The sequence below is a fragment of the Ambystoma mexicanum genome, chromosome 3q (assembly GCF_040938575.1).
Source record: "Ambystoma mexicanum isolate Mex_15411 chromosome 3q, UKY_AmexF1_1, whole genome shotgun sequence".
NCBI classification, from domain to species: domain Eukaryota; kingdom Metazoa; phylum Chordata; class Amphibia; order Caudata; family Ambystomatidae; genus Ambystoma; species Ambystoma mexicanum.
In genome coordinates this window covers 1,304,146,676-1,304,435,033 of record NC_090926.1, presented here as the reverse complement: position 1 = coordinate 1,304,435,033, position 288,358 = coordinate 1,304,146,676, and the positions used below count along the sequence as shown (strand labels likewise).

At 49.3% G+C, this 288,358-nt stretch overlaps 1 protein-coding gene and 1 pseudogene across 1 annotated transcript; both read left to right on the top strand.

The window, feature by feature from the left end:
* Positions 1-84,952: 84,952 nt before the first annotated feature.
* LOC138448118 (uncharacterized) lies at positions 84,953-85,768 on the top strand. Its single transcript, XM_069604667.1, has one exon. It carries the CDS (start codon positions 84,953-84,955, stop codon positions 85,766-85,768), a length of 816 nt encoding a protein of 271 aa, XP_069460768.1.
* A 42,427-nt stretch (positions 85,769-128,195) lies between these two features.
* On the top strand, positions 128,196-232,836 carry LOC138447916 (zinc finger protein 268-like; annotated as a pseudogene).
* The last annotated feature ends 55,522 nt before the right edge of the window (positions 232,837-288,358 follow it).

Genomic DNA, 288,358 nt, shown 5'->3' with positions numbered 1-288,358 from the left:
ATGGACGAAAACTCGGGTAAGGTCCATAGGAAATTTTTCTAAAATTGAGCTACTTAGGCTTAAAAACACATGGCCGACCCGTAGGGACAATAACATTTTTTAACCAAACCATTCCTTTAAGTTTGCTCCTATTTGCAAAGAGGGAATATCCCAAAGGTGTCGGGACTCGTTTTTCAAATTCATTCAGATTAGTCCCATCGAAGTTCCCAGAAACACTGTCATTCCAACGACCAAAGAATAGTGCCCTCAGTGAGGCATAGCATGCAGTAGTCAAAGGAAGAGTATGAATATTCCAGCCCAACCCCTTTTCCCTGTGCTGCGGCAAATGTGAACACACCCAGCAATTTGTTCTGTTTAGAATCGCATGGGTCTCATTCATGATTAGTAGGAGAGTGTTATTGTGATACCCCTGTCTATGCTGAGAGTCCCTAGGAGGAAGAGTGTGCAGATGCATGAAAGGTGAAGCCACAGTGGGAACCATTTCAGTGGGTAACAAAGTCTCAAGTGGACGCACCCCTTCCAGATACCAAAACCCAAGTGAGAATACAATCGTCAGACAAATTAGCACTGTAATCAGAAAACAATGGGTCCTCAGGGACCATGATCTTTGATGATCATATTCTTTGTCAGCCACAGGACCAATAGCTTGTTCCGTACGAGTAGAGTTGGGAAAGGACATTGTTTCTCAGAGTCTGTTTAGAAGCCTCTCCGTTAGGCTCTTGTAGTTCATCCGTCGGTGGCCCCTGACCACGTGGCCTATCTTGCTTGAAGGTGGCTATGCCGGTCCCTGCCTCTTATTTACGTTTCAGCGAGAGAATGGCAAGGGACTAGCTCAACAGTGGTATCTTGTGGACACAGCTGATGCTGTGCTGTGTCTAGCGCCTTGGACGCAGATCGTACCTCAAGACTCCAGGTACGGCGTGATCGGCGAACAGAGTGTCGTCACTTCCTGATGGAAGTGGTGAAGCAGAAGCAAGATTGCTCAATGATGCAGAAAGATCCAAAGAAGAAGTTGAAGGAAAAACAGCAGTCTCCCCAGGCCCCACAGGCTCAGGAGGGTTTCCGGGACACCCTTGGTGTCAGTCTGAATAGACTTGTGATGAGGAACAGAGCAAACAATCTCCTTCTCTTCTCCTTCGTCATGCGGCAGAGGAAAAGGTATCTTCTTGATGTGCGTTGCATGAATCCAGTGTCTCTTTCAATCTACTTGTACAGCGGTCTGTGTGGCCAATATGACTTGAACCCGTCCTTTCCAGCGCGGTGCGAGACAGGATGCTCGATCAAAGGCCTTTACGAGCACCCAGTCGCCTGGTCGAAGTCGGTGACCTGGCCCCTCGTATTTTACTGGGAGGGCTTCTCGCACATGTTGGTAAATCAAATACAAGTTTTGAGTTAACTGGTCACAGTACTCAGAAAGGGGCAAATGCTCCACATACTTTATCCGCTTAGGCTTGGGTATGTTCCAAATATCGGCTGGTCTCCCCATGATTATCTCATAGGGAGAGAGCCCAGTATTTGTTTGTGGGCTCATTCTCATGGACAATCGAGCTATGGGTAAGGCATCTGGCCATTTCAAATTGCTACTGGTGCAAATCTTCACCATCTTTTTCTTTAATATACCATTATGGCATTCTACAAGTCCGGCACTCTGAGCGTGTCTGGCCGAATGGAACCGTTTAGCGATATGTAATCCCATATATATTTGCAGGATAACAGCAGCGATAAAATGTGACCATTGTCCGACCAAATGATCCTCGGCAAACGAAACCTAGGAAAATATTCCTTCAGCATGGTTTTTGCCGTCGTTATTGCTGTGGCATCTTTTACAGGGAAAGCTTCGACCTATTTGCTGAAAGCACAAATCACTACCTGGACATATTTGTAATTTTGACAACACTCCATTTCAGTGAAGTCGAAATGTATAACTTCAAAAGGCACAGAGGGCGTTCAAAACTACCCCTAGGTGTCGATGTACCCTTTCCCACATTATGCTGGAAGCATACCATGCAATTTTGGACCAAACGCTCAACAGTTTTCGGGATATTTACATTTACCCAGACAGGTTCTAACAGTCTGCACATTTTTCGAGCACATATATGAATTGAACCATGAGCCATTGTAACCATAGCGGTGACATAAGCATCGGGTAGCATTATCTTTTCTTGGCATTATCTATCCAACAACCTTCATCATCCAAACTTGCTAAACCCTCAGACCACTTCTTAAACTCGTCTGGAGTGGCATCAGCCTGAATGATTTTTATAGAATCAATTCTTTCATCTATTATACAAGTATTGGTGACTTCTTTTGTTACATACATTTCAGAATACAAATCGGTGGCAGTCTGTTTGGCTATCCTGTCAGCAAAAGCGTTTCCTCTCCCCACATTATCTGTTACTTTCTGGTGTGCTGTGCACTTCATTATTGCTAGTTGAGTAGGAAGCGCATGTGCTGACATTAGACAAACTATTAAAGTGCCTTGTTGAATCTTGGTTCCATGTGAGGTCAAGAAACCCCTTTCTGCCCACAATCTACTGAAGTTGTGAACCACCCCAAAGGCATACTGGCTGTCTGTAAATATATTCACACTAAGCCCTTCGGAAAGTTCACAAGCTCAAGTCAATGTGATAATCTATGCGGCCTGCGCAGAGTTATGCAGAATTCTTTTGGTTTCCGCAATAGTGCTTAATGTAGTGATGGCATAAGCGGCAGTGGATTTACCATCCGGAAGTTTGAAGCAGGAGCCATCACAAAACAGCTCCCCTTGTGGATCTTTTAGCGGTGTATCATTTAAGTCAATTCTGCCTTTTGTCTCTTGCTCTGTGGTATAGAGGCAGTCATGTGACATCTTGTCACTGCAAGCAATTTCTTGTGGAAGAGGCAATAGTTCGGCCGGATTTAATGCGCAACATCTCTTAATTTGGATATGCGGTGCAAATAGAATCAGCTTGTATCTTGTTAATCGTGCTGATGTGAGATTTTGCGTTCTGTTTAATAGAACATCTACAGAGTGGGGTACCATCACGTTTAAAGAGTGACCTAAAACCATACCCCCACTTTGTTTTACAGATGCAGCAGCAACAGCTCTCAAACATCTCGGCAAAGTGCATGCAACAGGGTCAAACGTGGAGGAAAAATAACTGCACTGTCTATTCTTCCCTCCATTCTCCTGCATCAACACAGCCAAAGCGCATCCATCACACTCGTGCACATACAACACGAAGGCCTTTGCATAATTTGGTGTGCCCAAAACCGGTGCTGAACACAATGCAGCCTTGAGCAGATCAAAAGCTTTCTGGCAATCCAAGTTCCACGGTAAAGGCAAAGAAATGCCCTTCTTTGTCAATGCCAACATTGGTTTTATCATTAATGAGAAATTAGGGATCCACTGTCTACAGTATGAAGCCATGCCTATCAAAGCTCTGACTTCCTTCTGTGTATTTGGGACAGACATGCTAGAGATGCTTTTTATCCGTTCAGGTGTCAGTCTTCTTCCCTCCTTTGACAGGAGGTAGCCTAAATAGGTGACCTCCTGTTGACAATATTGAAACTTTTTTAGTGAAGCCTTATGCCCATGTTCTGCTAGATGAGTATGCAGCAACATGGTGCCCTCCTTGCAAGCAACTTCAGAATCCACAGCTAAAAGTAGATCGTCCACATACTGTAACAACGTAGAAGGTAACTCAAGTGTATCAAGCTGTTCCTTCAATGCTCTACCATAGATGCTTGGACTCTCAGTGTACCCTTGTGGCAAACGAGTAAATGTAAACAAGCGTCCTCCTAAGGTGAACGCGAACAAATATCTACTGTCAACATGTACAGGAATACTAAAGAAAGCATTCTTTAAATCCACAACACTAAAAATGAGTAGCCGAAGCTGGAATCATTGTCAATATTGTAGTCACATCAGGTACAATCAGAAACTGTGGGCCAACAACCTTGTTGATGGTGCGCAAGTCAATAATAAAATGAAAAGGAATCGCATTATTCCCTTTCTTATACACAGGCAAAATCGGGCTATTACACACACTCCCTGCAATTTCCTCAATCACACCAATGTGTCCAAGATCAGAGACAATACTCTTTAAAGCCTGCTCACCTTCATCCGAAATCTTATATTGCGGAATACGTGGTAGTTTAACAACTGGTTTCAACACAATTTTAACTGGTTCAATTTGCAAAATGCCAACGTCATTGGCATTAACTGCCCATAGACATGTCGGAACCTTATCTAATTCAGATGGTACAGGTCTAGACAAAAACTGTGAGACAAAAGTTTGTTGAGGCGAAATCGTTAAATGTACTTCATCCAGAGAACAGCAAATTACAACATTCAATTCTTTCAACATATTTTAACCCCAAAAAATGTTCACCACAATCTGTCGTCAAAAGAAATGGACACAAATCAGTAAATGGCCCCAGTGCAATAGGTACCGGCTAAGAGACCGGATCAACCACTGGTGTACCAGAAAACCCTACAGAAATGTTGTTCTGCCCTGACGGAGGAATATCTGGAACCCGTGAATGATCTATGGAACACTTCGGTGCTCCTGTATCTATCAAAAATAGATGCTTCCTATTCCTCACCTGCATATCAATGTGGGGCAATAGGTACTGGTTCCAGACTCTGCTTCGGGCTTTCCTAACGGAACCGTATGTCATCAAATGCAAGCTCCTCCAAGAAATAAACAGTCAAAGGATTGTCAAAAATGTTCCCACTATTGACACCATGTTGCAGAATATCCTGTGAAGATGACTGTTGGTTCTGAGTGAACTGACTTCTGCCAGCACCCCCTATCCCAGGACGGCCGCTGGATCGTCTACCCATGGCACCATATGTAATATTTGATCTCTGCTGAAGGTTCGGGCATTGTGCTCGCCAATGACCTTCCTGTATACAATATGCACATTAGTTGATGTGTACAGGACCCAGTTGCGCATTACTCTGTGGTGTAAATTGACCTCTAAACTGTGAATTCCCACCTCTGGCCCCTCTAACAATCTGTTGCAGTAGTACTTTCGTTTTCAAGTCTCCCTTCTTCTTTTCTATCCTCTCTTTTTCAGTATTCACTCTATTTTCATAATACTGAGCCATGTGCAATACTTCAGACTGCGGTTTAGCTTGCCGTGTGCTTCCAGAAGTCATAATTTGTGATTGGATATCAGGCAACAATCTATGCACAAATGTGTCTACAAACAGCCTTTTTCCTGACTTGTATGAATCGATTCAAGAATTCGTTAGCGCACTCAGATTTCCCTTGGATTCAAGCTGGAGGCTTGTCCCAAACTATTCTTTTCTCTGGAACCAAAGTTTTCAATTTAGTTACTATTCTGTCTGGGAGTGTCAATATCTCCTGTGGTGGTTTCTCACCAGCCTTCCTTGCTACATCTATCCGTACCAGGTTAACCCATGTATCACCCATCCCTGTCTGATCATCTACAGTTCTAATCTGTATTCAATAAATAAGCAAGTATGAACACAGGGAACATCAAATCTATATCGCCCATTGTGAAAACTGATTAATACAAGACAGATTCAATTTCTTTATAAAATCTTGTCGGATTCTTCCTAATATCTGGAATTGTTCGTCTAATGGTATTCACTTCCTGTCTAGAAAATGGTACAAGCACAAACTGTTATGTTATCTGTACTTGTAGAGCGCACTGAGAGGAGAGCTGCTCAGAAAGGAGTAGAAGCCAAAAAAGTGGGGAGCTAAAACAGAATAGTTTTAAGTGCTCTTCTAAAACCAAGGTGGTTCGGAACAGTCCTTAATACCGAGGTTAGATTGTTCCAAAGTTTAGCAGCTGATATGGAGAAGGCCCTGCCACTGACCCTCACACGATTAAATCTTGGAACAAGAAGAAGATTAGCAGTGGAGGAGCGTAGATCGCGTTCAGGGAGGTTGCCGGAGAATTTAGTCTGCAGAAACTCAGCTCCTTGACCGTGAATAGCCCGGTGGACAATACACAGAGACTTGAAGTAGACACGCTGGCCCACCGGGAGCCAGTGAAGTTGGCTTAGCACTGGAGAGATATAGGCTCCATAGGGAGTGCCTGTGGCTAGCCTGGCCGCCAGATTCTGTATGCGCTGAAGCCGCTTTATTAGACCAATCGACTGCGACAGATACAGAGAGTTGCAGTAGTCTAAACGTGAAAGAACTATCGCAGCCACTAGAGAAGGGCAAATGGATTCCGGTATCATGGGTAAGACCCTCTTCAAAACCCTGATCTAATGGTGGGCGGCTTGGTTAGACATGGAGAGAGAGGCAGAGAGAATGACGCCCAGGTACTTTGCTCACTGGACTGGGAAGGGGGCCTAGAGAAATGGGCCAAAAAGCAGGAGTCCAGAGTGAAGGATCCGGTGGACAACCCACCACCAATACCTCAGTTTTGTCACCATTGAGTTTAAGCCAGTTCTGGTCCATCCAATCACCAACAGCCCTCAAACAGTCATGAAGGCATGACGACACCCCAGCTCGATCTTGATCTATCCAGATCAAAATTTGAGACATAGTGTGCTACAATAGTAGTGGCTGGTGTGCCTGCCACGGCATCGGTTGGAATTTCTACTTTGGGAACAAATGCCGGATGAACCTCCCTCATTGGCAATTGTAAAGTAGGCAATTCTGAACGTTTATTAAACAACAAAGCTAAATCTAGCGACAAAGTAGTCAAAGCAGTATCAGGCAAAAATGCTCTCTTATAAATGACAATCAAATCTGCGGGACAACAAACCTTTCTCTTCATAAACTCATCCTGTAGATACTCCACCATCACCTGTAACACTTTCCTTTGCATAGCCGAAGCATACTGACTAAACGTGTCATGCACTTCAATGGGAGAAATTGAAACATCCGAAATCCATCTAAGAGCTTCTCTTGTGCAAATGCGCATTTCTTCACTCACTGGTTTCAATGAAGGAAGAAACTGATTCTGCACATATGAGGCTTCCAATCTATGACTATCCAATTAATCTTTCTGTAACCAATCTAGCTCCCTTTTAAACTCAAATACCTTCTCAACATGCTCATGTACTTTCTCCGCAGTGTCTCTTGAGTGGGCAAAGACATTCAAATCCTGCAACCCCTGTGGGACATTCATCTCCGCTAAATCACTCCAAATATCAGCTAAATGCATTCCCATCCCCTCTATGAAAATAGCCTGTTCAGGAATACTTTCTTGAACAGAAATCACAGCTAAAACAGCTGATTCTTCACCATTTTCTATATATTTCTTAGCCCATGCATACAATTCTCTTTTTCTAGCTTTGTATACTGCCCTACGAGTCACTATTCTTGAATCTGCACCCGCTCCTTCAATAACTGCAAGTGGAGCAGAACCACCTGGAAAAGGAAATTCAGGCAAATCCTGTTCAATAGGAAGTGGATACACTACCGCTGGCAGTGGAGACAGAATTAAGGGAACAGTAACTATCGGTAAGGGTAGAGGCGCAGAAGGGGGGACAACAGGAAGAGGAGCAACGACTGGGGGAGGAGCAGTAATAACAGGAAAACAGGAGGAGGTACAACAGCGGAAAGAGGTAAAACAGGGAGAGTCACATAGGGAGGTAGTGCAGTAGCAACAGTCCTATGCTCATTTAAAAGCTTATAGATTAGTTTGTCTAAGACATGAAAGTCCTGAAACTGATATATTTTCTGTACCCCAAGTTGAAAAGCCCTATCCATACTTCTAATAGATTCCGACTGTTTCTGTTGATCATACAATAATGCCTTTTCTGAGTTAGACATATGTCTACGTGCATGTTTCTCTTTACTCTTAAATTGCTGCATAGCTTCCTCTCTCCAATTACTAATTACATCAAATGCTGCAAGCCTGGCCTTTTTCTTTTAACAATATAGATTCTAAATACTCTATACGGGCAATTTCAAAACTACCATGTACTGGCCACTGAAATTCGGAAGTATGTCTAGTTTGTCTATGCCAAATATCGTTGAATATTATACTACCAAGGCCGTACTTACAGTACATAGTACACGCCGGTCGGCCATAATCCAAAAATTGTCTGTCTCTGCGGAATAAACCCCTGAAACAGGCAGACAATTTCCCAGGCATATCAGATCACTGGTGTTACCTGGTGTTGTTTGAACCCACGGGTGCAAATCTACAACCAAATATCAGGATACTTCGGAATTGGGGCATGACTCACCTGATTACAAAAGACAAAGGAGGTCCGTTCGGATTACAAAGGATCAATGTGGCGGGCGATTCCGTCAAAAATACCTGCCTCGATATGGGGACCCTAGTCAAGATGTCCTCTCGAACTGCTTGCTCACCGTTCAGGGATCAGATCATGCAGTACTGTCGAGGTGTCACATCTCATACAAAAAGGGGCCCCTTTCTCATGCTCCGATCCCGGTCCGGTCGCCGCATCCTTGATTGGCGAGGTGACATCAATCTTGAGGGTGCCTTTTCGGGCGTCATCTGATAGATCAGCGAGGAATATCAAGGCTTAGTACCACCAAAAATTGAATCCGCCAGTCACGAAGTCAAAGTTATGAATATAACTTTATGCAGTACAGTCTCAAATATCAAAGCAGATAGCTATCTGGCTCCCAAGCGCCTCGGAGTGTGTACCAGCAGACACTGTGAGGGGAGTCAGTACTGGTCATCACAAAGCATGCAGTATTTATACACAGTCCTGGTCATTGCCCAGCCCCTCTCCAACTAATAAGTTATACATTTGGTTTGTGCCCAGTTCACATAACAAATATAACAATATTAGTATTAGGGCTGTACCGAATAGCATATTTAGTATTCGGCCGGAGCCGAATAGTGAGCCGAATAGTTTTTTTTTTTAGGCAAACATATTCTAGGGCATACAAAATCAGCATTTCAATGAATAAACTAAGGAGGCATTCTATTGCATGGGTACATATTTATTAATTGGACACATCTCTGTAAGCTTATGAGAAAAGACAAAGAAAAAATACAAAAATTACGGGAAAAGTCCTCACTCTTAGTAAGAGTAACCTGTAAGGGGAAGGTTGTATTTTAGGAAAACAAGCCTTTCAACATTTTCAGCTAAGAGGCTGCTTCTGTGTTCGGAATAAATATCTCCAGCTGAACTGAACACTCTCTCGCTGTCCACACTGGTAGGAGGAGGTGCCAAGTACACACGCGCAACTTTTGCCAACCCTGGAAACCGAACACTGTTCATGTCCCACCACTCCAGCGGGTTTGCAGTTTTAGGGAGCAGCGGCTCTCTCAAAAAGACAGTGAGCTCAGTGTCCAGGGAACTTATGGACTGACTCACACCAGCCGTGGACTGCTCAACAACACTGTCCCAGAATGCCCATATGCCACATGGTGGAACGCTCTTCTTGGGTGGTGGCTCATCCTCTTGTGGGTCAGGGTCTGCAGGTTGCCCCTCAGGAGGGGAGGACTGCTCGCAGAGGGCTAAGGCAGTAGAGTGCATAGAACATTTCACATTGTTGGCCACAACATCATTGCTGAAAAATGTTAATTTGAACCGCGGATCGATGCCTGTTGCCACACAGTAGATAGATATAGCCTCAATGTCTTTGAATCTTGCCTCTACAGCCTTCAATAACTCTGCTTTCACTAGCTTCACACCAGTGTCCCTAACCTCGCCAGAGCTCAGGTAGGCCCTTAAAGCTTTCACAGCAGGAACAACCAAGGAGATGCTTGATGCATGAGAGCAAATCTCCTTTGTGAGCTCTGCAAAGGGTGCCAACAAAGATAAAACATTTTCTGCCAAAAGCCACTGGCAGGCAGAAAGATTTGACACTTTATCGTCCTCCGCACAGTACAAACTTACTGGCCGCCTCTGCCCCACCAGTCGCCCCAGCATCAAAAAGGACGAGTTCCACCGTGTAGATACATCTTGAATCAATTGCAATTCAGGCAGCCCTAGATCTTTTTGCAGTGCGTGCAGGCGGGACGTGGCCGAACTAGAATGTTTGAAGTGGCCTACAAGTTTCCTTGCATGTGCCATCATGTCTGACACAGATCTTTGCACAAAAAGGCCATCATGGATGCAAAGCTGTAGGGTGTGAGCAAAACACCCCACACTAGCTAGGTCTGCTTCTCTGAAGGCCTTGCACATGTTAGCGGCATTATCCCGAAGAATGAAGTGCACTTTGGAATGGCTAATTTGCCACCTTTCTAGCATTTCTTGAAATGCTAATCCTATTTTGGCACCAGTATGGCTTCCACCAAAAGCCTCGCACTGCAACAAAACTCCATGCCTTTTCATGTTGCTGGCCAGCCAATGCCCTGTTAGGCTCATAAAAGATTTCACAGTGTTATCAGATGTCCAAATGTCCACAGTAAATGCAATTTTCTCAGCCCTCTGAACCTCTGAAGCAATAAACTGGCTCACTTTCTCATACAGGTCGGGGATGATGCGCGTTGAAAAATATTTACGTGATGGAACCTTGTACCTAGGCTCCAATTTATGGAGTAAACGCACAAAACCGACATCCTCAACAACAGAAAATGGTTGCAAGTCTAGCGCTATCATTTCGCCAATACTGCGATGCACTGCATGTGCGGAAGGGCTGTCCAGAGGCCATGCTTGTTTTTTGTCCAGACAATCTTTAATGGACAGCTGTGACAATGCCCTCTTGCACTTTGCGGGAGACACATTGCTATTGATTCTCCCAACAACTGCCTCTTTTTTCCTTTCATATTGGACATATTCATTGTGATGTTTGGACCGCAGATGGTTGGTCAGTGCTGATGTGCTGCACTGTCTCGAGTTTGCAGATCCACGAGACAAAACTGCAAGGCACACAGAACACACTGCCTTGGAGTTATCGTCCATTTTTATGGTAAAGTAATCCCACACAGGGCTGGTTTTCTCCTTGGTGCTACTCATGCCGACAACGAAGGGGGTTCTACAGCTCTGAGGGATAGAGTTTCTGCTGGGCACGTCTCCTAGCTGTTGCTTGTGGGCCTTTAGGTAAATCAGAAGCTCGTACTGGTGACAAAGAAATGTAAAGCAAAAGTCAAACTTAATTTTTTGGCGGGGCAGTACTGCATGATGGCTATGGGCTCTGACGTGGTATCAGGGTTCCCTTTAAAAAAGTTTTTGAAAAAACCTTTTATCAAAAATAATTTAACTATGTAAAAAACCAAAATATGAACGACAAAAACCTCACTTGAAATTGCCAGGAGTTGGTGTCATTATGTACATCCATTGACGGCAGCAAGCATAATATAGCAGTCTTTCATTTAATCAGGCATATGAGTGTTAACCTCCCACCGCAAGCTTCCCCTGAATAGTAAAACCCCCATAGTACTCACCAGGATTGTGGGCACTAAGCAGGCATCTGCATCAAGGTGGTGTAAGTCCGTCTCAGGGGTGAGCTTCCTTGGTACGTGCTGTGTCTTTTCTGGGCTGTGGTATAACTAAAGTAAAGAAAAGGATGATGTTACTGCTAGACAAGTGTTGCAGGATTAAGAAAATGCACAATTATTCCACTCTTCACATTTTGTCACAAGTCTACAAGAACAAATACATGGCCCAGGACAACTGGATCATAAGATCAAGAAACTATGGCCTAAAAGGAACAAACTATGAGACTCTTTGGGACGCAAAAGTCCCATCACAGCCAGTGGGACTGAGATCCACTCATAAAATATTTCAGACACAGAACTCTATGGAGGGCAAGGCTAAAAGCAACCCTGGGGGCTGCTCCAGCAGGGACATCATGGCACAATGGAGGGGGTGGGGGAACATGGGAGAACATTGCGGGACAACAGTGGGGGTGGGCGGGAACATGGGAGATCATCATGGGACAATTGAGGGGTGGGGGTAAATAGGAGTGCATTGCGGGACAAATGTGGGGGTGGGGGAACATGGGAGAACATTGCGGGACAACAGTGGGGGTGGGGGTAAATGGCAGAACATTGCAGGACAACAGTGGGGGTGGGCGGGAACATGGGAGATCATGTGACAATTGAGGGGTGGGGGTCAATGGGAGTACATTGCTGGACAACTGTGGGGGTGGGGGGAACATTGGAGAACATTGCGGGTCGGGGGGCACATATCCCCAGCTACCGGCTTTGGCCCGGTGGCCCGACAAACACAACATTATTGCGGTGAGGCCGCGGGGGTTCCCTGTGGCCCCGCGGACTCACCGTGCTCAAGGGGTGAGGGGGGCACATTTCACAGCGAGGCCGCCGGGGTCGGCAAAGTGCCCCGGCGGCCTCATAACTCTGGGGGGGGCGCTCATGTAGGAGCGGCCCCCCAATGCAAAATAAACGTCGGGCCACCGGCTTTGCACCGGTGGCCCGACAAACACAACATTATTGCGGTGAGGCCGCGGGGGTTCCCTGAGGCCCCGCGGCCTCACCGTGGTGAGGGGGATGGGGGGGCACATTGGAAATCGAGGCCGCCGGGGTCGGCAAAGTGCCCCGGCGGCCTCATGAGTCTGGGGGGGCCGCTCCTGTAGGAGCGGCCCCCCAATGCAAAATAAACGTCGGGCCACCGGCTTTGCACCGGTGGCCCGACAAACACAACATTATTGCGGTGAGGCCGCGGGGGTTCCCTGAGGCCCCGCGGCCTCACCGTGGTGAGGGGGATGGGGGGGCACATTGGAAATCGAGGCCGCCGGGGTCGGCAAAGTGCCCCGGCGGCCTCATGAGTCTGGGGGGGCCGCTCCTGTAGGAGCGGCCCCCCAATGCAAAATAAACGTCGGGCCACCGGCTTTGCACCGGTGGCCCGACAAACACAACATTATTGCGGTGAGGCCGCGGGGGTTCCCTGAGGCCCCGCGGCCTCACCGTGGTGAGGGGGATGGGGGGCACATTGGAAATCGAGGCCGCCGGGGTCGGCAAAGTGCCCCGGCGGCCTCATGAGTCTGGGGGGGCCGCTCCTGTAGGAGCGGCCCCCCAATGCAAAATAAACGTCGGGCCACCGGCTTTGCACCGGTGGCCCGACCAGCATACCTGCTGGTACTGCGGTGAGACCGCGGGGGTGCAGGGCACCCCCGCGGCCTCAGCGTGGTGAGGGGGATGGGGGGGGCACATTGGAAATCGAGGCCGCCGGGGTCGGCAAAGTGCCCCGGCGGCCTCATGAGTCTGGGGGGGCCGCTCCTGTAGGAGCGGCCCCCCAATGCAAAATAAACGTCGGGCCACCGGCTTTGCACCGGTGGCCCGACAAACACAACATTATTGCGGTGAGGCCGCGGGGGTTCCCTGAGGCCCCGCGGCCTCACCGTGGTGAGGGGGATGGGGGGGCACATTGGAAATCGAGGCCGCCGGGGTCGGCAAAGTGCCCCGGCGGCCTCATGAGTCTGGGGGGGCCGCTCCTGTAGGAGCGGCCCCCCAATGCAAAATAAATGTTGGGCCACCGGCTTTGCACCGGTGGCCCGACCAGCATACATGCAATTACTGCGGTGAGACCGCGGGGGTGCAGGGCACCCCCGCGGCCTCACCGTGATGAGGGGGTATGGGGGGGGGGGCCCTTACCTGGTGATTTCTCTGGGTCCGGGTGCTGGCATCTGCTGGAATCCGTCTGTTGGCATAGGAAGCGAGGGAAGGGAAGAACTGTTCCCTTCCCTCGCTTCCTATTTCAACACGTTAGGCTGGTTCCTCTGTGGTCAGACTGCAGAAGCCAATAGGCAAACAGCTTGTTTGGCTTCTGCAGCCTGAACACTGTCAAACATTCTATGATTGGCTGTCATCTCCCAAACAGGGAGAGGGCAGCTAATCATAGAAAGTGGACTTCGGCTTCGAGTCCCTAAACAGAAACTATTCTGCCGAAGCCGGATAGCTGTATTTCAGCCGAACTTCGGCAGAATAGGGACTCGAAGCCGAAGTTCGGTACAGCCCTAATTAGTATACACTTTTGACATGTTGTCTTATTCTTGAAGATTCAGTGGTGTTGTTGGTTCTCCAGTTTAGGTTGATCCTAGTTTCAAGAAACAAATTCAATAGTTTATTGCTAAGGCACATAGTTTTAGTATGTCTACCATTCAGTTCTGATGTTTGTATATGGCTGATGCTATTGATACAGAAACACTTTGAACTGAAGTTCACTTTGGCTCCAAGGTTCCTTAAACGTACTGGCAAACTTTGTTGTATTGTATTGTATTTTTGTATTGTATTTTGCATTTATATAGCGCCTTATATACCATTGGTATGGTCTGAAGGCGCTGGTAGGTTGAACGCCCTTGGGAACCGAGGTTCGAGTCAGTAGAGAGGGTGAAGAGAGACAAAAGGTGCGTGTGCGCACAGAGTATGTGTGCAGCTGGTGCGGGGTTATTGTGGTAGCTGCTTCTTAGCGGTAGGTGTGGTGGTTGAGAGGTCAGGAGAATGTGTACGCTCTGGCAGAATTAATCCAGCTCGAGAGTGGCTGCGTTAGGCCTGAGGAGAGACGCCTGGCTGGGGGTGTTAAACCAGCGGTGGTTACTTAGAGTGATGGGGAGTGAGCGGGCGATGTTGATATGAGAACAGTTATACCGAATGGTGTCATAGTATCCCTGTGTTCTATTTGAGTGATGGTGTAAGGAGGAGAGTAGGCGTGAGGTGTGGTATGATATATGTTCATTCGAATGTTCCCGCATATTAATGCATATTGTGTACGTTCCTCACACTCAGCCAATTCCTACATTCAGCCATTCCCCACACTCAGCCATTCCCCACACTCAGCCCATTTCCTCACACTCGGCCCTTCCCCACACTCGGCCCTTCCCCACACTCGGCCATTCCCCACACTCGGCCATTCCCCACACTCGGCCATTCCCCACACTCATCAGCCATTCTCACATTCAGCCATTTCCCACACTCAGCCATCCGCTTTCCAGACCCATCCGCTCTCCAGACCCATCCGTTTTCCAGACTCATCCGTTACTCACATACTCATACATTCAGCTGTGTAGATATGTTCTTGTTTCTTGAGCTTTAGGATAAGTCCTGTTCCAAAAGATGCACAAAGGATTTCTTCACAGCTTTAGTTACTTTGCATTGTATATCACTGTTTGAGGGAGGATGAGTCTGTAGACATAGATAGCACTTTGAATGAGAGTTCATTCTGACTACAAGGTCTTTTTGCACAGAACAAATAGTCTGCTCTTGGCAGCTCTAGTGTTGACATAGGCTCAAAGGCCAGTCTGCTCTGGCAGCTGAAAACATGGTTAATAATTTCTGAACAGAGTGCAAGAGTCGGAATCAAAATGGCAGATGTTTTCCAAAATGGCGGCAAAGTCAATTCTGTCTAGGTCTAGTTAAGCATAGGTTTTTAATACAAATGTGAAATGGCTTAGGTGGTATTTATGCGAATATGGTTTAACACATGTTCTCTACTTATGCTGCGCAGGTACTCAGCGTATGCTGTTCATGTACTCTACTAATACTGTGCAGGTACTCAGCATATGCTCTTCATGTACTCTACTTATGCTGCGCAGGTACTCAGCATATGTTGTTCATGTACTCTACTTATGCTGCGCAGGTACTCACCGTATGCTGTTCATGTACTCTACTTATGCTGTGCAGGTACTTGGCGTATGCTCTTCGTGTACTCTACTTATGCTGCGTAGGTACTCAGCGTATGCTGTTCATGTACTCTACTTATGCTGCGCAGGTACTCAGCGTATGCTGTTCATGTACTCTACTTATGCTGCGCAGGTACTCAGCGTATGCTGTTCATGTACTCTACTTATACTGTGCAGGTACTCAGCATATGCTGTTCATGTACTCTCCTTATGCTGCGCAGGTTTTTGGCGTATGCTGTTCATGTACTCTACTTATGCTGCGCAGGTACTCAGCGTATGCTGTTCATGTACTCTACTTATGCTGCGCAGGTACTGAGCGTATGCTGTTCATGTACTCTACTTATGCTGCACAGGTACTCAGCGTATGCTGTTCATGTACTCTACTTATGCTGCGCAGGTACTCAGCGTATGCTGTTCATGTACTCTACTTATGCTGCGCAGGTAGTCAGCGTTTGCTGTTCATGTACTCTACTTATGCTGCGCAGGTACTTGGCGTATGCTGTTCATGTACTCTACTTATGCTGCGCAGGTACTCAGCGTATGCTGTTCATGTACTCTACTCATGCTGTGCAGGTACTCAGCGTATGCAGTTCATGTACTTTACTTTTGCTGCGCAGGTACTTGGCGTATGCTGTTCATGTACTCTACTTATGCTGCGCAGGTACTCAGCGTATGCTGTTCATGTACTCTACTTATGCTGCACAGGTAGTCAGCGTATGCTGTTCATGTACTCTCCTTATGCTGTGCAGGTACTTGGCGTATGCTGTTCATGTACTCTATTTATGCTACACAGGTACTCGGCATATGCTGTTCATGTACTCTACTTCTGCTGCGCAGGTACACAGCGTATGCTGTTCATGTACTCTACTTCTGCTGCGCAGGTACTCGGCATATGCTGTTCATGTACTCTACTTATGCTACGCAGGTACTCGGCATATGCTGTTCATGTACTCTACTTATGCTACACAGGTACTCGGCATATGCTGATCATGTACTCTACTTATGCTACGCAGGTACTCGGCGTATGCTGTTCATGTACTCTACTTCTGCTGCACAGGTAGTCAGCGTATGCTGTTCATGTACTCTACTTATGCTGCGCAGGTACTCACCGTATGCTGTTCATGTACTCTACTTATGCTGCGCAGGTACTCAGCGTATGCTGTTCATGTACTCTACTTATGCTGCACAGGTACTCAGCGTATGCTGTTCATGTACTCTACTTATGCTACACAGGTACTCGGCATATGCTGATCATGTACTCTACTTATGCTACGCAGGTACTCGGCGTATGCTGTTCATGTACTCTACTTCTGCTGCACAGGTAGTCAGCGTATGCTGTTCATGTACTCTACTTATGCTGCGCAGGTACTCACCGTATGCTGTTCATGTACTCTACTTATGCTGCGCAGGTACTCAGCGTATGCTGTTCATGTACTCTACTTATGCTGCACAGGTAGTCAGCGTATGCTGTTCATGTACTCTACTTATGCTGCGCAGGTACTCAGCGTATGCTGTTCATGTACTCTCCTTATGCTGTGCAGGTACTTGGCGTATGCTGTTCATGTACTCTACTTATGCTGTGCAGGTACACAGCGTATGCTGTTCATGTACTCTACTTATGCTGCGCAGGTACTCAGCGTATGCTGTTCATGTACTCTCCTTACGCTGTGCAGGTACTTGGCATATGCTGTTCATGTACTCTACTTATGCTACGCAGGTACTCGGCATATGCTGTTCATGTACTCTACTTATGCTACGCAGGTACTCAGCGTATGCTGTTCATGTACTCTACTTATGCTGCGCAGGTACTTGGCATATGCTGTTCATGTACTCTACTTATGCTACGCAGGTACTCGGCATATGCTGTTCATGTACTCTACTTATGCTACGCAGGTACTCAGCGTATGCTGTTCATGTACTCTACTTATGCTGTGCAGGTACTCAGCGTATGCTGTTCATGTACTCTCCTTATGCTGTGCAGGTACTTGGCGTATGCTGTTCATGTACTCTACTTATGCTGCGCAGGTACACAGCGTATGCTGTTCATGTACTCTACTTCTGCTGCGCAGGTACTTGGCATATGCTGTTCATGTACTCTACTTATGCTGCACAGGTAGTCAGCGTATGCTGTTCATGTACTCTACTTATGCTGTGCAGGTACTCAGCGTATGCTGTTCATGTACTCTCCTTATGCTGTGCAGGTACTTGGCGTGTGCTGTTCATGTACTCTACTTATGCTGCACAGGTACTTGGCGTATGCTGTTCATGTACTCTACTTATGCTGCGCAGGTACACAGCGTATGTTGTTCATGTACTCTACTTATGCTGCACAGGTAGTCAGCGTATGCTGTTCATGTACTCTACTTACGCTGTGCAGGTACTCAGCGTATGCTGTTCATGTACTCTCCTTATGCTGTGCAGGTACTTGGCATATGCTGTTCATGTACTCTCCTTATGCTGTGCAGGTACTCAGCGTCTGCTGTTCATGTACTCTACTTATGCTGCGCAGGTACTCAGCGTATGCTGTTCATGTACTCTACTTATGCTGCACAGGTACTTGGCGTATGCTGTTCATGTACTCTACTTATGCTGCACAGGTACTCAGCGTATGCTGTTCATGTACTCTACTTATGCTGCACAGGTACTTGGCGTATGCTGTTCATGTACTCTACTTATGCTGCACAGGTACTTGGCGTATGCTGTTCATGTACTCTACTTATGCTGCGCAGGTACTCAGCGTATGCTGTTCATGTACTCTCCTTATGCTGTGCAGGTACTTGGCATGTGCTGTTCATGTACTCTACTTATGCTGCGCAGGTACTCAGCGTATGCTGTTCATGTACTCTACTTATGCTGCACAGGTACTTGGCGTATGCTGTTAATGTACTCTACTTATGCTGCACAGGTACTCAGCGTATGCTGTTCATGTACTCTACTTATGCTGCGCAGGTACTCAGCGTATGCTGTTCATGTACTCTACCTATGCTGCACAGGTACTTGGCGTATGCTGTTCATGTACTCTACTTATGCTGCACAGGTACTTGGCGTATGCTGTTCATGTACTCTACTTATGCTGCGCAGGTACTCAGCGTATGCTGTTCATGTACTCTCCTTATGCTGTGCAGGTACTTGGCGTGTGCTGTTCATGTACTCTACTTATGCTGCACAGGTACTCAGCGTATGCTGTTCATGTACTCTCCTTATGCTGTGCAGGTACTCGGCGTATGCTGTTCATGTACTCTACTTACGCTGTGCAGGTACTCAGCGTATGCTGTTCATGTACTCTCCTTATGCTGTGCAGGTACTTGGCGTGTGCTGTTCATGTACTCTACTTATGCTGCACAGGTAGTCAGCGTATGCTGTTCATGTACTCTACTTATGCTGCGCAGGTACTCAGCGTATGCTGTTCATGTACTCTCCTTATGCTATGCAGGTACTTGGCGTATGCTGTTCATGTACTCTACTTATGCTGTGCAGGTACACAGCGTATGCTGTTCATGTACTCTACTTATGCTGCGCAGGTACTCAGCGTATGCTGTTCATGTACTCTCCTTATGCTGTGCAGGTACTTGGCATATGCTGTTCATGTACTCTACTTATGCTACGCAGGTACTCGGCATATGCTGTTCATGTACTCTACTTATGCTACGCAGGTACTCAGCGTATGCTGTTCATGTACTCTACTTATGCTGCGCAGGTACTTGGCATATGCTGTTCATGTACTCTACTTATGCTACGCAGGTACTCGGCATATGCTGTTCATGTACTCTACTTATGCTACGCAGGTACTCAGCGTATGCTGTTCATGTACTCTACTTATGCTGTGCAGGTACTCAGCGTATGCTGTTCATGTACTCTCCTTATGCTGTGCAGGTACGTGGCGTATGCTGTTCATGTACTCTACTTATGCTGCGCAGGTACACAGCGTATGCTGTTCATGTACTCTACTTCTGCTGCGCAGGTACTTGGCATATGCTGTTCATGTACTCTACTTATGCTGCACAGGTAGTCAGCGTATGCTGTTCATGTACTCTACTTACGCTGTGCAGGTACTCAGCGTATGCTGTTCATGTACTCTCCTTATGCTGTGTAGGTACTTGGCGTGTGCTGTTCATGTACTCTACTTATGCTGCACAGGTACTTGGCGTATGCTGTTCATGTACTCTACTTATGCTGCGCAGGTACACAGCGTATGTTGTTCATGTACTCTACTTATGCTGCACAGGTAGTCAGCGTATGCTGTTCATGTACTCTACTTACGCTGTGCAGGTACTCAGCGTATGCTGTTCATGTACTCTCCTTATGCTGTGCAGGTACTTGGCATATGCTGTTCATGTACTCTCCTTATGCTGTGCAGGTACTCAGCGTATGCTGTTCATGTACTCTACTTATGCTGCGCAGGTACTCAGCGTATGCTGTTCATGTACTCTACTTATGCTGCACAGGTACTCAGCGTATGCTGTTCATGTACTCTACTTATGCTGCACAGGTACTTGGCGTATGCTGTTCATGTACTCTACTTATGCTGCACAGGTACTTGGCGTATGCTGTTCATGTACTCTACTTATGCTGCGCAGGTACTCAGCGTATGCTGTTCATGTACTCTCCTTATGCTGTGCAGGTACTTGGCGTGTGCTGTTCATGTACTCTACTTATGCTGCGCAGGTACTCAGCGTATGCTGTTCATGTACTCTACTTATGCTGCACAGGTACTTGGCGTATGCTGTTCATGTACTCTACTTATGATGCACAGGTACTCAGCGTATGCTGTTCATGTACTCTACTTATGCTGCGCAGGTACTCGGCGTATGCTGTTCATGTACTCTACTTATGCTGCACAGGTACTTGGCGTATGCTGTTCATGTACTCTACTTATGCTGCACAGGTACTTGGCGTATGCTGTTCATGTACTCTACTTATGCTGCGCAGGTACTCAGCGTATGCTGTTCATGTACTCTCCTTATTCTGTGCAGGTACTTGGCGTGTGTTGTTCATGCACTCTACTTATGCTGCACAGGTACTCAGCGTATGCTGTTCATGTACTCTCCTTATGCTGCACAGGTAGTCAGCGTATGCTGTTCATGTACTCTACTTATGCTGCGCAGGTACTCAGCGTATGCTGTTCATGTACTCTCCTTATGCTGTGCAGGTACTCGGCGTATGCTGTTCATGTACTCTACTTACGCTGTGCAGGTACTCAGCGTATGCTGTTCATGTACTCTCCTTATGCTGTGCAGGTACTTGGCGTGTGCTGTTCATGTACTCTACTTACGCTGTGCAGGTACTCAGCGTATGCTGTTCATGTACTCTCCTTATGCTGTGCAGGTACTTGGCGTATGCTGTTCATGTACTCTACTTATGCTGTGCAGGTACTCTATGATGCGAGATGTTGCAGTCATCCTTTCAGCAGCCAGACCTTTCCTAAACTCCTAACTTCACCTCATTGCTACAAAAACATATTCTAGCTTACCACTGAAACGTCTCCTCCTTTCATTGTGTAACGCTCTCTAAGTGTATTAAAGCTAACTACAAAAGACATGTGTGCAAGATAGCCAATTCTGCAACTAAATCAACAGTTCTCCTTGCTAATGCAATTTCCGCAGTCTGAACCCCTTTCCACAGCCGGGACGTTGCACTTGCATCCAACATTCCCCCCTTTACCTAATTCGTTAACTAATCTATTGGCATACCATGCAGCAGTAAGGTCTCAGAAGATCCGCAAGACCACTCCACTCCGCCTCCACTTCAAACTTCAATGGATAACTCGTATCTCCCTGTGAAACTGGGGAAATCTGATGTATCTTTGGAAGGTCAGTAGGGGCTGTCTTAATTCTATGGAGCTAATGCAAACATGCAAACAAATGTATCTCTTAATGTACTACCAGTTTCCTCACAAATTTCAGCTCCTGTTACTCTGCTCCCATCTAGTGGTGGTAGAATGCAATTGCTCCAGAATCACAGTTTTTAAAGCAGGCTTCTCTAATGCTCCTGGGAGCCATTACTGGGAACCAAATCACTCAAACCAGGAGCTATTTTAGTACTCAGCACCTGGGAATTTCAAACTCTGTGCTCAGGAGCCAGTCTGTTGTGTATGTGTGTGAAAATCTGACTTAATCAGAGAAACAAAGTTCAAATTTGTTTGCGGTGGTGAGCAATCAGAAGTTGCTTTTCATTCATTGGGCCTCATTATGTGACCGGCGGTAGCTGTGCCGGTATCATTTATTTTCTGGCTCCCGCGAATTGCCATTTACTGTGTCCTTATGGCCCTGCCAGACCCAGTAATTGCCCATTCGTGAGCGGCGGATAAAAATGCTCCCCATTCGAGCCCCACAGGGCTCAATGGGAATGGGGAGCCCGGTGCATCTGACATGGTCTGCTCCCGGGTGCCTTTCCGCCCGCCATGTAAGAGACCTGGCAGGCAGGAAGGCACCCACGAGCAGAACTCGTAGTTTGCCAGTCCAGTATTAACGGTGTCGGTAGCTTACTGGCACCGTTACTACCGGACCAGCAAACTAATAATGAGGCCCATTGTCTTGCAAGCCAAGGAAGAGCATCCTGTATCAATTGGGAACGGATACTTCTAACCTAACACACATTCCAGACCCTGTATCTTTATAGGTCACTGGTCACCTGACAGTTCAGAAACCTAAGCATGTCCTGGAAATCTTGTCTAGGGCTCCGGCACACACATCCCTCCACCCATGAAACAATGCATCCTTTCATCATCCTCTAGTCTGTTTTTAGAGGTCACTTCCAGTTGCCGCGTTAAATGACGACTTGCCCTCCAGGCGTTCCTTACGAGCGGCCTAGACACCGCTCCCATGCAACACTCCCCTATGAAGACTTCCACGCCACTATAAGTAGTCCATTGTTCTAACCAGAATTTTCGGTATCCAGTGATAGTTGCCTGGGAAAAGGTCGACAGGAGGTGACCTTACCCCAGATTTACACTCCCACGAAATGTAAGCACTTTCCCCAATTATTCTAGGACTGGAGTTAGAATAGTAATTTACTTTTTTTTTTTTTATTCATCATAGTTTCATATGAAACTTTTTTACAAAAAAAGGAGTCTTTCCTCACATCACATCAGATCGACTTATCAATGCATTTCTTGTCTGTAAATCTGTTGTACTTCGACCAAAAATAGCAGCTTCATTACAAAACAGTTCTTAGCTCATTCTTTCAGATCCTATAAGTTTGTCCAGATAGTTAATAGTTGCACATATTAACATGAAATTGCATCCAGCAATTAATGAGGCCCACCAATATTTGGTGTTGATATTGTGTGAGACAAAGGACCCCAACACAGTAGATCGTTCCATAGTTAGTTCTGGACATTCGATGATCAAATGTCGTAGTGATTCAACACCTTTATCACAAAATCGGCAGATGGTATTTAAAGTGTTGTTATCGTGTCTACGGAACAACATTTCTTTAGTCGGTAGCACATTGAGCCTCATCCGAAGAAACGTATCACGACGGAAAGAATTGAAGATACTTCAGAACCTGGTTTGCTGCGCGCATGTCGTGATTTTGAATTAAACTTGATTTCAGCATCTGACGTTTGTCAATGGTATTGCTCCAGTCCTGATTATTCACTTTTTTTTAACTGTGCAGGGGTTATTACACAAAGGTTCTGTTGATACACCAACATGGCCAAGGTTTGTTAACACAACGTCAGACCAGATTTGGAGTAGGCCACTGTAGGATCTAGTCGGAGTTTCTTTCTATTGTAAGGTGCTATCGATCCGGGTCATATCAGTTTCCTGAAAAGTGAAAAAGATTTCCATAGGATCGATGCACTCAAGGATTAGAGACCAAGTTCGAGCCGAATTGCGGTTATAGAAACGAATTTTGGAATTCTTAGCACCTTTCGCCAGAATTGTCCTTCCAGCTTATCCCAAATTCTGGGTTCGATGTTGAATCCAGCCTCACCTCCAAAAGTGATCACTGCAACCACCTTTTGTCGGTAGAACAGAATGGCTGGCATCATGGTGAATTTGAAAAATTCTTGATGTAATTTTGCACCCTGCAGTGCAAATGTATTCATCCTCACTTTGAGGTCTTCAGTCCAATTCCATTCTCTGATGGATTTATTAAAAATGATACCACGATACCTGATGTTATGCGTTCTGGTTTCTGATCGACTGACCACCTTAATTGTTTATTTCTGGTGCCATGTTGAGGGCCCAGTGCTATGATCTTAGACTGCCCATTTAATCTCTGTTTCTGGTATATCAGCTAAGTATAGTTTGAAGATCAAGGCCGCCAATGGGCAACCTTGCTTGACTCCCCTTTTTCCGTCTTGATCTCATCAGAGAGATCCCCATTCACATTCAGGTGAACACGAAATGATATATTAGTATGCAGCTGTATTAACATCTGTAACAAGTCAGGTGGACATTGTGCTCTTGACAATTTATCCCACATGAGATCTCGATCTACCCTGTCAAAAACTTGTTGTAAATCGACAAATGAGAAAAAATTGCTTTGTGACTTCTCAGGGACTCCAGCTTCAGAAGATTTAAGATGGTACCATTCAGTTTGACACCGACCCCCTTTGTGAATCCGGTTTGTCTTTCATCTGAGGTTGGCGTCGACTGCCCATTTTGCCCTTCTTAACTGCTGAAAAGATGCAAACATTTTTCCGATCACATCTAACAAGGCAATTGTGCAGTATTTGGCCGGATTAGATCGATCACCCTTCTTAAAAATAGGCACAACTACCACCGATTTCCATGAGGATGGGAACTTTTGTGTCCTCACTATTATCGTGAATAAGATTTCGATGAAGCTTGCCCATTGTTTTTTATTTTTTTTCAAAGTTAAATTGGACTAGCCGTCAGGGCCTGCGGCCCCAGAGTTTTTCAGTTTTCCAATTGCACTTGCAATATCATCTTTACTCACTTGAGTACCCATTTGATCTATGGGTTGATCCATTGCTTCTCCACATATTTGTGAGGGAGCGTGAAGACGGCTGAAAAATGCTTTATCCAGTCTGCATGACTTACTCCCACTGTCAGGCTGCCCATCTGGTTATGAGATCCTTCGTTTATTATGGCCCACGTTTCACAGCTCTTTCTTTGACATATTAGCTTTAACATGATCTCTGCCTGTTCTTGCTTGCAAGTCCATTTCAATGAATGGACCCAGTTACGATAGGTTTGACGCCGAAGTCTTATTGCTTCATATATGTCCATATTTGTATTTGAATTTTTCAGCTTTTTCAAGTCTTCTCGTAACTGTCTTTTCTTCTCCGACATTATTTTGCTGTACGGATGTTTGTGCTTAACATTAGCGTGTCGATAGCCTGTTTTAACTGCAATAAATTGTGTCAAGAGAGGAACATACTCGACCTGGGGGCTTTCGTGGACAGGACCCAATCCCAATAATTCTCTGAGCTTCGAGATCTCCCAGGGTCTCAAGCATAGGCGATTGAGACCTTGATTTAGCTCTACCTGATCTTTGTAGATATTAATTGGAGTGCTTTCCTGTATAAACCACTGAAGGTTGACTGCGTCGTGGTCGCTGTTGCACATTTTAAGGACCTCCAGGGTCTTGATCTTAACAGTAAATTCCAAGGAGGTCCAAATATAATCCATTGTTTTGTGAGTTTGATTCCCATGCCAAGTTGCCTTTGCGGGAATGTCACCGCTAGTTTGGCCATTCAACATCACACAGTTTATTGCGGTCAGTTGTGTCCACCAAATAGTACTGCGTGTAGTGTGTGATTTATCTTGGATCTTCGTCACTTGCCCATCAAGATTAATCCAAGAACGATTCAAGTTGCCGCATACAATGATAGAGTATTTCTGGAAGGCCAGCCTAAATGTGTCGATCATCCCTGTGACTGATGAAATAAAGGACAGTAATTAATGCCTGTCCTAGAATACGCGGGGGGAAGGTGTTTAGAGGTGCAGGGAAAAAACCCTTTTTACCAGGGGACATTTTCACTCAGAACTGAATTTTCCAGTGTGACGTGTCACATGAGCTCTGGCAACGTTGGCACCTGGTTCTGAGATGAGTGACTGTTGGCAAGAGAGAAATGGTGGGCTGTCTGCATATGGAAAATTGAAGGGGCAAGTGGCTTTTTATGCTTTGCCATTGGCTTGCAATATTTACCCCTGCTGAGGTCTTTGTACCGTACCTGCTAAGCACTGGGCACCTCCTGAGAATTCGTCCTGGGCTGCTCTGCCACACTGCCGCTTAGAGAGCCTGGTGAGCCTGAGGGAATCACTGGTACCCAGGTCAGGAATATGTGCCTGGCCTACCGGATGCAGTGAAAAGCTATTCTTCAAACTTCTCTTTGACATTCCCAACATGCCATGGGACATATTAAGAGTACGCCAAGAACTTCAAATTCATTATCATGCAATGCGCTCTTCTTGGAAACACAACTACACCGAGCAGCCAGTCCTGTGCTTGGAGGCTTGTGTTTGTCATGATATGCAATATAGAAAACCTATTTATTTTTTTGTTTTAAAGTAAAGCTTTCTTGTTAGCGTCATGGGCTATGTAACGGGTCCCACGATGTAGTCCCTGCTTCCATAGGGGGAACCCCTTCCCATGAGGCCACAGAAGGGAGGCCGCTACCTGATAGTCCCCCTGGGACTCAGCGGGTGAATTGCATCAGAGGGGAAGCCCCCCGTGGGACCAGTGACGACTATAGTGGAAGAGCGTGGTATACATAACACCTACACCTCTCCATCCCCACCCTCCTGTCCCATGTACTTCTATAAGACTCAAGAAGTAGAAAGGACTGAGATGAGGAAGGATAGAGGTAGCCATCATTAAGATCCAAACCAAGAAACTGTGACGAGGAAGAGGTGCAGATCTGCAGGGATCAATCGGAGGAACTTGCATGAACGCTCTCATCTCCAACAACAGACCTTACTGGACTGACAACTGATTTAACCGAGAGGCAGATCCTCTCACGAGGAACTGAGAAGCGTAGGGGGATGTAGGAATGCTGGGAAGCGAAAAGCACAGTGTCCAGGGGACATGTCAAAAGGCTGAGAACTGAGTGGCTGGCTGGGGAGAGCACCAGCAGTGCATCATGGTCCGGCTGGCAAACACACACTGCACAGGGTCAGAAGCTGCAGAACGCTGAGAGAGCTCCAGAGTGCTGGCGAGACTGAGAGACAGGGAAACCCGTGACCAACTGGAGGGTTGCAGCCAAGACCTTGATTTGGGTGGCTGAGCCTATGGTTGGCGGGTCCCCAGAGGGTACAAGGAACCCTAAAAACAACATTGCATGGAAAGTGGGGGAAAGAGGATAAGCCCTACGGGACATTAAGAGGAACATTATCAAGACCCTATAGGAAGGAGAATAGGGTCTGGGGCTCTTACAGGAGAAGGACATCTCACGTAACAAGGATACCTAATCTTCTTCGTGACAGTGCTTGGAGAGAAGATGACCCAGGGCTATCAAATATCAGAAGAGAATGTGAAGAAAACGTTCACCGTAATTCCTTTGAATGCTGCACTTGGCAGGAGAGTAAACCAAGTCTGCATATGAGATTAAGAGACCGTGAACACAGAACTTGGCAGGTGAGTAAACCAAGTCTGTGTTGGAGACTAAGAGACTTGGTAGAGAAGGGAACCAGGTCATCCAATCCGTGTCACTGGCCCACCACAGTAGAGTGGAGGAACAGACAAACCACTCTTCTTCGGTGCAGCACCTGCTCAGGAAGGGAAGCAGGTCATCCCATCTGGGTCAGGGGCCCACCAAAGTAGAGTGGAGGAACATCCAAACCACTCTTCTTCGGTGCAATACCTGGTCAGGAAGGGAACCAGGTCTGCCACCCGGGTCTGGAACCCACCACAGTAGAGTGGAGGAACATCCAAACCACTCTTCTTCGGTGCAGTACCTGGTCAGGAAGGGAACCAGGTCTGCCACCCGGGGTCTGGGATAAAGAAGAAACCTAAGAAAGGTTGGTTGGGGAAGGGAGATATTCCCCCAACAGTTGAACTGTACGAGAAACCTGACAGGGAACCAGCGAAGAGACTGGACTTTGAGGACTTTCAAATAAAGAACTGCCTTTCGTCCAGGGGAAAGGAGCCACTCCTCTGAACCAGGAGGATCTCCTTTTGATTTAGTTTTGCATAAAGTGTGAGGGACAGAGATAGGATTCAGACATAGGACTGCGGACTCTTGATTTGACATCCTGACTGAGACATTAGGATTTTTGTTTGAGGCTGGGAAATCCCTCTTAGAGGTAGGGCAAGATAGGGTTTTCTTCTCATTTTCTCACTTGAATACATGTTTATACCAACCACGTGTCAGAGCCTTAACTCTGCACCCGTGCAGCTACCGAGAGGAGCATTTCCAGAATGCATGGGATTTGCAGGGCGACTTCAGTAGAAGTCAAGGGGGCATCAAAAATAAATCGCCAAAATAAGTCAGTAAGAAGCTACCTCTCTTGCTTGGTTGTTCAATACTTACTTTGTTTGATGATTGTGTGCACAAGGTGGACCGTCACATGTATTTAATTATTTATTGTTTGCTTGTTAGGCGCTTATACAATAAGAAAATACTGTCTCAAATCACCCACAGGACAAGGGAAGGAGCAGGAGTGGGAAAATAAATTAGAATACACTATTTAAGAGAAGTGGGGGAAAGTGGGACTATCCTACTATGCCTTGTGAGCATTCAGAACGTGCAAGTGCAGCAAGGAAGAGGGCAGGGGGGTAAGTGCTGGGGAGTCTGAGCTCATGGATGAGCCACAGATGAAGTGCTAGGAATGTTGAGTGCTACACGGCCTGGAGCCATGAGGGGTGTAAGTGTGAGCCTCCAGGGCAGAGGGTGTACGTGCAAATGCAGAGGATAGACAGGAGCTCCCCGCCTGGGTGCAGAAGGTCAGGGCCACAAGGAGGCATAAGGGCCTAGGACACCATTCACAGCGACTGTGGGATTAGCCGGGGAGAGAAGAATTGAAGGAGGAGATAAAGAGGAGGGTCTTGAGGAAATTCCTGAATTTAAGAAGATCCTGCTCGAGGCACAGAGGCGGGGGAGTTTGTTCCATAGGAGGGAGCCAGCGGAGGAAAGCGAACGACTTCCAGCCCTCTATTTAGCAAAACGCTTTACACACAGAGAGTTGGTGCCAGAGGAACACAGTGGTCTAGAGGGAGAGTATTTACTTAGAGTAAGTTGAAGATAGTGTGGTCCCTGGGCCCAGACAGCCTTGTGGATGACGCAGAAGGATTTGAATTGAATCCATTCAGCAACCGGGAGCCAGTGAAGACTTTTTAGTGCAGGAGAGATGCACTCCCTGGGCCTAAGGCCAATAATACGTCATGCTGCCCTTTTCTGGATTAGCTGGAGTGGTTGCAGAGTGGAAAATGGTAGATTCAGGAAGAGGCTATTGCCCTATTTAAGTCTCGAGAGAACCAGGGCTTGGGTCGCATTGAACCTCTGGGGGAAACTGATAAAGGGAGAATTCCTTGGAGAAAGAAGAGCTGAAAGTGGGACTTCTTGGCAATGTCCTGAGTGTGAGGGAGGAAGAAGAGAGAGGAGTCGGAAGACTCCAAGATTTCTGGCATCAGAAGAGGACGCAGGGGGAGAGCCCAAGGAGTAAGGCTGGAGTGAGGGGAAGAAGGAGGGAGCAGGGGTCCCGATGGGAAGGATATAGTTTTACAGGTGCTGAGGCAGAGATTGTTGGTGGTGCAGCAGGACTGGATGGCAGATAGTCAGGGATGATGGGGGGTGCAAAGGGGTCGGCAGGGAGTTTGAAAAAGAGCTGTGTGTCGTCTGTGTAACACTGGAAGTTGGGGGAAAAGGAGGAGATGAGGCATTCAAGCAGAGCAAGGTAGATGTTAAAGAGCTGGGGGGAGAGGATAGAACCCTGGGGACACTACAGGTGGAGAGGGAAGTAGGAGAGGAGAAAGTGCCCAGGATGACTTGGGAAGAGCGGTCAGTAAGGAAGGATGTCAGCCAGTCCAGTGCCCGTTCCGAGATACCAAGGGTATTGTGGAGCCTTTGTATAAGGATGGAATGGTTGACTGTGTCAAAGGCAGAGGAGAGATTGAGAAGGATAAGGACAGCTGGGGAGTTGGAGTCCAGAGCTGCGAGTGGTTCTTCACTGGTGTTCAGAAGAGCAGTTTCCGTGTCTCTGGATGTTCGGAATCCAGATTGATGGTCGTGGAGACCACGAACAAGTTTGGTGTGAGAGTTGAGTTTGGGCAAGTCCAGCTTCTCCAGCAGTTTCCCCAGGAAGGGGGTGATGAAAATAAGGTGTTAGTTGGCAGGACAGGTAAGATCTGCTGAAGGTTTTTTTTTTAGGAGGCGGCACACAAGGGAGTGCTTAAGGGAGGAGGGTAATATCTTGTGACTAAGGAGTGATTGCAGAATTCAGTGAGAGCATGGGTAAGAGAGCCGATGTTATCCTTGATGGTCCTGGATGACCAGAGGAAAACCTGCTTAGAAGACGCCTTCATGTAACAGACAACTCTGGTAACTTCTTCAAGTGTGACGGGTGAAGGAGGAGAATGAGGATGGAGGATAGAGAGGGGAGATGGAGGTCAGGGGGTGTGGGAAGGGTTATGAGGGTGTGTAGCAAGGGTAGTAAGGATGTTCTGGGTTTTGGAGGCAAAGTGTGAGGCCAGTGCATTGCAGAGGGCTTGGGAGGGAGAAGGGATGGAGTTCCCTGTAAATCTTGAAAAGTTCAGCCGTGTTATTGGATGCACTGGAAACCCGTGTCTGTATGTGGGTTATTTTCTTGGCACGGATGGCGAGTCTGTATTGCCTTTGGAGCAGGTGGCTCGCCAGTTTGTCAGAGAATGCACCTGAGGTTTGCCACTTCGTTCTGCTGCCCTGCACTTGCGTTTCAGGGCTGCAAGTTTGGTGTCGTACCAGATGTTATGTTTAGAGGCAGGTTTCAGGCAGATCCTCATGACTGGTGCAAGAATGTCAAGAGTGTTGGTGATGGAAAGGTAGAGGGGTGAGGGGTGAGGGGTTGATGGTGGAACTGAAGGAAGCTGCAGACACTCGTTTCATTGGATGGATGTTAGCAAACTAGGTTGGTGGGACTTCGGGGGGGTCAGGGGGCCAAGGGGACTCAAGTGGGTGGAGAGGAGAGCATGGTCAGACGAGGAGAGGGGATGACTCGTGGGGGGGAGACAGAGAGGTCCGAGTGTATGAGGGCATCCAGAGTGTGTCCATCTGAGTGGGATGGCCCAGAAGGGAGAATGAAGAGGGAAAGCGAGGAGGTGCAGAGGTTAGTGAATAGAGTGGATGCAGAGCCTGGGGAATCCATTTGGATGTTGAAGCCACCCAGGAGGAGGAGGTTAGAGCTGGATGAAAGTAAAGAAGAGCCGAAGGCAGCCCTTTGAGAGAGGAACAGGATGGTGGTGTCTTGAGGCTGGTAGATGGTAGCAATGGTCAGGGTAGAGATGGGAGAGATGACCAACTTGCAAACCAGGCTTGCAAAGGAAGAGTAGAGCTATGTGGGTAGGATGGAAGCAGGAACCCCCTCGGGGAAGATTAAGGAACTCACTCCGCCAGTGCAGTAAGGTCAAGGCTTGGAGATGATCTTGAAGCCTTCCACGGAGGACAGAGTCAAAAGCAGTGACTGAGCGTGCATTGGACCATGTATTGGTAAGAGGGAGAATGTCGGGGTCAAGAAGGAGACAGATGTCAGCAGAGTGTATGTTAGCTGTGTGGGCATTAGGAGTTGCCAGGTGGAGGAGGTCCGTGCCTTTGAAGGTTTTCTGAGGTGGTGCACAGGGGTGTGGTACATCAGTCGGGGGGGGGGGAGAGAGAGAGAGAGAGAGAGAGAGGAGAGAGAGAGGAGAGAGAGGAGAGAGAGGAGAGAGAGGGGAGAGCGAGAGAGCGAGAGAGCGAGAGAGCGAGAGAGAGAGAGAGAGAGAGAGAGAGAGAGAGAGAAAAAAAAAAAAAGAAAGAAAGATCTGGTCAAAGAGAAGGAGATTGGGTTGTGGACCCTGAACCAGGATAGTGCCGGTGTGATAGACATTAACGAAACAATGTGAGAATGAGAAGCCGCTTGGTGCCACTGTTAATGGAGTGGTGTGTGGAAGGAGAGAGAGTAGAGATGAGATGGGTGGGTCCCTATGTCTGGAGAGGGTACAGAGAAAAGGATATCGGTGAGGTGAAAACCTCTCTAGAGGAAGCGCTGACATGGATGTCTGCGATGAGAAGTCCATGGTTTGCACTCAAGGTGTCTTTTTTTTGTGTGATTATTTTACCAGACTTTGTGAGAGAGAGGGGGGATAGGTGATAGTGTAGCAGCTATAATATAGGAGAAATGGAGAGAGTCATAGGTCATCAGACGTTTGGACAAGGAAAGAAAGAGTAGTGGCTTCACAGTACAGTTCTAGCTAAACTCGCCAGGAGGACTAGTAGGAGAAGTCAAAAAGGAGGCACAAAACAGTGAAATGCAGGAGGTTCACCTAAATCCGATGTGCCTAGGAGTCACAAGTGCACTGATGGAAGATAGGAGTCACCCCAATTCCTGGTCTGCGTGGCAGCGTTGGAGGCACTGAAACCCTAATGGCATCTTCACTCCTTCAAGATGGCGTTTCCTTAATGGGACTTTCTGTACTCCATGCAGCTTTTTAGCCTTTTCCAAGATGGCTGGCCTGGTCTGTTGTCAAGGCAACGGAACTCCTTGCAGAGACTATTTCTATAAACAGAGAACTCAGCCCGCTGCGTTAATTTGTGCTGCATGCCTCGCCACACCCCATTGTTTCCTTCCCTTTGCTTCTAGTTCTGGTGCCGGCTCCTCCACTCCACACAGCTGTCTTGCTCGGCCCCGTCCAAGCCTTCTCTTATTACTACGTTTTCCCTTCTTCCTGAGTTCCGGCTCCTCCGGCACTCTGTCTTTGGCATCGCTGGGTTGGGCTCCTCCCCTCTCGCTGCGGTTCCCTTTGCTGCAGTTACTACGGCTTCGCTGGGTCAGGCTTCTCCCTTCTTGCAGCCGTATGCCCTACCTGAGTTCCGGCTCCTGTGGCACTCTGCCCTTGGCTTCACCGGATTCGGGTTCCCTCCTTCCCGTTGCCATTACTCTCGGTTCACTTTCTTCTTTGCTCGCTCTTGGGTTCTCTGTTTCTTCCTGGGCTCTCCCTCTGGTATCCTTTCATGAATCCTCATGATCCCATCTCCTGTGCACCCTTCCTTATACCTTGCATTGCGAAGTCCTGTGGATTCCCCCGTTGATTCTGTCCTTCATTACTGGGTTCGTCATTCCGGCTGGACTGCAATATCACTCACCACCTGGACCGCGACAAATACTGTGGGATTTTTTTGTTTGCTGCTGTGGTTTTCCGTTACTTTCTAGGCATGGCCTGGTGATTGCTACCCGATTTGTTATATTCGAAGGGGCAAGTGGTTACCAAGGCTTTGTCTGATTCATTGTTCTGCCAGGAAGACCTCTCTACTCATTCAGACCAGGTCAGTCTAACTTGTCAAAGTTGCATGGATTGTTATTACAATGAGTGGAAAGAGGATGTGAAAGGCACCGTGGAAGCTGGAAGAGATAGTGGTGGAGGTCAGCCAAGCTCACTTTCATATCTGCATGAGGCGTAGCTCGTCCTAGATAGGAGAAGTAATTAGTCAGGAGGATGGAGCATAGTCCCAACAGGGGTGAGGCTGGCACCCTGATTGAAAGATGAAAGACCCAGCTGACCAATCACAGGGGAGGCAAGCCTGGCTGGTGAGGCAGTGCACTGAAGCAAATCATGTCGACCATGATGGAAAAGATGGCTACACTGAGGAGATGCTGCGCCACCAGGGCTAGCAGGGAAATGCACCAGGACGCACAGCGGGCCACACTCGGTGAGATTTTCCGTTAAAAATAAAATCAATTTTGCAATTTATTTAAATAAATTCCAGCATCTAGTTAAGGCACACAAATAATTCTAAGCCCATCTGGGCTCACCTGTACTGCAGGGAGGCCGTCTGCAGCATGTGGAGCTGTGAAGAAAGGCCTCCAGGCCACAAGGCTTGCTTGGATGGCGCCAGCACCTTTACTTGAAGCGAGCAAAGAGGAACAAGCATATCTCACCTGAACAGGTTCCCAGATTTGGGAGACAACATATTCTGTGCATGAGCTGCAAGTTATCCTGTCCAAGGTTCAGTCTCTCATTACGCTCTGCGGATGCTTCGACAGGTGTTAGGGAGAATTCTCATCAATGGCTGATTTCCCTTACCTAAAGAGTCCCCCAGCACCTTTGCTGGATTTCTAGGATTTATTTTTTTCACCTGGTAAGAGGGTGAGCCTTTTTTTCCACTCTTGCATGTGTTTTGCTATGTGTATTTCTACTTTGTGTGATCTTGGGCACTGGAGCCTCACCTACTCCATGTGCACCACTCTTTGTGTGTTACACATCACCTTCAGTGCAGTGACACAGAGTTGTCTTTGAGACTTCCCACTGACTCAATTTTTCTGGAGCTGAGTACTGTCCCTCAGAAACAGGTAAAGTTGACATGAACTTTATATAGTCACTTTAAACCACAGACCCAGTACACCCCATCTTCCATGGAGTAATGGAAAGGGTTAACTCCTATCCCTTTTTGTCTGTGCCTCTTGGAGCCTTGTTTCGCTCCCTTAACATTAAGGCTTGGCTGGTGGCGGTGGTATCTACCCTAACTTTCCTACCGCGAGTATATTATATAAACGTGGTATTGTTCCAGGCTATTATAGTAGCCTCGAACATAAACCCGCTAGACCAAATACATTTTATTTTGGTTCCAGCTGGGTTTATTCGCCATATCTTTTTGTTAAAGTCTTTCTCGTGTTTTTCTCTGCGCGCCAAACTGGGAATGACTCCTTTGTTCGCTGTATTTTCGCGGGCTTCTGCACAGAAGCCCTCCTTAAGGCGCTTGATAGTCTAGGGGGGCAGGATGTGAGGAAGGGATCTTCGGATCCCTGCCATGGGTTGCCTTAGTAAGCCAAGTCGCACTCTTGTCTGATTGGCTTGCCAGGCCAGACACCCTGCTGTGTGATTGACAGCCAGGTTGTATGAATGGGGGAAAACTGCATAAAACGCAGGTCTCTGCGACTGGAAGAGCAGAGTCGCCACTGGAACGAAAGAACCAACGAGGAACTGGAAGAAGAGGACCCCTACAATGACTGAACCGCCTGGTGAAGTCCTGCTGCAGGTCAGAATTTTCAAATCCGACGACAGAAGATCCTCCAGTAAACCTCTTCCCTTGAGCTGGTGGACCAACCAGTTCGCCCAAACTACAAGCCAGGACCCCTCCTCTGGTCGAATTTGCTGTACAGACCTATAGTGGGCCGGATAGCCAGGAAGGTCGGACCTTGCTTGGGTTTTAAGGAGCGCACCTTTTATTTGTTGTTTTGCTCTGCTGCTGGCTTCTTCCCTGGGTGGCGCAGGACCCTCCAGTCTTCCTACTTCTGATCAGTCCGACAGTCGCTTCAGGAACCGTGAGCCTGCAGGAACCGCCAGGAACGTCTGCCTCATCTACAGCTCCCTCTCCGTTTTAAGGTACTGTGCAAATCCGGTTGTCCGTTTCATTCAACCGTGGTGAAAGTGTTTGAAATCTTTCTCCAATCCGAGGGCTTGACCTTCTCTTCTCTTTGAACTATCTTTTCTACTAACCAACCTCGTCCGTAATCTGTGCCACAAACTTTACCACAAACTACCCTGAACTGTGTGATCTTGAGCAAAAGACTTTTGACCTATTGACTTTGGCCCTAAGCCTTTTCTAGCTGATCTCCTCACTGTAGTCTCTCTGGTTCAAATTGCTCAGAGTACTTACCTGTTGGTGTTGCCTAATTGCTAATAACTTTGTCTTTCCCTCCCTTTTAAATTTCTGCAGTGCCATTTTGCTCCCACTTCAATTGAGAGCTCAACTTGTCTGGAATTTAAGGGTAGTGGTGTGGTGTATTTATGATTGTGATTTTCTTAACTTGCTTAGAAAGGTGACCTGTTATACAACAGATAAGTAAATAAATATATATTCTTCTACTTAAAAATCTTGAGTCAGTGCTTAGCTAAATCATAGTAATTGCTGTCCTTTGTGTAACTATTTGATACTGCTCACTTACTCTTGAGAGAAGTCTGGCTGCTCAGCCATCGCTACCACTTTAATGTGTAGTACGGGCTTGTAGCAAAGGCGCACTGCGAAGTACAAGCTAAGTACTGTTTGCTGTCCGTGAACAGTCTCCTGTCTGAATGCTGTGGCACGCCATCGGATTTCAGTCTCACAGAGCCTGGACCAGCCCTGGTGCCGTGTTATCAACGTAGCCCTGGAGGATGTCTTTTTTGGGAACACGCGACTTGCCTGACCCGTCTTTTGAAGAAGTAGGAGGTGACTGTGTGCCATCACTTCTCGTTCACACTGGAGCCCATTGAAAACTGTTTGCTCTTACGGTTGTTCACATTGGAACCCATTGAAAACTGTGCTATCCCTATGATAGGATAATAGTGGGAAACGCACGTAGCCGTATATCTAAAACCCCTTTTCTATCTCTCCTAAGGTTTTCTTTTTGGAGGCTGGCTCCACCCCTCCCATCATTATTAATACCTACACCCTGGCGCGCCTGCACCGCGCCCTGCCAAGTACAAGCTAAGTAGTGTTTGTTGTTCGCAGTTCGTGGTGCGGGGAGCTGGGTAGCTACCCCCCAGCCTTAGTGGCCATTGCTTTGGGATTACCACAACAGATTGGGACCAAAGGGCACCCGTTACTGCACACTCGATATCCGATGACCCCCTACTGAGTGAGTTTCTGGCTCTGGTGTATAGATGTTTGCATGCCTATGGTTTCAAGATTTTGCTTTAAATGTATAGCTCGCTGTAAAGGTCTGATATAGCTTACTGTAAATGTGGGCCTAAGTAAGGCTGGGTGCTATTAAGCCGCAACGCTATTAATCTAGTGAGCACCAGATTCTTTTTCTTTCAAACTTTTTAAAAGCAAGCGCGGGCTGGGAGCACATGAACTTCCAAGAACAAAGCTAGCGACACAATAAACTATTTAATAACAGGAATTTATCATAAAGATGGAAATCACGCGGCGCAACGGAAAACAAATTAAAGACCCCATCTTAAAAGAGTCCTTAGGTACAAACCCTGCAATGACTAAAAATAACAAAAAAAAACAAACGGAGAGCTTGCCTATTCCTTCAAAACAAATACGTTCATTCCTATCAATGTCAGTCCAAGTGGCGGACAATGCTTCTGAAATGAGTAACAATGCAGAGACTCAAGAAGGAAAAGTTTTATGTTCCCTGAAAGATGCAAATGAAGACATTACTCATGATACGTTTTCTGAAAAAGAAACGTTAAAAAATAAAAGATGCACCTGATGCAGATGGCCATGGGGACAGTTTGCTTCCTGCACCTGTCATTATGGCAGACCTTGATAAAAGGGTACGCCTTTCACTAGGTCCATCGACTCCAGTGTCCACCTTTGGACAATTTCGAGAACATGTCCATTTTCCCAAATTAAATTTGAAAGAACATAGTAACCTCACACATAGTTTCTTTCAACATGGAGAGGAACCGAAATTAAGAGAGACATATCAATCCACTAGTTCACCAACTTTAAGTTTGGCAAACAAAAACAAATCTATACAGGAAAGATTTCTATCAGGTGAAATAGAAACTTTGAATCCGGTATTTAATAACAGCCATTCATTTAAGGTACCTGAGCAAGCAGAAAAAAGCTTTCAGAATTATTAGAGAAAGAAACTCAGGACTTCCCAGTGATAACTAGAATTCTCAATTTGGTAGATAAGGGACACAAACTTACACATACTTTACTGAAGGACACAAAAAATAACATCTCGGTAAATTCCGAAAAATTAAGTAAAGTAGAAGGTTTTCTCCTAGCGCAAGAAGCTTGCCACAGGAAGGGTTTGCATCAAAATCACTTCTACAAAACTCTAGAGGGACACAAACGAGTAATGATTCCCTATTGCACCATGGAATTCCTAAGTCATTTGCACACATGGCAAAGAATCAGACTATACCCACAATCATTGATGTTAATGGGGATTCGATTGATATGATTGAAATTGCTAAATCACAGCATGAGCGATTATTGCAGATTGAGCAATTCTTGTATTAGACTAGTCCTCAACTGCATAACTCTGAAATACCTCAAATTGTAACACCACCTATACCTGAGAGTGAAACACTGAGTGCCTCCCCTGACAGCCCCTCAACGATACTAGAAATTATAGAGAAAGATCTAGAGAAGGAGGAAATTGCTGAAGAGGCAGAGAATACAGCTACATCTGCTGAAGGGCCCTATCACATATCTACAAGAGCTAAAAAAAACTATCAAAGAGCGCTGAAAAGAAGGCACAAGAAATGGGCAGATAATACTGGATTACATCAAGGAGCGAAGAAACTCCCCGTTGGAGCTAAGAAAGGCAAAACACAAACAACTTCCCATCTCAAATTCAGACGATCATGCCCTGAATTTAAGTCAATTAAACAAAGAAAGTAAAATAGTACTGCAAATACTTCCACAAGATGACAAAGTGGAACCCATAGAGGTGGAAAAAGATCAACCTACGGCTCACGAAGACCTCAAGTTGGTACACGTAACTCAAACAAAAATGAAGGCATACTTTCAAGAAACACAAACCAAAAAAACTGGTAACACAAAGAAAACAGAATGCCAGATAGAAAGTGGAAAATCAACTCCTGATACGAGTAATATGAAAACTTTAGACACAGAATCGGTACCAAGCATGGCAATTAGACAACCCTCGACAGCTTCAACTTTGGTACAAACATGTGCGAAGTCCACCCTACTCCTATTGAACAACAAGCACAAAACTTTTCAGCTGTACCAAATAATGCCCAAGCTTTACAAAATCTAGCTAATTCTTCTCAGCTGAGTGCTGCTACAAACTTAGAAGGAAAAGCTACATCTACTCAAGTAGAAAACAAAAACAGTCCCAAAATGTCAGCAGCTCCACAAGAGACATGTAATGCAGTAAATAATTGTCAATTGCATGAAAATAGGTCTTTGTCATATGACTCGGTATCTGGTATTGCTTATCAGGAAGTGAATTCTCAACCATTGACTATCATTGAATCAACTCTGGTAGCATTTAATAACATTCCAGAGGCTATGAAAACAACTATTGGATGGAAGAGTGATCCTATGATCAACAGAAAGGAGTGTATTAATCACTCCTTCCTAATGAAATCTCTCTACAAAATTCCCTCACTAAGAAATGTATTCTCCAATGACATTGAAAGCATCCGGCTATCTAATATAAATAATAACTGCATGCTCTCAACTATGCTCTCTCCCATTATTGCATAATTAGTATGGGAACACAAATCTGATCTAAAGATGCTGGGTCTGGAATTGTATGCATTCCATTTAGTGCAAGAGGCAATGGATTTCCTTGACTTTCAACCTCCAATTATACCAACTGCAGGCAATAGTGTCAATCAAGCCACCTCCAATATAGACACTTCAAAAGAAATGATGGAACAGCTAGCCTCTCTTACTACTGCATTAAATGGTTTATCGTGGTTGGAACCTTTGATAAAAGCTGCCTCTGTGATAAGTTTGACTCATGCACCCTCATAATTGAGAGAGTTAAAAATCACCACGTGGAATTGCTGTGGTTTCAACAATCTTAGGAAATGGTTGCATAATGCGCAGAGGGGCATGGTACCACAGATATTTATGATTCAAGAAACCATGTCCATGTTTGAACTGCAGTTTGATGGCTTTACTACTTTTGTCCACCACGCATATGGTAGAGGAGGTGGTAGACCTGCAGGGGGCTTGGCTATCCTTATTAACAACTCACTTTCCTTTAAGGTGAACCACATTTTCCATTCAGATTTGTTACTATTGGTAGATGTGACAATAGATTCCCCGCAGAATTTTAATGTCTTTTTGATTACATTATATTGGAATTCGTCTCGCATATCATTTGTACAAGCATGCGAAACATTTGATACAGTATTGCAGGAGGCTTACGAAAAATCTCCACAAGCAGAAATACTGATTGGAGGAGATTTTAATGCAACCTTCCTATCTGCTTTGGATGTCAAAAGTAACGGCAAAACAAAGACTTACGCTAGATTTTCACAAGAAAAAGGAGAAAAGTGGGTACAATATTTAGATAGTCACGATTTATATACTATTCAACCTGACTTTAGTCATGAGGTATATACATGGAAAAGAGGGCCATATTAGTCATGGATCGACTATTTGGTGGGCTCTAAAATTCTATCTGGATGGATGTCTCTCTCAAGCACGGTAGATCCTGCATTGGGGGACCACTTAATGATTACCTCCTTGATGGTTTGTAGAATCAATAAATATGCATGCGATTCCACGCGATCAATGATCCAGAGTAATAGAACAAGGCTCTCAATTAACTGGAATATAAGCACCTGCAGAAAAATATCATTTCTTGTTAATCGAGACATCTGGATATGTAAGAGTGATATACCTAAAGAGATGGAATATATTATGCAATGAATCTAAAGATGATAGCATTTCATCTAAGATCCATAGCCATGTTACAAAAATCTCAAGATCAGAACAAATACACAATTTCCCATGGCTCCCCGGACATTCTGGAGCTCAAACGTTAAAAAAACATGGAATTGAGAAAAATAAGGAAGTCCCTTGTGCTCCATGATTCGACTTGCTTGACAACTGCAAAAAAAAAGATACTCGTGCAATTTAATAACGATATATCACGAATTCGATCACATACCTTACTGAGACAAAACCAAAATATGGTGGTGATGTTATGCAAACCTAACACTAAAGAAATATGGAAACATCTGAGATCTACTAACAAAGATCAATATTTAGAATTCGACTCAGCAATCGATGGAGGAACATGGACCTCCTTTTTTCTGCATAAATATGCAATTCTGCCTGCAATTTCTCACTTAGAAAGAGCTCCAAGATGTGAAAACTTTCCTGATATTTGTCCATGGGACATTGAAGATATTTTGTATGCCATTAATAAACTAAAAGCGTCTAAATGCGCTGGTCCTGATTGTTTGCCCCCATGCGTGATTAAAGACGATCCTCTATTCTGGGCTCAAGTTTTCTTAGAAAACTTTAAAGTAATATTTTGAACCAAAAAAATGCCATCTTCTTGGCTCACATCCATCATCATACCTATACACATAAAAGGGCCCATAGATAACCCTAACAACTTTAGGCCCATCGCCCTAATGGATGTTGCAGCCAAGGTTTTTGCCATATTGATTCTCTAAGAAATAGAGACTACGATTCGTAACACCGATTGTCTAAGTGTAGCCCAAGTAGGCTTCCGAAAAGCAATGGGGACAACTCTAAATGCAAGCATTCTTGCTCATCTGATAGGACTTTTGTCAGATGCTTTACAGGATGCTATCTTTGTAGCATCACTGGACCTAAAAGCTGCTTTCGACTGTGTTATCAGAGATACTATGGAAAAAAATGTTAAATGCCAATTTTCCGCCATATTTAGTCACTCTGATTTCTATGCTTCACCATAAAACAAACTTTAAAGTAAGAATAAATAGGGAAGGCACTCTTACAGAAGCCATCCCTAGCTGTATTGGTGTAAAGCAAGGATGCAATTTGGCAGCCACATTATTTAACTTGTACATGGCTGATCTTGATGTGATCTGGAACGAAAAAGAATCATTTGCAGTGTGCTTAGGAAACCTGAAGTTATCATGGCTAGCCTATGCAGAAGATGTTCTTCTTTTTGATAGAACATATGCTGGACACTCAGGCTAAACTGGAGAGTTTCCTTTCGTACTGCAATAAGAATAATCTCATGGTCAACCCTCCAAAATCAAACATCGTGATCTTTTCAAATAGAGAGAAAATACGTCATTTTACTTGGAACATGGAGGCAACACAGATAAAGGTAGTACCAGAACTATTCTATCTGGGATACAAGGTTTCAAACAACATCTCCTTAAAAAAAGCTAAGGAACAATTGATGGAGAAAATGAGACCACTCAAAGGACAAATGAAAATGATCTATCATAAATTTTGTAACTTTTCACTGATTCCATTGTATGAATGTTATCATAAGAAAGTTGAAGCAATTTTATTATATGGGGTCGAATTACATCTAGAAGACCTGGGACCCTTCTTCAACCGCTTACAAGGAATTTTATGGAAAAATACCTTAGGTCTACCTCTGTATCTCCCGAATGCCATTGTAAGACATGAATTAGGACTAACATCTTTAGCGGCACGTTATCACTGGCGCTTATTGACACTCTATTTTAAAATGCTAGATCCTGCAAGAAATTCTATCTATACAGAATTTGCTAAAATGTTAACTCGGAGTGATCCTGTATCTATCGCAAAATTTAAGGAGAGAATGGATAAACTCTTAGATAAGATCAATATACGAGCAGATGACCTTGACTTGAATATAAACAATATGAAAAAAAAACTGTTTATTGACGATTGGGCAGAGTGCATAACACAAGTACAGTCATACTTGTCCTTTGATCAATATGCAGAATTCATTAATTGACAAAGTCCTCGCTTGAAATACTTACTGCTTTGTCCTGATAAAATGATTCGAAGAATATACATGTTATTTCGAATGGATCTGATTCATACCAAAGTCAGAACCAGACACTGGATGAAGAATCATGAGACTCAAATGGATCAAACTTGTAGATTTTGTAAAGAAACTGTGGAATCCTTTAAACATCTATTTCTATACTGTCCTCATTTTGAAAAAACACGGGTAATCATGTTGAAAGAATTTACAAATGCTAATAGTATTTTTGCAAGAAACTGCATATGGAAGCATAGTATGTGGGGAGCGAGTAACACAGCTATTATTGCAACGGTCCGTCTGGTAAACTATATTAGAACTGAAATGGAAAAAGATAGTTTTGTTATTTAGTACAAAAAAAACAAATGTTGAAAAATTATGACATGAACAGTTGATATTGAAAAATGTGTGTTTCTTATGTTTTTAGGGTTGTTTTTCATGTGTTATTATAAAAATGTATTTTATGAAGTTATTTGTAAAGGTGTGATACACCAAAAACACATTTTTAAATTAAAAAAAAAGTGAAATTGTACTGTCACTTGTAGTCTTAATTGTGTGTAATGTTCCCGAAGGGTATTGCATATAATTCTGCCTAGCAACAGGTCATACGATTTATTCCCAAAGAATACCATGCAGTAGTGGTGGGGGCGGGGGCTATGTCCCAGCCAAACAATTATACAGGCTCTAGAAGGCCCAAAATGCAGCAGTCAGATTGGTCGGCAGTCTGAGGAGAACATATCATGCCCCTCTTCCCCTTCGTAGGACATTGCACAGGCTGGCGGTTGAGAACTGTATTACATTCAAGGTCGCATGTATGATCTTCAAGTGTATAAAGGCACTAGCCCCGGAATACTTAAGTAATAAAATCTCCTCTTATAACCCTTTGAGGACCATCGCGTCAAAGGACCAACTATTGCTGAGTAGTCTGCGGTCTGTATTTGCTACCAGCGGAGTCAGAAGATTTGCAGTCTTCGGTCCTAAACTCTGGAACACTCTACCACAGAAGATCAGGGAGTGCCAGGTGCTTGACCAGTTTCGGAAAGGCCTTAAAAACCTTCCTGTTTAAAGACTTATAATCCAGTCACCTGGTGATTTCTCCTCTTCCCTCTATTCTCATTTCATAATCATGTGGTTGCAACTGCACCTTTAGGTGCTAAAGTCTGTCTCGGGCACATTACAAACAATAAAAATCAAATGAAATCACTACACAGACAGAGCTGGAGCCATCGGACGGAGCCAGGAGGAAACAGCAGGGGGTCATACTTTATTGCTTTGCAGTTTCTTGTTGGGGTAGTTTATGGGCGGGTACATTGATCATCGCAGGGGGAGTGTGAAAAAGGTGCAGTGACGTGCACTTAGGATTGATGTATTCCAAGTAAGTGATCTGGCTAAATGTGTGGGGTCTTAACACACCACAAAGAGGTTTCTCTTGCAGATGGCAATTCAACTTTTCAGGCTAAGTCAGGTTGTCTTCTAGGGTGTCCTATCTCGGTCCCAGTCTGGCACTGGCATCAGTGGTTCCACTGGGCTCCCGACATCGGGTGGCCTCTGCTGGGTGCCGCCATTTTCCTTCAGGAACATAGGTATGGATTCCTCTGGCCGTGCATTCGGAGTCGGCTGTGAGAGTCCTGGGGCTATATTAGCCCAGTTGAAACCATGCTCATCGTGTCTCAACTTCTCCAGTTGTGCCTCTCTCCTCTCTTCCCCTTTTTCTCTGCCTCTGCACTGGAGTTCTTTACAGACAAGTCTTCTCTGTTTTGACTCATCTACTGCCTATCTTGTCCTCATTCTTGGTGTTCTTATTTTTACAATTTACTGAGCTTGTTACCTCCTTGGTCCTGTTGTGCTATTACCATCTGGTGCTCTGGGTTTCGTGTCTCGAACTGTTCTTGCACCACTACTTGCTGGGGCATCTCCTTGTGGTGCAGGGCGATTAGCCCAAGTATCTCTCTGTGTTTGAATCCACGGTAGAGAGGCTTCAGTGTTTTTCCTGGTCACCTGTTCCTTCCTGGCTGAGTCTCCTGTTTGCCTCATGGCGTTGTGGCGCTGCATTCAACAGGTACGAAGCATCATCGGGCTGAGGTACCTGACATAGGCATTATCCAACCAAACTCCTTGCCAGTGCTTCTGCAAGAAGGCCTGGGGTGGTCCTCTTGTTTTACAAAATGCTCCATGTACTGCCAATGGTGGTGTTAGCTGAACATGCAGAGGTGTAGACAGGGTAGGGCCTGAGCAGGCAAGGCCCACCCAAAATCTATAAATGCCCACTCGCAGTGCTGCGTGGGCATTTACAGATATTAACGTCACTGCAGTGGGTCCAACTGTATTAGTTTAATGCCCGTCTTGTTAGAATATCTTTCCATGCTACACATGCTTTGGAGGGACAGAGCCTCCTCGTCCTTGTCCCACTACTCTGTGGGTTTTCTACACAGGAGTCCAGTTTGGACCCCTGGCAGTGCAGCTCTTCATTCTTTATTTCTTGGGGAGCAAGACCCATGGGATTCCCCTACGGCAACCATTTGTGTGTGTTTTTGGGCACCTGTCTGTTGAACCACAGAGCAGGGTCTGGGCTGATGGCAGCTACATGCTGGTTTTACAGGAACATTGGGTGTTAGGGAGAATTCTCCAGAATGGCTAATTTACCTTACCTACTGAGTCCCTAAGCAGCTTTGCTGGATTTCTAGGATTTATTTTTTTCACCTGGTAAGAGTTTGAGCCTTTTTTCCTACCCTTACATGTGTTTTGCTGTGTGTTGTACATTTTTGTGTTCATGGATATGGAGTCTCACCAACTCCATAGGCATCATCTTTTTACTGTGTGTCACACAGCACCTTTAGTGCAGTGACACAGGGTTGTCTTTTTCAGACTTCCCACTTTAAACTCCATTTTCTGGGACTGACTACTGTCTCCCAGAGCATGTAAAGTTGCCTCGGCTTTTACTAGTCTTTTAGTCTTTTTAAATTCACAGACCCAGTACAAACTATCTTCCATAGAGTACTGGAAAGGGTTAATAGTTATCCCTTTTTGTCTGTTTCTCATGGAACATTATTTTGTTCCCCTTTCTTTAAGATTTGTCTAGTGGCAATATTATCTACCCTTTTCTTTCTACCACGAGCTATGAAAGCTATGGTGGTAGCCTCAAACTCTAAACGTGTTGGACCCCTTTTATTTTATTTCTGTTCCGGCTAGGTTTATTCGCCATTTCTTTTTGTAAAGGTCTTTCTCGTGTTTTACTCTGCGCGCCAAACCAGGTTTAGTTCCTTTGTTCGCCGTCCTTTGGCGGGCTTCTGACACAAGTCGCACTATGATCTCATTGGCTAAGTGACTTTCCGGCCAGGACAGCCATCCTGCTGTGTGATTGACAGCCAGGCTGTGTGAATGGGAGATTTGGTGCATAAAAAGCCAGTCTCTGGGACTGGAAGGCAGAGTTACCACTGGATCAAGAGAGCCAACGAGAAGCTGAAGGAAGAGGACTGCTGCATCTACTGGACATCGTGGTGAAGCCCTGCTGCAGGTCCGAATCGCCTGAACTTCGTCGACAGAGGAGATCTGCAAAGAGTCTTCTCCCCTTGAGCTTGGTGGGACCAACCAGCTCACAAAGCCCCTGGACCTCATCCTTCAGCCTGGTCGAATTTGCTGTGCCACAGGAAACCAGATAGCCAGCTTGAGAGAGTCCCTTTGTGCTTTGAAGGAGTGCACCTTTTATTCGTCGCTTTGCTCTGTTGCTGGTTTCTTCCCTGGTCAGCGCAGGACCCGCCAGTCTTCCTCCTTTTTGTCAGTCAGACAGTTGCTTCAGGAACCGTGAGCCTACAGCAACTGCCAGGAACTACCGCAGCAGCTACAGCATTCTTCTTCATCTAAGATACTGTTCAAATCCGGTCGTTCCTTCCGTCCGACAGCGGTAAAAGTGTTTTAAATCTTTCGCCTCTCCGAAGGCTCATCCTTCTCTACTCTTTTGAATAACTTTTCCTTCAACCAACTTCATGTTGAACTCTTGGCAAAGACTTAACTGCAAAATACATTGAACTGTGTGATCCTCTGCAAAGACTCTGAACCATTAACATTGGCCCAGGCCTAGTTGTAGTAAGCCTTTTCTAGATTGCCCTGCCTATCACTTTGTCACTAAAGCCGGTAAAATCCTCTTCTTCATAAGACAACTCCGTTTCACCCTCCTCCCCCGACTCCTCACCTTCCACCTTCTTCTTGGATTTCCCTTTCTTGTGGCTTGTAGGTCTCTCCTTTTTTTTATGAAGGTATGGACGTCCCCTGAAAGATGCCACCGTGCCACCGAAACGGTGTAACGGGGGTAATCCCTCTGGGGACGCCAATTAAGGGGAAAAAGCCGATGGCACAAAAAACCTCTATGAGACTTCCTTCAAGGAAATGAGGAACGGGCTTGAGTGGCTGGCTCTTATAGGGAATGGAGATTCAGGGCAGTAGACTATCCCGCAAGGTAAATTCAAGTTCCATCCAAAGATGGCCGAAGTATCGAATTCATGGCAAAGACAATCCGTAAGACAGGCAAAGTTCTGGTACACAGCTGACAGGTAGGTACAAGGGCAAGGCAGAGGCAATCCGTGAGACAAGCAGAGTTCAGGAACACAGCTGACTGCAAGGTACCAAGGGCAGGGCAGAAGCAATCCGTATGGCAGGCAGAGGACTAGTACACATCAGATAGATATGAATCAGGGGAGGAGTAAAGATAAGAGGAAAAGGAAGGATCCTGAGTAAACAGGCCAGAAAGAGGGAAAGAGAGGCAAGTAGATTATGTAAAATGGGGGGGCAACAGCAGGAGGAGAGAGAGGACGAACAAAAGAAGAAGGACCGCAAGAAAACGGAAGGAAAGCAAAACGTAACAAAAGGGCAAAAAGTACACACAAGGGACTGAGGGAAATAAGTATACACCGAGAGCGACAGCAACACAGGAGGAAACCCGGAAACGTTGCAACGCATTCGTAACCAGGAAGTGGTGAGATATATACTTCCGGCTACATACGCGTGCAACAACTAGAACGGTGCAGGTGGAAAGGAAGGAACGTGATGGGAAACGATATGGCAGACCGTAACGCCAGTGGTTCCAAACCCGCCATCCCTGCCTAGATGTGACACACTTGTTGGTGTTGTTGATTGTTGATAACTTTGTCTTTCCCTCCCTTTTAAAATTGCTCTAGTGCCATTTGGCTCACACTTCATTTTGAGCTTAACTTGTCCAGAATTGATTGGGTGCGGTGTAGTGTATTAAGATTGTGATTTTCTGCTGCTTGATATTAGTGAACTGTTTTATAATTGATGGTGTAAATAAATGTATATTCTTTTACTCAGAAACCTTGAGTCAGTGTTTGTTTGAATCATAGTAATTGCTGTCCTTTGTGTAACTTGTGATACTGCTCACTTTACTCTTGAGATAAGTCTAGCTGTTCAGCTACTGCTACCACTTTACTGTGTAGTACAGGCTTGTACCAAAGGTGAATTCGTACTGCCACTTGTAGTCTTAATTGTGTGTGGTGTTCCCAAAGGGTACTGCAAAGGATTCTGCCTAACATTGGGTCTCCTCCATTTTGGGACACACTGGCCCTGTCATAGGAATAAATGCATTCCTAGCAAAGGCAAGATGACCACTGAAAGCCTCATGTCTTACTGCATGTCCGTTCCTGTTTCTCAAAGTCCTAAGAAACCCAGGCTCTGTTTAGTATTTAGTATTTTTATTGTACTTTATATAGCGCCTTTGTCCAAAGCGCTTTACATAGAAGGAACAACGGTACATGATAATGATTAGTAGTGCAAATCGGCATTCGGACAATGAAGCAAATACCTTTTCAGAGAAGTGCAAAACAGGGAGTAAATGAATAGAAGAGTGATAGATTGATTTAAGAGGAGCAGGACGTGAGTAGGGAAGGCCGAAAAGTATGACCGAGCAATGGAACAAGCGAGAGAAAATCAGTGAAGAGATGAGAAGTTTCATAGAATAAAAGATGAGGAAAGGACGGACTCTACGAATATTGTAAGGGTGAAAGCAACAGGAGCAAGATGTGAGAGAAATATGGCAAAGGAAAGATTAGAATCGGAGTGAAGACCAAGATTACGTGCAATTGGAGAGAGAGAGATAAAATAGAAGAGGGAAAACAGATAGACCATGGAGGAGGAGGTGTAGGGAGAGTGGTAGCAGGAAAGAACAAGACCTCAGTCTTTCCTGAGTTTAAAGTAAGAAAATGAGAGGCTATCTAGGATTTGATGGCAGAAAGACATGTTGAGAGAGTGTGGTGAATATCAGAAGTGTAAGACGAGAAAGATAGAAAGAGCCGAGTATCATCAGCATAGAAATTATGCAATAGTCCAAAGGTGGAAATTATTGGAGCAAGTAGTGAAGGAGAATCGAAAAGGACCCAAGACAGACCCTTGAGGAACACCGTGATCAAGAGGAAAGGATGCAGAAGTGTTACCGCCCCCAGATACAGAAAAGGTGTGATTAGATAAATAGGAGGAAAACCACGATAAAACAGAACCCCAAAGGCCAAAGGTAGACGGAGAGTCCACAAGCAGAGAGTGATATATACAGTATCAAAAGCAGCAGATAAGGCAAGAAGAATGAGTACAGAAGAGTGTCTAGAATAGGGTGCTGTAAGGAGAGAGTTAAGCACACAGACCAAAGCCGTCTCAGTGGAGTGACGGGGACGAAATCCAGACTGAGTGGGAGGAAGAAGTGATAGAGCAGAAACAAATGTTGGAATATGAGAATAAAAAAGACGCTCCAGAAGCTTAGAACGAAAAGGTAAAAGAGATATAGGATGGAAGTTTGAGACAAGAAGAGAATTAGCTGTATGTTTTTTTTTTAGGATAGGAATAATAATTGCAGATCTGAAAGCAGAAGTAAAAGTGGAAGTAGAGAGACAGATATTGAAGAAAGAAGCAGCAGAGTGTGTGGCCGAGTGTGGCCACTACGTTTATTTTTCAATCCTTGCAGCAGTCTGTTGGCTCTGTCCATTGAGCCTGAGGATGAGGAGCTTGCAGCATAAAACACTCGCCACAAGCGGAACGTGGCAGAGTATTTGGCCGAGTGTTCGGCTTGAGGAGTTTGGTGAAGAGTGGGCTGGTGATAGTATTCGCCGCTGCTGCAGACCAGTATGTTCTGCAACACCTTATTCTTAATTTGGCAGACCAGAGAAATCAACTGACGACAAGAAGCTAATTGGAAATCTTCAAACGGGAAATCTTGGCCAGCACGAGAGACATCGGTGTGAGACCCTTTGGAAAAAACACCAGCCCCATGGAAGTGGCGGATGGGGTGAGTGATAAGAGCAAATCCTTACTATGCCCGATAAATACAGAGAATGTGGTAATCGTAGCAAGTACGCTTGCCACATGGCAGAATGCATGACTATTGAACCAGCTGGGGAGCTGACCGCAGTTGAATTTGAAATAACTGAATTGGTTCAAGCAAAATTTGTGAATCTAGAGTCCCCCATTAATGAGGACATTGAAGACAGTGGGGAGAAAACGGAAACGCTCTCTCATGAACTATCATTAGCCCGCCCAGTCCCGACTTCACCCACAACAACGAACCCACCTGAAGCCCCATTGGTCGAAGCAGGTAATCAAAACGCGTCACTAGTTAGCAAGGGGGTGGGTGCACCAGATGCTATTAAATCGGTCGGGAAGCAGCCAGACCAAGGGAAGAACTTGGTTCCCTCACACATCTTGTCGAAACAAGTATGCCCAATTTTCATGAAAAATTAGGGGAACAAACTGGCAAATCATCAGAAAGAAAGGGGGTCATTGAAATCTGCCGCAAGGGCAAAGGGGCCCCCGGCTCAAGGGGAAAATAAGAAGTTGCCCAAAATCAAAAAAACAGAAGATCCCGGCTAAGCAGAGAGGGATGGTGGTTAAAAAATGTATTAACAACATAACAGTATCAACCGCCAAAACTATATTCTTTCCGGAGAGAATCACCAAACTCCCGCAGCTGGAAACTCAAGCTCCAAACTGACACCAAGATGGGAGCGCAAGACAGCAAGGAAAACGGGAGTGAAATCATAGAGGAAGACAGAAGTCCAGAAAAAGATCTGATGAACATGTCAACCTACTCAATGTCAGACTACGCCACGGACGATGAGTCAGAGAGGGAAGAGGAAAGCATTGAGGACGAAACATCAGAAAAAACTAACATGGACCATTCATCAGAGGAGTCTGAGGTCCCCAAAGAACCAATATGTATGCAAATAGAGAAACCGAAAGCTCAGCATGATGTTGCATCAAAAAAGGGAAGAAACACAAATCCGTCTGAATGAATAAAGGAGAAGGATCCTTTAGACATTCCCAATCCAGCCATGGTAAGTCTGACTGAGTGTCCAGCTGCACAAGATAACCAGAATAAAGATATTTGACCCTACAAAATATCTCCTCTGAAACTCCTGCGTCCTTTGGCTAGAAGAGAGGGAAGATCGAACTCCCAGGACCAAGAATTGGGGAAAAAATCGAGGAGGATCAGAGGCAAACAGAATATGGGGCTACCAAGATGGACTACTCTTAGAAGGAATGACCAGGGAATCGGATGGATTCATTCTCCACAGCGCAAACGTCTTAAGATTATTGCACCATGTTCTGTCGCGAAGACCCCTGACATCAGACGATCTGGCAATAGTGGAGTTTGTGGATGATGAGCGGATGGACAGAGTAATTATATACCCTACCACTCCACTCATAACGCAACTTTTGAAACACAAAGCACCCTTGTTAAGACCGCTGGGGTTCGATTTGACAGAGCAAATAATTATACTTAAGCCTGTTGGGGAGAATTCTCAAGAATGTGCTAATTTCTCTTACCTTTTGAGACCCCCAGCAACTTTGCTGGATTTCTGGGATTTAATTTTTGTACCTGGGAAGAGTGTGACCCTTTTTTTCCCCACTCTTCCATGTATTTTGTGTGTGTTTTACTTTTGTTATGGAGTTTTAAAACAACTCCATAGGCATCATCTTTTTCTATGTCTCACACAGCACCTTCATTGCAGTGGCACAGGGGTGTCTTTCAGACTCCCCAAGATTTTAATATTTTCTCTGGGACTGACTACCATCTCCCAGAGCATGTAAAGTTAAATTGGCTTTACTAGTCTTTTTTTTATTAGAATTTGTATTAGTTATTCATTTTCAACAAGTATCAAACAATGCATGTTAATTTTACATTTCCGTTTAGTACGGAGTGCTTATAATGACCTTGAAATAAACATGAAGTGAAAAAGGAAAGACAGCAAAAAAGGTAACAGTTGCGTAAATGATCGAATTACACTTTTCCCTGACCCCCTTCCTTCCCTCCCCCCACCCTCCCCTTAAACAGGTGTGAGGTGCTTCCTTTTACACCAATCAGGTTGAGTGTTTGTGTAAGGCTTGGACCACTTTTTTGAACAAAGTCTACTTTTTAGTGTGAGCCGGCGGACTGCTAGGGGCGATTTTCTATACAATCCTTGTTGTTCACAATGGTGTGTTTTTATCACTTGGTGTTACGGTGTCCCAGTATGCTGAGTAGAATTCTAGGAAGGGCACCCATATCATGTTTATGTTCTTTTTTGTTTCTTGGACGCTGCTGTGAGGCTTTCCATTTCGTATATGGCATGTGCTTTGGTTACCAACTCACTCTTTGTGGGCAGAGAGAGGGATTTCCACTTAATCGTTAAGCAGACCCTAGCCGCTAGCATTAGATTGCGGGGCATATGTGTAAGAGTCACATTGGAGTCTTCTTCGTCTGATTCGACTCCAAACAGGACCAAAATTGAGGTTAGGTTTCTGGGTATCCCATCTATAGCTTGTATCCACCCCAGAACTTCCTTCCAATACGTCTGTTTACTAGTCTTTTTAAATGTACTGACCCAGCACACCCTATCTTACTATAGAGTGCTGGAGGGGTTGCTTAGCTTCCCCCGAGTCAAAACACTCATGTAACAGTAAAATGTTACCTTTTCCTACTTTAAATGGCTGGTGGCAGTGGTTTAGATCAACTACCGTGATTTTTCGCGACCGCTAACAACGGTAGCTCAAAATCAAGGGTAGCCATGTTTTTCAATATGGCGCCGAAGACCTATCTGTAAAAACAGACTCTGGTCATTTTTTTCACCATTTCTTTTAGGAAAAGTCCTTCTTGTGTTTCTCTCTGCGTGCCAAACCAGGTTTGGTCCCTTTGTTCGTTGGCCTTTGGCTGGCTTCTGTGCTGAAGCCCTCCTCTGGCACCTGAGTGTCTGGGGTAGACAGGATATGAGGGAGGTGCCCGAAACTCACTGTGCTTAGTCTCCTAGGAGACCTGAATGCACTGTGATGTGATTGGCCGGCTGACTGTCCGGCAAGGACAAGCCACCCTGCTAGGTGAGTGACAGCCAGGCTGAATGATTGAGGGAAAACTCTTTAAAAGCAGGTTTCTGGAACTTGGATAGCAGAGTCGATCACTGGAACGAGAGAACCGAAGACGAGCTGAAGGAAGACGACTGCTGCAACTACTGGACGACCGGTGAAGCCCTGCTGCAGGTCCAAATTGCTTGAAACTCCAATCGACAGAGAAACCCTTCAAGTTTAACTTCTTCCCTTGAGTTTGGTGGTAACAACCAACTCATAAGCCACCTTGACACCATCCTATTCTGGTCGAATTTTCCACGGAGTGCTGCTTGAAAACCGGATAGCCAGATGGAAGGAAACCAGTTTGTGGTCTTTAAGGCACTCACAGCTTAAAGCGACGTCTTGCTACAGCCTTGGCTTCATCCCTGGGCAGTGCAGGAACCTCCCGACGTCCTCCTTCATGTCCTCACGACTGAAGCTCAGGAACTGCGAGACCTGCTCGGACCTCCCAGGAACAACTGCCTCTGCTACAGCTTTCTTCATTTAAAAAGGTACTGTGCAAACGTGGTCCGGAAATATTTGTCGGCCATCGAGAAAGTGCGTGAAACTTTCCTCAACTTCGAAGATTTGTCCTTCTCTAAACATTCGTCAAACTTTTCACCTAGCCAAATTCTTCTAATCTCTGTGGCAAAGACTTTACCGTTATATACCTGAACTGTGCTATCCTAGATAAAAGACTCTAAACCATTGACTTTGTCCCAGGCCTATTGAGAAGAATTGCTGGTTGTATTTAACTGAAACCCTTTGCACTGCCTATGAATGTATTTGGGCTGTCTATTCTTATAACCTTGTCTTTTCCTCCCTTTTCTAAGTATGTGAAGTGCCATTTTGCTCCCACTTCATTTTGGAGCTAAACTTGTTCATTTACTTCCTGGGTGGATGTTTGTGGTTTATTAGTGTGTGATATTGAGCTACTTGTGCTAGTGTAACGTTTTCTAAGTCAATGTGTATATTTGAATCACTGGTCCTTTGTGTAGCTTGTTCTACTGCTCACTTAAACTCTTGAGATACGTCTGGCTGCTCAGCCATCGCTACCACTTTACTGTGTAGTATGGGCTTGTACCACAGGTGAAATTGTGCTTAAACTTGTAGTCCTAATTGTCTGTAGTGTTCCCAATGGGTACTGCAGGTGATTCTGCCTAACAAAACCAGCAAAAGTGTCGCATTTACAACAAAAAGATGACTGGAGATCAAGAAGGGGTGGTGAGAAACGAGGGAGGACCCCGGAAAGGTATAAACGCGAAAGATCGCCGAGCGACGGCGAGATCAAAAACCACGAACCCAGCGGAGAGAGGTTAATCGGGATCACAGGCATAGCTAAAGACAGACCCCCTATAGCAGGAGAAATGACCAAGAAAGAACGACCTCAAGAAAAGAAGGAGAGGGGAAGAGCACATGGATCCGAAGAAAACAGGATATGGCTGATGAATATGGTTGCAGATAAGATAAAAAAAGCCATAGATTCAACAGAGTACCGACTCGCAACCCCTCACTGTGGCACGCTGGAACACTAGGGGCTTTAAGCACCTGCTGACCACCGGGGGTGACAAGATTGAAGAACATGATATATTCTGTCTGCCGGAAATATGGTTAAGATCATTACCATTGATAGAAGGCTATTCGTGGCACCTTAACCCAGCGATCAAAGGAGAAAAAAGCCAGCCTATGTCAGGTCTACTCATACTGATCAAAAATGAACTCCAATTTACGGTACTCAAAGAGCTGCTACCGACCCCGCTAATACAAATATTGGTTGGGAAAATAATCTGGAAAAATCATAAAAAAGGGAAAATTGTAATCTTGCTTAACTTGTATTGGAATCCGGCAAGTATAGCAAGTATGAATTTCCCAACTCAAGTGGCAAATTGGATAGAAAAATGGAAAGATCCCTGGTATGTGATCTCTGGGGACCTGAATGCAGTCTGTGTGGACAACTTTGGATCCCCAGTCTTACCTCAGCCGATAAGAGTCACAGCAACAGAAAAAATAGGGATCTTGTGGAAGGAAACTATTGAATCCCTAGACGTTGCAGTGTTGAACGGGAACACCAGTGGGGATATCCCAGCAAAGATTACAAGAAAGGGAAGAAGTGGGGCTCAGGTACTTGATTATATATGTATCTCTGGAGAGATGGTGGACGACCCAAACAGATTGATGGTGGTACACATGGATGTAAGCGACCACACGTTACTGTTTGTGAAGCTGATTCTTGCTCACTATAACCAGGGGACCTCATACCACGCGGATGTGGAAGTAACCAGAGGGAGAAACAGAGTTAAAATCACCCCGGAAAAAATCCCAGTGCTAACTGACCAACTGAGAAATGCGATCAACTGTGCCCAAACTAATGAAGAACTAAGACCCATAAATTACCTGGGTTTATTTAATCTGTTCGAGGTTAGGGTGATGCACCAAAGAAGGGTTAATACACCGGCATGCCTATGATGCAACGGTTGCCAAAGAGAAAAAGAACATGAGCAAAAAGATTGCCTGCCTAAAAAAGGACAGTTCGCTGACAGCAGACAACCAGTGGAAAAAGATAAGACAACATTATCATAATTGGGTAAGTCGTTATAAAAAAGTAATCACGAGGAATGATGCAGAGAAAATGTTAACCTTGCTCAGCACAAAAAACATGGCTGAGATGTGGAGAGTGATAAATCAACAGGATACCCCACAGGAAGCGGCAATCCTAAACCCAATTCCAGCAGCAACTTGGGTGAACTACTTCGGATCAGACCGAGGCGCTCATTTCCTGGAATCCATCTCTGGTGAGTGAAACCCTTGCCCCCGCTGCCCCACCTGTGTCCATTGCTGCCCTTAGCCTAAACATCCGAGCTTCGGGTCCCTGATTCTCCCTCCCCGCTTCCTGGCTCTCTTCCCTCCTGCCTCCTGACTTGGATTTCCAAAGGCCAAGGGCGGCTCCAACAGAGGCACCTCCAGGAAGTGTCTGCAGGTGTCCGCAGGGGAAGCCAAGCCAGTGGCCAGCCGTCAACCAGCAACTACAAGGACCAGTAAGGTAGGGTGGCTTGGGTCGGGGAGAGGTACAGCTCTACCCTAGATACCTGACCACTAGGCTAAACCAGGGTTTACCAATGTGATCACCCCGTCGCCCCCAAACTGCATTGATAGCAGGGCCCCGGTGCCCAAATTACATTCTCTAATCTCCAAACTGCATTGATAGCAGGGCCTCTGTTCCCAAATTGCATTGTGTGATCTCCAAACTGCATTGATAGCAGGGCCTCTGTGCCCAAATTGCATTGTCTGCTCTCCAAACTGCATTGATAGCAGGGCCTCTGTGCCCAAATTGCATTGTCTGTTCTCCAAACTGCATTGATAGCAGGGTGTCATGCCTGCTAGACCTTCTCGTCTCCGAGTTCAGCATTATACATCTACAGCCCAGAAATCAGCCAGACCATTTTATACTCGGTGGCGACTCTGGGGAAAAATTCCTGGTAAGCGCCTTCACTTCCGCTAAATCATGGCGGACTTCACACGCTGCACACATTATCAGTCCACTCGACAAGTATGCGTGAGTATCACATGACTGGACGTCACAGCGCTACTCACGCATTTTACGTCACAGCGCACTCACGCATTCTACGTCAGCTGATGCCTATTTAAACAGAAGTCTCCCGCTATTCGGCGCTTCTGATCGTTGTTCTTGGATCTTCGTTCTGGAGCTTGGTTCTACTTTGCTTCTAGCAGTTCCAATCTGCTTACCCTTTACTAGCTGGATCCGCGCTGCTATTTCTGGTGGTTCCTAAACTGCCTTTCCTTTCTGCTAGCTGGATCCGCGCTGTTGTTCTTCTGGTCTCCTGTTCATTCCAAAGGTCCCAGCCAGTCTCACTCATTTGTGGACATTCATGTTCTAGGATTACCACCTCATCCATATCTTCAATTTATTTCTACTTTCAAGAACTGTGCACTGAACTTTATGGACGCTATCCGGTGTGCACCGACCCGTCCCTAGTGCGGCCCTCATTCCGTTCGAGTTAGTCTCCTTACTAACCTCTCCTTTCCTTTCGTTGTTTTTGTTATTTTTGGACCTTATACCTGGAACTCCATTTCTTCCTCCTGTCCACACAACAACAGGTTAGTGAATATCCTTAATCTAACATACATTAAATTAGGCTAATTGAATAGTGACTAAAACTTATCATTCTTATCCTACAGACTGGTAATCCATCAATACGGACCTTTCCACTAATTACTCTCTCAGGCTGTGTTTTTTGCTACAGTCTGAGAGTGGCATTGGTTGGAAGGTTTTCAATCATCAAATCCCTTTAGAAGACACTCTGAATAGTCAAAGGAAGAAATCCCAGGAATTCACCTTGTATCCTTTACATCAGTGTATCCTTTTATTTGGTGTCATTCTAATTATATTCCATTCTGTAAATCAAAACCTTAACAGAATCAGAAGCCTTAAATAAAACGAAAAAAATGGAGGGTACCGATCCCTTACAAGTCCTCACGCAACTCATAGCTGATTTAAGACATGAGTTGATATCCGCTCAGGATACTCTCCGTCATCGTATGGACGTTATGCAGGACGCCATACGATCCGCACCACAGGGAGCGACAGGCGGTGAACCAGTGGCTTCCAGTTCGGGCTTTCCTCCTCCCTCCAGGGAAGTGCAGGTCTTGATGCCTACACAGTTTCCTTTGGCTCCACCTGAAAGGTTTATGGGAGATCCTAAATGTTATCGTACCTTCATTAATCAATGTCGTCTGCATTTTCTCTGTAGGCCCAGTTCTTTTCCGGATTTGACTACTAAAGCAGCTTTCGTGCTGTCTCATTTAGGTGGCTCTGCTGCAGCCTGGGCAAATCTGTTATTAGAGTCTAATAGTCCTCTACTTTATGACTGTGATGCACTACTATCTGCCATGAGTAAAGTATTTGATATGCGCTATGCTCATCAGGCGACAGATTTGGAACTTTTGAATTTACAACAAGGTAGCCAGACACTCTTGTCCTACCTTGCCCGCTTCAATCAATTAGCAGCAGAGACCCAATGGCCTGAAGATAAGAAAACGGCAGTGTTTTATAAAGGTCTATCAGAAGAACTAAAAGACGCTTTGTCAACAGTTCCGGTGGTTCCTGCTGGCTATTCAGAGTTTTTGGATTTAGTCCTCCAGATCGATGCACGACGATCTGCAAGAAAAGGGGAGAAAAAATCCTTTACGTCAATTCCTGGTCAACCTGGTGTGTCTCAAAATATTTCTAGTGAACCTGAACCCATGCAGATTGGCGTTATACGTGGACGTTTGTCATCCACAGAACGCGAAAACCGCCGTAAGAACAACTTATGTATGTATTGCGGTTCCGCTGAGCATTTATTGGCCTCTTGCCCTAAAAAACCATTCAAGAAATCGGGAAATGCCAGAGCTCGGCAATAGCAGGGGTTCCTTTGCCGAGTACCAAACAGGACTCCGCTTTAAACGTCGCTTCCTCCATTGAGGTAGCAGTTTCTTTGGAATTCAACGGAACCATTGTCAGCTCTAAAGCAATGTTGGACTCAGGTGCTTCTAACAAGTACATAGACAACACGTTCGCCACACAATCAGGCATTCCCATTGTTACTAAAACTGTACCTGAAGCTGTTAATACAGTTGACGGATCAGCGTTGTCTTCTGGGTTGGTTACGGAAGAAACAATTCCCATTAAAGTAACTCTGCCTGATGGTCACACTGAATACTTGGTCTTCGATGTGATAGCTGCTCCTCAGTATCCATTGATTTTGGGTTTATCCTGGCTCAGATTACATAATCCTCATGTGGACTGGGTAACCGGTCACATTCAGTATCCATCGGCCTATTGCAATAAGAATTGTTTTTTGGAGTCGAATGTGATGTCCACTCCTGTGTTGGCTTTCCTTGACAATTCTCCCAGTATTGGGGCACTCCGATCTAACACAGTCTTAGTGTCTTCTGAATACAATGCGTATTCCGATGTTTTTGATAAGGGTAAAACTGAGGTATTACCACCGCATCGACAATACGACTGTTCCATTGACTTAATGGAGGGAGCCAAGATACCAACTGGACGGGTTTATTCACTCACTCCAAAGGAAGATGCAGTCCTGAAAGAATACATTGACAATGCTCTCGCCAATGGATTTATTCGCCCTTCTCAATCTCCGGCGGCCTCCCCTTTGTTCTTTGTTCCAAAGAAGGAGGGGGACCTCAGGCCTTGCATTGATTACAGGGCCCTCAATGCCATAACCATTAAAAACCAGTACCCATTGCCTCTAATCAACGTCCTTCTGGACCAATTGGGTGCTTCTGTTATCTTTACCAAGCTGGATTTGCGGGGGGCATACAACCTTGTGCGTATTCGACAAGGCGATGAATGTAAGACCGCCTTTAAGACCCGGTATGGTCTTTTCGAATACCTCGTTATGCCGTTTGGCCTATGCAACGCCCCCGCAACATTTCAATATTTTATGAATGATATTTTCAGTGATTATATCGATCAGTTTGTAGTTATTTATCTTGACGACATACTGATATATTCAACCTCCATCCAGGATCACATTTCACATGTCATCAAGGTTCTTCAAAGACTGAGAGAAAACCATCTATTTGTAAAAACCGAAAAATGCATTTTTCACACTTCTGAGGTCGAGTTCCTGGGTTACGATATCACCAGCCAGGGAGTTAGAATGAGCCAATCCAAAGTCAAGGCTATTTTGGACTGGCCTGTACCCGCCTCTGTCAAATCCTTACAGTCATTTCTGGGTTTTGCGAATTTTTATAGGCGGTTTATACATGATTTTTCTAAAACTGTAGCACCTCTCACTGCTCTAACTAGTTCCAAGGTGGAGTTTCTTTGGACGAAAGAGGCTCAAAAGGCTTTCGACATGCTAAAAGAATCCTTCACCACTGCACCGGTTTTACAACATCCAGATCCTGGTTTGCCTTTTATAGTAGAAGCGGATGCCTCCAACATGGCAATTGGTGCTATTCTTTCCCAAGTTTGCAAATCCACTGGAGCAGAACATCCGGTAGCCTTCTTCTCCCGTAGATTGGCTCCTTATGAAAGAAACTATACAGTCACGGAGAAAGAACTTTTGGCCATAAAAGATGCTTTCCTGACATGGCGGCATCATCTACTCGGGGCTAAATATCCGGTTTGCGTTTATTCTGATCACAGGAACCTTCAAGCCATTAAAACAATGAAGTGTTTGACTGCACGGCAGGCCCGATGGCATTCATTCTTTGCCCAATTTGATTTTCGGATCTCATATCGTCCTGCCAGAGAATACACTAAAGCCGATGCTTTATCCCGACTCCATACGGTTGTTACCACAGAGTCAAGCAAACCGACTTTATTGGCTGATAAAGTGATTTGTAGTTGCTTCGTTCAACCCTCTCTGAAACAAGAAATTATAGATTGGGTATCTCAGAATCCTCAAGAGGTACAACGTCTGAATCTAGATATTCGTGGCGGACTCCCATACTATAATGGTCTTTTGTATCTACCTTCAGAAAACACCCGGGCCAAGGCATTAAACTGGGGTCATGATTCTTTGGTCGCTGCCCATCCTGGTCAGAAGAAAACACTTGAAATAATCCGGAGGTGGGCTTGGTGGCCGGACATGTCCAAAAATGTCATTGATTATGTCAATTCTTGCTCGATTTGTATCCAAAGTAAGGGATCGCTCCAGAAACCGATGGGGCTCTTACATCCTTTACCAGTACCCCATAAACCTTGGTTTATGATATCCATGGATTTCGTGGTAGAATTGCCTCCTATTCAAGGGTTTGACACGATATGGGTCGTGGTGGACTATTTCACGAAAATGGCCTTGTTTTTGCCTTGTCAGGGTATTCCTTCTGCGGCTTTTCTAGCAGATCTATTTTTGAAACATGTGTTCCGGTTTTTTGGTTTACCTTCTGTGGTTATCACCGATAGAGGATCACAGTTTGCGTCTCGCTTCTGGAAAGCATTATCAACAGCTCTCCTAATGGATGAGCGCATGTCTAGTTCCTACCACCCTCAGACAGACGGTCAGACAGAACGGGTTAATGGTACTATGGAACAGTTCTTACGGTGTTTGACCTTACAGTACCAATCTTCATGGCTGGAAGTCCTGCCCGCAGCCGAATTTGCCTACAATAATTCGGTACATTCTTCAACAGGGTTTTCTCCATTCTACGCCTTATACGGACAGCATCCAAGGTCCATTCCAGCGGACATAGAGTCTTCCGGCCTTGTTCCTAAGGCTGACGATAAATTGAAGGAGTTGTCGTCTTTGCATTCTTCTATTAAAAAGAATCTGGAGAAGGCACAGGCTCGTTCCAAACTATATGCAGACCAAAACAGGCGTCCATCTCCACTATATAAAGTGGGCATGTCGGTGTGGTTATCCACCAAGAACCTGAGAATGCCGGGGAAAAGAAAGCTTTTGCCACGCTTTGTTGGACCTTATGAAATCCTCAAGGTATTGAATCCAGTGGCTATACGTTTAAAATTACCCTCGCATTGGAGAGTACACCCTGTGTTTCATGTGTCCTTAGTGAAACCGTTCGTGGCCGGAACTCGGTTGCCTGTTCGGCCTGTGGCTCTTTCTGTAAAGGGTTCCGAGGAGTATGAAGTACAGGCTATATTGGATATGAAGATGCGTGCTGGGGTTCCACATTACCTCATCGATTGGAAGGGCTACGGCCCGGAGGACCGTTCTTGGGAACCTCTCGGTAATATCCATGCACCCGCTCTTCTGCGCCGGTTCCACGCTTCCAGGGGGGTGGCGTGCCCTTTGGGGGATGGCACTGTCATGCCTGCTAGACCTTCTCGTCTCCGAGTTCAGCATTATACATCTACAGCCCAGAAATCAGCCAGACCATTTTATACTCGGTGGCGACTCTGGGGAAAAATTCCTGGTAAGCGCCTTCACTTCCGCTAAATCATGGCGGACTTCACACGCTGCACACATTATCAGTCCACTCGACAAGTATGCGTGAGTATCACATGACTGGACGTCACAGCGCTACTCACGCATTTTACGTCACAGCGCACTCACGCATTCTACGTCAGCTGATGCCTATTTAAACAGAAGTCTCCCGCTATTCGGCGCTTCTGATCGTTGTTCTTGGATCTTCGTTCTGGAGCTTGGTTCTACTTTGCTTCTAGCAGTTCCAATCTGCTTACCCTTTACTAGCCGGATCCGCGCTGCTATTTCTGGTGGTTCCTAAACTGCCTTTCCTTTCTGCTAGCTGGATCCGCGCTGTTGTTCTTCTGGTCTCCTGTTCATTCCAAAGGTCCCAGCCAGTCTCACTCATTTGTGGACATTCATGTTCTAGGATTACCACCTCATCCATATCTTCAATTTATTTCTACTTTCAAGAACTGTGCACTGAACTTTATGGACGCTATCCGGTGTGCACCGACCCGTCCCTAGTGCGGCCCTCGTTCCGTTCGGGTTAGTCTCCTTACTAACCTCTCCTTTCCTTTCGTTGTTTTTGTTATTTTTGGACCTTATACCTGGAACTCCATTTCTTCCTCCTGTCCACACAACTACAGGTTAGTGAATATCCTTAATCTAACATACATTAAATTAGGCTAATTGAATAGTGACTAAAACTTAAAATTCTTATCCTACAGACTGGTAATCCATCAATACGGACCTTTCCACTAATTACTCTCTCAGGCTGTGTTTTTTGCTACAGTCTGAGAGTGGCATTGGTTGGAAGGTTTTCAATCATCAAATCCCTTTAGAAGACACTGTGAATAGTCAAAGGAAGAAATCCCAGGAATTCACCTTGTATCCTTTACATCAGTGTATCCTTTTATTTGGTGTCATTCTAATTATATTCCATTCTGTAAATCAAAACCTTAACACAGGGCCTCTGTGCCCAAATTGCATTGTGTGATCCCCAAACTGCATTGATAGCAGGGCCTCTGTGCCCAAATTGCATTGTCTGCTCTCCAAACTGCATTGATAGCAGGGCCTCTGTGCCCAAATTGCAGTGTGTGATCCCCAAACTGCATTGATAGCAGGGCCACTGTACCCAAATTGCATTGTCTGCTCTCCAAACTGCATTGATAGCAGGGCCTCTGTGCCCAAATTGCATTGTCTGCTCTCCAAACTGCATTGAAAGCAGGGCCTCTGTGCCCAAATTGCATTGTGTGATCTCCAAACTGCATTGATAGCAGGGCCTCTGTTCCCAAATTGCATTGTCTGCTCTCCAAACTGCATTGATAGGCCTCTCTCCCACTATTCAGGTGTCTCAAACTTAGCAGGGCCTCTGTGCACAAATTGCAATGTCTGATCTCCGTGCTGCACTGATGGGCCTCTCTCCCACTACGCAGGTGTCTCAAGCTTAGTGGGGCCTCTGTACCCAAATTGCACTGAGGATCTCCAAACCGCATCGACAGGCCTCTCTCCCACCATACAGGTATCTCAAATCTAGCTCGCTCGCAAATTTAGCTAACTCTCAAGTCACCAGTGAATTACAGTGGGGGGTCACTCTGACTAGGGCCTCTCGCATCACAAAGCGAAAGTCGAAGCTGCGCCCGTCCAAGCCACCCTCCAACCAGCAGATACCCTTCCCAACCCTCACAGCCTGCTCACCAAAGTGAACCGTGTTCAGGGAGACGGACAGTAAAGAGAGCCACCGATAACACCCAACTTAATAACCCTTACCACCCCCTTTCCGCCCTAGGACAGCGACTGAACGAGTCGCCAACTCCAGCCGGAATACCACCTACAGACGGAGCCCAAACTAGTAGCGGACACCCCCTCACCTGCCACTACACTACAAGACCACAAGACAACCAGACCAAAGCAGGACCAACTAGACGTAACCAAACAAAGACTAAACAACTCTCAATCGTACAATGCCACGCAAACGACCCATTCCAAGGAAAAGATGAAGAGATGAAAGAACAAACACTCCAGAACAGCAACTTAGAACAACAACCGTAGACTGGACCCCCACAGACAAGAACACAAACCGAGGCAACTCTGAGAGAAGAGAAAAATCCCTCTACCTAACTCCATACCTCGCAGACAACTGGCCACCACGGCAATCCAATCCCACATTAGAAGCAGCAACATCAAACAACCTAACACAAGTAACTAGAAGAAGGATGACCTACACAAACAACAAACAGACGACCGACGCAATAACCCCCTACATCACCAAAGCAAGAGGAACTACCAATCAACAACCACAACTCCCGGAGGACGAACGCGATGAAAACACAAAAAACCCAAGACAAAACCTAGAAGACCTCTTCGAAGACGCTGACACCCTGAATCCCACAGCCCAACAAGCAACCGACCAGGAAGGAAACCTCAACACCGAACAGAAGACTACCTCGAGAAAGCCCAAACCAAACAATACCTCCAAACTTCACTGCAATCTTATAAACGCAAGATCCATGTCAAAACACTCAACAGAGATCTTCGATCTACTCGACGACAACGACATTTACATCCTGTTCACAGAAACATGGCTGGGCGACAACTACAAAATCACACTCCAAAGCTGCCTTCCGATCGACTTTAAATGCCTACAAATAAACAGAAAAAACAAAAAAGGAGGAGGCATCGCTATAGCATTCAAAGAACACCTGAAAATAAAAACTGATAAACCACTCAACCTCCTCAACTGCGAAACCATGGTAATACACCTAACAGCGAGCCCAAAAACCAAAATCACATTCATCCTGGTATACAGACATCCAACATATGATGCAACATTCGTCGATAACTTCATAGAAGCCATCACCAACTTAGCCATCAACCACAAACACCTAATCATCCTGGGGGACTTCAACATCTGGTTTGAAAACAGCCACGCCAACTCCCAAAACTCACTAATTGAACAACTCAGCACCATGAAACTACGACAACTAGTCAAAGGAGCAACGCACTCGGCAGGGCACACCCTAGACGCAATTTTCACCAAAGAAAAACTCATCACCACGGCACCTCCGATACAAATACTGTGGAGCAACCATCTCATCATCCCATTCGTGATCACTCTGCCTACACAAGCCTACATCCAACATCCGAAGCTCACAACCACCACCAAAAGAAACTGGAAACACGTCAAAGAAAGCAACCTATTCGAACAACTGGAATTAACGAAACCCTCAACTACAGAACTGGAGCTAGCGGACCTAGACGGTAAAGTAGAGATACTGCACAAATGGATCGCGGATACAATAGACAAGATCACCCCAGAAAAAACTTTCACCCCATCAAAAAAAAAGAGCAATGGCTAAATGGTTCACCCCACTATTAAACGACATGAAAAAGGAAAACAAAAAGATGGAATTGGAATGGAGGAAAGAATACAACCCAGGGAAAAAAACACTGTACCAGAAACAAATCTGCGCATACAAGAAGGAAGTTCAAAACCCGACCAACCAACCACAACACACAACCCAACAAACCTAACACGGAACCACAGCACAAACTACAAAGCTTTCCTGAAATATCAGCAGAGGCATTCGCAATGCTTGTTAAACAAAGCAAGAAAGCTGGACCACCCATGGACCCCTGTCCCCCAGACATCTACAAATCAATTCTCGCGCAAGGATCGCCAGCAGAACACTACAGAAACCTCCTAAATCTATCACTATCAACAGGGACTGTACCGATGATCTTCAAATCAGCACACATCAAGCCACTCTTGAAAAACACAAGTGGTGATGTAGGTGACCTTTCCAACTACAGGCCGATCTCCAACATCCCCTACCCAGCAAAACTTCTAGAAACCTATGTATATAAACTAACCCGAGAACATGTAGAAAAACACCACCTGCTGGACCAAGCTCAAATTGGTTTCAGACCAGCGAGAGGAACGGAAAAAGCACTACTATCCATCTGGGACGACCTAAAAACCAACGCGGACTCAAACACTACCTCAGCTCTGATTCTGCTCGACCTCTCCGCAGCCTTTGACACAATTAGCCATGACACCCTGACCAAGAAACTAGAAGACATGGGCATAACAGACACAGCAATACTCCGGACCAAATCATTCCTAACAGACAGAACATAAACCGTATGGCTAAAACCTTTCAAATCCACCCCACAAGTTAACGACTGTGGAGTACCACAAGGATCCTCACTATCTCCACTATATTTCAACATCTACCAGACTCCGGTCATCAGAATCTTCAAAAAATACAACATGACATGTTACAACTACGCAGATGACACTCAGATCATATACAAAATCAAAGACACCGATGCCGACCATTCAACCCTAATCGACTGTCTAAAAGAAGTCTTCGACTGGATGGATGCCAACAACCTGAAAATCAACCCAGGAAAGACAGAAATCATGATCGTATCCAAAGACGAAGAGAAGGAAACCAACATCCCATGGCCTACGGAAATGGGAAATGCACCAACAACATCGAAGGTAGTAAAAAATCTGGGAGTCCTAATGGACAACTCCCTAACCCTGGAACCACAAATAAATGCAACAGTGAAGAAATGCTTTTTCCTCCTCCACACGGCAAGAAGAATCCTACCTTTCCTCTCCTTCACACACAAAACAGTCACTATTGTTGCCCTGATCATGTCAAAAATCGTCTCTGCAAACAGCCTTTACCTCGGAATACCAGAATACCTCCTAAAGAAACTGCAACGGATCCAAAATGCAGAAGCAAGACTACTCCTGAATCTATCCAGAAGAGACCACATCACTCCAGCCCTATAAACACTACACTGGCTCCCAGTAAAACACTGCATCATCTTCAAAACAATGTGCATAACGCACAGGGCAATCAGCGGACAAGGAGCATAATTCCTACAAAAGAAAATAACAGTCTACAAAAAAAACAAAAGACCCCTCCGATCAAGCAACGAAATCCGCTTGGAACTCAAACCATACCTTAAGAAAAACCTTGGAGGCACCTCCTTCTACCACTTAACCGCAAAAACCTGGAACAACATCCCAAAAGAAATAAGAAACACTGAAGATCAGCTAAAATTCAGGAAATCACTAAAAACCTGGCTCTTCAACACCACAGACTAAATCTGGAAACCAAAAACCGGAAAAAGGACGACTAAGCCGGAAAGGACACGGACATCCCTGACCCGAGAGGATAGCTCCCACGGCACCTGGACGGTTGACACCGGATAGACTGGAACACAGGCGGCATGCACAGAGACTGAGTCAACTACCCCAGACAATCCCACCTAACACTTTTGCCCGCCCCCTTAGTTACCACCAGGTGCCACAGTAGCGTGGAATTGTCGGATATTGGCTATCACCACACTACCTGAGAGGCTGACATAGGCAGGTGCACTGGCCACAGGAGTAGGAAGGGAGGATAAGGGGAGCTATGAGAGAGCATGTTAGAGGTGGGGGCCAGAGGAGTAAGCAACCTTGTATGCCAGTCGGACCCAGATCTAGACAGAGCCGCATCAGGGGAGACTACGCAAGCCTAGTGCCTCAACTCAGGATAGAGACGCAAACTAACCAACCCTACTAACAATTTCCCTTTCTGCATACACCTCTCAAACTCCAAACCAAACACAACCAAAACCTACAGCACAACAAACCACACAAACTTCACTACACCGTAACAACAAAACAATAACACACATAGTCTTGCACAACAGTACACGACTACTACCGGCCGCAAACACCCCAGGCCCAGCCAACGGACCCACCGGGCTGAGGCCGCTAACAGCACATCACTGCTCTCTTGCACTTTTCCTGCTTTCTCCCACTAACTCAACCTCCCCTCCTCTTTCAGAGCCGCCAGAGCGCCAGGGGACCACTCTGGTGGTGACATACTTGCCTACCCTACCGATTTAGGCGGTAGGATACCGCTTTTTGAGCAGTCCTACCGCCTACCGAGTTTCGTGGCTGCACTACAGATTTTCAGGCCTGTCTGCCTGAGGCCCCAGAGAACTGGGGGCGTGACGGCCCATCTCAGAATTTGATTGATGAGAGAGGCGCTGGCGTGTGAAATCTGAGATGGGCGGCCGTCACGTGACTTGGTTGTGTGAGTGGCAGTGCCTGCAGTGTCAAGTGCCATCCTTCGGGCAGTCTGCCGGTCACAGTGCCTCAGCAAAATGTAAGTGTCAGTCACTGTCTGGACGACCGGACTCACGCTCTGTCAGGTAAGTTAGCTCTTGTTCTTGTGTGTCACAGCGCTGTGCTGCAGAAATCGTGTCCCCCACCCCCTGAAGTGTCTGAACCCCCATGCATGAACTTTCACGCCCATTGTGAAAGCATTTCTCTCGGAGCCGGCAATTAAGGGATTCGTTTAAATTGTGCCTCGCTGCGCCGGCAAAGCACTAGACAAAAGAAAGGGGGTTGCCCCCCTGAATACAAGCAGGAATGTGTTTTTAATTGGGCCGGGGCCTGCGCTCATTTAGCAGGGGTCTAGCGCGGTGGGATGCGGGAGTGAGAGGGGCTGCGAGGAGGTTAAGGCAGGGCAGTGGTAGGCGGGTCCCGAGGAAATGACTACCGCTCGTACCGCAAGCCCAGGTTTTTGTGTTGCCTCTGGTGTGAGATGAGCTTCTAGAGTTTTTTTTTTGGTTTCCACGCTTCCCCCGGCTTGGTGGGTTTGTCTCAGTGCCCCAAATGTCAGTGTAAAAATGGCCAGCAACCAACTGTGGCCGTGTGGCCGTGTGGAGGATTCTGCCCGGAGTGTATTAAGACACCAGGCGCAGAATCCTGCATTTTGTTCAACAGAGCCACAAGTGGGAGGGGGAGGTTCAAGAAGAATGCAGCATCGGAAGGCAATAGGAATCATGTCCCGGCCTATTATTTAAAGTGATTTACGCGTGATTGTTGATGTGCTGCAAGTCTTAAAACAGCTCGGAGATTAACTAAGAACAAAATTGAGGGAAACAGCAAAATACGACTAAACGTCACTTGATAAGCAGTGTGTTCCAGCTGGCTTAATCATGTGTAGTGTTTCATCTCCCTGTGTTTTCTGCCAAGTATGCGGCTTTCAGCTTCAGAAACCAAATGCAAACAGGGGATGTAAATCGTTTTTCAATAAATAACCGACATTAAGTGGACAGAACGGGTGGCAGCAAATGCCAAAACCTCAACAAATAAATAAATAAGTGGAGCCTGCTTGGCAATAATAGATGTTTTCGTAGCCACGGCCCGTTTCAGATGAGAGGGAGACATCATGTATGTGTGTACTTCATTAGACCATGTCACATGTATAGACATTGCTCCGGAGCCTCGCAGACACAATCAGCGTGGTCGTGGTAACGGAGTCTGGAAAATAGTGGCGTAGAAGAGACAGGCTGACAGGCGTACATACAGGCTCGCCCAAACAACGCATCATCCCAGCACTGAAAGAGCTGACCTCGTACTGTGGGGTTGGTTGCCGAACCAGTGATATGTTAGGGTTTTTTCCCTGTTTCCACTGTGCGATGCTCCCTACCGCGTCTCACATGCAGGCATACCTACCGGCTTCCCCCATGCTCACGCTCCAGAGTCCGCCCCCCCCCCCAGGGTCGAGGCAGGCATGACGCTCTTGTTCATCGGTCTTCACCCTGGCACCCGCCAGACCCAAAATGATATAAATTAGTTGTAAGTGTGTAGAGGTCTGTCAGAGTTTTATGATGTTTGAGCAAAGCAACAGGCCCAATATTACACTCAGGCAATTGCAAGCAGCAGAAGGCACCAAGCTGGCCGTAAAAACTTGACTTCTGGTCTTCAAGTACTGTAGGGAGCAAAATGGCATTTTTCTTGGGGCACCATACATCTTTGTGCCAGTCCGACAAAGCAACATTCTCAAAAGTACAAAAAAACTGATTGTATAAAAAGCTGCTCACACCTTGTATTTCAGATCTTTAAATATAAAAGGCTCAGCTTGTGTCCCTATTGCTTTTAAGGGCGCAAGGCAAAGTACACCTCTAAAGGCAGGGGCCCTACTAGGGATTGTGTCGAACAGTTCTGGTTTGGCCCAATCTATTCAATGTGTGTGACCGTGCAGTTAGGGCTGTACTGCCCCTCTTGGGGAGGGACCACGCCTGATTTGAACATGAACTTTCACTTTTTGTAATGGCATGGCAGTCTGAAAAAGGATGGTCTGGAGGGTTGCCCAAAGTAACACTGAGGTTATGCCTCATTGAAAACCGTTCATTTCTCTGTTCAGTTTTGCACTGGTCCGAGAGGAAACCGGCCCGATTTCAGGAAATGGCATGGCATTTTTGGGCATGGATGAACAGTGAACACCTGCCTATGCAGACCTATCCTGTGTTTTTCTCTGAATACATATTTGAGCCGAGAGATATGACGAATTCAAATCTGGACACATCTTTAATCAGGCGTGAGTAAACGTGTGCCCATTATGGAACAATGTTGCGCTCTGAGCTGAATAAATATTTGATTGGGTCTGAGCGAAACGACACCCTCGCCCCCAACCTCACCCCTTTCGATCCTTTTTGGTAAAATAGCTCAGCGGGTTGAGCGCTCACTGATGAGATCTGAGCGTGATCTGCAGGTCGCAGGTTCGAATCCCGGCAAGGCCAACTCAGCCTTTCATCCTTCCGAGGTCGATAAATGAGTACCAATTTCGGTTGGGTGATATTGTATGTAAATATATGCTCTGTAAAGCGCTTTGGATTAAGGCGCTATATAAATAACACACCATTATCATTATCATTACTCTAAGCCTTGCTTGCCTCTCGAGAAAGGCTAATATTGCATCTTTCTGGAAATTGACAAAATGTGCTGGGGGACACCACCCTCCCTTCCCGGGTGGGGGAAGGTGAATTGTCAGTGGTGGGGGTGCGATTGAGGGGGCTGAGTGTTACGAAGTTCGTTGGTCGTGTAGAGTATAGACAACCCCTCTGTCCCCAAGAAACACCCTGACCGATTTAGTTATATGGTCAGTGTGAATATTAAGGCCACAGGTGGAAGTCCGGAAAACCAGGACGCGGGAACAGGCGGAAGAACCCGTTGAGCGCTGCAAAACAAGATACAGTGGTTAGGCAAAGAAACAGGGCCCCAATGCCTCTATGTGCATAAACCCCCAGACTACCAGAATACCTGTGTGAACTTGGCGTGGGTCTCCTAGCTTGGACTGGAAGCGTGCTGTAGGGTAGAACAGGCAACCACCTTTTTGTAGGACCGAGGTCCTAGCCAATGAAGTGTCAATACAAGAGCAATCCGTAGAGCAGGTATGGGTCGGTAACAGGCAAATCCAAAAGTACTTGAAGGGTTGAGCAAGAAGAATCCGTGGAGCAAGCGTGGGTCGGTAACAGGTAGGTCCAAAAGTACTTGAAGGGTTGGGCAAGAGGAATCCGTGGAGCAAGCGTGGGTCGGTAACAGGTAAGTCCAAAAGTACTTGAAGGGTTGGGCAAGAGGAATCCGTGGAGCAAGCCGAGGTCAGTATCAGAGTAAGTCCTTGAAACAACGAAAGAACGTCACGTGATCCAAAACGAAACAGTTGTGAAGCAACGCCTTCGGTTCACCGACTCCTTTTATCCTCGCACGTATAGTCACGTGTGATGTAAACCGAAAGGCGTTGCACTGCTGCTAGGTAACCAAAGTCACGTGATCCGTGAAGCGCCGGGAAGCGCCGGTCTCCGCAAAAGATGTGAATTCCTGAAGTGACGGAGCTTCCAGTTGATCTGCCACCGCCGTGAAGGGCGATAAACACCCGCTTCCCCAAACATGCCATGTCGTGCCCTGATGTTTGCAACGTGAGTGGGGGGCAAGATGCACGAGTGTCGGGGAGTGCGGGAATGGGTAGACAAGGAGGGGCGAGCGGGGAGGTGTGTCCGTGGTCTGGGAAGTGGTGTGACACTGAGCTAGGTGTCATATAATGTGCATAGCCTGAATATAGGATGCTGGCTGCTTTGCTTAAAAACTGCGTATTTTGACAACTAAAGAATGACCAACTCATCAAATTGTGCATTCCTTCTGAGCCTGCTCATTTGACGTCAGAACAGTCACCATGACAGTGAAATGTTTGCAAAGCATGAGGCATGGGACTCGCACATCTCATTGCTCGTGGTTCAGTCAGCAAGGGCTTGGTCAGTGCTATGTACTCACCTCATTGCCTTTTCACACCGGTTCCTCCACAGCAGGCCCTTGCTGACATAGAAGGATGTATAGCTGTTAAGTGGATATTTCGTGTTTCAGCTCCCTGCCAGGTGGCATCTCAAGGTAATCTTTGTCAATTAACCCCCTCCCCGCTTTATTTCTTTGTCTCCCTTGTAATGTATGCACCTGACAGATGCCTCTGACTGTTTTCCACTCAAAGGGGGTACCTGACCATTATGTTGACATGGATGCCCACACATCCTCAGCTGGGCCTGGGCAAGGGCAGTGAGTCTTTGTGGCAAACTGAAAGTTGCCTGTTTGTTTGTTTTTTGTGAGAAATAAAAATTCTGGCCAGTTAATAGCCTGGTGTTAACTCCATACAAGAATACAATTTAAACAGTTCATATCTGGACATCACACGCGCCATTGGTTGCATTTGAATGCTTTAGTGGCACTTAGTTAACCTGAGTGAAAAGTGATACAGAGTTTGTTAGAATAACTAAGGTTGAGGGATAAAGTCAACATATTTTAGACCATGAGACCAGAGAAATCTGAACAAGCCTTGAACGGCCTTCAAGGGGCACACAGAGACCCGTGCCCCTACATTCATGCCTGCTCTTGTGAGAGTACTCAGTATATATCATGTTAAAATATCATTACCTCCGTGTCCTTCTTCCTCGTCACAGTACTTCTTGAAGGTGGTCTGCCTGACTTCTAACACAACCCTGTCACAATTTATTTTCACAATTCCCTCTCTCCCTACCTCCTGAGCTGTGAGGGGCTATGGCTATGAAAACGTGGGTAAGGGTCCTATTGAAAGGCAGATCACTTTCAATAAGTACTCTGACAAGGAAGAGTTGGGCTATGAGTAATGAAGATTAACCATTCGTAATCAGAGCATTAGAGCATTGTCACAACTTATTTTCACAATTCCCTCTCTCCCTACCTCCTGAGCTGTGAGGGGCTATGACTATGAAAACGTGGGTAAGGGTCCTATTGAAAGGCAGATCACTTTCAATAAGTACTCTGACAAGGAAGAGTTGGGCTATGAGTAATGAAGATTAACCATTCGTAATCAGAGCATTAGAGCAGGATTTGCAATAAAAGACCCGGGTGCTAGAGATTACAAAGGAATTCTGGGCAAACACTTGCATATCTTGGAATTTGTACTTTGCTAAATGGTTTCAAGATATAGGGCCTCATTACACGGTAGGCGGTAACCATGGCACTATTAGCGCTATGGTTGCCGCTGGTATTTTACCGTGTCCGCCTTGGTGGATGGCAGAATTACCGCCCTACTCCAAGGTGAGCGGGGGCGGTAATTCCCCATTCACCAAGGCACTTCCCCATTCCCATTTTTGCCCCCATAGGGCTCAATGGGAATGGGGAAGGAGCTAATTACGGTACCGCAAATTACGGTACCGTAATTAGCACCAAGGTCCCTTAGCGGGCCCGTTCCTTAACGGCTGGTAAAACCAGCCGTTAAGGCCGGGTCCTGCAAAGGGACCTTGTAGTAAGGCGGTAAGGGTTTACCGGTACCGGTGCCCTTACCGGTACTGGTAAACCCTTACCGCCTACCGTGTAATGAGGCCCATATTCTTTTAACCAAGCTTAACCAGGCCTGTCAAATGCCTTTGTGCGATAACAGTCAAGACCTTTCACAGGCCCCCGGTAGTGTATCTGTAACGTGTGATATCTGACTGACTGTCTAAGAAACTGAGTGATATGTTATGTTAGACTCTAATGGACCTTTCACAGGGCGGTCCCAGTGCTAAATTGTCAGTGTGCAATGTCTCTACTTTCCCGCTGTTGTTGCTGAGTAAGCTCACCACATCTCCTTAGCTGGTGTGTTTTTTCCAGTTTAAGGCACAGTGGGTTCTTTCATGGTTTCGCTATCTCACTAACTTGTGAGAAGTAAATGTAAAATCTTCTGTCTTGCACTTTATTTTGCACCCTAATAGAAGCTTTCATGATGTTGCACCTCTTGAGATCCTTTGTCTTCGTACCCAATATTATAAAGTATCATTGTAGCTTTTATATCCATCAGAACTGGACTCAGGAGCTCTGCATGAAACCAGATTGTGACAGAGGGAGAAACCAGGCAAGATAGTTCAGAAATTATTTTTGACCATGTTAAAGCCAGCTCGGTGGGACAATGTATACAAGACATCACGGGAAGAGACATATCCATTTCTAATGCCTTCAAGACTGGGCACAAAGGAGGCTCTCTGCACAATATGTAGGTGTGATTTCTCCATAAGACACGGTGGCATGGCAGATTTGAAGAAACATATTGCCACTTCAAAACACAAGTCACGTGCCTCTGCAGTTAGTGGAACAAGTAGTATAATAGCTTCTATGCAAACATCATCACAACTCTCTCACAAAGTCATAAAAGCAGAAGTTTTTTTTCAAGGGCTAATTGTCAAGCGTAATTTGCCAAATAGTGTAAATGATGAATTTTCCAAGATGGCTGCTGTCATGTTTCCAGATAGCAAAATTGCTCGGTCATACACATGTGGCCGAACCAAAGGAAGTCATATCATCAATGCAATTGCTGCTGATGCCATGCAGGATTTAAAGGGGTTCCTTGCTGTCAATACAAAGTGGTATTCTCTTGCAACCGATGGAAGTTCAGATGAGGAGGATACGTTTTTTCCAGTGGTTATAAGTCATGAAGACCAAACATCTGGGCTAGTTGTACATTCTTTTCTGGACATGCCAGCTGTTAATGAAGCAACAGGTGCAAATATTTACATTGCTGTAAAAAGATCATTGGAAGAGAAGAATCTTAGTCTTGCACAGTGTGCCTCATTGTCTTGTGACAATGCTTCTGTTATGACTGGGAAAGGCAAGGGAGTGCTTGGGCATCTGAAAAAAGATAGGGCAGCTATGTATATGATGGGGTGCCCATGCCACCTTTCTCATCTAGCTGCAAAAAATGGAGCGAAGGCTCTCATTTGCTTCAATCTGGAAGAATTTGCTATTGACTTATTTTACCACTTTGAAAAAAGTGCAAAAAGAAAATCTAAATGGAGGGAATCCCTACATGATTTTTGTGATCAGGAAATTCGTAAGGTGCTCAAACATGTAAGTACAAGATGGCTGAGCCTCAGCAAATGTCTTGAAAGAACTCTAAAATTGTGGGATGGTTTGAAATCTTGCTTTCTTACAAACTACGAGGATGATGAGCCAAGTGAGGAGCCAGCAAGAAAACGGCAAAAAAATCTAAAAGGTGGAGACAGAGAACAACGACTAGTGAAAGTTTTCAAAGACCCTATACTGAAGTGCTATGTTCTGTTTCTCCATGCTATCATGCCCAATTTTGATAAGTTTAATGTCCTACTCCAGACAGAGGCTCCTATGATACATGTGCTGCTCCAGTCTCAGATCAAACCATATGAGTCAATTCTGTCATGCCTGGTAAAGCCAGAGATCATTGAGCAGCATAAGGATGACTTTTTAGAAGTTGCTTTTAATGACCCATGCAATCATCAAAGTGATTCTGATTTGTTCATTGGCTATGTGGGGCACGACAGGCGATAAGGCATTCTGATATCGAGGGGACACCTACAGTTGGAGCATTTAGGAAACAAGTGAGAGATTTTAATATTGAGGTGCTAACATACATCCATCTATGATCCAGTGGTAAGGAATGCCACATTTTTGTCTCCAAACATGCGGATGACCTCGTCATTTACAAGTATTGAGGAGTTGTGTAACGTTTTCCCTGATGTTGTTCCTGCAGAAGATATGCAGCAACTTTCTCGAGAATTCTTAGACTATCAGTCTACTACACTTCTGCCAACCTGGCAAGATGGAATTACAAGAATTGATCAGTTCTGGGAAGATCTTTCCAAATTGAGGGATCCTGCAGATAACTCACTTCGCTTCAAGGTGCTGTGTGTTCTGTCAAAGTACATTCTGTTAATACCTCACAGCAATGCATTCTGGGAAACTCTGTTCAACATGGTATGGAAAGTGACCACTGATATGAGGAGTCAGCTGGGACGGAGTCAAGAAGGCCATGCTTCTGACAGTGTATATGCAGCCCATACAGGTATTAGGAATACACTCTGTGGCATTTTATCAGCAAAGGTCAATGTGCTTAGCAATACTGACCATCACAAGTGGAAGCCATCTGACAAGTTAATCAAGAAAGCAAAATCGTCTACATACCAGACATGATTGGCTAGGAGGGAGAGCAGTGGCCCTACAGCAAGTACAAGTTCAGGACCATCAGTCTAATTTTTAGAGAGACATTCAAGAAAAGAGTCCCAAACGGAGAAGCAATATGTCACACATTATAAGAAAGTAAACAGTGTACTAAATATGCTAGAACAAACAGGTTTCACCATGTTTACAATTCCCACTTTGCACGGTCAGTATGTGCTCTGCTCTAATACACAATCAGTATTACATGTTGTTTTATCTTATTTTGGGCCTAATTCTCTGTTGCTTATTTATTTAACTATAAAGTTAGGTTTTCTAACACCACTTCTACTCACCTTTTGTTAAAAATGTCGGCTTTGTTAGGCCTCTGCAAAAGATAATCTCATTGAACCCATGGTACAGTTTGTTGTTAGCTACTGACTGTTAGTAACAATTTAGCTACTGACTCACTGAGAATATTATCACTTTATTTATTTTGCTTGTTTTTACTTAACAGAGATGTTGTTTGTTTTAAGAAAAAAAAATATATATATATATTTTTTTTTGTTTTGTTTTTATAATCTAAAAGATTTTTTAACAAAGATTTCAAGGTGATTGCGCTTAAAAGTTCCAGAGCGTCAGGGGCGTCTAGAGACAAAAAAGTGAAGTGTCCTGCGTATTTGGTGGTCTTGTTGGTGGGACTTGTCGTGAAGCCTGCAGCGGAAGGAGCACGTTGAAAATGTAGGTCATAATGTTTATTGTTGCGAGCTGCCATGACTGTTTGTCGCCGTCTATCAGTTTGTTCCAGCACGATTCTTCATCTTGCAGGGTAAAGTTTGTGAAAATGTCTTTCAGGTAAGTGCGGCGGATGTCCGTCGTTGTAGGGCAAGTCAGAAGAAGGTGACGTATAGTTTCCTTTGCCGTGGTGGATTTACAGAGCCGGCAGCTGCTGGTAGAGGATAAGTGTCTGATCGCTAAAATTTCATTTGTTTCCAAAAGGTTAAGTTGAATTCTTAGATAATAATTTCTCGCAGACCTATTTGGAAATAATTTCAGGTATGGTTGGACAGAGTCAAGTTTCTTGCAAAAAGCTGGGAGGTGGTTGGTGAGTTTATATCGGGTAGCGGAATCGATGGTGGTAATATTAAAATGTTTTATTCCTAAAGAAGTAGTACACGTCCTAATCTAATAAAGTGTTAACCAGGTTTCATTAACTTCTAAAAATCCCAAATTATTGGAGAATGTATACATCATTGTTATGGGTCTGTTTGAAGGGGAAAACCTGTGTTAATGAGGAAGAAGCTGGTCACAGTGTGCACAGCTCACATATTTGGTACATTCATTTCTAATGATGGGTTAGAGGATCTGGATAGGCCACACCAGGCAGTCGTTTCCTGTGAGCTCTTCAAACCCATGTCACTTGAGGTCATTTTCTGTGAGGTCACAAGGTCAAAGTTCACGTCACATTTCCTGTGATGTCATGTCCAATCATTTCATTGGGTCAAATTGATGTGACATCAGTTCCTGTGATGTCAGCATTCAGGCTAATTACTATTTTTGAACCTTTAAGATTCCTACAGATTTTTGGTCACAGAATGTTGGCGTGTATGTGGTGATAGTGCGCGCCTTCAAGGAGCTCAAGGAGCTCAAGCTCATTCTTGGAGATCAATCTGGACAGGACGTACTGGAGTGTACCAACCAATGAGAAATGCGATATGATTGAAACTGATCCAGATGTAATCGCGGAGATCATTTTCAAATCCTCCAACTCAAGATCTCCGGGCCCGGATGGTCTGAGCAACATCGCTTTTTTTTTTAATTTATTTTAAAGTGCTTTTGGTTAATTAAAACCTTATACACTACAAAAAATTTTACATTAACCATACCTAGTTACATATTTCACATGGAAAAACATTAGCCAACACATTTAATGATAAATTCTAAAACACATTTACAAAATACATCCCATTACACGCTTCCAAATATAAAAGGCTGCCCCAATAAAAACCTTAATTTCTCCGTCATAAATAACTGACCAAAATTGGTCTGATTCAATTCTTTGCATGTCCCCTACTAAATTTGAGTACCCTTTAGTGTAGTATTCTTTTAAGTTTGGGCAGAAAGTTAAAATATGTCTTACTGTCTCCACCTCGATATTACAGTATCTACACAATCTTTCTGCACGCGGAATTTTTGTTCTTGCCCCGATAATTTCATTACACGGGAGAATGTTCAGCCGTAATTGAAGTATAAATCTTCTCATAGCTTTATTTCCCGTGTTAAGCAGATACTGTCTTGGTGTAGCAGGCTTGAGGCCTTGGAGAGCATAAAAGGAATATCTAGACTTTTTGTATAAATAGGACTGGTTTTCGCATAAATCCCAGATAAAGGCCTTGTCTTTAAGGCTTTTCTTAATGTACATAATGTTATTTTTTCCCATATGTACATTATATCCTAGGACTTCAAGAAATGTTAGTACTATTTTTTGTAAACTTAAAAAATAAGGATTCTTAAATCTGCCTTCACTTTTATTTCTACCTATAAGGTTGAGCATGTTACCTTCATCCCCATCCCCCAGTATTATTCTTAAATAGAGTTTGCAACATTCTATTTTCCATAGGGTCGAGAGGGATATTAGCCCCAATTCGCATCTTATCGCTTGTATTGGTACCGAATTTGGGAGTCCTAGAGCTGGTCTCCAAATCTTCCCTTCAAGTAGATGCAGCTTACTCAAATATTTGCTTTCTATAGTTTCCAATGCATACAAAATTCCAGGAATAATACAGCTTTTATATATCTCAAGAAGACCTTCGACCGAGTGACCTCCTTTACTGGTGATATATTTTCTTATAACTTTCCATTTCTTTACTATTTTTAAACTTACCGCCTCTTGGAAAAAATGTATGCAGGGATTGCTCAGAATAGGCTTCCCCAAATAAGGGTAGGCCTCCACTACCTCTAGTTTTATCGAGTTTATCTGCCACCTAGTAATAAGCAACATCACTTTAAAACAAGACATAGACCAATGAGCGATTTTCTTGTCAATAATGTTCAAATACATAATCAAATCTACGAAGATCCCAATCACTTGGAGGGAATCAAACATCATCCCAATCCACAAGAAGGGAGCAAGAGCAGACCCTGTTAACTACCGCCCGATTACCTTGCTAGATGTCCCTGGAAAAATCTTTGCCCCCCTAATACTGAAGTCTTTGAGAGGATGGGCCATCACCTCGGGACACATCGACATCTGGCAGTCCGGCTTTGAAAAAAGTATGGGCACAAGTATCAACATCTTCCTAATAAATTTGTTAAAAGCCTGTATTGGAAACAGTAGTGACAAGAAATTGTACATCGTATTTATAGACCTAACGCAGGTATTCGACCTAGTGAGCCGCCCGTTACTTTGGTCTAAACTACATCAGTGGAGTTGCCTGCACTCGCTGTTGGCCCCAATCAAAGATCTGCACAGCGAGACATCATAAGATCGAATGCAGCGGGGCTACTAACCAAAGCAGTTGCAACAAATAAGGGTCTGAAGCAGGGGTGCACTTTGGCCCCAGACCTGTTCAAACTCTTCATCTCGGACGTGGACTCTGCATTTAATGAAATGATTTGTTTTCCTCCTAGAATAGCCACCATGGACATAGGGAGATTGCTATACGCTGATGATGTGGTGCTCATTGACCAAACCCCGGTTGGGTTACAGAGACAATTGGTTGCCTTACAGTCATACATCGAAAAAAACGGGTTAGTCATCAACCCAAAAAAAATCATTTGTCCTTCCATTAGGACACCGGCAACGAAAATGAAAACACTACGCTTACAAAGATCCCAGTGGTGGCCTCTATTACCTACCAGTACCATCGAAACACCAAGACAGGAGAGCCTTGTAAGGAAAGCACAGACTCTGGTAGGCCAAGCGAAGATCTTACTCAAGAAATACGGTGGTTATTCGATGCTTCCACTGATCAGATTTTACCGCTGGAGTGGAAGGTTACCTCAACTTCAACCCAGGGAATTGGGCAAAAATAGAAGGTGCCTTTTGGAAAAGGGCATTGAACATCCCCACAAGTACCCCAAAACAGGCAGTGAGGATGGAACTTGGTCTCACCTCACTAAGGGCAATAGCTGAATGGAAAACATTGGGCCTCATTACACAGTAGGCGGTAACCATGGCGCTGTTAGCGCCATGGTTGCCGCTGGTATTTTTCCGTGTCCGCCTTGGTGGATGGCGGAATTACCGCCCTACTCCAAGGTGAGCGGGGGCGGTAATTCCCCATTCGCCAAGGCCCTTCCTCATTCCCATTTTTGCCCCCATGGGGGAAGGCGCTACTTACGATTCCGTTTGAACTTGTTTCAGAACAAGGTGACAAAAAAACTGGGGCAAATTAGATGGCAATTCACTAATCTGTCGACTGTGCAAGGCTGAAGATTCACAGGAATCTAGTGAACATCAAGTAATGGACTGCAAAGCCTTGGATCAACAAAGAAGAGAATTAATGCTGGAGGTGATCACCAAATATGGCCAGAGAACTAGAGATGTTTGGTGGAAAATCTTGCTAGCAGGAGAGAAGACATCAATAACTTTGACTTTGGTTAGATGTTTAATAGTGATGAAAAAGAAACTCAAAGAGTAATGGCAGAATCAGGAAAGCAGCCTATGCTTACAGCCTTGGTCTGTACATGGTGTATGAAGTAACACGACTCACCTCTCTTCTGACACATTTATTCTTTTTCTTTTTTACTTTTCTTGACTTGATACATGTTCTTTTCTGCTTTTGTCATGGAGACCATGGTGGTCAAAGGTTGTCCAAAAATGTATAACCAATATGAACCACCTTAAATAAAAAAAAATTAAAAAAGAAGAAAGAAGCAAGAAATGGCACAAAGAGTGGATAGATTTTAGGAATGAGCAAAGAAGGAATAGAGTCAGTGGGGGCGGCAGTTGGGGGGACTTTGGCCAACAGAACAGCCACATCTGAGTCAGAAATAGAAGCAAAGTTAGAAATAGTATGAGGAGTTCCCCCTTCGCCTGATTGGATGTTGGGTGGAAGGACCACCTATGGCACTGGGGTTTTTTCTCTGCCTGATTGCTTGTTGGTACACCCTAGGGGTGGGCCCTGACTGAATGGAGAGAGGAGTCAAATCACATTCTGTGTTGTGGGTGTCTGGTTTTCGTTGTGTGTCACAATGCCCGTGGTCCTGCCTGAAACTGAGTGAATGCAGTGAATGATCTGAAAGGCGGGGAGTTTCCCCCAATACACATCCACTGTTGTGAGTGTCTGATTTTGGGTGAATTACCTGAATGCCTGTGAGCCTGATTGGTGACTGCATGAATGCACTTGTGTGTGATTGGCTGACTGAGCCTAGCTCAGCTGAGTAAATGGGGGAATTTGTGTAAAACTGGAGATCCCTCACTTACCTCTGTGTCAGAAGCTAAGTCAGAAGCCAGAGTAAACCTAGAGTATTCTTGAAGGTTGTATCCTGAATCCAGCTCGAGGAAGAAGTCTGCAGCTGCAACTCTTCAACAAATCTAAAGACTGTTTTGCTGATTCAAGGACTGAACCAGAGAGGACCTGAACAGGTGACCTCTTCCTGTAGCTACGAGGCGATAACGTGCAAATGCTTTTCTTCACCCGAACTGTCCTGGGAGCCAGTCCTGTGTGTCTGCTCCTGCAGAGTTATCTTCGTGGGTCCAGAAGAAGAGTGTCTGGACATTCTGAGCCCAGCAAGTCCACCAGCGTCATCCAGGGTAAAGAAGCTGTTCGTAACTGCTGGAAAGTCAGACTTCTGTGTATTGCCTGGAAGAAGGGGTTTTCTGGCATAGTGCTGCTAGTCGAGATCTTGCCAAGTTCCAACCATCCAAAGATGCAGCCACGGCACCTGTCCACCTTTTCATGCCAGAGGAGGTTCAGTGTTGCTGCCTGCAGAGAAGTGCCTGTCGGTGGCTTGCCCTCCACCAAACAATGAGGAACAATTCCCAAGGGTCCAAACCTGGGGGTGCAGTCCAGTGCTTGAGTCCACGTCACCAGAAGCATTCCTTGTGTCCATGCTGTGGCTGCAGCAGCAAAGAATCCAACAGCAGCAAACTGTGAATCAACGAAACCTGACACAGAACTCTGCCACTGCACCCATCGTCACCAAAGGTCATCGACGAAAACCAAAGGACTCTTCTTCATCATCCAAGCCGTGTTGGAGTCCAGAGAGCATTTCAGATTTCTGACACTGCTTGGTTCCCTTCTCCTGCTCGATCCCGATGACCCAGTAGCTTCTTCTTCCGGAGTGTGGCAGGAGAGCGTTGCTTGTGTGAAGCTGCTGTCTTTCTCAGGGACTACAGTATTTTGTTTGTTTCCATTGCTGATGGGAGGAGCAACCCCTTCATAACACCCTGCCATACGCGGAGCGTCGCAGAGTGTGGCAGGAGTGTGTTGCTTGTGTTCCTTGTGGGTCGTGTGGATGTGGACCATGGACAAAAGATCAGGCAGACCCCTGACGCGTGCTCAGGTGAAACGAGGTAAAGGTGCAGTGTCCCACGTACATCAGTCCACCGTGAGAAAAACCGTGGTCAGGAAGCGACCAGACAATGGAAATAAGTGATGGGGTTGATCCAAGTTGTAGCCCTGACCGCGAGTGATGAGACCGCATCCCACCCAATTCCGTGTCCCATCATGTGTTCCTTCCCCCTCCCACAAAATGGAGTCTGTTCGTTTGCTCCCCAAATGTCAGCACCCTGTGCATCAGCAGCAACAGTGTGGAGTACAGGGGTAGCCCCATTGGAACTATAGGCAGTAATTCCCAAGGATGTGTCCCCACAAAAGCCGGACTGCATTCCAGCGAGGATCACAGACAAGTGGTTCGAATTGTCCGTTGCGGAGCAAACTGTATGCTTTGACAGCTTTGGGGGTGAGAGCTGGGTCCTAGTTGATAACCCAGACAGACTATATCAGAAGCCGCAGCCGGGTGAAATCGGAGCCTAAAACAACACTGAGCCTACAGAGGGTGACCTTTGCAGTAAACTGCAGTTATCGCGTGAAGTAAACCCCACCCCGTTTCCAAAGAGAACCCTGACTATCCAGCCACTGAAAAGGATGGCTTGGAGAATTGTTGAAAGGAGCAGCAAATCGACCAAAGAAACAAACGCAGCCCGAAGTAACAAGCTCTAACCTTCAAAAGAGCATTGACAGTGAGCTTGCACGAACATTTGAAGAGCATTGACAGTGAGTTTGCACGAACATTTGAAGAGCATTGACAGTGAGCTTGCACGAACATTTGAAGAGCATTGACAGTGAGCTTGCACGAACATTTGAAGAGCATTGACAGTGAGCTTGCACGAACATTTGAAGAGCATTGACAGTGAGCTTGCACGAACATTTGAAGAGAATTGACAGTGAGCTTGCACGAACATTTGAAGAGCATTGACAGTGAGCTTGCACGAACATTTGAAGAGCATTGACAGTGAGCTTGCACGAACATTTCAAGAGCATTGACAGTGAGCTTGCACAAACATTTCAAGAGCCTGACAGTGAGCTTGCACGAACATTTCAAGAGCATTGACAGTGAGCTTGCACGAACATTTGAAGAGCATTGACAGTGAGCGTGCACGAACATTTGAAGAGTATTGACAGTGAGCTTGCACGAACATTTGAAAAGCATTGACTGTGAGCTTGCACGAACATTTGAAGAGCATTGACTGTGAGCTTGCACGAACATTTGAAGAGTCTGACAGTGAGCTTGCACGAACATTTGAAGAGCATTGACAGTGAGCTTGCACGAACATTTGAAGAGTCTGACAGTGAGCTTGCACGAACATTTGAAGAGCATTGACAGTGAGCTTGCACGAACATTTGAAGAGCATTGACAGTGAGCTTGCACGAACATTTGAAGAGTCTGACAGTGAGCTTGCACAAACATTTGAAGAGCATTGACAGTGAGCTTGCACGAACATTTGAAGAGCATTGACAGTGAGCTTGCACGAACATTTGAAGAGCATTGACAGTGAGCTTGCACGAACATTTGAAGAGCATTGACAGTGAGCTTGCACGAACATTTGAAGAGTCTGACAGTGAGCTTGCACGAACATTTCAAGAGCATTGACAGTGAGCTTCCACGAACATTTGAAGAGCATTGACAGTGAGCTTGCACAAACATTTGAAGAGAATTGACAGTGAGCTTGCACGAACATTTGAAGAGTCTGACAGTGAGCTTGCACAAACATTTGAAGAGTCTGACAGTGAGCTTGCACAAACATTTGAAGAGCATTGACAGTGAGCTTGCACGAACATTTGTAGAGCATTGACAGTGTTTGCACAAACATTTGAAGAGCATTGACAGTGAGCTTGCACGAACATTTGAAGAGTCTGACAGTGAGCTTGCAGAAACATTTGAAGAGCATTGACAGTGAGCTTGCACGAACATTTGAAGAGCATTGACAGTGAGATTGCACGAACATTTGAAGAGAATTGGCAGTGAGCTTGCACGAACATTTGAAGAGCATTGGCAGTGAGCTTGCACGAACATTTGAAGAGTCTGACAGTGAGCTTGCACGAACATTTGAAGAGCATTGGCAGTGAGCTTGCATGAACATTTGAAGAGCATTGACAGTGAGCTTGCACGAACATTTGAAGAGCATTGACAGTGAGCTTGCACGAACATTTGAAGAGCATTGGCAGTGAGCTTGCACGAACATTTGAAGAGCATTGGCAGTGAGCTTGCACGAACAGTTGAAGAGTCTGACAGTGAGCTTGCACGAACATTTGAAGAGCATTGACAGTGAGCTTGCACGAACATTTGAAGAGCATTGACAGTGAGCTTGCACGAACATTTGAAGAGTCTGACAGTGAGCTTGCACGAACATTTGAAGAGCATTGACAGTGAGCGTGCACGAACATTCGAAGAGCATTGACAGTGAGCTTGCACGAACATTTGAAGAGCATTGGCAGTGAGCTTGCACGAACATTTGAAGAGCATTGGCAGTGAGCTTGCACGAACATTTGAAGAGTCTGACAGTGAGCTTGCACGAACATTTGAAAGTCTGACAGTGAGCTTGCACGAACATTTGAAGAGCATTGGCAGTGAGCTTGCACGAACATTTGAAGAGCATTGGCAGTGAGCTTGCACGAACATTTGAAGAGCATTGGCAGTGAGCTTGCACGAACATTTGAAGAGCATTGGCAGTGAGCTTGCACGAACATTTGAAGAGCATTGGCAGTGAGCTTGCACAGCAGAGAGTCGGTGGCTTACGGATTGACTCGCAGGACAGCCCAAGTAGCAGAGATGTCACTATAGAAAGAACAAACAGCCAATTGGCCGTGATCCCTGATGCGTCAACGCGGAGCAAGTCAAGCGTCTTGCCTTCCAGAGGACGGTGGTGCTTGGAGGCCGCCCTGAGCAACCCCGAGGGTCCAACTGTGTCTGGGAGGGCGACATGGAACACTCTCACCTGGGCAGATGCAGGTGCTGAAGAAATGTAGGAGGCCACCAGCGGAGCCCCCGGCCACCAGCGGAGCCCCCGGCCACCAGCAGAGCCCCCGGCCACCAGCAGAGCCCCCAGCCACCAGCGGAGCCCCCGGCCACCAGCGGAGCCCCCGGCCACCAGCGGAGCCCCCGGCCACCAGCAGAGCCCTCGGCCACCAGCGGAGCCCCCGGCCACCAGCGGAGCCCCCGGCCACCAGCAGAGCCCCCGGCCACCAGCAGAGCCCCCGGCCACCAGCGGAGCCCCCGGCCACCAGCGGAGCCCCCGGCCACCAGCGGAGCCCCCGGCCACCAGCGGAGCCCTCGGCCACCAGCGGAGCCCCCGGCCACCAGCGGAGCCCCCGGCCACCAGCGGAGCCCCCGGCCACCAGCGGAGCCCCCGGCCACCAGCAGAGCCCCCGGCCACCAGCGGACCAGCAGAGCCCCCGGCCACCAGCGGAGCCCCCGGCCACCAGCGGAGCCCCCGGCCACCAGCGGAGCCCCCGGCCACCAGCAGAGCCCTCGGCCACCAGCGGAGCCCCCGGCCACCAGCGGAGCCCCCGGCCACCAGCAGAGCCCCCGGCCACCAGCAGAGCCCCCGGCCACCAGCGGAGCCCCCGGCCACCAGCAGAGCCCCCGGCCACCAGCGGAGCCCCCGGCCACCAGCGGAGCCCCCGGCCACCAGCAGAGCCCCCGGCCACCAGCGGAGCCCCCGGCCACCAGCAGAGCCCCCGGCCACCAGCGGAGCCCCCGGCCACCAGCAGAGCCCTAACACAAATCGATGGAATTCAAACGCAATTGCGGATCAAGTGATCAGAGATCTTGTGCTTTTAAATGCTAAGATAGCCCTGACGACGATAACGGTCAAAACAATGAAAAACGATGCCCCCAAAAACCGGAAGGAAAAGCGAGTGAACATGGCAGGAGACAGGACCCGAGCCCAAGCAACAGAGAAGATGGGAGCTGGGCCTAAAGGAAAGAAGCAAAGGTGACGCTTAGACAGATAGTGCTGGCCACATGGAACCCCAGAGGCTTTCCACATTTAGTGAAAACTCCTACAAAAGAGCTAAGGTCCTTCGATATAATATGTCTCCCAGAGACATGCAGGTCTAAATGCTTCTGCATTAATGGATCCTGCAGTCCAACAAAGTAATCCTAGGCCAATGTCCGGACAAGTTCTTGGTGACCCAGAACAGCGGGTCTAGTCTAAAATGATGCTTCAATCGCTCACCATACATTCAGTGTGCGATTCTAGCGGCCACTGTCAAAGACACGACATGTAATACATTGACAGAGAAAAGGGACTGCCAGAAACTGTTTCTGAAAAGGTGATAAGTACTGGATGGATATCAGACACCATTAAGGTAGTTAGTACTGTGATAGGATTGAGGGTTTCGATGTATGAGGCTGAGAGCTGTAGTTCACCATCAGATCTATTTTTTTAACTGAATTTATAAAATCCCACAATGATTCAGAGGGTATTTTTCACTTGTTCAATGTCTTTGAAGTTATTTAAACAGTACATTTTACATCAGCGAGTCGAGTGATGGTGACATGCTGTGGCACACGGTGGCATGTGTCACATGTCCTGTTCGGCTCCTACCCGTTCTCGCTCCCGCTGGGAGAGCACACGATAATGGGCTGGGGAGCGTGGTGCTGGCAGGCATCTGCAGCCCCGTTACGTGGTCATCTCCTGCCTGAGGGGAGAAAAAGATGGGGCGTAGCTCCACCAAGTTAACTTGATCAACTCCCACCCAGGGAAAAAAAGCGTCCGACCCCGACTGACATAGTTATATAAATAACATCTATCACTTGATTCAAGAAGAGTCCTAAATGTCATGCCAAAGGTGGAGAGAATCAGAAGCGAACTTTCAAGTGCTCCATCGCAGTCACACTCAGTTAAAGTGCTCCATCGCAGTCACACTCAGTTAAAGTGCTCCATTGCAGTCACACTCAGTTAAAGTGCTCCATCACAGTCACACTCAGTTAAAGTGCTCCATTGCAGTCACACTCAGTTAAAGTGCTCCATTGCAGTCACACTCAGTTAAAGTGCTCCATCACAGTCACACTCAGTTAAAGTGCTCCATCGCAGTCACACTCAGTTAAAGTGCTCCATCGCAGTCGCACTTAGTTAAAGTGCTCCATCGCAGTCACACTCAGTTAAAGTGCTCCATCGCAGTCACACTTAGTTAAAGTGCTCCATCACAGTCACACTCATCGCAGTCACACTCAGTTAAAGTGCTCCATCACAGTCACACTCAGTTAAAGTGCTCCATCACAGTCACACTCAGTTAAAGTGCTCCATCGCAGTCACACTCAGTTAAAGTGCTCCATCGCAGTCGCACTTAGTTAAAGTGCTCCATCGCAGTCACACTCAGTTAAAGTGCTCCATCGCAGTCACACTTAGTTAAAGTGCTCCATCACAGTCACACTCATCGCAGTCACACTCAGTTAAAGTGCTCCATCACAGTCACACTCAGTTAAAGTGCTCCATCGCAGTCACACTCATCGCAGTCACACTCAGTTGAAGTGCTCCATCGCAGTCACACTCAGTTAAAGTGCTCCATCGTAGTCCCACTCATCGCAGTCACACTCAGTTAAAGTGCTCAATCGCAGTCACACTCAGTTAAAGTGCTCCATTGCAGTCACACTCAGTTAAAGTGCTGTCACACTCAGTTAAATTGCTCCATCACAGTCACACTCAGTTAAAGTGCTCCATCGCAGTCACACTCATCGCAGTCACACTCAGTTAAAGTGCTCCATCGCAGTCACACTTAATTAAAGTGCTCCATCACAGTCACACTCATCGCAGTCACACTCAGTTAAAGTGCTCCATCGCAGTCACACTCAGTTAAAGTGCTCCATCACAGTCACACTCAGTTAAAGTGCTCCATCGCAGTCACACTCAGTTAAAGTGCTCCATCGCAGTCACACTCATCGCAGCCACACTCAGTTAAAGTGCTCCATCGCAGTCACACTCAGTTAAAGTGCTCCATCGCAGTCACACTCATCGCAGTCACACTCAGTTAAAGTGCTCCATCGCAGTCACACTCAGTTAAAGTGCTCCATTGCAGTCACACTCAGTTAAAGTGCTCCATTACAGTCACACTCAGTTAAAGTGCTCCATCGCAGTCACACTCAGTTAAAGTGCTCCATCGCAGCACTCAGTTAAAGTGCTCCATCACAGTCACACTCAGTTAAAGTGCTCCATCGCAGTCACACTTAGTTAAAGTGCTCCATCGCAGTCACACTCATCGCAGTCACACTCAGTTAAAGTGCTCCATCGCAGTCACACTCAGTTAAAGTGCTCCATCGCAGTCGCACTTAGATAAAGTGCTCCATTGCAGTCACACTCAGTTAAAGTGCTCCATCGCAGTCACACTCAGTTAAGCGGCTAGCCATATACAAGATTGACCTTGGTTGTCTTCAGTGTTCACACACGGTTCCTCTTATCAAACGTCACACAGACCTTATCACAGCTCACCAAGGCATGCTTCAGCGATTACTGCATTCAGAAATGAACCCCACTAATGTCACAATGTTGATAAATCTGCCAGCTACTGTGGGATTCGGTGTACACCCCAAAACTATATATGTACAACAAATGTCGAAGTAACGTGTGCACTTCCTCTGAAACCGAAGTCTAAAGTGGAAGAGTGGAAACTCCACCTCACTCTGGGATTTCAGAGAACGGAGGATAGCACAAGGGCTATGTGTTGGTCTTGGAAGCAAGAACATGCAGAGCAACAGAGGTTAACAAACTATAAATAAATCATACATTGGTCTTGTCCTTGGCAGAGATCGGCCTGGGGCCATTAGGTGGGTGGTCAGTAGCCTTCTATTGAATGTTTGTGTGAGAAAGAAAGATTGCAAACCCCTCTTTGTACTGATAAATGCGTCACCATTGCGGGTAATTAAGGCCCCTGCACTGCTGCCGGCCAGACCCCCAAGGCCAGCCACCCAGCCGCTGCAAGGATGTGACTCCTGCTTGGGGGAGTCTTGTTGCTGCTTGGCGCTGCCTCTCTTATTTTTACATTTGTATAGCGCACTACAGCCCCAGGGCATTGAGGCGCTTTTACAGGAAAGGTTACAGACTGTAATTACTTAGTTACAATGAGGAAGTGTACATAGTGAAGAAGCCGGCCCACCATCATGCCGGCGCTGATCCCCGCCGTGACTCTCCACTGAGAGGGTGCTGGTGTGGCCTGGAGAGGTGGGTGAGTAGCACTCTGGCACCCCAAGGCCCTGTCAACATCTAGGGCATTCACGCCTGGGGGAGCCTGAACGTGGCAGAGCCCAGGCATGCTGCCACCAGTGTCTCGCCGCCTCCCCCATCTTTCAGGGACTACAGTCAATGTGGCCCCAAGTGTCCCCGGATGCGTCTTTCCCAGCTCATGAACTGTGCTCTCAACTATCCTGGACTGATACAAGTGTCTACTGGTTTCCTGCAGCCCCAGAAATGCTCAAAGAGGACTCAGTAAATATGTACTTTTGAGGCTGTGAGCACGCCTGTCACTGATGTGCTAAAAGTGGTCCCAGTGATTAAGTATGTTCGAAGCTGTGATCCCGCAGATTGTTGTCCGTTGGTAAAAGTTTCCCTTTTCCCTTCTCCCCCCCTGAAGAAAGTCTCCCTCATAATGTGGTAGAACCGTCAACATGCCATTAGCAGTGCACCAGTTCCGACTTTCACCCGCAATATATGCAAAGAGTGGTCTGTGTATGTTGTAATGTGTGTAACTGATTGGATCCCAGTGTATGTGGTTATCCCAAGTGGACTAAGTGCTGCTGTTCCTGGCTGCTGATTGATTTCAAGTCCATTTATGTTGCCTTTGATTTGTTTGTTATGAAAAAAAAGGCGTGTGGCATTGCCCCTTTAAGAATGTGTGTCATGACTTTGTCATGACGGGCTGTAAATTAAAGGAGCCTCAGCCGGCATGTGCCCCAGAATGGCGGCAGACTCCATGAATGGCACGTCTGCCTTGTGTCTCATTTCTTGGGCCTGCAGGCTGATGCGGTGTGATCGCTGAGCTGTGCTGCCCTGGCCTGCAGGCTGATGCCGGGTGATCGCGGAGCTGCTACCCTAGCCTGCAGGCTGATGTGGTGTGATCGCTGAGCTGCTACCCTGGCCTGCAGGCTGATGCGGTGTGGTCGCTGAGCTGCTACCCTGGCCTGCAGGCTGATGCCGTGTGATCGCTGAGCTGCTACCCTGGCCTGCAGGCTGATGCTGTGTGATCGCTGAGCTGCTACCCTGGCCTGCAGGCTGATGCCGTGTGATCGCTGAGCTGCTACCCTGGCCCGCAGGCTGATGTGGTGTGTTCGCTGAGCTGCTACCCTGGCCTGCAGGCTGATGCGGTGTGATCGCTGAGCTGCTACCCTGGCCTGCAGGCTGATGCCGGGTGATCGCTGAGCTTCTAGCCTGGCCTGCAGGCTGATGCCGGGTGATCGCGGAGCTGCTAGCCTGGCCTGCAGGCTGATGCAGTGTGATCGCTGAGCTGCTGCCCTGGCCTGCAGGCTGATGCTGGGTGATCGCTGTGCTGCTGCCCTGGCCTGCAGGCTGATGCTGGGTTATCGCTGTGCTGCTGCCCTGGCCTGCAGGATGATGCGGTGTGATCGCTGAGCTGCTACCCTGGCTTGAAAGCTGATGCGGTGTGATCGCTCAGCTGCTAGCCTGGCCTGCAGGCTGATGCCGGGTGATCGCAGAGCTGCTACCCTGGCCTGCAGGCTGATGCAGTATGATCGCTGAGCTGCTACCCTGGTCTGCAGGCTGATGCCGGGTGATCGCTGAGCTGCTACCCTGGTCTGCAGGCTGATGCCGGGTGATCGCGGAGCTGCTACCCTGGCCTGCAGGCTGATGCTGGGTGATTGCGGAGCTGCTACTCTGGCCTGCAGGCTGATGCAGTCTGATCACTGAGCTGCTACCCTGGCGTGCAGGCTGATGCCGTGTGATCGCTGAGCTGCTATCCTGGCCTGCAGGCTGATGCCGTGTGATCGCTGAGCTGCTGCCCTGGCCTGCAGGCTGATGCTGGGTGATCGCTGTGCTGCTGCCCTGGCCTGCAGGCTGATGCTGGGTGATCGCTGTGCTGCTGCCCTGGCCTGCAGGATGATGCGGTATGATCGCTGAGCTGCTACCCTGGCTTGCAGGCTGATGCGGTGTGATCGCTGAGTTGCTACCCTGGCCTGCAGGCTGATGCCGGGTGATCGCGGAGCTGCTACCCTGGCCTGCAGGCTGATGTGGTGTGATCGCTGAGCTGCTACCCTGGCCTGCAGGCTGATAATGGGTGATCGCTGAGCTGCTACCCTGGTCTGCAGGCTGATGCCGGGTGATCGCGGAGCTGCTGCCCTGGCCTGCAGGCTGATGCTGGGTGATTGCGGAGCTGCTACCCTGGCCTGCAGGCTGATGCAGTGTGATCACTGTGCTGCTACCCTAGCCTGCAGGCTGATGCCGGGTGATCGCAGAGCTGCTACCCTGGCCTGCAGGCTGATGCGGTGTGATCGCTGAGCTGCTACCCTGGCCTGCAGGCTGATGCTGGGTGATCGCGGAGCTGCTACCCTGGCCTGCAGGCTGATGCCGGGTGATCGCAGAGCTGCTACCCTGGCCTGCAGGCTGATGCCGGGTGATCGCTGTGCTGCTGCCCTGGCCTGCAGGATGATGCGGTGTGATCGCTGAGCTGCTACCCTGGCTTGCAGGCCGATGCGGTGTGATCGCTGAGTTGCTACCCTGGCCTGCAGGCTGATGCCGGGTGATCGCGGAGCTGCTACCCTGGCCTGCAGGCTGATGCAGTGTAATCGCTGAGCTGCTACCCTGGCCTGCAGGCTGATAATGGGTGATCGCTGTGCTGCTACCCTGGTCTGCAGGCTGATGCCGGGTGATCGCTGAGCTGCTACCCTGGTCTGCAGGCTGATGCCGGGTGATCGCTGAGCTGCTACCCTGGTCTGCAGGCTGATGCCGGGTGATCGCGGAGCTGCTGCCCTGGCCTGCAGGCTGATGCTGGGTGATTGCGGAGCTGCTACCCTAGCCTGCAGGCTGATGTGGTGTGATCGCTGAGCTGCTACCCTGGCCTGCAGGCTGATGCGGTGTGATCGCTGAGCTGCTACCCTGGCCTGCAGGCTGATGCGGTGTGATCGCTGAGCTGCTACCCTGGCCTGCAGGCTGATGCTGTGTGATCGCTGAGCTGCTACCCTGGCCTGCAGGCTGATGCCGTGTGATCGCTGAGCTGCTACCCTGGCCCGCAGGCTGATGTGGTGTGATCGCTGAGCTGCTACCCTGGCCTTCAGGCTGATGCGGTGTGATCGCTGAGCTGCTACCCTGGCCTGCAGGCTGATGCCGGGTGATCGCTGAGCTTCTAGCCTGGCCTGCAGGCTGATGCCGGGTGATCGCGGAGCTGCTAGCCTGGCCTGCAGGCTGATGCAGTGTGATCGCTGAGCTCCTAGCCTGGCCTGCAGGCTGATGCCGGGTGATCGCGTAGCTGCTACCCTGGCCTGCAGGCTGATGCGGTGTGATCGCTGAGCTGCTACCCTGGCCTGCAGGCTGATGTGGTGTAATCACTGAGCTGCTACCCTGGCCTGCAGGCTGATGCTAGGTGATCGCGGAGCTTCTATCCTGGCCTGCAGGCTGATGTGGTGTGATCGCTGAGCTGCTACCCTGGCCTGCAGGCTGATGCCGGGTGATCGCAGAGCTTCTATCCTGGCCTGCAGGCTGATGGTGTGTGATCGCTGAGCTGCTACCCTGGTCTGCAGGCTGATGCCGGGTGATCGCGGAGCTGCTACCCTGGCCTGCAGGCTGATGCTGGGTGATTGCGGAGCTGCTACTCTGGCCTGCAGGCTGATGCAGTCTGATCACTGAGCTGCTACCCTGGCGTGCAGGCTGATGCCGTGTGATCGCTGAGCTGCTACCCTGGCCAGCAGGCTGATGCCGTGTGATCGCTGAGCTGCTGCCCTGGCCTGCAGGCTGATGCTGGGTGATCGCTGTGCTGCTGCCCTGGCCTGCAGGCTGATGCTGGGTGATCGCTGTGCTGCTGCCCTGGCCTGCAGGATGATGCGGTGTGATCGCTGAGCTGCTACCCTGGCTTGAAAGCTGATGCGGTGTGATCGCTGAGCTGCTAGCCTGGCCTGCAGGCTGATGCCGGGTGATCGCTGAGCTTCTAGCCTGGCCTGCAGGCTGATGTGGTGTAATCACTGAGCTGCTACCCTGGCCTGCAGGCTGATGCTGGGTGATCGCGGAGCTTCTATCCTGGCCTGCAGGCTGATGCCGGGTGATCGCGGAGCTGCTACCCTGGCCTGCAGGCTGATGCGGTGTGATCGCTGAGCTGCTACCCTGGCCTGCAGGCTGATGCCGGGTGATCGCTGAGCTTCTAGCCTGGCCTGCAGGCTGATGTGGTGTAATCACTGAGCTGCTACCCTGGCCTGCAGGCTGATGCTGGGTGATCGCGGAGCTTCTATCCTGGCCTGCAGGCTGATGCCGGGTGATCGCGGAGCTGCTACCCTGGCCTGCAGGCTGATGCGGTGTGATCGCGGAGCTGCTACCCTGGCCTGCAGGCTGATGTGGTGTAATCACTGAGCTGCTACCCTGGCCTGCAGGCTGATGCTGGGTGATCGCTGAGCTGCTACCCTGGTCTGCAGGCTGATGCCGGGTGATCGCTGAGCTGCTACCCTGGCCTGCAGGCTGATGCTGGGTGATCGCAGAGCTGCTACCCTGGTCTGCAGGCTGATGCCGGGTGATCGCTGAGCTGCTACCCTGGTCTGCAGGCTGATGCCGGGTGATCGCGGAGCTGCTACCCTGGCGTGCAGGCTGATGCCGTGTGATCGCTGAGCTGCTACCCTGGCCAGCAGGCTGATGCCGTGTGATCGCTGAGCTGCTGCCCTGGCCTGCAGGCTGATGCTGGGTGATCGCTGTGCTGCTGCACTGGCCTGCAGGCTGATGCTGGGTGATCGCTGTGCTGCTGCCCTGGCCTGCAGGATGATGCGGTGTGATCGCTGAGCTGCTACCCTGGCCAGCAGGCTGATGCCGTGTGATCGCTGAGCTGCTGCCCTGGCCTGCAGGCTGATGCTGGGTGATCGCTGTGCTGCTGCCCTGGCCTGCCGGCTGATGCTGGGTGATCGCTGTGCTGCTGCCCTGGCCTGCAGGCTGATGCGGTGTGATCGCTGAGCTGCTACCCTGGCTTGAAAGCTGATGCGGTGTGATCGCTGAGCTGCTAGCCTGGCCTGCAGAATGATGCCGGGTGATCGCAGAGCTGCTACCCTGGCCTGCAGGCTGATGTGTTGTGATCGCTGAGCTGCTACCCTGGCCTGCAGGCTGATGCTGGGTGATTGCGGAGCTGCTACTCTGGCCTGCAGGCTGATGCAGTCTGATCACTGAGCTGCTACCCTGGCGTGCAGGCTGATGCCGTGTGATCGCTGAGCTGCTACCCTGGCCTGCAGGCTGATGCCGTGTGATCGCTGAGCTGCTGCCCTGGCCTGCAGGCTGATGCTGGGTGATCGCTGTGCTGCTGCCCTGGCCTGCAGGCTGATGCTGGGTGATCGCTGTGCTGCTGCCCTGGCCTGCAGGATGATGCGGTGTGATCGCTGAGCTGCTACCCTGGCTTGCAGGCTGATGCGGTGTGATCGCTGAGTTGCTACCCTGGCCTGCAGGCTGATGCCGGGTGATCGCAGAGCTGCTACCCTGGCCTGCATGCTGATAATGGGTGATCGCTGTGCTGCTACCCTGGTCTGCAGGCTGATGCCGGGTGATCGCTGAGCTGCTACCCTGGTCTGCAGGCTGATGCCGGGTGATCGCGGAGCTGCTGCCCTGGCCTGCAGGCTGATGCTGGGTGATTGCGGAGCTGCTACCCTAGCCTGCAGGCTGATGTGGTGTGATCGCTGAGCTGCTACCCTGGCCTGCAGGCTGATGCGGTGTGATCGCTGAGCTGCTACCCTGGCCTGCAGGCTGATGCGGTGTGATCGCTGAGCTGCTACCCTGGCCTGCAGGCTGATGCTGTGTGATCGCTGAGCTGCTACCCTGGCCTGCAGGCTGATGCCGTGTGATCGCTGAGCTGCTACCCTGGCCCGCAGGCTGATGTGGTGTGATCGCTGAGCTGCTACCCTGGCCTGCAGGCTGATGCGGTGTGATCGCTGAGCTGCTACCCTGGCCTGCAGGCTGATGCCGGGTGATCGCTGAGCTTCTAGCCTGGCGTGCAGGCTGATGCCGGGTGATCGCGGAGCTGCTAGCCTGGCCTGCAGGCTGATGCAGTGTGATCGCTGAGCTCCTAGCCTGGCCTGCAGGCTGATGCCGGGTGATCGCGGAGCTGCTACCCTGGCCTGCAGGCTGATGCGGTGTGATCGCTGAGCTGCTACCCTGGCCTGCAGGCTGATGTGGTGTAATCACTGAGCTGCTACCCTGGCCTGCAGGCTGATGCTGGGTGATCGCGGAGCTTCTATCCTGGCCTGCAGGCTGATGTGGTGTGATCGCTGAGCTGCTACCCTGGCCTGCAGGCTGATGCCGGGTGATCGCGGAGCTTCTATCCTGGCCTGCAGGCTGATGGGGTGTGATCGCTGAGCTGCTACCCTGGCCTGCAGGCTGATGCGGTGTGATCGCTGAGCTGCTACCCTGGCCTGCAGGCTGATGCTGGGTGATCGCTGAGCTGCTACCCTGGTCTGCAGGCTGATGCCGGGTGATCGCTGAGCTGCTACCCTGGTCTGCAGGCTGATGCCGGGTGATCGCGGAGCTGCTACCCTGGCCTGCAGGCTGATGCTGGGTGATTGCGGAGCTGCTACTCTGGCCTGCAGGCTGATGCAGTCTGATCACTGAGCTGCTACCCTGGCGTGCAGGTTGATGCCGTGTGATCGCTGAGCTGCTACCCTGGCCAGCAGGCTGATGCCGTGTGATCGCTGAGCTGCTGCCCTGGCCTGCAGGCTGATGCTGGGTGATCGCTGTGCTGCTGCCCTGGCCTGCAGGCTGATGCTGGGTGATCGCTGTGCTGCTGCCCTGGCCTGCAGGATGATGCGGTGTGATCGCTGAGCTGCTACCCTGGCTTGAAGGCTGATGCGGTGTGATCGCTGAGCTGCTAGCCTGGCCTGCAGGCTGATGCCGGGTGATCGCAGAGCTGCTACCCTGGCCTGCAGGCTGATGTGTTGTGATCGCTGAGCTGCTACCCTGGCCTGCAGGCTGATGCAGTATGATCGCTGAGCTGCTACCCTGGCCTGCAGGCTGATGCTGGGTGATCGCTGAGCTGCTACCCTGGTCTGCAGGCTGATGCTGGGTGATCGCTGTGCTGCTGCCCTGGCCAGCAGGATGATGCGGTGTGATCGCTGAGCTGCTACCCTGGCTTGCAGGCTGATGCGGTGTGATCGCTGAGTTGCTACCCTGGCCTGCAGGCTGATGCCGGGTGATCGCGGTGCTGCTACCCTGGCCTGCAGGCTGATGTGGTGTGATCGCTGAGCTGCTACCCTGGCCTGCAGGCTGATGCGGTGTAATCGCTGAGCTGCTACCCTGGCCTGCAGGCTGATAATGGGTGATCGCTGTGCTGCTACCCTGGTCTGCAGGCTGATGCCGGGTGATCGCTGAGCTGCTACCCTGGTCTGCAGGCTGATGCCGGGTGATCGCGGAGCTGCTGCCCTGGCCTGCAGGCTGATGCTGGGTGATTGCGGAGCTGCTACTCTGGCCTGCAGGCTGATGCAGTCTGATCACTGAGCTGCTACCCTGGCATGCAGGCTGATGCCGTGTGATCGCTGAGCTGCTACCCTGGCCTGCAGGTTGATGCCGTGTGATCGCTGAGCTGCTGCCCTGGCCTGCAGGCTGATGCTGGGTGATCGCTATGCTGCTGCCCTGGCCTGCAGGCTGATGCTGGGTGATCGCGGAGCTGCTACCCTGGCCTGCAGGCTGATGTGGTGTGATCGCTGAGCTGCTACCCTGGCCTGCAGGCTGATGCGGTGTGATCGCTGAGCTGCTACCCTGGCCTGCAGGCTGATGTGATGTGATCCCTGAGCTGCTACCCTGGCCTGCAGGCTGATGCAGTCTGATCACTGAGCTGCTACCCTGGCGTGCAGGCTGATGCGGTGTGATCGCTGAGCTGCTACCCTGGCCTGCAGGCTGATGCCGTGTGATCGCTGAGCTGCTGCCCTGGCCTGCAGGCTGATGCTGGGTGATCACTGTGCTGCTGCCCTGACCTGCAGGCTGATGCTGGGTGATCGCTGTGCTGCTACCCTGACCTGCAGGCTGATGCGGTGTGATCGCAGAGCTGCTACCCTGGCCTGCAGGCTGATGCAGTGTGATCGCTGAGCTGCTAGTCTAGCCTGCAGTCTGATGCCGGGTGATCGCGGAGCTGGTAGCCTGGCCTGCAGGCTGATGTGCTGTGATCAGTGAGCTGCTACCATGGCCTGCAGGCTGATGCCGGGTGATCGCTGTGCTGCTACCTTGGCCTCCAGGCTGATGCCAGGTGATCGCTGACCTGCTAGCCTGGCCTGCAGGCTGATGCGGTGTGATCGCTGAGCTGCTACCCTGGCCTGCAGGCTGATGTAGTGTGATCGCTGAGCTGCTACCCTGGCCTGCAGGCTGATGCGGTCTGATCGCTGTGCAGCTACCCTGGCCTCCAGGCTGATGCCAGGTGATCGCTGAGCTGCTACCCTGGCTTGCAGGCTGATGCGGTGTGATCGCTGAGCTGCTACCCTGGCCTGCAGGCTGATGCCGGGTGATCGCTGAGCTGCTACCCTGGCCTGCAGGCTGATGCCGGGTGATCGCAGAGCTGCTACCCTGGCCTGCAGGCTGATGCGGTGTGATCGCTGAGCTGCTACCCTGGCCTGCAGGCTGATGCCGGGTGATCGCGGAGCTGCTACCCTGGCCTGCAGGCTGATGCCGGGTGATCGCAGAGCTGCTACCCTGGCCTGCAGGCTGATGCCGGGTGATCACAGAGCTGCTACCCTGGCCTGCAGGCTGATGCCAGGTGATCGCTGTGCTGCTAGCCTGGCCTGCAGGCTGATGCCGGGTGATCGCTGAGCTGCTAGCCTGGCCTGCAGGCTGATGCTGTGTGACCATGGTCCTGCTGCCCTTCTGATCTGGGTACTCACCAGATCAGCCTATGTAGCCTCGGAGCGCCCAGGGCACTGTCCTGCTGTGGGACCAAGCCTTGTTGCTAGCCCGGGAGGCCCTAGCGACTGAAGTCGTGCCGTGTGAACATGGCAATCAGGGTGATCCCTGCAACTGTCCAAGTCCGTGTGTCCACGGCGATGTGGTTATGTGTGGGGTGTCGCCGGCAACTGTGTGACTGGCCTGTGTGCCTATGAGCCAGTCACAACAGTAGAGCGGCATGCAAAGGCCATAACTGCTGGCTTTGCAATGCTTGCTGTGCAGAAGCTGTGCAGCAGCTGTGCAGCAGGCAGGAATGGGAGGGAAAAGTGTATGATTGCCAGGAATGGGAGGGAAAAGTGTAAGATTGCCCTCATCTTGCCATGGACCTGCTGGTTTTGCCAATGCTTGCTGTGCAGCAGGCAGGAATGGGAGGGAAAGTGTAAGATTGCCCTCATCTTGCCATGGACCTGCTGGCTTTGCAATGCTTGCTGTGCAGCAGGCGGGAATGGGAGGGAAAACTGTAAGATTGCCCTCATCTTGCCATGGACCTGCTGGCTTTGCCAATGCTTGCTGTGCAGCAGGCAGGAATGGGAGGGAAAAGTGTAAGATTGCCAGGAATGGGAGGGAAAAGTGTAAGATTGCCCTCATCTTGCCATGGACCTGCTGGTTTTGCCAATGCTTGCTGTGCAGCAGGCAGGAATGGGAGGGAAAGTGTAAGATTGCCCCCATCTTGCCATGGACCTGCTGGCTTTGCAATGCTTGCTGTGCAGCAGGCGGGAATGGGAGGGAAAACTGTAAGATTGCCCTCATCTTGCCATGGACCTGCTGGCTTTGCCAATGCTTCCTGTGCAGCAGGCGGGAATGGGAGGGAAAAGTGTAAGATTGCCCTCATCTTGCCATGGACCTGCTGGCTTTGCCAATGCTTGCTGTGCAGCAGGCGGGAATGGGAGGGAAAAGTGTAAGATTGCCCTCATCTTGCCATGGACCTGCTGGCTTTGCCAATGCTTGCTGATCAGCAGGCGGGAATGGGAGGGAAAAGTGTAAGATTGCCCTCATCTTGCCATGGACCTGCTGGCTTTGCCAATGCTTGCTGTGCAGCAGGCGGGAATGGGAGGGAAAAGTGTAAGATTGCCCTGATCTTGCCATGGACCTGCTGGCTTTGCCAATGCTTGCTGTGCAGCAGGCAGGAATGGGAGGGAAAAGTGTAAGATTGCCCTCATCTTGCCATGGACCTGCTGGCTTTGCCAATGCTTGCTGTGCAGCAGCCAGGCATGGGAGGGAAACGTGTAAGATTGCCATCATCTTGCCATGGACCTGCTGGCTTTGCCAATGCTTGCTGTGCAGCAGGCAGGCATGGGAGGGAAACGTGTAAGATTGCCCTCATCTTGCCATGGACCTGCTGGCTTTGCCAATGCTTTCTGTGCAGCAGGCAGGAATGGGAGGGGAAAGTGTAAGATTGTCCTCATCTTGCCATGGACCTGCTGGCTTTGCCAATGCTTGCTGTGCAGCAGGCAGGCATGGGAGGGAAAAGTGTAAGATTGCCCTCATCTTGCCATGGACCTGCTGGCTTTGCCAATGCTTGCTGTGCAGCAGGCAGGAATGGGGGGGAAAAGTGTAAGATTGCCCTCATCTTGCCATGGACCTGCTGGCTTTGCCAATGCTTGCTGAGCAGCATGCAGGAATGGGAGGGAGAAGTGTAAGATAGCCCTCATCTTGCCATGGACCTGCTGGCTTTGCCAATGCTTGCTGTGCAGCAGGCAGGAATGGGAGGGAAAGTGTAAGACTGCCCTGATCTTGCCATGGACCTGCTGGCTTTGCCAATGCTTGCTGTGCAGCAGCTGTGCAGCAGGCAGGAATGGGAGGGAAAAGTGTAAGATTGCCCTCATCTTGTCATGGACCTGCTGGCTTTGCCAATGCTTGCTGTGCTGCAGCTGTGCAGCAGGCAGGCATTGGAGGGAAAAGTGTAAGATTGCCCTCATCTTGCCATGGACCTGCTGGCTTTGCCAATGCTTGCTGTGCAGCAGCTGTGCAGCAGGCAGGAATGGGAGGGAAAAGTGTAAGATTGCCCTCATCTTGCCATGGACCTGCTGGCTTTGCCAATGCTTGCTGAGCAGCATGCAGGAATGGGAGGGAGAAGTGTAAGATAGCCCTCATCTTGCCATGGACCTGCTGGCTTTGCCAATGCTTGCTGTGCAGCAGGCAGGAATGGGAGGGAAAAGTGTAAGATTGCCCTCATCTTGCCATGGACCTGCTGGCTTTGCCAATGCTTGCTGTGCAGCAGCTGTGCAGCAGGCAGGAATGGGAGGGAAAAGTGTAAGATTGCCCTCATCTTGCCATGGACCTGCTGGCTTTGCCAATGCTTGCTGTGCAGCAGGCAGGAATGGGAGGGAAAAGTGTAAGATTGCCCTCATCTTGCCATGGACCTGCTGGATTTGCCAATGCTTGCTGTGCAGCAGGCAGGAATGGGAGGGAAAAGTGTAAGATTGCCCTCATCTTGCCATGGACCTGCTGGCTTTGCCAATGCTTGCTGTGCAGCAGGCAGGAATGGGAGGGAAAAGTGTAAGATTGCCCTCATCTTGCCATGGACCTGCTGGCTTTGCCAATGCTTGCTGTGCAGCAGGCAGGAATGGGAGGGAAAAGTGTAAGATTGCCCCCATCTTGCCATGGACCTGTTGGCTTTGCCAATGCTTGCTGTGCTGCAGCTGTGCAGCAGGCAGGCATGGGAGGGAAAAGTGTAAGATTGCCCTCATCTTGCCATGGACCTGCTGGCTTTGCCAATGCTTGCTGTGCAGCAGGCAGGCATGGGAGGGAAAAGTGTAAGATTGCCCTCATCTTGCCATGGACCTGCTGGCTTTGCCAATGCTTGCTGTGCAGAAGGCGGGAATTCGAGGGAAACGTGTAAGATTGCGCTCATCTTGCCATGGACCTGCTGGCTTTGCCAATGCTTGCTGTGCAGCAGGCGGGAATGGGAGGGAAAAGTGTAAGATTGCCCTCATCTTGCCATGGACCTGCTGGCTTTGCCAATGCTTGCTGTGCAGCAGGCGGGAATGGGAGGGAAAAGTGTAAGATTGCCCTGATCTTGCCATGGACCTGCTAGCTTTGCCAATGCTTGCTGTGCAGCAGGCAGGAATGGGAGGGAAAAGTGTAAGATTGCCCTCATCTTGCCATGGACCTGCTGGCTTTGCCAATGCTTGCTGTGCAGCAGGCAGGCATGGGAGGGAAACGTGTAAGATTGCCCTCATCTTGCCATGGACCTGCTGGCTTTGCCAATGCTTGCTGTGCAGCAGCTGTGCAGCAGGCAGGAATGGGAGGGAAAGTGTAAGATTGCCCTCATCTTGCCATGGACCTACTGGCTTTGCCAATGCTTGCTGTGCAGCAGGCAGGAATGGGAGGGAAAAGTGTAAGATTGCCCTGATCTTGCCATGGACCTGCTGGCTTTGCCAATGCTTGCTGTGCAGCAGGCAGGAATGGGGGGAGGGAAAAGTGTAAGATTGCCCTGATCTTGCCATGGACCTGCTGGCTTTGCCAATGCTTGCTGTGCAGCAGCTGTGCAGCAGGCAGGAATGGGAGGGAAAAGTGTAAGATTGCCCTGATCTTGCCATGGACCTGCTGGCTTTGCCAATGCTTGCTGTGCAGCAGCTGTGCAGCAGGCAGGAATGGGAGGGAAAAGTGTAAGACTGCCCTGATCTTGCCATGGACCTGCTGGCTTTGCCAATGCTTGCTGTGCAGCAGCTGTGCAGCAGGCAGGAATGGGAGGGAAAAGTGTAAGACTGCCCTGATCTTGCCATGGACCTGCTGGCTTTGCCAATGCTTGCTGTGCAGCAGCTGTGCAGCAGGCGGGAATGGGAGGGAAAAGTGTAAGACTGCCCTGATCTTGCCATGGACCTGCTGGCTTTGCCAATGCTTGCTGTGCAGCAGCTGTGCAGCATGCAGGAATGGGAGGGAAAAGTGTAAGACTGCCCTGATCTTGCCATGGACCTGCTGGCTTTGCCAATGCTTGCTGTGCAGCAGCTGTGCAGCAGGCAGGAATGGGAGGGAAAAGTGTAAGATTGCCCTGATCTTGCCATGGACCTGCTGGCTTTGCCAATGCTTGCTGTGCAGCAGGCAGGCATGGGAGGGAAACGTGTAAGATTGCCCTCATCTTGCCATGGACCTGCTGGCTTTGCCAATGCTTGCTGTGCAGCAGGCAGGAATGGGAGGGAAAAGTGTAAGATTGCCCTCATCTTGCCATGGACCTGCTGGCTTTGCCAATGCAAGCTTGCCATGGACCTGCTAACTTTTGCCCTCATCTTGCCATGGACCTGCTGGCTTTGCCAATGCTTGCTGTGCAGCAGCTGTGCAGCAGCTGTGCAGCAGGCAGGAATGGGAGGGAAAAGTGTAAGATTGCCTTCATCTTGCCATGGACCTGCTGGCTTTGCCAATGCTTGCTGTGCAGCAGCTGTGCAGCAGGCAGGAATGGGAGGGAAAAGTGTAAGATTGCCCTCATCTTGCCATGGACCTTCTGGCTTTGCCAATGCTTGCTGTGCAGCAGGCAGGAATGGGAGGGAAAAGTGTAAGATTGCCCTCATATTGCCATGGACCTGCTGGCTTTGCCAATGCTTGCTGTGCAGCAGGCAGGCATGGGACGGAAAAGTGTAAGATTGCCCTCATCTTGCCATGGACCTGCTGGCTTTGCCAATGCTTGCTGTGCAGCAGCTGTGCAGCAGGCAGGAATGGGAGGGAAAAGTGTAAGATTGGCCTCATCTTGCCATTGACCTGCTGGCTTTGCCAATGCTTGCTGTGCAGCAGGCAGGAATGGGAGGGAAAAGTGTAAGATTGCCCTCATCTTGCCATGGACCTGCTGGCTTTGCCAATGCTTGCTGTGCAGCAGCTGTGCAGCAGGCAGGAATGGGAGGGAAAAGTGTAAGATTGCCCTCATCTTGCCATGGACCTGCTGGCTTTGCCAATGCTTGCTGTGCAGCAGCTGTGCAGGAGGCAGGAATGGGAGGGAAAAGTGTAAGATTGCCCTCATTTTGCCATGGACCTGCTGGCTTTGCCAATGCTTGCTGTGCAGCAGCTGTGCAGCAGGCAGGCATGGGAGGGAAGAGTGTAAGATTGCCCTCATCTTGCCATGGACCTGCTGGCTTTGCCAATGCTTGCTGTGCAGCAGCTGTGCAGCAGGCAGGAATGGGAGGGAAAAGTGTAAGATTGCCCTCATCTTACCATGGACCTGCTGGCTTTGCCAATGCTTGCTGTGCAGCAGGCAGGCATGGGAGGGAAGAGTGTAAGATTGCCCTCATCTTGCCATGGACCTGCTGGCTTTGCCAATGCTTGCTGTGCAGCAGGCAGGAATGGGAGGGAAGAGTGTAAGATTGCCAGGGAAGAGTGTAAGATTGCCCTCATCTTGCCATGGACCTGCTGGCTTTGCCAATGCTTGCTGTACAGCAGCTGTGCAGCAGGCAGGCATGGGAGGGAAGATTGTAAGACTGCCCTCATCTTGCCATGGACCTGCTGGCTTTGCCAATGCTTGCTGTGCAGCAGCTGTGCAGCAGGCAGGAATGGGAGGGAAAAGTGTAAGACTGCCCTGATCTTGCCATGGACCTGCTGGCTTTGCCAATGCTTGCTGTGCAGCAGCTGTGCAGCAGGCAGGAATGGGAGGGAAAAGTGTAAGACTGCCCTGATCTTGCCATGGACCTGCTGGCTTTGCCAATGCTTGCTGGGCAGCAGCTGTGCAGCAGGCAGGAATGGGAGGGAAAAGTGTAAGATTGCCCTGATCTTGCCATGGACCTGCTGGCTTTGCCAATGCTTGCTGTGCAGCAGCTGTGCAGCAGGCAGGAATGGGAGGGAAAAGTGTAAGATTGCCCTGATCTTGCCATGGACCTGCTGGCTTTGCCAATGCTTGCTGTGCAGCAGGCAGGCATGGGAGGGAAAAGTGTAAGATTGCCCTCATCTTGCCATCGACCTGCTGGCTTTGCCAATGCTTGCTGTGCAGCAGGCAGGAATGGGAGGGAAAAGTGTAAGATTGCCCTCATCTTGCCATGGACCTGCTGGCTTTGCCAATGCTTGCTGTGCAGCAGCTGTGCAGCAGGCAGGAATGGGAGGGAAAGTGTAAGATTGCCCTCATCTTGCCATGGACCTGCTGGCTTTGCCAATGCTTGCTGTGCAGCAGGCAGGAATGGGAGGGAAAAGTGTAAGATTGCCCTCATATTGCCATGGACCTGCTGGCTTTGCCAATGCTTGCTGTGCAGCAGGGAGGCATGGGACGGAAAAGTGTAAGATTGCCCTCATCTTGCCATGGACCTGCTGGCTTTGCCAATGCTTGCTGTGCAGCAGCTGTGCAGCAGGCAGGAATGGGAGGGAAAAGTGTAAGATTGACCTCATCTTGCCATTGACCTGCTGGCTTTGCCAATGCTTCCTGTGCAGCAGGCAGGAATGGGAGGGAAAAGTGTAAGATTGCCCTCATCTTGCCATGGACCTGCTGGCTTTGCCAATGCTTGCTGTGCAGCAGCTGTGCAGCAGGCAGGAATGGGAGGGAAAAGTGTAAGATTGCCCTCATCTTGCCATGGACCTGCTGGCTTTGCCAATGCTTGCTGTGCAGCAGCTGTGCAGCAGGCAGGATTGGGAGGGAAAAGTGTAAGATTGCCCTCATCTTGCCATGGACCTGCTGGCTTTGCCAATGCTTGCTGTGCAGCAGCTGTGCAGCAGGCAGGAATGGGAGTGAAAAGTGTAAGATTGCCCTCATCTTGCCATGGACCTGCTGGCTTTTCCAATGCTTGCTGTGCAGCAGGCAGGAATGGGAGGGAAAGTGTAAGATTGCCCTCATCTTGCCATGGACCTGCTGGCTTTGCCAATGCTTGCTGTGCAGCAGCTGTGCAGCAGGCAGGAATGGGAGGGAAAATTGTAAGATTGCCCTCATCTTGCCATGAACCTGCTGGCTTTGCCAATGCTTGCTGTGCAGCAGGCAGGCATGGGAGGGAAAAGTGTAAGATTGCCCTCATCTTACCATGGACCTGCTGGCTTTGCCAATGCTTGCTGTGCAGCAGGCAGGCATGGGAGGGAAAAGTGTAAGATTGCCCTCATCTTACCATGGACCTGCTGGCTTTGCCAATGCTTGCTGTGCAGCAGGCAGGCATGGGAGGGAAGAGTGTAAGATTGCCCTCATCTTGCCATGGACCTGCTGGCTTTGCCAATGCTTGCTGTGCAGCAGGCAGGAATGGGAGGGAAGAGTGTAAGATTGCCAGGGAAGAGTGTAAGATTGCCCTCATCTTGCCATGGACCTGCTGGCTTTGCCAATGCTTGCTGTGCAGCAGCTGTGCAGCAGGCAGGCATGGGAGGGAAGATTGTAAGACTGCCCTCATCTTGCCATGGACCTGCTGGCTTTGCCAATGCTTGCTGTGCAGCAGCTGTGCAGCAGGCAGGAATGGGAGGCAAAAGTGTAAGACTGCCATCATCTTGCCATGGACCTGCTGGCTTTGCCAATGCTTGCTGTGCAGCAGCTGTGCAGCAGGCAGGATTGGGAGGGAAAGTGTAAGATTGCCTTGATCTTGCCATGGACCTGCTGGCTTTGCAAATGCTTGCTGTGCAGCAGCTGTGCAGCAGGCAGGCATGGGAGGGAAAAGTGTAAGATTGCCCTGATCTTGCCATGGACCTGCTGGCTTTGCCAATGCTTGCTGTGCAGCAGCTGTGCAGCAGGCAGGAATGTGAGGGAAAAGTGTAAGATTGCCCTGATCTTGCCATGGACCTGCTGGCTTTGCCAATGCTTGCTGTGCAGCAGCTGTGCAGCAGGCAGGAATGGGAGGGAAAAGTGTAAGACTGCCCTGATCTTGCCATGGACCTGCTTGCTTTGCCAATGCTTGCTGTGCAGCAGCTGTGCAGCAGGCAGGAATGGGAGGGAAAGTTTAAGATTGCCTTGATCTTGCCATGGACCTGCTGGCTTTGCAAATGCTTGCTGTGCAGCAGCTGTGCAGCAGGCAGGCATGGGAGGGAAAAGTGTAAGATTGCCCTCATCTTGCCATGGACCTTCTGGCTTTGCCAATGCTTGCTGTGCAGCTGCTGTGCAGCAGGCAGGAATGGGAGGGAAAAGTGTAAGATTGCCCTCATCTTGCCATGGACCTGCTGGCTTTGCCAATGCTTGCTGTGCAGCAGCTGTGCAGCAGGCAGGAATGGGAGGGAAAAGTGTAAGATTGCCCTCATCTTGCCATGGACCTGCTGGCTTTGCCAATGCTTGCTGTGCAGCAGCTGTGCAGCAGGCAGGAATGGGAGGGAAAAGTGTAAGATTGCCCTGATCTTGCCATGGACCTGCTGGCTTTGCCAATGCTTGCTGTGCAGCAGCTGTGCAGCAGGCAGGAATGGGAGGGACAAGTGTAAGATTGCCCTGATCTTGCCATGGACCTGCTGGCTTTGCCAATGCTTGCTGTGCAGCAGCTGTGCAGCAGGCAGGAATGGGAGGGAAAAGTGTAAGATTGCCCTGATCTTGCCATGGACCTGTTGGCTTTGCCAATGCTTGCTGTGCAGGCGCTGTGCAGCAGGCAGGCATGGGAGGGTAGAGTGTAAGAATGCCCTGATCTTGCCATGGACCTGCTGGCTTTGCCAATGCTTGCAGTGCAGCAGCTGTGCAGCAGGCAGGAATGGGAGGGAAAAGTGTAAGATTGCTCTGATCTTGCCATGGACCTGCTGGCTTTGCCAATGCTTGCTGTGCAGCAGCTGTGCAGCAGGCAGGAATGGGAGGGAAAGTGTAAGATTGCCCTGATCTTGCCATGGACCTGCTGGCTTTGCCAATGCTTGCTGTGCAGCAGGCAGGAATGGGAGGGAAATGTGTAAGATTGCCCTGATCTTGCCATGGACCTGCTGGCTTTGCCAATGCTTGCTGTGCAGCAGCTGTGCAGCAGGCAGGAATGGGAGGGAAAAGTGTAAGATTGCCCTCATCTTGCCATGGACCTGTTGGCTTTGCCAATGCTTGCTGTGCAGCAGCTGTGCAGCAGGCAGGAATGGGAGGGAAAGTGTAAGATTGCCCTCATCTTGCCATGGACCTGCTGGCTTTGCCAATGCTTGCTGTGCAGCAGGCAGGAATGGGAGGGAAAAGTGTAAGATTCCCTGATCTTGCCATGGACCTGCTGGCTTTGCCAATGCTTGCTGTGCAGCAGCTGTGCAGCAGGCAGGAATGGGAGGGAAAAGTGTAAGATTGCCCTGATCTTGCCATGGACCTGCTGGCTTTGCCAATGCTTGCTGTGCAGCAGCTGTGCAGCAGGCAGGAATGGGAGGGAAAAGTGTAAGATTGCCCTGATCTTGCCGTGGACCTGCTGGCTTTGCCAATGCTTGCTGTGCAGCAGCTGTGCAGCAGGCAGGAATGGGAGGGAAAAGTGTAAGATTGCCCTGATCTTGCCATGGACCTGCTGGCTTTGCCAATGCTTGCTGTGCAGCAGGCAGGAATGGGAGGGAAAAGTGTAAGATTGCCCTCATCTTGCCATGGACCTGCTGGCTTTGCCAATGCTTGCTGTGCAGCAGCTGTGCAGCAGGCAGGAATGGGAGGGAAAGTGTAAGATTGCCCTGATCTTGCCATGGAACTGCTGGCTTTGCAAATGCTTGCTGTGCAGCAGCTGTGCAGCAGGCAGGCATGGGAGGGGAAAGTGTAAGATTGCCCTCATCTTGCCATGGACCTGCTGGCTTTGCCAATGCTTGCTGTGCAGCTGCTGTGCAGCAGGCAGGAATGGGAGGGAAAAGTGTAAGATTGCCCTCATCTTGCCATGGACCTGCTGGCTTTGCCAATGCTTGCTGTGCAGCAGCTGTGCAGCAGGCAGGAATGGGAGGGAAAAGTGTAAGATTGCCCTCATCTTGACATGGACCTGCTGGCTTTGCCAATGCTTGCTGTGCAGCAGCTGTGCAGCAGGCAGGAATGGGAGGGAAAAGTGTAAGATTGCCCTGATCTTGCCATGGACCTGCTGGCTTTGCCAATGCTTGCTGTGCAGCAGCTGTGCAGCAGGCAGGAATGGGAGGGAAAGTGTAAGATTGCCCTGATCTTGCCATGGACCTGCTGGCTTTGCCAATGCTTGCTGTGCAGCAGCTGTGCAGCAGGCAGGAATGGGAGGGAAAAGTGTAAGATTGCCCTGATCTTGCCATGGACCTGCTGGCTTTGCCAATGCTTGCTGTGCAGCAGCTGTGCAGCAGGCAGGAATGGGAGGGAAACGTGTAAGATTGCCCTCATCTTGCCATGGACCTGCTGGCTTTGCCAATGCTTGCTGTGCAGCAGGCAGGAATGGGAGGGAAGAGTGTAAGATTGCCAGGGAAGAGTGTAAGATTGCCCTCATCTTGCCATGGACCTGCTGGCTTTGCCAATGCTTGCTGTGCAGCAGCTGTGTAGCAGGCAGGCATGGGAGGGAAGATTGTAAGACTGCCCTCATCTTGCCATGGACCTGCTGGCTTTGCCAATGCTTGCTGTGCAGCAGCTGTGCAGCAGGCAGGAATGGGAGGCAAAAGTGTAAGACTGCCATCATCTTGCCATGGACCTGCTGGCTTTGCCAATGCTTGCTGTGCAGCAGCTGTGCAGCAGGCAGGAATGGGAGGGAAAGTGTAAGATTGCCTTGATCTTGCCATGGACCTGCTGGCTTTGCAAATGCTTGCTGTGCAGCAGCTGTGCAGCAGGCAGGCATGGGAGGGAAAAGTGTAAGATTGCCCTGATCTTGCCATGGACCTGCTGGCTTTGCCAATGCTTGCTGTGCAGCAGCTGTGCAGCAGGCAGGAATGGGAGGGAAAAGTGTAAGATTGCCCTGATCTTGCCATGGACCTGCTGGCTTTGCCAATGCTTGCTGTGCAGCAGCTGTGCAGCAGGCAGGAATGGGAGGGAAAAGTGTAAGACTGCCCTGATCTTGCCATGGACCTGCTTGCTTTGCCAATGCTTGCTGTGCAGCAGCTGTGCAGCAGGCAGGAATGGGAGGGAAAGTTTAAGATTGCCTTGATCTTGCCATGGACCTGCTGGCTTTGCAAATGCTTGCTGTGCAGCAGCTGTGCAGCAGGCAGGCATGGGAGGGAAAAGTGTAAGATTGCCCTCATCTTGCCATGGACCTTCTGGCTTTGTCAATGCTTGCTGTGCAGCTGCTGTGCAGCAGGCAGGAATGGGAGGGAAAAGTGTAAGATTGCCCTCATCTTGCCATGGACCTGCTGGCTTTGCCAATGCTTGCTGTGCAGCAGCTGTGCAGCAGGCAGGAATGGGAGGGAAAAGTGTAAGATTGCCCTCATCTTGCCATGGACCTGCTGGCTTTGCCAATGCTTGCTGTGCAGCAGCTGTGCAGCAGGCAGGAATGGGAGGGAAAAGTGTAAGATTGCCCTGATCTTGCCATGGACCTGCTGGCTTTGCCAATGCTTGCTGTGCAGCAGCTGTGCAGCAGGCAGGAATGGGAGGGACAAGTGTAAGATTGCCCTGATCTTGCCATGGACCTGCTGGCTTTGCCAATGCTTGCTGTGCAGCAGCTGTGCAGCAGGCAGGAATGGGAGGGAAAAGTGTAAGATTGCCCTGATCTTGCCATGGACCTGTTGGCTTTGCCAATGCTTGCTGTGCAGGCGCTGTGCAGCAGGCAGGCATGGGAGGGTAGAGTGTAAGAATGCCCTGATCTTGCCATGGACCTGCTGGCTTTGCCAATGCTTGCAGTGCAGCAGCTGTGCAGCAGGCAGGAATGGGAGGGAAAAGTGTAAGATTGCTCTGATCTTGCCATGGACCTGCTGGCTTTGCCAATGCTTGCTGTGCAGCAGCTGTGCAGCAGGCAGGAATGGGAGGGAAAGTGTAAGATTGCCCTGATCTTGCCATGGACCTGCTGGCTTTGCCAATGCTTGCTGTGCAGCAGGCAGGAATGGGAGGGAAATGTGTAAGATTGCCCTGATCTTGCCATGGACCTGCTGGCTTTGCCAATGCTTGCTGTGCAGCAGCTGTGCAGCAGGCAGGAATGGGAGGGAAAAGTGTAAGATTGCCCTCATCTTGCCATGGACCTGTTGGCTTTGCCAATGCTTGCTATGCAGCAGCTGTGCAGCAGGCAGGAATGGGAGGGAAAGTGTAAGATTGCCCTCCTCTTGCCATGGACCTGCTGGCTTTGCCAATGCTTGCTGTGCAGCAGGCAGGAATGGGAGGGAAAAGTGTAAGATTCCCTGATCTTGCCATGGACCTGCTGGCTTTGCCAATGCTTGCTGTGCAGCAGCTGTGCAGCAGGCAGGAATGGGAGGGAAAAGTGTAAGATTGCCCTGATCTTGCCATGGACCTGCTGGCTTTGCCAATGCTTGCTGTGCAGCAGCTGTGCAGCAGGCAGGAATGGGAGGGAAAAGTGTAAGATTGCCCTGATCTTGCCGTGGACCTGCTGGCTTTGCCAATGCTTGCTGTGCAGCAGCTGTGCAGCAGGCAGGAATGGGAGGGAAAAGTGTAAGATTGCCCTCATCTTGCCATGGACCTGCTGGCTTTGCCAATGCTTGCTGTGCAGCAGGCAGGAATGGGAGGGAAAAGTGTAAGATTGCCCTCATCTTGCCATGGACCTGCTGGCTTTGCCAATGCTTGCTGTGCAGCAGCTGTGCAGCAGGCAGGAATGGGAGGGAAAGTGTAAGATTGCCCTGATCTTGCCATGGAACTGCTGGCTTTGCAAATGCTTGCTGTGCAGCAGCTGTGCAGCAGGCAGGCATGGGAGGGGAAAGTGTAAGATTGCCCTCATCTTGCCATGGACCTGCTGGCTTTGCCAATGCTTGCTGTGCAGCTGCTGTGCAGCAGGCAGGAATGGGAGGGAAAAGTGTAAGATTGCCCTCATCTTGCCATGGACCTGCTGGCTTTGCCAATGCTTGCTGTGCAGCAGCTGTGCAGCAGGCAGGAATGGGAGGGAAAAGTGTAAGATTGCCCTCATCTTGACATGGACCTGCTGGCTTTGCCAATGCTTGCTGTGCAGCAGCTGTGCAGCAGGCAGGAATGGGAGGGAAAAGTGTAAGATTGCCCTGATCTTGCCATGGACCTGCTGGCTTTGCCAATGCTTGCTGTGCAGCAGCTGTGCAGCAGGCAGGAATGGGAGGGAAAGTGTAAGATTGCCCTGATCTTGCCATGGACCTGCTGGCTTTGCCAATGCTTGCTGTGCAGCAGCTGTGCAGCAGGCAGGAATGGGAGGGAAAAGTGTAAGATTGCCCTGATCTTGCCATGGACCTGCTGGCTTTGCCAATGCTTGCTGTGCAGCAGCTGTGCAGCAGGCAGGAATGGGAGGGAAACGTGTAAGATTGCCCTGATCTTGCCATGGACCTGTTGGCTTTGCCAATGCTTGCTTTGCAGCAGCTGTGCAGCAAGCAGGCATGGGAGGGTAGAGTGTAAGAATGCCCTGATCTTGCCATGGACCTGCTGGCTTTGCCAATGCTTGCTGTGCAGCAGCTGTGCAGCAGCTGTGCAGCAGGCAGGAATGGGAGGGAAAAGTGTAAGATTGCCCTGATCTTGCCATGGACCTGCTGGCTTTGCCAATGCTTGCTGTGCAGCAGCTGTGCAGCAGGCAGGAATGGGAGGTAAAAGTGTAAGATTGCCCTGATCTTGCCATGGACCTGCTGGCTTTGCCAATGCTTGCTGTGCAGCAGCTGTGCAGTAGGCAGGAATGGGAGGGAAAGTGTAAGATTGCCCTCATCTTGCCATGGACCTGCTGGCTTTGCCAATGCTTGCTGTGCAGCAGGCAGGAATGGGAGGGAAAAGTGTAAGATTGCCCTGATCTTGCCATGGACCTGCTGGCTTTGCCAATGCTTGCTGTGCAGCAGCTGTGCAGCAGGCAGGAATGGGAGGGAAACGTGTAAGATTGCCCTCATCTTGCCATGGACCTGTTGGCTTTGCCAATGCTTGCTGTGCAGCAGATGTGCAGCAGGCAGGAATGGGAGGGAAAGTGTAAGATTGCCCTCATCTTGCCATGGACCTGCTGGCTTTGCCAATGCTTGCTGTGCAGCAGGCAGGAATGGGAGGGAAAAGTGTAAGATTGCCCTGATCTTGCCATGGACCTGCTGGCTTTGCCAATGCTTGCTGTGCAGCAGCTGTGCAGCAGGCAGGAATGGGAGGGAAAGTGTAAGATTGCCCTGACCTTGCCATGGACCTGCTGGCTTTGCCAATGCTTGCTGTGCAGCAGCTGTGCAGCAAGCAGGCATGGGAGGATAGAGTGTAAGAATGCCCTGATCTTGCCATGGACCTGCTGGCTTTGCCAATGCTTGCTGTGCAGCAGCTGTGCAGCAGCTGTGCAGCAGGCAGGAATGGGAGGGAAAAGTGTAAGATTGCCCTGATCTTGCCATGGACCTGCTGGCTTTGCCAATGCTTGCTGTGCAGCAGCTGTGCAGCAGGCAGGAATGGGAGGTCAAAGTGTAAGATTGCCCTGATCTTTCCATGGACCTGCTGGCTTTGCCAATGCTTGCTGTGCAGCAGCTGTGCAGTAGGCAGGAATGGGAGGGAAAGTGTAAGATTGCCCTCATCTTGCCATGGACCTGCTGCCTTTGCCAATGCTTGCTGTGCAGCAGGAAGGAATGGGAGGGAAAAGTGTAAGATTGCCCTCATCTTGCCATGGACCTGCTGGCTTTGCCAATGCTTGCTGTGCAGCAGCTGTGCAGCAGGCAGGAATGGGAGGGAAACGTGTAAGATTGCCCTCATCTTGCCATGGACCTGTTGGCTTTGCCAATGCTTGCTGTGCAGCAGATGTGCAGCAGGCAGGAATGGGAGGGAAAGTGTAAGATTGCCCTCATCTTGCCATGGACCTGCTGGCTTTGCCAATGTTTGCTGTGCAGCAGGCAGGAATGGGAGGGAAAAGTGTAAGATTGCCCTGATCTTGCCATGGACCTGCTGGCTTTGCCAATGCTTGCTGTGCAGCAGCTGTGCAGCAGGCAGGAATGGGAGGGAAAAGTGTAAGATTGCCCTGATCTTGCCATGGACCTGCTGGCTTTGCCAATGCTTGCTGTGCAGCAGCTGTGCAGCAGGCAGGAATGGGAGGGAAAAGTGTAAGATTGCCCTGATCTTGCCATGGACCTGCTGGCTTTGCCAATGCTTGCTGTGCAGCAGGCAGGAATGGGAGGAAAAAGTGTAAGATTGCCCTCATCTTGCCATGGACCTGCTGGCTTTGCCAATGCTTGCTGTGCAGCAGGCAGGCATGGGAGGGAAAAGTGTAAGATTGCCCTCATCTTGCCATGGACCTGCTGGCTTTGCCAATGCTTGCTGTGCAGCAGGCAGGAATGGGAGGGAAAAGTGTAAGATTGCCCTCATCTTGCCATGGACCTGCTGGCTTTGCCAATGCTTGCTGTGCAGCAGCTGTGCAGCAGGCAGGAATGGGAGGGAAAAGTGTAAGACTGCCCTCATCTTGCCATGGACCTGCTGGCTTTGCCAATGCTTGCTGTGCAGCAGCTGTGCAGCAGGCAGGAATGGGAGGGAAAAGTGTAAGATTGCCCTCATCTTGCCATGGACCTGCTGGCTTTGCCAATGCTTGCTGTGCAGCAGGCGGGAATGGGAGGGAAAAGTGTAAGATTGCCCTCATCTTGCCATGGACCTACTGGCTTTGCCAATGCTTGCTGTGCAGCAGGCGGGAATGGGAGGGGAAAGTGTAAGATTGCCCTGATCTTGCCATGGACCTGCTGGCTTTGCCAATGCTTGCTGTGCAGCAGCTGTGCAGCAGGCAGGAATGGGAGGGAAAAGTGTAAGATTTCCCTGATCTTGCCATGGACCTGCTGGCTTTGCCAATGCTTGCTGTGCAGCAGCTGTGCAGCAGGCAGGAATGGGAGGGAAAAGTGTAAGATTGCCCTCATCTTGCCATGGACCTGCTGGCTTTGCCAATGCTTGCTGTGCAGCAGGCAGGAGTGGGAGGGAAAGTGTAAGACTGCCCTCATCTTGCCATGGACCTGCTGGATTTGCCAATGCTTGCTGTGCAGCAGGCAGGAATGGGAGGGAAAGTGTAAGATTGCCCTGATCTTGCCATGGACCTGCTGGCTTTGCCAATGCTTGCTGTGCAGCAGCTGTGCAGCAGGCAGGCATGGGAGGGTAGAGTGTAAGAATGCCCTGATCTTGCCATGGACCTGCTGGCTTTGCCAATGCTTGCTGTGCAGCAGCTGTGCAGCAGGCAGGAATGGGAGGGAAAAGTGTAAGATTGCCCTCATCTTGCCATGGACCTGCTGGCTTTGCCAATGCTTGCTGTGCAGCAGGCAGGAATGGGAGGGGAAAGTGTAAGACTGCCCTCATCTTGCCATGGACCTGCTGGCTTTGCCAATGCTTGCTGTGCAGCAGCTGTGCAGGAGGCAGGAATGGGGGAGTGAAAGTGTAAGATTGCCCTCATCTTGCCATGGACCTGCTGGCTTTACCAATGCTTGCTGTGCAGCAGCTGTGCAGCAGGCAGGAATGGGAGGGAAAAGTGTAAGATTGCCCTGATCTTGCCATGGACCTGCTGGCTTTGCCAATGCTTGCTGTGCAGCAGGCAGGAATGGGGGAGGGAAAGTGTAAGACTGCCCTCATCTTGCCATGGACCTGCTGGCTTTGCCAATGCTTGCTGTGCAGCAGGCAGGAATGGGAGGGAAAGTGTAAGATTGCCCTGATCTTGCCATGGACCTGCTGGCTTTGCCAATGCTTGCTGTGCAGCAGCAGTGCAGCAGGCAGGCATGGGAGGGTAGAGTGTAAGAATGCCCTGATCTTGCCAATGACCTGCTGGCTTTGCCAATGCTTGCTGTGCAGCAGCTGGGCAGCAGGCAGGAATGGGAGGGAAAAGTGTAAGATTGCCCTCATCTTGCCATGGACCTGCTGGCTTTGCCAATGCTTGCTGTGCAGAAGGCAGGCATGGGAGGGTAGATTGTAAGAATGCCCTGATCTTGCCATGGACCTGCTGGCTTTGCCAATGCTTGCTGTGCAGCAGCTGTGCAGCAGGCAGGAATGGGAGGGAAAAGTGTAAGATTGCCCTGATCTTGCCATGGACCTGCTGACTTTGCCAATGCTTGCTGTGCAGCAGGCAGGAATGGGGGAGGGAAAGTGTAAGACTGCCCTCATCTTGCCATGGACCTGCTGGCTTTGCCAATGCTTGCTGTGCAGCAGGCAGGAATGGGAGGGAAAGTGTAAGATTGCCCTGATCTTGCCATGGACCTGCTGGCTTTGCCAATGCTTGCTGTGCAGCAGCTGTGCAGCAGGCAGGCATGGGAGGGTAGAGTGTACGAATGCCCTGATCTTGCCATGGACCTGCTGGCTTTGCCAATGCTTGCTGTGCAGCAGCTGTGCAGCAGGCAGGAATGGGAGGGAAAAGTGTAAGATTGCCCTCATCTTGCCATGGACCTGCTGGCTTTGCCAATGCTTGCTGTGCAGCAGGCAGGCATGGGAGGGTAGAGTGTAAGAATGCCCTGATCTTGCCATGGACCTGCTGGCTTTGCCAATGCTTGCTGTGCAGCAGCTGTGCAGCAGGCAGGAATGGGAGGGAAACGTGTAAGATTGCCCTGATCTTGCCATGGACCTGCTGGCTTTGCCAATGCTTGCTGTGCAGCAGGCAGGAATGGGCGAGGGAAAGTGTAAGACTGCCCTCATCTTGCCATGGACCTGCTGGCTTTGCCAATGCTTGCTGTGCAGCAGGCAGGAATGGGAGGGAAAGTGTAAGATTGCCCTGATCTTGCCATGGACCTGCTGGCTTTGCCAATGCTTGCTGTGCAGCAGCTGTGCAGCAGGCAGGCATGGGAGGGTAGAGTGTAAGAATGCCCTGATCTTGCCATGGACCTGTTGGCTTTGCCAATGCTTGCTGTGCAGCAGCTGTGCAGCAGGCAGGAATGGGAGGGAAAAGTGTAAGACTGCCCTCATCTTGCCATGGACCTGCTGGCTTTGCCAATGCTTGCTGTGCAGCAGCTGTGCTGCAGGCAGGAATGGAAGGAAAAGTGTAAGATTGCCCTGATCTTGCCATGGACCTGCTGGATTTGCCAATGCTTGCTGAGCAGCAGCTGTGCAGCAGGCAGGAATGGGAGCGAAATGTGTAAGATTGCCCTCATCCTGCCATGGACCTGCTGGCTTTGCCAATGCTTGCTGTGCAGCAGCTGTGCAGCAGGCAGGAATGGGAGGGAAAAGTGTAAGATTGCCCTCATCTTGCCATGGACCTGCTGGCTTTGCCAATGCTTGCTGTGCAGCAGCTGTGCAGCAGGCAGGAATGGGAGGGAAAAGTGTAAGACTGCCCTCATCTTGCCATGGACCTGCTGGCTTTGCCAATGCTTGCTGTGCAGCAGCTGTGCAGCAGGCAGGAATGGGAGGGAAAAGTGTAAGACTGCCCTCATCTTGCCATGGACCTGCTGGCTTTGCCAATGCTTGCTGTGCAGCAGGCAGGAATGGGAGGGAAAAGTGTAAGACTGCCCTGATCTTGCCATGGACCTGCTGGCTTTGCCAATGCTTGCTGTGCAGCAGCTGTGCAGCAGGCAGGCATGGGAGGGTAGAGTGTAAGAATGCCCTGATCTTGCCATGGACCTGCTGGCTTTGCCAATGCTTGCTGTGCAGCAGCTGTGCAGCAGGCAGGAATGGGAGGGAAAAGTGTAAGATTGCCCTGATGTTGCCATGGACCTGTTGGCTTTGCCAATGCTTGCTGTGCAGCAGCTGTGCAGCAGGCAGGAATGGGAGGGAAAAGTGTAAGATTGCCCTCATCTTGCCATGGACCTGCTGGCTTTGCCAATGCTTGCTGTGCAGCAGCTGTGCAGCAGGCAGGAAAGGGAGGGAAAGTGTAAGACTGCCCTCATCTTGCCATGGACCTGCTGGCTTTGCCAATGCTTGCTGTGCAGCAGCTGTGCAGGAGGCAGGAATGGGGGAGGGAAAGTGTAAGATTGCCCTCATCTTGCCATGGACCTGCTGGCTTTGCCAATGCTTGCTGTGCAGCAGCTGTGCAGCAGGCAGGAATGGGAGGGAAAAGTGTAAGATTGCCCTGATCTTGCCATGGACCTGCTGGCTTTGACAATGCTTGCTGTGCAGCAGCTGTGCAGCAGGCAGGAATGGGAGGGAAAAGTGTAAGATTGCCCTGATCTTGCCATGGACCTGCTGGCTTTGCCAATGCTTGCTGTGCAGCAGCTGTGCAGCAGGCAGGAATGGGAGGGAAAAGTGTAAGATTGCCCTGATCTTGCCATGGACCTGCTGGCTTTGCCAATGCTTGCTGTGCAGCAGGCAGGAATGGGGGAGGGAAAGTGTAAGACTGCCCTCATCTTGCCATGGACCTGCTGGCTTTGCCAATGCTTGCTGTGCAGCAGGCAGGAATGGGAGGGAAAGTGTAAGATTGCCCTGATCTTGCCATGGACCTGCTGGCTTTGCCAATGCTTGCTGTGCAGCAGCAGTGCAGCAGGCAGGCATGGGAGGGTAGAGTGTAAGAATGCCCTGATCTTGCCAATGACCTGCTGGCTTTGCCAATGCTTGCTGTGCAGCAGCTGGGCAGCAGGCAGGAATGGGAGGGAAAAGTGTAAGATTGCCCTCATCTTGCCATGGACCTGCTGGCTTTGCCAATGCTTGCTGTGCAGAAGGCAGGCATGGGAGGGTAGATTGTAAGAATGCCCTGATCTTGCCATGGACCTGCTGGCTTTGCCAATGCTTGCTGTGCAGCAGCTGTGCAGCAGGCAGGAATGGGAGGGAAAAGTGTAAGATTGCCCTGATCTTGCCATGGACCTGCTGACTTTGCCAATGCTTGCTGTGCAGCAGGCAGGAATGGGGGAGGGAAAGTGTAAGACTGCCCTCATCTTGCCATGGACCTGCTGGCTTTGCCAATGCTTGCTGTGCAGCAGGCAGGAATGGGAGGGAAAGTGTAAGATTGCCCTGATCTTGCCATGGACCTGCTGGCTTTGCCAATGCTTGCTGTGCAGAAGGCAGGCATGGGAGGGTAGATTGTAAGAATGCCCTGGTCTTGCCATGGACCTGCTGGCTTTGCCAATGCTTGCTGTGCAGCAGCTGTGCAGCAGGCAGGAATGGGAGGGAAAAGTGTAAGATTGCCCTGATCTTGCCATGGACCTGCTGACTTTGCCAATGCTTGCTGTGCAGCAGGCAGGAATGGGGGAGGGAAAGTGTAAGACTGCCCTCATCTTGCCATGGACCTGCTGGCTTTGCCAATGCTTGCTGTGCAGCAGGCAGGCATGGGAGGGTAGAGTGTACGAATGCCCTGATCTTGCCATGGACCTGCTGGCTTTGCCAATGCTTGCTGTGCAGCAGCTGTGCAGCAGGCAGGAATGGGAGGGAAAAGTGTAAGATTGCCCTCATCTTGCCATGGACCTGCTGGCTTTGCCAATGCTTGCTGTGCAGCAGGCAGGCATGGGAGGGTAGAGTGTAAGAATGTCCTGATCTTGCCATGGACCTGCTGGCTTTGCCAATGCTTGCTGTGCAGCAGCTGTGCAGCAGGCAGGAATGGGAGGGAAACGTGTAAGATTGCCCTGATCTTGCCATGGACCTGCTGGCTTTGCCAATGCTTGCTGTGCAGCAGGCAGGAATGGGAGGGGAAAGTGTAAGACTGCCCTCATCTTGCCATGGACCTGCTGGCTTTGCCAATGCTTGCTGTGCAGCAGGCAGGAATGGGAGGGAAAGTGTAAGATTGCCCTGATCTTGCCATGGACCTGCTGGCTTTGCCAATGCTTGCTGTGCAGCAGCTGTGCAGCAGGCAGGCATGGGAGGGTAGAGTGTAAGAATGCCCTGATCTTGCCATGGACCTGCTGGCTTTGCCAATGCTTGCTGTGCAGCAGCTGTGCAGCAGGCAGGAATGGGAGGGAAAAGTGTAAGACTGCCCTCATCTTGCCATGGACCTGCTGGCTTTGCCAATGCTTGCTGTGCAGCAGCTGTGCAGCAGGCAGGAATGGAAGGAAACGTGTAAGATTGCCCTGATCTTGCCATGGACCTGCTGGATTTGCCAATGCTTGCTGAGCAGCAGCTGTGCAGCAGGCAGGAATGGGAGCGAAATGTGTAAGATTGCCCTCATCCTGCCATGGACCTGCTGGCTTTGCCAATGCTTGCTGTGCAGCAGCTGTGCAGCAGGCAGGAATGGGAGGGAAAAGTGTAAGATTGCCCTCATCTTGCCATGGACCTGCTGGCTTTGCCAATGCTTGCTGTGCAGCAGCTGTGCAGCAGGTAGGAATGGGAGGGAAAAGTGTAAGACTGCCCTCATCTTGCCATGGACCTGCTGGCTTTGCCAATGCTTGCTGTGCAGCAGCTGTGCAGCAGGCAGGAATGGGAGGGAAAAGTGTAAGACTGCCCTCATCTTGCCATGGACCTGCTGGCTTTGCCAATGCTTGCTGTGCAGCAGGCAGGAATGGGAGGGAAAAGTGTAAGACTGCCCTGATCTTGCCATGGACCTGCTGGCTTTGCCAATGCTTGCTGTGCAGCAGCTGTGCAGCAGGCAGGCATGGGAGGGTAGAGTGTAAGAATGCCCTGATCTTGCCATGGACCTGCTGGCTTTGCCAATGCTTGCTGTGCAGCAGCTGTGCAGCAGGCAGGAATGGGAGGGAAAAGTGTAAGATTGCCCTGATCTTGCAATGGACCTGCTGGCTTTGCCAATGCTTGCTGTGCAGCAGCTGTGCAGCAGGCAGGAATGGGAGGGAAAAGTGTAAGATTGCCCTGATCTTGCAATGGACCTGTTGGCTTTGCCAATGCTTGCTGTGCAGCAGCTGTGCAGCAGGCAGGAATGGGAGGGAAAAGTGTAAGATTGCCCTCATCTTGCCATGGACCTGCTGGCTTTGCCAATGCTTGCTGTGCAGCAGCTGTGCAGCAGGCAGGAATGGGAGGGAAAGTGTAAGACTGCCCTCATCTTGCCATGGACCTGCTGGCTTTGCCAATGCTTGCTGTGCAGCAGCTGTGCAGCAGGCAGGAATGGGAGGGAAAAGTGTAAGACTGCCCTGATCTTGCCATGGACCTGCTGGCTTTGCCAATGCTTGCTGTGCAGCAGGCAGAAATGGGAGGGAAAAGTGTAAGATTGCCCTCATATTGCCATGGACCTGCTGGCTTTGCCAATGCTTGCTGTGCAGCAGGCAGGCATGGGACGGAAAAGTGTAAGATTGCCCTCATCTTGCCATGGACCTGCTGGCTTTGCCAATGCTTGCTGTGCAGCAGCTGTGCAGCAGGCAGGAATGGGAGGGAAAGTGTAAGACTGCCCTCATCTTGCCATGGACCTGCTGGCTTTGCCAATGCTTGCTGTGCAGTAGGCAGGAATGGGAGGGAAAAGTGTAAGACTGCCCTCATCTTGCCATGGACCTGCTGGCTTTGCCAATGCTTGCTGTGCAGCAGGCAGGAATGGGAGGGAAAAGTGTAAGACTGCCCTCATCTTGCCATGGACCTGCTGGCTTTGCCAATGCTTGCTGTGCAGCAGCTGTGCAGCAGGCAGGGATGGGAGGGAAAGTGTAAGATTGCCCTCATCTTGCCATGGACCTGCTGGCTTTGCCAATGCTTGCTGTGCAGCAGCTGTGCAGCAGGCAGGAATGGGAGGGAAAGTGTAAGACTGCTCTCATCTTGCCATGGACCTGCTGGCTTTGCCAATGCTTGCTGTGCAGTAGGCAGGAATGGGAGGGAAAAGTGTAAGACTGCCCTCATCTTGCCATGGACCTGCTGGCTTTGCCAATGCTTGCTGTGCAGCAGGCAGGAATGGGAAGGAAAAGTGTAAGACTGCCCTCATCTTGCCATGGACCTGCTGGCTTTGCCAATGCTTGCTGTGCAGCAGCTGTGCAGCAGGCAGGAATGGGAGGGAAAGTGTAAGATTGCCCTGATCTTGCCATGGACCTGCTGGCTTTGCCAATGCTTGCTGTGCAGCAGCTGTGCAGCAGGCAGGAATGGGAGGGAAAGTGTAAGACTGCCCTCATCTTTCCATGGACCTGCTGGCTTTGCCAATGCTTGCTGTGCAGCAGGCAGGAATGGGAGGAAAAGTGTAAGACTGCCCTCATCTTGCCATGGACCTGCTGGCTTTGCCAATGCTTGCTGTGCAGCAGCTGTGCAGCAGGCAGGAATGGGAGGGAAAAGTGTAAGACTGCCCTGATCTTGCCATGGACCTGCTGGCTTTGCCAATGCTTGCTGTGCAGCAGCTGTGCAGCAGGCAGGAATGGGAGGGAAAAGTGTAAGACTGCCCTCATCTTGCCATGGACCTGCTGGCTTTGCCAATGCTTGCTGTGCAGCAGCTGTGCAGCAGGCAGGAATGGGAGGGAAAGTGTAAGACTGCCCTGATCTTGCCATGGACCTGCTGGCTTTGCCAATGCTTGCTGTGCAGCAGCTGTGCAGCAGGCAGGAATGGGAGGGAAAAGTGTAAGACTGCCCTGATCTTGCCATGGACCTGCTGGCTTTGCCAATGCTTGCTGTGCAGCAGCTGTGCAGCAGGCAGGAATGGGAGGGAAAGTGTAAGATTGCCCTGATCTTGCCATGGGCCTGCTGGCTTTGCCAATGCTTGCTGTGCAGCAGCTGTGCAGCAGGCAGGAATGGGAGGAAAAGTGTAAGACTGCCCTCATCTTGCCATGGACCTGCTGGCTTTGCCAATGCTTGCTGTGCAGCAGCTGTGCAGCAGGCAGGAATGGGAGGAAAAGTGTAAGACTGCCCTCATCTTGCCATGGACCTGCTGGCTTTGCCAATGCTTGCTGTGCAGCAGGCAGGAATGGGAGGGAAAGTGTAAGATTGCCCTCATCTTGCCATGGACCTGCTGGCGTTGCCAATGCTTGCTGTGCAGCAGGCAGGAATGGGAGGGAAAAGTGTAAGACTGCCCTCATCTTGCCATGGACCTGCTGGCTTTGCCAATGCTTGCTGTGCAGCAGGCAGGAATGGGAGGGGAAAGTGTAAGACTGCCCTCATCTTGCCATGGACCTGCTGGCTTTGCCAATGCTTGCTGTGCAGCAGCTGTGCAGCAGGCAGGAATGGGAGGGAAAAGTGTAAGACTGCCCTCATCTTGCCATGGACCTGCTGGCTTTGCCAATGCTTGCTGTGCAGCAGCTGTGCAGCAGGCAGGAACGGGAGGGAAAGTGTAAGACTGCCCTCATCTTGCCATGGACCTGCTGGCTTTGCCAATGCTTGCTGTGCAGCAGCTGTGCAGCAGGTAGGAATGGGAGGGAAAAGTGTAAGACTGCCCTGATCTTGCCATGGACCTGCTGGCTTTGCCAATGCTTGCTGTGCAGCAGCTGTGCAGCAGGCAGGAATGGGAGGGAAAGTGTAAGATTGCCCTGATCTTGCCATGGGCCTGCTGGCTTTGCCAATGCTTGCTGTGCAGCAGCTGTGCAGCAGGCAGGAATGGGAGGAAAAGTGTAAGACTGCCCTCATCTTGCCATGGACCTGCTGGCTTTGCCAATGCTTGCTGTGCAGCAGGCAGGAATGGGAGGGAAAGTGTAAGATTGCCCTCATCTTGCCATGGACCTGCTGGCGTTGCCAATGCTTGCTGTGCAGCAGGCAGGAATGGGAGGGAAAAGTGTAAGACTGCCCTCATCTTGCCATGGACCTGCTGGCTTTGCCAATGCTTGCTGTGCAGCAGCTGTGCAGCAGGCAGGAATGGGAGGGAAAAGTGTAAGATTGCCCTGATCTTGCCATGGACCTGCTGGCTTTGCCAATGCTTGCTGTGCAGCAGCTGTGCAGCAGGCAGGAATGGGGGAGGGTAGAGTGTAAGATTGCCCTGATCTTGCCATGGACCTGCTGGCTTTGCCAATGCTTGCTGTGCAGCAGCTGCGCAGCAGGCAGGAATGGGAGGGAAAAGTGTAAGACTGCCCTCATCTTGCCATGGACCTGCTGGCTTTGCCAATGCTTGCTGTGCAGCAGGCAGGAATGGGAGGGAAAGTGTAAGACTGCCCTCATCTTGCCATGGACCTGCTGGCTTTGCCAATGCTTGCTGTGCAGCAGCTGTGCAGCAGGCGGGAATGGGAGGGAAAGTGTAAGATTGCCCTGATCTTGCCATGGACCTGCTGGCTTTGCCAATGCTTGCTGTGCAGCAGGCAGGAATGGGAGGGAAAAGTGTAAGATTGCCAGGAATGGGAGGGAAAAGTGTAAGATTGCCCTCATCTTGCCATGGACCTGCTGGCTTTGCCAATGCTTGCTGTGCAGCAGGCAGGAATGGGAGGGAAAGTGTAAGACTGCCCTCATCCTGCCATGGACCTGCTGGCTTTGCCAATGCTTGCTGTGCAGCAGCTGTGCAGCAGGCGGGAATGGGAGGGAAAGTGTAAGATTGCCCTGATCTTGCCATGGACCTGCTGGCTTTGCCAATGCTTGCTGTGCAGAAGGCAGGCATGGGAGGGAAAGTGTAAGACTGCCCTCATCTTGCCATGGACCTGCTGGCTTTGCCAATGCTTGCTGTGCAGCGGCTGTGCAGCAGGCAGGAATGGGAGGGAAAAGGGTAAGATTGCCCTCATCTTGCCATGGACCTGCTGGCTTTGCCAATGCTTGCTGTGCAGCAGGCAGGAATGGGAAGGAAAGTGTAAGACTGTCCTCATCTTGCCATGGACCTGCTGGCTTTGCCAATGCTTGCTGTGCAGCAGGCAGGAATGGGAGGGAAAAGTGTAAGATTGCCCTTATCTTGCCATGGACCTGCTGGCTTTGCCAATGCTTGCTGTGCAGCAGGCAGGAATGGGAGGGAAAAGTGTAAGATTGCCCTGATCTTGCCATGGACCTGCTGGCTTTGCCAATGCTTGCTCTGCAGCAGCTGTGCAGCAGGCAGGAATGGGAGGGAAAAGTGTAAGACTGCCCTCATCTTGCCATGGACCTGCTGGCTTTGCCAATGCTTGCTGTGCAGCAGGCAGGCATGGGAGGGAAAAGTGTAAGATTGCCCTCATCTTGCCATGGACCTGCTGGCTTTGCCAATGCTTGCTGTGCAGCAGGCAGGCATGGGAGGGAAAAGTGTAAGACTGCCCTCATCTTGCCATGGACCTGCTGGCTTTGCCAATGCTTGCTGTGCAGCGGCTGTGCAGCAGGCAGGAATGGGAGGGAAAAGGGTAAGATTGTCCTCATCTTGCCATGGACCTGCTGGCTTTGCCAATGCTTGCTGTGCAGCAGGCAGGAATGGGAGGGAAAGTGTAAGACTGTCCTCATCTTGCCATGGACCTGCTGGCTTTGCCAATGCTTGCTGTGCAGCAGCTGTGCAGCAGGCAGGAATGGGAGGGAAAAGTGTAAGATTGCCCTTATCTTGCCATGGACCTGCTGGCTTTGCCAATGCTTGCTGTGCAGCAGGCAGGAATGGGAGGGAAAAGTGTAAGACTGCCCTCATCTTGCCATGGACTGCTGGCTTTGCCAATGCTTGCTTTGCAGCAGCTGTGCAGCGGGCAGGAATGGGAGGGAAAAGTGTAAGATTGCCCTCATCTTGCCATGGACCTGCTGGCTTTGCCAATGCTTGCTGTGCAGCAGGCAGGAATGGGAGGGAAAAGTGTAAGACTGCCCTGATCTTGCCATGGACCTGCTGGCTTTGCCAATGCTTGCTGTGCAGCAGCAGTGCAGCAGGCAGGCATGGGAGGGTAGAGTGTAAGATTGCCCTGATCTTGCCATGGACCTGCTGGCTTTGCCAATGCTTGCTGTGCAGCAGCTGGGCAGCAGGCAGGAATGGGAGGGAAAAGTGTAAGATTGCCCTCATCTTGCCATGGACCTGCTGGCTTTGCCAATGCTTGCTGTGCAGCAGGCAGGAATGGGAGGGAAAAGTGTAAGACTGCCCTGATCTTGCCATGGACCTGCTGGCTTTGCCAATGCTTGCTGTGCAGCAGCTGGGCAGCAGGCAGGAATGGGAGGGAAAAGTGTAAGATTGCCCTCATCTTGCCATGGACCTGCTGGCTTTGCCAATGCTTGCTGTGCAGAAGGCAGGCATGGGAGGGTAGATTGTAAGAATGCCCTGATCTTGCCATGGACCTGCTGGCTTTGCCAATGCTTGCTGTGCAGCAGGCAGGAATGGGAGGGAAAAGTGTAAGACTGCCCTGATCTTGCCATGGACCTGCTGGCTTTGCCAATGCTTGCTGTGCAGCAGCAGTGCAGCAGGCAGGCATGGGAGGGTAGAGTGTAAGATTGCCCTGATCTTGCCATGGACCTGCTGGCTTTGCCAATGCTTGCTGTGCAGCAGCTGGGCAGCAGGCAGGAATGGGAGGGAAAAGTGTAAGATTGCCCTCATCTTGCCATGGACCTGCTGGCTTTGCCAATGCTTGCTGTGCAGCAGGCAGGAATGGGAGGGAAAAGTGTAAGACTGCCCTCATCTTGCCATGGACCTGCTGGCTTTGCCAATGCTTGCTGTGCAGCAGGCAGGAATGGGAGGGAAAAGTGTAAGACTGCCCTCATCTTGCCATGGACCTGCTGGCTTTGCCAATGCTTGCTGTGCAGCAGCTGTGCAGCAGGCGGGAATGGGAGGGAAAGTGTAAGATTGCCCTGATCTTGCCATGGACCTGCTGGCTTTGCCAATGCTTGCTGTGCAGCAGGCAGGAATGGGAGGGAAAGTGTAAGATTGCCCTGATCTTGCCATGGACCTGCTGGCTTTGCCAATGCTTGCTGTGCAGCAGGCAGGAATGGGAGGGAAAAGTGTAAGATTGCCAGGAATGGGAGGGAAAAGTGTAAGATTGCCCTCATCTTGCCATGGACCTGCTGGCTTTGCCAATGCTTGCTGTGCAGCAGGCAGGAATGGGAGGGAAAGTGTAAGACTGCCCTCATCTTGCCATGGACCTGCTGGCTTTGCCAATGCTTGCTGTGCAGCAGCTGTGCAGCAGGCAGGAATGGGAGGGAAAAGTGTAAGATTGCCCTGATCTTGCCATGGACCTGCTGGCTTTGCCAATGCTTGCTGTGCAGAAGGCAGGCATGGGAGGGAAAGTGTAAGACTGCCCTCATCTTGCCATGGACCTGCTGGCTTTGCCAATGCTTGCTGTGCAGCGGCTGTGCAGCAGGCAGGAATGGGAGGGAAAAGGGTAAGATTGCCCTCATCTTGCCATGGACCTGCTGGCTTTGCCAATGCTTGCTGTGCAGCAGGCAGGAATGGGAGGGAAAGTGTAAGACTGTCCTCATCTTGCCATGGACCTGCTGGCTTTGCCAATGCTTGCTGTGCAGCAGCTGTGCAGCAGGCAGGAATGGGAGGGAAAAGTGTAAGATTGCCCTTATCTTGCCATGGACCTGCTGGCTTTGCCAATGCTTGCTGTGCAGCAGGCAGGAATGGGAGGGAAAAGTGTAAGATTGCCCTGATCTTGCCATGGACCTGCTGGCTTTGCCAATGCTTGCTGTGCAGCAGCTGTGCAGCAGGCAGGAATGGGAGGGAAAAGTGTAAGACTGCCCTCATCTTGCCATGGACCTGCTGGCTTTGCCAATGCTTGCTGTGCAGCAGCTGTGCAGCAGGCAGGAATGGGAGGGAAAAGTGTAAGATTGCCCTCATCTTGCCATGGACCTGCTGGCTTTGCCAATGCTTGCTGTGCAGCAGGCAGGAATGGGAGGGAAAAGTGTAAGACTGCCCTGATCTTGCCATGGACCTGCTGGCTTTGCCAATGCTTGCTGTGCAGCAGCTGTGCAGCAGGCAGGAATGGGAGGGAAAGTGTAAGAATGCCCTGATCTTGCCATGGACCTGCTGGCTTTGCCAATGCTTGCTGTGCAGCAGCTGTGCAGCAGGCAGGCATGGGAGGGAAAAGTGTAAGATTGCCCTGATCTTGCCATGGACCTGCTGGCTTTGCCAATGCTTGCTGTGCAGCAGGCAGGAATGGGAGGGAAATGTGTAAGATTGCCCTGATCTTGCCATGGACCTGCTGGCTTTGCCAATGCTTGCTGTGCAGCAGCTGTGCAGCAGGCAGGAATGGGAGGGAAAAGTGTAAGATTGCCCTCATCTTGCCATGGACCTGTTGGCTTTGCCAATGCTTGCTGTGCAGCAGCTGTGCAGCAGGCAGGAATGGGAGGGAAAGTGTAAGATTGCCCTCATCTTGACATGGACCTGCTGGCTTTGCCAATGCTTGCTGTGCAGCAGCTGTGCAGCAGGCAGGAATGGGAGGGAAAGTGTAAGATTGCCCTCATCTTGACATGGACCTGCTGGCTTTGCCAATGCTTGCTGTGCAGCAGCTGTGCAGCAGGCAGGAATGGGAGGGAAAGTGTAAGAATGCCCTGATCTTGCCATGGACCTGCTGGCTTTGCCAATGCTTGCTGTGCAGCAGGCAGGCATGGGAGGGTAGAGTGTAAGAATGCCCTGATCTTGCCATGGACCTGCTGGCTTTGCCAATGCTTGCTGTGCAGCAGGCAGGCATGGGAGGGTAGAGTGTAAGAATGCCCTGATCTTGCCATGGACCTGCTGGCTTTGCCAATGCTTGCAGGCATGGGAGGCAGGCATGGGAGGGTAGAGTGTAAGAATGCCCTGATCTTGCCATGGACCTGCTGGCTTTGCCAATGCTTGCAGGCATGGGAGGCAGGCATAGGAGGGTAGATTGTAAGAATGCCCTGATCTTGCCATGGACCTGCTGGCTTTGCCAATGCTTGCTGTGCAGAAGGCAGGCATGGGAGGGTAGATTGTAAGAATGCCCTGATCTTGCCATGGACCTGCTGGCTTTGCCAATGCTTGCTGTGCAGAAGGCAGGCATGGGAGGGAAAGTGTAAGAATGCCCTGATCTTGCCATGGACCTGCTGGCTTTGCCAATGCTTGCTGTGCAGCAGGCAGGCATGGGGGAGGGTAGAGTGTAAGAATGCCCTGATCTTGCCATGGAGCTGCTGGCTTTGCCAATGCTTGCTGTGCAGCAGCTGTGCAGCAGGCAGGCATGGGAGGGTAGAGTGTAAGAATGCCCTGATCTTGCCATGGACCTGCTGGCTTTGCCAATGCTTGCAGGCATGGGAGGTAGGCATGGGAGGGTAGATTGTAAGAATGCCCTGATCTTGCCATGGACCTGCTGGCTTTGCCAATGCTTGCTGTGCAGAAGGCAGGCATGGGAGGGTAGATTGTAAGAATGCCCTGATCTTGCCATGGACCTGCTGGCTTTGCCAATGCTTGCAGGCATGGGAGGCAGGCATGGGAGGGTAGATTGTAAGAATGCCCTGATCTTGCCATGGACCTGCTGGCTTTGCCAATGCTTGCAGGCATGGGAGGCAGGCATGGGAGGGTAGATTGTAAGAATGCCCTGATCTTGCCATGGACCTGCTGGCTTTGCCAATGCTTGCAGGCATGGGAGGCAGGCATGGGAGGGTAGATTGTAAGAATGCCCTGATCTTGCCATGGACCTGCTGGCTTTGCCAATGCTTGCTGTGCAGCAGGCAGGAATGGGGGAGGGTAGAGTGTAAGACTGCCCTGATCTTGCCATGGAGCTGCTTGAGTGTATAAGTGACAGTCACTAGAGCAGCAAATCCTGCTCCGAACAGAGCAGCTGCTGCAGGCCCGGCGCCGGAAGTGGCTGCTTGGGCTACTTTTGGGCTAGCGACCCCTGGCGTTTGGGCTACATATCCATTTCCGGTTTCAGCCCAACGAAGCGGCAGCTGCGGGGAGCGAGGGGCCCCACACGCCAGTAAGTGGGGCGGGGCGGGGGGGCTCATCACCAGCTCCAGAGGGGGGGAGGGGGACGAGGCCCCACGAGCCGAGTCTTCTAGGCGCCTCGAGGCTGCGTCTGGCCCCCCATACGCGTGTAGATAATAACATGGGGGGGCCCCTCGCCCTGACATATGGCGAGGCCCCGCCCCCCAGTGTGCACGCTGCGTTCCCGGTGTGGTGGCGGGGAAAGGGTTAATTGTGCATGAACGCGTGACCTGGGGAAAATGCACACATAATAAGCAACAAAGTTTACACGTGATCCTGGGGGTGGGGGTGGGGGCCGTGTGGGAATTCTAAATAAAATGCCCATTTGCACTTCTTCCATGAATGCCTTTGGTCCATAACAATGGCCCCTCCCATGACCCATGAAATGGCAGCGAGTGGCAGGTATGTGGGCCCCCAGAGCATCACATGGGGGGTGGCAGGCCACAGCATGGCCCTGCTGGGGCAGCTAGCAAACAAGCCCTGGCAATGGAGGGAAGGAATGAGGAGTGGCAGAAGCGCGGTGCGGGCGGAGAGGAGGGGCGAGAGAAGCGCGGTGCAGAGAGGAGGGGCGAGAGAAGCGTGGTGGGGAGCGGAGGGGCAAGAGAAGCGCGGTGCAGGGAGGAGGGGCGAGAGAAGCGCGGTGGGGAGAGGAGGGGCAAGAGAAGCGCGGTGCAGAGAGGAGGGGCGAGAGAAGCACGGTGCAGAGAGGAGGTGTGAGTGGCAGGTATGTGGGCCCCCAGAGCATCACATGGGGGGTGGCAGGCCACAGCATGGCCCTGCTGGGGCAGCTAGCAAACAAGCCCTGGCAATGGAGGGAAGGAATGAGGAGTGGCAGAAGCGCGGTGCGGGCGGAGAGGAGGGGCGAGAGAAGCGCGGTGCAGGGAGTAGGTGTGAGGGAAGCGCGGTGCAGGGATGCGGGGCGAGAGAAGCACGGTGCAGAGAGGAGGGGTGAGAGAAGCGCGGTGCAGAGAGGAGGGGTGAGAGAAGCGCGGTGCAGGGAGTAGGTGTGAGGGAAGCGCGGTGCAGGGATGCGGGGCGAGAGAAGCACGGTGCAGAGAGGAGGGGTGAGAGAAGCGCAGTGCAGAGAGGAGGGGCGAGAGAAGCGCGGTGCAGGGAGGCGGGGCGAGAGAAGCGCGGTGCAGGGAGGCGGGGCGAGAGAAGCACGGTGTGGAGAGGAGGTGTGATGGAAGCGCAGTGGGGAGAGGAGGGGTGGGGCGAGAGAAGCGCAGTGCAGAGAGGAGGTGTGAGGGAAGTGCGGTGCAGGGAGGAGGTGTGAGTGGCAGGTATGTGGGCCCCCAGAGCATCACATGGGGGGTGGCAGGCCACAGCATGGCCCTGCTGGGGCAGCTAGCAAACAATCCCTGGCAATGGAGGGAAGGAATGAGGAGTGGCAGAAGCGCAGTGCGGGCGGAGAGGAGGGGCGAGAGAAGCACGGTGCAGAGAGGAGGGGCGAGAGAAGCGCGGTGCAGGGAGGAGGTGTGAGGGAAGCGTGATGCAGGGAGGAGGTGTGAGTGGCAGGTATGTGGGCCCCCAGAGCATCACATGGGGGGTGGCAGGCCACAGCATGGCCCTGCTGGGTCAGCTAGCAAACAATCCCTGGCAATGGAGGGAAGGAATGAGGAGTGGCAGAAGCGCAGTGCGGGCGGAGAGGAGGGGCGAGAGAAGCGCGGTGCAGAGAGGAGGGGCGAGAGAAGCGCGTGGGGAGAGGAGGGGCAAGAGAAGCGCGGTGCAGGGAGGAGGGGCGAGAGAAGCGCGGTGCGGGGAGGCGGGGCGAGAGAAGCGTGGTGCAGGGAGGCGGGGCGGGAGAAGCACGGTGTGGAGAGGAGGTGTGAGGGAAGCACAGTGGGGAGAGGAGGGGTGGGGCGAGAGAAGCGCAGTGCAGAGAGGAGGTGTGAGGGAAGTGCGGTGCAGGGAGGAGGTGTGAGTGGCAGGTATGTGGGCCCCCAGAGCATCACATGGGGGGTGGCAGGCCACAGCATGGCCCTGCTGGGGCAGCTAGCAAACAAGCCCTGGCAATGGAGGCAAGGAATGAGGAGTGGCAGGAGCACGGTGTGGGCGGAGAGGAGGGGTGAGAGAAGCGCGGTGTGGAGAGGAGGGGTGAGAGAAGTGCGGTGCAGAGAGGAGGGGCGAGAGAAGCGCGGTGCAGGGAGGAGGTGTGAGGGAAGCGCAGTGGGGAGAGGAGGGGTGGGGCGAGAGAAGCGCGGTGGGGAGAGGAGGGTGAGAGAAGTGCGGTGGGGAGAGGAGGGGCAAGAGAAGCACGGTGGGGAGAGGAGGGGCAAGAGAAGCGCGGTGCAGAGAGGAGGGGCGAGAGAAGCACGGTGCAGAGAGGAGGTGTGAGTGGCAGGTATGTGGGCCCCCAGAGCATCACATGGGGGGTGGCAGGCCACAGCATGGCCCTGCTGGGGCAGCTAGCAAACAAGCCCTGGCAATGGAGGCAAGGAATGAGGAGTGGCAGGAGCGTGGTGTGGGCGGAGAGGAGGGGTGAGAGAAGCGCAGTGCAGAGAGGAGGGGCGAGAGAAGCGCGGTGCAGGGAGGCAGGGCGAGAGAAGCGCGGTGCAGGGAGGCGGGGCGAGAGAAGCACGGTGTGGAGAGGAGGTGTGAGGGAAGCGCAGTGGGGAGAGGAGGGGTGGGGCGAGAGAAGCGCAGTGCAGAGAGGAGGTGTGAGGGAAGTGCGGTGCAGGGAGGAGGTGTGAGTGGCAGGTATGTGGGCCCCCAGAGCATCACATGGGGGGTGGCAGGCCACAGCATGGCCCTGCTGGGGCAGCTAGCAAACAAGCCCTGGCAATGGAGGGAAGGAATGAGGAGTGGCAGGAGCGTGGTGTGGGCGGAGAGGAGGGGTGAGAGAAGCGCGGTGCGGAGAGGAGGGGTGAGAGAAGCGCGGTGCAGGGAGGCGGGGCGAGAGAAGCGCGGTGCAGAGAGGAGGGGCTAGAGAAGCGCGGTGCAGGGAGGCGGGGCGAGAGAAGCGCGGTGGGGAGAGGAGGGTGAGAGAAGTGCGGTGCAGAGAGGAGGGGTGAGAGAAGCGCGGTGCAGAGAGGAGGGGCTAGAGAAGCACGGTGCAGGGAGGCGGTGCGAGAGAAGCACGGTGCAGGGAGGTGGTGTGAGGGAAGCGCGGTGCAGGGAGGAGGTGTGAGTGGCAGGTATGTGGGCCCCCAGAGCATCACATGGGGGGTGGCAGGCCACAGCATGGCCCTGCTGGGGCAGCTAGCAAACAAGCCCTGGCAATGGAGGGAAGAAATGAGGAGTGGCAGAAGCGCGGTGCGGGCGGAGAGGAGGGGCGAGAGAAGCACGGTGCAGGGAGTAGGTGTGAGGGAAGCGCGGTGCAGGGATGCAGGGCGAGAGAAGCACGGTGCAGGGAGGTGGTGTGAGGGAAGCGCGGTGGGGAGAGGAGGGTGAGAGAAGTGCGGTGCAGGGAGGCATGGCGAGAGAAGCGTGGTGCAGGGAGGAGGTGTGAGGGAAGCGCAGTGCAGAGAGGAGGTGTGAGGGAAGTGCGGTGCAGGGAGGAGGTGTGAGTGGCAGGTATGTGGGCCCCCAGAGCATCACATGGGGGGTGGCAGGCCACAGCATGGCCCTGCTGGGGCAGCTAGCAAACAAGCCCTGGCAATGGAGGCAAGGAATGAGGAGTGGCAGGAGCACGGTGTGGGCGGAGAGGAGGGGTGAGAGAAGTGCGGAGAGGAGGGGTGAGAGAAGTGCGGTGCAGAGAGGAGGGGCGAGAGAAGCGCGGTGCAGGGAGGAGGTGTGAGGGAAGCGCAGTGGGGAGAGGAGGGGTGGGGCGAGAGAAGCGCAGTGCAGAGAGGAGGTGTGAGGGAAGTGCGGTGCAGGGAGGAGGTGTGAGTGGCAGGTATGTGGGCCCCCAGAGCATCACATGGGGGGTGGCAGGCCACAGCATGGCCCTGCTGGGGCAGCTAGCAAACAAGCCCTGGCAATGGAGGCAAGGAATGAGGAGTGGCAGGAGCGTGGTGTGGGCGGAGAGGAGGGGTGAGAGAAGCGCAGTGCAGAGAGGAGGGGCGAGAGAAGCGCGGTGCAGGGAGGCAGGGCGAGAGAAGCGCGGTGCAGGGAGGCGGGGCGAGAGAAGCACGGTGTGGAGAGGAGGTGTGAGGGAAGCGCAGTGGGGAGAGGAGGGGTGGGGCGAGAGAAGCGCAGTGCAGAGAGGAGGTGTGAGGGAAGTGCGGTGCAGGGAGGAGGTGTGAGTGGCAGGTATGTGGGCCCCCAGAGCATCACATGGGGGGTGGCAGGCCACAGCATGGCCCTGCTGGGGCAGCTAGCAAACAAGCCCTGGTAATGGAGGGAAGGAATGAGGAGTGGCAGGAGCGCGGTGTGGGCGGAGAGGAGGGGTGAGAGAAGCGCGGTGCAGAGAGGAGGGGCGAGAGAAGCGCGGTGCAGGGAGGCGGGGCGAGAGAAGCGTGGTGCAGGGAGGAGGTGTGAGGGAAGCGCGGTGCAGGGAGGGGGTGTGAGTGGCAGGTATGTGGGCCCCCAGAGCATCACATGGGGGGTGGCAGGCCACAGCATGGCCCTGCTGGGGCAGCTAGCAAACAAGCCCTGGTAATGGAGGGAAGGAATGAGGAGTGGCAGGAGCGCGGTGTGGGCGGAGAGGAGGGGTGAGAGAAGCGCGGTGCAGAGAGGAGGGGCGAGAGAAGCGCGGTGCAGAGAGGAGGGGCTAGAGAAGCGCGGTGCAGGGAGGCGGGGCGAGAGAAGCGCGGTGGGGAGAGGAGGGTGAGAGAAGTGCGGTGCAGAGAGGAGGGGTGAGAGAAGCGCGGTGCAGAGAGGAGAGGCGAGAGAAGCGCGGTGCAGAGAGGAGGGGCTAGAGAAGCACGGTGCAGGGAGGCGGTGCGAGAGAAGCACGGTGCAGGGAGGTGGTGTGAGGGAAGCGCGGTGCAGGGAGGAGGTGTGAGTGGCAGGTATGTGGGCCCCCAGAGCATCACATGGGGGGTGGCAGGCCACAGCATGGCCCTGCTGGGGCAGCTAGCAAACAAGCCCTGGCAATGGAGGGAAGGAATGAGGAGTGGCAGAAGCGCGGTGCGGGCGGAGAGGAGGGGCGAGAGAAGCGCGGTGCAGAGAGGAGGGGCGAGAGAAGCGCGATGCAGGGAGGCGGGGCGAGGGAAGCACGGTGCAGGGAGGTGGTGTGAGGGAAGCGCGGTGCAGGGAGGAGGTGTGAGTGGCAGGTATGTGGGCCCCCAGAGCATCACATGGGGGGTGGCAGGCCACAGCATGGCCCTGCTGGGGCAGCTAGCAAACAAGCCCTGGCAATGGAGGGAAGGAATGAGGAGTGGCAGAAGCGCGGTGCGGGCGGAGAGGAGGGGCGAGAGAAGAGCTGTGCAGAGAGGAGGGGCGAGAGAAGCGCGGTGCAGGGAGGCAGGGCGAGAGAAGCGCGGTGCAGGGAGGAGGTGTGAGGGAAGCGTGATGCAGGGAGGAGGTGTGAGTGGCAGGTATGTGGGCCCCCAGAGCATCACATGGGGGGTGGCAGGCCACAGCATGGCCCTGCTGGGGCAGCTAGCAAACAAGCCCTGGCAATGGAGGGAAGGAATGAGGAGTGGCAGAAGCGCAGTGCGGGCGGAGAGGAGGGGCGAGAGAAGCGCGGTGCAGAGAGGAGAGCGAGAGAAGCGCGGTGCAGGGAGGAGGTGTGAGGGAAGCGCGGTGCAGGGAGGAGGTGTGAGTGGCAGGTATGTGGGCCCCCAGAGCATCACATAGGGGGTGGCAGGCCACAGCATGGCCCTGCTGGGGCAGCTAGCAAACCAGCCCTGGCAATGGATGGAAGGAATGAGGAGTGGCAGAAGCGTGGTGTGGGCGGAGAGGAGGGGCGAGAGAAGCGCAGTGCGGAGAGGAGGGGCTAGAGAAGCGCGGTGCATAGAGGTGGTGCTAGAGAAGCGCGGTGCAGAGAGGAGGGGCTAGAGAAGCGCGGTGGGGAGAGGAGGGCGAGAGAAGCGTGGTGCAGAGAGTAGGGGCTAGAGAAGCGCGGTGCAGGGAGGCGGGGCGAGAGAAGCACGGTGCAGGGAGGTGGTGTGAGGGAAGCGCGGTGCAGGGAGGAGGTGTGAGTGGCAGGTATGTGGGCCCCCAGAGCATCACATGGGGGGTGGCAGGCCACAGCTTGGCCCTGCTGGGGCAGCTAGCAAACAAGCCCTGGCAATGGAGGGAAGGAATGAGGAGTGGCAGAAGCGCGGAGCGGGCGGAGAGGAGGGGCGAGAGAAGCGCGGTGCAGAGAGGAGGGGCGAAAGAAGCGCGGTGCAGGGAGGCGGGGCGAGAGAAGCACGGTGCAGGGAGGTGGTGTGAGGGAAGCGCGGTGCAGGGAGGAGGTGTGAGTGGCAGGTATGTGGGCCCCCAGAGCATCACATGGGGGGTGGCAGGCCACAGCATGGCCCTGCTGGGGCAGCTAGCAAACAATCCCTGGCAATAGAGGGAAGGAATGAGGAGTGGCAGAAGCGCAGTGCGGGCGGAGAGGAGGGGCGAGAGAAGCACGGTGCAGAGAGGAGGGGCGAGAGAAGCGCGGTGCAGGGAGGAGGTGTGAGGGAAGCGTGATGCAGGGAGGAGGTGTGAGTGGCAGGTATGTGGGCCCCCAGAGCATCACATGGGGGGTGGCAGGCCACAGCATGGCCCTGCTGGGGCAGCTAGCAAACAAGCCCTGGCAATGGAGGGAAGGAATGAGGAGTGGCAGAAGCGCGGTGCGGGCGGAGAGGAGGGGCGAGAGAAGAGCTGTGCAGAGAGGAGGGGCGAGAGAAGCGCGGTGCAGGGAGGCAGGGCGAGAGAAGCGCGGTGCAGGGAGGAGGTGTGAGGGAAGCGTGATGCAGGGAGGAGGTGTGAGTGGCAGGTATGTGGGCCCCCAGAGCATCACATGGGGGGTGGCAGGCCACAGCATGGCCCTGCTGGGGCAGCTAGCAAACAAGCCCTGGCAATGGAGGGAAGGAATGAGGAGTGGCAGAAGCGCAGTGCGGGTGGAGAGGAGGGGCGAGAGAAGCGCGGTGCAGAGAGGAGAGCGAGAGAAGCGCGGTGCAGGGAGGAGGTGTGAGGGAAGCGCGGTGCAGGGAGGAGGTGTGAGTGGCAGGTATGTGGGCCCCCAGAGCATCACATAGGGGGTGGCAGGCCACAGCATGGCCCTGCTGGGGCAGCTAGCAAACCAGCCCTGGCAATGGATGGAAGGAATGAGGAGTGGCAGAAGCGTGGTGTGGGCGGAGAGGAGGGGCGAGAGAAGCGCAGTGCGGAGAGGAGGGGCTAGAGAAGCGCGGTGCATAGAGGTGGTGCTAGAGAAGCGCGGTGCAGAGAGGAGGGGCTAGAGAAGCGCGGTGGGGAGAGGAGGGCGAGAGAAGCGTGGTGCAGAGAGTAGGGGCTAGAGAAGCGCGGTGCAGGGAGGCGGGGCGAGAGAAGCACGGTGCAGGGAGGTGGTGTGAGGGAAGCGCGGTGCAGGGAGGAGGTGTGAGTGGCAGGTATGTGGGCCCCCAGAGCATCACATGGGGGGTGGCAGGCCACAGCTTGGCCCTGCTGGGGCAGCTAGCAAACAAGCCCTGGCAATGGAGGGAAGGAATGAGGAGTGGCAGAAGCGCGGAGCGGGCGGAGAGGAGGGGCGAGAGAAGCGCGGTGCAGAGAGGAGGGGCGAAAGAAGCGCGGTGCAGGGAGGCGGGGCGAGAGAAGCACGGTGCAGGGAGGTGGTGTGAGGGAAGCGCGGTGCAGGGAGGAGGTGTGAGTGGCAGGTATATGGGCCCCCAGAGCATCACATGGGGGGTGGCAGGCCACAGCATGGCCCTGCTGGGGCAGCTAGCAAACAATCCCTGGCAATAGAGGGAAGGAATGAGGAGTGGCAGAAGCGCAGTGCGGGCGGAGAGGAGGGGCGAGAGAAGCACGGTGCAGAGAGGAGGGGCGAGAGAAGCGCGGTGCAGGGAGGAGGTGTGAGGGAAGCGTGATGCAGGGAGGAGGTGTGAGTGGCAGGTATGTGGGCCCCCAGAGCATCACATGGGGGGTGGCAGGCCACAGCATGGCCCTGCTGGGGCAGCTAGCAAACAAGCCCTGGCAATGGAGGGAAGGAATGAGGAGTGGCAGAAGCGCGGTGCGGGCGGAGAGGAGGGGCGAGAGAAGCGCGGTGCAGAGAGGAGGGGCGAGAGAAGCGCGGTGCAGGGAGGAGGTGTGAGGGAAGCGCGGTGCAGGGAGGAGGTGTGAGTGGCAGGTATGTGGGCCCCCAGAGCATCACATAGGGGGTGGCAGGCCACAGCATGGCCCTGCTGGGGCAGCTAGCAAACAAGCCCTGGCAATGGAGGAAAGGAATGAGGAGTGGCAGAAGCGTGGTGTGGGCGGAGAGGAGGGGCGAGAGAAGCGCAGTGCGGAGTGGAGGGGCTAGAGAAGCGCGGTGCATAGAGGTGGTGCTAGAGAAGCGCGGTGCAGAGAGGAGGGGCTAGAGAAGCGCGTTGGGGAGAGGAGGGCGAGAGAAGCGCGGTGCAGAGAGGAGGGGCTAGAGAAGCGCGGTGCAGAGAGGAGGGGCTAGAGAAGCGCGGTGGGGAGAGGGGCGAGAGAAGCGCGGTGCAGGGAGGAGGGGCTAGAGAAGCGCGGTGGGGAGAGGAGGGGCGAGAGAAGCGTGGTGCAGGGAGGAGGGGCGAGAGAAGCACGGGGTGGAGAGGAGGGGCGAGAGAAGCGTGGTGCAGAGAGGAGGGGCGAGAGAAGCGTGGTGCAGAGAGGAGGGGCGAGAGAAGCGTGGTGCAGAGAGGAGGGGTGAGAGAAGCGTGGTGCAGGGAGGAGGGGTGAGAGAAGCGCAGTGCAGGGAGGAGGGGTGAGAGAAGCGTGGAGAGGAGGGGCGAGAGAGGCGCAGTGCAGAGAGGAGGGGGGAGAAAGGTGCGGTGCAGAGAGGAGGGGCTAGAGAAGCGCAGGGAGGAGGGGTGAGGGAAGTGCTTGGAGGTGGTATGAGGGAAGCGCGGTGCAGAGAGGAGGGGGTGAGAGAAGCGCGGTGGGGTGAGAGAAGCGCGGTGGGGAGAGGAGGGGTGAGAGAAGCACAGGGAGTAGTGGTGAAGGGGCCCCTAGGGGACCCTCGCGTAGTGGAAACAAGGCAAATCACCACACACGAACTGACACGCCAGACACAAGGTTATATTCCCAAAAGCTAGGGTTTATTGCAAAGCAAATAGTCTCAGTTGGCCAACTCGGTGTCACGCCCCGCAACGTGTGTCTCCAGACCTCGAGCGACGCAAGAGAGTGAGTAACGTACATCAGTTACATATATACAAAATAGACATCCTGCAATCAGTCATGACATGTTCATTATGCCCATTGTACAGTTTCTTTGAACTGGGTTCGATGATTGACAATTCGACGACTATGACACCTTCAAACATCTATTTTAGCAACAATATGCAACATTGCGAGTCTGGAGACATATTTCTTTGTTGAACAGAACACAGTGCTTCTGTTCTTGCAGGCAAGCTGCGTACGGGGGAAAAGTCGCATTCCAAGCCTTGCTATCTCCTATTTGCTATTCGTGTCCTGGGAGTCAGCACGCTCTGTTGGGCTTAGGAAAAGGGGGGCCGCAAGAAAAGCATAATTCAAACCTTTAGCTGTTTCTTTCTAGCATTTCTACCCTATTAACTAGACTGGCTGGCATCAGTGAGATGATTAAATGCCGTGGTGCTCTTCCAAGGCTACATGCAGGAGGGGATTGGGCATTCCTCTCTGGGGCTGCCTACGTTATGTTTCAACAAATAACTCCCGGCCTCGCGGCCTTGCTCTTTCGCTTTGAACAACAAAGTAATCAGTGAAGCAGAATAAGCTTTCCGCTAAGCAGTTTTGAACAAAAAGCAATGAGCAAACGTTAGAGAACAAAATGGCGATTCTAGTTACATCAAAATGGCCGCACATTGGTGAAACTTATGAGTCTGTATTTCTGACATTTAGTGCATGAGACGGTTGGTCGTCAGCCAATATGATACATTGCCATTGGTCGCGAGAGGTATCTATTTTTCTAGACTGACAGGGGTGAGAGAAGCGTGGTGCAGGGACGCGTGGTGAGTGAAGTGCCGGCGGAGAGGAGGGGCGAGAGAAGCACGGGGCAGGGAGGAGGGGTGAGGGAAGCATGGGGCGGAGAGGAGGGGTGAGAAGAGCACGGGTCAGGGAGGAGGGGTGAGAGAAGCACAGGGCAGGGAGGAGGATTGAGAGGAGCACGGGGCAGGGAGGAGGGGTGAGAGAACAACAGGGCAGGGAGGAGGGGTGAGAGAAGCGTGCTGCAGGGAGGAGGGGTGAGAAGCGTGCTGCGGGGAAGAGGGGTGAGAGAAATGCGGGGAGTAGGGTTGAGAGAAGCGCCGGGAGTAGGGGTGAGAGAAGCATGCTGCGGGGAGGAGGGTTGAGAGAAGCGCAGTGCAGGGACGAGGGGGGAGAGAACTGCGGCGGAGAGGAGGGGTTAGTGCAGGGAGGAGGGGTGAGAGAAGCCTGCTGCGGGGAGGAGGGGTGAGAGAAGCCTGCTGTGGGGAGGAGGGGTGAGAAAAGCACGGGGAGTAGGGGTAGAGAAGCATAGTAAGGAGCGGAGAAGTGAGAGAAGCGCAGGGAGGAGGGGTGAGAGAAGCGTAGGGAGGAGGGGTGAGAGAAGCGTAGGGAGGAGGGGTGAGAGAAGCGTAGGGAGCAGGTTTGAGAGAAGTGTGCTGCAGGGAGGAGGTTTGAGAGAAGTGTGCTGCGTGGAGGAGGGGTGAGAGAAGTGCCGGGAGGAGGGGTGAGAGAAGTGCAGGGAGGAGGGGTGAGAGAAGTGCGGGCAGTGAGAAGGGGTGAGAGAAGCGCAGGCAGAGAGGAGGGGTGAGAGAAGCACAGGGCAGGGAGGAGGGGTGAGAGAAGCATGCTGCAGGGAGGAGGGGTGAGAGAAGCGGGGTGCGCGGAGGAGGGGTGAGGGAAGCGCAGAGAAGCGGGGTGCGGGGAGGAGTGGTGAGAGAAGCGCGTGGAGGAGGGGTAAGAGAAGCGTGCTGCCGGGAGGAGGGGTGAGAGAAGCGCAGTGGGGAGACAGCACCAGGGGAGGAGGGGTGAGAAAAGCGCATGGAATAGGGGAGAGAGAAGCGCGGGTGGGGAGGAGGGGTGAGAGAAGCGCGGGAGTAGGGGTGAGGGAAGCGCAGTGGGGGAGGAGTGGTGAGAGAAGCGCGTGGAGTAGGGGTGAGAGAAGCGCAGTGCGGTAAGGAGGGGTGAGAGAAGCACAGTGCGGGAAGGAGGGGTGAGAGAAGCGCGGTGCGGGAAGGAGGGGTGAGAGAAGTGCGGGAGGCGGGGAGGAGGGATGAGAGAAGCATGGGGAGTAGGGGTGAGAGAAGCGCAGTGCAGAGAGGAGAAGTGAGAGAAGCGCGGGGAGTAGGGGTAAGAGAAGCACTGTGCCGAGACAGCACCAGGGGGAGGAGGGATGAGAGAAACGCAGTGTGGGGAAGAGGAGTGAGGGAAGAGCAGTGCAAAGAGGAGGAGTGAGAGATGTGTGGGGAGGAGGGCTGAAAGAAGTGCAGTGCGGGAGGAGGGGTGAGAGAAGTTTGATGCTGGGAGGGGCGAGTGAAGAGCGGTGGGGAGAGAAGGGGTGAGAAAAGCACGAGGGGGAGAGGAGGAGCGATAGAAGTGCAGTGGGGAGAGGAGGGGCGATAGAAGCGCAGTGGGGAGAGGAGGGGCGATAGAAGAGCAGTGGGGAGAGGAGGGGTGAGAGAAGCGCAGTGGGGAGAAGATGGGTGAGACAAGCACGGTGGGGAGCGGAGGGGCGAGACAAGCGCAGTGGGGAGAGGAGGGGTAAAACAAGAACGGTGGGGAGAGGAGGGGCGAGAGAAGCGCGGTAGGGAGAAGCATGGTGGGGAAACAGTGTTAAGATGGATTTCTGAACTCTGACCTGGTGACCTTGGAACAGGGTAACCTTCTGGACAAGCCAGACCAATCAAGGTAGCATTGGCCGTGGTCAAGACTAGGTCTCAGGAGGGGTGAGAGTGACTGGAAGACCTCAATGAGCATACAGAGCAAGGACACTTACAAATTTCTCAGGTGTATATCAAAAATAAATATACAAGTATTAAAGGCCTTTTAAATCAAACACAAGCAAAGATCAGTAGCAATACTTAAACACATAGAAAACGACTATAGAACAGATATACAGTTACAGTTGGCTTAAAGAAATGGCACACAGTAAGGGTCCACAACCTGTATGGTAAAGGGAGCAAACAGTGTGAATATTCTTTAGGCCTTCCTTCACTTTATGAACCCTATCTGAGAGGCAGTCCAGTCCCTAGGAAGAGTGGAGCCTAGCGCTCAAATGTACTTTCGGATGCAGGTGCACGTGATCAAAAAATCGCAGTCTGTTGCAGGGGCTGTAGCAGCTCAAGAAGGTGGGTGAGGCAGTGAAGAATAAGTTCCCACTATTCGAGGAGTGTCTCCCCAAGAGGGCAGAACAGGTTCATTGAGTTGGGAATAGGATGGTAGCACAGGCTACCTGTGGAAAGGTGAGTGGCCCTCAGGGGACACTTGTGTGTAAAAATGGATGGATGCGCTAGGGGCCACTGGTAAGGGTTGCAAATCCTCACTGAGGCCAGGCGCACTCCGGACCAAACTTCGGCAGTCGAGTCCACTTCCGTTGCGGGTTCAAATGCTACAATTTTGCGGCTCTGCAGCTTTCAACTGCTGAGTTTCAGGGATGATTCTGTGGCGGGACAATGACGATTTCTACTCACCTGGTGAAGGCATCAACTCGATTTCACTGCAGCAGCGCGCCCTTGAAGTTCGTCACCACGGCTAGGCAACACAGTGACCGCGTGCACTCGGGTTCAAGCGTACTCTCCTAATTCCAGACCTACGGCGCCTAGGTGTATGAAACTCTGCAGGAGAGTGCCTTGGACCCAGTGCTTACGATCTACCAAGTCTCAGGCCCAGGAACACTTCCGAGAAGGCTCGCTTGTAGGTTAAGATGGAGGTGCCGTGAATAGTTGTTCCCACTATTCAAATGGGTGGAAATGCCTTTGCAGTCCTTCTAGGTTCGATCAGATGAAGAGGGGTCCTGCGGGACAACAGTAGGCTCAGGGTGCCAAAACTTCCAGCGGGTCACCAGCGGTTCCTCGACTCTGCTTCTTAGTTTCAGGATGCTTGGATCATATCCTAGGTTCAGTGAGAACTCAAGAGATCGACCTGGCATGGGTGTTTGGAGCCTTCTCTTATCCAGAATCTTCTTTGTGCCGAAACAAAGAGGACCCAATGGGAGATCTGCTCACATACAGGCACACCAGACGTGGACCAATCACAGACCTCATTGGTCCCAGTCATTCCCAGCACACCAGACTCTCTGGTACCCGGATGTATATTGGAACTAGGTAGTCCAGCCCACATCCTGGAGGCACACACACAAGGCATGCAGAAGCCCGCGAAAGCTTGGCGTTTCGCGGGAGAATGCATGACCAAATAAGGACTGACCCGGGTCTGCTCGACCTGGGGAAGGCAAAGGGACAGGATGGCCAAAGGACAGAACAAAGGACCTTGTGGAATGGCCATTTTGGGGCCAAGTGTCATGCCACGCTCGTGGAAAGTATGGCAAAGATGGAAATACTTGTAAAATGGCGGTTAATGTTCCGCATTTGACGGTCTAGTGTGTTTTCCAAAATGGCCGCCAGTTCTATTTCCTGTGTGGATTCCCTTGCTCTGAGCGTTGAATCCGTTTCTTGGTCATGCTCCTGTAATTTCTACTGCTTGTATTTTCCCTGGTGTTTTCGCCACCTTTCCGTGTTTTCTGCCATGTCGGTTTCGTCCGATCTATCCTTTGCCTTGCCCCTTGCCTTTCTTACGCTCGGCTTTTTTACCGATCTCGCCTGGTATCTCTCTTGCCCTTTTACTGTTTATATCCCTTCGGTGTTCCCTTATTTTTTTTTTCCTCAGCAGCTCTATTTCCTACGTTGCCGGGTAAGTGTTTTACACGCGTTTATATTTCTCTTTCTTTCACAGTCCGTTCATTCGGTGCTTCATTTCTTAACTTTTCTTTCTCTGTGACTCCGCCTTTGCTCTTTCACTGCCCTCGTTCCCCGTCTACTTTCTTCTTTGTCTTACTTATCTGCTATACTTCTGTTATTTCGTTGCTTATCTTTTCCGGTACTGTCTTACCTGTACACTTGCCTGCCTCTTTCTTCCTTTCCTCTCCCGTGCCTTCAGCGGGCCTACCGACTTCCTGTTCTCTTCGCTCTATCTCCAAGTACCCTACCCTCTTCCGCTACCAGTTTTCCTGGACGCCTTCTTCCTATTGATCTCAGCATTCAAGTTCAGTTGCCCAGCCTGTTATCCTCCGTCAAGCTTATTCTTCAACTTCCTCCATCTACCACACGGACATCTGCAAATACTTACAAAGACTCTAAGTGCAAGAATCTTCCTTCATCTGCAAACCACAACAGGGCATTTTCAGAACTTGGAGGAGGACCGGGAGGGTTCATCGGGATTTGACACCAAGCTACTGTCCAGGACCAAAGGCGGTAAATGCGAAATGGTCCACAAGAAAGGGTTACATATATATGTTATGTTACTTGGCATTTATATAGCGCCTTATGTATCATTGGTATGATCTCAAAGCGCTGGTAGGTTGAACGCCCTCGGGAACCGCAGTTCAGTCAGAGAGAGAGAGTGTGGTATGGTGCGTGGGCGCACTGGATATGTGTGCAGCTGGTGTGGTTGTTGCATGAAAGCTGCTTCTTAGCGGTAGGTGTGGTGCTGAGGAAATCAGTTGATTTCACTGTATCGTTCCTGTATAGCCCCGCTCCCTGCAACGTTGCTCCACTCCTACTCTCTGTGAGTACTGACATAAGGTGTTCATGCAGCGTGTTGATGTAAAGCGCAGGCTGCCTGGTAGTTCACTGTATCGTTCCAGTATAGCCCTGCTCCGTGGAACGTTGCTGCACTCCTGCTCTCTGTGAGTCCTGACATAAGGTGTTCATGCAGCGTGCTGTTGTAAAGCGCAGTCTGCCTGGAAGTTCACTGTATCATTCCAGTATAGCCCCACGCCCTGCAACGTTGCTTCACTCCTGCTCTCTGTGAGTGCTGATATAAGGTGTTAATGCAGCGTGCTGATGTAAAGCGCTGGCTGCCTCGAAGTTCACTGTATCGTTCCAGTATAGCCCCGCTCCCTGCAGCCTTGCTGCATTCCTGCTCTTTCTGAGTGCTGACATAAGGCGTCTTTACGGATAGTCAGCCAGCCAGCCAATCATGCCAGAGTGCATTTGGGTCTCCTAGGAGACTAAGCGCAGGGAGTTTCGGGCACCTCCCTCACTTCCTGCCCACCCCATACACTCGGGTGCCAGAGGCGGTCTTCAGTCCTGAAGCCTGCCAAAGGCGATGGAATAAAGGGACCAAACCTGGTTTGGCGCACAGAGACAAACTCTAGAAGGACCTTTCCAAAAAGAAATTGTGAAAAAAGAACACCGGACCTGTTTAAACAAAAGGGAAAAACATGGCTTCAGCGATGTTTAGCTACCGGAGCTACGAATAGTTTGTGGTCGGGAAAAATCATGGTAGTTCATTGTAAAACCACTGCCACCAGCCATTCTTGGAGGAAAGGGTAGCATTTGTTTGCTACATGTGTATCTAGAAATAAGGGACACTAGTTAACCCCTCCAGCACTCTGTTGTAAGACAGGGTGTGCTGGGTCTAGGATTTTGAAAATACTAGTCTGTTAATTTCACTTTACTTTCTCTGGGAAACAGTAGTTTATCCCAGAGAAGGTATTTAAACCTTGGGGAGAGCCTGTAAGGCTTCCCTGTGTCACTTCACTGAGGGTGCTGTGTGACACATATGAAAAGATGATGCCTATGGAGTTGTCTAAAACTCCATAATCAAAGAACACAAGAGTAAAACGCACATCAAAATACATGCGAGAGTGGGGGAAAAAAGGGTCACACTCTCTCTCCAGGTAAAATAAATCAAGTCCTCAAAATCCAGAAAAATTGCTGGGGGTCTCTAAGGTGAAGGGAATTAGCACATTGGAGAGTTTGAAGTATTGACAAGTGTATGACTACCATCTCACTTTTCAGCAGAGGATGCAGAATTAGTGGTGCTGATTGTCGTACTCGAGAAACATGCAGACAAGGAAGTAACAGTGTACTGTGACTCCGCCTATGTGATGTCGACAGTGCATGCAGAGCCAGCATGTTGGAAAAGGAGGGGCTACCTCCGAGTGCCTGGCACTCCAGTGCAACACGCAGCCTTATTGTATAGACTCATTAAAGCACTGCAACTTCCAGTAGCTATCGCAGTAGTTAAATGCGCCGCTCACACTAAGAGAGCAGATTTTATCTTGCATGGAAATCAAAAAGCAGACGAAGAGGCAAAACGTGTTGCATGTACAGATGAGATCATGACATTTGAAACGCCTGATGTGAATGAAAGAATGGTGGTGATGATCAGTGTATCTGAATCGTATAGTAATTTGTCTAAGACTCAGTTAATGGAGGTACAAGGGGAGGCACCCCAGGAGGAAAAAAACTTGTGGAAACAGAGGGGGGTGTTCTTTATCTCCTTCCAAAGCATTGTTACGACAAGACAGCACTGGTAAACCAGTGACTTCTGTTGCCGTATTAAGGGTGGCACTAGAACAGTTACACTACCCTGCGCACGTCACTAGAGAGAGCCTCGCTGCAACTATTGCGGTGGAATGGTTTGTTCCAAATTTGTTAGAACACGTTGCATTTTATAAAGTAAACTCCATCGTATGTCAAAAGTTTACCGCTGGGCACACACTGCACACCATTTGGAGAGTTATTCCAAGGCCTAATGGTCCCTTTGAGCATTTACATATCGACTATGTCAACATGCTGCAGGTTTGCAATGGATATAGATGCAAGTTTGCAATGGATATAGATATATGATTGTAGTGGTATGTCCCTAGTGTAAGAAGTATTTCCTAGATGGGGAATATGTGAAGTATTGAGATCAGATAATGGCCCTCATTTTGTTCATGAAGTCTTTGAACAGATAAGCTTACTCCTTAGTATGAAACATACGTTTTTGTCTGCTAATCACCCGCAAGTGAATGGGATCTGCAAGAGACTCAGTGGCTTGCTTAAGGAAAGAATAGCCAAATTGAAGCTTACCGTGAAGAAAGGGTGGTTGCATTGCCTACCACTGGTATTATAGACATTGAGAAATCAACCAGGGTCAGACCACCAACTTACACCCCACGAAATAGTGTCAGGGAGGCAGATGAGGACGCCCCTCATTCTTCCATCTAGAACTAGAAGTGATGCCCAGTCAGCAGCAGAATTTGTTGGAAAGAAGGAGTTACGTGAGTACCTTACATGTATGACTGCAAGTATCTCTGTCGTTTCGGGCAGCTCAAAAGACAGGGGTATGGGGCAACACAGAACACAGAAGGAGATGCTACAACAACCGGAGCTGAAGGACTCTGTCTTCCTAAACCTTTTCCTGGAGAAGCGATCTTAATCTGCAATTTCACCAGGAAGTGGCACGTACCTCGCTTCAACAGTCCCTTCATTGTGGAAGACGTCACACCTTCTGCAGTCAAAGTGCAAGGCAGGCGCGCTTGTATTTTTCTCAGCGACACATATCTACACTGGAGAGACCCCTTCACCCCCACCTCCAGCGAAAGAGAGCATCAGTGAAAAACCACAGCAAGTGCAGACTAGGTCTATGACCAGGAAGAAGGACGCAGAAGCGGCCAAATGAATAAGAAAAGAAAAGCATTGGACTGTGGCTTAGTTTGAGACACTCTTTTAAGCTACCAAAAAAGGAGTTAAGGGAAGTTACATGTTCTTGAGCCACAGAAGTTATTAACTTTGGACTTCAACATGCTTAAGTCTTGATCGAGAAGGAGAGTGTGCCAAATTCGGAGCTTCTTTTCGATTACTGGAAAAGGGTATAGTGCCCTAATTCCTTTCTCACTGAAACACTTGTTGGAGGTGCCCATGGTAGTACCTAATGATAATGCGCACCGGATCGTTCTTGCTTTATTTATCTACGTGTTGTGCACGTATCTTTCACTTGTGAGAAGAACTTTTGACATTCGTAATTTTCTGCAAGATTCTAAAAATGGTCCAATTGTGAGGAGACTGCTTGCAGCCATAATAGAGCAAGTGCTCAGCTTCCTGATTATCATTCGAAAGACAGCACAGATGCCCATGTCTGATGATAATGCGCATAGACTGGTCGGCATGGTCTTCTATTACCTTATAGAAGAATTCCTGCATCTCGTTGGACGATCAGCTGATGTTCGTACATTCCTGAGAGACCCAAGAAATAACATAGCGCTTAATCAAATGTTAAAGGATATTATCGAGCAAGTGAGTCTTTATTCTGAGAGAACATTGAGAACCGAATGAAGCTTCTGAATGAGGACATGGAGAACATACTTGCTTTTGTCTTCTACTATCTGGAGAAATATCCCCACTATGTTTGGCAAAAAGATGATGCTTTTGTATATATAAGGAATCCAGTGAATCGTCCTGTAATCAGTCAACTGATCGAAGAGCTTGTGGGGAAGATCGAGGAGCTCCCTGAGTTTTTTTATGATGTTGCCCGAATCAATTTAGTTCTAAATTCTTCCTTTAAAAAAGAGTAAGAATGGGCAGCATCAATAGTACTAATGTAGTGACTGACAACGGCAGACGTCCACGATGGGCAAGAGGCCATTGCTGAAAAAGGTGGACCTACTTGTATTTGATTTATTCATGTATTTTGTTCCTAGTGATACTTCTTTCGCTTCAGTACGTACTGCTTATTACTTTGATCCCAGCAAAACAAAAGGTCCTGTACATCTGTCTGTACCGAAGGAGGGTACAAATGTGGTCATTGTTAGACAACCGAGACCTTATGTGATTGTCCCTACTGTATGTGTAGGCAATTAATCCTGAGGTAGACAAACTAGGGATTCCTTTCAAGAAAAGGTCACATACAGAGGTTTTAGTAGAATCTCTATGGCCATCCTTTGCTGCTGCTAAACAAAGGCTTCGAAAACTTTCTCCTACACAGGTAACACATGTAAGGATATCTACTATACTGATAAATAATACTAGCATTGGTCCAGTGAGGAAAAGTTATGTTGATATGCTTAAAGAAATGATTGCTGAAACCCAGAAGAAGGGAATGAGACCTAAACAAAGTATTAGAGGGGATGATCATGAGTTAAATGATTACCTGGATAGTACAGCACATTTGGGGAATAACATATGGTATCAACATATGAAGGAGGTGGGAAGGAGTATTTCGAAGGAGGAATGCTTTGTATGTGCGCTCCTACCTTACAGTATGGGGAAATCTAAGATTTTCATAGCTATTGAGGTAGATGTCCCGACTGCACATTGTCTATCACACCTTGCATTCTGTCGTACAAGAGGTCAGTTCGTGGGCCGAGATGCATATCTCAAATGGGCACCTGAATGGACAGATCCAGATGAAGATAATTATGTCCAAGACACAAAGACAAGAAATGGAGAGCATACGAAGAATTACGTCATCGGGTATGAAGAGCCTGGAGTGAAAGGAGCAGGATTCAGATGGGAATGAAACCGAAAACCTGAGAGCCCAGGAAAGACTGCTGAGGACATTCGAATTTGGAAAAACAGAAGCCAAATGCAGGTCTTGGGATCAGTGTTATCACCAGATGGATGGGAAGTTGGAGTGGTTATCTGCAGAACCTGGATGGTAACTAATCGTCCTGAATCGACTGTTTGGAATGCACAAGCGATATGCAAGCCATTATGGCATGACTTGCTATGCTACTGACCTGGGTCGAAAACAGAGAAGGACCCTTGCAGATAGTGCTGTTGGAAAATGCGAAGCTGTACTGCAGAAATAATGGCACAAGAAAAGTTGGAAATAATCAGAAATGTGATTGCATTTTTGAGGCATCAGGAATGAATATTGCGACTGCAGTGATCATGGATCACTATTGGGCTTGTGGATCCAAGGCTTACATGTAGCTGCCCAAGGATTGGGGAGGACAATGTTCCATAGTGAATGTTCATGTTCCAGCATTACCGATTCTGAAAAGTGATTTGAACATTGACAGTTTCCCGAAGGCAGACACTGACCTGTGGAGGAAGAGATCTGCAGAGCTGATAAGTAGAATGAAGAGAGAACTATTTTTCATTCAAATCAATAGAAGCTTTTAACTCTATTCCATATGAGCACAGACTGTTTAGCCAGACTTCATCAATATTCATGATGATCTTCATGCTGAGAATCCAGGTTGGAGCAAACCCCAAATGGCAGCAGATTACCAGACGGGAATTGTTGCAGACGATCAACACGACCATAAAATGATTCAATGCTATCAAGGAAGAGTTGAGAGCTGTAAGACTGATGACTCTTCAGAACAGATACGTCATGGATATGATCACAGCTATGGATGGAGGTGTTTGTGCAAAAGTTGGAGAATCATGTTGCACATTCATACCTTCTCACGATGACGAGAATGGTATCCAGTTATAATGTTGAAAAAAAATGGTCGAATGCAAAAATGTCAAAAAAAAATGGCTAAAAAAATTGAATGGTTTTTTTTAATTTTTTTTTATTTGTATGTTTTTTTTGGGTTTAGCTAGTAAAAATAAACGGGGTTGGGGGGAACCCCCCCCCATTAAAAAAATTAATTAAAAAAAAACCATTAGAATTTTGTTTTTTCTGCATTATTGCGATATTTTTGCATTCGACATATTCACTATAAACCAACGAGAATGGCACCTTAACAGAGGCCATAGGGATGCTGACGAAGCTACACAGCCAGATGATAGAGGAAGTAGGAGATATTGCTGATAACCACTGGTTTGGAGATCTCTTTTCTTGGATTCCACAATGGATGACAGATATGTTCAAATTCCTTGGAGCCCTGATCTTATTGGTGTTGCTTGGATTCTGTGTGATTAACATAGTAACTTCATAAGGCAGGAAGACTGCAAATAAAGCCATAGGAATGAAGATTATGATCGATGTTGAATCAGAAAGGAAATTCAAGGACTTGACACATGAAGAAATCAGAGACTTTGTGAAGGCCTGTCCACATGCACATGAGGGAATGAAATTCCTGTATCCCAAGAACCATAAGAAGTATGTGGGAAGATGGATCTATTGCAGTCCAAATGGACAATGCATGCTTATGACATGGAACAATAATGAGCCTGTGAAAACAGCTGGATGCCTGCGAGGAGTCATAAAAATATGGGTCCGGAAGAAACATTTCTTCAGACGAGGATGTCTGGATGTGAAGGATGAGGGGAGAGTGGTCGATGAATCGCCCAAAGGAGGGGAGCATAGAGAAGGAGCTAAGTACCCCCACCTCAACCACCTTGCCCATATTACCAATATGTTGGGGACCAGAATGTGAAACAAGTGCATTACCAGTAGAAATGCCACCACCCAGAGGATTCCAGGAGACAAGGTTCTCATTGAGAAAGCCATATCTGTATGCAAGACGATATAATGGCTATTTGAATAACACACTAGAAGGAATAGGACAGATGCACGAGAGAGCAGATTGGTGACCTCATACAGAGTCGCGTTCACATACAGAGAAGAGATGCAGAGCATGGAGAATGCAGGTATTCTATAAAGCATCACAGAAAGCATCAAGGATGAGCAACGTCTCGAGTTCAAGAATAAGAGGCTTATGCTACAGAAACAATGACGATATCAAGTCGGATCACACGTGTACAGATGCAAAATAATGCAAGCCTACAAAGCTTTCATGAGGCTAGCTTTATAGTGAATAGATTGCAGCAAGCGCCATTGTACAGAATGTATAGACCTAAGTAAAGAATGGATGCTTCCACCAACGTATTATAGCAGAGCCGGACGAAAGGAAAGAAATGCCTTTGGTCCTTTCTAAGTGTGTCGTAGTTAAAAAGGAACATTTGATTTACAGAAATGAACTGCAGAAAGGCGAGAATGGATGAGTCAGGAAGCCAAGGACTTATTAGAAGGGAAGAACAGAAATTAGTTACAATCTTGCGAAGGGATGAACCTCCTGTTCAGAAGGCGTGGATGAGAACACGAAAGACGTCAGAGGCTTATTAGAAAATAGTCTTTTAAATACGCTTTAGCTCGATTTCATGGTCTTCAGTCACGTGAAAAGAAGCAGGTGGACGAACATGATGGTCACACCTACGCACAAGAGCAGAGCACGCCACTACTCCCCTGTATTCTCCAGGAGTAGAGAACATTTTCAAGGACGAGTTCAAAGGCCTAATTGACAGCAGACCACTGAGGTGATGATGTTCTAATTAGTGAGAAGCTATGGTTATGACCAGCTCGCCAAGCACCTGGCAGTCTGGCCTGCGTGCTGCTAACATTGGTGGAAACACACTGACAGGGGTTTAGAAATCAACCAATGGTAGAAGGACGCATGATTAGCGGTCCTATAGTTTGTGTAGCCAATGGGACGTTGTGTATTTAGTGACGTTCCTAGTGGCCTGTTTTTAGGGAGGGCTTAGTTGCCCCACCTGATGTTAAGAAACCTATTTCTTTCTTACGCCCATTCAGATGAGTATGCATCGTATACTTAGATGTTCCCTTAGACCCAATCATACTTACGAGTAGGTTTTGTAGTTTGCCACGTAGGATGATGATAGTAATACGCAGGTTAACGTCACCAATGATGAGTTTTTAGTATAAAAGTGTGCTTGTTTATGAAACGTTTTGAGACTATGCTGTGATACGTTAGTTGTACTCCCTGTTTTAGATAAATGACCTTCTTTTTGCCAATTTCCAGAGTCATTTCGATTATTGATGTTTTGAGTAACCTCTGCATCCCCATCCATCTCAGAGTATTGCTACCTCGTCTTAAAGGTCTGGAAGTTCTCCAGTTCAACCCAGAGCTCAGTGATTGGCTATTAGGAGAAAGATAGTTTATAAACGAAAGTGAAACTGTTTTTTATTTTACCGAAAATTCCTGGCCTGATGACATGGAATATTCATAAGCATGTGACTCCATGCCAGACCCATGCTGGAGAACAATAGTTACAGGTAAGTAACTTGTTCCTTCTCCAGCATGGGGTCTGGCATGGATTCACATGTGGACCCTCCCACCGACTCCTCTGCGGCTCTTCTTAGTCATACTACCACTTTAGGTGCTTACCAAGTCTGAAGATGGCTGCCAGAGGAGGGGCCTAGCGAGATGACTGTCATTTAATTGGGGCAGTATGACCCAGAGGACAGTGATTCGTTTAGAGGAGAAATACAGTTTGTAAGTGAAAGTGAAACAGTTTTTACTTTTACTGAGGATTCCCGGCCTGACGACTGAGCATATTCATGAGCATGTGACACCATGGCAGACCCCATGCTGGAGAACAATAGTTACAGGTAAGTAACTTAAACCTTTTCGACAGAATGTTTTTTTTAACAAAAATAAACTGTGCTGTGTGTTTGGGGTAGGGGATTGTTGGATGGTGATTGCAAGTTGAGGTGGTGGGGGGGGTGTTAGATGGGGTTGGGAAAGGACCCCCCATTTAAAAAAGAAATCGGTGGAAATGACTGCAGTGAAAATTGCATGCTTAAAGTGCAAACTGGTATAATGGTTATGATGAAAACACGTGGAACCGAAGAAGCAGAGTTTCATGGTCATTTTAGATGGCTTAGGGCAGATAACCAAAGGACCTGCTTGAGGCGTTTCAGGTGCGGCGTTAACTATCACTATTTCCTGTTTGTCTGGATTGAGTTTTAGGTAGTTGCCCGTCGTCCATTTGCTTATTAACACGAGGCAGTTGCTGAGACAGGGATGGAGTTTCCGTTGTCTGGTCATTTTGTATATGATTTGTGTGTCATCTGCATAATTGTAACAAGTGAACCCGTCAGATTTCATGATCTGAAACAAAAGGGCTCGTATAGATGTTGACAGGAAATGCCTAGAAGCTTGATCCCTGGGAGCTCCACAAGTAATGGGTCATGGGTTGGAACTGAAAGGGGGTAGGCAGGTGACTTCTGTTCTGTCCATCAGAAACATTCTCATCCATTCAGTTGTTATGGAGTCTGGTTTCCTCACGCCTTCCAATTAGTGTTAACAGTTTCTAAGGCCTCTGCAATGTCTAGGTACGGATGCTGAGGTGATGTCGTCCACTGTGGGTTGAAGTCTCTTCCAGATGGAAACTAATGCCGATTTGGTGCCTCTAGCAGGTCTGAAATCCCTCTACATGATGCAATATGTGGCTGTGTAGGTAGCGCTCTAGAAATTTGGCTGGGCACAATATGTTGGCGGTAGGATGAAAGTTAGAATGAGGGGAATTGTTGTGTTTTGGTGTACACTGATATGTGGATGTTTGCTCATTTTGTATTTGTGAAAAACAGGCATCAAAATGTCTGCTAGCCATTTAGCCATTGGCAAGTGATAATTGACCATTGACAAGAAGGAAATGGTGTGCTGTAGGTAAGTGGAGAATTTTAGGGGCAAGTGACTTTTTATGATTTGTTAGTAACTTGCAACTTGACATATATATTTATCCCTAGTGAAAAATGTGTACTCTACCGGTTAACCACCCACTCTCCTCAGACTTAAGCCTGTACTGCTCTGCAGCACTATGACTTACAAAGCCTGGTGAGCTTGAGGGAATTGCTGGTACCCATGTCAAGAAGGCGATTGTGACATACGTGTTGCTTTTAGGGCAGACAGCCTACGTAACAGCAGAGAAAAAAACATTATTCAGACTTTTCTTTGACCTTCCCAACATGTCAGGAAATATTCTGGGTACTCCAAGAATTTCAAATTCATTATGACTAATAATCCCTTCACAAACTCTTCTGAATGATGCTTACACGTTGTTAGTAACGGGCCTCTGGTACATCGTTAATACCTCCTTTCAGGCTGTATCAATGCCAACCCTTCTTAAATATCCTGTAGTTACTACTTTACTGAAGAAGGCTTCACTGGATCCAAGTGATCCACCTAGTTCTCATCCAAATTCACAGCTCTCCTATCCGGGAAAACCGGGAACTTTTGGTAGACCTTAAGTGGTCGGTTGATGCCGACCTTGCCGGGGCCCTGATTTCATTTGATTTCTCTGTTGCCTCTGACACATTGACCACGTCATCCTATTGGGTATTCGAGGTAATTCTCTGGCTTCAGTGGAATCTTTTCTGCCACAAAGAGCACAATCCATGTCATCCCTTTCCCCCATTATACGTTACTTATGGTGTACCACAGGGCTCTTCCTTTTGCCCGCTTTCATCTATATCCGAGACCACGAGCCGATGTGGATTGGTCTTGCAGTCTGACCTTTCCTATGTATGGTGATGACACCCAGATGGTCATCCTCCGTCTCTGGGGGCGACCTGGAGTTTATTGCAGATCAGTGTAAGAGTCGCATGGACTCGGTCTGGCAGTGGATGAATAGAAATAGATTGAAATATTTTCAAACTCTGATGGTCTGCTCTCTTCTTTAAATAAACACTGATCAGATGGCCTTACAATTGGGGCATTTGGTACTTGGGGACCTGGCCTCATCCTTGAGCATAGTCTTCAGGATTGGCAGCTTGGGTTATTTTTCTGATCATCCTAGTTGGGTCTTTTGGGGCCTGGCCTCAGCCTTGGGGATAGTGGTCAGGATTGGCAGCTTGGGTTATGGTTCTGCTCCTCCTAGTTGTGGCATTTGGCTCTTGGGAGCCTGGCCTCAGTCTTGGGGATAGTGTTTAGGATTGGCAGCTTGGGGTATGTTTCTGCTCCTCCTAGTTGGGGCATTTGGCTCTTGGGAGCCTGCCCTCATTCTGGGTGATAGTGATCAGGATTGGCAGCTTGGGTTATGGTTCTGCTCCTCCTAGTTGTGGCATTTGTCTCTTGGGGGCCTGGCCTCATTCTTGGGGATAGTGTTCAGGATTGGCAGCTTGGGTTATGGTTCTGCTCCTCCTAGTTGTGGCATTTGGCTCTTGGGAGCCTGGCCTCAGTCTTGGGGATAGTGTTTAGGATTGGCAGCTTGGGGTATGTTTCTGCTCCTCCTAGTTGGGGCATTTGGCTCTTTGGAGCCTGGCTTCAGTCTTGGGGATAGTGATCAGGATTGGCAGCTTGGGGGTATGTTTCTGCTACTCCTAGTTGTGGCATTTGGCTCTTGGGAGCCTGCCCTCATTCTGGGTGATAGTGATCAGGATTGGCAGCTTGGGTTATGGTTCTGCTCCTCCTAGTTGTGGCATTTGGCTCTTGGGAGCCTGGCCTCAGTCTTGGGGATAGTGTTTAGGATTTGCAGCTTGGGGTATGTTTCTGCACCTCCTAGTTGGCGCATTTGGCTCTTGGGGGCCTGGACTCAGTCTTGGGGATAGTGTTCAGGATTGGCAGCTTGGGTTATGTTTCTGCACCTCCTAGTTGGCGCATTTGGCTCTTTGGAGCCTGGCCTCAGTCTTGGGGATAGTGGTCAGGATCGGCAGCTTGGGTTATGTTTCTGCACCTCCTAGTTGGCGCATTTGGCTCTTGGGGGCCTGGACTCAGTCTTGGGGATAGTGTTCAGGATTGGCAGCTTGGGGTATGTTTCTGCTCCTCCTAGTTGGGACATTTGGCTCTTGGGGGCCTGGCCTCAGTCTTGGGGATAGTTTTTAGGATTGGCAGCTGGGGTCATGTTTCTGCTCCTCCTAGTTGGGGCATTTGGCTCTTGGGAGCCTGCCCTCATTCTGGGTGATAGTGATCAGGATTGGCAGCTTGGGTTATGGTTCTGCTCCTCCTAGTTGGGCCATTTTGGCTCTTGGGAGCCTGCCCTCATTCTGGGTGATAGTGATCAGGATTGGCAGCTTGGGTTATGGTTCTGCTCCTCCTAGTTGTGGCATTTGTCTCTTGGGGGCCTGGCCTCATTCTTGGGGATAGTGTTCAGGATTGGCAGCTTGGGTTATGGTTCTGCTCCTCCTAGTTGTGGCATTTGGCTCTTGGGAGCCTGGCCTCAGTCTTGGGGATAGTGTTCAGGATTGGCAGCTTGGGTTATGTTTCTGCTCCTCCTAGTTGGGGCATTTGGCTCTTGGGAACCTGGCCTCTGTCTTGGGGATAGTGTTTAGGATTGGCAGCTTGGGTTATGGTTCTGCTCCTCCTAGTTGGGGCATTTGGCTCTTGGGAGCCTGCCCTCATTCTTGGTGATAGTGATCAGGATTGGCAGCTTGGGTTATGGTTCTGCTCCTCCTAGTTGTGGCATTTGGCTCTTGGGAGCCTGGCCTCAGTCTTGGGGATAGTGTTTAGGATTGGCAGCTTGGGGTATGTTTCTGCTCCTCCTAGTTGGGGCATTTGGCTCTTGGGAGCCTGCCCTCATTCTGGGTGATAGTGATCAGGATTGGCAGCTTGGGTTATGGTTCTGCTCCTCCTAGTTGTGGCATTTGGCTCTTGGGAGCCTGGCCTCAGTCTTGGGGATAGTGTTTAGGATTGGCAGCTTGGGCCATGTTTCTGCTCCTCCTAGTTGGGGCATTTGGCTCTTGGGAGCCTGTCCTCAGTCTTGGGGATAGTGTTCAGGATTGGCAGCTTGGGTCATGTTTCTGCTCCTCCTAGTTGGGGCATTTGGCTCTTGGGAGCCTGTCCTCAGTCTTGGGGATAGTGTTCAGGATTGGCAGCTTGGGGTATGTTTCTGCTCCTCCTAGTTGGGGCATTTGGCTCTTGGGAGCCTGGCCTCAGTCTTGGGGATAGTGTTCAGGATTGGCAGCTTGGGTTATGTTTCTGCTCCTACTAGTTGGGGCATTTGGCTCTTGGGAGCCTGCCCTCAGTCTTGGGGATAGTGATCAGGATTGGCAGCTTGGGTTATGTTTATGCTCCTCCTAGTTGGGGCATTTGGCTCTTGGGAGCCTGACCTCAGTCTTGGGGATAGTGATCAGGATTGGCAGCTTGTGTTATGCTTCTGCTCCTCCTAGTTGAGGCATTTGGCTCTTGGGAGCCTGGCCTCAGTCTTGGGGATAGTGTTTAGGATTGGCAGCTTGGGTTATGTTTATGCTCCTCCTAGTTGGGGCATTTGGCCCTTGGCGGGGCCTGGCCTCAGTCTTGGGGATAGTGATCAGGATTGGCAGCTTGGGTTATGCTTCTGCTCCTCCTAGTTGGGGCATTTGGCTCTTGGGAGCCTGGCCTCAGTCTTGGGGATAGTGGTCAGGATTGGCAGCTTGGGGTATGTTTCTGCTCCTCCTAGTTGGCGCATTTGGGTCTTGGGGGCCTGGCCTTAGTCTTGGGGATAGTGGTCAGGATTGGCAGCTTGGGATATGTTTCTGCTCCTCCTAGTTGGGGCATTTGGCTCTTGGGAGCCTGCCCTCATTCTGGGTGATAGTGATCAGGATTGGCAGCTTGGGTTATGTTTCTGCTCCTCCTACTCGGGGCATTTGGCTCTTGGGGCCCTGGCCTCAGTCTTGGGGATAGTGGTCAGGATTGGCAGCTTGGGTTATGGTTCTGCTCCTCCTAGTTGGGGAATTTGGCTCTTGGGAGCCTGGCCTTAGAGTTGGGGATAGTGTTTAGGATTGGCAGCTTGGGGTATGTTTCTGCTCCTCCTAGTTGGGGCATTTGTCTCTTGGGGGCCTGGCCTCAGTCTTGGGGATAGTGATCAGGATTGGCAGCTTGAGTTATGTTTCTGCTCCTCCTAGTTGGGGCATTTGGCTCTTGGGAGCCTGGCCTCAGTCTTGGGGATAGTGATCAGGATTGGCAGCTTGGGGTATGTTTCTGTTCCTCCTAGTTGGGTCATTTGGCTCTTGTGAGCCTGGCCTCATTCTTGGGGATAGTGTTCAGGATTGGCAGCTTGGCCATGTTTCTGCTCCTCCTAGTTGGGGCATTTGGCTCTTGGGGGCCTGGCCTTAGTCTTGGGGGTAGTGTTCAGGATTGGCAGCTTGGGGTATGTTTCTGCTCCTCCTACTTGGGGCATTTGGCTCTTGCGAGCCTGTCCTCATTCTTGGGGATAGTGTTCAGGATTGGCAGCTTGGCCATGTTTCTGCTCCTCCTAGTTGGGGCATTTGGCTCTTGGGGGCCTGGCCTTAGTCTTGGGGGTAGTGTTCAGGATTGGCAGCTTGGGGTATGTTTCTGCTCCTCCTACTTGGGGCATTTGGCTCTTGCGAGCCTGTCCTCATTCTTGGGGATAGTGTTCAGGATTGGCAGCTTGGCCATGTTTCTGCTCCTCCTAGTTGGGGCATTTGGCTCTTGGGAGCCTGTCCTCATTCTTGGGGATAGTGTTCAGGATTGGCAGCTGGGGTCATGTTTCTGCCCCTCCTAGTTGGGGCGTTTGGCTCTTGGGAGCCTGTCCTCATTCTTGGGGATAGTGTTTAGGATTGGCAGCTTGGGGTATGTTTCTGCTCCTCCTACTTGGGGCATTTGGCTCTTGCGAGCCTGTCCTCATTCTTGGGGATAGTGTTCAGGATTGGCAGCTTGGCCATGTTTCTGCTCCTCCTAGTTGGGGCATTTGGCTCTTGGGAGCCTGTCCTCATTCTTGGGGATAGTGTTCAGGATTGGCAGCTGGGGTCATGTTTCTGCCCCTCCTAGTTGGGGCATTTGGCTCTTGGGAGCCTGGCCTCAGTCTTGGGGATAGTGTTTAGGATTGGCAGCTTGGGTTATGTTTCTGCTCCTCCTAGTTGGGGCATTTAGCTCTTGGGGGCCTGGCCTCAGTCTTGGGGATAGTGATCAGGATTGGCAGCTTGGGTTATGTTTCTGCTCCTCCTAGTTGGGGCATTTGGCTCTTGGGAGCCTGGCCTCAGTCTTGGGGATAGTGTTCAGGATTGGCAGCTTGGGTTATGTTTCTGCTCCTCCTAGTTGGGGCATTTGGCTCTTGGGAGCCTGGCCTCAGAGTTGGGGATAGTGTTTAGGATTGGCAGCTTGGGGTATGTTTCTGCTCCTCCTAGATGGGGCATTTGGCTCTTGGGAGCCTGGCCTCAGTCTTGGGGATAGTGTTTAGGATTGGCAGCTGGGGTCATGTTTCTGCTCCTCCTAGTTGGGGCATTTGGCTCTTGGGAGCCTGGCCTCAGTCTTGGGGATAGTGTTCAGGATTGGCAGCTTGGGGTATGTTTCTGCTCCTCCTAGTTGGGGCATTTGGCTCTTGGGAGCCTGGCCTCAGAGTTGGGGATAGTGTTTAGGATTGGCAGCTTGGGGTATGTTTCTGCTCCTCCTAGTTGGGGCATTTGGCTCTTGGGAGCCTGGCCTCCGTCTTGGGGATAGTGTTCAGGATTGGCAGCTTGGGTTATGTTTCTGCTCCTACTAGTTGGGGCATTTGGCTCTTGGGCGCCTGGACTCAGTCTTGGGGATAGTGTTCAGGATTGGCACCTTGGGTTCTGTTTCCGCTCCTCCTAGTTGGGGCATTGGCTCTTGGTGGCCTGGCCTCAGTCTTGGGGATAGTGTTCAGGATTGGCACCTTGTGTTCTGTTTCTGCTCCTCCTAGTTGGGGCATTTGGCTCTTGGGAGCCTGTCCTCATTCTTGGGGATAGTGTTCAGGATTGGCAGCTTGGGTTATGGTTCTGCTCCTCCTAGTTGGGGCATTTGTCTCTTGGGGGGCCTGGCCTCCGTCTTGGGGATAGTGGTCAGGATTGGCAGCTTGGGTTATGTTTCTGCTCCTCCTAGTTGGGGCATTTGGCTCTTGGGAGCCTGTCCTCATTCTTGGGGATAGTGTTTAGGATTGGCAGCTTGGGGTATGTTTCTGCTCCTCCTAGTTGGGGCATTTGTCTCTTGAGGGCCTGGCCTCAGTCTTGGGGATAGTGTTTAGGATTGGCAGCTTGGGTTATGTTTCTGCTCCTCCTAGTTGGGGCATTTGGCTCTTGGGAGCTTGTCCTCATTCTTGGGGATAGTGTTTAGGATTGGCAGCTTGGGGTATGTTCCTGCCCCTCCTAGATGGGGCATTTGGCTCTTGGGAGCCTGGCCTCAGTCTTGGGGTTAGTGTTCAGGATTGGCAGCTTGGGGTTATGTTTCTGCTCCTCCTAGTTGGGGCATTTGGCTCTTGGGAGCCTGTCCTCATTCTTGGGGATAGTGGTCAGGATTGGCAGCTTGGGTTATGTTTTTGCTCCTCCTAGTTGGGGCATTTGGCTCTTGGGAGCCTGTCCTCATTCTTGGGGATAGTGATCAGGATTGGCAGCTTGGGTTATGTTTCTGTTCCTCCTAGTTGGGGCATTTGGCTCTTGGGAGCCTGTCCTCAGTCTTGGGGATAGTGGTCAGGATTGGCAGCTTGGGTTATGGTTCTGCTCCTCCTAGTTGGGGCATTTGGCTCTTGGGAGCTTGTCCTCATTCTTGGGGATAGTGTTTAGGATTGGCAGCTTGGGGTATGTTCCTGCCCCTCCTAGATGGGGCATTTGGCTCTTGGGAGCCTGCCCTCAGTCTTGGGGTTAGTGTTCAGGATTGGCAGCTTGGGGTTATGTTTCTGCTCCTCCTAGTTGGGCATTTGTCTCTTGGGGGCCTGGCCTCAGTCTTGGGGATAGTGGTCAGGATTGGCAGCTTGGGGTATGTTTCTGCTCCTCCTAGTTGGGGCATTTGGCTCTTGGGGACCTGGGCTCATTCTTGGTGATAGTGTTCAGGATTGGCAGCTTGGGTTCTGTTTCTACTCCTCCTAGTTGGGGCATTTGGCTCTTGGGAGCCTGGCCTCAGAGTTGGGGATAGTGTTCAGGATTGGCAGCTTGGGGTATGTTTCTGCTCCTCCTAGTTGGGGCATTTGTCTCTTGGGAGCCTGGCCTCCGTCTTGGGGATAGTGTTTAGGATTGGCAGCTTGGGTTCTGTTTCTACTCCTCCTAGTTGGGGCATTTGGCTCTTGGGAGCCTGGCCTCAGAGTTGGGGATAGTGTTTAGGATTGGCAGCTTGGGCTATGTTTCTGCTCCTCCTAGTTGGGGCATTTGGCTCTTGGGAGCCTGTCCTCATTCTTCGGGATAGTGTTCAGGATTGGCAGCTTGGGGTATGTTTCTGCTCCTCCTAGTTGGGGCATTTGGCTCTCCGGGGCCTGGCCCCTGGCCTCAGTCTTGGGTCTAGTGATCAGGATTGGCAGCTTGGAATATGTTTCTGCTCCTCCTAGTTGGGGCATTTAGCTCTTGGGGGTCTGGATTCTGTCTTGGGGATAGTGTTCAGGATTGGCAGCTTGGGGTATGTTTCTGTTCCTCCTAGTTGGGGCATTTGGCTCTTGGGGGCCTGGCCTCAGTCTTGGGGATAGTGATCAGGATTGGCAGCTTGGGTTATGTTTCTGTTCCTCCTAGTTGGGGCATTTGTCTCTTGGGGGCCTGGCCTCAGTCTTGGGGATAGTGTTTAGGATTGACAGCTTGGGTTATGTTTCTGCTCCTCCTAGTTGGGGCATTTGGCTCTTGGGAGCCTGGCCTCAGTCTTGGGGATAGTGTTTAGGATTGGCAGCTGGGGTCATGTTTCTGCTCCTCCTAGTTGGGGCATTTGGCTCTTGGGAGCCTGGCCTCAGTCTTGGGGATAGTGTTCAGGATTGGCAGCTTGGGGTATGTTTCTGCTCCTCCTAGATGGGGCATTTGGCTCTTGGGAGCCTGGCCTCAGTCTTGGGGATAGTGGTCAGGATTGGCAGCTTGGGTTATGTTTCTGCTCCTCCTAGTTGGGGCATTTGGCTCTTGGGAGCCTGGCCTCAGAGTTGGGGATAGTGTTTAGGATTGGCAGCTTGGGGTATGTTTCTGCTCCTCCTAGATGGGGCAGTTGGCTCTTGGGAGCCTGGCCTCAGTCTTGGGGATAGTGATCAGGATTGGCAGCTTGGGTTATTTTTCTGCTGCTCCTAGTTGGGGCATTTGGCTCTTGGGAGCCTGGCCTCAGTCTTGGGGATAGTGTTTAGGATTGGCAGCTGGGGTCATGTTTCTGCTCCTCCTAGTTGGGGCATTTGGCTCTTGGGAGCCTGGCCTCAGTCTTGGGGATAGTGTTCAGGATTGGCAGCTTGGGTTATGTTTCTGCTCCTCCTAGTTGGGGCATTTGGCTCTTGGGAGCCTGGCCTCAGAGTTGGGGATAGTGTTTAGGATTGGCAGCTTGGGGTATGTTTCTGCTCCTCCTAGTTGGGGCATTTGGCTCTTGGGAGCCTGGCCTCCGTCTTGGGGATAGTGTTCAGGATTGGCAGCTTGGGTTATGTTTCTGCTCCTACTAGTTGGGGCATTTGGCTCTTGGGCGCCTGGACTCAGTCTTGGGGATAGTGTTCAGGATTGGCACCTTGGGTTCTGTTTCTGCTCCTCCTAGTTGGGGCATTGGCTCTTGGTGGCCTGGCCTCAGTCTTGGGGATAGTGTTCAGGATTGGCACCTTGGGTTCTGTTTCTGCTCCTCCTAGTTGGGGCATTTGGCTCTTGGGAGCCTGTCCTCATTCTTGGGGATAGTGTTCAGGATTGGCAGCTTGGGTTATGGTTCTGCTCCTCCTAGTTGGGGCATTTGGCTCTTGGGAGCTTGTCCTCATTCTTGGGGATAGTGTTTAGGATTGGCAGCTTGGGGTATGTTCCTGCCCCTCCTAGATGGGGCATTTGGCTCTTCGGAGCCTGGCCTCAGTCTTGGGGTTAGTGTTCAGGATTGGCAGCTTGGGGTTATGTTTCTGCGCCTCCTAGTTGGGCATTTGTCTCTTGGGGGCCTGGCCTCAGTCTTGGGGATAGTGGTCAGGATTGGCAGCTTGGGGTATGTTTCTGCTCCTCCTAGTTGGGGCATTTGGCTCTTGGGAGCCTGTCCTCATTCTTGGGGATAGTGGTCAGGATTGGCAGCTTGGGTTCTGTTTCTACTCCTCCTAGTTGGGGCATTTGGCTCTTGGGAGCCTGGCCTCAGAGTTGGGGATAGTGTTTAGGATTGGCAGCTTGGGCTATGTTTCTGCTCCTCCTAGTTGGGGCATTTGGCTCTTGGGAGCCTGTCCTCATTCTTCGGGATAGTGTTCAGGATTGGCAGCTTGGGGTATGTTTCTGCTCCTCCTAGTTGGGGCATTTGGCTCTCCGGGGCCTGGCCCCTGGCCTCAGTCTTGGGTCTAGTGATCAGGATTGGCAGCTTGGAATATGTTTCTGCTCCTCCTAGTTGGGGCATTTAGCTCTTGGGGGCCTGGATTCTGTCTTGGGGATAGTGTTCAGGATTGGCAGCTTGGGGTATGTTCCTGCCCCTCCTAGATGGGGCATTTGGCTCTTGGGAGCTTGTCCTCATTCTTGGGGATAGTGTTCAGGATTGGCAGCTTGGGTTATGTTTCTGCTCCTCCTAGTTGGGGCATTTGGCTCTTGGGAGCTTGTCCTCATTCTTGGGGATAGTGTTCAGGATTGGCAGCTTGGGGTATGTTTCTGCTCCTCCTAGATGGGGCATTTGTCTCTTGGGGGCCTGGCCTCAGTCTTGGGGATAGTGTTTAGGATTGGCAGCTGGGGTCATGTTTCTGCTCCTCCTAGTTGGGGCATTTGGCTCTTGGGAGCCTGGACTCAGTCTTGGGGATAGTGATCAGGATTGGCAGCTTGGGTTATGCTTCTGCTCCTCCTAGTTGTGGCATTTGGCTCTTGGGAGCCTGGCCTCAGTCTTGGGGATAGTGTTTAGGATTGGCAGCTTGGGGTATGTTTCTGCTCCCCCCTAGTTGGGTCATTTGGCTCTTGGGAGCCTGCCCTCAGTCTTGGGGATAGTGTTCAGGATTGGCAGCTTGGGTTATGTTTCTGCTCCTCCTAGTTGGGGCATTTGGCTCTTGGGAGCCTGGCCTCAGTCTTGGGGATAGTGTTCAGGATTGGCAGCTTGGGGTATGTTTCTGCTCCTCCTAGTTGGGGCATTTGGCTCTTGGGAGCCTGGCCTCAGTCTTGGGGATAGTGATCAGGATTGGCAGCTTGGGATATGTTTCTGCTCCTCCTAGTTGGGGCATTTGTCTCATGGGGGCCTGGCCTCAGTCTTGGGGATAGTGTTCAGGATTGGCAGCTTGGGGTATGTTTCTGCTCCTCCTAGTTGGGGCATTTGGCTCTTGGGAGCCTGGCCTTAGAGTTGGGGATAGTGTTTAGGATTGGCAGCTTGGGGGTATGTTTCCGCTCCTCCTAGTTGGGGCATTTGGCTCTTGGGAGCCTGTCCTCATTCTTGGGGATAGTGTTCAGGATTGGCAGCTGGGGTTATGTTTCTGCTCCTCCTAGTTGGGGCATTTGGCTCTTGGGAGCCTGCCCTCATTCTTGGGGATAGTGTTCAGGATTGGCAGCTTGGGGTATGTTTCTCCTCCTCCTAGTTGGGACATTTGGCTCTTGGGAGCCTGTCCTCATTCTTGGGGATAGTGTTCAGGATTGGCAGCTTGGCCATGTTTCTGCTCCTCCTAGTTGGGGCATTTGGCTCTTGGGAGCCTGCCCTCATTCTTGGTGATAGTGATCAGGATTGGCAGCTTGGGGTATGTTTCTGTTCCTCCTAGTTGGGGCATTTGGCTCTTGGGAGCCTGGCCTCATTCTTGGGGATAGTGTTCAGGATTGGCAGCTTGGGGTATGTTTCTGCTCCTCCTAGATGGGGCATTTGTCTCTTGGGGGCCTGGCCTCAGTCTTGGGGATAGTGTTTAGGATTGGCAGCTGGGGTCATGTTTCTGCTCCTCCTAGTTGGGGCATTTGGCTCTTGGGAGCCTGGACTCAGTCTTGGGGATAGTGATCAGGATTGACAGCTTGGGTTATGCTTCTGCTCCTCCTAGTTGTGGCATTTGGCTCTTGGGAGCCTGGCCTCAGTCTTGGGGATAGTGTTTAGGATTGGCAGCTTGGGGTATGTTTCTGCTCCCCCCTAGTTGGGTCATTTGGCTCTTGGGAGCCTGCCCTCAGTCTTGGGGATAGTGTTCAGGATTGGCAGCTTGGGTTATGTTTCTGCTCCTCCTAGTTGGGGCATTTGGCTCTTGGGAGCCTGGCCTCAGTCTTGGGGATAGTGTTCAGGATTGGCAGCTTGGGGTATGTTTCTGCTCCTCCTAGTTGGGGCATTTGGCTCTTGGGAGCCTGGCCTCAGTCTTGGGGATAGTGATCAGGATTGGCAGCTTGGGATATGTTTCTGCTCCTCCTAGTTGGGGCATTTGTCTCATGGGGGCCTGGCCTCAGTCTTGGGGATAGTGTTCAGGATTGGCAACTTGGGGTATGTTTCTGCTCCTCCTAGTTGGGGCATTTGGCTCTTGGGAGCCTGGCCTTAGAGTTGGGGATAGTGTTTAGGATTGGCAGCTTGGGGGTATGTTTCCGCTCCTCCTAGTTGGGGCATTTGGCTCTTGGGAGCCTGTCCTCATTCTTGGGGATAGTGTTCAGGATTGGCAGCTGGGGTTATGTTTCTGCTCCTCCTAGTTGGGGCATTTGGCTCTTGGGAGCCTGCCCTCATTCTTGGGGATAGTGTTCAGGATTGGCAGCTTGGGGTATGTTTCTCCTCCTCCTAGTTGGGACATTTGGCTCTTGGGAGCCTGTCCTCATTCTTGGGGATAGTGTTCAGGATTGGCAGCTTGGCCATGTTTCTGCTCCTCCTAGTTGGGGCATTTGGCTCTTGGGAGCCTGCCCTCATTCTTGGTGATAGTGATCAGGATTGGCAGCTTGGGGTATGTTTCTGTTCCTCCTAGTTGGGGCATTTGGCTCTTGGGAGCCTGGCCTCATTCTTGGGGATAGTGTTCAGGATCGGCAGCTGGGGTCATGTTTCTGCTCCTCCTAGTTGGGGCATTTGGCTCTTGGGAGCCTGCCCTCATTCTTGGTGATAGTGATCAGGATTGGCAGCTTGGGTTATGGTTCTGCTCCTCCTAGTTGGCACATTTAGCTCTTGGGGGCCTGGATTCTGTCTTGGGGATAGTGTTCAGGATTGGCAGCTTGGGGTATGTTCCTGCCCCTCCTAGATGGGGCATTTGTCTCTCGGGAGCCTGTCCTCATTCTTGGGGGGTAGTGTTCAGGATTGGCAGCTTGGCCATGTTTCTGCTCCTCCTAGTTGGGGCATTTGGCTCTTGGGAGCCTGTCCTCATTCTTGGGGATAGTGTTCAGGATTGGCAGCTTGGGTTATGTTTCTGCCCCTCCTAGTTGGGGCGTTTGGCTCTTGGGAGCCTGTCCTCATTCTTGGGGATAGTGTTCAGGATTGGCAGCTGGGGTTATGTTTCTGCTCCTCCTAGTTGGGGCATTTGGCTCTTGGGAGCCTGTCCTCATTCTTGGGGATAGTGTTCAGGATTGGCAGCTTGGGGTATGTTTCCGTTCCTCCTAGTTGGGGCATTTGGCTCTTGGGAGCCTGGCCTCATTCTTGGGGATAGTGTTCAGGATTGGCAGCTTGGGGTATGTTTCCGTTCCTCCTAGTTGGGGCATTTGTCTCTTGGGGGCCTGGCCTCAGTCTTGGGGATAGTGGTCAGGATTGGCAGCTTGGGGTATGTTTCTGCTCCTCCTAGTTGGGGCATTTGGCTCTTGGGAGCCTGGCCTCAGTCTCGGGGATAGTGTTCAGGATTGGCAGCGTGGCTTATGTTTCTGCACCTCCTAGTTGGGGCATTTGGCTCTTGGGGGCCTGGCCTTAGTCTTGGGGGTAGTGTTCAGGATTGGCAGCTTGGGATATGTTTCTGCTCCTCCTAGATGGGGCATTTGGCTCTTGGGAGCCTGTCCTCATTCTTGGGGATAGTGTTCAGGATTGGCAGCTTGGGTTATGTTTCTGCTCCTCCTAGTTGGGGCATTTGTCTCTTGGGGGCCTGGCATCAGTCTTGGGGATAGTGTTTAGGATTGGCAGTTTGGGGTATGTTTCTGCTCCTCCTAGTTGGGACATTTGGCTCTTGGGGGCCTGGCCTCAGTCTTGGGGATAGTGATAAGGATTGGCAGCTTGGGGTATGTTTCTGCTCCTCCTAGTTGGGGCATTTGGCTCTTGGGAGCCTGGCCTCAGTCTTGGGAATAGTGTTCAGGATTGGCAGCTTGGGTTATGGTTCTGCTCCTCCTAGTTGTGGCATTTGTCTCTTGGGAGCCTGGCCTCAGTCTTGGGGATAGTGATCAGGATTGGCAGCTTGGGGTATGTTTCTGCTCCTCCTAGTTGTGGCATTTGTCTCTTGGGAGCCTGGCCTCAGTCTTGGGGATAGTGTTCAGGAATGGCAGCTTGGGTTATGTTTCTGCTCCCCCCGAGTTGGGTCATTTGGCTCTTGGGAGCCTGGCCTCAGTCGTGGGGATAGTGTTCAGGATTGGCAGCTTGGGTTATGTTTCTGCGCCCCCTAATTGGGAAATGTTGCTCTTGGGGGCCTGGCCTCAGTCTTGGGGATAGTGTTTAGGATTGGCAGCTTGGGTTATGTTTATGCTCCTACTAGTTGGGGCATTTGGCTCTTAAGAGCCTGGCCTCAGAGTTGGGGATAGTGTTTAGGATTGGCAGCTTGGGGTATGTTTCTGCTCCTACTAGTTGGGGCATTTGGCTCTTGGGAGCCTGCCCTCATTCTTGGTGATAGTGATCAGGATTGGCAGCTTCGGTTATGTTTCTGCTCCTACTAGTTGGGGCATTTGGCTCTTAAGAGCCTGGCGTCAGAGTTGGGGATAGTGTTTAGGATTGGCAGCTTGGGGTATGTTTCTGCTCCTACTAGTTGGGGCATTTGGCTCTTGGGAGCCTGCCCTCATTCTTGGTGATAGTGATCAGGATTGGCAGCTTGGGTTATGTTTCTGCTCCTCCTAGTTGGCGCATTTGTCTCTTGGGTGCCTGGCCTCAGTCTTGGGCATAGTGTTTAGGTGTTAGGCAGAAACCTGTGCAGTTCCCTCTGGGACCACTGCAAAAGATTTAAGACTTCAGGTGTTTGGCAGTAAACCCACTTGGTATCAGTCTGCACCACACAGATTCACTTGGTAGCTGTGACTGAGCAGTTAGACTTCCCTCAAGAAGAGTTAGGCAGTATACAGAGTATTCACAATAGGTCAAGAGAACACAGTAGAACAAGTAAACACTGACCAGGGCTTGGTGTAAAAGAGATATAATTATTTATTTAGAACCACATCTAATAAAACACACAGGCACTAATACCAAGCAATTCAAAAACACTGTCACTAAAAGATATACACTCCCTTAAAAGAATATTAGACTGGTCTTAAGTAAAGCCCCACTTATTTTCTGACAGCGGTGAGCGCTTAACGCAGATGGCACTCTAATAATTTGCTTAAAAAGGGAGAGAAAGGCAGAGCATAAATTGAAACAGATCCCAACACTTTCAAAATAACACAGCAAGAGAGGAAGGCAGAGTCAAACCGTGAAGTTAGAGTTCAGAAAGCCGGATCCACTTTAAGAGGTTCAGAACGAAATGTGTCCAAGGTCACACGGTTGAAAAGTGCACAAAAGTCTCGAAAGGGTTCAGAAAGAGTTGGACCAAAAGAAAGGGACCAGTTAGATGGTCAAGGCGGTCAGCCCAGTCCAGAAGGTTAAGGGATTATTATTACCATGTAGCAATCTTTAGAAAGGGAGGCCTGGCGGACACGGTACCTTAAAGTGGTGAGAATACTCCAGCGGGGGCAGTTGTTCCTGGCAGCGGATGCAAGTCGGTGCTTCGTCCGGGGGAAGAGCGGATCTCGTCGGGGAGCAAGACAGGGGTCTGTTGCACTGCCAGGGAAGAAACCAGCCGCGGAGTTCTCAGTTAAAAGGAGCTGTCCTTTTATTCGCGGTCCAGTGGTAAGTGGCTATCCGGTTGCCAGGGTGCTTGGAATGGGCAATTCCACCACAAGATGTCCTGGGATGCGACAAAAAGAAGGTAGACTGGTTGTGCCCACCAGTCAGGGGAAGAAGCCTCTCCAGCCGGGAGATCTTCTCTGTCGTCGGGAAGTGGTGAGTCGGTTCCGCAGGGCTCCACCAGTGGTGTCGTCGTAGCAGGTCGGCTCACCTTCTCCCTCGTCTGATTCTCAGGTCCTGTTGCGACTTCTGAAGTTCCAGTCCCCAAAGCCCTGCTTTTATGCAGCACACCCCCATTCACTGAGCCTAGCTGTCAATCAAACATGCTAAATGGTGAGTCGGCCGGCTCACCACTTGGGCCAATCACACAAGAGTGCGACTTGAGTTGCCAAGGTAACTCAGTCCCGGGTGCCTAAACCCCCTCCCACACCCCCTGTGGTACCCAGACAGAGTGGCACCACTTTTGGAGGCTTCTGTGGAGAAGCCCGCCAAAAAGTGGAACAAAGGGCTCGGCCTGGGTTGGAGTCACAGAACAAAACACAAATGCCATTTTAGAATCGAGTCCTGGCAAAAAATACCAACCGGCGAATTAATATTAAATAAATAAACCGGCGGTATGTTCGAGGCTATGAGAATTAAATAATTAAAGTTGGTAGCCTCGAACAATGGGAAAATCCCATAGAGATATATTTGCGGTCGAATATAAAAAGTAGTATCCACTGCCACCAGCCAAAACTCGATCAGGAGGGACGGAGACTGGCCCCCTCGACTAACAGATCCTGGGGCAATCGAATTGCCCCGACCAGTATGTCCACAATATTATGGTTTGTACTGGTTTCTGTTCATAATTTGGGACTAGTAAAGCCAATGGTGACTTTAAATGCCCTGGGAGACAGTAGTCAGTCCCAGGGTATGGAGTCTATGGTGGGGTGTCATGGCACGGAGAGTGCTGTGTAACACACACATTAAAAACACATGAGACCCTATGGAGTAAAGGACTCCATAGCCCATAAAACACATTACCAGTCAAAGGAACACCATAAATCATGTCCAAGAGTGGGAGAAAAAGAGTCTTACTCTATGCAGGAGAAAAAAACAAACTCCAGAAATTCAGCAAAGCTGCTGGGGGACTCACTAGGTTAGGAAATTCATCCTAAACAGAGAATTCTCCCTAACATTAGGATTGGCAGCTTGGGTCATGTTTCTGCTCCTCCTAGTCGGGGGGGATTTGGCTCTTGGGAGCCTGGCCTCAGTCTTGGGTCTAGTGATCAGGATTGGCAGCTTGGGGGATAGTGATCAGGATTGGCAGCTTGGGGTATGTTTCTGCTCCTCCTAGTTGGCGCATTTGGCTCTTGGGAGCCTGGCCTCATTCTTGGGGATAGTGTTCAGGATTGGCAGCTTGGGTTATGTTTCTGCTTCTCATAGTTGGGGCATTTGGCTCTTGGGAGCCTGGCCTCAGTCTTGGGTCTAGTGATCAGGATTGGCAGCTTGGGGGATAGTGATCAGGATTGGCAGCTTGGGGTATGTTTCTGCTCCTCCTAGTTGGCGCATTTGGCTCTTGGGAGCCTGGCCTCTGTCTTGGGGATAGAGGTCAGGATTGGCAGCTTGGGGTATGTTTCTGCTCCTCCTAGTTGGCGCATTTGGCTCTTGGGAGCCTGGACTCAGTCTTGGGGATAGTGTTCAGGATTGGCAGCTTGGGTTATGTTTCTGCTTCTCATAGTTGGGGCATTTGGCTCTTGGGAGCCTGGCCTCAGTCTTGGGTCTAGTGATCAGGATTGGCAGCTTGGGGGATAGTGATCAGGATTGGCAGCTTGGGGTATGTTTCTGCTCCTCCTAGTTGGGGCATTTGTCTCTTGGAAGCCTGGCCTCAGTCTTGGGGATAGTGTTCAGGATTGGCAGCTTGGGGTATGTTTCTGCTCCTCCTAGTTGAGGCATTTGGCTCTTGGGGGCCTGGCCTCAGTCTTGGGGATAGTGTTCAGGATTGGCAGCTTGGGTTATGCTTCTGCTCCTCCTAGTTGGGGCATTTGTCTCTTGGGGGCCTGGCCTCAGTCTTGGGGATAGTGTTTAGGATTGGCAGCTTGGGTTATGTTTCTGCTCCTCCTAGTTGGGGCATTTGGCTCTTGGGAGCCTGCCCTCAGTCTTGGGGATAGTGTTCAGGATTGGCAGCTTGGGTTATGTTTCTGCTCCCCCCTAGTTGGGACATTTGGCTCTTGGGGGCCTGGACTCAGTCTTGGGGATAGTGTTCAGGATTGGCAGCGTGGGGTATGTTTCTGCTCCTCCTAGTTGGGGCATTTGGCTCTTGGGAGCCTGGCCTCAGTCTTGGGGATAGTGATCAGGATTGGCAGCTTGGGTTATGTTTCTGTTCCTCCTAGTTGGGGCATTTGTCTCTTGGAAGCCTGGCCTCAGTCTTGGGGTTAGTGTTCAGGATTGGCAGCTTGTGTTATGTTTCTGCTCCTCCTAGTTGGGGCATTTGGCTCTTCGGGGCCTGGCCCCTGGCCTCAGTCTCGGGGATAGTGTTTAGGATTGGCAGCTTGGGTTATGTTTCTGCTGCTCCTAGATGGGGCATTTGGCTCTTGGGAGCCTGCCCTCATTCTTGGTGACAGCGATCAGGATTGGCAGCTTGGGGTATGTTTCTGCTCCTCCTAGATGGTGCATTTGTCTCTTGGGGGCCTGGCCTCAGTCTTGGGGATAGTGGTCAGGATTGGCAGCTTGGGTTCTGTTTCTGCACCTCCTAGTTGGCGCATTTTGCTCTTGGGGGCCTGGACTCAGTCTTGGGGATAGTGTTCAGGATTGGCAGCTTGGGTATGTTTCTGCTCCTACTAGTTGGGGCATTTGGCTCTTGGGAGCCTGGCCTCAGTCTTGGGGATAGTGATCAGGATTGGCAGCTTGGGGTATGTTTCTGCTCCTCCTAGTTGGGGCATTTGTCTCTTGAGGGCCTGGCCTCAGTCTTGGGGATAGTGTTCAGGATTGGCAGCTTGGGGTATGTTTTTGCTCCTCCTAGTTGGGGCATTTGGCTCTTGGGGGCCTGGACTCAGTCTTGGGGATAGTGTTTAGGATTGGCAGCTTGGGGTATGTTTCTGCTCCTCCTAGTTGGGGCATTTGGCTCTTGGGAGCCTGTCCTCATTCTGGGTGACAGCGATCAGGATTGGCAGCTTGGGGTATGTTTCTGCTCCTCCTAGATGGGACATTTGGCTCTTGGGAGCCTGGCTTCAGTCTTGGGGATAGTGTTCAGGATTGGCAGCTTGGGTTATGTTTCTGCTGCTCCTAGATGGGGCATTTGGCTCTTGGGGGCCTGGCCTCATTCTTGGTGATAGTGATCAGGATTGGCAGCTTGGGTTATGTTTCTGCTCCTCCTAGTTGGGGCATTTGGCTCTTGGGAGCCTGGCCTCAGTCTTGGGGATAGTGTTCAGGATTGGCAGCTTGGGGTATGTTTCTGCTCCTCCTAGTTGGGGCATTTGGCTCTTGGGAGCCTGCCCTCAGTCTTGGGGATAGTGTTCAGGATTGGCAGCTTGGGTTATGTTTCTGCTCCCCCCTAGTTGGGACATTTGGCTCTTGGGGGCCTGGACTCAGTCTTGGGGATAGTGTTCAGGATTGGCAGCGTGGGGTATGTTTCTGCTCCTCCTAGTTGGGGCATTTGGCTCTTGGGAGCCTGGCCTCAGTCTTGGGGATAGTGATCAGGATTGGCAGCTTGGGTTATGTTTCTGTTCCTCCTAGTTGGGGCATTTGTCTCTTGGAAGCCTGGCCTCAGTCTTGGGGTTAGTGTTCAGGATTGGCAGCTTGTGTTATGTTTCTGCTCCTCCTAGTTGGGGCATTTGGCTCTCCGGGGCCTGGCCCCTGGCCTCAGTCTCGGGGATAGTGTTTAGGATTGGCAGCTTGGGTTATGTTTCTGCTGCTCCTAGATGGGGCATTTGGCTCTTGGGAGCCTGCCCTCATTCTTGGTGACAGCGATCAGGATTGGCAGCTTGGGGTATGTTTCTGCTCCTCCTAGATGGTGCATTTGTCTCTTGGGGGCCTGGCCTCAGTCTTGGGGATAGTGGTCAGGATTGGCAGCTTGGGTTCTGTTTCTGCACCTCCTAGTTGGCGCATTTTGCTCTTGGGGGCCTGGACTCAGTCTTGGGGATAGTGTTCAGGATTGGCAGCTTGGGTATGTTTCTGCTCCTACTAGTTGGGGCATTTGGCTCTTGGGAGCCTGGCCTCAGTCTTGGGGATAGTGATCAGGATTGGCAGCTTGGGGTATGTTTCTGCTCCTCCTAGTTGGGGCATTTGTCTCTTGAGGGCCTGGCCTCAGTCTTGGGGATAGTGTTCAGGATTGGCAGCTTGGGGTATGTTTTTGCTCCTCCTAGTTGGGGCATTTGGCTCTTGGGGGCCTGGACTCAGTCTTGGGGATAGTGTTTAGGATTGGCAGCTTGGGGTATGTTTCTGCTCCTCCTAGTTGGGGCATTTGGCTCTTGGGAGCCTGTCCTCATTCTGGGTGACAGCGATCAGGATTGGCAGCTTGGGGTATGTTTCTGCTCCTCCTAGATGGGACATTTGGCTCTTGGGAGCCTGGCTTCAGTCTTGGGGATAGTGTTCAGGATTGGCAGCTTGGGTTATGTTTCTGCTGCTCCTAGATGGGGCATTTGGCTCTTGGGGGCCTGGCCTCATTCTTGGTGATAGTGATCAGGATTGGCAGCTTGGGTTATGTTTCTGCTCCTCCTAGTTGGGGCATTTGGCTCTTGGGAGCCTGGCCTCAGTCTTGGGGATAGTGTTCAGGATTGGCAGCTTGGGGTATGTTTCTGCTCCTCCTAGTTGGGTCATTTGGCTCTTGGGAGCCTGGCCTCAGTCTTGGGGATAGTGTTCAGGATTGGCAGCTTGGGGTATGTTTCTGCTCCTCCTAGTTGGGGCATTTGGCTCTTGGGAGCCTGGCCTCAGAGTTGGGGATAGTGTTTAGGATTGGCCGCTTGGGGTATGTTTCTGCTCCTCCTAGTTGGGGCATTTGTCTCTTGGGGGCCTGGCCTCAGTCTTGGGGATAGTGTTCAGGATTGGCAGCTTGGGTTATGTTTCTGCACCTCCTAGTTTGGGCATTTGGCTCTTGGGAGCCTGGCCTCAGTCTTGGGGATAGTGATCAGGATTGGCAGCTTGGGGGTATGTTTTTGCTCCTCCTAGTTGGGGCATTGGTCCCTTGGGGGCCTCACCTCATTCTTGGGGATAGTGATCAGGATTGGCAGCTGGGGTTATGTTTCTGCTCCTCCTAGATGGGGCATTTGGCTCTTGGGAGCCTGTGCTCATTCTTGGGGATAGTGATCAGGATTGGCAGCTTGGGGTATGTTTCTGCTACTCCTAGTTGGGGCATTTGGCTCTTGGGAGCCTGGCCTCAGTCTTGGGGATAGTGTTCAGGATCGGCAGCTGGGGTCATGTTTCTGCTCCTCCTAGTTGGGGCATTTGGCTCTTGGGAGCCTGCCCTCATTCTTGGTGATAGTGATCAGGATTGGCAGCTTGGGTTATGGTTCTGCTCCTCCTAGTTGGCACATTTAGCTCTTGGGGGCCTGGATTCTGTCTTGGGGATAGTGTTCAGGATTGGCAGCTTGGGGTATGTTCCTGCCCCTCCTAGATGGGGCATTTGTCTCTCGGGAGCCTGTCCTCATTCTTGGGGGTAGTGTTCAGGATTGGCAGCTTGGCCATGTTTCTGCTCCTCCTAGTTGGGGCATTTGGCTCTTGGGAGCCTGTCCTCATTCTTGGGGATAGTGTTCAGGATTGGCAGCTTGGGTTATGTTTCTGCCCCTCCTAGTTGGGGCGTTTGGCTCTTGGGAGCCTGTCCTCATTCTTGGGGATAGTGTTCAGGATTGGCAGCTGGGGTTATGTTTCTGCTCCTCCTAGTTGGGGCATTTGGCTCTTGGGAGCCTGTCCTCATTCTTGGGGATAGTGTTCAGGATTGGCAGCTTGGGGTATGTTTCCGTTCCTCCTAGTTGGGGCATTTGGCTCTTGGGAGCCTGGCCTCATTCTTGGGGATAGTGTTCAGGATTGGCAGCTTGGGGTATGTTTCCGTTCCTCCTAGTTGGGGCATTTGTCTCTTGGGGGCCTGGCCTCAGTCTTGGGGATAGTGGTCAGGATTGGCAGCTTGGGGTATGTTTCTGCTCCTCCTAGTTGGGGCATTTGGCTCTTGGGAGCCTGGCCTCAGTCTCGGGGATAGTGTTCAGGATTGGCAGCGTGGCTTATGTTTCTGCACCTCCTAGTTGGGGCATTTGGCTCTTGGGGGCCTGGCCTTAGTCTTGGGGGTAGTGTTCAGGATTGGCAGCTTGGGATATGTTTCTGCTCCTCCTAGATGGGGCATTTGGCTCTTGGGAGCCTGTCCTCATTCTTGGGGATAGTGTTCAGGATTGGCAGCTTGGGTTATGTTTCTGCTCCTCCTAGTTGGGGCATTTGTCTCTTGGGGGCCTGGCATCAGTCTTGGGGATAGTGTTTAGGATTGGCAGTTTGGGGTATGTTTCTGCTCCTCCTAGTTGGGACATTTGGCTCCTGGGGGCCTGGCCTCAGTCTTGGGGATAGTGATAAGGATTGGCAGCTTGGGGTATGTTTCTGCTCCTCCTAGTTGGGGCATTTGGCTCTTGGGAGCCTGGCCTCAGTCTTGGGGATAGTGTTCAGGATTGGCAGCTTGGGTTATGGTTCTGCTCCTCCTAGTTGTGGCATTTGTCTTTTGGGAGCCTGGCCTCAGTCTTGGGGATAGTGATCAGGACTGGCAGCTTGGGGTATGTTTCTGCTCCTCCTAGTTGTGGCATTTGTCTCTTGGGAGCCTGGCCTCAGTCTTGGGGATAGTGTTCAGGAATGGCAGCTTGGGTTATGTTTCTGCTCCCCCCGAGTTGGGTCATTTGGCTCTTGGGAGCCTGGCCTCAGTCGTGGGGATAGTGTTCAGGATTGGTAGCTTGGGTTATGTTTCTGCGCCCCCTAATTGGGAAATGTTGCTCTTGGGGGCCTGGCCTCAGTCTTGGGGATAGTGTTTAGGATTGGCAGCTTGGGTTATGTTTATGCTCCTACTAGTTGGGGCATTTGGCTCTTAAGAGCCTGGCCTCAGAGTTGGGGATAGTGTTTAGGATTGGCAGCTTGGGGTATGTTTCTGCTCCTACTAGTTGGGGCATTTGGCTCTTGGGAGCCTGCCCTCATTCTTGGTGATAGTGATCAGGATTGGCAGCTTCGGTTATGTTTCTGCTCCTACTAGTTGGGGCATTTGGCTCTTAAGAGCCTGGCGTCAGAGTTGGGGATAGTGTTTAGGATTGGCAGCTTGGGGTATGTTTCTGCTCCTACTAGTTGGGGCATTTGGCTCTTGGGAGCCTGCCCTCATTCTTGGTGATAGTGATCAGGATTGGCAGCTTGGGTTATGTTTCTGCTCCTCCTAGTTGGCGCATTTGTCTCTTGGGTGCCTGGCCTCAGTCTTGGGCATAGTGTTTAGGTGTTAGGCAGAAACCTGTGCAGTTCCCTCTGGGACCACTGCAAAAGATTTAAGACTTCAGGTGTTTGGCAGTAAACCCACTTGGTATCAGTCTGCACCACACAGATTCACTTGGTAGCTGTGACTGAGCAGTTAGACTTCCCTCAAGAAGAGTTAGGCAGTATACAGAGTATTCACAATAGGTCAAGAGAACACAGTAGAACAAGTAAACACTGACCAGGGCTTGGTGTAAAAGAGATATAATTATTTATTTAGAACCACATCTAATAAAACACACAGGCACTAATACCAAGCAATTCAAAAACACTGTCACTAAAAGATATACACTCCCTTAAAAGAATATTAGACTGGTCTTAAGTAAAGCCCCACTTATTTTCTGACAGCGGTGAGCGCTTAACGCAGATGGCACTCTAATAATTTGCTTAAAAAGGGAGAGAAAGGCAGAGCATAAATTGAAACAGATCCCAACACTTTCAAAATAACACAGCAAGAGAGGAAGGCAGAGTCAAACCGTGAAGTTAGAGTTCAGAAAGCCGGATCCACTTTAAGAGGTTCAGAACGAAATGTGTCCAAGGTCACACGGTTGAAAAGTGCACAAAAGTCTCGAAAGGGTTCAGAAAGAGTTGGACCAAAAGAAAGGGACCAGTTAGATGGTCAAGGCGGTCAGCCCAGTCCAGAAGGTTAAGGGATTATTATTACCATGTAGCAATCTTTAGAAAGGGAGGCCTGGCGGACACGGTACCTTAAAGTGGTGAGAATACTCCAGCGGGGGCAGTTGTTCCTGGCAGCGGATGCAAGTCGGTGCTTCGTCCGGGGGAAGAGCGGATCTCGTCGGGGAGCAAGACAGGGGTCTGTTGCACTGCCAGGGAAGAAACCAGCCGCGGAGTTCTCAGTTAAAAGGAGCTGTCCTTTTATTCGCGGTCCAGTGGTAAGTGGCTATCCGGTTGCCAGGGTGCTTGGAATGGGCAATTCCACCACAAGATGTCCTGGGATGCGACAAAAAGAAGGTAGACTGGTTGTGCCCACCAGTCAGGGGAAGAAGCCTCTCCAGCCGGGAGATCTTCTCTGTCGTCGGGAAGTGGTGAGTCGGTTCCGCAGGGCTCCACCAGTGGTGTCGTCGTAGCAGGTCGGCTCACCTTCTCCCTCGTCTGATTCTCAGGTCCTGTTGCGACTTCTGAAGTTCCAGTCCCCAAAGCCCTGCTTTTATGCAGCACACCCCCATTCACTGAGCCTAGCTGTCAATCAAACATGCTAAATGGTGAGTCGGCCGGCTCACCACTTGGGCCAATCACACAAGAGTGCGACTTGAGTTGCCAAGGTAACTCAGTCCCGGGTGCCTAAACCCCCTCCCACACCCCCTGTGGTACCCAGACAGAGTGGCACCACTTTTGGAGGCTTCTGTGGAGAAGCCCGCCAAAAAGTGGAACAAAGGGCTCGGCCTGGGTTGGAGTCACAGAACAAAACACAAATGCCATTTTAGAATCGAGTCCTGGCAAAAAATACCAACCGGCGAATTAATATTAAATAAATAAACCGGCGGTATGTTCGAGGCTATGAGAATTAAATAATTAAAGTTGGTAGCCTCGAACAATGGGAAAATCCCATAGAGATATATTTGCGGTCGAATATAAAAAGTAGTATCCACTGCCACCAGCCAAAACTCGATCAGGAGGGACGGAGACTGGCCCCCTCGACTAACAGATCCTGGGGCAATCGAATTGCCCCGACCAGTATGTCCACAATATTATGGTTTGTACTGGTTTCTGTTCATAATTTGGGACTAGTAAAGCCAATGGTGACTTTAAATGCCCTGGGAGACAGTAGTCAGTCCCAGGGTATGGAGTCTATGGTGGGGTGTCATGGCACGGAGAGTGCTGTGTAACACACACATTAAAAACACATGAGACCCTATGGAGTAAAGGACTCCATAGCCCATAAAACACATTACCAGTCAAAGGAACACCATAAATCATGTCCAAGAGTGGGAGAAAAAGAGTCTTACTCTATGCAGGAGAAAAAAACAAACTCCAGAAATTCAGCAAAGCTGCTGGGGGACTCACTAGGTTAGGAAATTCATCCTAAACAGAGAATTCTCCCTAACATTAGGATTGGCAGCTTGGGTCATGTTTCTGCTCCTCCTAGTCGGGGGGGATTTGGCTCTTGGGAGCCTGGCCTCAGTCTTGGGTCTAGTGATCAGGATTGGCAGCTTGGGGGATAGTGATCAGGATTGGCAGCTTGGGGTATGTTTCTGCTCCTCCTAGTTGGCGCATTTGGCTCTTGGGAGCCTGGCCTCATTCTTGGGGATAGTGTTCAGGATTGGCAGCTTGGGTTATGTTTCTGCTTCTCATAGTTGGGGCATTTGGCTCTTGGGAGCCTGGCCTCAGTCTTGGGTCTAGTGATCAGGATTGGCAGCTTGGGGGATAGTGATCAGGATTGGCAGCTTGGGGTATGTTTCTGCTCCTCCTAGTTGGCGCATTTGGCTCTTGGGAGCCTGGCCTCTGTCTTGGGGATAGTGGTCAGGATTGGCAGCTTGGGGTATGTTTCTGCTCCTCCTAGTTGGCGCATTTGGCTCTTGGGAGCCTGGACTCAGTCTTGGGGATAGTGTTCAGGATTGGCAGCTTGGGTTATGTTTCTGCTTCTCATAGTTGGGGCATTTGGCTCTTGGGAGCCTGGCCTCAGTCTTGGGTCTAGTGATCAGGATTGGCAGCTTGGGGGATAGTGATCAGGATTGGCAGCTTGGGGTATGTTTCTGCTCCTCCTAGTTGGGGCATTTGTCTCTTGGAAGCCTGGCCTCAGTCTTGGGGATAGTGTTCAGGATTGGCAGCTTGGGGTATGTTTCTGCTCCTCCTAGTTGAGGCATTTGGCTCTTGGGGGCCTGGCCTCAGTCTTGGGGATAGTGTTCAGGATTGGCAGCTTGGGTTATGCTTCTGCTCCTCCTAGTTGGGGCATTTGTCTCTTGGGGGCCTGGCCTCAGTCTTGGGGATAGTGTTTAGGATTGGCAGCTTGGGTTATGTTTCTGCTCCTCCTAGTTGGGGCATTTGGCTCTTGGGAGCCTGCCCTCAGTCTTGGGGATAGTGTTCAGGATTGGCAGCTTGGGTTATGTTTCTGCTCCCCCCTAGTTGGGACATTTGGCTCTTGGGGGCCTGGACTCAGTCTTGGGGATAGTGTTCAGGATTGGCAGCGTGGGGTATGTTTCTGCTCCTCCTAGTTGGGGCATTTGGCTCTTGGGAGCCTGGCCTCAGTCTTGGGGATAGTGATCAGGATTGGCAGCTTGGGTTATGTTTCTGTTCCTCCTAGTTGGGGCATTTGTCTCTTGGAAGCCTGGCCTCAGTCTTGGGGTTAGTGTTCAGGATTGGCAGCTTGTGTTATGTTTCTGCTCCTCCTAGTTGGGGCATTTGGCTCTTCGGGGCCTGGCCCCTGGCCTCAGTCTCGGGGATAGTGTTTAGGATTGGCAGCTTGGGTTATGTTTCTGCTGCTCCTAGATGGGGCATTTGGCTCTTGGGAGCCTGCCCTCATTCTTGGTGACAGCGATCAGGATTGGCAGCTTGGGGTATGTTTCTGCTCCTCCTAGATGGTGCATTTGTCTCTTGGGGGCCTGGCCTCAGTCTTGGGGATAGTGGTCAGGATTGGCAGCTTGGGTTCTGTTTCTGCACCTCCTAGTTGGCGCATTTTGCTCTTGGGGGCCTGGACTCAGTCTTGGGGCTAGTGTTCAGGATTGGCAGCTTGGGTATGTTTCTGCTCCTACTAGTTGGGGCATTTGGCTCTTGGGAGCCTGGCCTCAGTCTTGGGGATAGTGATCAGGATTGGCAGCTTGGGGTATGTTTCTGCTCCTCCTAGTTGGGGCATTTGTCTCTTGAGGGCCTGGCCTCAGTCTTGGGGATAGTGTTCAGGATTGGCAGCTTGGGGTATGTTTTTGCTCCTCCTAGTTGGGGCATTTGGCTCTTGGGGGCCTGGACTCAGTCTTGGGGATAGTGTTTAGGATTGGCAGCTTGGGGTATGTTTCTGCTCCTCCTAGTTGGGGCATTTGGCTCTTGGGAGCCTGTCCTCATTCTGGGTGACAGCGATCAGGATTGGCAGCTTGGGGTATGTTTCTGCTCCTCCTAGATGGGACATTTGGCTCTTGGGAGCCTGGCTTCAGTCTTGGGGATAGTGTTCAGGATTGGCAGCTTGGGTTATGTTTCTGCTGCTCCTAGATGGGGCATTTGGCTCTTGGGGGCCTGGCCTCATTCTTGGTGATAGTGATCAGGATTGGCAGCTTGGGTTATGTTTCTGCTCCTCCTAGTTGGGGCATTTGGCTCTTGGGAGCCTGGCCTCAGTCTTGGGGATAGTGTTCAGGATTGGCAGCTTGGGGTATGTTTCTGCTCCTCCTAGTTGGGTCATTTGGCTCTTGGGAGCCTGGCCTCAGTCTTGGGGATAGTGTTCAGGATTGGCAGCTTGGGGTATGTTTCTGCTCCTCCTAGTTGGGGCATTTGGCTCTTGGGAGCCTGGCCTCAGAGTTGGGGATAGTGTTTAGGATTGGCCGCTTGGGGTATGTTTCTGCTCCTCCTAGTTGGGGCATTTGTCTCTTGGGGGCCTGGCCTCAGTCTTGGGGATAGTGTTCAGGATTGGCAGCTTGGGTTATGTTTCTGCACCTCCTAGTTTGGGCATTTGGCTCTTGGGAGCCTGGCCTCAGTCTTGGGGATAGTGATCAGGATTGGCAGCTTGGGGGTATGTTTCTGCTCCTCCTAGTTGGGGCATTGGTCCCTTGGGGGCCTCACCTCATTCTTGGGGATAGTGATCAGGATTGGCAGCTGGGGTTATGTTTCTGCTCCTCCTAGATGGGGCATTTGGCTCTTGGGAGCCTGTGCTCATTCTTGGGGATAGTGATCAGGATTGGCAGCTTGGGGTATGTTTCTGCTACTCCTAGTTGGGGCATTTGGCTCTTGGGAGCCTGGCCTCAGTCTTGGGGATAGTGTTTAGGATTGGCAGCTTGGGTTATGTTTCTGCTCCTCCTAGTTGGGGCATTTGGCTCTTGGGAGCCTGGCTTCAGTCTTGGGGATAGTGGTCAGGATTGGCAGCTTGGGTTATGTTTCTGCTCCTCCTAGATGGGGCATTTGGCTCTTGGGAGCCTGTGCTCATTCTTGGGGATAGTGATCAGGATTGGCAGCTGGGGTCATGTTCCTGCTCCTCCTAGTTGGGGCATTTGGCTCTTGGGAGCCTGTCCTCATTCTTGGGGATAGTGTTCAGGATTGGCAGCTTGGGGTATGTTTCTGCTCCTCCTAGTTGGGGCATTTGGCTCTTGGGAGCCTGGCCTCCGTCTTGGGGATAGTGTTCAGGATTGGCAGGTTGGGGTATGTTTCTGCTCCTCCTAGTTGGGGCATTTGGCTCTTGGGAGCCTGGCCTCATTCTTGGGGATAGTGTTTAGGATTGGCAGCTGGGGTTATGTTTCTGCTCCTCCTAGTTGGGGCATTTGGCTCTTGGGAGCCTGTCCTCATTCTTGGGGATAGTGTTTAGGATTGGCAGCTTGGGGTATGCTTCTGCTACTCCTAGTTGGGGCATTTGGCTCTTGGGGGCCTGGCCTCAGTCTTGGGGATAGTGGTCAGGATTGGCAGCTTGGGTTATGTTTCTCCTCCTCCTAGTTGAGGCATTTGGCTCTTGGGAGCCTGTGCTCATGCTTGGGGATAGTGTTTAGGATTGGCAGCTGGGGTTATGTTTCTGCTCCTTCTAGTTGGGGCATTTGGCTCTTGGGGGCCTGGCCTCAGTCTTGGGGATAGTGGTCAGGATTGGCAGCTTGGGTTATGTTTCTGCTCCTCCTAGTTGGGGCATTTGGCTCTTGGGAGCCTGTCCTCATTCTTGGGGATAGTGTTTAGGATTGGCAGCTTGGGGTATGCTTCTGCTACTCCTAGTTGGGGCATTTGGCTCTTGGGGGCCTGGCCTCAGTCTTGGGGATAGTGGTCAGGATTGGCAGCTTGGGTTATGTTTCTCCTCCTCCTAGTTGAGGCATTTGGCTCTTGGGAGCCTGTGCTCATTCTTGGGGATAGTGATCAGGATTGGCAGCTTGGGTTATGTTTCTGCTCCTCCTAGTTGGGGCATTTGTCTCTTGAGGGCCTGGCCTCAGTCTTGGGGATAGTGATCAGGATTGGCAGCTTGGCTTATGTTTCTGCTCCTCCTAGTTGGGGCATTTGGCCCTTGGCGGGGCCTGGCCTCAGTCTTGGGGATAGTGTTCAGGATTGGCAGCTTGGGTTATGTTTCTGCTCCTCCTAGTTGGGGCATTTGTCTCTTGGGGGCCTGGCCTCAGTCTTGGGGATAGTGTTTAGGATTGGCAGCTTGGGTTATGTTTCTGCTCCTCCTAGTTGGGGCATTTGGCCCTTGGCGGGGCCTGGCCTCAGTCTTGGGGATAGTGTTCAGGATTGGCAGCTTGGGTTATGTTTCTGCTCCTCCTAGTTGGGGCATTTGTCTCTTGGGGGCCTGGCCTCAGTCTTGGGGATAGTGTTTAGGATTGGCAGCTTGGGTTATGTTTCTGCTCCTCCTAGTTGGGGCATTTGGCCCTTGGCTGGGCCTGGCCTCAGTCTTGGGGATAGTGATCAGGATTGGCAGCTTGTGTTATGTTACTGCTCCTCCTAGTTGGGGCATTTGGCTCTTTGGAGCCTGGCTTCAGTCTTGGGGATAGTGATCAGGATTGGCAGCTTGTGTTATGTTACTGCTCCTCCTAGTTGGGGCATTTGGCTCTTGGGGGCCTGGCCTCAGTCTTGGGGATAGTGTTCAGGATTGGCAGCTTGGGTTATGTTTTTGCTCCTCCTAGTTGGGGCATTTGGCTCTTGGGAGCCTGTCCTCATTCTTAGGGATAGTGATCAGGATTGGCAGCTTGTGTTATGTTACTGCTCCTCCTAGTTGGGGCATTTGGCTCTTGGGGGCCTGGCCTCAGTCTTGGGGATAGTGTTCAGGATTGGCAGCTTGGGGTATGTTTCTGCTCCTCCTAGTTGTGGCATTTGTCTCTTGAGGGCCTGGCCTCAGTCTTGGGGATAGTGATCAGGATTGGCAGCTTGGGGTATGTTTCTGCTCCTCCTAGTTGGGGCATTTGGCTCTTGGGATCCTGGCCTCAGTCTTGGGGATAGTGATCAGGATTGGCAGCTTGGGGGTATGTTTCTGCTCCTCCTAGTTGGGGCATTTGGCTCTTGGGAGCCTGGCCTCAGTCTTGGGGATAGTGATCAGGATTGGCAGCTTGGGGGTATGTTTCTGCTCCTCCTAGTTGGGGCATTTGTCCCTTGGGGGCCTGGCCTCATTCTTGGGGATAGTGATCAGGATTGGCAGCTTGGGGTATGTTTCTGCTCCTCCTAGTTGGGGCATTTGGCTCTTGGGAGCCTGGCCTCAGTCTTGGGGATAGTGTTTAGGATTGGCAGCTTGGGGTATGTTTCTGTTCCTCCTAGTTGGTGCATTTGGCTCTTGGCAGCCTGGCCTCCGTCTTGGGGATAGTGATCAGGATTGGCAGCTTGGGTTATGCTTCTGCTCCTCCTAGTTGGGGCATTTGTCTCTTGGGAGCCTGGCCTCAGTCTTGGGGATAGTGGTCAGGATTGGCAGCTTGGGTTATGTTTCTGCTCCTCCTAGTTGAGGCATTTGGCTCTTGGGAGCCTGGCCTCAGTCTTGGGGATAGTGATCAGGATTGGCAGCTTGGGTTATGCTTCTGCTCCTCCTAGTTGGGGCATTTGTCTCTTGGGGGCCTGGCCTCAGTCTTGGGGATAGTGGTCAGGATTGGCAGCTTGGGTTATGTTTCTGCTCCTCCTAGTTGAGGCATTTGGCTCTTGGGGGCCTGGCCTCATTCTTGGGGATAGTGTTTAGGATTGGCAGCTTGGGTTATGTTACTGCTCCTCCTAGTTGGGGCATTTGGCCCTTGGCGGGGCCTGGCCTCAGTCTTGGGGATAGTGATCAGGATTGGCAGCTTGGGTTATGCTTCTGCTCCTCCTAGTTGGGGCATTTGTCTCTTGGGGGCCTGGCCTCAGTCTTGGGGATAGTGGTCAGGATTGGCAGCTTGGGTTATGTTTCTGCTCCTCCTAGTTGAGGCATTTGGCTCTTGGGGGCCTGGCCTCAGTCTTGGGGATAGTGGTCAGGATTGGCAGCTTGGGTTATGTTTCTGCTCCTCCTAGTTGAGGCATTTGGCTCTTGGGGGCCTGGCCTCAGTCTTGGGGATAGTGATCAGGATTGGCAGCTTGGGGGTATGTTTCTGCTCCTCCTAGTTGGGGCATTTGTCCCTTGAGGGCCTGGCCTCAGTCTTGGGGATAGTGATCAGGATTGGCAGCTTGGGGTATGTTTCTGCTCCTCCTAGTTGGGGCATTTGGCTCTTGGGAGCCTGGCCTCAGTCTTGGGGATAGTGATCAGGATTGGCAGCTTGGGGGTATGTTTCTGCTCCTCCTAGTTGGGGCATTTGTCCCTTGAGGGCCTGGCCTCAGTCTTGGGGATAGTGATCAGGATTGGCAGCTTGGGGTATGTTTCTGCTCCTCCTAGTTGGGGCATTTGGCTCTTGGGAGCCTGGCCTCATTCTTGGGGATAGTGTTTAGGATTGGCAGCTTGGGTTATGTTTCTGCTCCTCCTAGTTGGGGCATTTGGCCCTTGGCGGGGCCTGGCCTCAGTCTTGGGGATAGTGATCAGGATTGGCAGCTTGGGGTATGCTTCTGCTCCTCCTAGTTGATTCTTCTCTCTTTATCCCAACAGGTGGGTCGGGTGTGAAGGACCTTTATTTGTTTTTTTCACATCCGGACACTCTGCCGCATTCAGGATTATTTATTTATTTCATAGCTCAACTCATTTACACATTTGTTTCAAGTATTTCTTAAACTGTAATGCACTTTATTTAGGATTACCCAAAGCAAACGGGCATTGGCTGCAAATTACTCAAAATGCAGCGCCTAGACTAATGAAGCGACCTGCTTCTAGGGAACACATTATTCCAGCACTCCTTGTTTTTCATTTGTTGACTATGAAAGATAGAGCTCTCTTTTAAGCCTCGGTACGTTGTGCCTAACGACAAGGTCCTGCTTCACAACCTACGTTATGTCTGGGTCTCAAAGGTCACACATCTGGGCTTGGTTAAGATGCTGAACTATAAGCAAGGTAGTGACAGGACTCAGCCAGTAAAGCAAGCCCCAGCTGCTTCAGGAGTACTAGCAGGTCCCTGCTGTCACGCCCTCTCAAACAACCCTTCCCTCTTCACACCCCTCCTCCTCAGCAGGCGCTTCTCGCCGTCGTATTTCCCATTTACACCACCAGCAGGGAAAACACGGCAGGCGGAATACCATGTTGGGCGGACCTGTCACTTTTCGCCCTTTTCCACGTTGGCAACTGCCATGGCGCCTCTTGCACAGCCGGCAACGTCAGGATAACAGGAAGTGCCGGCAGCCCCAATCGCTGGCCACGTTGCGCTCCACGCAACGTACGCGAGCAGTCACGTGATGCGTCACGTGATACCACTCACCACTTCAAAAGAAGCCGGCAAACAAGATTCTTTGCTTCACAGCTACTTCATCTGCTACAGAGGACAGTCACGCTTTTCCCTTGCTCTTGTTTGCCTCGACCTTGGAACTCTTTTCGGATTTGCTATTTGGATTGCCCTTGGATTTTGGCGTGCTCTCTGATTTTCTGGACATTTGACCTTGATTGTACTCTGGACTGATTCTTGGATTGCCCTTCTGTTTTGCAACCTTCGGATTGCTTCAAGCCTTACAGATCTCGTCTCTATGCACAAGGTACTAGGAAGGAGTACCTATTACATCATTCCAGCCTGCCGTGGATTTCCTTGTGTAGGTTTGCTACCTACTCTCCATCCCTATTAGGTAAGCTGTTGTCACTGCATCTTGTTTGACTCTTTCTATCATTGTCCATTGCCAAGATAGAGCGTATCTCTGATTATAACCCTTTGCCTTACAGCACTCAGGGATCCTTCCGGCGTTCTCAAATACCAGGCTGACGACAACAGTCCTTCCTGTGGCCTCAAAGATTGCTAGGGCAGTACTTTATATTCTGCTCGAGCGGTACTTGGGGACAGAGGCATTTATAACTGCACGACCATCAAGTCGGACCCATCAGGTTAGAACAGACTGTGAAGCCTTATGGTCGTCCAGTTATGGATGTTTCAGCCGGGGATCCTGTGACTGCTTTAATGCAAGCAGTGACATCACTTAGGACAGATATGGCAGCTGCTACCACTGCCCTCCGCACTGATTTAGCCTCTGCCACCACTGCACTGAACCACCGTCTTGATGCCATGCAGAGCTCCCGACATCCCTTACCTGCTGACGCTGAGTTCGGCGATACTGCATCATCCCAAAACCCGGTCCCACTCACTCCACCTACTCTGCCAGCCCCGTCTGTGGTGGTTCAGACTCCCTTTCCTCTAGCAGCCCCTGAGAGGTTTCAGGGAGATCCTTTGAAATATCGCACTTTTATAAATCAGTGCAAACTACATTTCTTATGCCGACCTCAAGCTTTCTCTGATCCAGTCTCTAAAGCAGCTTTTCTTCTCTCCCATTTGTCAGGTGTGGCAGCCACATGGGCTAATCCGTTTTTGGAGAGCAATCATCCTGCTCTGTATGATTTCGAATTGTTAACTCAAGAAATGGCTAAGGTTTTTGACACTAGATATGAAGCCCAATCCAGAGACATGGAACTCTTAGATCTAACTCAAGGTCGATCTACTCTCATTGAGTATATTACCAAGTTTAATCAACTCGCAACCGAGACTTCTTGGCCAGAGAACAAGAAGGCAGTGATATATTATCGGGGTCTGTGTGGTTCCATGAAGGATGCTTTGTCTGTAGTGCCCTCCCTTCCTTCACTTTATCTTCATCTGGTCGATTTAACCTTGCAAATCGACGCCAGGCGGGCAGAACGTAAGGGGGAAGCAGGGTTGTCCCAGACCGCGCCTTCATCCTCATTTAGCACCGTCCCTGAACCCATGCAGATTGGCGGGGTACGCAGTCCTATTACACATGCCGAACGAGAGCGCAGGAGGACAGACAACGCTTGCTACTACTGCGGACTCAATGGGCATTTTGTAAAGGAGTGTCTCCGTCGGCCAAGAAACAAAAATCCGGGTTTTCCGAATACTCGCCCTTGAGATCAGGGGTTGGGGCGAGTCCTATACCTAATTCCTCTGAACCTGCTTTTGGTCCCGTCCGACCTGTGGTGGTCCAAGCTTCCTTAAACCTAGCTGCAGGAGTCTCCCATGCAATACAAATAGTGATCGACTCTGGTGCTACTGGTTGCTTTATAGACATAGCGCTAGCCAATACTTTAAACTTACCTCTGGTTCAAAAGAAACATCCCGAACCGGTTCATGCAGTAGATGGGACGTCTTTAGCCTCGGGACCAATCTTACAGCAGGCAGCCCCTTTGGAATTAGTCATACAGGAAGTCCATAAAGAGACCATGTCATTTGACCTCATAGCTACGCCTCAGTTTGGTGTTATCTTGGGCATCCCTTGGCTAAAAAAGCATAATCCTTTGATTAACTGGGGTACAGGTCAGGTCCTCTTTGAATCCGAAATATGTCAATACTACTGCCTGCTTGAGACACCTCGGGTTTCCAGTCCTGCAGATATCCTAGGGGTAGTTGCTTCACTAGACATAGAAGACAGGTCCTATTCTCCAGACACACACCTGATAGGAGCGGTCACAAATAACATACCTCCTGAGTATTATGAATTTCGGGCGGTGTTTGACAAAGGCTCTGCAGAAGGCCTTCCTCCGCATCGATCTTACGACTGCCCCATTGATTTAATTCCGGACGCCCCCATTCCAAAAGGGCGGATATACTCCTTAACCCAAACAGAAGAGCAAGTCCTACAGGATTACATACAGCAGGCTCTGCGTCTGGGTCATATTCGTCCATCAACCTCTCCAGCTGCAAGTCCAATCTTCTTTGTGCCAAAGAAGGAAGGGGATCTCCGTCCATGCATTGATTATAGGCGTTTGAACGCCATCACAGTAAAGAACCGCTATCCTATTCCTCTCATTACCCCGTTGTTGGACAAACTTACCCATGCCACTATTTACACCAAGTTAGATCTACGGGGTGCATACAATCTCATACGCATACGAGAGGGAGATGAATGGAAGACGGCTTTCTGCTCACGACAAGGGCTGTTTGAGTATGCAGTTATGCCGTTTGGTCTCTGTAATGCTCCTGCTACGTTCCAGCGCTTCATGGATGACATATTTGGCGATATCCTGAACGCATACATAGTAGTGTATTTAGACGACATATTGATCTTCTCTTCATCCCTCGATGAACATATCAAGCATGTCAAGGAAGTGTTATTACGTCTTCAAGCCAATGCACTATTTGCTAAACCTGAAAAGTGCATTTTCCATACCAGCCAGGTTGAGTTCTTGGGGTTTCATATTTCTCCAGGAGGTCTCTCCATGAATCAGTCCAAAGTCCGGGCAATAAACGATTGGCCAATTCCAACCACACTTAAGCAATTACAGTCATTCTTGGGTTTCGCCAATTTTTATCGAAGGTTCATAGCTGGATTTTCCTCTATTGTAGCACCACTCACTGTGCTCACTAGTCCTTCAGTCTCCTATGTCTGGACCGAAAAACAACAAAATGCTTTTGATTCTCTGAAAACTATGTTCACCACTGCTCCAGTGTTGCAACACCCTGACCCTGAACTCCCGTTTGTCCTTGAGGCAGACGCATCCTCTTATGCACTTTGAGCTGTACTGTCCCAGTCATGTCCTGCCACTGGTCGACTACATCAGGTGGCATTTCACTCTCGCAAGTTCACAACAAGTGAATTACACTACACAGTCACAGAAAAGGAACTATTGGCCATTAAGGACGCCCTACAGACCTGGAGACATCACCTTCTAGGTGCAAAACACCAGACGGTGGTGTTCTCCGACCATAAGAATCTCCAAGATCTGGCCTCCTTGAAATGTACCAATAGTCGACAGGTACGTTGGCATCTTTTCTTTGCTGCGTTCGACTTCGTGATTAAACATAGACCTGGTGTAGGGCATGGGAAAGCAGACGGCCTGTCTCGCTCCCCTGGGGGGGAAGTTCTACCTTCTTTCCCTGAAACTTTGTTGAGTAAATCTCATGTAGTTTGTGTTTGCACACCATCGCCCTCATTGCAGTCCACCATACGACAATGGGTCTCCCGATATCCACAGTCACTAACAGAATGGGATCCCGTTATGCAGGATGGGCTGCCCTTTGTACATGGGAAGCTTTTTCTTCCCACGAGTGACACCAGGAATTTGGCATTGGAATGGGCTCATGATGCTGCCATTAATGGTCACCCCGGGCAGCAGCGTACCCTAGAATTACTCAAACGCTGGTGTTGGTGGCCAGCTATGAAATGAGACGTACAGAATTATGTCAATACCTGTCAGATCTGTGCTCAGGGGAAGTCACGTAGGGGCCGACCTTTAGGTCTTCTTCTTCCTCTCCCGGTTCCTCCACGTCCCTGGCACACGGTCTCAATGGACTTAATTACTGATTTGCCACGCACACAGGGTTTCGATACTATTTGGGTTGTTGTCGACTCCTATACCAAAATGGCTCGTTTTGTACCATGTAAGGGAATACCCTCAGCCCCAGTTTTAGCCAAGCATTTCTTTAAGTCTGTCTTCTGTCTCTTTGGCCTGCCCCATGTTTTGGTGTCTGATCGAGGCACACAGTTTACCTCCCGTTTCTGGCGGGCCCTCACCTCTTTGTTGGGGATCGATGCTCATTTTTCCTCTGCTTACCATCCAGAGAGCGACGGGCAGACTGAGAGGGTTAACCAGTCATTGGAGCAATACCTACGCTGTCTAACGTTACAATATCAGGACACTTGGCTTAATTTATTGCATCTGGCCGAATTTGCTTATAACAACTCTTTGCATTCTGCTACGGGTTTTTCACCATTCTTCGCCCTCTATGGCCAACATCCTCGTACTCTTCCCTTGCCAGACTTTTCCGCTTCTGATACCCCCGCTGCCTCGGCCTGTGCTAGGGATTTGGTCTCAGTCCATGCCCAGACATTGATTCATCTGCGTGAGGCCCAATCCTCCATGAAATCCACTGCTGACAGGAAGAGGGCGGATGCTCCTGCGTACAAGGTGGGGGACCGGGTTTGGCTCTCTACTCGCCATTTACACATTCCTGGCTGTCGCAAACTTCTCCCTCGCTTTGTGGGTCCTTACGAGGTGGTCAAAGTTCTTAACCCGGTGGCTATGCGTCTGGCGGTACCTCCTGCCTGGCGAATCCACCCGGTTTTTCATGTCTCCCTGCTTAAGCCTTGCCTTGGTCCTACCCGATTGGTTGTCCCTCCTGCTCCGGTCTCTGTCTCATCCCCTGATGTTTTTGAGATCCAGGGTATACTGGGTTCCCGTATACACAGGGGTGGGCTGCAATATTTGGTGGATTGGCGGGGTTATGGTCCTGAGGATCGCTCCTGGGTTGCTGCTCGAGATGTTCACGCTTCTCGCCTGGTGGCCAAGTTTCATCGAGAGCATCCTTCCAGCCCACGCGGTCGTGGGCCTTTGAGGGGGGGCTCTGTCACGCCCTCTCACACAACCCTTCCCTCTTCACACCCCTCCTCCTCAGCAGGCGCTTCTCGCCGTCGTATTTCCCATTTACACCACCAGCAGGGAAAACACGGCAGGCGGAATACCATGTTGGGCGGACCTGTCACTTTTCGCCCTTTTCCACGTTGGCAACTGCCATGGCGCCTCTTGCACAGCCGGCAACGTCAGGATAACAGGAAGTGCCGGCAGCCCCAATCGCTGGCCACGTTGCGCTCCACGCAACGTACGCGAGCAGTCACGTGATGCGTCACGTGATACCACTCACCACTTCAAAAGAAGCCGGCAAACAAGATTCTTTGCTTCACAGCTACTTCATCTGCTACAGAGGACAGTCACGCTTTTCCCTTGCTCTTGTTTGCCTCGACCTTGGAACTCTTTTCGGATTTGCTATTTGGATTACCCTTGGATTTTGGCGTGCTCTCTGATTTTCTGGACATTTGACCTTGATTGTACTCTGGACTGATTCTTGGATTGCCCTTCTGTTTTGCAACCTTCGGATTGCTTCAAGCCTTACAGATCTCGTCTCTATGCACAAGGTACTAGGAAGGAGTACCTATTACATCATTCCAGCCTGCCGTGGATTTCCTTGTGTAGGTTTGCTACCTACTCTCCATCCCTATTAGGTAAGCTGTTGTCACTGCATCTTGTTTGACTCTTTCTATCATTGTCCATTGCCAAGATAGAGCGTATCTCTGATTATAACCCTTTGCCTTACAGCACTCAGGGATCCTTCCGGCGTTCTCAAATACCAGGCTGACGACAACAGTCCTTCCTGTGGCCTCAAAGATTGCTAGGGCAGTACTTTATATTCTGCTCGAGCGGTACTTGGGGACAGAGGCATTTATAACTGCACGACCATCAAGTCGGACCCATCAGGTTAGAACACCTGCATCCTCACATGTGGGTTGGGAAGTCTAAGGGACCCCAGTCCAGGCTAAACTGCAGAAGGCATTTACCAGAGGCACCTTTGCAGGCATGAAAGAGCCTTCACAGGCAAATCTGTCTTTGTGGCAGTCTTTCGTGCTCAAAGCAAACTAAGGTCACAATACAAATGGAGGCGTAGAAGAACCTCTAAAATACATTAGTACCCAAAATGTCAACTCATGTATGGGTATTTGGCTAGTGACACAGTAAAAGGCTACAGACGGTTTGTAGCCAAATGTTATAACATGTCGCCACTGCCTCACATTAGCAGTGCAGGTGGAGAACACATGCAAAGCAAGGTCCGAGAGCTGGAACAAAAGAAAATTGGGGAAGGAGGCCCAAATTATGGGGTATAGTGGGGGAGAGGACAGACGGGCAAAGGGCTGCAGGTTGGGGACACCCATTCTGAGCTCCCAATCGTTTGAAAGTTAAGGGGGCTGTCGAAGTTAGAAAATAAATCCCAAAACAGATTTGTGCCTTAAGTCAGTTACAATCCCTTCTGCGTGGTTGTTGCAGAACAACTTTGATAGTCCTGTCTTCTAGTGAAAAACCTGTGCCTGCCCCCTTGAACACATTACTAATGTTTGGAGACCATGGTTCCAAGGTGGGGGCTGCTACTATTGTGGCCGTTTTTGGTTTCAATTTTGCTTATGAGTTTAGGCACCACACAGAGTGACCGGAGAACTTTGTTTTTACCCAGCAAGTTCAAATGGAACCATGGGAGGGAATGGGTGGGTACAGCAAGGGTTCATAGTTTCTTTCATTATTTTGGTCTGTAGGTGTTGTTTGGTTATGCGCCTACCCAGGGCCTGCCCATGGCTATGCTAATCCCTATGGCCGTTCCCGCCTCTACCCACCTAAAACACCTCCTCATGGGAACTCTTTGAGCTTGCCTTAATCAAGCCTTACCATCAGGCTTTGCATTCAACGTTCCTGCCAGTGTTTGTTCAAAGCAGTCTTCTGAGAGTTAAGGACTACATTGGTGCTGTAAACATGCTACTGGTGTAATAGAAATGTCTTACCAGGTCTGCCTTCAGCCACTCTATGAACACTAAGCGTGTCCTTCCCTGAAGTCCTGTTTAAAACAAGTATTGGGGAGGTCCACATTTTGGATTATGCATACCTTTTAAGCTGTTGCCAAGCACTGCTATTCGATTCCCAGGTACTTGCCCCATTTTGCAACTGCTAGCAACAACGGGTAGATAATACCACTACGGATGTGCCCTTCCCATGCCTACACAAAAGCCCGAACTGTTGGCATTGCCAATGCTTATTTCTTTGTTGCGGTTTCTTGTTGTTGATCAGTAGTGCAAGGTGTCCTTTGCAGTGTATACAATGCATATAATACCGCCGTGGTCTTTGCAGAGGTTGCCTTGAAAGTGAGTGCTGTGGGCACCACCACCCGAAATGTGCGTGAGTGCAGAAAGCGGTGGGATGATCTCCGCCTACGGGTCAGAAGCATCCTGTCTGCGAACCACAACATTGCCACAGCAAGTGGATCTGATTCGCCGATTAAATTAAAGGAGTGGGAAGAGACCTGTGCCAACCTCATTGGAGTGGAATCCATAGAGAGAGCCGGGACGATGGAGCATGGCGTGGCAACCACTTCAGATGGAGGTGAGTGTACACATGAAAGTATGCACTGTGAATCTTCAGGTCCCCCCAAATGTGAGCCCAGAATCACCTCATGGATGCCCAAACATCCACACATGCATACAACCCTGGCCATGTCAGTGTCAAACCCAAACACACACACACATGCACACATCACCAGAGACAAGTGCCACACACAACCATGCATGGATGAGCCACTGAACTGACACATCACCTGCATCCTTAACAATGAAGTCCAAATGCCCACAACTGCATTATTAACGTATACTGCATTAAGTACATAGAACTGTAACCAATGCCATCCCCCTCTTTGTCCCCGACAGGCTCACATACAGACAGTGAGGATACTGGCACTGCATCTCAGGCACCCCCTGCGAGTAAAAAATCAAGGGCACAGGACACAGAGGACACCCCCACGACATCAAGGGGCAAAGGTAGAAGAGTCCACATGCAGAGTGGCAAACATCCGTGGAGCGCCACTGCCAAGATGCAACTGTCCACACCACCACCAACAACTGCCCCACCTCCTGAGGTGAACCCAATACCACAGATCCCAGCCACGGAGGGCCCACCCTCAGCTGCAACTAGTTCCACAGGAGAGGCGGCAGCCACTGCACCACTCTCAGATGTGGAGGATACGACAGATTTCCACATGGAGATGCACACCCCAATCCCCCCTGGAGCCCCCGAGGCATCACCACAGCAGACACCTGGGTCCAGTGTCCCTGGCGAGGACAACATGGGAGGTTTCAGTAGCCCACCGGTGGCTTCACCTGTTGTCCTGGTTGCATCAGAAGGCGCAGCAGCCACACCACCAGAACGCACCAGTGCCCTCGACCTGGCCAGCATCAGCCAGCGCCAAGAGGACATAATTGTGCTGGTTGGGCAGCATGTGGAGGAGGCTGCCCGTCTCAGGGCGGAGATTACCGAGACAGCCAGGCACTCCATGGAGGTGATGGAGGCCTGTACAAACAGGCTGTGTGGGGAGATAGTCCAATTTAGGGAGGTCCTCACACGGATAGCGGACGCAATGGACCGCCAGTTCCCACCACCACAACCACCAGGACAGTCAGCTACTTCCTCATCCGCCAGTTCGAGGCAGACAAGTCCCCTCCGCCGCTCCTCACGCACCACCAGGTGCACGTCTAGCCAGCCTCCTAATGCTGGTGGTGGCAATGGCGAATAGGGACTGCATGGTCAAGCTTCCACGTGTATAGCTGGACGACAACATTGTGCCAGACACATAAGGAACTGTTGTGGGGGGAAGGGTGTTTTTGGGCTGTTGTGGGGGGTGGGGGAGGAAGGGTGGTGGGATGTTTGGGGACATGCACTTTTACATCTTTACATTTCTTAATACACTGGTGTTTGATCCATACACAGGCTTGGACTTCTTCATTGTGTATGTGTACTTTATTGGCGACAGGGTCCATTGTGGGCTTCCAAACAGACACCAGTGCATTACTACCCATATCCACGTGACAGTAAGAAACCATGTTACTCAGAATATTTGGTTGATCAGGTGCAGCCTCACAGCACGTGCCTCCTGGCCATCCCCTCTTGCATGACCTGCATCCCCTTCACCTCCGTCCTCATCACCATCATCATCCCCATCAGGTGCTTCTATTTCTACGTCAGGGGGCAGTGGCACATTCCGTCTGATACACATATTGTGCAGCATGACACATGCCATGGTGATCTTGGCCACCTTCTCATGGCTATACAGGAGAGCGCCACCAGACCTGCTAATGCACCTAAACCGTGTCTTCAAAAGGCCAAAAGTCTGCTCGATCACGATGCGGGTACGGGTATGTGCACGATTGTAGTCTTCCTCGTGCCTGTTCTGTGGGTTCCGTACAGGGGTAAGGAGCCACCTCTTCAGGGGATAGCCGGCATCACCTGTATGGGGGGACGAATGGGGTCTGGTTACTCGTCACCTCAAGAGCGGCCTGTTCATATCACACAAATTGACTTTGCATTGTGATTGAAGTCCACAATTAACAGCATGCATGCAGACGATCTGTGTGACTGCAATGTGCAAAGTTGAGCTCGACCCTGCAAGTGAACATGCCCCATTAATGCCTCCTAAAGTATTGACATATCCTGGGTGAGGCCCGGTTTTACGTGCCCCTGGGCCCAGGCAGATTTGGTACCACACTGCTAGTGTACTGCCATTCAAACATTTATGTTGCCATGCTGAGAGGCATCACTTCAGTGGTGCTATAGGTGCGTGGTACAATGCTATGGGTAGGGGTGATCCCTTTGCATGCACTCAAGGGCACATTGCATTATTGTGGTTGTGCAGCGCTGATTCTGCATGACTGTCTCGACGGCATGTAGGAGACTTGTGTATTTTGTGGTGTTGAATGTTGTGCAATGTGGATGTGGATGGATGTTTAATGTTTCTAGACCTAGATTGTTCTCTATGTTGTGTAGCTTATTCTTGCATGTCGGTTCATCTCAGGTAGATTGCGGCCTTCCCAGATGGACATTGGCGTACATGTGTATGTGCATTTGTCCTACGGACGACAAGCTACACCCAGTTGGAGTATGTATCCCCCCCCAATCACACCCAGTTGGAGTATGTATCTCTCCCCCCCAATCACACCCAGTTGGAGTATGTATCTCTCCCCCCCAATCACACCCAGTTGGAGTATGTATCTCCCCCCCCACAATCACACCCAATTGGAGTATGTATCTCCCCCCCCAATCACACCCAGTTGGAGTATGTATCTCTCCCCCCCAATCACACCCAGTTGGAGTATGTATCTCTCCCCCCCCCCATTCACACCCAGTTGGAGTATGTATCTCTCCCCCCCATTCACACCCAATTGGAGTATGTATCTCCCCCCCCCAATCACACCCAGTTGGAGTATGTATCTCCCCCCCCCAATCACACCCAGTTGGAGTATGTATCTCTCCCCCCCAATCACACCCAGTTGGAGTATGTATCTCTCCCCCCCCAATCACACCCAGTTGGAGTATGTATCTCTCCCCCCCAATCACACCCAGTTGGAGTATGTATCTCCCCCCCCAATCACACCCAGTTGGAGTATGTATCTCCCCCCCCAATCACACCCAGTTGGAGCATGTATCTCCCCCCATCACACCCAGTTGGAGTATGTATCTCTCCCCCCCAATCACACCCAATTGGAGTATGTATCTCCCCCCCCAATCACACCCAGTTGGAGTATGTATCTCTCCCCCCCCATTCACACCCAGTTGGAGTATGTATCTCCCCCCCCCCCCAATCACACCCATTTGGAGTATGTATCTCTCCCCCCCAATCACACCCAGTTGGAGTATGTATCCCCCCCCCCCATTCACACCCAGTTGGAGTATGTATCTCTCCCCCCCATTCCCCCATTCACACCCAATTGGAGTATGTATCTCCCCCCCCCCAATCACACCCAGTTGGAGTATGTATCTCCCCCCCCCAATCACACCCAGTTGGAGTATGTATCTCCCCCCCAATCACACCCAGTTGGAGTATGTATCTCTCCCCCCCCATTCACACCCAGTTGGAGTATGTATCTCTCCCCCCCATTCACACCCAATTGGAGTATGTATCTCCCCCCCAATCACACCCAGTTGGAGTATGTATCTCTCCCCCCCCCCATTCACACCCAGTTGGAGTATGTATCTCTCCCCCCCATTCACACCCAATTGGAGTATGTATCTCCCCCCCCATTCACACCCAGTTGGAGTATGTATCTCCCCCCCCAATCACACCCAGTTGGAGTATGTATCTCCCCCCCAATCACACCCAGTTGGAGTATGCATCTCCCCCCCTTCACACCAAGTTGGAGTATGCATCTCCCCCCCAATCACACCCAGTTGGAGTATGTATCTCTCCCCCCCCATTCACACCCAGTTGGAGTATGTATCTCCCCCCCCCAATCACACCCAGTTGGAGTATGTATCTCCCCCCCCCAATCACACCCAGTTGGAGTATGTATCTCCCCCCCAATCAAGTATCTCTCCCCCCCCCCATTCACACCCAGTTGGAGTATGTATCTCTCCCCCCCATTCACACCCAATTGGAGTATGTATCTCCCCCCCCAATCACACCCAGTTGGAGTATGTATCTCCCCCCCCAATCACACCCAGTTGGAGTATGTATCTCCCCCCCCCCAATCACACCCAGTTGGAGTATGTATCTCTCCCCCCCATTCACACCCAGTTGGAGTATGCATCTCTCCCCCCCATTCACACCCAATTGGAGTATGTATCTCCCCCCCAATCACACCCAGTTGGAGTATGTATCTCTCCCCCCCCCATTCACACCCAGTTGGAGTATGTATCTCCCCCCCCAATCACACCCAGTTGGAGTATGTATCTCCCCCCCCCAATCACACCCAGTTGGAGTATGCATCTCCCCCCCCCCCCTTCACACCCAGTTGGAGTATGTATCTCCCCCCCAATCACACCCAGTTGGAGTATGTATCTCTCCCCCCCCATTCACACCCAGTTGGAGTATGTATCTCCCCCCCCAATCACACCCAGTTGGAGTATGTATCTCCCCCCCAATCACACCCAGTTGGAGTATGTATCTCCCCCCCAATCACACCCAGTTGGAGTATGTATCTCTCCCCTCCAATCACACCCAGTTGGAGTATGTATCTCTCCCCCCCAATCACACCCAGTTGGAGTATGTATCTCTCCCCCCCCCATTCACACCCAGTTGGAGTATGTATCTCTCCCCCCCATTCACACCCAATTGGAGTATGTATCTCCCCCCCAATCACACCCAGTTGGAGTATGTATCTCCCCCCCCAATCACACCCAGTTGGAGTATGTATCTCTCCCCCCCAATCACACCCAGTTGGAGTGTGTATCTCTCCCCCCCCAATCACACCCAGTTGGAGTATGTATCTCTCCCCCCCAATCACACCCAGTTGGAGTATGTATCTCCCACCCCAATCACACCCAGTTGGCGTATGTATCTCCCCCCCCAATCACACCCAGTTGGAGCATGTATCTCCCCCCCATCACACCCAGTTGGAGTATGTATCTCTCCCCCCCAATCACACCCAATTGGAGTATGTATCTCCCCCCCCAATCACACCCAGTTGGAGTATGTATCTCTCCCCCCCATTCACACCCAGTTGGAGTATGTATCTCCCCCCCCAATCACACCCATTTGGAGTATGTATCTCTCCCCCCCAATCACACCCAGTTGGAGTATGTATCCCCCCCCCCCATTCACACCCAGTTGGAGTATGTATCTCTCCCCCCCATTCACACCCAATTGGAGTATGTATCTCCCCCCCCAATCACACCCAGTTGGAGTATGTATCTCCCCCCCCAATCACAACCAGTTGGAGTATGTATCTCCCCCCCAATCACACCCAGTTGGAGTATGCATCTCTCCCCCCCCATTCACACCCAGTTGGAGTATGTATCTCTCCCCCCCATTCACACCCAATTGGAGTATGTATCTCCCCCCCCAATCACACCCAGTTGGAGTATGTATCTCTCCCCCCCCATTCACACCCAGTTGGAGTATGTATCTCTCCCCCCCATTCACACCCAATTGGAGTATGTATCTCCCCCCAATCACACCCAGTTGGAGTATGTATCTCTCCCCCCCATTCACACCCAGTTGGAGTATGTATCTCCCCCCCAATCACACCCAGTTGGAGTATGTATCTTCCCCCCCCAATCACACCCAGTTGGAGTATGCATCTCCCCCCCTTCACACCCAGTTGGAGTATGTATCTCCCCCCCAATCACACCCAGTTGGAGTATGTATCTCTCCCCCCCCCCATTCACACCCAGTTGGAGTATGTATCTCCCCCCCCAATCACACCCAGTTGGAGTATGTATCTCCCCCCCCCCCAATCACACCCAGTTGGAGTATGTATCTCCCCCCCAATCACACCCAGTTGGAGTATGTATCTCTCCCCCCCATTCACACCCAGTTGGAGTATGTATCTCTCCCCCCCATTCACACCCAATTGGAGTATGTATCTCCCCCCCCCCAATCACACCCAGTTGGAGTATGTATCTCTCCCCCCCCCATTCACACCCAGTTGGAGTATGTATCTCTCCCCCCCATTCACACCCAATTGGAGTATGTATCTCCCCCCCCCAATCACACCCAGTTGGAGTATGGATCTCCCCCCCCAATCACACCCAGTTGGAGTATGTATCCCCCCCCCCCCAATCACACCCAGTTGGAGTATGTATCTCTCCCCCCCATTCACACCCAGTTGGAGTATGTATCTCTCCCCCCCATTCACACCCAATTGGAGTATGTATCTCCCCCCCCAATCACACCCAGTTGGAGTATGTATCTCTTCCCCCCCCCATTCACACCCAGTTGGAGTATGTATCTCTCCCCCCCCATTCACACCCAGTTGGAGTATGTATCTCTCCCCCCCATTCACACCCAATTGGAGTATGTATCTCCCCCCCAATCACACCCAGTTGGAGTATGTATCTCTCCCCCCCCCCATTCACACCCAGTTGGAGTATGTATCTCCCCCCCCAATCACACCCAGTTGGAGTATGTATCTCCCCCCCCCAATCACACCCAGTTGGAGTATGCATCTCCCCCCCCCTTCACACCCAGTTGGAGTATGTATCTCCCCCCCCAATCACACCCAGTTGGAGTATGTATCTCTCCCCCCCCATTCACACCCAGTTGGAGTATGTATCTCCCCCCCAATCACACCCAGTTGGAGTATGTATCTCTCCCCCCCCCAATCACACCCAGTTGGAGTATGTATCTCTCCCCCCCAATCACACCCAGTTGGAGTATGTATCTCTCCCCCCCATTCACACCCAATTGGAGTATGTATCTCCCCCCCCAATCACACCCAGTTGGAGTATGCATCTCCCCCCCCTTCACACCCAGTTGGAGTATGTATCCCCCCCAATCACACCCAGTTGGAGTATGTATCTCCCCCCCCAACCACACCCAGTTGGAGTATGTATCTCTCCCCACCAATCACACCCAGTTGGAGTATGCATCTCCACCCCCCAATCACACCCAGTTGGAGTATGTATCCCCCCCCTTCACACCCAGTTGGAGTATGCATCTCCCCCCCCCTTCACACCCAGTTGGGGTATGTATCTCCCCCCAATCACACTGCCATGTGCTTGCCCTGCTACTCACCAAGTAGCCACGAACGTTGTCCGGCTTGTCGCTCCATGTAGCGTGGTATGGTTGAGTTTCACAGGACCATGGAATCATGGGTTGATCCTAGAAATCGGGCACAACAATGTGTGATTATCTTGTTGGCGTCACATACCATTTGGACATTGATGGAGTGGAATTGCTTCCTGTTTCGGTAGACTACTTCATTGTGATGTGGGACCACCAAATCCACATGTGTACAGTTGATGGCCCCGATGCAATTTGGGATGCCTGCCAGTGAATAGAACCCAACTTCAGTCCGTGGCATGAATATGTGTTCAGGTGCATGCTTCAGGAGGGCATCGAGTACCTGGTTCAGCGTGCGTGAGAATACTGGTTGTGAGATGCCATGCATCTCCCCCACTGTATGCTGGTAGGTGCCTGTGGCCAGGAAGTGGAGCACAGTCACCACCTTGAGTAGAAGGGGGATGGCAGTTTGGATGTCAATGAGGCTCACAATGTCGTTGTGTATCATGTCCACGATGCTGGTGATGGTATCCCGGTCCAGACGGTACAGGGTGTGTAGCTGCTCAGGGGTTAGGTTAAATGGACTGGCTCTGATCCTGGGGTTTGGTGGCTGCCTCTGTGGTATGACTAGGTGCTGTGGTGGTGCTTGCTGCGCCTGTCTTGCCCTCCTCCTCCTCCTCCTCCTCCTCCTACTCCTCCTGCGTCTTCTCTGTGCTGCATGTTGTTGTTGTTGCTGCTGCACTGCAATCATGTCCTCCAGCCCATGTAATGCTGCTAGTATTGGGACCATATTGGTGTGGGAAGGGGTGTGTGAAGGGGTATGGTGTGCATCTTTTGTGCTGCCTCAGTCTCCATTGCCTCCACCTGTGCTGATTGTGTCCAGCTGTGGCAGGTGGGAACACTGCTCCGTTCTCTTAACGGGTGGTTCGCGATGCCGGTATTAGCGCCTTGGCGGTAAGGGATTTTGGGGGCTTTATCATGCCGCTATTGGCATGTCCGCTTGGCTTGTGATGGTGTGCTATTAGCGGCATGGCGTTATTTACGGGATGGAGGGTCGCGCGTACGCGGACTGGCCGCTATTAGTGACACCGTACTTAGCGGTGCTGCTAATAGCGGTGAGCCGGGTCGTAATTGGCATGGGGATTTAACATTACCGGTATTCCATTACCGGTAACGTTAAATCCCTACCGCCTACCGTGTAATGAGGCCCTTAGTTTTCATGTTAAACACATGTGGACGCAGGGCAGAGTGACTGTCCTTTAGGGCGACTCGCAGGAAAACCCTCTCATACTATGTACGGGCTAGCTAAGTAGGGAATGTAGTCGCTGATTTGATGAGCTACAATCCCAGCGGTCACTGTATATATGAGGAAAGTAGATAACGGGAAATCCTAGCGAGAACATATGTTCAAACCTTAAAAGTTGCAACTTCTTTATAAATAAGCTTCGAGGGGATTGGGTCCTCCGACGTATTCCATATCTATGACATGTAATCACCACAGCTGTGCTGCTTCGGAAACTTTTTTCGGCGTCTGCGTCCTGCGTCGATGCGCCGTCGTCGAGGACGTCGTCCGACGTCATCCGATGTGATAAGTAGGACGCACAACGCCCGTAGCCTCAGTTCCGTTTTTTCCGCAAACGTGTTGCTTCGTGAATCTCGGTTACGCCTCGACTCTTTGGAGTTCTGTTCTTCTCGGTTCTTCGAACCTGTTCGTTTTTGTGAGGAAATCCTTCGTAAGAAGATGTCTTCTACTTCGTCTTCGACCCCGCGTCCGGACTTCAAGAACTGCGGGGAGTCTGGGTCCAAGATGTCGGTGACGGACTCGCACGACGCCTGCCTCTGGTGCCTCGGGGAGGCCCACGACACGGATGACTGTATCGACTGCCAGTCGCTCACGTCCAAAGCCTTACGGGAACGTAAGAAGAAGTTGTCGGTAGGTCGGGTGTCCAAGCCCCGGAAGTCGCAGTCTGCGTGGCTTTCGACGGATGATTCGAGAGGTGACTCTCCGCGTCATCGCCGGAAGTCTCGTGGGTCTCCTTCTAGGAGTCGGTCTCGCCACTCCTCGGCCTCTTCGAGGCATTCTCGGAAGCACCGACAGCGGTCGTCTTCCAGGTCCTCTTCTGAGGATTCTGCCCGGCACGTCGCTTACCCCACCAGCCGTGCGACGCCGTAGGAATGGGCTTCCTTCGGGAAGAAAATGCTGGCGATTCTCGAGTCGCAGGGTACTAAGCCGTCCGCGCCCCCGAGTGGGGTCGGCCGTGAGAGGTCGAGAGACACCACTCGCAAGAGTGGTTGGCATGAGTCACGGCAGAGGTCCCATTCGGACAAGGGGACTCGTTCTCGACGTACCCGTTCCAGGTCCCGGTCCTCGACGCGTTCGAGACCGTGTGCACCTGTGATGTCTTCGAGGAAGACGTCGACGCCTGAGGCGTCGAGGGCGTCGACAGGCTTTCTCGAAGGCTCCGGCTCCGAGGAAGTCGTCAAAGCTCAGGTCGTCGCAGGACACGCTCGGAGCTCCGGTTTCGAGGACTGTGTCGACGCCGTCGATGCTGGCGGCGCTGCATCTGACGTCGACGCCGATTTACTCGACGCCGATCCTCTTGGTGCCGATGCCTGTTCTCTCGACGCCGGCGCCGATTCACTCGACGCCTTTTGAGGCCGGGGTGTCGGAGGTACCCTGTGGCACGGGGGAACCCCCTAGGAAGGCTCTGGTTAAGAGCAAGCACTCTCGGGTGCCTTGTTTTCGCCACCTGGAATATATTTCGGATGTGGATGAGGATTCTGATGGCCTGGTTCCTAGTCAGGTTCCAGATGAAATGGTCTCGGGCCATAGTCAGTTTGACGATTTGAGGCAGTCACTGCATGATGCCAGTGGACTGGACACCTCTCCGGAGGTAGAGTTTTGTAGGCCTGAGCCTGGCTCTCATGCTGATTCCTCGTACCGGTGCCTTATGGTTAGGGTTTCCGAGTACTTGGGGTGGTCTGCTCCCCCAGGGAAGGTTGTGCAGGATGATCTCACGGACATCCTTGATGTTGGTCCCCCAACTGACCCGGTACTGCCGTTTCATATGGCTCTACAGAAAAGGGTGGCGGCGGCTTGGACTGCTCTGGAGAGTCTCCTGCGGTGGGCAGGTCCTTGTCGCGAAAATACCATCCAGCCAGTAGGGACCCCTGCTACTTGACCAGGCACCCCACTCCGGAGAGTTTGGTGGTGCAGGCGGCTACGGCCCCGGCAAAGCGGGCGTCGTACCCTACCATCCCTCCTGATAGGGACGACAAACGTTTTGATGGCTGGGCGAAGAAAGTGTTTTCTTCAGGTGGTATGGCGCTTCAGGCGGCCAACTCCATTTGTGCCTTGTCTCGTTTCACACACACTCTGTGGAACTGTGTTGCGTTAGCGGCTGAACATATTCCCGAAGGGGACGAATGGGATGGTTTCCTTGCTATGGTCCAGAATGGTAAGGATGCCATGTGTGAGTCTGTTCAGTCGGGTTTGGACATGGCTGAATGCGTCAGCAGGTCCATGGTGGCGAGCACCGTGATACACAGATTTGCGTGGTTGCGGAAGTCGGGGTTTGCTCCTGATGTGCAGTCCCGGCTCCTCAACATGCCCTTTGACGGTGAACACATTTTTGGCAGCAAGGCTGACGAGGGCCTTGAGAGGTTGCAGACTTCCAAAGCTGCAGCGAAGCCGTTGGGCGCTGCAGTTCGCCAACCTCCGCCTTTTCGTCCCAGGGGACAGCAGTGGAGGGGTGGTTCCTTTCGCTATTACTCGTCCTTCAGTAAAGCGAGAGGAGCTGGCAGTCAAAGAGGCCAACGCAGGGGTACCAGAGGTGGATGACAGGGTACCCGTGGTGCCAAGGCCGCTCGGGCAGTTGCCTCTTTGCCCCCAGGTAACGCCGCAGCCGCTACCACTCAGTCATGAGGCCATGTCCCATGGTTCGCCGGTTGGGGGAAGGCTGGCACAGCATCTTGTAGAGTGGCGTGCCATTACTTCAGATGTGTGGGTTTTGGAGATCATAACCCACGGCTACTGTCTTCCTTTTCGGCAGAGGCCTCACGACAATCCACCGGGGAACCTCTCTTTGCAGAGTCCAGATCCGCTCCTTGCGCAGGAAATTCAAGCCCTGCTGGAGAAAGGCGCCATAGAACTGGTGCCTGTAGCGGAGAGGAACAAGGGATGGTATTCCCCTTATTTTTTTATTTCAAAGAAAGACGGGGGATTGAGACCCATCATGGACTTGCACGGTTTGAACAAACTCCTCAGGAAGGACAAGTTCAAGATGGTTACTCTCTCAAGTCCTCCAGGCCCTTCAGCTTCAGGACTGGTTGGTGTCTCTAGACCTCAAGAATGCTTACTTCCATGTGCCGATCCATCCCAAGCACAAGAAGTACCTGAGGTTCGCGGTTGGCGACTCGCACTTTCAGTTTCGGGTCCTGCCGTTCGGATTGACCTCCACCCCGAGGGTTTTCACCAAGCTCATGGTGGTGGTGGCAGCACATCTCAGGCAAGGGGGGATTCATGTCTACCCCTACCTGGACGATTGGTTGATCAGGGGGAGCTCTCCCAAGCAAGTCCTGGATCATCTGTCCGTCACCTGCCACTCCCTTCACAGGCTGGGCTTCTCCCTCAATTTAAAGAAGTCCCATTTGACACCAACACAGCGGCTCCAGTACATTGGAGCAGTGCTCGACACTTCCCTGGGGCAGTGTTTTCCTCCCCAGGTGAGGGCTCTTCACATTCAGCAGATGGTGCACAAGTTTCAGCATGCCCAGACGCTCCCCGCGTTCGAGTTCTTGAGGTTGCTCGGCCTCATGGCATCCTGCATTCTTCTGGTGCCAGAGGATCGCCTGCGGATGAGTTCTTTGCAGTGGGCACTCAAGATGCAATGGTCGCAGTCCTCCGGCAGGATGTCGGACCCGGTTCTAGTGCCGCCCCCGGTCGCCCAGGACCTTCTGTGGTGGGCCGTTGAAGGAAACTTGATGAAGGGGGCTGCATTTTGGCTTCCCTGGCCGGAGGTGACGGTTGTGACGGATGCATCCCTCACGGGATGGGGAGCTCATGCCAACGAGCTGACAGTCAGCGGTCGTTGGTCTCCGTCGGAGTCCAGACTCCATATCAATCTGTTGAAGCTGAGGGCTGTCAGGCTAGCCCTAAAGGCTTTTCTGCCGACTGTGCGAGGAAAGAATGTCCTGATCCTGACGGACAATCCAGTGGCCATGTACTACCTCAACAAAAAGGGTGGGGCAGGGTCACTTCCTCTGTGCAGGGAGGCGATGCAGCTCGAGTTCTGGGCCATCCAGCAGAAAGTTTCGATCTCGGCAGTTCATCTGGCCGGAGACGAAAACGTGACGGCGGACGCTCTGAGCAGGCAGAGCACGATCTCTCACGAGTGGGAGTTGGCTCAGGAAATTCTCCTGGAGATCTTCGCCCTTTGGGGGACCCCTCAAGTGGATCTTTTCACCTCCAGTGTCAACCGGAAGTGTGAGAGGGTCTGCTCGTGGGAATTTCCTCCAAAAGGAGCCTTAGGAGACGCGTTCGTGGTGGAGTGGTCATTCCCGCTGCTGTACGCGTTTCCTCCAGTCCCCGTCATCCCACAAGTGCTGCGGAGGTTACGGAAGTTCGGTTCCCGGATGATTCTCATTGCTCCGCCGTGGGCGCGGAGGACGTGGTACCCGGACCTTCTCGACTTGTCCATCTTCCCTCCACGTCGTCTTCCCGACCGAGACGATCTGCTCTCACGGGAGGGGGGTCAGGTTCTCCATCCAGAGGTCAGATCCCTAAACCTTCATGCTTGGCTTCTGAAAGGTTGAGGTATAAGGATTGGGACCTCCTTGAAAACGTGATAGAGGTGTTGCTCTCGGCCCGACGGCCAGCAACAAAGTCTCTGTGCCGTTGGCGTAAATTCTGCGACTGGTGCAGAGTTCAGAATGTGGATCCTTTTGCATGTGACATCCCCATGGTTCTGTCCTTTTTACTTTCTTTGGCCCACAGGGGCTTGCAAGTGGGTACCATTAAAGGTTACCTGGCGGCGCTGTCCATCTTTAAGCACTTGTCTGAAGAGTGTTCCTACTTTAAAATCCCTTTTAATTTCACAGTTTCTGAAAGGGCTCACTAATGTGTTCCCTCTGTCACCTTTTCTGGTGCCTGGTTGGGATTTGAACCTTTAAGTTTCTTATGGGTGCTCCGTTTGAGCCTTTGCATTCTTGCCCTTTGAGGCTGTTAACTCTGAAAACTGTGTTTTTAGTTGCAGTTACTTCCGCTCGCAGAGTGAGTGAGTTACAGGCACTTTGAGTTAAGCCACCCTTCACTGTATTTCACAAGGACAGGGTTGTCCTTCGAGTTCGTCCTTCTTTTCTTCCGAAGGTAGTGATGGAATTTCATTTGGCCCAGAAGGTTGTTCTTCCGGCATTCTATCCTCCTCCGCATCCTGGTAAGGAAGAGGAGAGGCTCCATAGGCTTGATCCTAGGAGAGCTTTAAGCTTTTATGTTTCACGCATGTCCCGGGTCAGAGTGGACGATCAACTCTTTATTGGTTACGCTGGGAAGCGTTTGGGGCAAGCTCTGACGAAACAGACTTTGTCTCGCTGGATTATTTTAGCCATCTCGGAGTGTTACCGCTTGGCGGGTAAGGACCCACCGGCTGGCTTGCGGGCCCATTCTACCAGGGGTGTGGCTGCATCTACTGCCCTGCAGAGGGGTGTTCCTATTCGCAACATCTGTGATGCAGCCACCTGGGCTTCAGTACATACATTTGTACGTCATTATTCCCTCGATTCCATCCGAGGGCAGGATCTGGCCTTTGGCAAGGCGGTTCTTTGCTCTGCTATTTGATTGGCTATTCTAAATTTTGATTCTAAATTCTTTCCCTCCTCCTTGCTCTGGTACTGCTTTGGGAGTCTGTCATAGATATGGAATACGTCGGAGGACCCAATCCCCTCGAAGAACAAGTTACTTTCTTACCTGGTAACGTTCTTTCAATGGGATGGTCCGACGACGTATTCCATATCGCTCCCGCCCTGCTTCTACTTCCTGCGTTTGGAATGCAGGTGTGATGATAGTGAGGCTTAGCCTTATAGCTAAAGATCTGATTATGGTGGTCTCTGAGCTCCACTTGTACTTCCCACATTTGGAAGGCAGGTGTGATGATGGGGGGGTGGGGCTTTGCCTCATAGCTAAAGATCTGATTATGGTAGTCTCTGATCTCAGCTTCTACTTCCTGCATTTGGAAGGCAGGTGTGATGATAGTGAGGCTTAGCCTCGTAGCTAAAGATCTGATTATGGTGGTCTCTGATCTCCGCTTGTACTTTGCTCATTTGGAAGGCAGGTGTGATGACAGTGAGGCTTTGCCTCGTAGCTAAAGATCTGATTAGGGTGGTCTCTGATCTCAGCTTCTACTTCCCACATTTCGAAGGCAGGTGTGATGATCGTGAGGCTTTGCCTCATAGCTAAAGGTCTGATTATGGTGGTCTCTGATCTCTGATTGTACTTCCTGCATTTGGAAGGCAGGTGTGATGATAGTGGGGCTTTGCATCGTAGCTAAAGATCTGATTATGGTGGTCTCTGATCTCAGCTTGTACTTCCCGCATTTGGAAGGCAGGTGTAATGACAGTGAGTCTCTGCCTCATAGCTAAAGATCTGATTAGGGTGGTCTCTGATCTACGCTTTTACAACCCGCATTTGGAAGGCAGGTGTGATGATAGTGAGGCTTTGCCTCGTAGCTAAAGATCTGATTATGGTGGTCTCTGATCTCAGCTTGTACTTTCCGCATTTGGAAGGCGGGTGTGATGATAGTGAGGCTTTGCCTCGTAGCTAAAGATCTGATTATGGTGGTCTCTGATCTCCGCTTATACTACCCGCATTTGGATGGCAGGTGTGATGGTAGAGCGGCTTAGCCTCGTAGCTAAAGATCTGATTATGGTGGTCTCTGTCTCCGCTTCTACTTCCTGCATTTGGAAGGCAGGCGTGATGATAGTGAGGCTTTGCCTTGTAGCTAAAGATCTGATTATGGCAGTCTCTGAACTCAGCTGCTTCTTCCCGCATTTGGAAGGCAGGTGATATGATATGATATGGCATTTGTAACGCGCCTATACACAAGTGTTTCAAGGCGCGACGAGGCAGGGAGGGGGGAACAAGGGGAGACAGACAAACGATCCTACTAGGCCAGGTGTCATTCAGATCGCGCAAGTGCATGGGTAGGGGGGACGGGAAAAGTGCAAGGGGGAAAGGGAGAGGGGAAAGTGCAGTACAAAGTGATTAGTAAAATACAAGATAAATAATGAGGGCCAGCTGGTGGCAAGTGCAGGGTGAGTGCAGACAAGTGCTGGGAAGGGGGACTGTAAGGATACAGAGACAGTCCTGCAGTGCAGGGGTTGCCAGGGAGGCAGTGAAGGGGAGAGTGGCTGGGCTAAGGGCTGAGATTGGTGAGTGGCCCAGTTGCTGATTCAGTACAGTTTCAGTGATTTAGCAGGGGAGAGGGGGAGAGAAAGCAGAAGCAAAGAGGAAGGTTTTGAGCTGCTTCCGGAACCGGAGATGGTTCTCCTCAAGTTTCAGGGAGGCAGGAAGGCTGTTCCAGAGGGAGGCCCCTGCTGCGGAGAGAGATCTCCCCCGAACTCGTTGCTTGGAGAAGCGGCTGACCCTGAGGGAGTTGGAGGCGGATGAGTGAAGAGCTCGAGAAGGAAGATATTTAGAAACGGGGTGTGATGATAGTGAGGCTTTGCCTTGTAGCTAAAGATCTGATTATGGCCGTCTCTGAGCTCAGCTTGTACTTCCCGCATTTGGAAGGCAGGTGTAATGATAGTGAGTCTTTGCCTCGTAGCTAAAGATCTGATTAGGGTGGTCTCTGATCTCAGCTTTTACTACCCGCATTTGGAAGGCAGGTGTGATGATAGTGAGGTTTTGCCTCGTAGCTAAACATCTGATTATGGTGGTCTCTGATTTCAGCTTCTACTTCCTGCATTTGGAAGGCAGGTGTGATGATAGTGAGGCTTTGCCTCGTAGCTAAAGATCTGATTATGGTGGTCTCTGTCTCCGCTTGTACTTCCCGCATTTGGAAGGCAGGTGTGATGGTAGAGCGACTTAGCCTCGCAGCTAAAGATCTGATTATGGTGGTCCTGATCTCAGCTTCTACTTCCTGCATTTGGAAGGCAGGTGTGATGATAGTGAGGCTTTGCCTTGTAGCTAAAGATCTGATTATGGCCGTCTCTGATCTCAGCTTGTACTTCACACATTTGGAAGGCAGGTCTGATGGTAGAGCTGCTTTGCCTCGTAGCTAAAGATCTGATAATGGCCGTCTCTGATCTCAGCTTGTACTTCCCGCATTTGGAAGGCAGGTGTAATGATAGTGAGTCTTTGCCTCGTAGCTAAAGATCTGATTAGGGTGGTCTCTGATCTCAGCTTGTACTTCCCGCATTTGGAAGGCAGGTGTGATGATGGTGAGGATTTGCCTCATAGCTAAAGATCTGATTATGGTGGTCCTGATCTCAGCTTCTACTTCCTGCATTTGGAAGGCAGGTGTGATGATAGTGAGGCTTTGCCTCGTAGCTAAAGATCTGATAATGGCCGTCTCTGATCTCAGCTTGTACTTCCCGCATTTGGAAGGCAGGTGTGATGATAGTGAGGCTTTGCCTCGTAGCTAAAGATCTGATTATGGTGGTCTCTGATCTCAGCTTCTACTTCCCGCATTTGGAAGGCAGGTGTGATGATAGTGAGGCTTTGCCTCGTAGCTAAAGATCTGATGATGGTGGTCTCTGATCTCCGCTTGTACTTCCCGCATTTGGAAGGCAGTTGTGATGATAGTGAGGCTTTGCCTCGTAGCTAAAGATCTGATTATGGCGGTCTCCGAACTCAGCTGATTCTTCCCGCATTTGGAATGCAGGTGTGATGATAGTGAGGCTTTGCCTCGTAGCTAAAGATCTGATTATGGTGGTCTCTGATTTCAGCTTCTACTTCCCGCATTTGGAAGGCAGGTGTGATGATAGTGAGGCTTTGCCTCGTAGCTAAAGATCTGATTATGGTGGTCTCTGATCTCAGCTTGTACTTCCCGCATTTGGAAGGCAGATGTGATGATAGTGAGGCTTTCCCTCGTAGCTAAAGATCTGATTATGGTGGTCTCTGATCTCAGCTTGTACTTTCTGCATCTGGAAGGCAGGTGTGATGATAGTGAGGCTTTGCCTCGTAGCTAAAGATCGGATTATGGCCGTCTCTGAACTCAGCTGCTTCTTCCCGCATTTGGAAGGCAGGTGTGATGATAGTGAGGCATAGCCTTATAGCTAAAGATCTGAATATGGTGGTCTCTCATCTCAGCTTGTACTTCCCGCATTTGGAAGGCAGCTGTGATGATAGTGAGGCTTTGCCTCATAGCTAAAGATCTCTATTATGGTGGTCTCTGATCTCCGCTTGTACTTCCCGCATTTGGAAGGCAGGTGTGATGATAGTGAGGCTTTGCCTCGTAGCTAAAGATCTGATTATGGTGGTCTCTGATCTCAGTTTATACTTCCCGCATTTGGATGGCAGGTGTGATGATAGTGAGGCTTTGCCTCGTAGCTAAAGATCTGATTATGGTGGTCTCTGATCTCAGCTTGTACTTGCTGCATTTGGAAGGCGGGTGTGATGATAGTGAGGCTTTGCATTATAGCTAAAGATCTTATTATGGTGATCTCTGATCTCATCTTGTACTTCCTGCATTTGGAAGGCAGGTGTGATGGTGGTGAGGCTTTGCCTCGTAGCTAAAGATCTGATGATGGTGGTCTCTGATCTCGGCTTGTACTTCCCGCATTTGGAAGGCGGGTGTGATGATAGTGAGGCTTTGCCTCGCAGCTAAAGATCTGATTATGGTGGTCTCTGATCTCAGCTTGTACTTCCCGCGAGTCCTTCAAGAGATTCAAGTGTCTGCAGAGGCATCTGGGTTTAAACTCAAGGTTTGGCTGTCATCATGGCCTGCATCATTCTTAAAGTTGCAAAACATTATAGCTTTTTCTTGAAACCTTAATTGATTTATTGTGCATTTGTAAGGCACTTATACATCAAGTAAATTGTGTTTCAAAGCCCCCACAAGGCAACGGGGAGGACACATGGGAATGGAAATCACTTAAAACAATGAAGGATAGAGGCCGATCTACTAGGCCTTGTGAGCATTCAGAATGTGCAAGTGCAAAGAGAAGGGGTGAGGGAGTGGGGCTAAGTGCTAGGGGTACCAGCAGGGAAGTGCACCTGGTACCTTGCCTCTGCCTTGCCTTCAGTCCTTGCCTCTTCAATAGTAATGTCTGTTTTATATTTGCATGACAGGGACCCTATACTTTTGTCCAAACCGCTGACCTGGTGAGAAACATATATGGCTTTAACACTCATGTTTGGAAATGTGTCTCTCTCATGTGCTAGTTTGAGGCCTTGATGAATACCTATGATGGAGGAACATAAGTTTGCAGTGTTATAATATGATATTTTATTTGTATTGCGCTCGTACACAAGTGTTTCAGAGCGCGGCTAGGCAAGGGAGGGGAACAGGGGAGAACTGTTAGGCAGAAACCTGTGCAGTTCCCTTGGGGAACACTGCAAAAGATTTAAGACTACAGGTATAGCAGTAAACCCACTTGGTAGCAGTCTGTACCACCCAGATTTACCTGGTAGCTGTGGCTGAGCAGTCAGACTTCCCTCAAGAAGAGTTAGGCAATATGCAAAGTATACACAATAGGTACTCAAACACAATAGCACAAGCAAACACTGACCAGAGCTTGGTTTCAAAAGTATATAGTTATTTATTTTAAGAACACATAAGTTGAAAACACTCTAGCAATATATAGTAAAACACTCTAAACACAGGTATATGAAAAACAGTCCCACTCCTTATTCCTAACTAGACAACTCTTGGTTAACACCACATAATTCAAACAGAGGTGAGTGCTTAACTTTAGATGACACTCTAGTAGGTTCAAAGAAGGGAGAGAAAAAGCAGAAATAGGCTAAACACACCACTCTAAGGTCAAGAACACTTTCAATAGGCTCAAAGAAGCACAAAGTCACAGGTGAGCAAAAGTCACTAGGCAGGGCCCACTCTTAGAGCAGACAGAGCGTAAATGTGCCCAAGGTCACACCGTTATTAAGGATTCAGAGACTTGCAAAGAGTTCAGAAAGAGTTTAGAGAGGCTTAGAAAGTTTAGCCAGGGTGTCCCAGGCACTCCCAGGTTCGAAAGCCGGGGGCTAAAACTACCCCGTACAGTCGGTGGCAAGGGAAGCCAGGCGGAACACGGTACCTTAAACGGGAAGGATCCTCCAGCGGTGGCAGTTGTTCCAGGCAGTGGCAGCAAGGCTCGACGTCGGTCAGGGAAGAAGAAGTTCTCGCTGAAGAGCAGAAGAGGAAGGTCGTTGCACTGCCCGGGAAGAAACCAGCCGCGGAGTCCTCCGGTTAAAGGGTTGTACCGACTTTCGCGGTTGTGGTAAAAGTGTGGTATTCCGGTTGCCGGGGTGCTTGGCACGGGCAAGGCGGCCACGAGATACCTCGAAGAAGCGGAAAGAAGGTGAAAACTGGTTGTCCCCACCAGTCAAGGGAAGGAGCCACTCCGTTAAGAGTTCTCCTCGGTCGTTGGGAAAAGTGGTGAGACGGTTCAGCAGGGCTCCACCGGGTGGAGTCGTCGTAGCAGGTCGGCTCAGCTCTTCCCTCGTCGGATTCTTGGTCCTGTGGCGACTTCTGAAGTTCCAGTCCCCAAAGCCCTGATTTTATGCAGCAAACCCCCATTCACCCAGCCTAGCTGTCACTCAAACATGCTAAGTGGTGAGCCGGCCGGCTCACCACTTGGGCCAATCAGGACGGAGTGCGACTTGAATTAGCAAGGTAACTCAGTCCAGGGTGCCTAAATCCCCCTCCACCCCTCCTAAGTACCCCAGACAGAGTGGCACCACTTTGGAGGGCTTCTGTGGAGAAGCCCGCCAAAAGTGGAACAAAGGGCTCCACTTTGGGTCAGAGTTACAGAGGCGAACGCCAACGCCATTTTAGAATCAAGTTTTGGCAAAAAATCCCAACCGGAGTTATAATAATAAATATATAAACCGGCGGTATGTTTGAGGCTACCGTAAATAAATAATTAAATGTGTTAGCCTAAAACAATGGGAAATCCCATAGGAAAATATTCGCGGTTGAATATAAAAAGCAGTTTCCACTGCCACCAGCCAAAACTCGATCAGGGGGGACGGAGACGTGCCCCCTCGACTAACAGACCCTGGGGCAATCGAATTGCCCCAGCCAGTACGTCCACAATATGATGGTTTGTACTGGTTCTGTTCAGGATTTAAGACTAGTAAAGTCTTTGGTGACTTTACATGCCCTGGGAGACAGTAGTCAGTCCCAGGGTATGGAGTCTATGTTGGGGAGTCCCTAGGACACCCCTGGGTTACTGCACAGAGGGTGCTGTGTAACCCACATCACAAAAATACATGAGGCCCTATGGAGTAAAAGACCCCATAGCCCATTCAACACAAGGTCTAACCAAGAAAACACACTTCAAACATGCCCAAGAGTGAGGGTAAAAGAGTCTCACTCTTGGCAGGAGAAAAAAAGAAACCCCAGAAATCCAGCAAAGCTGCTGGGGGACTCACTAGGTAGGGAAATTCAGCCTAAACAGAGAATTCTCCCTAACACTCGCCCCCCCCAGACTAAGGGACAGGAGGATTTAATCCACTCCTGGATGAACCTCATACCTCTAGTCAATGATATACATCCTAGAGAGTCCATCAGCATTTTGATGGTGACACCCTGACCTGTGCTCAATGGTGAAATCAAACCCTTGCAGGCAGATTGACCATCTTAATAGTTTTGGATTTTCCCCTTTCATTTGCATTAACCATCTCAAGGGTTGGTGGTCAGTCTGAGTAACAAAAGTAGAACCATACAAGTATGGCCTAAACTTCTTCAGTGCCCACACAATAGCAAAGCATTCTCTTTCGATTGTTGCCCACCTTGTCTCAGGATCCTTCAGTTTTCTACTGATGAAGCAAATGGGGTGCTCCCTACCCTTCTCATCCAGTTGGCTTAGAACTGCACCTATACCTACATTGGAAGCATCAGTTTGTACAATGAAAGTTTGGTGGTAGTCAGGAGCTCTTAATACTGGAGCTTGGCAAAGAGCTCTCTTCAGTTTTTCAAAGGCCTGATTGCACTCCTCATTCCATTTTACCTTTTAAGGGAATTTAGGAGAGGAGATTACATTCAGTGGAGAAGCTATGGTCCCATAGTTCTCAATGAAATTCCTGTAATACCCAGTGAGGCCTAGGAAGGCTCTGACTTGGGTTTGAGTAGTAGGTGTTGTCCAATTTTGCACAGCTTCAATCTTGTTGAGCAAAGGCTTTATTTCTCCACCTCCTACCTCATGTCCAAGGTAGACCACTTTACTTTGACCAATCTGGCACTTACTGGCTTTGATTGTCAAATGGGTCTGTTCAAGGGCCTGCAACACATGTCCTAGGTGGTTCACATGTTCCTCCCAGGAGTGGCTGAAGACTGCAATGTCATCCAAGTATGCCATGCAGAAACCTTCCATCCCAGCCAGAACTTGGTTCACCATCCTTTGGAATGTGGCAGGTGCATTTTTTAATCCAAAAGGCATGACCTTAAACTGGTACAAGCCAACTGGGGTCGAAAATGCAGTTTTCTCCTTGGCATGGTCTGTCAGGGCTATTTGCCAATAGCCTGACGTAAGGTCAAATGTGCTGAGGTACTTGGCTGCACCAAGTTTATCCACCAACTCATCTGTCCTGGGCAAAGGGTGGGCATCAGTCTTGGTGACTGCATTTAGAGCTCTATAGTCCACACAGAATCTCAAGTCTTTGGATCCTGCCTTTGGTACTAACACAACTGGGCTAGACCATGGACTAGTAGAGGGCTCTATTACCCCGAGATCAAGCATCTTCTTGACCTCTCCTTTGATGTGGGTTCTGATGTGTTCTGACATTCTGTACCCTCTGCTTTGACTGGCAGACAGTCACCAGTGAGTATATCATGCTGGCCCCAAGGGGTCAAGCCTCGTGACAGTGAGAACAGGGAGGCAAACTGATTTAACATAGATTTGCACTCCTCTTGTTGCTCAGGTGTCAGGTCTGAAGAGAGATTGACTCCTTCAACTTTTTCGTCTAAAGGCACACCTCTGAGGAGATCAGGGAGAGATTCACTCTCTTCTTCCTCTGCAGCTGAAGCTAGAAGCAAGGCTCCTACGTCAGGTCTGGAGATGTATGCTTTTAGTCTGTTGGTGTGGAAGACTCTAGGAGCTTCCCTGGGTCTGCCCAGATCCACCAGATAGTTGACCTCTCCAAGTTTTCCCACAATCTTGAAGGGCCCCATCCATTTGTCTTGCAAGGCCCTCTGCCTTGTTGGGAGCATAACTAGAAATAGCTGGTCTTGAGTAAACTCAACCATGTTAGCCTTCTGGTCATGCCAATGTTTGACCAGAGCTTGACCAGCTTTCAAGTTGTCACTTGCTTCTGCCATCATGTGTGACATTCTCCTCCGGAGACCTATCACATAGTCAGTCACTCTGACTGGCTTGAGGGGAGGAGCACCTTCCAATCCCTCCTTAATCAGGGCCAATGGACCTCTGACCGGATGGCCATAGAGAAGTTCAAAGGGAGAATAACCTACTCCCTCCTGAGGGACTTCTCTATAAGCAAAGAGAAGGCATGGCAGTAGAAGGTCCCACTTCTTTTTAAGGGGTTCCTCTAAAGCACCTATCATGCTCTTCATGGTTCTGTTAAACCTTTCAACCAACCCGTTTGTCTGAGGGTGGTATGCTGTTGAGAACTTGTAAGTAACTCCACAGGTTTTCCACATGGCTTTCATGTAGTGGGACATAAAGTTTGACCCCCTGTCAGAGATTACTTCCTTAGGAAACCCAACCCTGGTAGCCACAGCCGGAGCTGTAACAGTCCTCATAGGAATTGCCTCAGGGTACCTAGTAGCATGGTCTACTACAACAAGTATAAACCTGTTGCCTGAGGAGGTTGGGGGATCAAGGGGACCAACAATGTCAATCCCTACCCTCTCAAATGGGACTCCCACAACTGGGAGAGGCACTAAAGGTGCCACATTCTTGGAACCAACCTTACCAGAAGTCTGGCAGGTATGGCAGCTCTTACAATATCTATATACCTCAGCCCCCATCTTTGGCCAATAAAAGTAGAGAGAGAGCCTTTCCTTGGTCTTCTTGAAACTCAAGTGACCAGCCAAAGGTATCTCATGGGCTAATTGTAAGAACTGTTGTCTGTTCTCTTGGGGGACTACAAGGTGCTTGTAGTCTCCAGGTTCAGACTCAGTTGGTTCACTATAGAAGAGGCCATCTTCCCAGTGTAACCTATACTTCCCAGGCTCTTGCCCATCAGCCTGAGAAGCTGCCTGGTGGCGGAGACCTTCCAGAGTTGGACATTCTCTTTGCCCCTTACAAAAAGCCGCCCTGCTAGGCCCACCTTCTGCTAGTAAAGACTGCAGCTCAGGATGGTCCTCAGGGTCCAAATCTCCAATAAGGTTTGGGCCTCCTTCTAGCTCTTCCTCAGAGTCTAGCTCAACCACACAGGGTTGTACCTCCCTCTCAACCTCAGCTGGAGGTGGAGTTACAGGTGTAACTTTGGACAACCTCGGGGAAGTCCTTGTTGGAAGCACTGGAGTGCTTGGTGCTGGCTTTTTCCTAGGAGTCTTGGGTTGCCCCTTTGCTCCTGATCTGGTTGTTACTGCAGTAAGTTGCTCCAGTGGGAGAGGAGTGATTTCTGTCATCATCTCCTGAGATAACCCTCTCAGGGTTTTCTCTCTTGCAGGTTTTGTGAGCTCCTGTAACCTTTTGCTAGGTGGTCTGGGGGTATGTGACACAACTCCAAGAGCTGTGAGGTCATTACCCAACAGAACCCTACCTGGCACTTCACATTGTACACTGACAGGTATTTTTACAGCCATATCATTACATTGGATGAGAACTGGTAACTGGGGACACATCTGCACAGGCCCACCAGCTAACTTGGTGAGGCATTTGGGTGCCTTAGCAACATCCTCTGCCTTGAAAAATGATTCATCCACCACAGTTATGCTGGCCCCAGTGTCCCTAATGGCAGGAGTCTCCTGACCATTCACCTGGACACTGTCCTTATAATACTCTTTAGTATTATCTGGGATAGAGTTATAGACATCTAAGTTCTGTTGTTCCCACAACCCCAGAGAGACTAAAGAAACACTAGCTGAGACTCCAGTGGGTTCATCAGCCAGTAATAGAAAGTTTCCACTTGCCATATGTACTTCCTCTTCTGGAGCGAAGGCTAAGGAGGCAAGCTGGACCCCTGAAGGTTTACCCTTACATCTGGGATCTCCTTTCACATGGTCAGTAGCCTTACAAACAAAGCATGAGCCAAAGGCTCGCTGGAATGGAGGCTTGTTCTGACCTCCTTCTGGTCTGGGACCAGAAGGTACACTAGCCTGATTCGGTTTCCCTTGTGGCTTACCCTTATAGTTTTGTTTGGGGCCCTCTTTGGAATTTGTAGTATTAGAATTCTCTTTGGAGTCCTTCTTAGGCTGTTTCTCCCCATCCTTTTTCTGAGTTACCCCAGAATCCTTGTGAGTGGCCCTGTTGGCAACCCACAAGTCAGCAGCCTTAGCTAGTTTCCGGGAATCTAATTCCTTGGAATCAGCCAAGTGTTGTCTGAACTCAGGAGAGCAGGCATCATAAATAGTCTCCAACATAAACAAATTCTTCATACCTTCATAAGTGTTCACCTTGTAACCCTTAATCCATCCCTCTAAGTTTTTCAACCCTTCACTCACCCAGGTAGCCCAAGGGGTACCATCATGCTCTTTGAGGCTCCTAAACCTCTTAAGATACTGGGAAGGGGTCTTCCCAAACCTAGCTATCAAAGCTAGTTTCACACATTCATAGTCCTTCTTATGCTCCGCCCCCATCTCCATTACCACATCAGTTGCAACAGGGGGAAGCCTAGAGAACAACCAGGTGAGTAAGTGATTCCCTGTGATGTTCTGGAGCCCATGATTATATTCAAACAGAGACAACCAATCCAACACATCCAACTTAGGCTCATACATACCAACCAATTCTTTAGGCATCCGGGGTCTTTTAGGACTGGAACTTCTAGAGGAGCCAGAGAGAGAAGCATTCTCAACAGACAATTTCTTCATTTCTAGCTCATGCTTGAGCTCCATTTCCCTTAGCCTTAGTTCCTTTTCAGTTTGAGCATTAAGTTTTTTATACTCCAATTCTAGTTTCATTTTCTCTAGTTCATAGTACTGAGGACCAAATGTGGGACCTGGTAGAGGTCCAGTAGGCACAGCAGGTAGAGCAGGTAGAGGCCTAGGGGGGACAGTCACAACAGCCTCACCCTCCTCTTCTGACTCTTCCTCAAAATCATCAACATTTTGTTCTATGTCAATTTCAATACTGTTATCTACATTTGCTGGGTTGGTAGGTTCCTCTGAACCATCACCCAGACTTTGGTTAGCTAACAATCTTTCAATCAGCTCCATTTTCTTGCCCTTAGTCATGAGATACTTATGTTTACAGAGCACTCTTAAACAATCAGCAGTTTTGGCTGCAAGGGACTCTTGACTATAGCTTTCTATAACTGACATGTTAGAGGATTACTTTTACAGTGCTAAGCTTTGTGGTTAGTTGCACTAAGGTATCTAAAGCACACCAAAATGTATACTCAATACAAATCCCACCGCTGTACACCAGTGTTAGGCAGAAACCTGTGCAGTTCCCTTGGGGAACACTGCAAAAGATTTAAGACTACAGGTATAGCAGTAAACCCACTTGGTAGCAGTCTGTACCACCCAGATTTACCTGGTAGCTGTGGCTGAGCAGTCAGACTTCCCTCAAGAAGAGTTAGGCAGTATGCAAAGTATACACAATAGGTACTCAAACACAATAGCACAAGCAAACACTGACCAGAGCTTGGTTTCAAAAGTATATAGTTATTTATTTTAAGAACACATAAGTTGAAAACACTCTAGCAATATATAGTAAAACACTCCAAACACAGGTATATGAAAAACAGTCCCACTCCTTATTCCTAACTAGACAACTCTTGGTTAACACCACATAATTCAAACAGAGGTGAGTGCTTAACTTTAGATGACACTCTAGTAGGTTCAAAGAAGGGAGAGAAAAAGCAGAAATAGGCTAAACACACCACTCTAAGGTCAAGAACACTTTCAATAGGCTCAAAGAAGCACAAAGTCACAGGTGAGCAAAAGTCACTAGGCAGGGCCCACTCTTAGAGCAGACAGAGCGAAAATGTGCCCACGATCACACCGTTATTAGGGATTCAGAGACTTGCAAAGAGTTCAGAAAGAGTTTAGAGAGGCTTAGAAAGTTTAGCCAGGGTGTCCCAGGCACTCCCAGGTTCGAAAGCCGGGGGCTAAAACTACCCCGTACAGTCGGTGGCAAGGGAAGCCAGGCGGAACACGGTACCTTAAACGGGAAGGATCCTCCAGCGGTGGCAGTTGTTCCAGGCAGTGGCAGCAAGGCTCGACGTCGGTCAGGGAAGAAGTTGTTCTCGCTGAAGAGCAGAAGAGGAAGGTCGTTGCACTGCCCGGGAAGAAACCAGCCGCGGAGTCCTCCGGTTAAAGGGTTGTACCGACTTTCGCGGTTGTGGTAAAAGTGTGGTATTCCGGTTGCCGGGGTGCTTGGCACGGGCAAGGCGGCCACGAGATACCTCGAAGAAGCGGAAAGAAGGTGAAAACTGGTTGTCCCCACCAGTCAAGGGAAGGAGCCACTCCGTTAAGAGTTCTCCTCGGTCGTTGGGAAAAGTGGTGAGACGGTTCAGCAGGGCTCCACCGGGTGGTGTCGTCGTAGCAGGTCGGCTCAGCTCTTCCCTCGTCGGATTCTTGGTCCTGTGGCAACTTCTGAAGTTCCAGTCCCCAAAGCCCTGCTTTTATGCAGCAAACCCCCATTCACCCAGCCTAGCTGTCACTCAAACATGCTAAGTGGTGAGCCGGCCGGCTCACCACTTGGGCCAATCAGGACGGAGTGCGACTTGAGTTACCAAGGTAACTCAGTCCAGGGTGCCTAAATCCCCCTCCACCCCTCCTAAGTACCCCAGACAGAGTGGCACCACTTTGGAGGGCTTCTGTGGAGAAGCCCGCCAAAAGTGGAACAAAGGGCTCCACTTTGGGTCAGAGTTACAGAGGCGAACGCCAACGCCATTTTAGAATCAAGTTTTGGCAAAAAATCCCAACCGGAGTTATAATAATAAATATATAAACCGGCGGTATGTTTGAGGCTACCGTAAATAAATAATTAAATGTGTTAGCCTAAAACAATGGGAAATCCCATAGGAAAATATTGGCGGTTGAATATAAAAAGTAGTTTCCACTGCCACCAGCCAAAATCAGGGGGGACGGAGACGTGCTCCCTCGACTAACAGACCCTGGGGCAATCGAATTGCCCAGCCAGTACGTCCACAATATGATGGTTTGTACTGGTTCTGTTCAGGATTTAAGACTAGTAAAGTCTTTGGTGACTTTACATGCCCTGGGAGACAGTAGTCAGTCCCAGGGTATGGAGTCTATGTTGGGGAGTCCCTAGGACACCCCTGGGTTACTGCACAGAGGGTGCTGTGTAACCCACATCACAAAAATACATGAGGCCCTATGGAGTAAAAGACCCCATAGCCCATTCAACACAAGGTTTAACCAAGAAAACACACTTCAAACATGCCCAAGAGTGAGGGTAAAAGAGTCTCACTCTTGGCAGGAGAAAAAAAGAAACCCCTGAAATCCAGCAAAGCTGCTGGGGGACTCACTAGGTAGGGAAATTCAACCTAAACAGAGAATTCTCCCTAACAAGAACACAACACAACAACGATCTTACGTGGCCCAGTGACATTGTGAACGCGCAAGTGCATGGGAAAGGAAAAAGTGCATGGAAGGGGAGAATGGAAAGTGTGGAAAAAGAGTGCAGATAAATGATAATAAATAAAAATAAATAGAAGTGGTAGTGCAGCCAGCAAGTGGCAAGTGCTGTGTTTAAGGCAGCAGACTAGGTAAGTCTGATAAGTGCAGAAAAGAAAAAAAAATGGGGGGCTGTATGGGTACAGATACATTCCCCAGTGCAAGGGGTGGCCAGGAGGCAGTGCAAGAGGGTAGCAGGGTGAGCAGATACCTGGGCCCAGGGGAAAGCGGGTGGCCAGGTGCACAGTGCCAAGAGAGAGCAGATCAGCAGGGGAGAGGGGGAGCGAAGGCAGAAGCAAAGAGGAAGGTCTTGAGATGCTTCTGGAACCAGAGATGGTTCTCCTCAAGTTTTAGAGTGGCAGGGAGGCTGTTCCAGAGGGCGGCCCGAGCCGAAGATGGAGATCTACCCCCAGCTCGTTTCTTTGAAAAATGATTGACACAGAGAGAGTTAGAGGTAGAGGAGCGAAGAGCTTGAGAGGGGAGGTATTTGTGGAGGGATAACTGAAGGTATTTTGGACCCCAGTCCCCAGAAAGTCTTGTGGACTATGCAAAGGGTTTCAAATGTAATCCTTGCATCCACTGGGAGCCAATGGAAAGATTTCAGAGCTGGAGAGATACGATCCCAGGGCGTGAGGCCAAGGACAAGTCTTGCAGTTCTGTTCTGGATAAGTTGCAGAGGTTGGAGAATAGAGGCAGGTAGATTTAGAAAGAGGCTGTTACAATAGTCCAACTTAGAGAGAACCTGACCTTGGGAGACAGTGAGCTTCTGAGGGAAGGAGAGGAAAGGCAGAGTACCTCTGAGGAGGTGCAGTAGGAAGTTTTACTTTTTAGAGACCTCGGAGATATGGGCGGAGAAGCAAAGTGTGGAGTCAAAGATGACCCCGGGGTTCTTGGCCTCGCAGGTAGGGGTAGGAGGAGGGCCAAGGGAGTCCGGCCATAGAGTGAGGGAAAAGGATGGAGATGGTGTGCCGATGAGGAGGATCTCAGTCGTGCTGGCATTCAGACAAAGATCATTGCCAGCACACCAATCTTGAATGGCAGTTAGGCAGTCAGAGATGAGAGAGGGAGAGGAGGTAGCCGAGGGCAGTCCGAAAATGAGTTTAGTGTTATCAGCATAGCACTGGAAATTTGAGCAGAAAATGGCAATGCAGTGGGCAAGTGTTCCCAGGTATTGGTTGAAGAGCCAGGGTGAGAGGTTAGACCCCTGGGGAACCCCACAGGTAGAGAGGAAGATAGATGATAGGAAGGACCCCAGTTGGAACTGGAGTGTCGATCAGAGAGGAAAGAGGTCAGCCAGGCCAGAGCCTGATCAGTGATACCCAGGTTATCACAGAGATGGTTGAGCAGGATGGTGTAGTTGACCGCGTCGAAGGCAAAAGAGAGATCAAGAAGGAATGGGGACAGAGGGAATGTTAGAATCCAGGTTGGAGAGCAGATCTTCACAGATGTTCAGTAGAGCAGTTTCCGTGCTTCTGGCTGCTCGGAAGCCAGACTGGTGGTCATGGAGATAGCCAACAGAATCTGAATGAAGGTTAAGCTGAGAGATGGCCAGCTTTTCCAGGAGTTTGCCCAGAAAGGAGTTAATGAAAATTAGACAATAGTTAGCCGGACAGGAAGGATCAGCTGTGGGTTTCTTGAGAAGAGGATGCACAAGGGAGTGCTTCAGAGGGGAGGGGACGGATCTTGAGGCAAAGGAGTGGTTGTAGAAATGGGCAAGGGCCAGAGCAAGGGTGTCAATGGTGGTCCTTGATGGTTTTAGAGGAACCCGGATGAACCTGTTTTGACGAGGCTTTTATAGGTTGGACTTGTCTAGCGACCTCATCAGGGGAGAAAAGAGGAAAGGAAGAGAAGGACGGTGGGGTGATGGCTGAAGGAGGGTCAGCAAGCACAGACAGACAGACAGACGAGAAGAGGGGAAGGGAAGGAGAGGGTGGACAGGATGTCCTGGGTTTTTGAGATTAAGTGCGAGGCAAGGGCATTGCAGAGAGCCTCGGAGGCAATAGGAGTGGTGGAGACTGCTGCAGTGCAGAGATGAGGGACAGGGAGAATCAAGGTGGATGTTGAGGTTGCCAAGGAGGAGGAGTTGAGTGGTTGAGGCCAGGAGGGAGGAGGAGAGGTCATCCCTCTCAAAGAGAAAAGAGGTGATTTGCCTGGGAGGCCGGTAGAGTGTAGCAACAGTAAGAGAGTATTTAGGAGGGATTGAGAGCCTGCAGACAAGTCATTCAAAAGAGGAGTAAATCTGAATGGGAATGATAATTGCAAGAATCCACTCAGGAAAGATCAGGGCAACGCCCCCTCCAGGTCGAGTGGGTCTGGGTGCGGAGAGGATCTTGTACCCCTCAGGGAGTAGAGTGTCAAAGCTTGTGACAGAGCTGGCCGTGAACCATGTTTCGAGGGGATTGGGTCCTCCGACGTATTCCATATCTATGACAGTAATCGCCACAGCTGTGCTGCTTCGGAAAATCTTTCTGCGTCTTGCGTCGATGACGTCGATACGCCGCCCTCGAGGACCTCCTCCGACGGCCGAAGTCACCAGATGTTATAAGTAGGACGTACGACGCCAGTAGCCTCAGTTCTGTTTTTTCCACGAACGTGTTCGCTTCGGGAATCTCAGAGCACCTCGACTCTTTGGAGTTTCTGTTGTTTCTCGGTTCTTCGAACCTGTTAGTTTTGTGAAGTTTCTTCTTCGTGAAGGATGTCTACCTCGTCTTCCACCCCGCGTCCGGGCTTTAAGAGGTGCGGGGACTGTGGGTCCACGATGTCGGTGACAGACTCGCACGACGCCTGCCTCTGGTGCCTCGGGGAGGCCCATGACACAGATGACTGTGTCGACTCTCAGTCGCTCACGTCCAAAGCCTTGCGGGAGCGCAAGAAGAAGTTGACGGTAGATAAGGTGTCCAAGCCACGTAAATCGAGATATGCAGGGCTTTCGACGGACGACTCGAGGGGTGACTCTCGCATCGTCATCAGAAGTCCAGTGGGTCTCGGTCCCGGAGTCGGTCTCGCCACTCCTCTGCCTCATCGAGGCACTCCCGGAAGCGCCGTCATCGGTCTCCTTCCCTGTCCTCATCCGAGGACTCCGCCCGTCAGCGGGTCGCTTATCCACCAAGCCTGCGACGCCGGAGGAATGGGCTTCCTTCGGGAAGAAAATGTTAGTGATTCTCGAATCGCAGGGCACCGGCCCGTCCGCGGCTCCGAGTGGGGTCGGTCATGATCGGTTGAGAGACACCGCTCGCACGCCTTCGGGCTCGGGTGGTCAGTACGATTCGCAGGAGAGGTCCCGCTCGGACAAGGGGAATCGTTCTCGTCATACCCGGTCCAGGTCCCGGTCCTCAACGCGCTCGAGACCGTGTGAACCTGTGGTGTCTTCAAGGAAGACGTCGACGCCCAGGCTGTCGAGGGACACGCTCGGGGCTCTGGCCTCGAGGCCTGTGTCGACGAAATTGATGCTGTCGGCGCCGCGTTCGGCGTCGATGCCGATTCACTCAATGACCTCAACGCCTCTCGATGTTGTGTCGACGGGGGTACCATGGGGCTCGGTGGAACCCCCTAGAAAGGCTCTGGCCAAGGGCAAGCATGGCTTTGGTTCGCATTCTGTGCCTTCTTACCGCCATCTTGAGTTTATTTCAGAGTTGGATGAGGGCTCTGATGATGTCATGGTTCCTAATACGATGCCAGACGAGATTCTCTCGGGCCATAGCCAATTTGAGGGCCTGAGGCAGTCCCTGCACAATGCTAATGGGCTGGACACCTCTCCGGAGGTGGAGTTTTGTAGGCATGAGCCTGGCACTCATGCCGACTCCTCGTACCGGCGCATTATGTCTAGGGTCACTGAGTACTTGGGATGGTCTGCTCCCCCAGGGGAGTTTCTTCAGGATGACCTTACGGATATCCTCGACCTTGGTCCACCAACTGACCCGGTACTGCCGTTTCATATGGCTCTACAGAGGAGGGTGGCGGCGGCTTGGACTGCTCCGGAGAGTCTCCCGGCAGTGGGCAAGTCTTTTCCACAAAAATACCGCCCAGCCAGTAGCGACCCCTGCTACTTGTCCAAGCACCCCACTCCGGAGCGTTTGGTGCTGGAGGCGGCTACGGCCCCGGCAAAGCAGGCGTTGTATCTTACCATCCCCCTGATAGGGACGACAAGCGTTTTGACGGCTGGGCGAAGAAAGTGTTTTCTTCAGGGGGTATTGCGCTTCAGGCGGCCAACTCTGTATGTGCCTTGTCACGTATCACGCACACTCTGTGGGACTGTGTTTCCTTAGCGGCTGAACATATTCCCGAAGGGGACGAACGGATGGTTTCCTTGCTATGGTCCAGGATGGCAAGGATGCCATGTGTGAGGCTGTTCAGTCAGGTTTGCACATGGCAGATTGCGTCAGCTGGTCCATGGCGGCGAGCACTGTGGGTTTGCTCCTGATGTGCAGGCGCGGCTCCTCAACATGCCCTTTGACAGGGACCATCTTTTTGGCAGCAAGGCTGACGAGAGCCTGAGAGGTTGCAGACCTCCAAAGCTGCAGCGAAGTCGTTGGGCGCTGCAGTTCAACAACCTCTGCCTTTTCGTCCTAGGGGACAGCAATGGAGGGGAGGTTCCTTTCGGTATTACTCATCCTTTGGTAAAGCGAGAGGAGCTGCCAGTCAAAGGGGCCACCGTAGGAGTGCCAGAGGTGGAAAACAAGGTACTCGAGGTGCCAAGGCTGCTTGGGCAGTTGCCTCCTTGCCCTAAGGCAACACCGCAGCCGCTTCAGCTCAGTCATGAGGCCATTTCCCATGGTTCGCCGGTTGGGGGAAGGCTGGTGCAGCATCTTGTAGAGTAGCGTGCCATTACTTCAGATGTGTGGGTTCTGGAGATCATAGCCCACGGCTACTGTCTTCCTTTCTGGCAGAGGCCTCACGAAAATCCACCGGGCAAATCTCTATTTGAAGAGTCCGGATCCCCTCCTTGTGCAGGAAATTCAATCCCTGCTGGAGAAAGGCACCATAGAACTGGTGCCTGTAGCAGAGAGGAACAAGGGATGGTATTCCCCTTATTTTTTGATTTCCAAGAAAGACGGGGGATTGAGACCCATCATGGATTTGCGCAGTTTGAACAAACTCCTCAGGAAGGACAAGTTCAAGATGGTTACTCTCTCAAGTCCTCCAGGCCCTTCAACTTCAGGACTGGTTGGTGTCTCTCGAACTCAAGGACGCTTATTTTCATGTGCTGATCCATCCAAAGCACAAGAAGTACCTGAGGTTTGCGGTTGGATACTCGCACTTTCAGTTTCGGGTCCTGCTGTGCGGATTGACCTGCGCCCCGAGGGTCTTCACCAAGCTCATGGTAGTGGTGGCAGCGCATCTCAGGAAAGGGGGGATTCACGTCTACCCCTACCTGGACGATTGGTTGATCAGAGCTCTCCCGAGCAAGTCCTGGATCATCTGTCTGTCACCTGCCACTCCCTCCACAAGCTGGGCTTCTCCCTCAACTTAAAGAAGTCCCATTTGACACCAACTCAGTGGCTCCAGTACATCGGAGCAGTGCTCGACACGTCCCTGGGGCAGTGTTTTCCTCCCCAGGTGAGGGCTCATCACATTCAGCAGATGGTGCACAAGTTTCAGCTTGCCCAGAGTCTCCCAGCGTTCGAGTTCTTGAGATTGCTCGGCCTCATGGCATCCTGCATTCTTCTGGTGCCAGAGGCCAGGTTGCGGGTGAGATCTTTGCAATGGGCACTCAAGATCCAGTGGTCTCAGTCCTCCGGCAGGATGTCGGACCCTGTTCAGGTGCTATCCTCGGACACCCAGGACCTTCTGTGGTGGGCCGACTAAGGCAATCTGATGAGGGGGGCTCCATTTTGGCTACCCTGGCCGGAGGTGACGATCGTGACGGACGCATCCCTCACGGGATGGGAAGCTCATGCCAACGAGTTGACAGTCAGCGGTCGTTGGTCTCCATCGGAGTCCAGACTCCATATCAATCTGTTGGAGCTGAGGTCTGTCAGGCTAGCCCTGAAGGCTTTTCTGCCGACTGTGTGAGGAAAGAATGTCCTGATCCTGACGGACAACACGGTGGCCATGCACTACCTCAACAAAAAGGTGGGGCAGGGTCACTTCCTCTGTGCAGGGAGGCGATGCAGCTCTGGTTCTGGCCAATCCAGCAGGAAGTTTCGATCTCGGCAGTTCATCTGGCCGGAGACGAAAACGAGACGGCGGACGCTCTGAGCAGGCAGAGCGCGATCTCTCACGAGTGGGAATTGACTCAGGAGATTCTCCTGGAGATCTTTGTTTTTTGGGGGACCCCTCAAGTGGATCTCTTCACCTCCAGTGCCAACCGGAAGTGCGAGAGGTTCTGCTCGCAGGAATTTCCTCCAAAAGGAGCCTTAGGAGACGTGTTCATGGTGGAGTGGTCATTCCCACTGCTGTACACGTTTCCTCCAGTCCTCGTCATCCCGCAAGTACTGAGGAGGTTACGGAGGTTCGGTTCCGGGATGATCCTCATTGCTCCGGCGTGGGCCCGGAGGACTTGGTACCCGGACCTTCTCGACTCCATTTCGTCTTCCCTACTGAGACGATCTCTCACAGGAGGGGGGGGGGCAGGTTCTCCATCCAGAGGTCAGATCCCTCAACCTTCATGCTTGGCTTCTGAAAGGTTGAGGTATAAGGATTGGGACCTCCCTGAAGACGTGATGGAGGTGTTGCTCTCGGCCAGACGGCCAGCAACAAAGTCCCTGTACCGTTGCCGTTGGCGTGAGTTCTGCGACTGGTGCAGGGTTAAGAATTTGGATCCTTTTGCATGTGACATTCCCGTGGTTCTGTCTTTTTTGCTTTCTTTGGCCCACAGGGGCTTGCAAGTGGGTACCGTTAAAGGTTACCTGTCGGCGCTGTCCATATTTAAGCGCTCGTCTGAAGAGTGTTCCTATTTTAAAATTCCTTTAATTTCTCAGTTTCTGAAAGGGCTCACTAATGTGTTCCCTCCGTCACCTTTCCAGGTGCCCGGTTGGGATTTGAACCTTGTTCTCAAGTTTCTGATGGGTGCTCCGTTTGAGCCTTTGCATTCGTGCCCTTTGAGACTGTTGACTCTTAAAACTGTATTTTTGGTTGCGGTCACTTCCGCTCGCAGAGTGAGTGAGTTACAGGCACTTTCAGTTAAGCCACCCTTCACTGTGTTTCATAAGGACAGGGTTGTCCTTGGAGTTCGTCCTTCCTTTCTTCCGAAGGTGGTGTCCGAATTTCATTTAGGCCAGAAGGTTGTTCTTCCAGCGTTTTATCCTCCTCCACATCCTGGCAAGGAAGAAGAGAGGCTCCATAAGCTTGATCCTAGGAGAGCGTTAAGCTTTTATATTTCACGCATGTCCTGGGTCAGAGTGGACGAACAACTCTTAATTGGTTACGCTGGAAAGCGTTTGGGACAAGCTGTGACGAAACAGACTGTCTCGCTGGATTATTTTGGCTATCTCTGAGTGTTACCGCTTGGCAGGTAAGGACCCACCGGTCGGCTTGCGGGCCCATTCTACCAGGGGTATGGCTGCCTCTACTGCTCTAGAGGGGTGTTCCTATTCGTAACATCTGCGATGCAGCCACCTGGGCTTCGGTACATATTTTTGTACGTCACTACTCCCTCGATTCCATCCGTGGGCAGGATCTGGCCTTTGGCAAGGCGGTCCTTTACTCCGCAATTTGATTGGGCATTCTAAATTTCTGTTTTCTAAATTCTTTTCCACCTCCTTGCATCGGTACTGCTTTGGGAGTCTATCATAGATATGGAATACGTCAGAGGACCCAATCCCCTCGAAGAACAAGTTACTCTCTTACCTGGTAACGTTCTTTCGATGGGATGGTCCGACGACGTATTCCATATCGCTCCCTCCCTGCCTTCCCCGCTACAGAATTTCTTATGCGATTGCAGCTTACGTTTCCGCAAGGCTATGTGTGTCAGACTGGCAGAAGACTGGTACCACACGTTCTGGGAAAAAACTACAACTGAGGTTACGGGCGTCGTGCGTCCTACTTATAACATCCGGTGACGCTGGCCTTCGGAGGAGGTCCTCAAGGGCGGCGTATCGACGGCATCGACGCAGGACGCAGACGCCAAAAGATTTTCCGAAGCAGCACAGCTGTGGTGATTACTGTCATAGATATGGAATACATCGTCGGACCATCCCTTCGAAAGAAAGTTAACAGGTAAGAAAGTAACTTGTTCCTCTGTAAGACCGAGGACATCAAGGTCCAGTACTTCAAGGAGGTGGCAGATGTTAGAAGAGTGTTTAACAGCAGAGCGAGAGTTGAGAGTGGCAAGATGAAGAAGATTGCCGGTCTTAAAGACTTTCCAGGGAGGGGTACAAATCAGAGGTATGCCCTGCGGCGTTGTGGAGGTTGCCTGAAGAGTGGCAGAGGAGGAGGAAGAAAAAGTGGGCTAGGTAGCCAAGGAGTTTGAGGAGATGCAGCTGGAGATGAGAGGAAGTTGATGAGGCGAGGGAAACGCCTATCAGGAGGAGATTGGCCTGAGGACCTTGTACCAGGACAGTGCCATTTAGGTAGACATTAAGGATGAGTCTGGAGGAGTCGAAAGAAGCCATGAGGACATCCCAGCGAGTGCCACCATTAATGGGAGAGGAGGAGACAGGGCAAAGCACAGAGATCATATGGAGGGTCCATAGTTCCGGCGAAGGAACAACAAAGAGGATGTCGGTGAGGGTCTGTCTGGAAGGGTCTGTCTGGAAGAGGCGCTGGTATAGGAATCAGCGATGGGGAGACCAGGATTGGAGGCCAAGATATCCTTTTTAAATTTCTTTTTTCCAGACTTAGTGAGAAGGGAAGGATAGTTGATAGAGAAGCAGTTGGAATAGATGGGGGAAACAGAAAGCGCCATGAGCGGAAAAGAGAGGAGGGAGGAGTAAGCAAGTACAGCAGTATAGAACAGTCACTGGGCTAGCAGGTTGCAATCAATGGCCAAAGTTAGATGCAAAAATACACCCAGGTTTGGTGTTAAGTAAAGTATATTTTTTCCAGCTTCTTTTTTACTGTGTAGCAAAGTCTTTAATATTAAGTCTATGGTCTATCTATAAACCAACCTGCGTTATTCTTGGCTCCATGAAATCTGCCCGGAAAGTGTTGCATTATTTCTTTTAATGATTGGAGAATTACTTCTTTACCACCCATTGAGCAGATACTTTCCCCTTTATACGGAACTTCAAAGTCATATCAAGTACTTTATTAAGGCAATTAATTATCATATATCAGTAGCACTGCAAACCAGTCTCCCGGGTAAATGTTATGTCCGTGATCTTGAACCTGTTTTGATTATTAATGTGAATCTCCTTTTAATTCTATAGGTGACTGATGCCCAGAAAAATGCAACAGCATTTTTGTTTTTCTCTGAAGGACTAATGCAGGACAAAGCTTTATTGAGAGAATATGCGCTAGACGGATACCAGTCTAGGAACCAGTTGACTTTTCAAAGAAACGAGCAACTGTGATTGGAGAAGCCTATTGAATACCTGAGGGTTTTCAGGCAAATGCCCTCATCGTAACATCCAGCACACTAAGGCAGAGATCTAATATCTATATAGCATGTAAGACTAATCATAAGAATTGTGCATTATTTTCTGCAAATAAGTCCTGTTATTTTCCCTATGGCTGATGAAACACATGTGGCATGTTATATATAGTCTGCATATAAAGGTAGTTTAGAGGATTGCATAAATACTCTGTGAATACACATGGTATCCACACACTGAAACTGCATAAACCTTTGGTAGGATCGTTTCAGAGGTCTTGTTCGTCACCAGAAAATATCTACGGATGAGATACTTTATCAGTGCCCTGAATGCTGGACAAGTTACAGTATGGATGGATATCTTATTAGCCACATGGTAACAAACACAGGTGCGAAACCTCATCAGTGCACTGAATGCAGAAAAGGGTTCAGCAAGAAAGTAGGTCTTAATCGCCACCTGAGAACACATACAGGTGTGACACCTCATCAGTGCACTGAATGCAGGAAAAGATTCAGTCAGAAGGCACATCTAACTATCCACCTGAGAACACATACAGGTGAAAAACCACATCAGTGCACTGAATGCGGGAAAAGATTCAGTCAGAAGGTAGCTCTAACTATCCACAAGAGAACACATACAGGTGAAAAACCTCTTCAGTGCACTACATGCGGGAAAAGATTCAGTCACAAGGGAGCTCTTATTATCCACCAGAGAACACATTCAGGTGAGAAATCTCAGTGCACTGAATGCGGAAAAAGGTTCAGCACACTGGACCATCTTCTTTGCCACCTGAGAACACATACAGGTGAGAAACCTCATCAGTGCACTGAGTGCGGGAAACGTTTCACTGGCCAGGGAGATCTTAGTAATCACCTAAGAACACATACAGGTGAGAAACCTCACCAGTGCACTGAATGCAGGAAATGCTTCAGTGTGAAGGCATCTCTAACCTTCCACCAGAGAACACATACAGGTGTGAAACCTCATCAGGGCACTGAATGTGAGAAACGTTTCACTGGCAAAGGAGATTTTAGTAATCACCTAAGAACGCATACAGGTGAGAAACCTCATCAGTGCACTGAATGCGGGAAAAGGTTCAGTCGGAAGGGATACCTAACTATCCACCAGAGAACACATACAGGTGAAAAACCTTATCAGTGCACTGAATGCGGGAAAAGATTAATCCATAGGAGTCATTTTATTCGTCACCTGAGAACACATACAGGTGAAAAACCTTATCAGTGCACTGAATGCAGGATAAGGTTCAGCAATAGGAGTCATCTTATCCGTCACCTGAGAACACATACAGGTGAAAAACCTTATCAGTGCACTGAATGCGGAAAAGGGTTCAGCAATAGGAGTCATCTTATTCATCACCTGAGAACACATACAGGTGAAAAACCTTATCAGTGCACTGAATGCGGGAAAAGATTCAGTCAGAAGGTAGCTCTAACTATCCACCAGAGAACACATACAGGTGAGAAACCTCATCAGTGCACTGAATGCGGGAAAAGATTCAGTCAGAAGGCACATCTAACTATCCACCAGAGAACACATACAGGTGGGAAACCTCATCAGTGCACTGAATGAGGGAAAAGATTCAGTCGGAAGGGAGTTCGAACTATCCACCAGAGAACACATACAGGTGAGAAACCTCATCAGTGCACTGAATGAGGGAAAAGATTCAGTCGGAAGGGAGTTCGAACTATCCACCAGAGAACACATACAGGTGAGAAACCTCATCAGTGCACTGAATGAGGGAAAAGATTCAGTCGGAAGGGAGTTCGAACTATCCACCAGAGAACAGATACAGGTGAGAAACCTCATCAGTGCACTGAATGAGGGAAAAGATTCAGTCGGAAGGGAGTTCGAACTATCCACCAGAGAACACATACAGGTGAGAAACCTCATCAATGCACTGAATGCAGAAAAAGGTTCAGCACACTGGACCGTCTTCTTTGCCACCAGAGAACACATACAGGTGAGAAACCTCATCAGTGCACTGAATGCGGGAAAAGATTCAGTCAGAAGGCACATCTAACTATCCACCAGAGAACACATACAGGTGGGAAACCTCATCAGTGCACTGAATGAGGGAAAAGATTCAGTCGGAAGGGAGTTCGAACTATCCACCAGAGAACACATACAGGTGAGAAACCTCATCAATGCACTGAATGCAGAAAAAGGTTCAGCACACTGGACCGTCTTCTTTGCCACCTGAGAACACATACAGGTAAAAAACCTCATCAGTGCACTGAATGTGGGAAACGTTTCACTGGCAAGGGAGATCTTTTGTGATAATATATTGTCCGGGTTTACCCTGCTTACTTTGGAAATACGCCCCTTATTTAATTATCTTTTATCAAGCTGAAGATGTCAACTATTTTCCATTGTATAATCTGATCATTTTCCAACTCCTTACCATCACGCACAAATGCATGTTTGGCAACAGTTCTAGCTACCTATCGAGAATGTCCTGGCTACCCGCACAAAGAATTTTAAGATCTGATTGTACCAATTTGCTGACTCTGCCAAGGAGGAAGCTGTTCTCGTGTGGACAATGGGCCTTTAACTATGCTGCTCCAAAGCTATCGAATGCCTTTCCATCTGAGCTGCAGGGCTGTTATGCCCTGGGTCTGTTCAAACACGCTTTAAAAACCTACCTCTTCGCATGATCGTTTCTTTAGTTCAGCGTTGTGACTCTGTTGCAGTAGGCTGGTGTCTCGTTCTCATGTCTTATGTTTTTTTGTTATGCATGTTAGTGCCCTGATGCCCCGGGGCTTATATTTGGCGCTATACTAATAAATAAATATGTACATGTCTATAAAACTGTACCCTTTTGTGAATATACTGGGTACAGCAAATTAAACTGACAAAATCGCAGTGCTCTGATTAAAATGATTCTTGCAAATTCTGAAATAAAGTGTCTTTCTGAATGAAATGATGAATAGATGGTGGCTTACAAATGCCAAAGAGGTGCGATATTTCTGCATAGAAGTAATGGTGGACAACATGTTTATTCCAAATGAAATATGAACAATGTTAGGCTGGTCAATGTCTGATTTAAACGGTCTCTGCCATAGTTCATAAATTGAATCACATGAAATGCTGATAAATGATATTGTATTATTTGTCAAATGTAATTACATTAAAGAAATGTTTCGCACTAGTGCCTCCGTTTGTATGTTTTTATCAGTTTCTTTTTGCCTTTGTCTTTGTTCCTGGGCAAGCCACTCCCGGGAACAGGAGCATACCACTTGTTTTAATTAGCAAGATCCTGCAGTTAGTCCTCGTCATGTTTTTATGTTGGAATGTGCGCAATTGGGATTTTTTTAATCAGTTTGAGTTTGATGTATTTTTAAGCACAGAACTCAATATAAGATACTAATACATAATCAAAGAAAACAAGAGCCCTTGAGAACAAATCTCGATGGACTTCGGCATGTTAATTATATGCCAGAGAACAACAAAATTACATTATCATTAGCACCGTGGCGGTGGAGCCAGCCTGGCTCGGAACGCGGCTGACACTACCAGTAAAAGCACACGTTCCAAGCCGCCTGATGGCTGGCACCCCCACCCGCCATCTTCCCCCGCTCACCCCATTTTCTTTTTTTGTTCCCTCTCCTCACATCCATACCACTTACCTGATTGCAGTGGCGGGTGTCCAACGCCATAGCTCCTTTCCCTGTGTGGATGCCATGGAAATGGAAGAGAGGCTCCGTATGGAACCCCACCTTCCAATTCCCTGGCGGCCTTGTTGGTATATTATTTTCTCTCCGAGAACGGGATGCCGCAAAGCATTCCGTTCACGCAGAGAAAATACTTTAAAAAAAATGTTTTAAATCATTTAGCACCTGTGTAGCGCACTACATGGGTGCTAATGGCGATATGCCCCTCGGAAGCTGGGCCTACCCTATGGGTAATGGCCCGCCACCCTCTTTAAGGGACCCTTGCCTCGTTCGGCCCTTAACTTGGTTGGCGGGCCCTCACCTACAGGGTGGGTTCGCCACCTCGGTGCATATCGCCTCATTATGCAATCCTGTGATATCTCTGGCATCCGTGGACCAATAGTTTCCAATAACATCTGGTTGAACAATACAAGAAGCATTAGGTTATACCCTGGGTATGAGGTCCATCACTAGGAACTAACCATACAGTTACCAAATCCCAGTTAACCAAACTGGGACTGAGAGGCTACCATATTTGCTGCCACTGGGTAAAACGGACACAAGTGATCAGAGTTCAAGGCTGTTTATTAAACTGTAAAATGGGTGGGATAAATGCCTAATCTAAACCTAAATCTAATATGGGAGCAAGCTACGAGCATCAAATAATAAGGCAGTCCTAGTGGCGTCTTGCCAATCCTTATAACTAAGTTTCATAATAGTGTGGGATAATGTTCTCAAGAAAAGAAAGAAGAGTTCACCAAATGATATGTCAGGATGGTATGGCCGGGGTCTCCCTTCCCCACGTTTCTAGCACGGGACAAGGCAGGACCTTGGAGCACAGCACACTCCTGAGCCTCGTCAGCACGAGGTTACAGTTCCTTTCAATGATGATAGGACCTTCCGGGGCCAAGTCTCTTTTCTGCAAAAGTCTAATTCCTTAGAAGGTCAGCTGTACCAAAACAATAAAGGAACAAGTTCCTTTGTCAATCTTTTCACGTTGGGCGACTGCTCTTCGCCGCTTGGATCTCCCTCAACCGTGCTCTGATCCTTATTGCAACGTTAGCTTCCCCAATTGGGTTCACTTCGTCCTTCCACTTAATTCACCGGCATGCTCTGGTCCGATTCACATTTGCCACAGTGTAACTAGACCCCTCAGGTTCTTTTCTTCCCTAAGTCCAAGTCTCAGCCGCCAGTAAGGCTTCACACAGTTCAGTCACCACAATGTCCCAGGGTGTGTTAGGGTTCACCCCAGATCGCAGCCTTCCCTCAGTCGGGTTCACGTCTTCCTCCACTACTTGGGACTTGTAGTTTCACCTTATTTGGGAGAGGAGGCATCAGTCAGTCAGAGACCTTTGAATGAGCACCCATTTGGCGCTTGACCACTCTAGCTCTGGTGTCAGTTTCTATCACAAAAGTTCACATGGGACTCCCTCTGCTGTACTCGTACCCTTCTCAGAAAGTTTACAGGGTTCAAAAGGGCCTCTCTCTTCCGGGCTCTGACCCTTGTTAGAAAGTTCACAAGGTACAAAAGGGCCTCCCCTCTTCCGGGCTCGGACTCTTCTCCAACAGTTCAGAAGGGGTCTCCCTCTGTCAAGCTCAGACCCCTCCAAGGTTCACCAAGAAGACTTCCCTCCACCGGGCTAGGGTCTCCCCACACACATCACAGTTTTCAACAGAAAGGAATTGGAACTTTCAGTCCCAGAATGCACTTTTGGGATTTTGCTCCCACTTCTCAGCTCCCAAAAACAGCATTTGGCATTGGGAGCTGCAGGAGCAAAAAGGGGATATTGTTCTGAGGTCAGGGTCTCTTCTGCTGACCCTTAGAGACCTGGGTTCACCTGACTGGCCCAGGTCAGGACTTCTGCTGTTGGTACTGCCAGGCAAACCCAGCTGCCCCTGGACTTGCCTTCTGGAGGTACAGCTCCCTCTCCACAGTGCAGTCTCCTCTGGACTCAGTAGGCCAGTGTCAGGGCAGTTTTCTCCTCCCGGTCTCCTAGGGTCTCTACAGCTATTCTGGTCTTCCTTCAGCTTCTTGCACCTTCTAGTATCCCCAACTTGCTCAAAGTCTGCTTTCCTGGCCCACCTTTTAAACTTCCTGCGAGTAGTGATTCGGATCCAGGTGTGAGGGGTTGGAAGGGAATGCCTGACCATGCCTGTCCTTGTTAGCGGGACAACTTGGTGGTCGTCCATAGGAGATAATGGCTCAGGGATTCCTATGGGTAATCCTTATCCTCCTAATCACTCTCCTCCTCGTGTCAATGGTTTCAGAAAGGAATAGAGGGGAGGAATTCTGGGAAGTGTAGTTTGTACAAGAGAATTTAGCAAAATCAGGTAAAATATTGTAGGGAAAATGGGGGTAGTCCGGTTGTAGGTTACGGGGTGATATATGTGATTTCCTCTCTTCCCTTTTGGGGCTTGTTGTAATTGGGAAGGGTGTATGGCGACTGAAGGAAAGTCGGGCAGGGAGGTGTTACTGTGGACAGGGGGATAGTCCTGCAGTTGTTATACACGAGAAGGTAATTGCAATTTCTTTCTCCTGGTTCTCCCATGCCTCCTTTCTGAGTTGGTACTTGTTGGAATTAGGGGGGGTTCCGGGACAGGATTTAGAATAACCTATAAAGGTGGAGGAAGTGTCAAAAGGGGGGAAATACTGCATCTCACCATTGGATGTCTCACCCCCATTCCCTGAGGACCCCTCTCCCAGGTGATCCACTCGCACTTGTCCACCCCCAGGGTCTGCTTCCAAGGGCGATGGCTGTGCCCTTGCCACCTGAGAAAGAGACACCCAGGGTTCAGACCGTGAGACACCCTCATGTTTCTCACACTAGGGAGCGGAAAATAATTGAGACGCTTGAGTTGGTTTGTTTTGGAACTAATTGTATTTCACTGTAAAAACCCCCTCAAGCTTCCATAAACGTTAAGTCATTATGTGCCATATACATCAGTTTTTCCATCAAATAAATGCACCAAACCTTCTGCAGCCAGTCCAACTGATCTAGAATGGAGGGCTGCCTCTACTTTTGTGCCACTGCTATTTTCCTCGCACGCAGGAGAGCCTCCCACATCTTAGGAAATCTACATGTATCATGATCTTTGGGCTCTATCCCCAGAAGCAGTGTGAGGGGACTGAGCTTCAAGGGAACCCCTATGATGACCTTTATCCAGCTCAACAATTCCGACCATCAAATCTAAATCGGGGGTATTATAAAGGGAACAGCCACAATAAGGTAAGTAGAGAGTCCTTTATTGACCAGCGCATCTGAATCAGGGTATTATAAAGGGAACAGCCACAATAGGGTAAGTAGAGAGTCCTTTATTGACCAGCACATCTGAGTTGGGGTATTATAAATGGAACAGCCACAATAGGGTAAGTAGAGAGTCCTTTATTGACCAGCACATCTGAATCGGGGTATTATAAAGGGAACAGCCACAATAGGGTAAGTAGAGAGTCCTTTATTGACCAGCACATCTGAATCGGGGTATTATAAAGGGAACAGCCTCAATAGGGAAGTAGAGAGTCCTTTATTGACCAACACATACACCTCCCGCCCCCCCCGCAACAAGACTCTGTTTGAATCTGAATCGGAGCGCCAGCCTCCGTTTTGTCAACAGGGCTGCAGTTTGATGAAGCGCAGCCAGGGTGAGGTGTTGGCCATCAGCTGTGGGGGCTAGGAGCAGCTCAGTGTAAGTCAAGTTGCAAGCAGAAGTTCCTAGCGATGAATTGTGCCAAGGTGGCTGCTAGAGGCGGCAGGGGCAGAGCTTGTCTTAAGTGAGGTGAAGTAGCCATGAGCCCTGGAAGTGAGTGGTTATCCCGAGGCTGCACATGGCTCGCAGCCCTGATTGAAAGTGAGAGTGTACTAGTAAATCTTGTAGGCTGGAGCTGGTGGGATGAGTGCTGCCATGTTGGATCAAGCCATCTAAAAGAGAAGGGGAGGGGAACCTGAATAAAAACACACATTTCCTTACACCCCTCCTGAATGAAAGTACATCTCTCAATATAACTGAACTGCTAAACACAACTGTATATATGTGCTGCAATACATCCCAAACAAGTAAAACCACTACCCGAATGAGTCTGTGCATGAGTAAAATGTTTGAAATTATACTTAAAAACCTTTGTAGTACAAAGAGTAGTACCAATGTTAGCAGTAGTATATCACTGAGGAGGTATATATCGCGCCATGATACACAGAAAAAACAAACGCATAGGCCTAAATATGATGCATACCATGTCCTCGGCCTGGATGCTGTCAAAGATATTAGTCCTCCCAAGCACTGAAATAGTTGGTACTCTGACATGAGTGCAGTGGGAAGACAAACAACCAATGGCACCTCATCCCCGGATGCAAAACGTTTCCTGATTCGCTTGTTATGCAGTATTTATATTGTTGACAACAAACTGATCACTTTTTGAATACCATTCTTTATATGTGTTCTATACTTGAAATGTGCTTGGTAAATTATGTTGATCTTGTATTTTGTGTATTTTATGTTGACTATTATTAATCATTGTAATGTTAAAAGGTGATACATTGGCCCTGAAGAAGACCTGTGTTCTGTAAGGTCGAAACACGTGTTGGCAGGAGCATATTTCTCACCAATTGAAATTAAATTTGAAAGTGAAGAATCTGTTAAACTCTCTTTTGTGAAAAACTGGAATGAATACTGATACTTATTGATACAACTGTATATTAAGGAGAGGATTGATCAATGGTCTATACACAGTGGTTGAACAATACCTTGTCTGTTGTCATACCACTTAGAGGTTAAAGAGGTTTTTGTTCATACTCATGCTTGGAAGAATCATAGGAGTTCTCTTTTCACATGAATCACTAGGGTAATAAGACTTTGAAATGTAAGATACAGAAAGATAAAGAGAATATACATGCATATATATATATATCATACATAGAAGCCTAGAGAAAAATTTGGTCTGCCATCCCAATATTTGTTGAACTTGTGATCTTTCTATGATCACAGTATCCTCTTCTTGAATCCTTTTTAATATAAGTATTCAATTTTGCATTTGTAGCTGCACAATCTGCTCAATTATCGCTGTTAAGAGTCTCCTTATCACTGGACAATTTTTGGGATCATGAAGAAAGGTGTGAATATTAACATCTCTCCTAACAAGGGCAGGGCAGGACTGAAGTATAAACCAACTACAAGCCTGTGTGTGTCACTGTCAGCAGGTATCATATGTTCATTTTTTTAAAAAACAAATATCCTCTTTACAATGAATCTGGGTATTGAGATCGCTTCCAATTGTTAATCAGGAACTGATGTGTTGGCATGATATTGATACAATTTCCACTCTTTCAAAGATTTTCTAAAAAAAGTACATTTTCAGTCTCTGGAATTCTCTGCAAGTCTATGCGCTTCCTGCTACAAGTTTAAGGACTGTCCAATGAATTCCAGTCCAAACGAAATATGTGCTAATCACATGATGTTTTGTCATCCTTCTTGGTCATGGATCTAGTCTGCACACATGCAAATTCTTCTTCTTGTCTTGCTTCTTGGTCTTCAACGGGTGCTGGAGGGGGGGTCTCGCCATTGTAAATGTTCACCTCTCCAAACTGCAGCAAAGTAACTCTTCACGATCCCTTAACTGCAGAAGGGGAGACTTCCTCAACACATAAGGGACCATTAAACCTAGGCTTGTGCCACTTGCGGGCACAATACTTGATAAGGATTTGGTCACCAACATATAATTTCGGTGGTGGCAATAGTTCACTTGGATCGGTTATTGGACGGTCCTCTTCTGTGTTCTTTGACCCCTGCCTCTGATGCTTGACTTGATCTGCAATGAAAGAAACACTGGTAGTCATACATGTCAAATAATCATGCATTTCATCACCTAAAGCCTTTGCTACACTCTGGGCATCTGTACTGACTCTAGATGGAGGCTCAACAGGCGTTCTCATGCAACACCCTGTCACTAACTCATGGGGAGTAAGGTGGTGGTCAGAACCTGGCTGATTTGGAAGGGTATATAAGGCTAATGGTAGGCAATATAGCCATCCCTTTTTCAGAGTTAATTTGATCTTGGCTATCCTCTCATCGCTTTGAGGAGACCGTTGAGTCTCTCACATGTTCTGTTTGCTTGTGGATGATAATCAGAAGAAAACGTATGCTTTATGCTGAATAGAAGTCCAATTTGTTCAAATAGCTCATTAACAAAATGTTGTCCGTTATCAGATCTTAGCACTTTGCACACACCCCATCTTGGAAATACTTTGTGCACTAAAAACTTTGCTTGCACAAGTGGCATCAGGGTGTGCACATGGACCGGCTTCGATCCTTCTGGAGAAGGGACACCATACTACTAATAAATACATGTATCCATTGCATGTTTGCAGCATATTGACGTAATCGAGATGTAACTGTTGAAACGGACCATTTGGTCAAAGCAATACTCCTATGATTGTTCTCAGTGTATGCCCATCAGTAAACCTTTGACACACAATGCAATTCACCATGAACTGTGCAACGTTTTCCATGCGTGGGGTAATGCAGCTGCTCAAGTGCAACTTTCAACAATGCCTCTGGCAATACTGTCTTTTCAGTGCATTCCCGTCTCCATAATGCTTCCTTGGGGGATAAAGAACACCCCCTACATTTCCATAGCTCTTGCTCTTCTTGTGGGGCTCTTCCCCTTAGTTGCATAATTGACAGCATGTTAAACACCTCTCGTACTAGTATGCTTCTAGTCAAAACCTCTTCAGTATCAAAACTAACAATTTCTGAAGAATATGCAACTCATTTGGCTTCTATGTCTTCGGCTTTGTTTCTGTGATAGATGAAGTCTGTTCGATTAGTATGTGCTGCGTATTTTACGACCGCTATGGCTATTGGGAGTTGTAGTGCCTTAATGAGCCTGTCCAATAGTGATGCATGTTGCACTGGAGTGCCATCTACGCAGAGTTAACCCCTCCTTTCCAACATGACAGCCCTGCGTGTATGGTTGACGTCACATAGGCGGAGTCACTATACACCGCCACTTCCTGCTTTTCATGTTTTTCGAGCACATCAGTAAACGCTACTAATTCTGCCGCTTGTGCTGAAAAGAGAGACAGCAGTCTTGCACTCGCCACTACCTCAAATTCACCATTTAATCTATGTCTTACAACTGTGGAGCCTGAATGCCTCTCCCCACCAATTGTATCAATTTTCGAAGAACCATCAAAGAAGAGAATTTCCCCTCCCACTAGAGCATTTTCTTTGATATGGGGTATGTCATTATAGAATTCAATATAATTTGAACATTCATGCACGTGATCTTCTACAGGTCCAGCTACAAATGTGGCTGGGTTCACTATTTTACACCTCACTACTTTAATGGCTGGATTGGAAATCATTACCTCGTACACTGGAGCTCTCTGTGAAGTTAATGTGCCCTTGGGTTTCTCTAGAATGGCAAATAAGGCATGCTCCATGTAAAGAGTCGCAGAACAGCCCATGGTGATACTTGTGGCCTTCTCAATTGCAAATGCGGCAGCAGCCGAAGATTGTTCACATGGGAAATGTCCCCTCATAACTGGATCTAAAATCCCACTGTAGTATGCCAAAGGTTTATAACCTAATCCTGTCCTTTGTATGAGGACAGCTGTCATTAATGACCCATTGGTGTGTGAAAATAAATAAAATACTTTGCTATAATTGGGGATTCCCAAAACTGGAGCTGTACAGATTGCTCTTTTTAATTCCTCAAATCCTTCCTCCATTTCTTCAGTCCATTCTATCTTTTCTTTACCAACTTGTGCTTTCTTTAGTGATTGCAAAAGTGGCTTGGTATACATGCTGTAGTCAAAACCCAGGGCCTGCAATAATTGCACAAGTCCAGAAATTGCTGCATTTGCCTCACTGTGTTTGGCTTTGGTGTTTTCATAATAGCCTCAGGTCTTTCAGGTGTCACTGACCTATGTATAACACTTCTTCCTGACAATACTGCAAACTCTTCTTATCCACCTTGTATCCCTTGTTTACCAATATAGTAATTAACTGAACAGAGTCTTGTCTGCATTCATCCTGTGTTCAACTGCAAATCAGTATGTCTTCTATGTACTGAATTGCAGCACTCAAGTTCAATGTTGCCTAAATCCATCTGTAGGACCTTGTTAAAGATCAATGGGGACTCGCAATACCCGTGGGTTAAATGAGTATGTTTCAGTCTCTTTTGTCTGAATGAAAAGGAAGTATGGTCTTGTGGGTCTTTGTGCAACGGAATCGAGAAACACTCTTTTTTCAAGTTGATTACCGTGAAATTACTAATGGAAACTCAGCTTCTACAATCTGATTAAGAGTGCACGAGGATTCTGATGGCACTTGTGTTCCCTGATTCATTAGTGCTCAAATGGTCTTAAATATGCCTTCACCAGCTTCTCAGGACATAGGGTACTGTTTTGCTTGTGTTAAAATGTCTCCTAGCTTGAGTTTTATTTTAACCTCACCTATTCCCTTTAATAGACCTACATCATATGGGCCCGTAGTCCAAAGGACACTTGTCACCTTTTCTAGGTCTTCCTGAAAGAATGCTGGTTGTTGCCATATTATCGCCATTCACTGTGGGACAGCCCTTTTCTCAACCTTTATCCACTATGTAATGCTTATAAAAAATACTACCTCATCCTCTATACGTTCATCTCTGAACATATCTTCATCTGTTATGCCTGTCAATCTATATCCCTCCTCAAGAGCTATCATTGTCCTACATGCTCTTCCTTCATGATCTACTCAGAGCATTTCTATTTCTCAGCGTCCTATATCTGCTTCTAATTCTATAGGAATAGTCTGTCCTTCTTCCTCATCCATAGGTACTTTTGGTTGAAATAAAAACTCATCAGGTATCCTCACAAACTTCCCCACTAATCGAGGTAGACATGTTAATAAAATGCTTACCCCGCACATGAAAACCTCTGGATCTACTGGGACTTCTCGTAGAGTCACTTTCCTTGTAAATGCTAATATAAACTCTCTTACGTTTAAATAGTGTGTTCCTGAAGTGGATGTCGTCATGTTAAGTCTTGTCATCAGATCTCTTGCCAGGACGTTAACTGGCGTCTTGTCATGGATATAGCAAGGGAACGGACATGTCACATTCCCCTATAGAAGCAAGTAATTTATCAGTTAAAGGAACTAAATTTGTAGCTCCAGAGAACTCTTGAGCATTCATGGCAATTCCTGACATTGGATATCTCCCCTCTCTGATAAAAGAGCGAGTCGACCCTTTGTCTACAAGATAAGAGAAGGATTTACCTCCTATTATCACATCGACCCTAGTTTCCTTTTGTGGGTCTGGTAACACAGATAGTACTGAACACATCAAGTCACCCTGTGAGCTGTCATATTGAGGGTACAAATTCATCCCCGTCCCCGTAAAAGTGTTTCCTCCAACTACAGTGACACCCCCTATCCTAGCTGTCAGTATTTGCCCCTTTTTTGCATTCTGTTGGGTTTGCACAGGTGCTTGTTGTGACTGCCCTTGCAGTGGATGCAGTTGTACCGGCCCCTGCTGTTGTGCCTGCTGTGCTTGTGGCGCTTGTGCCTGATAGGATGTGTGATCCTGGGCAAAGCCTTCTTTTGTTTGTGTGCTATATGGCAGTGAATAAGCTGCCCCCCCTCTTGAAAGCTGTGTGCTTTGTTGCGCATTCCCTCCGCTCCTACATGCTGATGCAATATGACCTGACATTCCACAATTCCAACATATTGTGGGTGGCCTTCTAGCAAACCCTCCTTGAATATTTTGGCTTCCATTCTGAGAATTTTTAAATCCACCTTAGGTGTTCTGAAATCAGTCTTGGGCATGCTAAAATGCGCCTCCTCGTCCTCCGAACCCTACACCTCTACCTCGAGGCCAAAACACAATACCCACTTTGATCCATTGGGCGTGCATTATTCACCTGTGACGCACCCATTATTTCTTATGTTCCCCCTCCTCCACTTGTCAATACTGCCCCTCCTAAAGCAAATTTAGAAAACATTTTCTGAACTAACTTGGCTTCCTCCATCTTTCTGTTCTCATCTTTCTTTTTGATGTTTTCTTGTAACAATTGATAGTGAGGCACAATGGTTAGCTGTATCTCAGCCCATGTCTTCACTTCCATCCCTACTTGTTTTTCATTCTGTCTCTGTACCGGTTCTGGCAATGCCTGACACAAAATCTGATAAAATAGTGCCACTGTCTTTTCCCACATTTCAGGAGTTTCCAACTGCCATTATTTCTCCTGAATTTCCTGAATGTAAGCAATGGGATCTTCATCTTCCTTCATTTTACATGTCATAATTGCACCCATATGTGACGTATCAGGATACTGTACCCTGAGAGCCCTCCAAACATCTGTCCTGCAATTATTAAATGGAGCTCCAACATGCGCCATATTTTGTGCTGTCACACTTGCATATCCCGCTCATCTCCTTATGTTGTCCGCTCTCTCCCCAAGAATAGCTGCTAATAGACCTTTCATGTCTCCTATGGCCACCGTATTTCCTCCTGTCATTTTCTCTAATTCATATATCCATTTCCCAGCCCACCAAGTCAAACTAGGGAGCTTGCATTTCAAGTGATCCTTACCCATCTGTGGCCATGGAATATATTGCGGTCTTGTCCCCCCTTTTCTAACCAGGGGATCTTTGAGAAACCCATCCCATAGTCGGATCCCACTAGTTGTCTATCTATGGCAGGGGTAATCGTCCCTATTCCTCTTCTTGCGGGTAACAACCTTAACCTATTCACATATGGTGAGGACCCTCGTTTCTCACCGCAGGATTGTCTTCAGGGAAGCTGAGGATATGATATGGGATCTGGTGTTCTTTCCTTAGGGTGTTCCAGATCTGACCATCTTAATTCTTTATCCATCTGTTGGCTTCCCAGAGGGGCGCATGCACCCTCTCCCCCTGCCTCACGACCTGACTCCCGTTCTTCGTCTCACATTGATAGACCCCAACTAGTTTGACTATCATCTCCGTCTGTACATAAATTTAATCTGCTAAAAGACAGTGCTCTGCGTTCATCACTAAACATGTTTTCCTCCTCATCCCGTAGTATAGGTATCAGGGATTGGCTACCGCTCCCTCGATTTGCACGTGTGCTAATATATTTTATCGATCCTTTCTCCAATATTTTCTGCATCATATCTTTCCTCTTCTAATGCCACGCTAGGAGTTTCTAGCACTACTTCCTTTGTTGGTAGGAGCTCTTTTGTTCTTTCCGACCATATTTCCTTTCTCAGCTTCATTCGTTCTTTAAGAATAGAATGGCATCCAGACCTCACTGCCTTCTATTCTGTTTTATCTCTTAGTTCCACTTCCCTTTGCTTTATCGCATCCCTTCTTGCCTTTTCTTACTCTTCCCTTTGTTCATCCCTTCTCACTTCCGGTCTTTGTTCTTCTTCTTTTCTGCTTCTCTGTAACCTTCTGTCCTTCACTTGTGCTTCTTCTTCCTCTCTCTTCCTTTCTCTCCTATCTCTTTCTTCCTACTGTCGTACTTCCCTTGTTCCTCAGCCCACATTTCATCTTTCTCTTGGTCCTCCCTATGTATCTGCTCCCGTCGATCCCTGCTTTTTCTTCCTTGCTCATCCTTCCTCAGTCTCTTTTCCCATTCTCTGTCCTTCTTTTCTTGCTCATCTTTGTCCAGGCGCCCTTAGCGGGTTCCCGCAAGCAGACTCATAATGAGGCGGTAAGGGGTTGATGGCTCCGGCACCATTACCGGCGCCGTTAACCCCTTACCGCCTCACTCGGAATGACCCCTCTATGTCTGTCGATATATTCGATCTCACACCTCCTTCTTCCTTATCTCATATGATCTTACAGGCATCTTCCTTCCTTTTGCTCTCTTCAGGACTATCGTCACTACTGTAAGCAGGGGGTTTATATTTTGAGTTACTATACCCCGTCGCTGCTTTCAATTCCTTTAAAGGATGAACTGCTATCTCGCCTGTATCTGCGCTCTTAATTTCGGGCGAAGTAAGAGGAGCACAAGGCTCAATGCCCTCCCCTTTGTGCTGATTAAGCATCCACTAGTGGTGTGTCCTCTTTCTCTTCTTGGTACGTTTTCCATATTTCTAAAACTGCCCGTCTATTCTCTAATATCTTCCCTGTATACGCAGCGTGCACATATGTGGTCATGTGTTGTAATGCAGCTTTTGACAATTATCCCCCTTGTGGCCATGGCATGAACATTTTATCAGCTGTACCCTTTACCCATTCTACACTGTACTCTTTGAGCTTTGGTGCATGCCTTGGAAATGTCTAACAAAGGAGCATGAGAGGAGTGTCCTCCATAATGACAATTCGCAATTGACAGTCAATACTTACCAGATCATTAATAAACCTTCTATCTAAATCAGAACACCACTATTGTATTGTATTTAATTTATATAGCGCACCGAGTCTTCATGAGTTTATTCTTTGGTTGATAGATAACCACTGGACCTTGCGTCTCAGATCTGAGATGTGCAGTTTTATGTGGAAGTTGGTGGCTGCTCTGAGTGCAATGTTTTGATAGATTTGTAGTTTGTGTAGATTGTGTTGACTAGTGCCTAGGTATAGCGCATTCCAGTAGTCCAACTTGGTGATCTGCAGGCGTTAATGAGCTTACACGTGTAGGCAGTGGTGTATGCTGTGGAGGTGTTTGTTTTCCTAGCGAGAGGGTGGCATTGATGTACATACCTAACATTTTGACGCCTTTGGATACTTTGATGTCATTGCCGTCAATAGTAAAAGTGTTCAATTTGTAGTCCAGTTTGTTGAGTCTAGCTTAGGTTCCTACTAGGAGAAGTTCTGCCTTGTCGTCATTGAGGCAGAGACCGTGTTGTGCCATCCAAGCTTGGATTATAAGGTAAATGTCGATGAGTCATTGTGAGTTAGAGTTGTGGTTACCTGTGATGTGTATGAGAATGTGTGTGTCGTTGGTGTAATTAGTGTAGGATATACCCAATTGGTCAAGTTTGTGAATAGTGGTTTGGTGAAAATGTTGTCGAGTGTGGGGGAGACACATGAGCCTTGTGGGACCCCGCATGTGACAGTCGAAGGGGGTGCAGAGGCTGATGGTGCTAACACTCTGGTTGTTCTATTGTTAAGAAATGATTCGATCCAAGAGATGGCATCATCGGAGAAGTGGGCTGCGGAGGAGGGGTGTTTGCAGAGAGTTTTGTGGTTGACTAGGTCAAACGCTGCTGATAGGTCTAGTAAGAGAAGGAGGGCAAGGTTGCCTGAGTCCTTAATGTTCTCAATTTGGGTTAATAGGTCTATCAAGGCTGTTCCGGGGCCGTGTCTGGGTCGGAATCCAGATTGTCGTAACCCTAGCAGGTTATTGCTTTCCAGGTGGTGCTGGATCTGTAGGTAGGCTGCTCTGTCGATGATCTTCAGGAGGGATCATACCGTAGTAATTGGTCTGTAATTAGAGGCATTGTTAGGATCAAGGGAGGGTTTCTTGAGGGATGGCATGACCCAAGCGTCCTTCAAGTTAGTTGGGATTTCATTGGCCTTGAAGGAGTCGTTGATTAGCGAGGTGATAAATGGTGCAATCTCCTTCGCTGTTCCTTTTATGATGGAAGCAGGGCAGATGTCGCCCATGCATCTAGATGGTTTGAGGCTTAGTATTATTTCTTCTACTTCCTTGATACTGAGTTAGGAGAATTTGAATAGGCTAGGTTGGAGAGGAGTGGGGTCACTGATGAGTGGGCAAGAAGGTTTTAAGTTAAGTTTGCTTTTTTCGATTCAATTTTCTTTTGTAGGAGCTCAATTTTGTCTGCTAGTGCTCTTTTGATGTTTTGACACCATGTGGCGTCCTTGATGCAGGTATTAGGAGGTTGTGAGGGTCATTCGAGCTCTCTCAGAATGCTGAACAGTTCCTGTGTGTTAGATTTGGCATTCTGAATACAGTTGTTGTAGGAGTCCGATTTAGCTAAGAAGATGGCAGATTTATAAGTGGAGGAGGCTGCCAGGAAGTTTTCTTGGTTAGGAGCCGTAGGTACGTTTCTCCAATTTGTTTCGGCTGCTCTTTTGTTTTTTCGTAGTGTTCTCAATTGTGGGGTGAACCACGTGTTTAGGTGGGCAACGGGTTTGGCTTTGCGAGGCGTTTGAGGTACTAGTTTGTCGATGGCATTTTGAATGGTAGTGTTGTAGAGGTTTACCAGGTGAGTAGGGTCCTCATTAGGTTTGAGGGCCGTGTCCCTATGTAGAATTGGTTGAAGCAGTGAGAGTAGGTTATGGGCTGTTATGTTACGCAAGTTTCTGGCTAATCTTGGAGGGGCTAGGGTTTTCTCCTGGTTTGGAGGATCTCTAGGAATGGAGAAACGGATAGCATGATGGTCTGTCCAGGCGAGAGGGTGGTTTGATGTGATGGCGGTGTTACAGTTTCAGTCGGCTATCCAATCTAGTTGTCTCCCTTTGGAGTGAGTAGCTTGTGTCAGGCGTTGGATGAGACCTGAGTCTGCTATGCTTTTGCTGATCTCCGTGGAGTTCTTATCGTTGATGTCATATAGACCCAGGTTGAAGTCTCAGAGGAGAAGTGTTTGCGAGCATGGTTTGGTGCTGGTAGTTAGCAATTGCGATAAGTCTTCTTCGAAGGAGGACAGTTGGCCGGGGGTCTGTAAATCAGATGGGCTGTGATAGTTTGAGACGGAGATAGAGGCAGTTTTAATGATAGGTGTTCAGCAGAAGTGAGCGTTTGGCCTGGAATCTGTCTGAGGCCTAAGGAGGATTTAGCGATAATAGCTACACACTCCCCCCCCCTTGGATGAGGTTCTGTCTTGCCTAATGATAGTGTATTGGTCTGGGATGGCTAGTGACAAGAGGGGACCTTATGCGCTATGGATCCAGGTCTCTGTGATGGCTAGGAGGTCTAGGTCATTGGATGTTATGAGGTCCTTAATATCCAGTGCATGGGCAGTTAGTGACCTTGCATTGATAAGGCCTTCTTTCAAGGTGGAGTAAGTGATGGTTGTTGGCTGATGTTTTTGGCTGGTAGGTAAATTACTTGTGGTAAATGTTTTTTTGTGTGTTGTGTTTTGATGTTGCTTTAGGCCGAGGTTAGGTGAGGTCTTGAGTTGTCTTTTGAGGAATCTGTAACCTAGTCTGGAATTCCTGATAGTGGTAGGGCACTGTATGTTAGGTGTGGGTTTCCTATCGAATAGATGTGTCCATTATTCAGGTGTAAGGTTGTGTTCTAGATGGATGTTAGGTGTGTATTTTGTAGTGGGTTGTACAAAGTCTGGTAGGAAGACGGAGGGTTGGATGTTAGCTGAGCAAGGCAGTGTCATGGCCATGGTTAAGATGGGGCTGCATTCTGACTTGGAGAGTGCGTAGCTACTTTTGGTGCAATCCATTTGTAGGCCACTGTACGCTCGGTAATCAGAGGTGGTTTGTTAATATTTATGAGTATATAAGTATTGGGATGGTACCTAGGTTAGTATGCAGAGCGGCCATAGGGAAGTAGTAGAGAATGTAGAGAATGTTGAAACAACAGGCCGATGGGAAGTTATTTACTAGGATGGACAGCTATGAAAATATAGTTGCCGGTGTACCAGGGGGGCCGTGGTTAGGTGTATCAAAGGATTTGCGTGCCGACTAGAATCGAGACAATGGATCAGTACATTTTCAATGGTACCTTCAGGTCAGGCGAGCAGTAGCGCATGTCAGAACAGCATGTTCATTAGAAAAATTGGAAGGCAAGCAGAGCGGCGATTATACTAAGATTTTCAGTCGTAGTTAGGGTCATTTAGGGAAGGCATACAATCGGGCATAAAGCATGAACATTTACATTTATGGCATATAACACAACGCAGCTTCCAATTGGTTAGTGTGGTACGCTAAGCTATGGCAATGTAGGTTGGCTATTGCCAGCACAAGGCTAAAGCTGGTCTGAGTGATAGCAATATCGACAGTATAGAGGTATATAGCGAGTACTGCGCATTCGAAATGGCTTGTGGTAACAAAATGCATAGGTGCGTAAATTGCGCTGCTAGTGAATCAAAGAGATATCATGATCTAGAGCAGTGGAAAATACCTGGTGGACCTTAGCTTGGAGGGCAAGCATACAAAATGTCCGGTGTATATTAATTCAGAGTTCGGATGTGTTTTAGTCTCAAAACAACTAATATAAGCAAGCACCATCAATCGCGCTCAATCCTCTTTTGTTTCAACAACCTAGCCATCTCCTGATAGCTGTAGTGGTCAGCCCGTTAAGCTTAACAACCTACACCTGAGGTAGGCACAGAGGCTTAAACAGCCCCCTCAGGTGCAGGCCATTAGATGTTGCTATAGCTGTAGCGGTTGCAGCGGTAACAGTAGAAGAAAAGGAGCACGGTGTTGGCAATCCAGGCAGAATAGTGAGAATGGAAGGGACACCAGAACTTTCATCAAGCAGATTTCAACTGCCTGCCCTTAGAGGCTATGTTTCCTCTAAGTTGCAGAGGTTGCGCAGTGGAGGGCGTGAAGGAAGACTGCTTTTTTTCCATGTTAACCTAATTGCAGAGATTGCATCAGGAAGCATGCCATAGACTGAGGCTGGAAGGTGTTGGAGCTGAGGGTCTCAGGAGTGAGAAGAGCTCCTTAATTGCATGCTGGACTGAAGATACCTTCAACGCCTAAAGGTGTGGGTCCAAAAAGAAGCCAGAAGCCCTGTAGCATGCGAAGGGAGCAATATAGAAGCTGGTGAGTGTTACCGAGCGTTCTGATACCTTGTGCGAACAATGGGACAACTGTATCAAAATATAATCACTTGCGTATTAGTAAAAGCGATGTGAAACTGATTGTTGATTGTCAGACAATGGAAAGTCTGAAAGTAGCAATCGCGTGCAAGCGAGCATTATTTCTTTCACTCACTCACGTAAAAGAGACAGATGCAGTGAAACCCTTTAATTGAATATTACATTTGCTGAGAACAGATGAAAGAATGGTTGCATGTGTCAAAAACCGATTCTGAGATGAATGGGAAACTTTGAATCAATTATAACGCAGTTGAAAACAATAGAACACTAAAATGTGGTGACTGAACATTAACGTTACAAGGTAAAGTAAGCAAGCATTGCCCAAGCCAACAGTGAAACAAGTGTTACTCCATATAGGAGTGAAACAAGCCTTTCCCAAAGCCAAAGTGCGGTGCAAGCATTGGCAAAAGAGAAATGGAAAGTGAATGTTCTGAAGAACATTGCCTTACTTACTTGACGGTGTTGAAGTGCACTAAAGTAAATCTTGTCCTGCATAAAAAAGTTGTTCAAAGTCACTAAGATACAGACTGTTGAACCTGTAGTAATATTTATGGTTGGCAGTGGAATTGAAACTTCAGAAGCACAATTGTATGTGGAACACTATGGATCAGGCAAGTAGACCCGCATGGTGGGATGCTGGAAATGCATTGGAGGGCCAGGGCCTCCATGTCCTTATCCTGTAGTCCTTTTATCATGTGTGTTCTGTGTTATTTTCTGCACAGGAATCCATGTGGGACTCCTGGCAGTGCAGCTCTTCCTCTTTTTGGTTTTGTGAACAGGCCCTTGGGATACCTTACGGTACCCATGGGTGGGGCTACAACCCTGTACCCCTCGTGTATGTTTTTAGGCACCTGTGTGTGGCCCACAGAGCTGGGTATTGACTGGCAGTGGCTCCACACTATTATTTGCCAGCCAGGATGCCAGCCTTCTGGCATCTTGCAAGCGATTCACTTGATCCCCACGCTACTGCTGATTCTGTGGTCTAGTGTGGCTCCGCCCCTCCAAAATGTATTCCAGTCTGAGGTTCTCCTCTGCGTAGGATTCTCTTGCTTCGATTCCAAGTTCCTTGTTGTTTTATGAGCGCCATCACAAACAAAAGGGGTGTATTACTTTTGGACAGTGGCGTTTAGGCAGGATCCAGCATCATCTGAAGCCAAAGAGATTGAAGAAATGTCACTACAAGGTGAATCCCAAATCAAGGCAACGGTCTTTATGCTTCCCATGTAGGCAGGCAATGTACTCTGGACCAGGAGTTTCTTACTGGAATGGGAGTCCTCTTCCCCGTAAGGGGAGTCAGTCCCTGTGAAGTCCCACTTGCTCAAATCCCTAGGGAAGGTCTTGCTGAACAGGCTCACGTCCCTAGCCTCAAAGAGGGTGGCTCCCATCTGGGCAGTATGGACGTATAGTCCCGATTTGTCACACCACCATAACAAAAGATCACGCAACCTCAACCAATGATGGAGGAAGTCTTAAGGTCCTATCCAAAAGGCTAACCCTCTATGATTGTTTGTGTGTTGACCAGACTTTATGACCTACAAGACCTAGCTCGGGTTTCCACACTCTGGAGAATTCCCACACTCCAGCTGTTGTATACCCGCAAGTATATGCAAACCACTGGGGAAGTCTTCCTTAAGACTTCCTCCATCATTGGTTGAGGTTGCGTGATCTTTTGTTATGGTGGTGTGACAAATCGGGACTATACGTCCATACTGCCCAGATGGGAGCCACCCTCTTTGAGGCTAGGGACGTGAGCCTGTTCAGCAAGACCTTCCCTAGGGATTTGAGCAAGTGGGACTTCACAGGGACTGACTCCCCTTACGGGGAAGAGGACTCCCATTCCAGTAAGAAACTCCTGGTCCAGAGTACATTGCCTGCCTACATGGGAAGCATAAAGACCGTTGCCTTGATTTGGGATTCACCTTGTAGTGACATTTCTCTTTGGCTTCAGATGATGCTGGATCCTGCCTAAACGCCACTGTCAAAAAGGAATACACCCCTTTTGTTTGTGATGACACTTCAGGACTGGGATACAACTCTCTGCAGCACCCTAGGCGGCACGCTGCCATTTGTGACTACCACGGACTATAACTATGCTGTCAATCTTCCACAGCAACTGGGTTCCCATTCATACCAAAACCTTAGGATGTACACGCATTTCCACAAGAATTGTAACCTGAATTACCATCAAGCATATTTGTCTGACATTTTTAAGCAGCACAAATTCAAGTTATCTGCTGACCGCCACTGGCTAACCTCTCCCCCACAGTGTACATCGCCTCTGTGCTCTTTTCCCGTCCCTTCACCTTCCCAGACCGAAGCACAAGGGAGACACAATCCTGAGGCCCAGAAGAAGGCACCATATCTGGGAGCCGTAATGTCCAGGGATTAGGCATATCACCAGCCGGTCCGACCTCAACCCTGGGAAGCATATTCCTGACGTAGACCAAGGATTGGTCATCACCCAACCACAGAGTAACCCGTTTCGGAAGGGTGAAAAGTTTAGACACTGCTTAGTGATTAAGGATAAGGTTACAATCTGATGGTTGTCCAAATTGATTTATTTATGGCCCACTGTGATAACACGTGTTTCGGCAATTGACCCTGTGTCTTTCTCAAATCAGGGCTGATCTATTAATTGCCAATATATGTGGACAAACATGGATCCTGTTCACAAATCAAAAAATATTGTGTGTAATTATTCAATTATAAGGAGAAAAATAACAAAGGAAACGAAATGTAACGAAAAATTGTTTAAAAAAGTAATTAATTATATGACAGATTGTTGGTACCGCTTTGGTTCAAGGTACATTCACATTTTGGAAGCCACAAAATAAAATGAAAAAAAATAACTGTTTAAGGAAGTATAATGATAGAGACCAAGATTCAGGAAGGGGGACAGGGAGGTATTTATTGGGTGGAGGAGAAAGAGAGAAAGAAAACATACAGCCATAAGATGAATCCAATCATTTGCATTGCTACGTTCTAATACACAGTCTTTACTCCTTAATAAAGGCAGGTAAAGGGTTTAGTGTTTGGTAGTCGTTCAAGACTACTTGGCATAATTAAAGCAACGTGTTGTTAAAACTGTTTCCTAATTTGTGTTAATCAAATCCTAAAGAGAAAAAGAGCCCCGGGGGTTCACTCCTAACCCATACACCGTAAGGCATTCTAAGAAAGTAGTTCTCTATTTGTAATCATTGTGAAACACTAAAATGAATCCTGGTGTGTGATATTCCCTAAAGATTGAATGTCTTACCCTTTAATTTGGTCTGTACGTCACCTGCATGGTTGCAGTACAAAATGAAGTCATGGGGTTAATCCCTCCTAGATAAAGGATAGAAAATGTTTAAATGGTGTGTGTTGCCCAGAAAAGCAAAGTTAGATGTGCGCATGTAATTGTGGTTGCGTTATTACAAAATGAGGTCCTGATCATTTTGTAAAAAGCACATGTGCGCCCGTTCAACGAACGCCTGTTCAAACTTCCTTCTTGGCCTATAATAGCAAGATGTTGTCTCCTGCGTCTAATGTCGTGCTGAAGCTTCATGATTGCCCTGAGCTTGTCTTCTAATTTATGACATGTGTTTAAAACCGTTCAAGGTCGCTCGCAATCCATGTACGATAACGGCATATTGCTATGCTTTCCTAACTGTGACAACTAGTAATGTCTCTGTGTTTTGTGAGTAGGCATGGATTCCTGTCTGATTGGCCCCCGCAGTGGGTGGGTTTTCCTAGACCCCAGGGCTTACCTCCAAATCTCTATCGTGTTTCCATGGTCCTGAAGCTCCTGTCACTCATATTATGGGCTCATTCCCTTGCTAAGTATAGGCAATGTGTAAATAAGGCCTGTCTTGGGTCTCCGTAATTGCACTTCATCACAATGAGTTCAAATTAATCTGAAATGTGTAAGTGTTTATTCTAGGTTTTGTTGTGTCTGGATTTTAAACCTATAAAAACAATTGTGTCACATTTTTGGATAAATCTCTGTCTGTGTACAGAGACTGCGCCCGAGAGAGTTTGTCACGCTGATGACATAATGTCTTCATTGCACATGCAGATATTGTGACGTGCCCATGAACATTCTAAAACAATTTCAAGACATAGTCCTGAAAAAATGAACACAAATAATGAACAAATAAGCATATAATCTCAAAACAAATTGGATATTTCCACACTGAGGCAATGCCTATTGTTCTGTGTATATATGTTGAATATTATGTTGACTCCTGATAGGAAAACGCAGTCACTTATCTCATGTGTTCATTGGCTATGATTATTAGCTGAAGTCTACAATACTAGAGGCAAATTAGTATTTCCAGAAAAGAAACAATTTCATTGTCAAACCCCGCTCAAGAGTTCTGAAATAACAAATAAGTTTGTCGTCTTCTTGGTGGAGGAGCAGTTCCTGGTTACCTCCTCTCCTACCTAAAAATACCTCTTAAATTCAATACATGTCATTTCCTTTTTGTTGTTCAATTGATGTTTATTTTGCCAGTGATCTGCTAAAGGTAGGTTTTTGTCCTGACTACCAATTGCGGAAAGATGTTCTCTGATTCTGGTTCCTAACTCACGAATTGTACTTCTGATGTAGACAAGTTTACAAGTGCATATGATTGCATATACGACAAATTTTGAGCGACAGTTGATTTGCTCCTTGACTGTAATCTTGACCCATTGTGGTCCTGGAATGTGTTGGTGCTTGTGGTGGCGTATTGACATATCGAACATGTTCCACATTTTCTGAAACCCACATTGGGTTGTTTTAACCAAGTCTTAAATGTTGTTTCTTTAACCTCTGGTAATGATGATGGGCTCAAACGGCTCTTGAGTGTTCTGGCTCTTCTATAAATGACAGATGGCTGGTTAGTGATAAATTCCCTTATATGTGAACCAGTTTGAGCAGATACCAACTTCTTTTGAGAATCTGTCTTATCAGGTGATTGTTGGCACATATTGTGGTGATAAATTTGACTTTATTGTCTTGTTTCGGCTCTTTTCTTTTTTCAGTCAAGGTTTGTAGTCTAGTTGTTCTTTGTGTTTGATTCTGTGCAGCTTGGATGCATTTATTAGAGTAACCGCTGCCAGTGAACCTGGTGGATACTAGTTCACATCCTGCATTGTAATTTGCTGTGACACCACAATTCCTTTGAGCTCCTATAAATCGACCCTTTGGGATGTTTTTAATGACTAGTTCATATTGACAGCTGGTAGCAAATAAGGTTGAGTTGACCTCAGTCTCCTTTTGATAAGTTCTGGTGTTCAGACAGGTTCCCAACACAAACATTGTTAGATCAAGAAAGTTTATCTGAGTTGTACTACTGTTTCCAATAAATTCCATTCCCACCTGGTTCTCATTGACTTGTTGTCTAAAATTCTCTAATTCTTGGGACGTATCATTCCATATCTAAAAGACACCATCTATGTACCGTGTCCATTTGATGACCTTGTTCTTGTAAGCCATGGTTGTGTAGATAAACCTGTCCTCAAACATCACCATGACTAAATTTGCTAATGCTGGTGCGTATCTGACCCCATTGCAACACCTCTTTTTTGCTTGAAAAATTGGTTATCAAAATATTATTGTCCAGTGTGGCCATTAGCATTTCCTCAAGCATACAGACAAAGGGAAAATGGAATGCATATTCTTCCTTAAGTACTTAGTCTATGGTCTCTAGAGCTAAATCATGTCCAATGGATGTGTAGAGAGCTTTCACGTCCCATGTGGCAAGAAGATATTCCGTTTCCCAATTAATTGTTTCCACAATTTTAATGGCTGCCGTGGTGTCTTTCAGGTAGGCCTTTACCTGTTGGACCTTGGGTCTAAGAATGTTATCAATGTATTCAGCTAATGGCTCAGTGGCCCAACCAATGCCACTGAGAATTGTTCTGCCCTCTGGGATTTCTGAAAACTGCTTGTGAACTTTGGGAAGGAAATATATAGTTGGTAATATGGGTTCCGGGACAAATAGATATTTTTTTTCATCATCCATGATTAAACCTTGGCGATGCCATCCATCTATCAGATTTCTCAGATCTCGAATGATGTCTTTCTTGGGGTTGGTAGGTAAAGTTTAATAGCAGTTAGGTGTGTCCAGATGAAGGGGTGGATGAAACACACCTTTGCAACTTTTATCAACAGAGTGGAGGAACTCAAGGTCTCTGGTTTTTCTCACCCACCAATGCGACACGTTCAAAATTAAACTTGACTTTGGTCGCGGGGGTACACTTAATTGATATCACCCAAAAAGTTCCTCATGCTGACCTACCATTTCAGAAGGGGTTCAAAAGGATAGTTATCGCTATATAGCCCCCTAACTCTTTCCTCAATTTATTTCACTACACCAAACTTGAATCACTATTTTGTTTGATTTCATACTATTGATGGGATTGACTTTCAATATTGTAATGCAGTTGTTGTTGTTTTTTAACGCATACTGTACCTGTTACTGAGTGTTCAGTAATGCTTTTATGTCTTTTAGAAATTGTTTGATTTAATACCAATCGGAGACTTGTGCTCTGATTTTGGCATTTATCTCAGATGAATCGGTATGTACCACCTTAATTGTCTTATAACCACTTCTGATGAGAAACATGTAAATAAACTCATATAAAAGCGTTACAAATGAGACTATAAATTAACATGTTATTGATTAACAGTCTTGATACCTAATGTTATTTCAATACTTCAATGAAAAATTTGGGCTAGGGGTGATATAGTTAACACTATAGAACAGCATACAGAAATAACGATATTAGCGGCCACCCTCTTCTCGTGATACATTCCTAAGTTCAGCCCAAGGGCTGTACCTCTGGTTATATCAGACTTTGAGTGACAATTGTATAATTCGGCGTGGTGTCCCATGGTACCTTTGTCCTTATAGATAGGAAGTGTTCATTGCTTGAATTGATTAACTGACATACCATGTTATGGAGCTACATTGATTGAATTCATTACCCAGCACAGTGTGTTATGGCCCTTCTTTTGTCAGTTGCTTCAGGAGGCCGACGGGCAACAGCCCCCACTTTTTCCCCTGGCACCTGCAGAAGGGTTACTTCAGATATTAGGATAGTTTGTTTTTATAATTGCATGTATTGCAAGTGCATAGGGTACACATTTCGCTTGCCCACACTGCAGCGATCTGCAAGAAGACACAAATGCTCTGGCTTTTGAGCAAGTCACTCCATGCCGGGATAAATCCATTAAGGAGAACATCCCAAACCCTGCCTCTGCTAGTTCCAGGTGGCTAATCTCTCCTAAACCACAGGCTCAAGCCCTTCTTCTCTTAAAGATTCCTTTTTTCACACTGCTACTAAAAAAAAGAAAATATTGAATGCCGATGCAAGTTGCATAGCTCACCATCATCCCATCACTAGCATTCCCTTTCTTGGCAAGATTATGGGAAGAGCAGCTACCCTCCAGCTGATGGACTACGCTGACTCTCAGTCTTCTTCATGACCACAAGTCTGCTTTCCACCCCCTCAAAGGTTCTGGATCTGCCCTCCGGCACACGAGGGAATCACTCTAAAATGATTCCAACTCTCCAGTAAGCTTTATCCTCCATGACCAGTCGTCTGCATTCGATACAGTGAATGATGCCAACATCCACAATCAATCCTTCACTATTAATGAATTAGCTCTTTCCTTACTATCAGGCCTTCCCGTGTGTGTTGGACTCTTTTGGTTTGAGACTACAACACTCAAATTAGGGGTTCCAAAAGGCTCAATAATTTCCCAGTGGCTTTTCAACATCTAGATGAAACCTCTTGCCAACATAATTTATTCAAACTCTACTTCCTTTTTGACATATGCTGGTGACACACAAATTGCTTTCAAACTCTCTTCACTCTCCTCTAATTCCATTTCCATTTTGCGCTGCAAACTGCAAATCCAGGACTGGATGATCAAGAACAGCCTTTGTATAAATACATCCAAATTTGAGATGATCCATTTTGGCACCTCCCTTCCCTCTAATCTTACTTTTACCTAGTCTTCTGTTATGGGACCTGTCCATCACTCTCAAGCTTTGCAAAATAATTAGTATTGGCTTACAACAGAGCACCTTTCAAATAAACCTTCCAACTTCTCTTGCTCAGGCACAGTCTCCCTCTTTTGAAATTGAGCAAAGAATATAGGTAACCATCCCAACAACCATCCCAACAGTGAAATCTCACTTGGATTATTGTAATACGCTATGCTCTAGGATTTCCCAAGCTGCTAAAACATATAAGGCTGAGCTCTTGGTCTTTGGTTTGAAATCTTGTGTCATCACCCAGGCCCTGATCACCTTGTCTTGACTCCCTGTTCCGTTTGACTCTCATCACCTAGTCCCAGAATGCCTTTCATTGTTTCACTGTTCCTTTGGACTTCATCACCCAGGCCCTGATTACCTTGCATTACCGCTGTGTTCCTGCTAAAACTGAGTTCAAAGTGCTCAGAATCCTACACAGAGTTTTCTGGGGTACTGGACCCAGCCACCTCATCTCTAAACTAAGACATTTTCTCCATGTAGATGGTTGAGATCCTCCTCTTACAGAGCACTGACTGCTGCACCTTTCAAGAAAAATGCAGGTTGGAAAACCTGCTTAAAGTCTCCTCCGAGGTGGCCAGGGGAAGGCAGATGCTTCCTGATCCCAACCCTGGGGGTGGTGTACTGCAGGAGGATCACCTGGGAGGGGACAAGGCCCAGCATACTCCCAGGTGGCCAGGAGGAGGCAGATGCTTCCTGATCCCAACCCTGGGGCTGGTGTACTGCAGGAGGATCACCTGGGAGGGGACAAGGCCCAGCATACTCCCAGGTGGCCAGGAGGAGGCAGATGCTTCCTGATCCCAACCCTGGGGGTGGTGTACTGCAGGAGGATCACCTGGGAGGGGACAAGGCCCAGCATACTCCCAGGTGGCCAGGAGGAGGCAGATGCTTCCTGATCCCAACCCTGGGGGTGGTGTACTGCAGGAGGATCACCTGGGAGGGGACAAGGCCCAGCATACTCCCAGGTGGCCAGGAGGAGGCAGATGCTTCCTGATCCCAACCCTGGGGCTGGTGTACTGCAGGAGGATCACCTGGGAGGGGACAAGGCCCAGCATACTCCCAGGTGGCCAGGAGGAGGCAGATGCTTCCTGATCCCAACCCTGGGGGTGGTGTACTGCAGGAGGATCACCTGGGAGGGGACAAGGCCCAGCATACTCCCAGGTGGCCAGGAGGAGGCAGATGCTTCCTGATCCCAACCCTGGGGCTGGTGTACTGCAGGAGGATCACCTGGGAGGGGACAAGGCCCAGCATACTCCCAGGTGGCCAGGAGGAGGCAGATGCTTCCTGATCCCAACCCTGGGGCTGGTGTACTGCAGGAGGATCACCTGGGAGGGGACAAGGCCCAGCATACTCCCAGGTGGCCAGGAGGAGGCAGATGCTTCCTGATCCCAACCCTGGGGGTGGTGTACTGCAGGAGGATCACCTGGGAGGGGACAAGGCCCAGCATACTCCCAGGTGGCCAGGAGGAGGCAGATGCTTCCTGATCCCAACCCTGGGGGTGGTGTACTGCAGGAGGATCACCTGGGAGGGGACAAGGCCCATGGTGGTGAGGAGATTCCATGGGATAAGGCACAGTGTTTGTCCTCTGATAGAAGATTCTTCCCAATGTACCTAAAGAGGTGAAGGGGTATTGTCATTGTAATGTCCCTAACTCCTATATTAGAGCTAGAAATATAGACATATGTTATATAAAAACGGAACAAGCCTTACCAAAGGAAAGTTCTTTTTAGGTACTCCAAATCAAAGACCCTCCTTACTCCCAAGGGTTCCATGTATAGGAATCTGGAAATGTTGTCTTTAATACATTACCTTTCTCCATAACAACTAATTCTAATAGTCGTTTTCTTAATGAGTTCAGGGTAATTAAATCTACCCGTAAAAAGAACTTAAATATCAGAAAATCTAGTTTTGTTGAAGGGGACTGCAAATCCAAGAATCCCAAAAGTAATGGGACAAGGAAGAGGGCTGAGGAGGCATGGAGATGAGTAATCAGGTAAATAAGCCTAGTGGTCATTGCAGTAGTCAGGCAATTGAGTTTTAACAGCCCACACCTGAAAGTTGTTACTGAACCTGGGAGGCATAAAAGGCCCCCTCAGGAAAGGAGGAGTAGAAGGAGCTGAAACGAGAGCTGGAAGGCATGCTGTAGTAGCAGAAGTAACAAAGAAGCACAAGGAAGTGGGACCACAAGAGGGACAGGGAACGTGGAGACTGCAGATTTCACCTGCAAGTACTTCGAGAGTCCTGTTCTCTCAAAATCAGAAGTGCAGAGGCTGCGCAGCAGAAGACGTGCAATAGACTGCGTTTTCCCCATGTGAGCTTTATTTCCGTGATTGCAGAGCTGTGAGCGTGCAGGAGACTGAGGCCAGATGCAAGAGACAAAAAACCGAGGGTCGCTGGAGAAAAAGGAACTCCCAATCCAAGTAGCCGGACGGGAGACACCCGTGCAGAAGAAGGGTGTGGGTCCCCAGCGAGCCAGAAGTGGTAATGAAAGTCAGGCAAGTGTCTGAGAAGCGGTGAGTGAAGCACAGCATTCCATCACTTTGCGCAAGCCTTGCCGGTAACTGTTTCCAACTCCCTATTGAGTCCCGTACTCTATGTGAGCAGACGTTGTTTGTTCTATTCAAAGTACTGTTCACAATGAAAATGCAGCACTCGCATATACTGTGAAAGATCTAACGTTCGCATGAGAGCTAAAAGTTACTGAAATCCATTGTGTAACTACTTAAAGACTGTTGCTGTTTAACATAGTGGTCGTGTGTCCCTTATTAAGAAGAGAATGCTCTTTAAACCATTACTGAATACCTCATTTTGACAATACCTTAGTTACAAAGTCATAAAACGACATCAAGAAGAGGTCATGGGCCTCATTATAAGTATATTGTTCCGGATACAACGGTAAGCTTGCCGGTGCCGTTGCATCCGGAACACCATACTACGAGCTGTGCTCGCGGGCGCCTGTCAGCCCTCCAGCTCTGACCTGGCGGTCAGAGCGGCACCCGCGAGCCAGCAAGTCGGATGCACTGGCACTGTTGTAAACGGTGCCGGTGCATCCGACGCCCCCATTCCCATTGAGCCCTATGGGGCTCAAATGGGAATGGGGATGTAACGGGCAAGCCACCCGCGAAAGGGCAATTACCGGGTCCGGCTGGGCCATAATAGCCCGGTAATTTCCCATTTGCGGGTGCCAGACACGGATGCGAGTTTGGAGGTAACCTTGCCAGTCTTACCGGCAAGGCTACCTCCAACCTCGTAATGAGGCCCAATGTGTGCCCAATTGTGATTCCCAAAGAGAAGAACATGCATTGCCCAAGCCAAGAGGCAACCCCTTTTTATAGTGAAATTAATCTTTCCAATAGTTAAAGAGGCATCCAACTGTATTGTGAAGCTGTTAACATTCAAGTGGCAGAAACACAAGTGCACCAGTATTACCTGAAGCTGAGAGAGTGGCACCAAGGCCTTTAGGTAATTACTTGGGGCTGATGGTTGACCGAAAGCTGTGAGTAAAGCAGGGAAAGGGAACATAATTGCTTGTGACGAATATTCTGAAAGTAGGCACAACCTGTGGTGCCAAACACTGCAGAAGCCTGAGAGAAGCGAGTGCTGTGGGCAGAACCAGAGTGTTATTGTGGCCGACATACAGGAGAGGCAAAGAGGCTGCCCCTTTTAGAAAGTCATTAAAAGGAAGAGTACCTTCCCTACCTGAAGTGGTTGAAGAGTCTTGGCAAAACCTGCCTAACAATACAAAGTACTGAGCTGTCGTACCATTTGGTGGAATAATAAATTGTCAGCAGATGTAACATTGAAGTATTGGGAGTCAGTAACAGACTGTGGCAAAAAGGTGACTATTCTCATAGTGTCACCAGCAGAGGTCTGATGAAGTAAAAGCAGCAGAAATAAAACATCCTGGCAAATAACCAATGCTAAGGTGAAATAAGAAAGTCGTATCTGCTGATTGAGAACTGTGTGTTGTTGGTTGACAGTGGGACATATTAGATTAGGGTGTAGCTCCTTTCCCTGGATTCCTTCATGTTTTCATTTCCTCTCTTTGGATCCCAGACCCCATAAACTTCATTGTACTTTTATATTTTCATATGGGTGCGAGTCCCACACTCGCCGTTTGGTACTGTACCCGCTTGGTGCACTCTCCTGCCAAGCATAGGTTTTTCTTCTGATCTGTCTATTTTGCTTTCAGGGTCCCAGACCGCCTTGTTCTCAAAATCTCATGTGGGTATTTGTATTTATTTTATTTATAAAGCGCACCAGGCCCAAGGGTATCCGAGCGCATCACTTAGTTACAACATGGTAAGAGAAGACGGATCATTACAGTAAGTTAAAGCTATATACATACACAGAAAATACAGGATAAACAGTTACCTATTTGCACAAGGTGATGCTGGTGGCTATTGAATGGAAGGAAGGCTGACGATTGGTCAGGGGCGAGTCTATGGCGGAAAACGCAAGTTTTGGCTGTGTTTTTGAATCTCTGAAAGGACGGTTCCGCTCTTAGCGGATTAGGAAGCGAGCTTCAGAGTTTGGCGGCCATTACTGGGAAACTAGTCCTGCCAGATCTCTGAATGTTGAAGCGTGGTATGGATAGGCAGTTAGTCTGAGCAGTTCTGTGGGGTCTGTTAGAGTTGTGGATAGAGAATCTATTGGCCAGGTAGCTAGATGCTTGGTTGGAGATGCATTTGTGAGTGAGAGCAAGTGTTTTCAATGAGATTCGTTGTGGTACTGAGAGCCAGCGTATACTACGTCTGGTGCCTGAGATATGTTGGTTCCTGGGAATATTAAGTGGCATTGTTTTGGATATTTTGTAACTTGTTTAAGTTACAAAGGTTGGTGCCAAAGTAGAGGGCCTTACAATAATCGATTTTTGACAGCACCAGTGTCCTGGCTAGTGTAGTGCAGTTAGCGGGTGATCAGAAAGGACGACTGGCTGTGATCAGCTTGCAGGTGTAAGCAGCTGCGGAGGCGACTGCATTAGTTCTGAATGGCCAAGGATAGGGTGGAATCAATGTAGATCTCTAATGTTTTAGTGTCTTTGGAGACCTTGCAATAGTTTGGTTTACTCTCCTGCCAAGCCCATGCTTTCTGGTGGACTGTCTCTGTTTCTCCCAGGGTCCTAGACCCTGTTATTCTCTTGCTCCCATGTGGGTGCGGGTCCTCGATTGCAATGTTCTGTTGCAATAGCTTGGTTTACTCTCCTGCCAAGCCCATGCTTTCTGGTGGACTGTCTCTGTTTCTCCCAGTGTCTTAGACCCTGTTATTCACTTGCTCCCATGTTGGTGCAGGTCCCAGACTCGCACTGTGCTATTGCAATAGCTTGGTTTACTCCCCTGCCAAGCAAATCTTTCTTCTGTACTGTCTGTTTCTTTCAGGGTCCCAGGCCCGATTCTTCAGAGCCCTTGGTCTGCCCACGTACCGGTTTGTGTGGTGCCAGTCTTCCGAGCAGCAGTGCTTCCCTCGGAGGCTGTGGGACCATTTCAGACGGACGTTCTCTGTGGTCAATTTGTGTTCCGGTTTCTCTTCTCATTGGTGGTTGCTCCGCTAATTTCCTCTGCCTTCTCGGGATGGGGCTTTGCTTTCCAGCTGCTTGCCAGGCCTAAGGATGCCCGGAGGTTTGCTCGGGCAGCAGGTAAATGAGCTGCTTCTCCTGGCACTTCCTTCTCACTCCCTTTCGCATCCGTGCACGGCATCTGCGGTTCCCTGCTTGCCGGATCAGCATCTCCTGGGCTTTCCCGTCAGAGGATAGCTCTCTCTGTGTTGGTTTATATCTGCTGTTTTGTATTTCCTTTAGCCAATCAAATGCGGTTAGAGACTAGACCGTTCGCTCCAGTTCTCTGGAGTGATCTTCATACCTCTGGTCATCTTCTTCTTCACAGTAATTGTAGTGGAGTTATAAGGGAAATGGTGGGTATTTTCAGCTCCACTAGTCAGCTCTAATATATCCGGTTGGTTGACCTCACAATAGGAAACATTGGCACTTGGCTTGGGGAAGGAGGGAGGGTCTACTAAAGCGGAGCAATACCACATTCTCTGCGAATGGTTGTCCCTAATCCCATAAGGGGCTTCCTCTCCCATACGATCCTCCCCCAGTGCACCACCCCCAGGGGTGACTATTGTACTGTAGACACACCGCCCTAGGCCCATGGTAAAGGTCACCCCCTAGAGGCGAAGTGACGACATCCACAGATTCATCACAGTCCATTTCTTGTCTCTTGCAAATAATGGAACAGCCCATGTCCTGGCCCAGCACCCCATGAAAGTGTGCTAGAGCTGCAAGAGGCCCCCCAGTAGGAGCCTTCTAAGGAAGAGTGGTGGAGATGGTGAGCGAGTGCACAGATAGAACATTAGGAGAAGGGGGAGCAACAAAGTCTGAGGCAGTGACTGCTGTGGCACTGTCATGACCACAGGTTAGGTTTCCCATACTAGTCCTAAGAGATACAGGTTCATATGGAATTCATGTTGCCCTAGCGGGTTATTGATTTTAATTCCCCCATGTTAATGGTTGGTTGGAGTTTCCTTAATGGCCGCTAGGTGGTGCCTCTTAGTCAGTTAGCTAGCGGGTCTAGTTGTTTTCATGTGCCGGCTATTTAAGCCCCGCCCATCAGGAGGCTCGCGCTTCGCGTCGTTCGTCTGAGTTCAGATGGAACGCTCGCCGCGTACCCGTTTTCTGTCACAGCTCAAATATTCCTTGTCCACATACAATTACTGTTTGTTCCAATAGTAACTATTACTAGATATCAGTTCCCTTCCTGTTTTTTCCAGTTTGCAGTCGCTCCCGCTCCAGTCACAGTCCGTAGTCCGGAGTCCTGTCATAGCGGTCTCCTCACCTCACAGTCCGTTGCAGTTTTCTCTCACGCAAGTACTCCTAGTGATATGCAAATGTATTTGCTTTGTTTGCTGTCTTATCAGATACTTCGAATTGTGTATAAATGTTATTAGGCTTCCTTACGCATTCTATGGTATTACGCTGTCATTAGCGGGTTCTTGCCTGGCTGTGGAGTTTGCCTTGGAAGTTTGTTTCTAGTCAGATATTTTGGTCACACTCATGTTCATATTACGCAAAGTCATAAAGTGCTTCCATGTTTCCGGCTGAGTAGGTCTATGACCCTTCTACTTAGTTTCAGGGGTTTACTATTCAGTCACGCATTGTTGTGAGGAAGATGGCAAGTTGTAATAGTTCTTCACTGCTCTTTTGTCTGTATTTTTACACACGCATCTCACCACAGCATATTCCCCCTTTTAGGTCAAGTAAGATAGGGCTATCCTTCATTTTGATCATTCCTCTTCCCAGTGATAATTGCTCTCCATCACAGAGCCTATTTATAAAGGAAAAAAGAAACATTCTCCTGTGTCCCTTCTTCAGGACTTGCGCCCCTGTATTGAACAGGATGGAGAGCTCAACAAATTAAATACCAAGGTGTGCTATTGCTGGTCCTATAGTTACAAGTCTGTTCCTCCTATTTAAAAAGAAAACTAAGGAAGGGAAAATTGTTATTTTCTTCACAGAAATTCCATGTCTAGTTCTCAGGAAGGTAGAAGTCAGTTGGAGTTCCAGAAGATTCCCGCAGAGTTCAGGTGAGTGTTACAGGCACATGAGACTTCTACTGCACCATTTGTCTTCCCTTCCTCAGTGCATGAAGAGCCACAGCCTGGCAACCTCCACACAACATTGTGACCTTCAGATCCTGCTTCTCCTACAAGTACTACCTCCTTTCAGGGTGTTGCACAGAACCTGCCACTTGGAAGTGTCCCTCTCCTCCTGCACTGCATGCCATGGACATAATATCGGTGTGTGCAGTGCCTACTGGCCCCATTAGCCACCTCTGGCACCCACAGCAGCTCCAGCCCAAGCACCTTACAGGGACCTGACAGAAGACAACAAGGCACAGATTCCACCTCTTGCAAGAGCTAGTGAGCACTTCTACCATTAACTGCTGGAGTTCATGAGGACCGCCTGTGATGCCGCGTGACATGCTTCCCTGTGCTTAGTAGGGGCCGTGAGGGAGTTGATGAGGACCGCCTGTGATGCTGCATGCCATGCTCCCCTGTGCTTAGTAGGGGCAGCAAGGGAGTTCCTGTGATGCTGCATGTCATGCTCCCCTATGCTCAGTAGAGTCCCCGAGGGAGTTGATGAGGACCGCCTGTGATGCTGCATGTCATGCTCCCCTGTGCTTAGTAGGGGCAGTGAGGGAGTTCATGAGGACGGCCTGTGATGCTGCATGTAATACTCCTGTATGCTTAGTGGTGGCAGTGAGGGAGTGCATGAGGCTGCCTTTCATGCTCCCCTATGCTTAGTAGGGGCAGCAAGGGAGTTGATGAGGACCGCCTGTGATGCCGCGTGACATGCTCCCCTGTGCTTAGTAGGGGCAGTGAGGGAGTTCATGAGGGCCGCCTGTGATGCAGCATGTCATGCTCCCCTATGCGTAGTAGGGGCAGTGAGGGAGTTCATGAGGACCACATATCATGCCTCCCTATGCTTAGTAGGGGCAGTGAGGGAGTTCATGAGGGCCGCCTGTGATGCCGCATGTCATGCTTCCCTAAGCTTAGTAGGGGCTGTGAGGTACCTCATGAAGACTGCCTGTGAGGCTGCATGTAATACTCCTGTATGCTTAGTAGGGGCAGTGGGGGAGTGCCTGAGGACTGCCTGTGATGCTGCATGTAATGAGCCGTTATGCTTGGTGGGGGCAGTGAGGAAGTACATGAGGACTGCCTGTGATGCTCCCCTATGCTTAGAAGGGGCCATGAGGGAGTTCATGAGGACTGCCTGTGATGCTGCATGTAATGAGCCCCTATGCTTGGTAGGGGCAGTGAGGGAGTTCATGAGGACGGCCTGTGATGCTGCATGTCATGCTCCCCTATGCTTAGTAAGGGCAGTGAGGGAGTTCATAAGGATTGCCTGTGATGCTGCATGTTGCGCTTCCCTGTGCTTAGAAGGGGCCATGAGGGAGTTCATGAGGACTGCCTGTGATTCTGCATGTCATGCTCCCCTATGCCTCCTAGGGCAGTGAGGGAGTTTGTGAGGGCCGACTGTGATGCTGCATGTAATACTCATGTATGCTTAGTAGGGGCAGTGAGGGAGTTCATGAGGACTGCCTGTGATGCTGCATGTCATGCTCCCCTATGCTTAGTAGGGGCAGTGAGGGAGTTCATGTGGACCGCCTGTGATGCCACATGTCATGCTCCCCTGTGCTTAGTAGGGGCAGTGAGGGAGTTCATGAGGACCACATGTCATGCCTCCCTATGCTTAGTAGGGGCAGTGAGGGAGTTCATGAGGACGGCCTGTGATGCTGCATGTAATACTCCTGTATGCTTAGTGGTGGCAGTGAGGGAGTGCATGAGGCTGCCTTTCATGCTCCCCTATGCTTAGTAGGGGCAGCAAGGGAGTTGATGAGGACCGCCTGTGATGCCGCGTGACATGCTCCCCTGTGCTTAGTAGGGGCAGTGAGGGAGTTCATGAGGGCCGCCTGTGATGCTGCATGTCATGCTCCCCTATGCGTAGTAGGGGCAGTGAGGGAGTTCATGAGGACCACATATCATGCCTCCCTATGCTTAGTAGGGGCAGTGAGGGAGTTCATGAGGGCCGCCTGTGATGCCGCATGTCATGCTTCCCTATGCTTAGAAGGGGCCATGAGGGAGTTCATGAGGACTGCCTGTGATGCTGCATGTAATGAGCCCCTATGCTTGGTAGGGGCAGTGAGGGAGTTCATGAGGACGGCCTGTGATGCTGCATGTCATGCTCCCCTATGCTTAGTAAGGGCAGTGAGGGAGTTCATAAGGACTGCCTGTGATGCTGCATGTAATGAGCCCCTATGCTTGGTAGGGGCAGTGAGGGAGTTCATGAGGACGGCCTGTGATGCTGCATGTCATGCTCCCCTATGCCTCCTAGGGCAGTGAGGGAGTTTGTGAGGGCCGACTGTGATGCCACATGTAATGCTCCCCTATGCCTAGTAGGGGCAGTGAGGGAGTTCATGAGGACCGCCTGTGATGCTGCATGTAATACTCATGTATGCTTAGTAGGGGCAGTGAGGGAGTTCATGAGGACTGCCTGTGATGCTGCATGTCATGCTCCCCTATGCTTAGTAGGGGCAGTGAGGGAGTTCATGTGGACCGCCTGTGATGCCACATGTCATGCTTACCTATGCTTAGTAGGGGTTGGTCTTTTGACATATCTCACATGATTGTATTAAAGTTTTGATGTCAGTATGAATACCCGGCCAATAAAACGTTCCACTAATATGCATTTTAGCTTGGCCCAAATGTCCTCCTGTACTGTACTTCATTACGACTACTGCCAAACTTGAACGCTTGCACTGCGAGCCACTGAAGGGCTCTCACCAGCTGTCTCACGCGCTTCCTGGAGGAGGCGGAGCTGGGTTGGTCACGTGACCTGGCACGTGACTTTTGGCAGCTTTAAAACACCGAGGCCACTACCCTTGCGGCGCTAAGCCCGACAGGTGCAAAGGGCGCCGGTTGTTCTACGGCTGTTCGGCGCTGACGGCGTGACTAGTGACTGGGAGTCTGCGGAGGGGTAACCTCTTTGATCCTGGCCTGAAGACAAAGCGCACCATACCCTGCGACATCAGAGCATATTACAACGTTACAGCAGAGGCACAGATACTTGTCATCAGAGGAGCTGCAGCAACTGACCATTTGATATCGCAGTGTCCGTACAGAGTTGTGGCCCATTGGGAACCGTGGACCACAAAGAAACTTTACAGATTTAGACGCACGTGGTAAGTAGACACGGCGTAAGTAATTGTTCTCTATACCGCATCTCCTGCGCTGTGTATGGATGAAGACATGCGCTTGCGAAGCTCCAAGCAAGGGGAAGAGTGCTCAATCAACGAGGACATAAGGCCCGTTACAAAGCACGTCCCACGGCCCCATACCCCTTGCGTACCCAGTCCACAAGTGACGAGAGTGGGGGGCGGCATTACCACCTCTACCACCCCCCCAGAAAATTGTAAACTGAGCGCCATCCCCATTGATTCAGCATGCTCAGGGGTGGCTAAGGAAACGACCAGGGGGGAGGAGAACCAGGTCACAGCTGAGATTATGCGAATTAAAGCGCTTTCTGTGGCAACACACGGCGCAGCGAAACTGGCAGAGTCACAGTCTCCCGGAGGGGAGACTAGACAAAGCCTTACCTGCGACCCTGCGTACGCCAAGAAGCGCGACATAGACTCTATTGCTGTACTGGGCACGAGCAGTAATGCTCTCGCGCAGTCGAACTGGAGCACAGAGTCCTTGTCAATCAGTGATGAGTGTAACGAATCCAGTCCTGAGCGCACAAAGCCGCAACGAAATAAAGAAGACAAGCCTATTTCAGCACCAACACACAACACGAGGGCCCAAGTTCACGCCCACAGTGATGCCGACAATGCACAAGTACCGTCAGACCGGATAGGGTCACTGCCAGAATCACAAACAAGCACCTGTGCAGTAAACATACTATCAATTGCTCACAATTGTAAAAAGAGATCAAGAGACAAATGCACAAAAAGCACTAAGAAGAAGCTACCACAAGCTAGAAAACAACAAGCAATCAGAGGTAGCACGATCAAAAATTTAACATATACAAAACTTCGGAAAAATCATTCTTTGCGAATGTTGACTGACTTTTTTGAAATTCAGCCACAAACAAAAACTAACATGTGCGACGAAATCTCTGACGCAGAAATGCTCGCAGCAGAGACTGACTTGTTACCCCCGGCAAAACAAAGAAAATTCGATCAAAAAAGCAGAGTCATCCCAGATTTGTCAACAACGCTCGACCCTCAATCTGCAGAAGCAGCGGAGCAGCGAACCATGGAAAAGCCAGATGCGCCAATCAACAGAGAAATAGCACAGAAATTGCTAGCCCAAAGTGGAACTCAACCCATGAGTAATGTCCAGGATCAGCACAATATGGAAAAACAAAATAAAGATGAGCATCAAAAGGTAAAAGGTCGGATTTTGGCCGAAAACACCACACCGAGCAGTGTTATCATACCCACAAGGGTCAACCCTATCAGGGTTCCTCTGATAAAAGAATCAATTCTAACAAATACCCCGTTAGAACAAATTGACGGTGTGCCAAGGAAAACAAACTTACTCCATCCCCCTGGCGACGACAACAGTGGGAATCCTAATGAAGGTGATCGACAACACCCTATAACCCATAATGACTTAACAGAAGCAGGCATCAGCATCGCAAAACCCAATGCCCCAGCAGATGCCCAAGTACAGGAGCCCAAGAAAGTAGCTGCCGAACTCACGACATCCACAGACGGGTACGCAGAACAAGAGCATTCATTTGCGAATCCTAATGCTTCCGCGAAAAAAACTACGATCCCCAAAGACAGGCGGACGTCGGCAGCAAAGGAAACTACATCTAATCTGCATGGACCAAACGCAAGTAGACTATCGACAAATAATACCACGTCGCCCTCGAATACAGGAAAAGTCAATCTCTCAACGCAAACACCAAGTAAACGGTATTCTGCTTCTGGGCTAACGCACTACGAAAACATGAGTCAGCAACCATCACCCGCAGCACAATAGGCGGCCACAAAGAAAACAGATCTCCAAGGCATAATGTCAGTTATAACCATTGCCTTGAACCCCTTCTCTAAACTTTATGAAACAATGCACAAAACGGTGAAAGATCAGCAAGTGGTTCTAGCCATGATCCTCACAAAAGTGCTGTATTTAGAGACCTACATAACAGCAAAGGAAAACGCTGTAGGTCCAAAAGACAAGTTGGATCCACAAGTTCCATATTCAAAAAATAAAGGCGCACCATTGCATCACGATGCACAAACGCAAACAAGGAAAGAACACACTGCATACGAAATTGGAACACAAACCAACATAGTCATCGATCTTACAGGAGAAAAGCGCATCATCGACATGCGGGCAACGCAGGCAATAGTGCAAAATCAAACTGACAAATGCAACCACAGGGAGAAGTCGCCCCCAAACTCAACATGTCAGGCTCCCAAAATACTGCTAGTCCTAAACAAGGTACCTGCAAGTAACCAGGTTGAAAAGGACAAAAATGAATTAACATATTCTATTTTTGAATCGACCAACTGCAAAGACAAATTGAGTCTCGAAAGTACATTGGTAAATGCAAACAGCAATTCCATTACGAAAAAGAACACCAAGGCACCACAAAAAAGTACCCTTAACAGTGATAGCTCAAACAGAAGACAAGCACCGGTAGAAATACCTCCCCCCGAAAAAAAAAAAAAAAGCCAGAAGGTTACTATTGATAATGTAAACCCCTCAAAACCGAATGAAACAAATGGAAAAACAAAACGCCAGAGGTAACTCAGCGGCAAGAAACTATTCAACTGACTCAGATTCAGTAGACGCACTATTAGATCTCAGCGTCTATCCTGCTGACGACTCAGGCTCAAATATAACACCTGAGCAAATCATAAAAGACAAGGCAAGGGGGTATTATACAAATTAAGACATTTCCGCAACCCTGGGAGGAAATAACAAAGACCCAAAGGAGCGCGACTTTGAAACCCTGGAAGAAAGGCGTAATCGCCTGGCATATCACTTTAAAACTAATGAGGCAGAAAAGTGCACGAGGAAAGCAAATAACACGATGAAAAAACGCCAGACAAAGAAACTACTCACAAGAGATCCAAAACTGATAATCCCAGACCCGAGACGGACAAGAGACACAGGAGAGGGAAAGAAGAGATACTTAGGCAAAGCAACGAAACTTGTGAGAAACAAAAGAAATCAGAACCATCACCTCAAGATTCACGCTCGATCTCCTGTGGCGATCAAAATAAGACATACGACAGAAACACAACGAAAAAGCGTCACGGGAGAGATGCAGACACTAGAACAGACGAAAAAGAAAAAAACAGACCAAGATCCCGCACTCAGCTAAACCACAGGACTAGGGAACAAACTCCTAGAGACATGTACCGTAATTCAAATAAACATACAAAGTACAGGTGGCTAATAAGGATGACACAAAGACGCTCTAACACTGATGATATCATCTTAAACAGGAGAACTGTCATGACCATATTTAGCAAAATTGGCAACTTACGTGAAATTCACACTGCAGATATAAAAATCGTGGAGCCATGGCATGACAGGTCACGAGCAACCACCTTACTTCATGTAAACTCGAACACGGTACACACAAGAATCCTAAAACAAAAACCTGACATTTACAAACAGGGATTCCACATTGAAGATGCCTCGGTCCGTCACCAACACAAAAGTCCTGATGCTCCATCCCGCAGACGGCAAAGTGCATCAAAAGACAGACATGGGAACCCCATGCACAGGGCTCCCATAAATCAAAAGGTGGAAAGAGAGCATCAGAAAAAGTTAAATGCCAAAGAAAACGGCTAACCTAGATTCACAACCAAGCAAGGCTCAAAATAATACACACAAGAGAGAGCAACAAAACTCAGAACACAACCAGGTATCCTATTATTCAAGAGAGAGAAGTCGGGACAGAAAAGAACAAAGATCAGACAACAGTCATAAACTAATCAACAAAACGGAACACAATCAGAGATCCCATTATCCAAGGGAGAGAAGTCGGGACAGAAAAGAACAAAGATCAGACAACAGTCGTAAACCAACTAACAAAACGGTCTCGCAAACATTAGAGCTGCAGAAGAGCGCACAAACAAAGAAAGACACAACTCGAAATATCAAAACAGGGCTATGGGCTTGGTTGCCGAAAGCGCTCGCTAACCATCGTACTCAATAGCCATCCATGAATGGAGGCCCATTGACATGCGACATACCAAAGGAAGGGCCAACACGACTCCCCCTCTGCTCCTGGAACACCCGAGGCCACTCCCACCTGACGATGGCAGGTGGGCCAAACCTAGGGGAATACGACATCATTTGTCTCCAGGAAACGTGGCTTCAACAAACACCAGTATTGGAAGGATACCAAATTATCCTAGTTCCGGCCATTAGAGGAAGCAAGGGGCGTCCAACCTCAGGATTGATGATAGCCTGCCGCAATGGAACAAGAACCCAAATTGAGAAAACCTTACTGACAAATCAATCTCTGCTAGCAGTCGTGATATCTGTGCAAGATCTGAACAAGCTAAATTCAGAATCTAGAAATGTTGTCATAGCTAACGCATACTGGAACCCAGCGGCAATTACAACAAAAAGATTCACTGATCTGTGTGAGAACTTGCTTGTCACAGCAATGATTGACTACCCTGCAGCAGACGTCATAATGTGCGGCGACCTAAACGCCACTTGCAAGGAGGCAAAGAAAACAACGGCAGCACAACAGGCATCAGCACAAAGAGGGAAATAATGGCTAAAGTTTTGCGAGCTACATGGCCTTCATAACCTAGATGATACATATCCAGCATCAGACAGACCACCCACGTGGGAGCGTCCACCCGCGACAGCAAGTATTGACTATATATTCGCATCGCAGTCATTATTACCAATCACTGAATCTTTCACGGTACGTCGCACATCCATGAGCGACCACAACTTACTTGAAACAACTTGGTCTCTAAAAAGTAAAAAAAACATGCATTACACCACTCAAATTGCAACTAACGCGCAAGGCTTAAGGCTAAGAATAAAGGCCTCAGATATCTGCGAAGTAACAAACAAGTATACCAAAAACGGACATTCAGATGACAACGATGGAATAGATTATCAACCATTACTGACTCCGTACATGCATCACAAGCGGGGAAACGGATCAGTTTCTGACCAAAGCACCAAGCATGTTTTTAACAAGGAATTGGTTGAGACAAGGCGCAATTACAGAAGAGCGATAAGAGCAGTACGCAGGACCCCGAATACAGACATACCAAACGCCATCAAAGATATAAAAAAAAGGTACAAGGACTGGGTCAAATTTCATCGGCACAAATTATATCAAGCGGATGCCGAGAAGATAACTAACGCTCTCGTCACTAACAACAGCCGAGAATTCTGGTCTCTAATAAGGGACGCAGATAAAACATCGGACAATCAGATCTTAAATAACATCAATCAGGCAACTTGGGTAAAGCATTTCACCAAAGTTTTCCAATCAGCCATCAGTACACCAGCCAAAGAGCTACAAGAAAATAGAGCAACTTGGGTCAACTTAGAACAAGAAGATGACATCCTTAACATCATCAAAAAATTAAAAAACTCCAGAGCCCCAGGGCCAGACGGCATTTCAAACGCAGAGTTAAAAAGTCATCCCAAAGAGTGGGCAAGCCTAATGAGTGCCATATTTTGGCGGTGCACTGAAACTCAATCTATACCACACTCTTGGACTAAAGCCATAATCATCCCAATTTACAAAAAAGGCAACATGACCAATCACGAGAATTTTCGCCCGATTGCCTTATTGGATGTAATGGGCAAGGTGTATGCCTCACTCCTTATGACCAAATTTCTAAAATGGGCAGCAGGAGCCAAGTGCAACGACCCCTTCCAGGCAGGTTTTAAGAAAAGCGCAGGCACAACTTGTAACATCTTAGCATGCAGCACGCTGAAAGCAAAATCACTACAAAGCAAGTGCTATCTATTTGTCGTATACATTGATTTTACTCAAGCTTTTGACCGGGTGGAAAGACTGACGCTATGGGATAAATTAAAAGCGTGGCATTGCCCCGAGGAGCTACTCGCACCTATCCAAGCCTTACATCGCGACACCTCAATGAAAGTTCGTCTGAATCGTGATGGAGTACTATCAGACGAAATCTACAGCGAACGAGGTGTAAAACAAGGGTGCCCGTTAGCGTCTGCACTCTTCTTGACATACATCGGCGACATTAACTGCATAAATGACACAACCAGAGCCTTTCCGCCAAAGCTGGGGCAAATGCAGATCGGACATCTTTTGTACGCTGATGATTTAACAATATTTGATCAGACGGAAATAGGTCTGCAACGGAAACTTGATGCTCTTCAAATATATGCCAGAAATAATCATTTGGAAATTAACACGAACAAAACAAAGGTTATGATCCTTCAAAATAGCGAAAAAAAACCCAACAAAGAAACAACTTTAAATGGCATCTGGGAGAAACCAATCTCGAGAGCGTTGCACAATTTAAATACTTAGGAGTGATTATGGACAGCTCTCAAAGAGAAACAGCCATGCAGGCGGAACTTTATGCAAAGACCAAAAAACTAGCTGCCCAAGCCAAATTTGTGGATGGCAAATTCGGAAAATTCTCCTTAGTACCAACGATTAATTGTTTACAAAATGAAAGTTGTACCGACAATTACGTATGGTGCAGAAGCAATGCCCACCCTACCAACAGGATTGTGGTCCAAATTGGAAGCGCTGTTCTGGCGCACAGTACTTCATCTTCCGTCTTCAGTACCAGGGTCATCAATTAGGCGTGAATTGAGCCTACTATCGCTAGAATGCACAGTCCTCTGCAACTCCATCATGCTGTATAGAAAATGTCGAATGGCACACAATAATGAAGTCTTCAGGTTACTAAAATGCGAAATGGACAGCAGAAAATGCAAAATGCTAAATGAGTGGCAGGATAAAAACATCGCATCTGAAGACCAAGAGCTCATAAGCAATCCATGCAGAATACTAAAAAAATTAAAAGACAACGATTGGGCTTTGACAATAGAAAACGCTGCCAAATTGAAACTCACTCTGCATCTTCCTGGTAACACGTTAAAAAGGAACGAGTTACAAAGATATGTAAATCAATGCCCAAGCAGACACATACGTAACGCAATCCTGCGAGCACGGCTGATCTTATACAAAACGAAGGAGCTCCTACATATTCGAGGACAAGCAGCAACAAACGGATGCCGCTTCTGTGAAAACAATCCTGACCCTCCAAAAGAAACATTAAGGCATTTGATTATGAGCTGCTCAGCCACAACTATCATCAGGCTACAATATCTATCACCTATGGCAGGTTTTGACATCCTGGCAGAAGAAAAGACATGGTGGTGTCGACTAATAGGAGGCGAAAAAACCACATGGCAAATTGCAATGGCACAAATGATTCGATACATCGAAATCAATCTACTAAATGAAAATGGTGAGCAATAAATAAAGCATTATGTAGAAAATCACCTGTTCCATCATCAACCAGTTGAAATGGATGTAGTGATAGCAAAGATTAACGCTTGCTCGGGCTTAACAACTTTAATAACAAAAAGCGAGAAAAGCCTTGGCAAAGTCCTGCCCTGAGAAAAGGAACTGATGATGATGATGAAAGAACTTATATTCTGTATTGTAAAATCTTACTTTTTGATTAAACAATAAAAAAATAAAAAAAATAAAAAATATATTTCCTCCTGTGAAATGTGAATGTGACCCTTAAGTATTACCAGTTGAATTTTTATTAACCCCTCAGGGGAGGTTTCCTTCATGTAAAGTAACCCTAGTCTTACAAAGAAAAATGGACTTCCCTTCGCTAGGCCTTCCTCTTGCTTGTAAAAAAGCTTCAGCGAGGGCTGGACCATTTTGCTATGCAATGGCTAGGTCAGGATAGATGGTGGGTTCTTCTACTTTTCTTTCTTCGATGGTAGGGAATTTATCAGCTTCTCCAAAGCCTAAGTCACCTCTGTTTCATCTGGTTCACTTTCTTGGAGTTGAGAGAGCAGGGCTCTCTCCAAAATTCCCTGGGCAATTCGGTCTCCCCGACGTACCTCAAAAGGGTCTTCGCCATGATTCTGTAATAAAACCTTCAAGTCCCCCTGGAAGTCAGGATCAATAACGCCTGCTAAACTGTCTATCCTGAACTTCCATGCTAAGCCAGATTTTGGGGCTAATCGTATGTAACATCCAGGAGGGGGAATCAAAACTAAATCCGTAGGAATCACTCCTCTTTTCCCAGAGGGAATAGTAGCTTCCCTACTGCTACCGGTATCAAACCGTATTGATTCCTTGGTGGTAATGGAAGGGTTCGAGGCTCTCTGGCTAAGCTTTTGAAAATTTAAGGTTCCCCAGTTTGTTTCAATTGAGCCATATTCCACTACTGACACCATGTATGAGGAACGCATGGTGACAACAAGTAAGACAGACACAAGTGATCACAGTTCAAGGGTGTTTATTGAACAATGAAATTGGTATGCAGGGTTGGAAAAATGCCTAATCTAAACCTAATTCTGAGATGGGGACAGGTTTCAACCATCAAATGATAATAAGGCAGTCTTCGTGGCGTCAAGACAAATAAAAGGGTGTATACTAAGAAAACCTATTGCCACTTCCTTACGCTAAATAAAAAGGGGTGTGGGGTTGAGTATCAAGAAAGAGAGAAGTGTTCTTAAATGATAAGTCAGGAGCGGTAGCCTGGGTTTCCCTTCTCCATGTTTTAGCAGAAGGTACGATGGGATCTTGGAGCACATTACTGTCTCGGGCTTCTCAAGCACAACACGACAGTCCCGATGACAGTTCTCAGTACCGTCGATGGCCGAGTCTCATTTCCTCTGAAAGTCTCTTGCCTTCGGGCCCTGATGTGTTCCAATAAAAAAAACAAAAGTTCCTTTAACAAATGAAAAGTTTGTTCCCACTATTCACCCCTGAGCCCCCTCTTCTGAGCTGACCCTTCTCAATTGTAATCCACAAATCTTACTATCTTTATAAACAGTTCCAAACGCACAGTTTCTTGGGACTCTAGACCCGGCCCTCCTGGGATTCGCTTACCAGGTATCCTCTCACTGCGGATTTTACTTCCCTGCCAATTTATGGATCAAAGTCTTTTGATTGTATTGGGCTTTTGCTCGACCCTCACGTATGACCATTTTGAGTTCATTCGGTGGCTTTCTAGTTTCTGTAGTTTCTCAGTATGGGGTTCGACCATAGTCTCCTGAGTTAACACCCATGTGGTGCCTCTTTCCCTCTACAGCTGGTCTCTCCTTCGCACTTTCAACAGTTCCTTTTAAGTTCATTAGCTTTGGTTCAAAAACTTGCCACTTTGCGATTCTCACTCAACACAGCCCGGTGCTTATTGATCTTCCCCTCGACTCATCGGCTGTGATGAACCGCTTGGCTTTTGGCTTTTCTGGAGTCAAGGCTGGAACCACGGGTGCAGGAGTCTCCTCTGTTCTGCCTTACCAGCATTGGCTTGCCCTGTGTACCGTTGACATCTGCAGCAGAACAGTTGTGCTATTGTTCGCGATACTAGATTCCCCTCCACAAAGGTTCCATAGGCCTGGGGCAAAAAGGGCAAGGTTACTTCTCTCCTCGCTATCCTCTCGCATCCTGCCGCCTTTCTCCTTCTCTTGAACTGCTGTGTGGTAGGTGTCTCGACATGCTGTCTGCCGTGTTCGCCTTTCTTGTACTGTGCTCTCTGGCTCCACCTTTTATCCCTGTGAGGAAGGGAAGGGTCATCAGGTGTGAGTGATTCTGATCAATTGTCTGACATTGCTTGACCCTGGTATTGGGACATGTCAGCTAAATGGCTCTAGTGTTAGTCCGTTGGCCATTGTCCGTTGTGTTGTGCGAAAGTGTTTGCGGCGGAAAGGGGGGGGTGTCATTGGTTTGGAATGTCCTACGTGAGAGGATGGGAAAAAGGTGTTAAAGTAAGGGGGATACCTTGTCTCACCCATCGGTGTCCCACTCCCCGAGGACCCCCCATCCATGTGATCCTCCCTCACTGGTCCACCCCCAGGAACTGGATCCAATAGCGATGGCTGTGTCCTGGCCACCAGGATAACAGATCCCCGGGGACTAGCTAGGGAGACACCTTCAGGTTTCTCACACATGAGAGACAAAGAGGCTGCACCTTTTGAGAAAGTCAATAAAATGAAGAGTGCCTTGCCTGCCTGAAGAGGTAAGAGGTAAAAGTGTATCTTGTCGAAGCCTGTCTAACAATTCAAAGTCCTGGCTATAGTAGTAACACTTAACATATGGTGGTATACAAAGTTGTCAGCAGATGTCACATTGAAGTAGCCTAAAGCAGTAACGTACTGTGGGACAAAGGTGATCATTCTCATAGTACCAACTGTAGAAGTGTGGTTGTTCAAATGGAAGCAGCAGCACAGAGAACGCATCCTGACAAATATACCAATGTACAGTTATAACTAAAGTTGAGCTAAAGAAGTCCTAAGGAATTGTGTATTATTGACATTGGGGAAATATTACACTTTCTGTTGCGCTGTGGCAAGTTATCTGGAAGAAGAGACAATTTATCAAACACAGGATTACCATCGGTGTTATTCCTTTTTTGAAGGTTGGAGGTGACTCTTTCATTCAAAGACCAAGTGGATTTATGTCTGAATAACTTTTTCTTTGATTTGGAACTATCAAGAGCTGGTTTAAAAGCTTTTCTTTTCTTTGATGAACATTTTGAGTTGACTTTGGATCCCGGGAAGGGATCTTACCCAGGATAGAAGAAGGTCATTCAGTCATTGGGTTAATATTGTTTATTATATTGTGTTGCCAAATATTTTCTTTGTATGTTTGTTGGTTTAGTGTGAGGGCCAGTTTTGCCATGCTGGAGAATGTTTCCCTAGCTTTTAGACTAGTCAAGGAATTCCTCGATAGAGTAGGGCAAGCAAGGCTTTGTTTTCATATATTTTCTTTAATAAAAAAAGACATATTTTGGAAAACCCACAAGAAGTTGACTGCCTTGCATTATTGACCCCTCACATCCTCCTGACAAAGTATTCTGGAGGAGAGGAGCATAACTTGCATTGCATTTGGCATAGACAGCCCTATTGTGTTTCATGTCTTTCCAGAAGAAGTATTCATTATTGAGGTTGTTGAAAGTCAAAAAGCTTTACTAATTTGTTTGAAGTGAACTTTACCACAGAAGTACTTTAAGTCCTGGCAGGTGAGTATAAAAGAGCAGGGACTTTGTAGTGCTAGTCCTGACAGGTGATTGGACTAGGAAGAAGTTATTGAAGTACTGTGTTGTGGTTAAAGACTGTGAAAATGAAAAAGCGGTGATGCCACTACAATACAATGTGAATCATTGTGGAATCATCCTGACAAAACATTTCGGATGCCATCAATAAACTGTGGAAGTGTTTTTGTTCCCTAAGAAGAAGTTGTTCTGAACTCTTTGCTACAAGTGGAGAGATAAACATTTGTCATTTCTTTTGAACTGTTGGAAAGTCTGAGTGAGAGACCTCTGGAGCAAGAAGAACCTATCACCAGAACTTTGTTGTAAAACTGAACTTTCCTATTTTGGACTGTTAATAGAAATTCCTGCTTTGACCCTGGGGAATGGGACATTACCCAAGCTAGAAGGAGAAATAGTTATCAGGTGTAGGTTGGACATAACTGTTATTTTGTTATATTTGAATTGCTGTATATTCCGTGTATATGATTGTTGTGTGTATAAGTGTGAGGGCTAGATTTCTTTTGTTAGAGCGTTGCCTTTAGTTTATTTTGATAGGCAGGGAAATCCTCTTTAGGGTAGGGATAGTGAGGCGATTATCAAACCCTTTTAAGTGAACAAAATGGCATTTTATGAAAAACCTTTACAAAGTTGCCTGCCTCACATTTCTGACCCCTCACACTATGCAACTACTGCAGGGCTTGGGTGTTTGATTATTCAACCTTTACCAAGCCCGTCCTTAGGCACTTGAAGAATGTGCAGTGGATGCAATAAGTCTTTCAGCTTAGTTACACAGAGCATGATACAGAATCGGGTTACACAATGGCATATATACAAGTCAAGAAATCACAGGGCTTAGTTGCACAAAGCATATATAGCATACAGTAAAGGGTCACATTAAATGGACCTCAGAAATGAATGAGAATTTTCCCAAAACTCAAAGAGGCACTGTTTGTTTGTTTGTTAATTTGTATTGCGCGCCAGACCCACAGGTATCAGGGCGCAGTGGATGCAAGAAGTCTTTCAGCTTAGTTACACAGAGCATGATACATAATCAGGTTACACAATGGCATATATACAAGTCAAGAAATCACAGTACTTAGTTGCACAAAGCATATATACAAGTCAGGTACACAATAACATATGTACAAATCAGAGAGTCACCGAGATACATATACATGATACCTTGCGAGGGGGGACAAAATGCAGTGGGAGCATAGACCGGCAATTTTGAAAATTGAAAAGGTCTGAGATCTATTTAAAGTAAGATATAGAAAGAGATCAGGTCTTACTGGTCATTGGCATTGAGCCAGTTGGTGCAGTTCTGTCTGAAATTCCTATATGATTGATCAGCTCGTAGGGGTGTGCTCACCAGTGTTGGCAACCCCCAATTATAAAGATAACTTTTTCTTATTCTCCCATTCTGATGGCACAGTGATGACTGCTGTCCTCGCACAGAAAAAATCACTGGCATACGACAGCGGACTATGCTGGGTCATTTCCCTTGTGAACAAGTACTTGCAGCTGCAGCTTTTGCAATAGAGAAGGCCCCAATGATAACAATGTGGTGCCCAGTAGATTTATAAGTGGAGCATTAGCTTTTTGCAATACTTTAAACGTCAAATCCACGCTTGTGACTCAACAGGCTTTGGGATACGAGATAATACTGAAAAATCAAGCCACTGAGGTTGTCAGATGTCGTGTGTTGAACCCAGCCGAATTCATAGCACAGCCTGCTGAGCATGGAGAATACATTCATGACTGAGCATCTTATATGGACAGATTAGAAGGGAAAGCAGAGGTGAAGGAGGAGGATCATGTGAGATCATGAGGGCATGGGCAACTGTACTGAAGTCATTCTGGAGGATGGAAGGTTTCATTGTGTGTAGTTTGGTGAGATGTTAACACGCAGTTTGCACCTTCTGGCTATGTGCTTTCGGAAGGAACAGCTACTGTCAACAACGAATTAGGAATATGTGAAAGGAAGGAATCCATTATAATCAACCGTACATCCAAGATGGAGCCACATCCACACTGCTGGGGACCTCTGTCATCATTTGTAGCTTTTGACAGTGGCTGACTATACTTTGGTAGTGTATGTTTTTTTAAAAAAAAGGAACGTGGCCCTTCTCCCTCCAAAAACGATATGTTGTTTCATGTTACAATGCCACCAAAAGTGCTCTGCATAACCTTGACCAACTTAATGGGTAGCTAAAACTTTAGGTGTAAAATTAACAGGTGGCCAATGGTGCTTTCTTTATAATATGAGGCACATTGCAGTCATAGCCAGCTATATTTTGCTGGTCCACACGCATCCCAACTGGGTTATTAGAGTGCCAAATTGAAGAAGGCACATGTTTCATATGGCTTTCGGGGAAGGATTGATGTGTCCCAAGGTGCTGTGAAGGGTACAAGATGGAGAAATTACTTTCTGATAATGTTCTCTCTTCGGATTCTTCTCCCACAGATTCTTCTTTTTAATAGATATCTCCATCCCCCGCCAGCTGCTCAGAACTTTTCAACAGGGCACGTAGTGCAGCTCAGCGTCACCCCTTGACCTCTGCATGCCTTGACCTCGCCTCACTTCGACTTTGGTTGTGACATCAGCGGTACATATATCACGTCACTATGCCTCCACACCTCAGTTCCCCACCTTTTTCCGCCATGCTCAGCAGCCACGTGGAGAAATTCATAACAGACTCCAACAAGTAATCATTTTTTTAAACTTTTTTGGTGAGGAACCAGCAACAATAACGAAAGACTAATGGCTGGCAGTATGACAATGAAAACAACACAGTTTGCTGTAGAGGTCTCAGCGTTGTTCTGGGACCGCACAATCTACCTTTGAGAGGTCACGCCGCCACCAGATTCTCTATGCTTCTGTAGCGAGTCAGCTCCCGCTGGCCCATGCAAGTCATCTCTCCTTCATCTTCTTGCCGGGAGATCGACTGTCCCGGGTGGGCTTCCCTTGCCACAGATTTGGACTATCTGTGCGATGCAGGCAATGTTCTCTCTATGGATTCTTCTCCTGCAGATTCCTCATTTTGGTAGATATCCCCATCCAGCACCAGCTGCTCAGAATTACTTTTCGACAGGGGGCATAGTGCAGTTCAGTATCATCCTTCGACCTCTGCATGCCTTGACCGTGCCTCTCTTCGACTTGGGTTGTGATGTCAGCGGTACATATATCAAATCACTATGCCTCCACACCTCAATTTCCGCACCTTGTTTCCCCTGCAGCCACAGGGAGCAATCCATAACAGACTCCAACAACTAATAATTTGTCAAAACATTTTTGTTGGTGAGGAACAGGCAACACTAATGAAGGACTAATGGCTGACAGTGTCACAATGTAAGCAGCTCTTTTTGCTGTGGTGGTCTAAGCATTTTTCTTGGAACGCACAATCCACGTTAGGGAGGTCACACCACCACCAGGTTCTCCATGCCTATGTAGCAAGTCAGCTGGTCTCCTGCTTCACCTTCTTGCCTGGAGACCGACTGTCTCCATGGGCTTTCCTTGCCACAGGTTTGAAATTCCTGTGCAGTGCAGGTAAGACGTCCACTTCCCTCCCAGCTAATCCTGCAATGAGATTCCCTTTTCCTTCTTCCAGTTCTACTTTATGTGGCTGGCCCCGAGCCTGCATAACGTCAAGTTCATTCCGCGCGACATTTGGTGTTTCCTTCATGTCTCCTTGGGGCCACTTGTCCCATCCCTTTTACAGTCCATAGTGCTGTCACTCTGCATATTTTGTTAGCTCCTCCTCACCTCAGTTACATTATAACTCAAAGCTTGGACAGGAGAGTCTTTACAATAACAAAAAGTAGTATTTTCAGTTTTAGTGTCACATGGATCTGACAGGATTATGGCATCTGGGGCGTACGGTTTAGGAGGGTCCTTCACAGACAAGAGTCATTAACTCCAGTAGAGGAGTCTCTCCATGTAAGGTTGCGCTGTCCACCATCCCTAGGGGGACTATTAAGTAGTGGCCTCACCTCCCTAGCCTTGCAGGGAAGGGCTCTCCTATTGGGAGAAGTGACATCAACCCTTGAATCGTCACATACCCTTCCCCTAATAGTTTTGGCTTGCTCCTCTAGATAGAAAGCCCACATACTAGTGTGCTTTACCCTTCCTGTGTTCAACAGAAAAGCGAAAGGGTTAGAGGTCTAGAATCCAACGCATTGTGCAGGGATTAGTTTAAGCCAGGTCAAGGGAGAATGGTCCATTACAAGTTTGAACCGGTTAAATAGTATCTTAAATATACTATAACCCACTTGATAGCAAGGGGCTCCAACTCGATAGCGGCATAGATCTCTGCACGAGGAAAGAGTGGTCTACTCACATAGAGAATAGGTTGCTATACCCACTCATATTCTTGGGAAAGGACAGGCCCAAGGCCTACCTTAGGCGCACCTGTCTGTAATATAAATTCATTGTTGAAATTAGGAACTTTAAATACTGTTTCACTACAGAAGATGTGCTTTACTGTGCCAAAACTGGCCTGATCTTGTTCTTCCCATCGCAAATTCTGGGGCTCAGCATTTCTCAATTTATTCGTTAAACTTGAGGTTATTATGGAATAATTAGGGATAAAACATCTATAATACCATGTGAAGCCTAGAAATGTCCAAAGATATTTCTTTGTCTTAGGATGAGGTATTTCCTGGACAGCCTTAACTTTCTCTTGATGGGGTTGTACTAGTCTTTTCCCCACGAAGTAACCAAGACGTTTTGGGTCACATCACAAGTTGGGCAGTACCCTGGCGCTAGTTGTGCCGGGAGATACTGCACAATGCAATTTGTGTTACCGCAACATGGACCGGTGCAATTTTGCCAGATCCTGAGTTGCGGGCGGGCGGTAAGTCCCCATTCCCATTGGGTCCATTGGACCCAATGCGGATGGGTAGCGCGATTATCAGCAGCGCTAATACTGACGGCGCTAATAGCTCCAAAAATGCCCGTTCCGCCGGCACATTCACCTCCAGCTCAGAGCTGGAAGAAGGAGGCGTCCTGGTAGGGCCATACTCGTGATTGGGCAGAGTGGTAGATGCAGTGGTAATATTGATACCGCTGCATTGATATGATATGATATTTATTTATAGTGCGCCTATACACAAGTGATTCAAGGTGCGTCGAGGCATAGAAAGGGAACAAGGGGGAACAAGACATCGATCTTACGAGGCCCAGTGACATTGATATCACGCAAGTGCAGGGAGGGGAAAAGGGGGAGAAGTGCAGGACATATGATCGACAAAACACAAGCAAAACAAGAAAAAGGAAGTGCGGCTCAGGTGGCAGTGCAAGGGTTAAGTGCAGGCAGGGAGTAATTGGGAAGTGCAGGTTAGTGCTCCGTCCAACTTGTGATGAGGCCCTTTAAGTTAGATTGAGCCAGATGGCACTTCTTGGGATTGGCTGTCAGTCCTGCCTTTCTCAGAGCCTTTACAACCTCATACAAATGGAAAAGATATTCCTCCCAGGTCTTGCTGTGGATCAATATATCGTCCAGTTATACCATCTTTTCCTTGTCAGAGGGGTTTAATGGAACTTGCCAATAGCCCTTTGTCAGATCAAGCATGGAAATATAGACAGGTGGTATATAGACATCATTCCTAGGCATAGGGTAATTGTCAAACTGAGAAATGGAGTTAAGCTTTCTAAAGTTTATACAACATCTCTACGATTGATCTTGTTTGGCAACCAGGAGTATTGGCGAGGACCATGGGCTCTCCGACGGTTCTATAATATCCACCTCTAACATGTTCTCCACTTCCTGAAGGATTGTGTTTTGTCTTACGTCAGGGATCCTATATGGTTTCAAATCCAATTTTCTAGGGGGATATGAATATAGTGTATGAAACCTCAGACTCTCCCCCTGGCTCACTGCTAAAGAAATCCAGAAACTGGGACAATACATCATGGATGTCTTGTTGTTGTTGAGAGGTTAACTCAAGAGACATTAAATTAGTTTCTAGTTCCTCCTCAGTTAGCAGTGCCGTCACCATGACTGAGGAAGTCTCTACGGGGTCCACCCTCAAATCATTCAGGAGGTTTATATGATGTATCAGTGTTTTTGCTTTTCAGTCAGGAGGAGATACCACTTACTTATACAGTCCTTTCCTCTCAAGTAGCTCATAAGGGCCGTACCACTTTCAAAGCATTCTATGCTCCGAAGTGGACAAAAAGACAAGTACCCTGTCACCTATAAAAAAAGAGTGGACAGCCCTTTGATCATGTTGAGCATTCCGATTTTCTTGGGCTTGCCCGAAATGATAATTCAGGCGTTGTGCAGCTTGGAACATGGGAAGGGCTGCTTCTTCTTGCTCTTTCAGGTTTCTCTGAGCAGGTCTAATACATCTCTATGGTTACACCAATAGAGGAGCTCAAGAAGAGAAAAACCTTGGGAAGCTTCGGGAGACTTACAGATGGCAAATAATGCCATGGGGATCATGGTATCCCAAATGCATGCATCTGCTTCGACCAGCAAAATTTGGTTAAAACACTCCACTAAATCATCCGTCTGTGGGTGCTACACGAAGGTATGCAGCATATTTATCTGGAGCATTTTCTTAACTTCAGTCATCAGCTTGGACATGCAAGTGCTGCCCATGTCTGTCAAAATCTTGCTTGTAAAACCCACTTGGGAAAAGAATGGGACCATATCTTTAAGGATCTGTTGGGAGGTATTATTCGTGAAGGGGAAAGCTTCCGGATAATAGAGAGCATAATCTAAGACAACTGTGAGAAACCTGAGGGCGTCCTCACGTTTACTCTCCCTGGGTCCCCTTCGCAGGTGGCCAGGGGATGACCATCGATATTGGATCCAGACCCTGGTGGTGGAGAATCGAGGGAGGATCACCTGGGTGGAGGGTCCTTGGGGATTGGGGAGAGGGTGCCTGATGGTGAGACATGGTATACCCCCTTTCCTAACACTGACTTACCCTCCCTTCCCTCAGCCTTCATGTGCTATTTCCACTCATGTCCTGTTTTCCCCCCATGATTTCCCACAAAGTACTGAGAAGAGGAAGAAGCCTCAAAAAGGAATGAACACTTCCCATAGAAAACACCAAACTAGTACTGGGACGAAGAAGAGGGACCTGGACAAAAACAGAAATGAAGGTCAGGCATGTCCCATGCATTACAATAGCGAGGGCCAGGCAAAAGAGGCCATGGACTCACACCTGAAACCCCTTACCAGGGCTCGGGTGTATAAAAGGTGGAGCACACAACAGAAGAGGGGGAAACAGGAGAACGCAGCTAGGAAGCTGGTCCTAGGGATAGGGAACATAGGGTAAACAACATAACATACTCAGCATACACTTGTGCAGCCAGTACAACTGCTCTAATGACCTCCTCTGCCTAGCCAGTACCCTTCTTGATTAGGATATAGCCTCCTACTCCTGTATTCCTATTAGGGGTGTACCGAATAGTACATTTACTATTCAGCCGAATGCCGAATAGTTGACGTAAGTATTTTGACGGGCCGAATAGTTACTGAATAGTAGATTACTACTGTGTCAAGGTATGCATACCAAGCCGAAACTGTTGGCTTTGCCTATGCTTGTTTTAACAGGGCTTCAGTGCAGGACATTCTTATAAATAGATCATTGCTGTAACTAAGCTTGTATCTAAGCTTTGGAAGGAAGGAAGGAAGGAAGGAAGGAAGGAAGGAAGGAAGGAAGGAAGGAAGGAAGGAAGGAAGGAAGGAAGGAAGGAAGGAAGGAAGGAAGGAAGGAAGGAAGGAAGGAAGGAAAAAAGGAAGGAAGGAAGGAAGGAAGGAAGGAAGGAAGGAAGGAAGGAAGGAAGGAAGGAAGGAAGGAAGGAAGGAAGGAAGGAAGGAAGGAAGGAAGGAAGGAAGGAAGGAAGGAAGGAAGGAATTGGGATTTTATGTAGATAAATGCAATATAGTGACAATTCAAAAAAGTAGAATGGAACTGCAAGATGGAAGAGAGGAAAGACTGGGATGGGAACCATTTGTGCGTGTGTGGGGCGGAGGGGCTACCCAATGAGTGCTTTTGTTATGGACCTACTTAAAGTAATAAGTCGCCTGCTGGGCTGGTGCCTGCTCAGACTGGCAAGAGGTTTGAGAACCCTTAAGATGTGACAGACAATAGTGCTGCTGTCCTGGAGGTAGCATATGCTATGCATATGCATATGCTTGCCATGGAAAGTAGCTCACGCATGACATGAAACCACACCTCATTGCAGTGTGCCGTCCTCCAGGGATAGGATTAGTGTTACGCTCACCTGGTCTCTGCAGAGGTGTTGGGGCACGGTTGCAGCCCTCCCAGGAATTAGATCTCCCCCTTCGTGTCTCTTCCCCTGTGGATAAGCTGTGGGCGGCGACAATTGGTGGCACTGCTCCTGCGTGGATGTGAGAAAACGTGAGTGCGCTGATTGGTGACTGTTGTACCTCTCAAACGCTTCTACCCAAGGTGCGATTTCTGTGGGCAAGTACCGGCGCATAAGCCTCACCTGGTACGTATGGATGATGAGCTCTCCGTCCGGCTACT

What these genes read in the sequence shown, in the direction of transcription:
- LOC138448118 (XM_069604667.1), top strand. Translation starts at nt 84,953, where the DNA reads ATGCAGGTGCTGAAGAAATGTAGGAGGCCACCAGCGGAGCCCCCGGCC.